The 288,358-nt window shown below is 41.3% G+C and overlaps 2 protein-coding genes and 1 long non-coding RNA gene across 3 annotated transcripts; 2 read left to right on the top strand and 1 right to left on the bottom strand.

The window, feature by feature from the left end:
• The first annotated feature begins 64,603 nt into the window (after positions 1-64,603).
• Positions 64,604-93,104, top strand: EIF3M (eukaryotic translation initiation factor 3 subunit M). Its single transcript, XM_054026334.1, has 11 exons — positions 64,604-64,713; positions 66,638-66,770; positions 69,371-69,509; positions 70,320-70,443; positions 71,060-71,154; positions 78,288-78,371; positions 82,430-82,529; positions 83,151-83,232; positions 91,462-91,605; positions 92,382-92,442; positions 92,817-93,104. Exons 1-11 carry the CDS (start codon positions 64,672-64,674, stop codon positions 92,935-92,937), a joined length of 1,125 nt encoding a protein of 374 aa, XP_053882309.1. The 5' UTR covers positions 64,604-64,671; the 3' UTR covers positions 92,938-93,104.
• Positions 93,105-93,194: 90 nt separating this feature from the next.
• On the bottom strand, positions 93,195-253,018 carry CCDC73 (coiled-coil domain containing 73). Its single transcript, XM_054026161.1, has 20 exons — positions 252,938-253,018; positions 239,933-240,014; positions 237,438-237,584; positions 201,025-201,096; positions 189,561-189,632; positions 176,855-176,890; positions 173,509-173,583; positions 154,599-154,637; positions 147,471-147,606; positions 144,263-144,342; positions 135,880-136,008; positions 135,460-135,519; positions 131,803-131,907; positions 125,260-125,370; positions 122,861-122,992; positions 115,326-115,512; positions 112,573-114,192; positions 99,123-99,291; positions 94,696-94,738; positions 93,195-94,172 (listed from the first exon to the last, which is right to left on the bottom strand). Exons 3-20 carry the CDS (start codon positions 237,567-237,569, stop codon positions 93,918-93,920), a joined length of 3,453 nt encoding a protein of 1,150 aa, XP_053882136.1. The 5' UTR covers positions 237,570-237,584; positions 239,933-240,014; positions 252,938-253,018; the 3' UTR covers positions 93,195-93,917.
• LOC128836245 (uncharacterized) lies at positions 101,347-103,419 on the top strand. Its single transcript, XR_008444753.1, has 2 exons — positions 101,347-102,405; positions 103,092-103,419. It is a non-coding gene; the product is annotated as an uncharacterized LOC128836245 (long non-coding RNA).
• Positions 253,019-288,358: the final 35,340 nt, after the last annotated feature.

Genomic DNA, 288,358 nt, shown 5'->3' with positions numbered 1-288,358 from the left:
AAAAAAGTACTGGTATCATTAAACAACCTCAGTTATGTTCCCAGAAGAGTAAGGAACCAATATAGCAACACTTTCCATGGAGGACAAAAGCAGTAGATAAGGACAACATTATTTGGTTTCAGTGTTTATGGTATCAACGTTTGCTGTTTTACTTAGAATTGCTAGTACCTAATCCTAATAACTCCTTTAGGAAATGGTAACGAGCTTTCTAAAGCCTTTTTCTATTCCATATATTTTTGTTTAAATTAAGCAGTTCAATTCCTCTAAACAATATCATTTACTCGCTAGATTGAGAGGTTGAGATTACTGAGGAGACAGCAAGCTCATCATTTTAGGGAAGGAGCACTTACAATTTCACTTCAGAGACTGGCCAACTAAAGGAATGGAATTGATGGACTCTGGGTCCAGTTTTCCCTAACTGAAAGAACTTCATATCACTACGGTGCCTTTGTGGGAGAGAAGAAGCTGCAGGGTTTGAGCATGCAGCCATATTAGTTGAGAGGCCGATTAAGTGCACGGCGCAGTGACATTGGTTGCAGTATTTGGGAGAGGCAGCAAAGTACAAGGGTGGGAGAGCAGCAGCTAGAGGAGCTGGGTGAGCAGCTGTCAGGAGTAGCTAGCTCACTGGTATACTTTTAGCAGAGACATCTACATGTGGTGGCCTTGGGAGAAGCTGCAGCTGTGTGCCAGCTACGTACAGTAGAGGAGTGATACAATGGCTAGCAGTAACAGTGACAAGTGAAGAGACGGGGGAGGAAAGAGAGTGAAAGTGGGGACCTAAAGAGAACTGGCTCTGTGACAAGAAAGAGCGGGAGTATCTCCATTAGTGCTGCAGCAAGCAAAAAGGGTTAAAAATACAGGACTGGGGGTGTGTAGAAATAAACTAAATTTGAGGATCTATGGGTGCTTACTGGGTTGAGGCTCCCTGAATGAGAGAGTTTTGCTCTTCCTCAGCATGCTGGTTCTTCCCCTGGATAGATTAGCCCTTCAGAGCTAGCACCAGTGTTCTTCTAGGGTTTGCACAGCTGAGAAGACCACCACTGGCCCAGGCCCATATAGCATCTTTTCACTTCCTTTGACTTTCTACTCTATAGCCAAGGGCTCTAAAATTGTTAATCACGTTCCATGGCCAGTGAATAATTAGTGCTCATAACATGGTCTTGGAAAAATGCCTTTGATATCCCACGCTTTCAGAACAGAAATGGATCCAACTGTCACAGAATACAAAAACATCTGTGTAATCCAAACCATATTCTGTCTGGGAAACAAAGATTATAACTATACAGATGTCCACTTCACTAACAATTATCTTCTAATTCATCAGGATCTAGTATTGCATCCAATTAAAAAGAAAGGAAGGAATGCAGTTATAGAGTTAGTCCAGGTGAATTTGGAAGCTTACCTTATTAGCTATACCATTAAAAAGGCCTGTATTTACTTTAACTGTGAGATCATTTAGGACATACAGAACTTGTGCTGTATTTTAATTCTGAAGATTCTACAACCAGAAAGTTTCCTTTCTTCCCTAGAGTGATGTAATCTAAGCACAGCATTTGTAGCCAGAAACTCACGGTATCTAATTCTGGCTCTTACACCGGGGCCCAGATCCTCAGAGGTATTTAGGTGCCTAATTCCCCTTGATTTCAGTTTAAGGAGCTGGGCTCAAGTCCTTGTGTAGGCTCAGACAAGTCACTTACCCTGTCTGCCTCAGTTTCCCCATCTGTAAAATGGAGACTTGTGAGATTTAAGTGCTTTGAAGATGTAAATTGCTGTATAAGCACTCAATGTTATGAGGACCCAATGTAGTCCACAGCAAGCCAGACCTAATTTCTACACCCAGGCTCACTTGAAATTCTGTGGTAATTTTTTTTTTTTTTTTTTAGGATTTATGCTTTTTATTGAATTTGAAGATGAAGAGAAGCTCTCATGGGTTTTTTAGTATTAAAAACTTAATTTTATTCTGTCCCCCAATTTTCATTGTGCTACAGAATGCATTGAACACACAAAAGTGCACTGGAGAAGTTGCCAGTGGTGGGAGGCCTGGGGTTTTATCAGCTGGACAGAGGACAGTTGAGGCTTTGGACTCCTGAGAAGGTGTGGGAGACAATTGGGGTTTGGAGCACTCATGGGATGAAACTTTTGGCAATGAGACAGGAATGCATTTCATCTTCCACTCCTCTTTGTGGACAGGGCAGAAATGACTGGATGGGGTTCAGGAATCCTAGTCTCAGCTGTACCACTGATTAGTTATGTGACCTTGGGCAAGTCACTTCTCCTCTTTGGGCCTCAATTTTACCCCGCCCCCATCTGTAAAATGAGGATGAGAAGACCTGCTTAAGGTGATCAGATTTTAAAAGTCAAAATTTGGGATACTTTTAAGACATTTTTACAGCTGTGAAACAGTCAGACTAAAAAAAAAACATGTTGAAAAGTGTTGCTACTGCCAGCTTCTGACTCCACAGTGGCGCATACATGTTTCTCAGAACGGGGTGTTTTTTCCCCCAGTAACTTTGTGTCTAAATGTATTTATCACAAAACATTGAACAAGTGTCTTTAACTTTCACTTTGAGCAAAAGAACAGCTTTTATGTATCAGTTTTTCTCTACGCTCCAAATACTGAATGCTCCTTCCACAAGATTGTTCCTAAGCTTTTGGGGGTAGGTGTTGTCTTTTTGTTCAGTGTTTGTATAGTGCAGGGGTCGGCAACCTTTGAGAAGTGGTGGGCCAAGTCTTCATTAATTTAAGGTTTGGCGTGCTCGTAAAAGGTTTTGCGTGCCAGAACAGCAGCACGGGCAGCAGACGGAACCCCAGACTGGCAGAGGGCTGAGCTGGGGTTCCGTCCGCCGGCCCCTGCCAGCCGGGGTCCCGGCTGCCGGCCCTGCTCAGCCTGCTGCCGGCCGGGTTCCGTCCATCCAGGCCAGCAACGGGCTGAGCGGGGCCGGTGGCCGGGACCCCGGCTGGCAAGGGGCCGGCGGCCGGGACCCAGACTGGCAGCAGGCTGAGTGGCTCATCCCGCTGTCGGTCTGGGGTCCCAGCCACTGGCCCTGCTCAGCCCACTGCCGGCCCGGGTTCTGTCCATCCAGGCTGTCAGCGGGCTGAGCAGGGCCGGCGGCCAGGACCCCGGCTGGCAGCAGCATGCCACCAAAAATCAGCCCGCGTGCCGCCTTTGGCATGCGTGCGCAGGTTGCAAACCCCTGGTATAGTGCCTAGCACAATGGGGTATTGGGCTGTGACTTGGGTTCCCAAGAGCTATTGCAATACAAATAATAAATAAATAAATAAAGCGAGCATATCTTGCTCACTATAGCAATAGATCTTGAATATTTTTTGTAGTCAATAAAAATGTTTTGATAGAAGGAATTAAATTACAGGATATATCATGTGTCTTGAAAGACATTGCTGGGGACAGTAAAAAACCATATGAAAAAAACAAGACTATCCCAATAAAACTGGGACATATGGCCACTTTACACCTTCCTTTGTAAAGTTCTTGAAAATCTATGAATGTAAAACACTGTATAAGAGCTATCTATTATTGTTGTTTCAGGCTACTTATACTAGTTTACCTTTGCTTCAGGCTTCAAAAATTTTCTTCACAATTATCTGCCATAGAGACATACTTTTTAAACAATGAAAACTTAGATTCTGAAGCATAATTCTGCAGCAAAAAGCAGGCGGGGAGGATGGAATTTTGCAGCAAACTCCATGTTGTGGCATCATCATGGAGTACATGAGCCCCTGAGTATTATCACTGACTCTACACATTAGTTTCACTCCATATAATTATTTTATTCCCTTTTTATGAACTGTGAATCACTCCTTACCATAAGTCATGTTATTTATAGAGTTCCACAAATCCACCCACCAGCACCACCACTGAGGAGTCCAGGTTGCTGTACAGTTACCATTATAATAAACAATAGTGTAAACATTATAAAACATTGTATAAGCCAAACGAAATCCTAAGAAACAAAATAAAGCAGCATTATTAAGAGGAGGGAATGGGGGCACCTTTAATGGACACCTTTAAAACAGAAAACACCCCAGAGAAGTATTTTCTGTAAGTTTAGCAACTGGACAGAGATAGTCTGAGCTGACCGTCCAGGGGAGGGAGTTCCTTACTTAACAAACCAGCACAGTAAACACTCTTGTCACTCACTGACCTAAAGGCTGCTGGGAATACCTTACCTTTCAAAAAAGCAGATTCAGGTTAATAAATACATTTTATTTAAGAGTTTCCCTCCCTTTCAGGTTCAACAAAATTTGAAAGCTTATTAAACCCACTTCCAAAAACCCTACTTACCTGTAAAGTGCTGGTGTAGATGAACTGATGATATCAGTCTGGTGCAAATTGGTCACAATAGTTCTAAGTAAAATAAAAGCAAAGCAATGTTTGTGCTGCCTCTGACACTAGGAAATACCTTCTTCCCCTGCTATAAAGACCTGGCCTCCCTGCTCTCCTTGATGTGGTTATATACTAGCAGAACGAAAGTAAATGTGCAGCTTTTCAGCAGAACATCAACCAACAAGTGGAACCAAAATAGGCTTATCAAAGAAGATGGGACTGATTATCCCTAGAGTCAAACTAAAGAGTCTCTGATGGTGGCAGCAGGTCTCCAAGAGAGAAAACAAACCTACAATACTTTTAAATAGATAGGAAAATGAATAATGGATTTTGCTGGTGGTCATTAGCAAGTTAATAATTAGTTAAGAGCCCTTGACTTGGCCTAAGTCCTTAATTCCTCAAAATGGTCATCATTATCTGCCAAGTAATGGCTTCGGTCAAAAGCCATAAATTATTGCTCATTTAAAGATTCAGCCCTGCAAGTTCCCTAAAGTGTTTCAATGATCATGAATGAGAAAGTGAAGTGAGGAAGCAGACTATTGTAGACTCAGGACCATCCAATCTGCAGGGAAGACAAAAAGTATCTCATGTGAGAATACCAATCTATGTGTTAGACAGTTAAACGGATACAAAGCTGATTAATAACATTCCTGATAACATGTGTGTGCTCTGTACATTCAGATGGATAAGAATTGGAGGATCTGCTTCCAAGTAGAATGCTTCCAGTCAAATCTTTAGACCAACATTTTCAGAAGTGACTAGTGATTATGGGTGCCCAGCCTGGCGCACTTTAAAAGTGCCTGATTTTCAGGGAGTGCTGACCATCCACTCTGTGAAAATCAGGTACTTTTCAGGTATTGAAAACTGGGCAGCCCAAAACAAGACATACTAAGCCACAAACTTTCATTTGTATGGAATATGTTTAATTTGGAGGACAAACAATCCCCGCCCCCAAAATGCCAGTAAAACCCAACTCTAACATGTTAATATGTGGCTGATACTGAGATTTATACTGAAGTGCTAACTGAAAGCCCTACTCCTAGGTTTAAAAATTAATGGAGGAAAATAAAACAATTTTGAAAATATCTAGTTAAAAGGAAAAACTATCAGCTAACACATCTTGTAGTGACCAGAGCAATTCCATACCCCCACAGTGATGTGGTTATATTTGGATGCCAGCTCTCCTCCTGCAGTGGCACTCCAACCACTAGGAAACCACTATGGCTGGTTGAAAATTCTGTCAGAACTGTTTTTCTACAGAAAATTGGGTTTTACAAAAAGTATCTCTTTCCCATGAAAAATGTTTGATTTTTCATCAAAAAACTGAATGGGGCTAAGCTTCCCAGCCAGGCTTCATCTCCCATGATGCATCACCTCCCCACACCAAAAAGGAAGGCTGTGGTGCATCTTGGGGATGTAGTCCTTCCTCACAGCCCAACTTATAGAGGGGTTTGGGACCATGAGGAGCTGTAGTGTCATTTCAGAATTGAAATATTGCAGGTTTTGGTCAAAATATTTTTATTTTCAATTATCTGTGCCGAATACTTGAAATTTTCCGGGGGGGGTTCTGTCATTCTCTAGAAACCACTGCTTTCTCTCCTAGCACAGTCACATCCTTCAACAGGTGATTGGGAAAATGTATAGCTAAAATTTAGGTTAGATATATGAACTGGGAGTTGGCGTAAGCCTCCCAATTTGGTTTTTTAAAACATAAAGCTTAAAAGAAGAAAGAGGAGGAGAAACATGAGAAAGGAAACAGGTAAAGTGGGCAGAATGGGAAAAAATCTGCAATTTTAAACAGGCCTCTCTTCTTATTGTGCAAAAAGTTGGTTGCCCTTTCAGCAGCAGTTTGTGATCAAACAAACACTTTTAACTCATTTTCTTCTGAAAAAGCTAACCTGGACTCCTATTATTCCCAGATAAAAATATATTAAGAGGGAGTTAAGGTTGAGGATACATATCAGTAAATTAGCATAAAACACATTACAGGAATGTTGCAATTCTCCTAAAAACAAACACTACAAACCTAGGAAATTCAGAATTAAGGTTAAATTTAAAAACAATCCAAATGTTAAAGTGTGGAAATACACAATTAATGCATCCTTAAAAACCTTAATTCTGCCTTGGAGTGATGCCAATCATTTGACTATGGTTAGTGCATAATAGCCCTTATAATTCCAGATAAGATTAAATTGATTTTTAAAGACAAAAAATATTTTTTCATTTTTTACTCATGATATAATTACAAGGAAGATAGTGGTCCTCAACAGCACAAGGAGCCACTATTTTCCAGAGGGCAATTTGCCTTTAATACCATTGGAAACAACAGGAGGCAGTGGCCATTTTGAAAGAGGGACCCACCATCTTTCCTGGGGGCAGCCCCTGGCCTCTGTCTCATTGACAACAATTGGAAATTTCCAGTGCAGAAGCATTCCCTCCAGCATATTTTCTAGAGCTTTGTGGGGTCTTACTGTACTCTTGCTAAGGACTTGAATTCCAGATGTTGTCAGTACCAAGGAGTTACAACTGACATTAAGCCCCTTTGCTTCTGGTCCTCCCTGCAGTCACTGTAGTTGTGGCACAATGGGGAAAAACATTCCTGTGACTATTGGCACTTGAAAGAGACATATCTGGTACAAAGGGCAGACTTTTGTTCAACATCTCTGATGCTAGTGGTGGATCTGGCTTTTGGACAGTTGTCCTGGTACATGGAGTGTCAGCAAAGTAGTTACATTTTGGTGCAAGTCTTTCTTTTTTCCAACAGTTGTGAATTAAAGGTAGAGTTTTCACCTTTGAATTTCCTGGCTTTTCTTTTAATGCTGCTTTTCTTCTAAAGGTCTCAATGTTAAGTGTAAGATCATGCAATGGCTTAAGTCAATTAAAGTAATGATGCCAGTTTTCACTTATTTTTGTTTGGCTTATAAGGCGTGCTGAGGGACAAATCCTTAACCAGACCCCTAAGGTGAAGTAGCCTGGAACAGGCATGGGTGAGAGAAGTCTTCCCTCCAGATCACAGAATAGCAGAACTACTCCTATAATTCGTTATCTAAATAAAATAGATTCATTCTAAACAGATTAACAATTGTTCACAAACTTTCCCTAGGCAGTTAGGAGTTGAAGGTAAAGCCTGAGGGTGAAATCTTACTTCCATTGAAGTTAATGGGAATTTGCCATTGGCCTCAATGGGGTCAGGATTTCATTCTGAGGCAGCTGAAGGCCCTGCAACTGAGGGTAATGACCTGTGGATCTACCTAGCCATGGATTCACAAGCTCCACACCCTTTCAGCCCTGTTTCAACCTCTTCTGCATGCTAGTGCATGAGAAACCCTGTGCAGTGGACCCATACTGGCTCAGCTGTTCCTTGGACTCCCTGTGGCTAGTATAGAAAAAACAGGATTTGGCCAAAGTGCATAATATGAAAGATGATTAGAAATATACAACTGCCAATACAATATGGTGTCTCTTTTTTGAAGAAATGATAAAAATAGCAAAGAAACAACACTTCTGTTCTTTCTATGACAGACTGGCATTCTTCCAGCAGACTTAAGTACTTTTTGTACTGGGGGGAGGGGAGGAAATGATGGGATATGGTCCAAGATTAGTCATACAAACCTAAGAAATATGGAATAAGAGGCTGGGCTGAAGCAGCCAAAGTGGTACCACCAGCTGCAGGCCCATTAATTAATGTTCTGCGGTATGTAGCAGGAAGAATGACCCTGATACTTGCTGAATACAAGGAGATAACTTTTACAGAGCAGCTGTGCTTTTCTTACAGAGGTATATTTATCCAAGAAGAACCTTGCACATTTTCCCCCATCTCACAAGGCAGTAAATTAGTTCTAATTGCAGAGATATGTAATGAAAGCTGCGCCCGACCTTCTGCAGCATTTGAAGGTTTATTTTACGGGTTTAGGTTTTCTTTGAGTGTCTAACTCAAAGAAAGGAAGAAAAAAAGAACATGAGAGAAAATGTAGGTTTTATGGATCTATAAAATCACCCTGCTTTAGATAAATGTATGTTCCAGTGCAACTTACACAGTATAATTTAACACTGAAGTTCCGTGGCTGGCAGTGCGATGCACTATATACACTATATTACATATCTTTCTCCATTTGCAGTTCTCCTCTTAACTTAGACATAATTAACAGTGTTATCTCCTCGAAAGGGAAAATGTGTATTTACCCAGAGCTGAAGAGAATGTACTCTACTCCTAGCTTTATGAATCAATGTGAAAAAATAACAATAACCAATAGTAGATACAGGGCCAAACTCTGTATACAAATTCCATTGAATTCAATGTGTATTTTTCTTGATTAAAGACAATAAAAGTTAGATCAGAATGTGCTCTTCATATACTTACACAACTCCCAGTGAAGATCTCTATCTTACATTCTGGGTACTTACAGAAGATCCATTCCTATCAATAGCCCAGATACATTTCTGCCCAACCTTTCCTCTGCCAAGGTTTTCACGCTCAACAGCTGTGAATTGGGTTTATTGAATATATGTTATCTAAAAAGTTCTTTTAATAGGATTAATAATATTTGCAACCACTAAATTATCCAGCAACTACTGTATTTACATACTGCAGTGATGAGTGCTACAGAAGAAAACAAAAGATAGACTAAATTCTAAGGCAATGCAGTTTGTCTGTTGTCCTGTTCTTTTGAGCTACGTAAACAAAAACAAAACAAAGGGGGCCAAAAATAGGAAAAGGACATCCCACCCAGACCCCAATCCAGCAAAGCACTTAAGCATGTGTTTAACTTTAAGAATGTGAGTATTTCTATTGACTTCAATGAGACTCATCAAATGTTTAAAGTTAAGCACATGATCAAGTGCTTTGCTGGATCAGGACCCAATATAACCGAGGTATACATATCTATACAAATACTCTTTGGTGTAGAATGAGCATTAGGCAAAATAAGTAAACCAAAAGGGGAGAGCATGCCCATACTGCTTGCCCCAAATAACAACTCTCTCATACTAGGACAGAGATTGGCAACCTTTGGCACGTGGCCCGCCAGGGTAAGCCCCCTGGCAGGTCGGGCCAGTTTGTTTACCTGCCCTTACTTTGGCAAATCTCCCATTGACTTCAGTAATTAAGTGTAGAAAGGTTTATTTTCCTGCCGCATCCACATGTTTGGCCAATCGCAGCTCCCACTGGCCGCAGTTCGCCGCTCCAGACCAATGGCGGCTGCAGGAAACGGTGTGGGTGGAGGGATGTGCTGGCCACAGTTTGCTGTTCCCAGCCAATGGGAGCTGTGGGAAGTGGTGGCCAGCATGTCTCTCAGCCCGTGCCGCTTCCCACAGCTCCAATTCTCAATGATTGGGAAAACCCAATCATTGAGAACTTTCTCCAGCTCAGGAAATGAAGTGCACATCGTTGGACATTTTTTCTTGCTTCTTGGCATGTCTTCTAGTGTTTTATTTCTTTGCCATTCTCGTACTTGCTTCTTATTGAGAAAAACTGAACTTTAGGGAAGCACGAGTTTTTAAGTGCTTTGTTTACATGGACATGAACTGAGAAAAATTATATAATCGATATCTGTACGTTTTATTTATACTAATACTTCTTTTATCTCAATTATAACATAACAAATATGCAATTTAAGTAAAAATAAAATTTTAGCAAATTTTTAAAGAAGTGAATCCAGAATTGCCGTTCCATCATCAGCGATCTACAACAGGGGTTGGCAAACTTTGGCTCACAGCCCACCAGGGTAAACCATTGGCGGGCCAGGACGTTTTGTTAGGTAAATGTCCCGGCCCGCCAGCAGCTTACCCTGATGGGCCAAGAGCCAAAGTTTGCCAACCCCTGAAATATAGGGTCGGCTTATGAAAGGGTCATACAGTTTTTGCCATTTTCAGCTATCCATCTTGGGGAGTTGGCTTATAAATGAACAGGCTAATGAACGAGTATATATGGTATTCAAGTCTTGCTTTTCATTATACTGATTCACTAGACCAGCTAACTTTTCTTCCACTGCTTCTATATTGTCATTGGTCATTAGTATGCAGATCTCAGCTTCTTGAAGCATTATATTATTTTATATCTTTTCTAGAATTAAAAGAGGTGTTATGGTTGGGATTTCCAAAAATATTTATGGCTGAACTCTGCTTCCACTGAAGTCAGTGGGAGCAGAGTTAAACCAGTACAATGCTTTGAAAAATCCACCCTAAGTTTCTTTCCAATTTTGACTAATGTGGACCTAATTATCATTAGCAGGTCCCCTGGTGCAGAAGATTCTTTGTTTTTCTGCTTATTGCCAGAGAGCATGTTGCTAAACCATATCTTGACGTTTCCCAAACCTACTGCAGCCAAGATAGATCCTTCCAATAATTGTTGGACTTACAGTAAAAAAAAAAAAAGAAAAGAAAAAGAGCCCTACTAATAAACAGCTTACAACAACAGATATATGACAAAGCTCACTGGGACGAGGGAGCCGCATGTCAGCAATTGCTGTCCATGAGATGCACTATGTGTAAGGCTACATTTATGTCATGGAGGTCATGGAAAGTCACAGAATCCATGATATCCAGAGACCTCTGTGACATTCTCTGCTTCAGCCCTAGGGGCTGCAGGACTCTGGAGCTGACAGCCAGTGGGGCCTTGGCTGGGTTCCAGCAACAGGTGACAGCAGCGACAAGTGACAGCGGGCCCCCTGCAAAGTTCCAGTTCCACCTCCTCAGGTGACAGACTCCTGAGGAGGCCCTCTTCAGGGTTCCAGCGACAGGTGACAGCCTTGCCCAAGAGGAGAGGGATGCCTCCGGCAAGTGGCTGGGGTGTCCTGTTTTCTCTTTGGGAAATATGGTCAACCTGCAGGTCTCAGCCGCCGTGGGTGGAGGGGGAACCCCACAGCTCCCAGCCACCACGGTGATGGGGGAAACCATGGAGCCGCAGCAGCAAAAGTCACAAACAGGTCATGGCTTCCATGAATTTTTGTTTATTGCCCGTGACCTGTCCGTGACTTTTACTAAAAATAACCATGACAAAATCTTAGCCTTAATTATGTGATCTCCCATTCAATTTTGACATATTTCTTTTAAGAAAATGGTTATTATGAAAATCCCAAACCCATTAGGTTGTCCACTGGTACGCCCATCCTCCCTGCATGTATGATCAGCTTCAGGAAGTAGCCAAATTTTCTAACACCATTTAGATGTATAAGCAGATGGGTCCAATGACATATGTGGCATCACTTGCTATAAGCTCCATTTACAAACATTTGGACCAATTGCCTCTTTGCTGCAAAAGTAGATGGTGGCTCCTCGCTCCCTTTAAACAGAAGTGTTTAGTTTAAAGCAGAGCCCTAAAACTGACTGAACTTTTAGGAGAAAAGACTGTCTTTCATCATTCTTAAAGCCTGCAAAGTTCTAGGGGTTAGATCCAACTCCCAATGAAGTCAATGGAAGGGTTCCTGTTCATTTCAAGGGGAGTTGGATCAGGCCTTTGGAGAGTTTCAAAAATAACAAGAATGTGAAAGAGAATAGGATATAAAAATAAAATTTATTGCCTCCCAAACTGCCCTATTCTTTTTTTTTAACCTCTCAGTAGTAGTTACTTGTGTCTTCTGCATGTTTTAGCATCAGGAAAACATATAAACCATTTTTATTGCATAGAACAGGAATTTATCTGTGCATTTCAGCTTAGATCTGCAAGAATCCACTTATATTTTAGAACTGAAGTGAGAAAACAAAGTTAAATTCAGTTTTATCCTTGTGCAGCAATTACTCTAGCTGTCAGCACAAGTCATTTTTACTGCCAGAGTTAAAGTGTGAAGAGTCAGATGGAGTTCCACAAGAAATAGTGTATGTTCGTATAAACTAGACCACGCCTTCTACAAGGTCTGTTGCCTCTCATTTGACAACGCAAATACTTTAGGCCTAATAAGTACCATTGGTCACAAGCAACAGCAAACTACAAAGCAGAACTAAGAGGGGCACAAATACCATTTATTCAGGCAATAAAAACTAATTATCTCCTTTGCAAATGATTATCCAGATTCAATAACACAGATAGGTTTTCCTAAATTCTCCCAATCTTTGCAGATACAGAGTAAAATCCTGTACCTATTAAAGTCGAAGGGAATTTAGTCACTGATGCCAATGGGGCAAGATTTCATCTTTAGTATCTAACTTTAACTGCCATTCCCAGTGAAGTCAATGGGACCAGGATTTGGCCCTCGGTGATTTGTTTTCAATAATAAACAGAATTCAGATGTGTATTTTATATGGTTGGTTTCACATACAGTATCGGAACCTGGTCCTGTGAGCGACTTAGTACCTGCTACAAGACACCAAGTTTCCTTTGCTGCCACGGGCAATGCTAAATACTAGTGAATACTTGTCAAGTTCTAATCTATTTTTGGTTATAAATATAAGCATATTTCAGAGAATACTGCACTTTTAGATAACAAATTGTGCCACATTTGTTTAATCCTGACAGATCTATGCGTCTGATTTTCTTTAAAACAAAATGCAAAGATAAGATCTGAAACCAAACTCTAAAGTATAACTGTCAAAGATTTTACTAAATACTGTGTGCCAGAAGCTGCTCTAAGTTATACTGGTGTAAATCCTGAGTAATTCTAGTGAGTTCAGTGGGGTTACTCTGAATTTACACTAAGAAGAAAATTAGGCCTATATTTACTATATGAAACTAGTATTGTTTGTTAGCACTGCTAGTTGCAAAAATATTGTGTGTATGCATACATATGAGAAATAGTTAATTTAATAAAATATTATATTATATGATGAAAAATCAAATGTCTAACATGTGTGAGCCACAAAACCAGCATTAATAGCTAAAGCTCTTCAATAGAAGCCATTTTATGTGGAAAAGGATAATATATAAACAAAGTGCTTTATCTGGGGTATGACTAGAAGCTCTGAGATTGTAATGTGCTTTAAGATAACATTCCAAACCTATCCTTTTAAGTTTTCAGCCAAGAATTTGTTTTTATAATTTCTTTACTGTTGGCAAAAATGAAACTTTAGTCCAGCCTGTGAAGCTCTCACTCACTGTTGCCACCACTCCCACATTTTTTGCCAAAAATGATACAAATGTTTTGAAAGCCCAAACCCGCAAGGAATTGGCTCTAACTACTCTTTGTCACCATTGCTTTCTTTGTGTCCCCTTTATTATATTGAGCATGAGATGTTAGGAGAAGGTCTACTAAAAATAAGAATAACAACATTGTTTAATCTAAAAATATATCTTGATCCTGCAAATTCTCTCACACACATCCCAGAGAATGCTGGCCTTTAGATGACAAACTGATCTAAAGAGCAGTGACACTCATTTAAATAGTCCTATGTACTTCAATGGGGCTACTCACATAACTAATGCCTCCTCCTGTAAGGGTTTGCAGGCTCTGGCATCACAACACTAAGGGTACATCTACACTACAGGGGGGAGTCGATTTAAGATACGCAAATTCAGCTACGTGAATAGCATAGCTGAATTCGACGTATCGCAGCCGACTTACCCCGCTGTGAGGACGGCGGCAAAATCGACTTCTGTGGCTTTCTGTCGACGGCGCTTACTCCCACCTCCGCTGGTGGAGTAAGAGCGTCGATTCGGGGATTGATTGTCGCGTCCCGACGGGACGCAATAAATCGATCCCTGAGAGGTCGATTTCTACCCGCCGATTCAGGCGGGTAGTGTAGACCTAGCCTAAGAGTTTATTTACACTTGGAAGTTAATTTGGATACAGGTAGGGTGTGAATTTAAACACAATAGCTATTCTTGAATAGCAGTGTGTGTGGACACTCTTGCTCCAGAATAACTCCATGTGCAGACAAACCCTAAAGGTAAGATTTTCCAAAGTGCTCAGTGTAGACCTAACTCTGCTCCTGTTGAAGTTAATAGTAAAACTCCCAGGGTGATATTCTGTGCTTTGACTCATGGAAGGGAAACTAGGGTGGTTTTAACCCACCTTTATACTACTGGAGTCTGGTCTGCTTTGGGTCCAGTGGGGTCTCTGGAGTAATCTAGACAGCCCTACAGCTGTCCTTCCATTCTCAGCATGCCCCCTATGCTGCAGCTTGCACATGGTCATCCATAGAATCATCCAGGGTAGCTTTACACAGTTCCTGCTGTCCCCCTACCAGGTACAGGGATTTCTTGTCACTTAACACAGCTAGAGCAGCACACTGGGGCTCAGTTGGGGTTTGGGGGACAGAGCTCCCTACTCCTGTGACTTCAATGGGATCAAAGTTAAGCCAATGTTGAGCACTTATAAAAATCCCATAATAAAATAACTACAAATTATATCATGCCTATTTATGAATTTTAAAAGGGAAAAAAGCTGCCCTTGATTCATTCTCCCTTATCTTCACTGATAGCTGCACTGCGCCAAATCCAATAGCCTTAACTTTGGCAAATCTCCCACTGACTTCAGTAAATAACTGTAGAAAGGACTGCAGAATGTGGCCCAATCCTAGGGCTAGGCAACAAAGTCTGTTGTTGATATTTGCCTGGTTTTGAGCATGTATAAGATTCACAAAATTGAAACTATTTTACAAAAGCTCTAAACTCTGCATGGAAATTTCATGTAAAAATGTGACCGATAAGAGGATGACTTGAAAAATTTGCAGCACATTTTCAATTTTTTTTTTCTTTAGTTTTGAACTTTTTTTGAGAAGGTGACTGAGATTGGTTGTGTAACTCACATGGTATTTGTTCTGCTCTAGTGCCCTGATTGATGGATCCTACTTCATGTGCTGTTGATAATTAGCAGACACTGTTTTAATTCATTTTCTCAGAAGGAATCAGTGTATTTTGTGTGCCATCTTTGGGCCAGTCAGAAAAATAAAACAAAGTACCTGCGCAGCTGGTGCAGTTCTTTGTTAATCATCACCCCAGAAGACCATCCAGGATTTGAGGTGGGGAAGAGCAGCCTTGAATAACTATCCCCTGAAGACAGTGAAAGGGAGAACAGTCCATAGTCCAAAATTACCCTAGAAGGGTACCCACAATTTCTTCCCAAGAAGACAACACCAGGTATAGGGGCTGTAGGGCAGAGCCTGCCACAAGGACTACTAAATGAAGTAAATTTGTTTGGGACAGAAAGCTGCACGGCTTGATGGAGTCCTCTGTAGGTCCAGTTAATTCAGATAAGCATTCAAAATCTGAACCTTTGGAGCTTCTCCCATTGCAAGTTTTATAGCTATGAAGAAACTGGTGCTGAGCGTGTGTTTATATACAGTTTGGCTATATGAGTGCTGGGGCATGCATGTTTTATATTTTATTTCCTTTCTGTCATACTGTTTAGAGCAGTGCAACTAAAATCAGAATCTGGCCATCAGTGGACAAACAGCAGGAACTGGGTTATTAGATTATTATTTTTATTATGTATACACTTCTGTGGTGTGCATGGTGCTTGACAAGTAAATATAATGACAGGTCCCTAAAGGATCTTACAATCTCAATTAGAGTTTGCACAGCAAAGGAAGTGACAATAACAAAGGGGTTTGGTAAGGTAGTATAGGAGGAAGAGCATTACAACAATGACCACTCATGAGATGTGGTTAATATTATGTACACATCTTGTTAGGTCCTCTTAGATAAAAAAGAAGAAAATCCAAAAGTTTAACATATTAGGGTTTATGGAAGCTGTTCGGCATGAAAGCTGAGGTGTGTGTGGGAGGGGGTCAACAATGTAAAATGCTGCTGACAAAAAGGAGTCTTGACGAGGGATGTGAAGGACAACAGTGTGGTGCTGTGGTGCACATGATCAAGGGAGATATTTCAAGCACAGGGAGAGTCATGGGACAGGGCAAACAGCTGCTTACAGGAGAAGAAATGAGCATAGTGTCAAGGAAAGATGTGCTGATACCATAGGTTGGGAGAAAAGTATTAGAAGAGACGCAAGATAAAGGCAGGGGTGGATCTGAATAGAGCCTTGAAGCTGTGGATGAAGTGTTTGAATATGATATGGAAGTAAATCAAGAGCTAGGCCCCTATCGAGCAGAGCACTAAGCAGATGCTTAAAGTTAAGTGTGTGGGCAGTCTCACTGGCTTCAATGGAATGACTTACATGCTTAAAGATAAGCACATGATTAAGTGCATTCCGGCACGTGATCCTAATGCAGGGACTCAAGCAAGGTGTTGCCATAGTGAGAGTGGTAGGTACACAGCAGTGCTCTGAGCATAGTGTAGAATCCTGATGGGAAGCAGAGATGACTTATAGGTGAATGCAAAATTTTCACACACACAGTTGCATGACCATTACAAAACCCTGAACATGTGTACCACATTCTCTGCCCCAGAGCATGTTTTGATTGCCCCAGAACATTTCCATTTTAGAAAATTAATTTACTTTTTCTTTTCTCTTTTGTTCAATATGTATGTGTGTGTATGATTTCCATGATGCCCTCACTGAGAGGATAAATGAATTTATTTGCTTCAGACAGACTTTTTTTTAAAGTCTTTATGCATTTAAGTTTAACTCTTTTAACTCAGGCTGTCATGCAACAGATTTTGCCACACAAAGTAATTTAAAAATCCAAATAATTTACAGTTCAGGTAGCATTTCCAAAGCAACCTAGTTGGGGAAAGTGTACTGATTAAATATTCCTTTAGCAGTTAGTGAAGATGTGATACATACCGGTAGCACCTGTACTGGACCCTTAAATTAATATCAAGGTCTCAAAGTCTTGCTTTATAGATTGAGCTGCACAAAGATGTAGTTCATAGATGACAGATCAGTTGTTCAGTTAGACAAGGAGCTATCATTCTGATCCCAATATGTATGATGGGAACCTTGGGCCAAGGGAAGTACTCAAAAATTAGACTTTGTTCAAAAGAGTTAACAATTTGAGTACACCTCTACCCCGATATAACGCGACCCGATATAACATGAATTTGGATATAATGCGGTAAAGCAGTGCTCCGGGGGGGGGGGGGGGGGGTGGGGCTGCGCACTTCGGTGGATCAAACAAGTTCGATATAATACGGTTTCACCTATTACATGGTAAGATTTTTTGGCTCCCAGGGACAGCGTTATATCGGGGTAGAGGTGTATTATGTAAAAATCTGGGTGCCACATTCCAGGAAAGATGTGGACAAATTGGAGAAAGTCCAGAGAAGAGCAACAAAAATGATTAAAGGTCTAGAAAAAATGACCTGTGAGGGAAGACTGAAAAAATTGGGTTCGTTTACTCTGAAGAAGAGAAGTCTGAGCGGGGACATGATAACAGTTATCAAGAACATAAATGGTTGTTACAAGGAGGAAGGAGAAAAATTGTTCTCCCTAACCTCTGATGATAGGACAAAAAGCAATGGGCTTAAATTGCAGCAAGGGCAGTTTAGGTTGGATGTTAGGAAAAACTTCCTGTCAGGGTGGTTAAGCATTGGAATAAATTGCCTAGGGAGGTTGTGAAATCTCCATCACTGGAGATTTTTAAGAGCTGGTTAGACTAACACCTTTCAGGGATGGTCTAGATAATACTTAGTCCTGCCATGAGTGCAGGGGACTGGACTAGATGATCTCTCGAGGTCTCTTCCAGTCCTACAATTCTTTGCTTATATGAAACAGGAACTCATTAGCCCTAATTACTATAATCTCCAAGGTGACGGATGAGAGTCTGAGAATGAAGTATTTTGCTTCTGGAACTAATAGTTGGCAAAATCAAGGTCAGACAAACAACGTGCTGGGAAAATATATAGCTTTTCATGCTGAATTTTTTTTTCTGTTTTTTGACCAGCACCTGCTGAAAACTTATTGTGCTAGTACTCAGAACAGAAGTGTTTGGTCTAGAGATCAGAACTTGAGAGGCATAGACACAGCATTGTGTAAGACCAATACAAATATTCCTAGAGTTTGAATTCTTCATATTTTTACAATTATTTAGAAAAGGATTTTAAAAGCAAATTAGCACACTTCTCTATTCAGAAAGCTGATCTTATGGCATTGTTTTGGAATCTCTATTACTCATTTATCGCCCATAAAAGGCATTTTAATAGTATTGGCGGGTGAACACAGCAACAAAAAATGTTGTCAAATTAATCAAAGGAAATTTCCACTGCTCTTCAGTTTTTAGACACATGAAAACTTAATTTAACCCCATCAACATCTCCATCTTCCCAACTTTCTACATTGTTGTTGTTGTTGCTGCTGCTGCTGGTTAAAGGCCAGGGTTATTGCCCTAGGAGATTGATTCCTGTGATGTTTATTATTATTTTGACCATGCTTGATGAACCTGGTCCAGGGATGGAGCAGCAGAATGAGGATGCTGATTTTTTTTGTACCTGCTAGTGGCCTAATTTTCAAAGAACTGAGAAGCCACACTGTCAGAGTTTTCATTTAAAAATCTGATGTTTCAAGCCTGTTGGTTATGAAAATAACCTTGAAAATCAGAAGCGGCACCAGGGTTTTTGCTGCCCTCGGCGGCAGCGCTCCTCCTCTGAGCATTCAGTGGCAGGGGTCCTTCCACTCCGCGTCTTCGGGGCACTTCGGCGGCAGGTCCTGGAGTGAGTGAAGGACCCACCGCCGAATTTCCGCCAAAGACCTGGAGCAGAAGGACCCCCGCCGCCGAATTTCCGCCAAGGGCGGCAAAATGCCGCCCCCCAAATCCTGCTGCCCTAGGCGACTGCCTAGGGTCGCCTAGTGGAAGCGCCAGCCCTGTTGAAAATGTATAAATGGATACACTGTTGTCTTGTTGAGTCTACAGTCAGAAAGATTGAAACAATAACATCAAACCAGGTCTGATCTGTGTCTTACTCAGGTGGGAACTATAAAGACAAATTAACAATAGTTACCATAATAAATAGCAATAAAAACAATGTCCTATCATTGTGCCTTTCACTGTAAGATTTCAAAGCACCCTGTAATTACTAATTAATTAAGCTACACATGTGAAGGAGTGGCGTATTGGTATCCCCACACTCCTGCGTACTACAGTGGACTCTTGGGCCTCTCTGCCCTAGAGTGTGTTGAAGGGCCAGATGCAGCTCAACTGGATCCAGAGGAATGCATAGGGTCACAGAGAAGAAGAAAAGAGTGGGCAGACTTGCTTGCCCCACTGAAGATGACGAGAGAAAGAATTTGGAGGGAGAATGTGCTGCAGGCCTCCCATAAATAGAGAGAGGGAGAGAATGGGGTGGAAAAGAATACCACCATTCCCCTCCACCCTCTGACAATTCAAGCCCAAGACTGTTGGGGTGTCTTATAGGGATGGGTGAGAATCGTTGGGTCTGTGTGAGGAAGGAAGGGTCATATGGTTTGAGAGATGTGAGGCTCTAGTGCAGTTAAGCGTTCAAACTTTTCCATATATGAACTTTTAGGTGCCTAGGCTAACCAAGCCCATGCCTAAAACCTCCAGAGGTTCATCTCTTCCCTTCTTGACTTCCAAAAGGGGAGACCTATTTTGAAACAAACAGGATAAATGTTTTGATTGCTTTGTAATGAAACAAGTCACTCTTCGTAGTGAGGTCTAATCTATTTATTTTACGGTTTTGTATTAGCACCCAGCACAAGGGTATCTGAGTGCGGAGTCCCTACCTCCACGCCACAGAGCACACAAACCCCGAGGTAGTGCTCAAAATCGCCCTTCTTTATTGGTAACTTAGAAACAATGACACAATACAAATCTCAATCTAAACTTCCTCCTTCAGATTAGCAGTTCCTGATGTTCACCTCCTAGCTCTCCAGTTCTCTCATCTTAGAGGCCCACACTCACCTTCTTAAGTATAGTATGAAGTTAATGAGCCATAGCCAGTCTGCAGAACTTCACTGGTCTTCTGAAGAGGTAAAAACTTGTTAACAATGTGGCAGGAGAGCCCTCTCACTCTCTTACATTCTCATGTACAAGGTGACATATATAGGTTTACTCCAACAAATGGACACAACAGTGGGTACAATTCTTTGAATGATCTCTGTAACATTTCCTTTTTGAATTATGTCAGCAGATCAAATACTATTCCACACAAGTATCAAGGATGCAGAAAGAAAAGAACTGTGGATTTAAAAGTCTCTAAAGGGTTTATTAATTTTGCTTTGGTTGTTTGTTGTTAATCTTTTAGGCTTTCATGACTTCCTCTTATTCAGATTGTGAGGCCAAGTGAGCTGTGTGGAAAAGAAATGAAGAAGAAAGAAAGAGGAGAGAGAGGAAGAAGGAAGGGAAAATCTTCAGTTGTTACAAGGAAAGCAACAAAAAATATGATTCCTTGAAGGACCCATCTTTCTCTTGACTCTCCCCATCCTGCTCCAGTATCAGAGCGATTGCCAGTATTTAATAACACTTTATCCACAGCTATGGGGTGCTGCTTCTGTTATTCAACTCTTATTTTTAAAATTGCTAACGCTGTGAAGTTTGAATTTTTTGGTTGTGCTTTTTTTTTAATTAAAAAAGAGTTGAAAGAGGATGCAGTTTTGTGTGAGGTGCTACTAAAAATACTACACAACTACTAAGTATACTTAATATACAAAATTCTGGCTAATGGAATAACATGCCAGCGTACAGGGACTGTTATGTGAACAAACCAATGGAAAGAATCTATTTCATATATAATATGCAGACACACACATATATACCCAGAGACTATGATGCCAATGGGAATTTTCCTTTTTTTCTACTTTTATTATTAGTAAGGCTGCAAGTCTGTCATGGAGGTCACAGATTTCATGACATTCTGTGACTTCTGCAGCAGCTGGTGCTGGCTCGGGGCTGCCCAAGCTGGGCATCCCTTGGGCTAGCAGCAGCAGTTTGGGTGTGTGGGAGGGGGCTCAGGGCTAGGGGCAGGGGGTTGGAGGGTGTGGGGCACTTACCTCGGGGTGGGGAGCCTCCCGGCTCCCACTGGCATAGCCCTGCAGCTCCTAGGTAGTGGAGGGGCCAGGGGGCTCCGTGAACTTTTGTTTACTGCTGGTGACCTGTCCATGACTTTTACTAAAAATACCCATGACTAAAAGGCAGCCTTAATTATTATTAGTAGAAATAATAGTATTAGAACAGCACCTTTTGGTTAAACCAGAGGCATGGTGCTACAGCAAATCAGATTTTTACAAACTAAAATGGATTGGGCTGGGTCAGCACTTGGACTGGAAGCCTGTTAGGAAAATATAAAGTGCTGCAAGAAACTGTATTGGTGATTGGAGGATAGCTAATATGATGCCAGTTTTTAAAAAGGGCTCCAGAGGTGACCCTGGCAATTACTGGCTGGTAAGCCTGACTTCAGTACCAGGCAAACTGGTTGAAACTATAGTAAAGAACAAAATTGTCAGACACGTAGATGAACATAATTTGTTGGGGAGTAGTCAACATGGTTTTTGTAAAGGGAAATCATGCCTCACCAATCTACCAGAAATCTTTGAGGGGGTCAACAAGCATGTGGACAAGGGGGATCCAGTGGATATAGTGTACTTAGATTTTCAGAAAGCCTTTGACAAGGTCCCTCACCAAAGGCTCTTAAGCAAAGTAAGCAGTCATGGGATAAGAGGGAAGGTTCTCTCATGGATTAGTAACTAGTTAAAAGATAGGAAACAAAGGATAGGAATAAATGGTCAGTTTTCAGAATGGAGAGACGTAAATAGTGGTGTCCCCCAGAGATCTGTACTGGGACCAGTCCTATTTAACATATTCATAAATGATCTGGAAAAGAGGTAAATCGTGAGGTGGCAAAATTTGCAGATGATACAAAACTACTCAAGATAGTTAAGTTCCAGGCAGACTGCAAAGAGCTACAAAAGGATCTCTCAAAACTGGGTGACTGGGCAACAAATTGGCAGATGAAATTCAGTGTTGATAAATGCAAAGTAATGCACATTGCAAAACATAATCCCAACTATACATATAAAATGATGGGGTCTAAATTAGCTGTTACCACTCAAGAAAGAGATCTTGGAGTCATTGTTGATAGTTCTCTGAAAACATCCACTCAATGTGCAGCGGCAATGATAAAAGTGAACAGAAAGAAAAGGATATATAATAAGACAGAAAATATCATAGTGCCTCTATATAAATCCATGGTATGCCCAAATCTTGAATACTGCATGCTCCATCTCAAAAAAGATATATTGGAATTGGAAAAGGTTCAGAAAAGGGCAACAAAAATTATTAGGGGTATGGAACGGCTGCCGTATGAGGAGAGATTAATAAGATTGGGTTTTTCAGCTTGGAACAGAGACGACTAAGGGGGGGATATGATAGAGGTCTATAAAATCATGACTGGTGTGGAGAAAGTAAATAAGGAAGTGTTATTTACCTCTTCTCATAACACAAGAACTAGGGAACACCAAACGAAATGAATAGGCAGCAGGTTTAAAACCAAACAAAAGGAAGTATTTTTTCACACAATGCACAGTCAAGCTGTGGAACTTCTTGCCAGAGGATGTTGTGAAGGCCAAGACTATAACAGGGTTAAAAAAAGAACTAGATAAATTAATGGAGGATAGGTCTATCAATGGCTGTCGCCCATTGCCAGAAGCTGGGAATGGGCGACAGGGGATGGATCACTTGATGATATCCTGTTCTGTTCATTCCATCTGGGGCACCTGGCATTGGCCACTGTCAGAAGTCAGGATACTGGGCTAGATGGATCTTGGTCTGACCTAGTATGGCCGTTCTTATGTTCTTATTTAGTAAGTTACACTCTTCCGATTGAATTGTTGCTGAACTAGTGTTCTAGCCTGACACCAGAGCGCACTGTGGTGCTAACTGTGCCATCTTTTGGATGAGATATAAAGCAGTTAACCTGTGATCATTTAAGATCTCATGATATCTAAAATATAGTGACTTCAATGGAAGTACGCTGATTTACACCAGCTGATGCTCTGGCCCATAATGACTTAATACATGAACATACACTGATAAGAGAACACTCCAAAGAGAAATCATAAGGCATCATAGGAAAACCAGTATTTCAACATCTGGGACTACTTCATTCTGTAATCTCAGTTTCTCTAAACCAGTTCCAACATGATAAATATGTTTAATATATGGCCAGTTGATGTTAAAGGGGATAGCATGTACCTATTTTTCAGAAAAAGTATCATCATTGGCTAAAAATTTGAAATAGCTTTTTAAAAATTAAATTAAACTGGTTACAAAGACACTTCCTGGGTGCTATAAATGTTTCTTATTGACTTTAGCTATATCTTCTACAATCTATCATTCAACAAACATTTGTTAGGGCAGCTCTGCTTCCAGCTCCTCTCAACTTCTATAGGAGAAAACTAAATGTTTTAAGCCAAGGGTGTAAGAAGAGGTTACAGGGTCAACTTAATCTTACAAATAATCTTTGCAATGTACAAGGAGATTGTCGAACATCCTTATCTCTTCAGCTTAGAACAGTTATTTTAGTTAAAAGGCAGGATTACAGTTATCAGACCAGTATTTTTAGTTTTAGGAGATGGACTATTGATCATTACAGGCAGAAAGCTGACCTGGGTAAGCAGCACATAAAAGAAGATTTCCAGCCCAACCCATAATAAATTAAAGTGTCTGTTAGTTTAGTTAAGAGGTTTTCTTGAATTCAAATTCACATTATCGGTTAGAAAAGAATAATATAAAAGTTATATGTAACCTACCAAAATGTCAATGGTTTAATTGGAATATATACCATTTACTCTACTTGTCCTATGAATGACCACATTCATTGTGGTTTGCATATTACGATATTAGAAAACATGTTATTTGAACTAAATTATTTTAATTTTGGAAAGGGAAATTTAAAAAAATAACATAGAAAATCAATACTACAGTAGTAAAGAGCTAATAATGTTTGCACATTAAAGCAATCTGAAATAATTTTATAGGGATAAATCCCACAGATTCATTAATGAAATATGTATAATTCTGTTTTGTATAGAAATCAGTGTTCATTTTGAAGTTACATAGGGTCTTGTTGTTTTGTTTGTTTTATAGTTATCTGTCTGGGAATTTTGGAGGGGTTTTGTCGATTCAAGTTACTAAATGTTCAAGTTACCTTTAGCTTTTTCCTAGCATGTTATTAATTTTTATGTGTAATTAGAAATTATATAATAAAACATGCAGATCTTCATTTGGTTCCCAATCCAGTGGCAGTTTTCCTTAAATGGTCAAATTTTTAATAGATTTTTTTATTTTCAAAATCAAGAAAAGGGGCCTGATTCACCACTGCATCACTGGACTTTCATTGGCGTAAAACTGCAGTAACACAGTGGTGAATCAGGTCCAAGAATTATTTGGAAGCAAACTACATTCTTCACTAAAACAACACACATTGTGTTTTTAACTAACCACCGCTCACCTATCCAGTCTCTATAACAAAGATCACCTTTCACAGTTCCATTCTCTTATCACTGTACCTGGTGTAGAGAAACAAAGGTGTTGGATGATTTCACAAAGAAGAATTACAGATTCATAAAAGCAATGGAAAACAGAGTAACAATCTTACTGATCTTATTGATTTTTCCTCGATTTCTGCTCTTTTGCAATTTGAGGGCAAAAATGGACTAACGTTAGCAGGTCTGACCTGAAAGTCTAAAAGGTATAATTGACCAGGTCTGCTACTGAATCCTCCAAGTGAGGATACCTTTTATGTAACTCCAATAGCATCTTTTTGCAGCTGTTCTGTACTGGGTAACACTACCATTAGTACTGGAGTGAATTGAGCAAATCTGGTACCTTCATACAATGAATAATTTGAATTATTTGGCTATGAAACTGTTATTTCTTTGTTTCCTGTGTACTGCACCTTTAAATTGCTAAGAACTCTGCTGTTTCCAGGTAGCCCGTATGTATTCACACAGTTCAGTGCAGACTGCCACAGAAGCGAGATACACACACTGTGCTTGTTCATGGAAACCTTACTTGCTTTGTTCTTGCTTTGTTGTTCTAATCTAAAATAAAGGTCATTCTGAATAATCTAAAATAAAGGTCATGACTCAAAATATCTGTTTGCTCATAATAGGAACAACAATAGTGGAAACAAACAATTGGAGAAGGTGCAAATTAAGAGAAAATGTAATAAGATAAAAAGTTAAATACTGAATTTTTCAACCCAACCTGTTTAACTCAGTTCACAGCTCATATGAATACAGTAGTTCTTTGTTGGTTGGTTTTATCACCAGAGCATTGCATAGATGGGATTTCATATGAAAAATAGAATGATTTGACTACATTTACTTATTTACACCTATTTCAAAATCTCTCCATTGACTAGACAGTGTAACTTTTTTTTTAAAGTGCTCTTTTTACTTATAAGCTAATGGTACTGGTCCAACATTTTAGATACTTTTTAAACTTTTTGTTGTCCTTTTTCTTTCACCGGGAATTTTCTTTTAAGGAACTTCCTTCATTCCTGGTCATACTGTAATATCTGCAGAAGGCAATATGCTTATAATAAATATCCCAGGATTTGTTGGGGTGGTTGAAAGGAGCTGTTATCTGCTATGCACTCTGTTTGTGCTCCTCTGCTGGCAATACTGTACATAGCTCACATATCTTTTTGTCTTAGCTTGTATTATTTAATGAATGTTAAGATGAGTAACTCTGTTTCACAGATAATTTATTGTTCCCTTTTATTTTATTCACGGTTATTTGCAAATAGCTTTTTGATACATTGCATGAGAGGCTATCTAAGCCATTTACGATTTGGAACTGTGTGAGAGCTAAGGAATAAAGAGCTCACATGGTGTCTATAGAGAAATTAAGCTCTTATTCCTAAATGGGTATGCTGGGGACATGTGGAATATGAGTTTTTCTATACTGTATTCCCAAATACCTAACTTAGGGCCCAATCATGCAATCCTTATTCATGTGAATGACTCTTATTTGAACAGTGCCTTTGAAGTCAACACAAATAGTGAAGCTTCTCGCAAGGATAAGGATTACTCGCATGAGTATAGGTTGCAGTACGAGACCCACTGAGTTCTTCTGTATCAATGAAGTGCTAGTTTTTAATGAGGTGTTACCTACTCAGAATGAATGATAATTTTATCACAGCATATGATATTCTAATAAAGGGCCTGAACCTGAAAACTTTGCCCACAATGTCATGACTGTTACCCTGACTCATCTGACAAAATCACAATCATTTAATTAAGAACAGAGTTGTGGCTCCCCAAGGAAAAAAAATATATACAGAGAAATCTTATTTTGTATTGAGTGACTTCATGATCCAGGGAATTCAAATATTTTCCTTTAAATGTACATGGACGTATGTGAAATGTCATTGTCTTGAGCATAATTTACAAAGTTAAGGTCCAAACTTGCATCTCCTTCTCATTTAAGTTATCCTTACTCTTGTGTGTAATCCCATTGTCTTCAAGATAACTACTCACATGAGAAAGGGTTGTAGGAGAAGGTCCTTAGCTGATAAACTACTACATTCAGTTGGCTGTTCCCTTACCCCCATCATCCTAACTCGTTGGCCCATTATAAAGTATTTTCACTAACAGACAGTAGTAGCAACTTGTAAACCAGCCAGTACAGCAAATCAAAGGCCAACTATTACAAATTAAAATAATCTTTTGGCAATAATTTATCAAAACTCTGGCTTATTTCAGCTGACCATCTTTCCTTTATATACAGCGAATGCTCCGGTTTGCTTTAATCAATTTTGTAGAGAGGGCTTTAAAATTCACTCATTCTACTATTCTTCCTGTCTACTGTAAAGTAAACACAGATGCCTTCTAAAAGATGAGAGTGCTGATGAGAAATTGCAGTTTTGATATTTGGAGAATCTGAATATAAGTAGAGGCATCCTTTTCCTAAAGTGCTCACAGATTTACAGCTTTAAAATAATGTATTTCAACTTGCGTTTCCCCCTTTCCACCCTACACCCTGACAAATCAACCCTCTGTTCCTTGACTGATAATCTCAGTTGACTGCAATGACACCTACTGGATGTCAGAACTGATGAACTGCAGACCCTGTTGCTGCTGAATTTAGCCAGCATCACTGCCAATTTAAGGCTCAATACTACAGTCAGGCAAAACTCCAGTTGACTATAACCTTTTACTGGTTATTTAAATTTCATTTACCCCATGAAGCAATTTTTTGTCTCTTTCAAACTCATTTCTCAACTCCCAGGTAACAAATTTTAAACATGATTACAGGCATGCTAGGATTAGTCCAGGCTCTCAAAAGCACTCTCATAATCTGAGCTGCTCGGCTGCCAGATGTTATTTTACAGCTGTTATTTATAAACTGTAGTCAAAATTCTTAGATATTTACCAAGCTACTATGCAAAATAGTGAGATACACAGTGTAACATCATGATTATGTTTTCACTGGGACATTTCTGTTTGCTCATTCCTAACTGTGAGAAATTCGCACCTGTAGCTTGGATTTGATTTAGAAAGAATCTGAAACTTTGAAGTTCAAATCACAAAGTCATATTCAGTCACAAAGTGAAGTCCACATATTTTATATGAAATGGAGACTGACTGAGGGAATTAATGCTCATAGTGCTGCTTTTTGCAGTCTAAAGGACATCTTCTGCCTTAAATCTACATGCATGTCTCCCATTTATGTCCCTAGCATAGACTCAGAGCAGAATATCAATTCAAAATCTAAGCCCAAACAACCAAGCAGATTGAGCTTTTCCTGCCGTTGGTTAAAACAAGTCTGAATAACTTTGGCCATTTCGCAAAGTGGATGGGGTCTGATTCTCTGCTTCTTTGCACCTCATGTAGCCATTTACAAAATAACAAAGTAGGCACAAAATGTTACCAGATCAGCCTGGTGGTCTTTTCCACTCACTTTGCAGTTGTATAAATAACTATAGTATGCAAGGATTGTTTTTTTGGGTGGGGGAGGTTCAATGAGATGGTGAGCCACTTTTGCACACCCATTTTGGATCCAGTGCTGAGAACAAGTAGGAAATAAGCAGTTTCCAGAGTATCACAAGCAGAGGAACATCCACAGTGGGTGGAGATGTGCAGGAAACTAATAGAAGCCCCTCCTCCTATGTTGGCTCCATTTGTTTTCAGGAGGTGAAGCCAGACACTAAGTACCAGACCCCTCTCTGGCTTCTTCTGTGTAGCTGCAAGCTGTAAGTCTGGACAGAGCCATGTTTCTGGGGAGAGGGGAATCCATCTTGATACCATAGAGGGCCAGCCCCTCTCTGAAGAGACTCCAGGTTCCAAAGCAGAATTTACTTTGTGGCTTCCTATGCTCCCTAGGTTTGGAAGGCCTCTTGCCCAATCTACGACTCTCCAAACCACTCTTACTGAGGAAAGCACTAGAAGGAAACTGCAAGATATACCCTATGCAGTTTCCTAGGCTCTCTGTGCCCCTCTGATTATTTTTTCCATTGGAAGGTAAAATATGTCTCAGAATCAAGATGCAAATTAGAAGAAAATCCCCTGAATTTACTGGAAACTTAACTGACCTGCCTGATATGGAGTAAATGACATACCAATGAAATACCAAGTCAGAAACACATATCATCTGAACATACACTAAAAGGATGATATAGTTCCCAATCAGATCTTCCCTATTAACTATTTCATGGGTGTCACACATTAGCCACACAGGCTAATCTTAAGAAGCCCAGTCTCCATATCTTGGCGATTATGCAGGCTTGTCATCCAGATTGCAGAACCTGAGCCATACTACCAAACCAGTCAAAGGACCAGCATTCGTTTTTACAAATAGAACCAGCTTCCAGTAGCTCGAATCTGAATCTTTGTCATAAATTCATAGATTCCAAGGCCAGAAGGGTCCACTGTGATCATCTACTCTGACCTCCTGTTATACACAGGGCATAGAACTTCCCCAAAATAATTCCTAGAGCATATATTTTAGAAAAACATCCAACCTTGATTTAAAAATTGTCAATAATGGAGAATCCACCAATCCAATGGTTAATTAGCTTCAGTGTCAAAAATTTACACCTTATTTCCTATGCCTTTGGATGCACTCTTTCCTGCCATTTAGTAGAAAATTTATGGCAGCATGTGAACATTTTAATATTTCTTACAGATGCTTAGATCAATCTCTCTCCCTACCTTTTGGCTACACTCTTGACACTGGCTGAAGATTTGGAAAGATGTATTGATATTTCAAAGATAGGAAAGAGAGCATACATATTTATGGATATCCTGCAATACTTTCTATGGAAGGCAAACTATTAATGCAGTATAATAATCAACCTCCTAGTGAAACAAAGGGATAAATAAAGAGATGTATCTGTATTTGTCAGGATAATGCCAGAGGAAAGCAATGTATCTTATATGGGAAAAGGATGCTCTGACAATGAATATAAACTTGTGACTCCTGCCTAGCACCAATAAGGACAACAAAAATATTCACATCTGGAAGATGGAGAATTCAATAGTTGAAAACAGTTTATTTATTAGAGCTCAGCTCTGCAAAGTACTCATTGGGAGCCAAAGAAAATAGCAAGGTTTTGTACAAGTTATGTTAAAAAAAAATGAAAGCACATCCATTTGTAATCTCTGAAAATTATACAGATCACTGCCAATAGATAATGAAGTTACAAAGTAAATTTTATATATATGCCCAGTCTCAGTATTAAGTCAAGATCAAGCCTAGAATATAGGTTTCTCACAGAATATCTAAATATTCCAAAGTCTTAAAATGGAGTTAAGGTTCACAGTATCAGTAATTTAGTGTAAAAGACATTGCAGAGGTGTTGCAATTATCCCCAAACCAAGTGTTCTCAACCCAAGAAATTCAGAAATAAGGTTAAACTTAAAAGAAATCTAAACACATTCAGGTTATGGAAATACAGTTAGAGCACTCAAACAACCTTAACTCTGCCCCATATGATTTTAATTAAGGTATTTTAGTGTTTGTGGTCCCACAATAGATTAAATTGATTTTTTTAGGATACATTATTTTTCCTCTTTTAATTCCCCTCCTCATTATGTCATTAACAGATAACTGGCTTTCCAACACTGAAAAGCGCAAATCAGCTAGAATGTATACCTTAGTTTCCCCCCACCCTGTCCTCCAAATTCTGCCTCTTGCACATCCCTATATTACCATGAACAACCCCTGCAACCTCCACTTCCTTCTGTCCTCCACATGCCTCTGCATACACCTGCTAAAGTTTCTCCTTCCATCCTATACCCCACATTCCCCAGCACACATACATATCATTTTCCCTTCTCTCTTGTCCATTCCCATCCCTATTCTCAGTTTCCTCTTCTTATCCTCTCTGTTGAGTAGATCTGAAGCAATGAATTGCTTTTGAAAATAAATGTTTACAAGTAATGGTAACATTTTGAAATTTTTCATAACTGGAAGTTTGTGTGACAGCAGAGGCTAGCGTATAAAAATCTTCTTCTTTAGAGAAACTCATGAAGAATTGCCTCTTTCAAAGTAGCTGCCTTTTCCCATTATTCTCATTGGATCTGAAGTCACAGAGGTGCTCAATTAAGGTGCCTTCTTTCAAAATGGTCACCATCTTCCATTGTTTGCAGTGAAAGTGAAATCAACATCCATAAGAACAGCTTATGGCTTCACTCTAATTGAGAACAATGGGAGATAGATGGCCTTCTCAAAGTGGCTACCTAGCCATGGGCAAGTTCTGACCTCAGTCCCATTAAGAACAATGGGAGATGACAGCCATTTTGGAAGGGAACAGTTCTATGTGGAATTCTTTGAAGTAGAATATTATTTGTCGGCTCACGGAGAAACTTTCTGTTATGAAGAATGGTGGCAAAAATGACCATTAATCCTAAAACTTTTCTTCAAATGTAGCATATGCACAAGCTTTTAGTAAATTTTAACTATCAGAGAACTTTACTCCAGCAGTAAGTGTGATTATTTTGGGAAAGATAAACTATATTCTTCACATGTAAGAGTGGCTGAATCTCTGCTTTAACTGCAGAATGCAGTACAACCTTGACTATGGAACTGTGAGCAGCACTTCTATAATACAGTAAATATAAAATAATAAATTTAAACATATCCTAGTGACCAGAAAATGAGAGCAAACTAGGCATAGTGCAGTCATTTGCAATTACAACATGATCTTTAATTTCCTAAAGAGATGCAATGTACAAAAGTACAAGATAATGGGGCTAAGCATAACATATTTTAGTGAAAACTTTTGTTGTATAAGGTCTTGTGTATTTATAACTGCTTTCACAAAGCATGTGTACCACTTATGTTTCAGTTAAGCCCTGAAAATAGGGGACTTCAGTGGTGCACATATCTTGCACTGGTTCTCTGCACAGAAGTGAATTTCTCCCCCTCTGGACATTTTACCACTTCTAACTTCCAGAGGTCTTATAAGTATAGTGTTGTTGTAGTTGTGTCAGACCATCTATTGGTAGGAAGTAGCCCAGGGAAGGGAACTCAAACCTACTACAGTGTTGCTTCCTGCTGGGAGTAGGGTTGCCACCTTTAGGATATTAGAGAGACATGGTATTTTATTGGACCAACTTTAGTTGGTGAGACAGAGGAGCTGTTGAGCTACGCAGAGCTCTTCTTCGGGTTAAATAGGCATCTGCTTGCAGCATGAAGTATACACTTTGCTTGTAAAGAACAAATCCAAAACTCAAAACCATTCTCTTTAATGATAGACTCTTTCCAGAGCTCTTAACAATGCCAGAAAACTTAAAATATTTGGAGTTATTCTCTCATAATTTATCAAGATCTTTTCAACATCTAAACTCCAGAAAAGTAGTCCTAGCCTGTGGCTTGACCTGAAAACTCACAAGAACTGTGAAAAGTAAACAAAACCATGACCAGACAGATGGAAGCTATATATCCCAGCAAGCACTGCACCAGCTTAGTTACCAAAAGAAATTCCTTTGCATTTTAATCCAATACTCTGTACTTTTTGCATGCTTTCTATAGTAAATCAGCAGTGATTAGCTAACATCTTTGTAAAACAACTCTCCAAAAATTATTAAAAATACATAACGAGGTAAAGAGGAAGTAACTGCCATTTTGTTCTCCATATCCAAAGTCAGCACAAAACACCTAAGAAACTTCAATCTGTGAAACAATAGAATTAGAACACTCCAGACTGGATCACATGTAGCACACCTGTCCCTGTTTGAAAGCTTGAAAGTTTGAAATGGAGACCTTTTCTGCAAAACTGTCATTTGGAATGGTCAGTTGGGCACAGCTGTCCAAGTGGTTTGTTATTATTAGTAGTAGTAGTATGTGGCAGCACCCAGCCAAAATTAAAGTCTCATTTGATTCAGCACTGTACAAACACATAGTGAGAGATAACCCCTTAGGATGATAGCCAGTGTTTAACCTTATGTGTAACCGTTAGAACTCTAAGGATGAGTAGTTTTGGATCCTGTCTCTCTCCTCATCTTCTCCTTTCCCTCCAGTGATCCCAACTTGCTCATGACTTCAGCTCTTTCCCTTTCCCTCTTATGTTCTGGACTGAGATCTTTTTTTCTCTTCAATCTTCTCCTGGCCCAGGTCAGTAGTGCTAGAAGAGCCCCAGTCCCAATTTAAGAGAATGAGATGGGTTAAGCTCCCACTTGCCTCATCATTATAATACTGACTAGAAGCTGCATATCTGAGTGTTTAAGAGCTCTGCTCCTAATCCGTCCTTCTAATACACACCATCTCCTGGCCTGAGAGAATGGGGAGATGTATGCAGTGTAGTTGTAGCCATGTCAGCCACACAGAACTCTGAGCGGCTCGAAAGCTTGTCTCTCTCACCAACAGAATGGGGAGAGGCAGTTCAAAGTGTGATTGCAGACAACAAGAGGCAGGGCATTACCGGAAGGAGGAGGGGTTGAGCCCAGTTAGAAATAACTAAGCACAAGGCTTCTAACCTGTTCCTGCCTCATAAGGCCAGAAATGATTTTTTCCCCCATCTTAGTACTCTCTATTGACTCCAATCCATCCCTTAAGAACTGGTCAGTCCTTAATGCAGTAGCTAGAGTTACTGAAGAATCATGTAAGAGCTAATGTATGTTGTACCTCAGGCCTGGAGGCTTCAGGTAATATAGCTTAATGAGTAAAGTAGTCCTCAAATGGCTGGAATTGTATCTCATATGTTTAAATACCAGTACATCTGGATTCCAGCAAGGGAACCTACAGTAAACAAAGTTTCTTATAAACTCAGTACTGCAAGTTGCCTGCAGTGACTCAAGAGCATGAGTCCCAAGCTCAGGACAGACTGTTGGGAATAAGAGTACAAAACCCCAGTTGACTGTGAATTCTATACTTCGATTGCACCAACCAATTAGCAAGTGTAAACTCCTCAAGCACTGTAACATTCTAAAAAGGGAGTTACAGACAGTCCCCTTGGGTCCTGTGATCTTTCTTGCCAAACAGATGAGTCTATCTTTGTGATAGATGGTCCCTTACACCAAGAATCACAGCAATATTCAGGTTTCAGAGGGGTAGCCATGTTAGTTTGTATCAGCACATACAATGAGGAGTCCTTGTGGGACCTTAGAGACTAACAAATTTATTTGGGCATAAGCTTTCATGGGCTATAACCCACTTCATCAGATGCATGGAGTGAAAAAAAGTAGGCAGGTATAAATATAAAGCACATGAAAAGATGAGAGTTGCCTTACCAAGTAGGGGGTCAGTGCTAACGAGGCCAATTCAATTAGGGTGGATGTGGCCCATTTCCAACAGTTGACAAGAAGGCGAGTATCAACAGAGGGGAAATTATTTTTTGTAGTGACCCAGCCACTCCCAGTCTTTATTCAGGCCTAATTTGATGGTGTCAAGTTTGCAAATTAATTCCAGTTCTGCAGTTTCTCATTGAAGTCTGTTTTTGAAGTTTTTTTTGTTTAAGAATGGCCACTTTTAAGTCTGTTATTGAGTGTCCAGGGAGATTGAAGTGCTCTCCTACTGGTTTTCAAATGTTACAATTCTTGATGTCTGATTTGTGTCCATTTATTCTTTTGCATAGAGACTGTCTGGTTTGGCCAATGTACATGGCAGAGGAGCATTGCTGGCACATGATGGCATATATCACATTGGTAGATGTACAGGTGAATGAGCCCCTGATGGTGTGGCTGATGTAGTTAGGTCCTATGATGGTGTCCTTTGAATAGATATGCAGGCAGAGTTGGCAATGGGGTTTATTGCAGGGATTGGTTCCTGGGTTAGTGTTTCTGTTGTGTCCAAGCAGCATAATGAGACAGTTCCTTCTTGGTAGGGGGTTTTATCTCCCTCAGATCTGCAAACACAGCTGATGAGAGGAATCCACTTGCATGGTTCTTCTTCATGGAGGAATGGCAAAACAACAAACACCTTTTGTCCTCTTTCTCGTCCTACAATAGTCCATCTGGTGTTGATGGACCTTTCCTGTTAGGCAACAGGTAATACCTTCTGTTGCAGATCAGCACTTCACACTAGTTAATGACTCTCTCCTGTCTGGTGATTTACAGTCACAAAGGCTTACAATACAATTGCTCAAATATTACCTTACAGTATGGGATACAGGTACTATAAGTGAGATTAATGCATGCAGCAACTCACAAACATTCAGTAATGTCTAAATACGAAACACATTCTTATAATTCAAATACCTATTTTAACAATACTTACACACATGTGAGCCAGACTGATTCCAGCTAAGCATTTGTCAGGGTTCCCCGAGGCAGGGGGACCTTGGCAGGAGTGAACATAAAGTCCTCCAGTATCACAAATGTGATAAGAAAAACAGAAAATTATGTACCATCCAAGTACAATGTTTGTTTTCCTGTACACCATTCCAGCCTCAGAATAAACTAGGAGAGCCTGCTCAGGAAAACATTGAGACCACGGTGGTGTGCCCAGCCAAACTAAGGGTTATGTACAATAAATCAGTGATCCTGATTCAGCCACAGTGGAGAGTAATGGCTACAGGGAGACAGTTGCAGTTCCTTGATTCTGAGTTGACCAACCCTAGCACAAGTTGGGGCTGGGTTTTTACTTTACTAAATCATAGATCCATTGGTTTCAAGTTTAGAAGGGGCCATTGTGGCCATCTAGTCTGACTCCCTGCAAAACATAACCCACAGAATTTCATCAAGTGATTCCTGCAGCAAGCCCAGAACTTCCAGAAATCAAACCCATAAAAAATGACATTGATCTTTACCATCTCTTTAATATTAGCACCACTGTTAATATTAAATCATCATCCATAATGGCTTCTCATTTTTGGTGAACTATAAAGACACTTAGTGATACTTTGTGTAGTGCCTTTCAATCAGGGAGCTCAAGCTAATTTACAAACATTAAGCCTCACAACACCCCTGCCATTTTCAAAATGTGGAAGCTGAGAAACACAGGGAGAAGGTCATGTCTAGTGAAACTCACCTCTATACTGAAGTCCAGCAAAAGGCCTATGTACTACTTAAGTCCTCAACATAGGGTTTAAGTGGGATTCAAGTGATGCATATGCCCACTGCACAGGGATGAATTTCACCCAAGTCACAGCAGAGCCAGGAATAGAACCTAGAATTTCTGAGTCCCAGGACCCACGTTTTCCTTACACAGGAAAACTATTGCTTATTTTTATTATTATGAATGGCTACATTAATTTGATTTTTACTCCTATAAAATAATATTATAATGAGTGGAGAGAATCCAACATTTTCCTTCACTGAAAAGTTAACATAAAGCTAGAGTCTGAAAAATGTATGCTTCCAGAGAAAGCATTATATGCCTGTCTAACTCAGCGATATTTTTGAGGTTAAATGATGCAAAGATAAAAAGCTGACCTTGTAAAACAAAGGTAAATAGCAACTACAGAACTCTCATTCATATTCACAAGTTATAACCATCAGCTTTGAGACCAACACATTTCACAGCTTATGAACTTGTAACAGTAATAAATTAACAGGTTAAGAGAGGACTAAGCATATCCCAAGGCACCCATAATCTTTGAAAACGTTTGCTTTATTTATGTCACAGCTAGGAAAAACCTTAACTGTTTTCTAAAGTTTTTAAAGGATATGAATCCATCAGAATCCATCCTCAAATCAATAATTTTATATTGCTGATGACATGAATTATTCTTTTTTGTAATGCATTTTATGACATGAAGAATTATTATTTGTATTGCTTCCAATCAAGATCCCAGCCACCTGGTGCTAGGTGCTGTGCAAACTCTAAAGCAAACATAGTCATTGCTCCAGGGAACTGAACATTGAGCAATCTGTCTTTTCTGTGAGTTTACTTAACCCATTGTTGGCAGCCTCAGCAGAAAGAATAAAAATTTAATAGGTAAAAGGACTCCCTTCTAAGGGAGGCAGTCCCTTTATGTTAGGTTTAAGGAATACTGGTGGGGAAGTTTGTACTGCTGCTGTACCTATTCTGTGGATATGTAAAACTCTTCAGTTTCTAGGGCTGTCAGTCCAGCATCTTTCACCAGCCCTAGCTTCACTTCAAAAAAGTTTTTTAAAAAGAAAAGAAAAACAAGTTTTATTTAGGAATGTTAAATTGCATTGGAAATATTTGTGACATCTGTTGGATTCATTCTAGTAAACTCATTAGGGTCAGTACAACTACAATAAATACAAAATTAATACCAAGGTTTTTTAAGGTTACATTAAAATAACATTTGAGATCTGTCTTAATCTGGCAAAAGGCAGGATCACAAATTGTCCTTAATTCATTTGTGGCTGGAGTTTGTAGGGAATGATAGGACAGGTGCTGGACAGCCCATAACTTTGTACATAGTACCATGTATATTAGAGGAGAGGAAGTATGGTTTCAGAGTTAAGCATGGGATTAGAAATCAGGAGGTTGGGTTTTATTCCTGGCTTGGACCCAGATGTTCTGCGTGACTTTTGGCAAGTTCCTAACCGTCTCTGTCATCTGTTTCCCCATTTATAAAATGGGGACAATGTTACCTACCTCACAGAGAAGTCAGGAGGCTTAATTCATGGATATCTGTAAAATGCTTTGATATTTTGGATGGAAGGTTCAATAGAAGGGCAAAAAATTATTATTGTTATTGTGTAAACTAAACTACCTCTGCCTAATCATAGAAATACAGCAGAGACTACTCCTGCCTGCTGATACTGGGGGGACACAATGTAAAGGGGAAGACACATGACCGCCCCGCATGTCGCCTCTGGGAGGAACTTCCGGCCTACCCACCCGAGCTTGCTGTGCACTAAATCTCCAAATAGACAAGCCCCTCTGAATTTCCTGGCTTCCCTCCATTCTCCCTTCTTTACAATTTTAAGCCAGGCTCTTAATATTATTGTAATTCTTTTCCTAGGAAGTTCTCTCCAACAGATCCTGAATACCTGTCTTTCCCATGTTTCCATTCATGATATCCCACTCAGAAGTCCCATTTGACAGATCCCAATCTTTTGGTTCAGCGGAATGGACAAGGTACCATTTGGAGCCAGTCAGAGCAGATCTATAACCAGCCAGAAGAATTGCTGTTGGATGACACTTTTCAAAAGCTTTTGCTCTTGACTGGCATGCATTTTGTTTTTTCAAAATACCATAACATCATTACATCAAAATCATCACAAGGTCATCACATCAAAAGTCATTACACCAACGTCTTTGCCAAATTATATTGTTTTAATTTGTTTTTAATTTAACAAGATCAACTAATTAATTTACAAATTCCCCAAATTAATTATTTTTAATTTGGAATGTATATCCAAGTACTGCATATAGCTTAATACACTGAAGCCAAAATACCATTGATTCAATGGAACAGAACTGATCCACCACTGACTTCAGTGGAACAGAACTGAGTCCTACATCTCCTAGCCAGATTTAAAGCAGCTAGACAGGTGAAATGCTTTCTTCGAAATTCAGATCTGAATCTTTTACTGATGAATACAAAATATGCTGTTATCTCAGTGCTAAATCCTGATGACAAGAAAGATTAATCAAGTTTGAGAATTTATTCAGCATTGCTAATTGAACTCATTCCTGGAGGCCTGGGAAGCACTAAACCACTGGAGTGTAACAGTGAAAATTAGTGATTTGAATAGAAGAATCATGAACTTTGGAAAAGAAAACATTACCCATCGGTGGCACTCACAGAATGACTCCTTACAAAAACTAAATAAGATTAATGAAGGTGAAGTCAAGACAAACAACAGCTTTTAAAGGCCTCTCTGTGTCTTATTTTCTAGAGTGTAGAAAGAAAAAAAATGGACAAGAAAAGAGTACCCACGGAAAAATAAATCCATCATTATCTATGCATTAAATAAATAATACAATCTATCCAAAAAACTCAGAGACTCCTCAAGTGCTTAAAAAGCACTGAAAATTTTGCACCTGCAATCCATTATAGGGACAACTGTCAGAAGACATAAATATATACATAAATACATAATAATTAATAAATACATGACTGCACTCATAAATTAGGTAATTTAATATGCAAGTGCAGTCATTTGGACTCACAATTTTGTGTCTGCAATCATTGTGTGTGCAAAATTTGCAGATGCAAAATCAGAGGCCAGGGTGTGGCCATTTTAAAAATATGGGCCATACACAATGTAATTGTAAAATGGAGTTTGGTGTAAGGGATTTATAGAAGGAACCAAGGGTGGATCACAGCAGAATTCCACTCATAATAACCCTGGTCACTGATGAGAAACGTTATAAGGAATATCTTTTCCTTAACAGATAATTATGCAACAGCTTCACTTTATAGAGCCCAATGGTCTAATAAGCAATCACAACAACCAGAGAGGCACTACCCCACTAAATTGATGCAATGATTTAATAGGAAATAAAAAAAACAGTCGCATCAGCAAGGTTTCTTCCTCAGCGGCAAATGGTTATAGGAACAAGAAAGTATAGAGAGAAAGTCCTATATTCAAGTTTGTGGCAACACAGATCAGTCACACTGTACCATCATCTAAATTATTCCGTCTAAGCTCTCCAGGGCAGCCACTGTATTTATTTTTGCATTTTGTCAGCACTGAGTATGCTGCTAGTGCAGAATATTACTATTATCTTAGGTACTTCTATGACTTCCCATTACCATAGTATCTGAGTACCTCACAATCTTTAATCATTTATCCTCACAATACCCCTGTGCTGTAAGGAAGAGCTATCATGCCATTTTACAAATGGGGAACTGAGGCCCAGAGGGTATGTCTACACTGCAGCTGGGAGTGAGTGTCCCAGCCCAGGCAGACAGGTGTGGGCTTGCAGGGCTAGAGCTAGCACGCTAAAAATAGCAGAGTGGATGTTGCAGCTCAGGCAGGAGCTGTGTTCTCAAGCCTAGGGGGTCGGGTGCACTTGAGAACCTGAGCTCCAGCCGAAGCTGCAATGTCCACACTGCTATTTTTAGCATGCTAGCTTGAGCCCCACTGGCATGAGTCTGTCCATTTGGGCGAGGAGACTTGCACCAAACTACAGTGAAGACATACCCAGAGAGACTAAATATCTTGCCCAAAGTCCTACCAGTCATGTGGCAGAGCAGGGAACTGAATCCAGGCCTCCCAAGTCCCAGCTTAGCACCCCAACTACTCAGTGGCGTAGCCAGCTTTTAAGAGGAGGGGGAGCAAACCTAAAAAAGGCGCCCCCCTTTGGCTCCTCCTTTGGCCACGCCCCCTTGGCTCCTCCTCCGGCCGCATGGCTGACCGCCCCTCCTCCCCGCTCCTCCGGCCGCCATGCTGCGACCCCTGCTCCTCCAGCCGCGCGCCCGCCGCCCCCCATGGCTGCCGGCCGTGCTACTGGCGGCCAGCCTGCGCCCCCCCTCTGCTCCTCCGGCCGCGCGCCCGTCGCCCCACCATGGCTGCCGGCCGCGCTGTGGGTGGCCAGCCTGCACTCCCCCCTCGCTCCTCCAGCCATGCTGCAGGCGGCCAGCCTGCGCCCCCCTGCTCCTCCTGCTGCATGCTGCGCCCCTCTGCTCCTCCAGCCGCGCGCCCGCCGCCCCCCATGGCTGCCAGCCATGCTGCAGGCGGCCAGCCTGCGCCCCCCCGCTCCTCCGGCCAGCCTTTGGAAAGGCGCCACTGGCAAATTTGCTGAGGAAGCGGCTGCTTCCCCTGCACCCCGCTAGCTACGCTACTGCAACTACTAGACCATCCTTCGACTCATTTGCTACTTATCAAATACTCCTATGCTTGATGAAAAATGGCATGAATCTATCAACCATATTTCAGAATTACCTTCCAGCCTGAATACACATCTCAACAGCAGCCAATTTCAGGCCATGTCCTGAATAAAGGCCTTTCCACCACTGCCCTAAATCACAGGACCAACCAGAATGAATCCCAATATGGCTAATACAGATTGGCGAACACGTCATTCTCTTAGCCAAATCCCTCATCTCTGTTACCTTATTACATGGCTGAACCAGGACTTGATATAGCTGATGACATTTTTCAAAGGACTGTTCTCAGACTTGAGAGTATTCAGTGGCTGAGAAATAATGAGACGGCACCTCCAACTTCTGGAGCCAGACTCAAATAGCACCACCTGCACATGCCTAAAACAATTAGTCTGCACTTTGGCGGAATAAATTAATATACAAACCTACAAATTCAGTATTTGGATACATCTCATCTCTGAGGTCAAAACTACTATTCTAAACTTTCAGGCTTATAAACCAGTGGGGCTCTCATTAACTGCAGTGGATATCTCCTGCAACAAAGTTTCTTTTTTAGAAGGCGAACCACTTTATTTATCAATAGAACTTGGCTTTTAGGCTTAAGAAATGCACAGATTTATCAACCCACAATATAAAACCCATCATCTCCATGACACGAATATTGTGGCAATAAAAGTATGTCAGCTTTTGAAATCCTGCACTACTCCGTTATCTGCTCCAGTGAGGTACTGCAGAGATCCATTACCTCTGGAGGCCAAGGTCTGAATTCAGCAGCAAAACACAGAAATGTGATCTCTGTCAGCCTTCACCTGACACTTACAAAACTAACATACACTGCCGCATAATTGACTGCTTTTGTTCAAAACCCATCAGATGACTGCACAAGCACAGCCATTTAATTACTCTTTAATCAGACGGCTTTTTCTGTGATTTGGAAATGTGGGAGAACTGAACATAAAAATACCAACTATACCATTGGGGCCGCCAATGCAATATACAGCTAAAAGCCCAAAGGACTGAAGACAATAAAAAATGGTACTTCCATTAAAACTCTCTTTAAAATCTGAGATATTTTAATTAGTGAGTCTCCCTCTCTAGCTCTGTAAATTTAGTCATTTTGTTTTTCTATTCAAAGTTGCTTTTTAACCTATATTACTTCCTCCCATCACTTGATTTCCAATCAGAAATGTTCACTTTCCAGAATACTAGCTGAATAGTGTGAGCATTGGATTCAAAAGGAGAACATGCAGTTGGAAGGAAGGATTTGAACTGACACAGAAGGATGCTCTGATATTCATCCAAAATGATGGTGAGGATTCTTCCTGCCAGAGGTAAGGCACATTGGCACACTAATGCAGAGATTATTATAATTTGTATTACAGAAGCACCTAGAGGCTCCCGCTGAGATTGGGCCCTATTGAACAAACATAAAGGGAGAGAGTCTCCTGCCTTAAAAGCATACAATCTAAATTGACAAAATATACGAAGGTGTGGGGAATCAAATTAATAAAAAGTTGAAGTAACTTTTTCAAAAACAGTGGCAGAAAAGAGAAGAGAACCCAGGTCTCAGAACCTCAATCTAGTGCTCTAACCACTAGACAGAGATGTTTTCAGAAAACAGTTCTTCTTACTGTGCCTAGCCTATGAGTACTGGATTTGAGTAAGATATTGAGTCTTTTTTTCCACTGGCTTCATTGGAAAGATGACCAAAATCTGAAAATATCCAGTCATATTCCCAAGTACCTAGTCTTACTACAATTAACTGCAAATGAATTAAAAGAGAAGGGTACAGATATCTTTGCTAAAGAAATCGGTATCTAAAACTGCATTCAATTATTTCAGTCACTTAGTAAGGTGGGGAGTTGTGTTCGTTTTGTTAGTGTGATGGTACACATATATCCAGGCACATTCTTATAAATCAAAAATATAAAGGATGTTCATACTCCACAGCTGGACATTTAGATACCCATTTTGGCACTTAACTACTCATTACATATGCCAAAATGTTAATGTAGGGGCCAATTTCTGCGCTTGGATTTCAAATGTGGGATTTGACATCATACTAAGATGTCCACATTTAAAAATTGGTGCCCTATAAGCAAAAGATTCAATGGATCTTTTCCAGTAATTCTGTACTGGTTCCAGTCCTATTAGCACTGACTATTTTTCAGCTATATAATGCCTTTATCACATGTAGTTAAAACCTGGGTGCAGCAATGTCTTTCTGGACTCAAAAGAAAATAAAACTCACCAATAATGTGAGAAGTGATTTTAGGGAAGTTTGCTGTGATTGTATTAGAATCATACTATCCAGCAACAATAACTGTAATTATTAGGACTCTACTTCTCTCTTGGTATGCCATATACCACAGAATGGCAGCTGTACATCATCCCAGAAAAGTTACCCCCCTCCCACATGCTGCCTACTCCTGTTAATTTGATTAAGAAGGTGCTGCCTGCATTAAGTGTTTTGGCACAGAACATTTTGTTTTGTAGCAGTCTAGTTTATCCTTGATTTCACTGAGATTCTGTTGTAAAATTTGACCATGATGGGTTTAGAAAGGTTTATTAAATTGGTGGTTACAGTAAATAGGGTCTGTGAGGATATATTTAGTTTTTGTGCATGTGCTCTTTAGGAGGATTTTAGTAAGCAGGGTTTTTTTATTTACTTTGAGAAGCATGGGGACCTCTCACTAGCTATCTTGGAATTCTTAATTTGAGATTTAAAGACTTAAAATACTATGTAATATTACTAATAAGTAATATAAGGCAATAAAGTACTATATTACTATAAAGCTTAAATAGTATAAATACTGTCCAGATTCAACTTGTTACACTGCTGTAAATCTGCAGTATCTACACTGATATTAATGAAATTACTCCTGATTATACTTATGTACAGCAACTGAAAGCAAGATTTGGTCCATTACATGTAATGATTTACTGGATAGAAGGTAGACAGGCATAGGACAGATAACAAAGGTGATTGCCACTATGTGTGGAGAGGGCATATTTAAAAGAGTTTATGTAACATTAAAAGAACAGGAGTACGTGTGGCACCTTAGAGACTAACAAATTTATTAGAGCATAAGCTTTCATGGACTACAGCCCACTTGAAAGCTTATGCTCTAATAAATTTGTTAGTCTCTAAGGTGTCACAAGTACTCCTGTTCCTTTTGCGGATACAGACTAACACGGCTGCTACTCTGAAATATGTAACGTTATTTACTAAAGGATGGAGGGGAGTAAGAAGCTATTTGTTTTATTAAAATGTGATGATGAATTGGCTGGTTTATTGAATCATAATATGAGATTTTTTGGGTGAAGAATTATGCGTAATCTTTGCTCTTCTTGTAGAGTTTAGATATTGCTAGAGATACCATGACAGTAGATAGAAACCTGGATTCAGTAGTAAGCTTTAATATACAAAGTTTCCTGCTTGTTTCTATTGTGATGAAAAATAGCGAATAACTCTAAATTGGATCACAGTGTTTTGATTATTTGTATGGTAACAAATTTCCTTTTTTAACCTTCCCTGGTTTTTCACTGACCTTTCACTGCTTTTGAAAAACAGAAAATACATAAGTATGTTTCTTTTTGGTCTTTTTGTTTTTGTTACAAAGCTAAGAGTATTTTAACATGGGCATGAATTTAGCAGATGTACACTGAAAGATTCCTTGCAGCATGTTAGCTCTTCAAATGAAATTTATGTTACAGCTTTTCTGAACTGTTGCATGTATGTGGCTTCACGAAGACATATTTTAAGCAATATCACTAGGATCCAGGATGTTCAATAATAAGATAAGAAGAAATAACAGCAATGGCAAACACCTGAGCTTTTGGATTATGGAAGCAAGACACTGATTAAAAAGAACTGGGATTTGCCACAAGAGGTTACTCCAGAGTAACAGAAGAAAAAAGAGCTTAATCGTTAAAATATACAAATTAATAATACACTTGGACAGTTAAGCAGTTTCTTAACCATGCTCTGAACAGCTCTACTATACTCCAGCTAAGAGAAGTTCTCAAGTTGAAGACATACTGGAATTTTTTTTCAATGTTTGAGTATTTAAAGAAATATTTAAAAAAAATATTTCTTACCCAGAAGCACATTTATATGTCCTTGAGAACAGTACCAAGACAAATGTAATTTATCAATGTGCTCTTGGAATTAAACAGTACAGGATAGTAATGATGAAAATATAATGCCTAGCAAGATAGATTCTTCTGAAACGTAATAGTTTTACTAAACCTGAAAAGGCCAATGGGCTAGCTGCATCATTTTATAGAAGTCTGTGAGCCTCCCACGAAAAACAAAAACGAAAGTACTCATATATACTCATATATACTCAATCATAAGCCGGTTCGTCTATAAGCCAACCCCCCCAAGATGGATAAGATGGATAAGTAAAAATGGAAAATTTTTATAACCCGTTCATAAGCTGACTCTATAATTCAGGGGTCAGCAAACTTTGGCTCCCGGGCCATTAGAATAAGCTGCTGGTGGGTCGAGATGGTTTGTTTACCTCGAGCGTCCGCAGGCACGGAGGTAAACCTAAGTAAACAAAATGTCCTGGCGCACTAGCTGCTTTCCCTGACGGACCAGGACAGCAACTGGTGGGAAAATTTTTTGGGAGGGAGAAGCTGGGAGTCAGAGGAGTAACCCCTGTGACTACCCCCCACATGACCCCACCCCAGCCCGGGACTGCCACACTCTCCCCATCCCATCCCTTCCCACCTTATCTGGAGAGGGCCAGGGGAGGATGTCTCTGTCCTGGCTAGAGCTGCTCCAGCGGGCCAGACCGGGCGGCGTGGCCGCAGCATGTTCCAGCAGGCTGAGCCGGGCGGCACGGCCGCAGTGTGCTCCAGCAGGCTGGGCGGCGCGGCCACAGCCTGCTCTGGGAGGCGGGGCTGAGTGGCACAGCTGCAGCCTGCCAGCCCCAGAGCTTCAGCTGCTTCAGAGGCTGCGGGGAGAGCAGCATGGCCAGAAGCGGAGAGATTCTGGCCCTGCCTCTTCCCTTCTGGCTCTGCTGGCTGTGCTGCCTCTCCTTGCTCCCTCTGTTGTGGGGAGGGGCTGTGGCCCCACCTCTCCCTCTCTATACCTGTTCATAAGCTGACCCCCTTCTCTGGTGCTTCCCTTTTTTACTAAAAAAATTCAGCTTATGAACGAGTATATACGATAATAATAAAATAATAATACTTTGCACTTCCATATTATCTTTTAGGCAAGAATCTTAAAAGACTTTACAAACATGAAATTAAGCTCACAATAGCTCTGTGACCAAAGGAAATATTATTTTAAGATTTTACATTTTACAGATAGGGTGACTGAGGCAAAGAAAAATTGGCTTTCCCAATTTTACAAGGAAGTCTTTGTATGCAGAGCCCATATTAGAACTTCTGATTCCTAGTTCTCTGGTTTAGCTACAAAACCATTTTTTTCCTCAAAAGAAGATCATATTCTTCAAAACCATTCACTAAACTTTTTATCAAGAAGGAGTTCAGAGACTTGATGATTAAAGGTATGGTTAGACTTCTATATGAGGACAGGTTGAAAAGATCAGGACTATATAATTTAGAAAGAAGATGAATAAGAGGGGGCTTAACAGAAGTATATAAAATAATGAGCAATACAGAGAAGTAAGGCACTCCACTTTTCTCTCTGTCATAATACAAGAATAATAGGACTTCCAGTAAAAATGAAAGACAAATTTAAAAGTTTCCCAAAACACATAATCAACTTTTAGAATTCACTGGATTCAAAAGAGGATTAGTCAGTTACACAGACAATCAGAACACTCATAGGATACTAATTTTAAAAAGAAAGATAAACTCTCATGCTTCATGGCGTAAGCCAAACAGTGATTGGTATGGGATTAGGAGGAAACTTCCCCCACAGGCCAATTATTCCATGACTGTTTGTTTTTTTTAAATAAATATATGGAGATATACCTCTCTCATAGAACTGAAAGGTCATTAAGTCCAGCCCCTGCCTTCACTAGCAAGACCAAGTACTGATTTTGCCCCAAATCCCTCAGTGGCCCCTTCAGGGACTGAACTCACAACGCTGAAGTTTAACAGGCCAATGCTCAAACCACTGAGCTATCCCTCCCCTCATAAAGATATGTTATGAAGTTCCTTGCATCTTCCTCCTAATCATCTGGTAATGGCCACTGTTGGAGACAGCACACCAGACTAGATGAGTCTCTGATCTGATCTGGTATCGCAAATCCTATATTTCTATGGTATCACACTGAGAGCTCTTCCAAATCAGTACCCACCCGTAGAACACTATTAATAGTTTTCTCTAATAGTTTCATTTTCAAATTTAGTAATTGTTTACTAATCTGTTTTTAATTGGCAAGACCATAACTGTGGAATACGACAGTCTGACCTGTGTGAAAAACAACATTGTAGATCAAGAATTTAACAAAGTTTCGGTAGACTTTACAATGACCTACAGGGAGGGAAAATGCTGCTAAAATATGTGCAGCCATTTAGAATGGAAACTGGCCTTTGTCACTTGAAGCTTTGGGACTCTCTTCATATGGAAAATACATTAAATGATGAACAATTTATCAATCAAACAATGCTGTGGGATCAATACACTTTACCAACAAGAGGCCTCACATTCTTTTGGCTAATTTGGATTTATTTGATTTGAAGATCAGCCATTTATTTGACTCATCAACAAGAACTGCCATACAGTACAGTGCTGACAGCTAAAGACAAAAAATGCTGAAATCCCATTAAAGGTTTTTGTAGGATTATTTGGAAGATCTGGTGGTGTACCTAAAGAATTACCTGAACGTTTTGCAGAGTGCTTTTAGGGGCTCATGAAGCAAACTCCTTCAAATTGCAGATGTTTGCAATACTTCTCAAATGCACTGGAAAAACTAAAATGCACAACTTCTTAGTTCCCTCCTCCATACCATCCGTAATATTTTCTTTAAAGTCATCACCAACAGAATAGTTAGTTTATTCTCCTTTCAGTCTACTCAGACAAGACAGATTTTGTTTTAGGGAGATGTTTAGTTTGTAATGTATAGTGCCCATTGAAAGTTGTTTATATCTCCTCTCCTATGTAAGGTTTTCCAGAGGCTTTGGTGGTGTCATGAGATATATTTCATAGCATGCTCATGTAAGAGTGAGCTGCTTAAATTACTGTGCAAGTCCTTGTAACTACATAAAAACTGCACGTTACAATGCAGCAAGGCTTGCATTCTTATAGTGCTAGCTCCATATTAAACACTGCTGTTCCATGTGTGACTTGGTTCTCCTTCCCCAAAAGTCATAACTTCTTTCTTTTCAAACCCTTTTTTCCTTGGGAGAGAAAACGGAGAACTGAGAGGTATAAAGAAACGTTTGGATAGTATATGCTTTGACTGTAAGTCAACCTAACTTTTCAGTTCCTAAGGAAGTATGATGTGTATTTTTATGTGCAGTATCATAAAATAAATTAAAGACTTTACCAAAAAGTGGTTTCTAAGGGAATTCAAAAAACATATCAATTTCCTGAAAAACATTTACCAACTTTCAAACAATTCAAGAATTGTAAGTATTTTATGTTTTATTCTGATGTGTGATTATATCAAATGTAACATAAATCTTGTTAGATGCAAAGGTTGCTTTAGTAATTATTATTTTTATTAAGCTCTGTAATAAATACTAAAGTAAAATCCTCCTCAGGGACCAAATAAGAAATTCAAGGGAGGACCACATAAACTGGTGGAATAATGCAGCAGGAATAAAGCATAGGTAGAGTCAGATTACTCAAAAATCAAATAAACAAATAATAATAAAAAAAAAAACCAGAAAACTCTCCCAACCAAGGGTTCATCCCACTCCAATGACCCAGATGGTGGGACTGTACTGAGTTTGCCAGAGATGGTGGCTTAAGGTCCAAGCATCAGGTCACTCTTTGAAAACAAAAGTTCAACTCTCAACACACTCTCACCTTTTCCTTCTTTGGAGGTAGGTACACTAAAAATTATGTGAATAGTAACGACCTTCAGACAAGACCTTAAAAAAAAAATTGTCTTTGCTCTGCAATGACATTAGAAAACCTATGACACTTTTCAAAACAGTCGTAGTTTACTCCCATGTCTTTGGCTAAAATTTCCTTCCCTCATTATTGTACAGTGTTTTGTTTGTCAGTTGTTCATATGGCTGCCACTCTCCACCCTAGAAATGGATATATATTACTAGTGCGCTGAAAATGCTAGTCTCTGGCATTGCAATTCTTGCAATGTGGGTGTAATTATGACAGTAAAATTGTTTTACATAGAAATTGTCCTGCTGGAATAAGAGATGCAAGGCTACTAAAGAGATAGAGAGAGAATGCAAGACAAAGCCAAAAGTAGGCTAAAACTAAAGGATTAAGAAGAAATTTTGCAGAATAGCTGCAAATTACACAAAATTAATTCTAAAAAACTATTAACAAATGTAGATGCAATTATCTTCCTAGATTAGATACATATTTTAATTTACATAGAAACTTCTCTATATTTGTTATATGTTTAATATATAAAATTTAAATTCTTGATAAATTACAAAAGTAAGTGGATTACCACTTACTAAACACTAGCATGGTTATTAGCACAGCAGTTAAAAAAAAGGTTGAATTAATCCTGATCTGCCCAAGAAAAGGGTACACAATTCTGACAGATCCCTTAGTACAGGCAGAGGGAGTAAAACATATCCATACGATAATCACATCCTTACAGAAATTGAAAACGTATGTGAAAGTCATGGTGGTCCTGCAAAAATATAAACTCATAAACGATTTCTTGATTCAGTGTCATCATTCATTTCTTTCATTTGAGAAATCAGAGTTTTAGCAGGACATACAAAGATTGATGGCTTTTTCATAAAAGGATATTTTATGAAACAGTGAAATGTAGCATATTTCTACCTGATAAATGTGGAGACCTGTAAACTCTGAACCCATATTGGCCTTTGTTGCTTGTGACCCTGTTTAAGTGATTTATTTTCTTTTAACAACTGCAGTCTGCAGGAGGTTGAATATACTTTGTAGATCTTCAATTCTGTTGAAAATGAAACAGTTTAAGCTCAGAATGGCTAACATCAGATGCTCTAGTACTTAGAAGTCATATTATTCTCATTTCAGTATCCTCTTCAGGAGTAATATTTATGGTTTGAGAAAATATGTAATTTATAAAAAACAGCCTGGCAGGCTGCCCCAAAACTATAAACCCTGGAAGTCCAGGCTCCTGAGGAACTGGGCAGGTAAGCTGGCAGGAAACCAGGAAATCTGATGGAAACCTATCTGGTTTCCAGAGGAACTTTGTTGAGATTGAACCATCTCCGCAAAATGTTTCCATTTCAATCAGTTGGCAAATTCTGACGAAAAAATGTTTTGTTGGAATTTTTCCAAACAGCTCTATCCACAAGGCCATCTTTACACTGAACCTCCTTACACTACCTTAACTCCCTTATGCTCACTTGGCCTCCCTTTTACTTATACTCTACCAGCGTGCAATGGAATCGAAAGTGGTTATTTACACACCGAAGAGAAGGAAGAACATGTAAAGTGGGGTAAATTAGAGCAGTTCAACACCCTTTGACTTATATAGTATGACTCACAGATGCAGAGCTCAGAGCAAATCCAAGTATTTTCTCCACATAAAAACTAGAGATTTCCTCACAATGGAAGGGATTTGAATCAGCCAGAGAAGAGACAACCAGACTAAGCAACTGTTTACCATCAGAAGCAGTCTTCTTTGAGATTTTGCAGAGGCAATGATGGAGACCAAGAACCTTTGCCTTTTACAGTCACAACTGAATTTTTTTTTAAATCCCTATAATGCAGTTAGTTTCAGCATGAGACTTCCCACACTAGTGCTCTAGCCATCCTCCCTCTCACTTCATCTGTCCCAGGTCATCTGTAAGCCATGGTGACATGTAAAGACAAGAGAAGAGGCAGCTTAGGGGATTCCATTTCTTTCAGATCTGATTCTCACTAGTGTGACTCTTGTCTTTGATGCCTCAAGTTTAGACTACTGAAAGGTGCTCTTTATAGGGCTATCCCTTAAAGCTATCTGGAAGCTTAAACTAGTGCAGAATTCAGCTACCTGCTTATTAAGGGAAATTTTCCCAAGTAATATATTATACTACTGCTCTACTATATCTGCACTGGCTGCCTGTTAGTTTTCACATGGAGTTTAACCTATAAAGCCCTATCTGGAATGAGACTTGCTTACCCAAGAGTTTCTCTCTCTCCTCTTGCGATACTGCTGCAGGTGCAATCAGTGAAGGTATTCAAGCTAGAGACCCTTCAGTTTAAAAGGGAAGGGGTCTGGTGGCAGGGTGTTTAATGTGAAGGGCCCCTGACTTTGGAATTCTCTTTCCCACAATTGGTCCAAAGGACCTTCAGTTTGCTGACCTTCAGAGTGCACTGGAAGGTCCATCTGTTCTCCTGGACATATGAGAAGAGTTGAGGTGTCTGGTGGGTGTGTTCTTGGGGGTCTGTTCTTTTTGTATCTAATTGCTTGGTAGATATTTTGTTATGTGAGTAGGGAGTTAGATTAGGATGGATGCTATCTTAATTATATTGTATGTTTAATTTTTAGCCTAGAGCTCTAGGATATTAAGTAAAATGGATACATACAATAAAATAAAGAGTACATCTCTTTTGTAATCATTAAATTGTTCATATTTCTCATAGACTCTAAGCTTCTTAGAGCAGGGACATTGTCTATGTGTGTGTTTTGTAAAGCATCATCTGAGTGTATGGCATTATATATATAATACATAAAATAAATGTTTAAAATTCCCCACATTTTTATTCATGTATCTTTATGGATTGTCATTAGAAAATAAATCTTATGAAGCAGAGGAGTCCCTCCTGATTTTGAAGCAAGAGAGACAGCAGTCACCATTGTTCTCAGTTTATGAGAAACTGTCTTTGATCAGCGTGGCCAACAACTGGCAAAATGATTTAGTAATTTTTATTTATTTAATATTATGAAATAGACATTTTAAATAAGAGAACTCCTTTTAAGTATTTATTATCGTTGAGTTCATGAAAGTAGGGCTAGATTGTGATACCCTTTCTCTTGTTGAGTAGCATCTCACTCCACAAGAGGTCCCATTGACATCAATGGAATAACTTATAGAGTAATATACTACTCAATGTGAGTAAGGATATTAGAATCTGGCCCTCAGAAATTTGGCAAAGCCCACAAATGGTGACAATGGGGCTACTCCTCTGAGTAAAGTTACTTGTATATGTGATTCTTTGCTACAAATTAATGGAACTTTTGGCTTCAGTAAATATTGCAGGATCAGGATCCTGTTACCAAAGACATATAGTAATCTTCCCTGACCTCCAGAAAAAATCATTTCCAAAGACGAATTTCCCATATTTAGACCCTAAGCTAAAGATATTTAGTATGTTAATAATAATACTTAGTTCTTATGTTTGTGCAATAGTTTGAAATATTCAGTACCCAACACATGTTGCTGTACAAGAGAGCTACAGATCTTAATTCTGATTGATCAGAAAATCACTCTTGATGAAAAAGTTACAGGGCCCCATAAGGGCCTGTACAAATGGATCTGATTACAGGATCAAGGACTTGTATTGTATTTGTCCAAATTACACTGAAAACTCCTCAGGGAATGGGAGGAGTTTTTTGCCCGGCACATCACTGGTGCTATATATACACATATATAATAAGATTCCAGTCAACTCTTTTATTAGCCACACAGTAAAGAAATTGGCTTACTTAAGAATAGTGTTGACACTTAAAAATAAATAATAATAAAAGCAAACTAATTTCTGTGCCAATAACCCAAAATATCTCTTGCACTCTTTTTTCTAGGATCTATATTTCTTCTCAATTTACTAATAAATTATTCACCAATTTCTGTTTACAACAAATAATTTATATAGTTAATTTGACCTTTTTCTACAAACTGTCCAGGAGCAAATTGTGATTTTCTTTATCTTTCATAAAACATTACTTGCCATATAATTTATGTAAATACTTTTAGGCTGTAGGTTGTGCACAAAATACAGGTGTGTTATTAAGTTTTGACTAGCTAAGTAGGTCACATGGTATACTTCTGTTCCCTGACTAAGTGAGTATAATGCTTAGAATTATGTCCTCAGTATAAAAGCTTGAGTTTACTAAATCAATATTTGCTTTATGCAAACATATTCCATTATACCCTATAGATTTGCTGCTTCTGCAAAAATTCCCAACAGAAAATTCATATTTCGTAGATAGATGAAAACACAAACATAGTCAAAGCAAATCTGTAAAAGCCTCTGAAAAATTTTGCAGTATTTGCCCAGCTCTATTTGTAAATATATTAGTAAACATACTGTTTCTTATAATTTAAAAATTTGATTGGTTTTAAAATTTGGTTTGTTTGGTTTAAAAATTGCCAATGCTAAAGGTTTCTGTTATATCATTCCCGAAGGTCAGAGTTGAAAATTTCAACTTGAGGTTCTATTGAGATATAGTCACTGTGCTTTAGTAAGTCATTCCATTATCCATGGTTATAATCTTCACTGACTTCAGAAGTAATTGCTTTACTAAACTAAAAGGAAGTCTGATTCTAATTTGCTATCTAGATCTACATTCTTATATTCTTTTTATAGATTTTTGAACAAGTTATCACTAGAATCTTCCTTCACTCAAACGTAGTGAAAGTTTTATCTTTCTTCGGATATCACAGAAATAATTTATTACTAAGGAAACAAAACCTTTTGTCTCACAGTATATTTCTTCGCGACAGCTGTGGTATTTCAACGAAAGCACAAAAGCTGTGATGGTCTGGACTGCAATCAACCATTTTTAATAGGAAATTTTTACAGACCTTTAATAAGATCTTCTAACATAATTTATGAGGAGAGGTTTTGAAGTGGAGAGGCATTGTTTGGCAAAGTGTTCTTCCTCTAATCTCAGGAAATTTAAATAATAGACTGCTCATTTCCTCTAAACTTGGGATTTCTCCTAAAAATGGTTAAGAAAAACACCTGCTACACAAGCTCCAAAATAAGTGTGTCCATAGTCCAAATAAAATATATTTGTAAGGACTTTTTGAAGACAAAAAGTTGCACATCAGAGCCAACTATTATTAATGATGTAATACTGAATTTTACTTATTAAATTCAGTGCATATTTTATTTTTTACCTTTTTAATGCGGGTGACAGGTTAGTCTGAGCAATAGCTGGTAGAAAAAAAATCTATGTGATTAGGATGGATTTGAAAGAAGCAGGGAGATGTTGATTATTTACGAACAGTTTAAAATAAAACCAGATAAGCATGCAAAAATTCCCATATTTGCTGAAATATTTCATATTTCAGACTTCTTAAGATTAGAAAATCTGGAAGTATCACAATATGGGCTTCCTAGTGAGATATTTAATATGTCTCGCAAGAACAGGCTCTCAAAAGGTATTTTAGCACTTGCCCTTCCTGTCCCAGCCAGAACCCGGAAATACAGATACACAGGAAAGTTAAAATTATTTTTTTATAATAAAGTCAAACTTTATAATAAAGTCCATACTTTTCTGGACAACAAATACATTTTGATTTGGGATTCATTTGAGTTTTGGGCAGAGGTTTGGGTCAGTTCTTACTTTATCTGGACAAGTTACCATCCATAGTTCACATTTAAAGTAAAGGCTTTCCTACCTATGCTGTCCTAACTATGGCCAGATCTTCTCCCGCTGAGGAAAAAGAAGTGAGAGGAGCCTTAGAATGAAGAAATCTCTGCCAGGATTCCCCCCTACTCCAGAACAGCCTGGCTCCAACCCACACTACCACAGTTTCCTTCTGGTCACCCATGTGCCAAGGATCTCAAGCAAGCATTCAGCAGAAAAAACACAATAGTTGCAAAGCCAGAGGGGTTGCCAGTTTTTCTGACCAGTTTCCACAAGGCTGGGTCTATTTGCAGTAATCCCTCCCACCCAAACCATCCCCAACCAACTCAATTTTCATCTCTTCTTTCGGATATCAGATTGCCTAGAAAGTCCTCCCAAGATGGAGAAGGAAAAAGTGTCACCACAACAGCTGTGCATGTGCTCCTCTTTTGTATGGAAAGGTGGGTTCTGTGTGTGAAGGATCCCCTTCAAGAGGAGGATCTGGGCCTCAATAGTCCAACCCTAAAACCCATTGACTTAAAAAGACTACTTGGTTCCATAAAGCCTTCTCATGTGAGTAGGAGGTTGCAGGATATGGCCCCTAAAAGCTTAAGGAATTGTTTTCTTCATCACGGTGCCCAGAAAATGCAGGATAGGACACCCATTCTGCTCTATACTCCATCTCTTTTTTTCTGGCTCTGTCTACTGCAGCAAAATAATCTCTGGTTTACAACAGGTGTCAATCACTCACCCCCTCTTCTCTCTGTCCTTCACACCATCCCCAAGTTTCCTGGGGCCTATGCAGCTGCGTACTTTGCGTATAGGTAAGGATGGTCTTGTTGATATAGATATATCTATATGCTAGCTCCTTCTGAAATCATGCTGGACTTTTCTGTGCTCTTTCTCTTTCTTGCAGTGGGTGGGGCCTGCAAACATTCCACCATGAAGATCTTCCTAATCCACTCACTCTTGTTAGTATTAGTAGACTGCAGACAGCCAGTTTGTCAGGTGGCTACATTCCACTGCAATCCTCGCTGTTTTTGCAGGGATGTCTGGCTGCTTGAGACCAGGTTTTAACCCCATCCATGCCAGAGCCTGTGTGGGGTTCATGCACTAAATATTTAAATATTATAAGCTGCAGTCAGTGATCAACATCCCCCACAATACATGTTTCAAGATCCATGGGTCCTACACATGCCTATCACAATATGTGGTGTACCTCTTCCAGTGCACTCAATGCCCAATATCAATTATGTGGCTCAAACCAGACAATCCCTATGCTTTTGAATGAACTCACACAGGAAAATGATAAAAGAGAAAAACACCTGTGGGTAAACATTTTTCACAAAGTGATCACTCTATATCTGAGCTATCAGTCCTCATCCTCAAAGGAAACCTGCACAACACTTCCAAAAGACGAGCCTGGATTCTAAAATTCATAACTTTGCTAGACACTAAAAATCATGGTCTTAATACAGACATTGGATTTATGACTTATTACAACAATCTGTGACCCACTAACTCCCCTTTTTGTCCCAGACTACAGAAGTGTTAACTGGCCACTTCACCTTGACTGGTCCCTTAGAATATATGTTAACTACTTATGCTAAACTATCTGTTTGATCTTGTATTTAGCTGTGACACTTAGGCCCTCTCTATACTGGCAAGTTTCTGCACAGTAAAGCAGCTTTCTGCATTGTAAGTCCCGAGATGTACACACTGCCAAGCCACTTAGCGCGCAGAAACTGCAGTTTGCAGCGCTGTAAAATAACCACCCTGACGAGAGGCATACATCTTTCTGTGCCGGGGTTCAGCGCCACGGTGCCAGTGTAGACAACCTGGTCGATTACAGTGCTGCGAATGGCCTCCGTGAGGTGTCCCACAATGCCTGTTCTTACCTCCCTGGCCATCGGTTTGAACTCTACTACCCTGCCCTCAGGTGACCAACCATCATTCGTACCCCGTAAATTCCTTTGGAATTTTAAAAGTCCCCTTCCTGTTTGCTCAGTGATGCGTGCAGCGGTCTCAGCGCATCTTTCCAGGTTTCCATGCCTGCACCACAGACCAGGCGATCTCCCGCTTGCAGCAATGCCGAGCTGCTGGACCTCATCAGCATCTGGGGGTGGGGGGACCATTGCTGCACACAGGTGAGCCACATAAGGGCCAGGGTGGAAGCTGCAGTCTTGGAGAAGACCCTCCCTTGATTTCCTGCTCACCCTCAGCAGCGAGATATCTTCCATAATGAACACAGCCTGTGGAAAATGTGGGGACAGGAATAATTATCAGGCCCCCCCTCTACAGTGTTGGCTCTCCCGAAGAGCCATGTGCTCAGTGTACAGTAGGGCCCGGGAACACTGATTTACCCTGCCCCTGTGGCTACTCACCATTTTGGGGGTCTTGTGGCTCATGGGTGCTTGCCTGGGGTCCGCCAGTTAGTGACAGGTGTGAGAGTACTGGCTGTGTTTTAAATCACTGAACCAGTGTTCTGTGTGTTGCAAACAATACTGCTTCTGTAAAATGTTGCATTTTGGCTTCACAGATACAGTAACTCCTCACTTAACGTTGTAGTTATGTTCCTGAAAAATGCGACTTTAAGCAAAATGATGTTAAGCGAATCCAATTTCCCCATAAGAATTAATGTAAATGGGGGAGTTAGGTTCCAGGGAAATATTTTTTGGCTAAACAAAAGGCATTATATACATTTTAAACAATTTTAAACAAGCAATTTAATACTACAATCATCACTGCTGAGTATGAAGCTTGGTTGAGGTGGTGGAGTCAGAGAGTGGAAGAGGGTGGATTGTCCAGCTGCTCCTCTTGCTGTTCTTACAAGCATAGGCAGAAGAGGAAGAGATGCTCTATGGGATAGCTGCCCAGAATGCACCACTCTGAATACCGCTGCAAGTGCCACAAGTGTGAACACACTATTGCACAGGCAACTGACAGTGTGAACACACAACAGTGGTTTCACTTCAGCGCTCTCTGAGCAGTGCTGTAACTGCCAGCGCTGTAACTCTGCCAGTGTAGACATACCCTTAGTACCTTTCCCAAACCTGAAGAAGACCTCTGTGTAAGATCGAAAGATTGTCTCTCTCACCAACAGAAGTTGGTCCAATAATGACCTCACCCACCTTGTCTCTCTAATAAGTTGCAGATTCAGTTACATAAAACAGAGTCTCATATATAGAGATGTTACATTTTTAGTGGTAACTAAAGCACATTCTTTTACTTAACTTCACTAAGATCAGTAACTTAAAATAAACACATAAATTTTATATTAAAAAAACACTTCCTCGGATCTCAAATTCAAATGCCAACAGAGTCCCCTAACTCCTTAATCCTTCTGGGAAAAATAGAGTAAGCACCACGCAATATACTGTGTATGAGTATTTCAGAGAAGACCTTAAAACTGCATGGTCAATAGTTACTTTATTGTTTTATTTATTTAATAATGTACAATGAGCCTGCATCTGGGTTCATCACCACAGCAAAGAGCAGAAATTAAAGATCCCATGACAAATCAGGTTTGCATTAGTATTTTTAGCCAATATGTCCCTTCTCCCACCCATACCTGGGCAGCATGCTGTGCACTGGTTGTCCAGTGCTGTCTCTCCAGAGGTGGCTGCTTTTTTCAGTGGTGCTGGATAAGAGACATTTGTGAAGTGCTTTGGGATGAAAACAGTAGTGCCAAGATTTTCAAAGTGCTAACCATCCATCCTCTAAAAAACTTTAAAATCCTTTTAGTTTCTCAAGTTGGGCACTCAAAAGATGGAGGCATCCAAAATCATTAGTCACTTGAAATATTTAATCTATTTAAATACAAAATATGATTTTTTTAAATGACAACATAAATCAGATAATATTAAAATATGCTGTTTAGGAAAGTAGTTTTAGCAAAGATATCTCAGTATACATTTAAATTGGGGTTGACTGTTTCAAAAAGCATTGCTAAAATCAGTAATATAACAAGTTGGGATTAGGGTGACAGTGAGCTATAGGTAGAAGCTTGCAGATCTCCAAAGCAAACCAGTGGCATTAATTATTATTATTTATTATTTACATAAAGCTAGTGCACAAAGAGCCTGATCAGCGTCAGGGCTTCACTGGGCTCAGGAAGGTGTAAACAGACACAATCCTTGCCTCAAAGAGCTCACAAGATGAGAGTCTGGTCAGTGCATGGTTGAGAGATCTCTAGGAAGAAAAGACTAGATAACAATCTTCATGATTTAGTAAAAACTATTTATGTTCTTTAAAACATTTCTAAAATAGTTTATCCGTAAAATATGTGGAATATACAACTGTAAATGATAGTGTGACAAGACACAGTATAAAGGTTTTAATGGTCTGAGCTTGAAAATGATGTTTTCTTGTATGTGCACACATTTTACAAAGAACTTTAGAAATATTTCAGTTTCTAAAAATTGTTATAGGTTGGGACATAGTGATCTGTTGAGAACATGTTCAGGGCAAGACCATGGTATCTGTGGTTACTGTGATCCAATTATCCAAAACTCCTGATAGGGGCATGATGGAGTTTCAGCCAGTATTCCAGCACACAGACTAGAGCAATGGTTGCAGACCTCTGCTCTGCAGGTCCACAGTATTCCCACAGACTGGAGTTGTAGATTGCATTCCCCTCAGTTTGCACAGAATTCCCCATGCAAAGATAAATTAATCAGGCTTCCTGCAGGGGAGGTGGAGCCCTGGTTTATAAAGTGAAGTTGAAGACAAGAAGTTGTGTTTTAATGGGAATTGTGAAATTTTCATAAAAGGGAATTTCCAGAATTACAAAAATAACATCTGCCCTTGTTAAAGCACAGTACTTGCAGTGGCTTCGTTAAGTCAATGTATCTCAGTCATTCATTGTAAACTATTACTTTTTCCTAACTACTGCATAACATATCAACACAAGGATTAAGATTTTTTTTCTCCTAAACTCAAAAACATTCAATTAATATTCAAGGAGTCATTGTTTCTAAAAGCCTTTTAAAATCAATTGTTAAAATTAATCCATCATGCACAGGAATCCATTAACCTTTAATGCTATTTTAATTAGTGCTCTTCTCCACTTTAAGGCTGAAGTTTTGTTTGTAACTTCGAGGCTAGATATTCATGAACACCATATCCTCTTTTTGCTCAACAAACAGCATTATCACTTCAGGAAGGCACTCCTGGTGCTATGATGAGTAAAACAATATATATTTTTTTCATACTGTAGATTGTTTAAACTTTTGAAGCATGAAGCAAATCCAGTCATTATGGACTGCACTGCACTTAAAAACCGTAAGTTATTGACATCAGAATTAAGAGTTTACCAAGCATTAAATCAGCAAAATGATTCACACTGTCAAGTGTAAACAATACAAAACATAGGATTGCAGTACCAACCTCAAAATGCCCATTAAAAAGCACCGTAATCACTTCAGCTCCCTTTTCCTGGTACTGAACAATTTCATTGCTGTTTTTTTTTTCTCACTGAAATGTCTGTTTTGAATTAGTCTTACAGAATATGAAAAAGTTCTTTACTATTTGCTAACAGCTACTATTCCCAAGCAATTATAAGCCAGGACATCCTTCCTACAAAAGGTATTTGCTATTAAACATAAGACACTGGAAAGATTTTAACCTAGTTATCAATCTTGGGGCCTTATAGTTGCCTATGCAGGCTACTTATCATAGCACCAGAAGTACTTTCATACTGGGTGCTTTGTTCCCTTCTGTCCCCTTGGCAGAATAGCTCCTGCCCAGGTCTCTCCTGTGAATGCTTCCCCCAGATCCTTTCCTCTTATGTTTTGGAGAGTTCCACAGCATGTAGATGTGGTGGGAAAAATGAGGAGGAGAGCAGTTGTCCCACAGCCCTGCCCTCTCACACCTTTCAGGGCTTCTGTGGATGGTCAATGGAGGGGAAATTATGCCCCACAAGCAGCATCCCTTCCTTTCACGGCCAATCCTGCCTAACTCTGCTGGATTCTTGCCCACTATGTAGGAAGAGAACATACTGGAATTTTAGGCATACTGTAACTTTTTAAATGTTGGTTATAATTCCCAGTGCAATGAAGGCAAGAAAGTGGCTTACAGTAGAGTGCTACTAATCTAGTGGAGGATTTTCAAACGAGACTAAGTAATTTAGGAGCGCAAGACTTTCAGTGGGACTTTGGTCTTAAATCATGTAGGCATTTTTGACACTCCGATCCCTAGTGAACATGAATTATAAAAATAATTATTAAAGGTAATAGGAGAAGGAAAGGAAAACTAGGTTTGGTTGTTTCATTTCCCCCTCCCCAATTTTTTGGCTTTTTTTTTAAACCTTGCAAATGCGAGAATTATCAAGCCTGGTCTCCCTGGTATACTGGAGGTCTCCCTTGAACGATGGAGAGATATGGATTGAGAATTTTCTCAACCCTATGCTAAAGGGACATATGTTGAATACTTAACAAGAAAGCTTTGCCTGCACTTAATAGGAATTTGAGTGATAAGATAAAAACAAAAAACAAACTAAAACTAAAACTTTAATATTTCAAATAAAAATCCCCTCCCCTCTCAGTTAATCAAGTTCTTTCCAAAGTACCTGTAATGTCATAAATCTACTAGTTCTCTAGCTGTTCATAGAGTTTTCCAAGAAAAACAGAAGAGGTACACCTTTAATTTGTAATGTAAAACATAGACAAAAAAAAACTTCTCTGGGAAAAAATGTAAAAAGAAAAATCTTTCAGACTTTTTTATACATAAAAATGGGAACAATATTAATAATTATAAAATGCATATATATAGATAGATAGATGTGTATCGATATATAGATATATATCATCTTAAGATCTCAAAGTACTTTACAGAGTTAGTTAAATAATATCTTCATTTTACAGATGGGAAACTGAGGCACAGACAGATTAAGTGAGTTACGAAAGGTCACACAGGAAAGGCTAGGATTAGAACTCAAGAGACCTGACTTTCAGTACTGAGTTCTAATCACATTGCCTCACTATTTATTCTTCTGGGGTATTGAGTTTAATCATTCCTATCATTTTCTTACCATATAATGAGAATCATCTGACAGGGAAAAAATACAGAAACTAATTTCTGGCAAGAAAAAGTTAATTTTTGAACTAGCATTTAATATAATGAATAAATAGACTCAAAACCTGTATACTGATCACTCCAATATTTAAAAAGTGTTCAAAGTCTGAGCTCAGATCTGGATCAGAATCTGAATTTTGCTAATCTTCCCCATCTTTATAATGGGATGAACCAAAATCCCTGTAAACCTCAGAACTCTGAGTGTTTTCAATCCATTTCTGGATCTGACTTTTGCATCGTCAGCTCAACCATAGACTAAATGAATGATTAAAATATACACATTCTTCTGAGTGTTAGCAAGTATTTTATATAAGATATTCTAAATAGGTTCTTATATGACACTCATCAGTGTGGTATCAGGGCACCTTCCAGAAGTGCAATTAGCAATGTGACTAACATCAGTCAGATACCATTTGTTTTCTCATCCTTTCCCAAGTAGGAGAATTGTATATGCAGTGAAGTGTTTTGTTTTGGTAGAGCTTTTTGTTGTTGCTTTTGTTTTTAATGTAATGTTGCCTCGTTATGTATCTATTCAGTACCAACCTACCAACAACCAATGAAATTAAAAAAAATAAATTGATAGCAAAAACAAAGAAGAGGAGCACAAGAGGCTTATCAAGAGTTATGATGAAATCCTGGCCCTACTGAAGACAATGGGAGTTTTGTCATTGATTTTTTAGCCAGGATTTTACCCCCGGGAAGGATTAAATTTCAGCAACTTACTGTACAGTTGGATTTCTTGTTTGTCATGACAAGTATCATGAGATCATTTTTCAGCTCTGTAGATAGTATCCCTCCTGAACCAGTTTTGCACCTACAAGCAGAAGAGTATTGTTTATTAGTTACAAAAGATTACTAAACATTAAAATGAATTCTAAAACTAAAGGAGTCAAAAGACACATATACTTTAATATGATCAGTACAAAAATGGTAGCTATAATGGCAAAAAGACAAGCAAGAAAAGAACAAAAGGTTCAAAAGAGCAGAGGGCCAAGAACAGAAGATTGTGGCCTCTATAGAATAGTAGTCTTGTGAAAGACAGATAAAGAGCGCTTAGGTAGGATTAGAATGATGGCAGGAGGACATCAGAGACACTGGAATAGGTATCCACTTTAGCACAGAGCCTCAAACGTATTTAGGTGCCTAACTCCTACTGATTTCCTACATAACTTTGAGGATCTGGGTCTCTAATCCTGTTTAACCAAGATTGGTTAATAGGAATAGTGTACATAGGCAGCAGTGAGCTCTTTAACCTCCCCACTTAGAAATGGCCAGAGGGAAGAGGTTGGGAAAAAAGAAGAAAAATTGTAAAGCAGTAACGCTCCATCTCAGCAGTCTGTAATGTTATATTGACTGGTTATGACCATCTCAGAATTCTGTACCACATTATCAGGCATCTTGAACCCTTAAATTATGTTGCAGATGATCCTGAAACTGTGTCATGCTATTGATTGTGAATTCTTTAAATACATTTTAATTTAAATAAACCAACTTAAAAACTGAATACCTCCTAAATTTGGGGTCTGTAATTTGGCAAGACTGAAGGAGTGCTCTCCCACTTCATACTTTACCAAAAAACCACCTCATTGGAGAGGGGTAACTAGTGGTGTTCCCCAAGGGTCTGTCCTAGGAACAATCCTATTCAACTTATTCATAAATGATCTGGAGAAAGGGGTAAAAAGTGAAGTGGCAAAGTTTGCAGATGATACTAAACTGCTCAAGATAGTTAGGACCAAAGCAGACTGTGAAGAACTTCAAAAAGATCTCACAAAACTAAGTGACTGGCAACAAAATGGCAAATGAAATTTAATGTGGATAAATGTAAAGTAATGCACATTGGGAAAAATAACCCCAACTATACATACAATATGATGGCGGCTAATTTAGCTACAACAAATCAAGAAAAAGATCTTGGAGTCATCATGGATAGTTCTCTGAAGATGTCCACACAGTGTGCAGAGGCGGTCAAAAAAGCAAACAGGATGTTCGGAATCATTAAAAAGGGGATAGAAAATAAGACAGAGAATATATTATTGCCCTTATATAAAATATAAATGGTACGACCACATCTTGAATACTGCGTACAGATGTGGTCTCATCTCAAAAAAGATATACTAGCACTAGAAAAGGTTCAGAGAAGGGCAACTAAAATGAATAGGGGTTTGGAATGGGTCTCATATGAGGAGAGATTAAAGAGGCTAGGACTTTTCAGCTTGGAAAAGAGGAGACTAAGGGGGGATATGATAGAGGTATATAAAATCATGAGTGATGTGGAGAAAGTAGATAAGGAAAAATTATTTACTTATTCCCATAATACAAGAACTAGGGGCCACCAAATGAAATTAATGGGCAGCAGGTTTAAAACAAATAAAAGGACGTTCTTCTTCACACAGCGCACAGTCAACTTGTGGAACTCCTTGCCTGAGGAGGTTGTGAAGGCTAGGACTATAACCGCGTTTAAAAGAGAACTGGATAAATTCATGGAGGTTAAGTCCATTAATGGCTATTAGCCACGATGGGTAAGGAATGGTGTCTCCAGCCTCTGTCTGTCAGAGGGTGGAGATGGATGGCAGGAGAGAGATCACTTGATCATTACCGGTTAGGTTCACTCTCTCTGGGGCACCTGGCATTGGCCACTATTGGTAGACAGGATACTTGGCTAGATGGACCTTTGGTCTGACCCAGTACAGCCGTTCTTATGTTCTGGGCCTATTTGAAGTCTCAGAAGGGTGGGCATAAGTCCACCAAAATGAAAGACCCACCACCTCATAAGAGAGAGGAGCCACTGAGCCCAGAAATCAACTAATTACTTGGGATTACAAAACTGAGAATAGGGACAGGTGTCATGACTCATAAATACAAAATGCAGGAACTGGATGGTGTCTGGAAAGGGACAATGCTCACTGTTCTGCAAAGGTGTCAGTGGATGCCCGGCAGAGGAACCAGGCCCAGATGCATGAATGATCCAAGGAATGGAGGAAGGCACCACAATCACGAGAATCTCCTCACTGAACATCCTTCTGCTCCACTGATTATTGCCAGCTTGGCTAATGTCAGGAGGAGGCATTCGTGACTTTGTGGGGCTACAGATGGGAAGTGCGTAGAGCAGAGGAACAAAGTGTGCTCAGAAGTAGAGCGAGAATCACCACAGGCGTTAGCCTTTGAGGAGGGCTATACTTTCTTGCGGGGGGATAAGAGGATATCTTTGGCTTCTGGGAAGGTTAGTTTGGTGGTGGGCTTTGAGTGAATCACGCATGCCGTGCTGTCACCTCCCCGTGTCCAATGACCATCAGGCCCCAAAGGCTGTGCGATGCACACAACGCCTCTTGGGCTGTTTACATTTTCCTTCTGCCTTTGGAGCCGCTAAGGTTCAAGTCTTCCCGCTTATCTCCGCTGTCCTGCGGGCTAGAACGGTTAAGCGATGCGGAGGCTCTCACGGGACTCCAGGAGCTGGGGCTTTACACAACCACCGCAGAGCCGGGGCGCTACCGCACCACGTACAGCCGGGGTGTGTCTCCGCGGGTACCGGGCCCCGCACTGGGGTTCGGCCGCTGACCGGCTGGTGTCCGCCAGTACCCACAGGGGGAGGGGCAGAGCGGCCAGTAACCCGGAAGCGGACTGTGCGCTGTCCCGGAAGTGACGCACCACCATCTTTCCGGTGCGGGTGGCGTGCTCTCTCCGGGCCAGCTAGTAGCGCCGTCGCGGCCATGAGCGTCCCGGCCTTTATCGATATCACCGAGGAGGATCAGGTTAGGGGCCCGGGGAAGCCGCGCTGGGTGTCCGCGATTTGGGCGATGCAGCCGCCCCTCCTCCGTGCCGGCCCCGGCCGCACCGCGTGTCCCAACGTCCCGGGCGGGCTTGTGCGGCGGCGCCGGCCTCCTGGACTCAAACCCAGCGAGTGTCAAGCCGAGGGGCCGGAGCAGCGGCGGCGGCGGGGGGCAGCGAGCCCGGGGCGTGCACGGGCTGAGTGACCCTTCGCCCTGGCTGCCAGCGGCCTGGGGGGACGCTCAGGAAGCCACTAGAAACTCCCGCCCGCCCCTGTCGCTTGTGCTGCGGACACCCCCGATCCCGTGCGTGCGTTGGGGGCTGGGCTGCCGTCAGGCCTGTCCCGGAACGGGGGTGGGGCTGGAAAGCGTTAACTAATCTTCATGCCGGTGCCCCCTTAGTCGGCTGGTCCGTTCCAGAGCGAGAGAAGGTGAGTGAGGTAATATCCCTTATTGAACTAGCTTCTGTGAGTGAGAAAGACAAGACCCGAAGAAGAGCTCTGCGTGGCTGGAAAGCTTGCCTTCCTCGCCTACGGCAGTTGGTCCAATGAAAGATACTGCTTCACCCACCTTGTCTCTAATATCCTGGAACCAACAGGGCTACAACAACACTGCAGATGTGGTCAGTTTCAATCCATCCCAGAATGGCCCTAACCCTAATAGCTAGAAGTTGTAACTGGACCTCAGTGCACTCAGCCTGAGGTATGGTGGATTTTTCATACAAAGCCTTTCTAAAGTCAGAATTAATAATATACCAGAGCTATATAACTCTTTATCCCAGATGATCCTAGAGCACTTTATTGTCGGTACCATTCTGTTACTGAAATCTTTTAAAATGAAACAAGACAGTTTTTTAACAGTGCTCAGCAATATGAAACACTTGATGACACTAAGCATATATATATATTGTATTGAATGGAATGTTCAGTTTTATATCATTTTGCTGATATTTAATCTACAAATATTATAGGGTGTTATATTCTTTGTTAAAAAATTAAACAATATTTGCAACTCAAACAAAACATTTCCTGAGACTAGAAAACAAATAAGTGAAGCACTGGTGAACATGTTACATACCATTTTCTTTAAATGAATACTAGAATATATTAACCTTGTGCCTGCTGGAGCTCTGTAGACTGTGGGAATAGGAAATTGCAAAAGTTCCATTAAAATGCTTGGGAACTCCATGAGGCCTTTTAAAATAAACTTTGCTCAGAGTTAGAATAAGTTAGAACACTAAATGTAATGAATTGCTTATGTCTTTGATTAGTTCAAATATTAATTATTTTATCCAATATTGTCTTTTAATCCCCTCCTCCCAAATCCCATGCTTCTAACATCTTTTATTTCTCCCTCCTTCCTTAATTCCTCCCCTAGAGTCCTACTTTGAGGAGAAATGTCAGATATATGACGTTACTTACATCTTTTATTCTTTCAACCTTTGTATTAAAATTGCTATCATGCTGTGGGTTAGCTCATATATTTGAGCTATTGCTTCAGTCTGTCTGTGGACACTAGCACCTGCTCACTTTCTGAAGGCTTTTAAAAAAATATTTAAGTTCTGCAAAATAAACAAACATTGAAAATACTCCCAAACCACAGAGACTAGATATTTGTGGCATGAATGTCTAAGTGCACTACTGTCACCAGGGAAGAGGTGTGTTCTCAGCTTGTTAGCTAATTTGAGATAAAATCCTAGAGAAGGAAGGTATTTATAGTTTTCACACAAGACTATGAGGGAACCAGCTAACTCGTGTGAAAAGTACAAACTGTCTTGCTTTTTACTAGGATTTTACCTCAAGTTGGCTAATTTGAGTTAAAAGCACACCTTTTCATTCAAGTGAAGACAGCCAATAAGCTGTTGCTAGTAGTACGTACGTTTGTATTAGTTTCTTTATTTCTTTAAAAGGCTGCCGAACTTCGAGCTTATCTGAAATCTAAAGGAGCTGAGATCTCTGAAGAGAACTCTGAAGGTGGACTTCACATTGACTTGGCTCAGATTATTGAAGTCTGTGATGTATGTCTAAAGGAAGATGATAAAGGTTTGTGTCTTTGAAAGTCTTGGTATGGATATTCTTGATTAGCATGCTCAGGAACTTTATGATGACTGAGCTTGTGAGTCACCTTGAGTTACACAGAGCACTTGCATGGCAGAGAGACCAAGAGTGAGAGTAGTACTCATAGGAAGCTCATTATGCATTAAGAAGGATTTTCAAAAGTGTTCAGCATTGCGCCCATTTGAAGTCAGTGGTAAAATGCCTGTTGAATTAAATGGGAGCTAGGTCAGTGCTGGGAGTTTCTGAAAATCCCACCCTAAATTTTTAAAGGGACCAGCCTATACAAGAACATTATTTTTTGTCAGTAATAGAAGAATCCCAGCTGGGAACTTAGAAACTGCTGTGTACTGAGGTTATTCACCTACAGTGAAAGTGATGTGATACCATACTCACCCTGTCCTTGACTGGTGTAAATTCACAAATAGACTTAGAGGCCATGTAAGGCAGTGTTTAGTCTCTGCGGTATATGGTGTAGTGGTCTGTGGGAGTTAAGCCATTCTTTCCCTCCTCTCTTTGAATCTGCATAATGCAGACACAAAAGAAGACAAAATAAATCACTTGCACAGACACCCTCTCAGATAACTGTTGGCAAAGTTTGGAGACCTGTTCCATGGCCTTCACTACATAAAGACTCATACATGAACAGACTGTATTCAGTAGAAGTGTCAACATTATTATAGTACAACAGGCTCTTGTTAACCCACAATAGGGCATAATTTCCCACAGTGGTAAAGAAATGTTTCCTTCAGTGTGTAGTTTAAACAAGGCAAAATGTGCCTGTATTCAGTCCTGTCTCTTGATGACATGCAGTTCCTTTTGAAGAAATGAGAAATATAGTTTGGACTGTGTCTGGAATGGGTGATTAATCATGTACAACACCAATTTCCATTAAAAAAAAAAAAAGTGGTGAAATAAGACTTGTTGTTGGTTAAGAGCAGGGGGCCCCATTCAAGTAAGTAGCAGCATAACTTTAAGAAGAATGAAGAAATTTGATGCAAGTAACTGTTAATGTTGAGGGTAAACTAAATCAGTTAACTCTACCCTAGAAATTTAACATTGTCTTCTGAGACCTTTCAACAGAATGCAGGACTAATTGCAGTAAATATTAAGTGTTCTATGACAGCCTTAACTGAGTTTCTGTGCACCCTATATTCTAAATGATTCTTGTATATGGCTATATCTTTTAGGTGTGACAAAATAGATAGCTGATGTGACTGTCTTATTTGAAAGGGTAAGGATTCATTTTGGGATGTATATTTATGAATATTGATCATTTAGCATCTTGCAGCAGACAAATGCATGTAAAATATATGGATAGGCCCCATAATTCTATAGCCAGAATGACCATACTTTTTTAAACTGAAGTAGCCATATTTGGAGAAGATTATGTTCATAATAGTCTGCCATGCTTGTCATGGGGAAGCTAATAATTTTTTTTTACATTGCTTTTTGGAGTGTACAGTTAATCCCAGAAATTAAACATTGGGAATGCTAATCTCCATTTTGGCATTCTAATGAATCTGGTGAATTGGAATATTATAGTGATCTTTTTATTGGATGTCAGTGTATTTGAGATTAAAACTAGTTTGTGCAAAGACTGGGCGAACCAGGGGATTTGCTGTTCCAGTGTAGTTAGTGATGGAAAGTTGTTGCAAACTCTTGGCTGCTCAGTGACCAAGGTGCTCTTGAGTCTGTGCTGTCATGAGAAGGTGTCCATAGAACAAACTGCAACTATGGCTGGCATTAATTGGCACCCTTGTTGGCTGTCTCAATGATAATTGTATTCTTTGTAGGTTCTTGTACAGCTCTTATCACTGTATTATTTGAGTGCCTTCCAGTTGTGTGTTAAGCAGTGTAATGAACATTTGTCAAATGTAGTTATTTTTTTCTTATCTTCTCCCCGGGAGGGGAGTGATGGGGTGGTGGGGGAAATTGTGTTTGCAGTGTAGTGTTTTGGTACGTTTTTTTTAAAATATGTATAGACATGTCACTGTATGTTAGAGCAGACAAATCAAAGTGCATCTTGCACTTGCAGAGGAAATTAGCTTTATTGATGGTCCTTAGTTTCTGTGGGAGTTCGTTCTACGGTCTGGGACTGACTCCTGAAAAAGCTTTGTCTCTGGCAGATCAGCTTTACCCTGGTGATAAAGTACCATTGTGCCTGAGATACAGAGATGTTGATCACAGTCCTCATTCTGAAATTTTAGGCAATCTTTTAGATGTGCTGAACCCAAGCCATTGAGTGTTTGAAGATAGGGATGAAGACCTTGAAATTTACATTGGCTTCCCATAAAATATTGAGATTGATGTCATGAGAACAAATTCTCTTTCCACCTTAGAACTGGAAAATAAATAGGGTTGAGATACGCTGGCGGGGAATTGCAGGTTAAACTGAGCTGCAGTCACACACATTATATTGTCCAGTTTAATAACTGTTTTTGTAAAAAGTCTTTGTGGCTGGAATTGCCCTTTTCCAGTATGTCTTGCTGAGACAAAATAAGCATTTGTGGCAGGAGTATTTCTAGCACTGATGAACTAATTGTTGCCTGCAGTGTTAAGTTGATGCATGTTTTGTTTATGTGTAGATGTTGAAAGTGTAATGAACAGTGTAGTATCTCTGCTTCTTATCCTGGAACCTGACAAACAAGAAGCTTTGATTGAAAGCCTGTGTGAGAAGTTGGTAAAATTTCGGGAAGGTGAGCGTCCATCTCTGAGGCTGCAGCTGTAAGTATCCCCTAGGGATTAGGGGGCTAAAATATTTTATAAAATATCCTTCCTTTCAGGAGGAGGGATAGTCGTGTGTATGTTTTGGTTTGTTTTTTGTCTTTAAGTACAGGCCCGGGAATTGAAAACTGGCTTCTATTGAAACTTCGTGCATGTGTGACCTTTGCATTTTTTGTCACCTTTTTGCCTCTTTTCCCCTTATCTACAAATGGGGATACCTACCTACCTCACTGGGTTATTCTGAGGCTGAATTTATTAATGTTTTTAGAGAGCTTTGAGATCCTCTGATGCAAGGTGCTATAAAGCAGTAAGCCATTATCATCTCTGTCCTAGCAGTGAGATGATGGTGGTTAGAGCCCTGTGCGGATACAAAATTTACATCTGTGGCTAACTCGCACATTCCTGTCTGAGAGTGTGCAAGCAGCTTGCACACACTATTGCAACCAGGGACAGCTGCTTGTGAGCCTGGTGCCTGGCTCAATGAATGGGGGTGGGGACGGCCCAGCCACGCCGGAGGAGCTGCCCAGGCTGGGTGCTGGCTCTTACAAGTGGTGGCCCAACATACTGCTGCTTTTGCTGCTGCAGTTCCTGACCCAGTGGTTGGCCACGGCCCCCCCTAGAGCCCTGCATCTCCGCGAATATCTGCTTTATATCTGCAGATATAAATTTTGTATCCACACTGGGCTCTAATGGTGGTTAGACAGATTTTATATGCTAGTACACGTCAGTGGACACATTGATGTCTGTGCACATTCACCTCATTAATTGCCAAACCTGCTAGGGTTAATTGATTTGTTCTTTGTGGTTTAGGCTGAGCAATCTCTTCCATGGTATGGATAAGAATACTCCTGTGAGATACACAGTCTACTGCAGCCTTATTAAAGTGGCCTCAGCATGTGGTGCCATTCAGTACATTCCAACTGAACTAGATCAGGTAATTGATGTGGTGTCACTAGTTATTTTCTATATTAACTGTATGCCGTCTGTTGTTAAAGGGTAGTCAGAGGTAATACATAGTGGCTGTCACTATTAAAAATTGTCAAGCTCAATTGGAATAAAAAGCAAATTTTTAATTGAGAGGTTTTTGACCTTTTAAAAGTTTTTGTCCCTACAATCAAAGTCAAACTGCTCTTCACAACAAACTAGAAAGTAAACCTCTCTCCTTGATGTTAAACACATCAGATCTGTCTGAGCTTCGTTTGAATATGCAGGGTGTGGAAAAAGTGCTGTAACCAGCTTTGGGACACTAGTTTGATGTCCCTCACTATGGAGGCAGAGATCTGTATGCCCACTCTCTTCCTTTAGGAAGAGGGTGCGAGGTACTTATTTGGGGCCCTCCGGTGGTGCACTTTCCTGATTTTGGACTGTGGAGTGAATACCCAGAAGAGCCAGACAGGCATCTCTGGGAAAGATCCTTTCCATCATTCTTTTTCCTCTTCGGGAGAGCTTGGATCATGTTTAAGTGGGCAGTGTTTGTAGTTCTAAAGTTAAGTCAGATTACTCTTCAGAAAACGTTAGTAGCACTTCTTTTTGAATTGTTTTCTATGTAGGTTCGAAAGTGGATTTCTGACTGGAATCTCAGCACAGAGAAAAAACATACTCTTCTGAGACTGCTATATGATGCACTGGTGGACTGCAAGAAGAGGTATGTTGAGTTAAATAAGAGACTATTTCAGTAGTTTTAAATTGGTATATAGTATGAGATTGGGGGGAAATAGTTTTTCATTACACTTCTTTACTGTAAATCTTTTAAATCTCATCAAATACAGCTGGACATACTTTATTACATCTTAGACTAATATTTAAGAGCTCTTTTAATTTTAAGTTAAAACGTTTTCTCTTAGAACAGAGGGGGGCAAACTATGCCCTGCGGGCCACATCTGGCAGTACCCTTCCCTCGGGCCCCTGAGCTCCTGCCAGGGAGCAAGGTCAGGACAGGCCTGCGGAGCAGCCAGCCCAACTCCCCGGCAGCGCAGTGAGCGGGGCAGAGGCTAGTCCCTGGCCACTCCCCTTCTGCTCCCCTCCCTCCTTGCCTCCCTTGCAGTCACAGTTCCCCCAGCGCCTGGGCAGTGTGGCTGCAGCTCCGGCCAGGTGGTACAGCTATAGCGTTGCCAGACCTGGTGCTCCAGGGTGGCACAGTCAGGGAGCAGGGGGAGTTCCAGGGGCGGGGCGGTCAAGGGGACTGGGCCCTGCTGCAGGGGACAGGGGCAGAGCAAGCCAGGGCCCCGCTCCACCTCCACCATGCTTGGCCCCTGTTCCCAGCCGCCAAGTCCAGACAGGGAGCAAGCCCTATCTGACTGCCGGGGAGAGCAGCCAAACGAGCAGGGGAAACGCACAGGGAAAGGACTGAGCCCTCCTTTCCCCCCCACCACACAGGTAATGTGGGGCGGGGAGAGCAGGGAGGGTTGGATAGGGGGGCGGTCAGGGGGTGGGGAACAAGGGAGGTTGGATGGGGCGGGAGTCCCGGGAGGCAGTCAGGGGTGGGGAGCAGGGGAGGTTGGGTGGGGAGCGGGGGTGTTGGGTGGGGGGCTGGATAGGGGGTGGGGGCCAGGCCACGCCTCGCTGTTTGGGGAGGCATAGCCTCCCCCAGACTTCCCTATCTGTCCCTCCATAGAATTTCTGTACCCGATGTGGCCCTAGGGCCAAAAGTTTGCCCACCCCGTCTTAGAAGATACTAAAGTTAGTAGTGGGTTGATTGAAAGCTATAAACTTACAAAAGTAAAACTTTTGCTTTCCTTCTAGAAATGATAGCATTATGCCAAATTTATTATTTAATTGAGCTTTGATGTTTTAAATCCGTGTAGTGCCATCTCTATTGTTCAGTTGGTGTGTGTGGGGGGGTGCCTATTAATCAAAGTTATCACAATTGGTCTGCTGTTATAAACATTACCTTTGAGACAAAGTTCTGCACTAGACATGGAAATTAATGTTAATATAATACCCACTGAATTGTTTTAAAATCTCATTGGGGACCGTAATAGGAGTCTTTGATCTAATGAACTAGGCTGACCAAAGTAATTTGACATCTTATGTAATTCTGTACAGTCTACCTGCAAATTAATTTTAGTGTTAATAAATTGACAGCAGCTTTTGTTTGCACACGTCAGCATAACTCTTTACATTTACAGATAAGAAAGGATAAACAAGAGGCACAAACCTTGCCTTAACAAAAGTAAACTTTTTTCATTCCGATTTAAATAAGGAATTGTTACACAACAGTTTCAGGATTTTTGGTATGGTTTTAACACTCCTCACATCCTTTATGTAGATGGACAACCCTCTTTATCTTTGTGGACAAGCAGGCATCTTATTTTAATATGCTTATTATCACAGCCCCTCAGAATATTATAAAAAAAAAAAAAAGAGTCCAGTCAACAGATTTATTTGGGCATAAGCTTTCGTGGGTAAAAAAACCTCACTTCTTCAGATTACCCGATTCCTTGTTGTTTTTGTGGATACAGACTAACATGGCTACCCCCGATACTTGACACCATGTCAGAATATCATGCACACACTTTTGGTATTCCTTCCCCTCACTTAATTAAAAAGGACTTGAGGCTATTAAAATATTTTTAATTAAAGGTTTGAGGTTTTGGTCAGCTTTTTGGAAGGGCAGCATGGTTGTGGTGGTTTTTGCTACTTGCCTGCTGCAAGAGGGGAAAAAAATACTGTATTTAAATAAATCGTTGAGAGGAATGGTTTTCAGTTTGTATAAACTGCTAGATTTCACATATGGCAAACAGGGATCAACTACTCATGGGTTCCACTGGTCATGGATGTTGGGAAATGGCTACGTTGGCTCTCACTCAGGGGATCCTGCCCTAAATTGGGGTAAGGCTCCCAAGAGTGGCTAAGCTGGTATCAGGGATGATTTACAATGATACTGTGGTGTAAAATTGTCTTCACTGTAGCCAAAGATCTGAGGTGTAACCTTCATTCAACTTCTTACTCATTCAGCCATTTTCACTAGAATACTTTTGCACTGATGAGACTATATAGCAGCTCTCAGGTGGCCAAAATAATACTTACACATTCTTTGAGAGGTTAACCAAAGACCTTGTATGTAATGAAGAGTGTATGCTTTGTTTGAAAAGTACTAAGTTAATATACATTTCTACTCTATAAAAACTTCTTATTCCACCAATTGAATTATACAGCCCTATGTTTTTCTAAAGCAAAACAATAATTAGCTTATTACAAATGTTGTTAAAAATAAACCAAGATAAAAAGCATCATCCATTTATGTCATCTAATTAAAAGAAAAGCTATTTGCAATTGAACTAGCTTGCTTTTCCATTATCATTTTCAAATTCCACATGTAGATCTTTGAATTGAAGAGGAAGTTAACAAATTGGCTCCAGTTGTGTCTTTTAAACAGTTAACTGTTTTCTAACTTGGCTAGTTATCAAATCTGTATCTGAATTAATTTTCTTTAAATTGTCTTGTTTTTGGTAATGTTTTCCACTTTTCTACCAAAATTGTGTGAGGGGAAAAAAAAAAAAAAAAAAAATCTGCACTATGGAGTTAAGTATTAAAAATATTTTTCACAAACTCCTACATGCATGGTGCTACCATCTGGGTCAGTGCAGAGTTTGCAATCAATAGGACGATTTTTCAGAGCATCTTACTCTTATTAGGGGAAGGAAAATAAGGAGTGACCTTTGACCCAGATCATTCTCCTGGATCAATGGGCAGGCACTATCTGCAATACTCTGGGAAACTCAAAGCAGCATTCCAGCCTTAGCATTCAGGAATGTTGCTAGACCTAGCAGTATGAAAAGATAAATGGGAATGGAAAAATGAAGTGATAAAGACATACTTCAATTACTTTGTCTGTTTATAAACAAAGGACATGGAGAAATAATTATTTATTAACTTTCTGATTTCTCACCGGCTGTTGTAAGATGGATTGATATGTATAGCTAATGGATCTTCCATAGTGCATGGCCATAGACTGTACAGTTTCAGTAACTTCTGAAGGCTACTTTAGATACAGATGTTAAACATGCACACTTCCATCCCACAGTAATAAGTGAGAATTTGCTTTATGGAGTCCTCTCCTGCTACTTTTTGGTGGAAGTCTTCTATTTCTAATGTTCAAGAATCATCAGGAGTCCTTGGAGTAAGAAAACAATACTAATTTTTCCACAGTGAACTGAGGAAAATTGGAAGATGGCAGGGGTTGCCTTATTTCTGAGGTCTTTATTGGTAGCTGATTTTTTTTCCCCACTGTTCTTTGTGCTTCTTCCTGCAGAGATTGTCCAGTAGAGCTTGGTGCCTTAGTTGCTGCTGCACATAGCACTTTCCCAGCTGTAGCAGAGTGAAACTGCTAGGCATAGCAGACTCTCTTCTCTTCCAGTCTGCTGGTGCTCCCAAGGAAGTACTCAGCACTGATCTTGCAAGATCAATAGTTCTATCCTCCCACTGAATTTTTAAAATCTAAAGGGACTTGTGATTTCCAAATCTTGTTTAACCCCCCCTGTATACTCTGTTCCCCTTCTCACCTCTCTATTATACCTGGTTTCAGCTACCTCCTTCCCATTGACTTTTTGACTAATCATACATTTAGATTGGCCAGTGAAGCTGAAAGTATTTGCCTGGGCTGTCTTGCTAGAAGAATATTAAAAATACAAGTGTGCATAACACAGGAGATATATGGCATAGTAGAGAGCTTTTATAAAATGTTGCCACGTTCAGCATCCAAAATTGAACTGAATTAAATAGGGCAGAAATGTCTGCAATACTTGTTCTAAGGGAATGTAAAAGACTGGAGGGGAGGGGAGAGTTTAATTTCTTGAAATTCTTAATTTGACATTTTCTGGAAGTACGGAGTGAAAACTCCTTTGTTTTCTAAAAAGTGAGCAGCAAATATTTTCTCTAAAATGAGCTAAATTCTGCAGCAGATCAGATCAATTCAAAATAGAGTTTTGTTAAATATGAAAATATTACAGCCAGAACAGTATTTTTCGTGAGTTTTCATTTTAGTTTAGTTTCTAATTTTTTCACTTTCAAAGTGCTGCAGAAATGAAAATAAATTATCAGTGGAGAAACTGGAAATCTTGGCAGGTGGGTGGAAAATGTCAGCGCTTTTGGCAGCTGGGAAGTTGTAGGAGGCAGTTTGAGATAAACACACTAGCTGGATGTGTCTACTAAAATGGTCAGCGATGAAATAGTTAACATTGTTGACATTTGAGTCCTTGTCTTTGCTGCTAAAATAGATGCATGTATAGGGCTGACCTCAGCAAGTTTGCCCGATGTTAAAACTAAAGTATCTAGTCTTCAGTCTGTATCTCATGATCTTTCATGTGCTTTAGTAAAAACGTACGTTTTTAGCAGTGAAGGCAAGGCCTAAATTTTCATAACTAGGTTTTATAGGTAGCAGCTTTCTGAGATGCATGGGGCAGTTCATGCTTCTTGGCCATTATTTCAGGTTGTCTACGCACAGTAAACCTCATTTTAAATTGGTTCATTGTGTCTTCACTAGAGGTTTATGCTGTGTACTGCGTTGGTGTACCTTTGCCAGTGCAAAAATCTCTAATGTAGACACTGCCTTAGGGCTAGTCTACATGCAAACAGGTACTATATTGGCTGTAACAACTTAAACCGCTTGTCTTCCAAAATAAGTGTTCACACGCAGACATTCATGTAAATGTCTATATCAGCTTTTAAGTCATACCTTTTGTTATTTTGCTGCAAGTTTGTGTGTAGACTAGCCCTTATGTAGACAGCACTTCATCAGTTGATTTTCCAAAGGTGAACCAACTGTATTCACAACCATAAAGGGCTTTTTTTAAAAAAAAAAGTAAGCTTTGATCATGGAACAAAATTCTGCAGCAATAGCAGTTCTGGGACAGATTCCGCTGCGTACACAAGACCTTGGGCAAAAGAGATGTTTTCCCATTTGATCCATCCCCAGATTGAATCAGCTATCTCCTGCTTTCCATCATGCCAGAATTCTGTGGGAGCATGAAGCCTCTTCTTATAGAGGCTGTGATAAGTGGCAGCTTTGCAAGGTGTCTTCTTGAATATTATTTTCCTTAATAATAACATAATGCAAAAAAGAACAGTGCTATAAAAATACTAAAACACCTATCACCTGAGCCCCCTATGGGCTAGCCATATGTGGCTGGTATCACAACACTGCCAGGGATGGTTACGATTCATCACTTGGTTTCTGCCCTTTGTGTCTTGTTCAGAGTTCATGGTTAAATGTAACTAGTTAAATGCTGACTATACTGCTAAAGATTGCAATTTGAGGCTTTCCATTCATAAAAGTCTACTTTGTTTCATTTAAGAACAAATTTGCAGATATTCTAATGGATCACAGAAGGAAATCCACAGTGCCTGGAATTGCTGTAAAGGAAATGTTCAGATTTTCATGTTACAAAAATACTCTGACTCTCTGAAGGTTAGAATAATCAGTTTGAGCTTCTTACTAACAAGCAAAATAGAGCTGATAGTGAAGGGAGCCCCGGTGTTATGTGTAGAGGGAAGGAGGGGAAAAGGAATCTTTTTCATGAACGTATTACACACTTTTCAGAAAAGTGCATGAATTAGTATCCTCCTGACTGAGATTTGGTTCCAAATGTAGATTAGCCCCTTCAAAGCAAGTAGTAAGATAGTTCCAGGAGAGACTTGTTAGTGATTTTATGGGTAGAGAACGCAAAACTGGTTAAATTCTGTTATTGGTAATGTTGTCCAGGTCTCAGTGACTCATTCAGAAAGTTTGCATCATTAAAGAAAAGGTCAAACCTTCTGTCCATGTGGAAAACCGCTAGTCTCTTATTTTGATAGTGTAGTTATACCTTCTGAAAGGTGACTATAGAAATGGTATTATATTGGTCTATGTTGAAGCTTTTGTGAAACCTCCCGCAGTTGGTGGCTTCACTACAGCTAGCAGTGGTGAAATCACTAGCATGTACATCAATCACTGGTGTGTTTACTACTCCATCATCTAATTAGGAACTGGTCTGCAGTAGCATTTCCATTGTTGATAGCACTGGTAGGATGTTGTAAAAAAACCCCACCAAAACCTTCAATGTAGACAAGACCACAGCTTTCCATATCAAGTTTTACTCCGTTTACTTGTAAAGATTTTTTCTAAAAGTAAGCCTGGCAAACCAAAGCTGAGTTCTTTCTGACTTCCACATCATGACCAATAATAAAAATTTTGCAATTGGAACTTAATTGTGTGAATGTGAGTGAGAGAACAATCTGGCTCACTCTCAGCTTTATTCACTTTGCTAGGTTTACAGGAGCAAAATGTAGTAAAAACTTAATTTTGACACTAATGTCAGTAGATGTCATTCTGAATGCTCACAGAACAGATCTGTTAAGTAAGAAGGTGCTGCTTTTACATAGTCACTTTTCTGACCATAAATGATCTTTAAATATGCCATCTTGCATTTTGAAGTAAACTGTGCAGTACTACTTATTCTGCAGTGATTAGATCCAGATGTGTGTAAGAAGAGTATTCTAGTGAATCACATAAAGTGGTTCCCAGCTAGGAAAGCTTTCCATAACTAGCAGGTAATTTATCAATTTAAGAGAATGAAATGAAGGGTGAAGATAAACATTTTGTAAAACCACAATTGAATGAATACATTTAGCTAATTTGTCCTCTTCACTGCAATTAAAACTGATCATCCACATCCTTTCAAATACAATTTCAGGTGAACTATAACTTCATAGTGGAGTTATTTAAATATCTGAGTAGCTTGTAATTATTTTTCAACGTTCCTGATGTAACACTTTTTTTCTCTCCCTTCCCCCCCATAGTGACTCTGCAGCCAAAGTAATGGTGGAACTGTTGGGAAGTTACACAGAGGATAATGCTTCCCAGGCTAGAGTTGATGCTCACAGGTAATATGAAACTCTTGGATTTCCTTGAAGGTGACTTGTAATGCAGTAATTGTATGGTTATGTGCTGAGCGCCCCAAATAATGAGAGCATTGAACAGTCAGTTGCACAACTGACTTTTAAATGCCAAAACTTCGCTAAACCCCACAAAGCATGTTCAGCTGATTCCTCTGCGAGTCTTCCTACCTTTCAATATTCTGTTGGTCTCAAACCACACAGGATTGTGCTGGCCTGTTGCTAGAGGGTTAGAGGTCAGGAAGTACTTGTGGGCAGCAGAGGGAATGGTTTTACGAAGGTTACTTTATATGAAATACGCTTTAAAATGATCTACTTTTTATAAAAGGCTATTTTTCTGAGCCTTCCCCACTCCCAAGAGGGTATGTTGGGAGGTCTCATGGAGAACAAGACACCATTCCATGGCTTTGGATAACACGGAAAGAAGGTTCAGAATAGAATAGAATATCAGGGTTGGAAGGGACCTCAGGAGGTCATCTAGTCCAACCCCCTGCTCAACGCAGGACTAATCCCCAAACAGATTTTTGCCCTAGATCCTTAAATGGCCCCCTCAAGGATTGAACTCACAACCGTGGGTTTAGTAGGCCAATGCTCAAACCACTGAGCTATCTCTCCCACAAGGTTATAAAGGCTATATTCAAAATGTTGTGAAAAGTGTCATCCTTGCTATTGAGTTCATTCAGTGCTGTGTCTTATTGTTATGGGATACTTTTAAATAGTACCTTTTGGTCACCTTCATTGCTCTTACTGAGTAAATTACCATACATTGACTCTTATACAATAAATTGAGGAAGTTAATTTTTTGCAGTGGATGCTGTAGTTCAGTTTTGTTTAAATGAATTGAACCCTAACATCTTCTGGAGAGTGTGAGCAAATAGGTCACCCCATACCCATATTCTGTGAGTACCCACAGATTTAAACATTTTGGTCACACATACATAAAAGCTAACAAAAACTTTTGATGTATGTGATAACATTACATTTGGGGACTCCCTCAGATCTACTCAGTAAAGTTATTTAAATTTAGAATATTAACAGGAGCAACTACATGGATCACCACACTATGGATCACTAGAAAATCCTTCACCTAGAACGAGGGCGGGCAAACTTTTTGGCCTGAGGGCCGCATCGGGTTTCAGAAATTGTATGGAGGGCTAGTTAGTGGAGGCTGTGCCTCCCCAAACAGGCAGGCATGGCCCGGCCCCTGCCCCCTATCCAACCCCCCCTGCTTCTTGCCCCTGACGGCTCCTCCAGGACTCCTGCCCCATCCAACCCCCCCATCCAACACCACCTCTCCTTCCTGACTGCCCCTCCGGGACCCCTGCCCCATCCAACCACCCCTTCTCCCTGTCCCCTGACCGCCCCCGGAACCCCCACCCCTGACTGCCTCCCTTCGCCCCATCCAACCCCTCCTCTCCTTCCTGACTGCCCCCATTCAACCCCCCTGTTCCCCTGCCCTCTGACCACCCCGACCCCTATCTACACCCCTGCCCATCCCCCCCGAACTCCCCTGCCCTCTATCCAACCCCCCTCCCCTGCTCCCTGTCCCCTTACCATGCTGCCTGGAGCACCGGTGGGTAGCGGCACGGCTGCACCATGACAGGCAGCCGCGCCGCACGGCTGGAGTCAGCCACGCACTGTGCAGCACAGAGCACCGGGTCAGGCCGGGCTCTGCAGCTGTGCTGCCCCAGGAGCTCGCCGCCCAGAGCATTGCACTGGTGGCACAGTGAGCTGTGGCTGCGGGGGAGGGAGAACAGCAGGGGAGGGGCTGGGGGCTAGCCTCCCGGGCCAGGAGCTCAGGGGTAGGGGAGAACGGTCTTGGGCAAGGGAGAATGGTCCCGCAGGCCGGATGTGGCCCCCGGGCTGTAGTTTGCCCACATCTGACCTAGAATGTGGTTAAAGGATGCTGTAGAACAAACAGCACGTGATCATGTAATTAAAGACTTATTGTAGCACATGTGAGAGGCCTAATTAAGCTTGCAACAAAACTTTGATTTTGGCAATTCTAACTCTTGAGAGCTTGACTTTTCAACTTTAATGTTTTTCTAAAGTAGCATTTTTATGTAATTTCCCCCTCTCTTAAAAAGGAAACTTTTTTTTTTAAAGTACCTGTTACCTTATTTGTAAAATGAGTGAATGTTGCCCGACTGCCTCCTAAGTTAGAGATGTGAGGCCTTGCTCAGCAATAATGGCTGCAAAGTGCACAGAATTAATAACTATCAGAACTAACTCATGGTCTCCTCCTGATTTCCAGCCCAACCCATCTTGGTCTCTGCCTTCCAAAATGCTCAGTGGGGAGACTAGGAGCATGCTCAGTTTTGTTAGCATTTTTGGAGATTTTAGCACTATCTAACAAGCTCTACTGAGCATGTGCAAATTGTGATTTTTTTCAGTCTTTTAACTCTGCCAGTTCTGTTAGTTTTCATAGGAACAGTAGAAATGCACCTCCCTGACCCTAAGGTTCTCCTCTTCCATGTTTCAAGTTCTTGTTCCGAAGCATAGAAATACTAGGGCTTATCAACAAAACAGTTGGGTTGGGGGGATAACGTTGTCAAAACTGTCTATTTTTCCTAATCTTGTTTTCTAAAATGGCTGAACTGTTTTCACTGAAATAGGGGGGCAGGGGAGGGATTCAGTCTGAGGAAGAGACCTGGCATGGGGATTTTCAGCAAAAATGATTAAAGTTTGGCAAAATTAGAGCATCTGAAAATAAGTTTTCATAATGGAGAGTGTTAGGCAATCTTAACTGTAATCATTGATAGATCTGGTTATATTACTGAATTAATATTTGCATACTTACTAGCACCAAATACCCATATCTACATACAAAAACCATACCCTAAAGACTTGCAGACCAAACTATCATACCAAATACTTGTTTCCGCTTGTGTATTATAGTCTGGTGGCCAAGTACTTTTGTTGTTACCTGTTAGCAGTGTTGTGAAGAGAGGGGTGGTATTGAGGTTAAGGCAGTCAGGAGATCTAGGATCAGTCCTGCCCTATCTCAGACTTCCTGTGTGACCTTGGGCAAGTCACTTAATTTTTTTATGCCTCACTTCTCTATCTGTAAAGTGGGATAATCCTAATACTTCTTTGCTTCCACTTGTTTTATTTGTCTTGTTTTTTCAGACTGAGAGCTTTTCCAGGCATGTGTCTTTTACAGTAAATGAAAAGTGCCTGATGCAATGGGATCACAATCTGTTGGGACTGCTAAGCCCTAGTGTAATATTAATACTATCCTAAAAGTTGGTTACTTTCTGTAAATATAATTACTAAGCATGCAGTTTAACAAAAAGTGTTTTTCAGGAGTTATAGAAACTTTATAGGACTGTTTAAAGTTTTTAGCTGCAACTAGTAAACTATGAACCTAAGGCCTGGTCCCCACTTAGTCCGGACTTCGGGCTAAGGTACGCAAATTCAGCTACGTTAATAACGTAGCTGAATTCGAAGTACCTTAGTCTGAACTTACCGCGGTCCAGACGCGGCCGGAAGTCTCCCCCCGTCGACGCCGCGTACTCCTCTCGGCGAGCTGGAGTACCGGCGCCAACTGTGAGCACTTCCGGGATCGATCCGGGATCGATTTATCGCGTCTTAACCAGACGCGATAAATCGATCCCAGAACATCGATGGCGTGCCACCGGACCAGCCGGTAAGTGAAGACTAGGCCTTAGTATGTTTAAGCTTCTTGGTGTTTGTTCTGCTTTGTGTCACATGTCTGAGTCTAATCCATCTTCCCAAAGTGACTTGGTTCTATGAAGTTTATAGGTGATATTAAAGATAATTTACCCATCTTTAATCATTTAAATTACGTAAGGGAATAAAAACCAAGCGTATAGCTAAAGCACAGGTTAGGAATCTTTAAAATGGGGATTAAAAATACTTCCATATTCACAATGGTGATGCGAGCCTATTGTTTATGAATAATTTGGTAAGCATTTTGAGATTCACTAGAAAGCACTGTAGAAGTGCACATTAAATTCTATTATAATTTAATTGGCAGTGCATTTATTTATTGTAACCCATGTGTACTTTCCTTCTCTAACTAGATGTATTGTCCGAGCACTGAAGGACCCAAATACCTTTCTCTTCGACCACCTTCTTGCCTTAAAACCAGTGAAATTTTTGGAAGGAGAACTTATCCATGATGTAAGTAACTTTGTTTTTCAGACAAGTTGTTTTGACATCTCCTGCAGTGGGCTTTTTTTTTTTCTTCGTTGATTTGATCTATTTTTGAAGTTGACTGACTTCAGCTGTATCCTATGCAGGAACAATGACCATTGGACTGCAAGAGATGCTTGAGCAAGGGATTAATTTACAAAATTATTTGCAATTTGTTTCCTTAGACTAATTGTAAGAACAAGGTACAACTCTAATTTAAGATGATAATCACTAAAGCAAGTGCACTTTGGGTAAGGAAATCTTGTCACTAAGATCCAAATTTTGCCATTAGATGCATAGGCACCAACTGCCTTTGAAGTCAGAAGTAGGGCCTGGGAAAACAAGCTCAAGACAAATTGTCCATTTTGAAGTTAGTGGGAGTGGTCATTATCTAGAGGCAAATGTTGGCCCTAAATGGTTAACTTCGTTCTTTTTTTTTTTTCTGATGCCATTTGCATTTTGTAAGTACATTCAGAGAGATTCATTAAATTGCATCTGATCTTTTCATGTGCCTTCAGTGCAAATGCTCATGAGGTACCTGTTCAGTTTGACTGTAATGAAATTTAGTTAAACTGTTTTTATATTTGAGGTTTTCCTTCTTCTCTTTAGCTTTTGACTATTTTTGTAAGTGCAAAATTAGCATCCTACGTCAAGTTTTATCAGAACAACAAAGACTTCATTGACTCGCTTGGTAAGTTTTAAATGATTGCATTTCTGACTTTCTAGTACTCTTTCCATGGCTTTGGATTGGAACTTTCAAAGGCCTTCCCTGCTCAGTCGGTTCAAAGCTTAATCTTTTTTCTTTTTAATTTTAAAAGTTGCCTGGCATCCCTTATTATGCTCAGTGTCTGCGCTTTGACAACTGTTGTAGAATTATAAATTGTGGCACACTTCCCTGTCCTGTGCCCTACAATACAGCTTACTGGTTTATGTGTATAGAGAGTAAAGTGATGTCCACAAAGAGGCAGATGGCTACTGAACTTAACAGATACTAGGCTTTAATTATAGATACACCTCTACCCCGATATAACACCAATTCGAATATAACGCGGTAAAGCAACACTCGGGGGGTGGGGGGGATGGACTGCATACTCCAGCGGATCAAAGCAAGTTCAATATAATGCAGTTTCACATATAATGCGGTAAGATTTTTTGGCTCCTGAGGACAGCGTTCTATCGGGGTAGAGGTGTATTTAGAAAGTCTTTCTCAATGACTTTGGAGGTACATTTAATTGTGGCTTATTCTTAGCTAGAACAAGTTTAATATTACCTGTCTCCTTTCCTCACCCCAGTTTAAACTTCGGGGCCTTTGCCACAAGTTCTTTATTCATTGAGGTTAAGACTCTTAGCTAGCCATCCATCTTGCGAGAAGGCTACAGTTTGTCTTGTGCTCATACATTCCTTTCTCTAGCAGCAAATACTGTGCTTGTCAACTTCATGTACAAGCAATCCCATGTCAGACATCTTGATACGTTTTCCTGGTACTTGCTTTAATACATTTTTGATTGATTTCTTTTATCTACTATTCAGGTACTGTGTTTCATAGTGGTGTTAATTGTAATTAGGTATAATTGTAATGGAGTTCTTAAAAAACCTGTTGGTAACACTTCTCTGTTGTACAAGAATTTGAAATTTGTGACATTCTAAACCAGTGGTAATCAATAGGCAGGCTGTGTGCCGAATCCGGATCACCAGATGCTTTTGAATGGACCCCGAAATCTTTTTATTTACTACTTCTTATCATTATTGTTTTATTATTTTCTTTGGAGTCTGGACCTTGACTATACCTTGACCAAGAAATTTGGACCTTGACAAAAAATAATTGACTACCCCTGCTCTAAACATTTGTTTACATATGATAGTGCTAAGCTGAATCGAAGCAAACTAAAATTTATGAAGTATCAGTGTAGTAATTAAATACCTGAATGGGGGTCAGAAAATAGACTTGTTCCTGAGCATAAACAACTAATTGTCTGGTGGCTTTAAGAGGAGGAAAACTTATATTAGTTTTGTGATGGTCAAGTAAAGTCTTAGTATGATTTAAATGGATAGTTAGCTCAGTAATGACTATGAAGCTTCAAAGCAGTGTCATTTTTTTTCATATTCAGCTAAGGAACGGATGTTTTCAAGCAAACCAGTTGGTCTTGAGAATCTAAATGGTTATGGAGAGGGCCAGATACATAAAAGGTTGTTTAAATTTGACATTTAATTCACTTAATTTTTTATACAATCCATGCATCAAAGCATACACTGTGTTCCACTCCCTTATTGTAGAAGATAGATTGGGCTGAAATATTAGGATTCCAGTTTCTTAAATGAGAATAAGCATATAATATAAATGAGTACAAATGTAGGCGGGCAGTCAAACAAATTAAAATGAAACCAATTTTAAAAAACATAAAAGCAAATAAATTTTTTTTTAACCACACAACTAATCTGTGGTACTCACTGCCACAAGAATGCGTCAAGTATTAGACATTTATCCATAAGAGCATCTATAGTTTTAATAAAAAAAATTCAAAGGGAAGTTTAATCCTCATGTTGCGGGACATAAAACAGCTCCCTGGGGTTAGGAATAAGCTACTCCAGGGGCATGTTATTGCATAATTGTTAGTTTTTGAAGGGTTTACACCTTCTTCTGAAGCAGTTCTTGCTGGTCATTGATGGAGATGTGGTGCCAGATGAGATCCATCAATAACCTAATTCAGTATAGTAATTCCTGTGTTCCATTTTTTTAATGCAGTGTGGCTTGTGCTTGTGTACTAAAGGGTTGACAGCTTCCGTTAAGAACACATTTTAAAAATGGGTTACAGAGCACAAAATTATTGAGCAGAGCTAATTCTTCTCTCTGCACTCTTCTGAATAGTTTATACATTTACAAAATAATCCCATAGCTTTTACTTCATCACATTAGTGCTCATGTAACTTCTCCCAATAACCTGGCAATGTCAGTTACACAATAATTACAATAACAGCAGGGGACGGGGGAGAAAGTTACTGTGACACGTTACGCTTTTTATATTGAGGTAGTTGAACAGTTAACTTGTCATAAGTTGTATGTCATAAGACTTAATGAGAGAGTTCTCTTACAGGCATCAGAAATTGAGCTTTAAAAGGATATGTTTGTCCAGAATTCCAAAACAGTTAGGATAACAAAATATAAATTCACATTTGAGGTGCTGGAGTGAAGCCCTCATCTTGGCAAGACACCCCTGGAATGTGCTTCATTTTGGGAACATGGGATACCTTAAGAAAATTCACCAACTTCTGCTGAAGAGTGCTTTAGATGCATAATTTCAAAAAATGCATTAACTTTTAAATAATTTGATACAAAAGCATTTTTTATATGCAGAATCAAAATTGTTTAGATTTAAATTTTAAATCACTGAGCACATCTTTTGTGTATTCTCTAAGAAAACAATGCAAAACATTTTATAAGGCTTGGTTTTCTGTGACGTTTGGGGTATCATCCAGACCAGTAAGGGATCCTCTCACCTCCTGCCTTATAAATATGGATGCCATACTACCATGCTGTTATGGCTCAGAGCCTTGATACCAGTAGTCAGTCTACAAGCATAATGGTTTCATCCTGGCTTCTGAAGAGTGCTCTGTATGCAGAATTTTTAAAATAATTATGCATTAATTTTTAAATAATTTGATACCAAAGCATTTTTTCTTATACACATCTGAAATTGTTTAGATTTTTAAATCACTGAGCAGATCTTTTATGTGTTCTGTATTTATAAACCCTGCAAAACTTTTGATTCAGATAACAGTATGGCTTTGGTCTGTCCTAAAGTTTGGCCTGTATAACTATTTTGATTAGGGAAGGTGATCTTTTTAACCAAAATACCTCTACCCTGATATAACACGAATTCGGATATAACGCAGTAAAGCAGTGCTCCGGAGGTGGGAGGGGCTGCGCACTCTGGCGGATCAAAGCAAGTTTCACCTATAATGTGGTAAGATTTTTTTGCCTCCTGAGAACAACATTGTATTGGGGTAGAGGTGTAGTTATATCAGTAAAAGTCCTAATGTGGACACAATGTAACCTGAAAGGTGCCTTATATTAGGGTTACCATATTTTGTGCCTCCAAATGGAGGACACTCCACGGGGCCCAGCCCCGCTCCCGCCCCAACTCCGCCCCCTCCCCAAAGTCTCCGCCCCCTCCCCTGCTTCCCACGAACATTTAATTCGCGGGAAGCCTGAAGCAGGTAAGGGGGGGGGGGATGAGGTGCGGCCCAGGCTGCCCCCCCCCCCCCCCCCGCGGCTCCAGCCTGGGTCGGCTCGGGCCCTGGGGTGCCAGCCCCGGCCGACCACCCCCGGCCCGCCCAGCACTGCCGGCCGGCCCCCGGCGGCCCCACCGGCCCGGCGCGGCCCAGACCGGCCCGGCGCGGCCCAGACCGGCCCCGCGGCCCGGCGCCGCACCCCAGACCGGCCCCGGACCGGCCCCCCGGCTCTGCGGCCCGGCGCGCCCCGCACCCCTGCGGCCCCGGCCCGGCGCACCCCCCAGCGGCCCGGCCCCGCGGGCCCGGACCGGCTCCCGGCACCGCGCCCCCTGCTCCCCGCCCGGCCCCGCGCCCGGCCCGGCCCGGCACTGCGACTCCGTCCCGGCCCCGCACCGGCCCCGGCCAAGCTCTCCCTCCCTCCCGATTTTCCCGGACATGCCTGGCTTTTGGGGATTTGAGCCCCCAAAAGCCGGACATGTCCGGGAAAATCCGGACGTATGGTAACCCTACTTATATACCGCTTTAGTTATAGCTATATCAGCTGGTATAAAGTACCTTTATAGCGGTAGAGCTGCATCCACACTAGGGAAGTTGTACTGCTTTAACTATACTGGTATAGCAACTTTCTAGAGTAAACAAGCTTTAAGAGTGCACGTAGGGTTCGAAGTGACAGTGAGTTGGGGGTCAATATTTCAGTCAGAGTTGGCCTCTCATCTTGTTTAAATCCAAGATGGCAACTAATTTAGTAGTTTTATTCCTGAATAAGGGTGCCTTTTCAGAGGGTACGTCCAGACTACCCGCCGTATCGGCGAGTAGCGATCGATTTATTGGGGATCGATATATCGCGTCTCGTTAAGACGCGATATATCGATCCCCAAACGCACTCTCCGTCGACTCCGGAACTCCACCGGAGCGAGCGTCGGTAGTGGATTCGACGGGGGAGCCGCGGCCGTCCATCCCGCGCCGGAGGACCCGAGGTAAATCGATCTAAGATACTTCAACTTCAGCTATGCTACTCATGTAGCTGAAGTTGCATATCTTAGATCGATTCCCCCCTGCCCCTCCAGTGTAGACCAGACGTGATTCAGTTTAACCCACTTTGAAAGTGGATTAAGCTTAACAGGAACAAGGCACTTTTATTCCAAAATAAGTGTCACACAAGGAGTTATATTCAGAAATAGCTAAAAGACTCTGAATTCACACAACACCTTATTTCAAATTAACTTTCAAGAGTAGACAATCCCTTAGTCCCCATTTTCTAGATTTAGAGCTTACCAAGCAGTTTTTCACAATTTGGTGTGATTGGCTCTTGTTCAGCTGATAAGATTCGGGTTTGTTGTGCAGATCAGAATTGGGGAGTATTAACAAAACTGTTTGAGGAAGCTTATACCATATCTATCCACACCATACCTGGAAGGATCTATTGGTCCTGTACTTTCATGAGCACTTAATTATTCATACCTTTAAAAAAAAGGATTCCTCTGCCTTTACTTCTAAACTTTTATTGCTTAAATGATTTAACTCTACCACATAGCTGTATAACAAGGGTGAAGTACAATAAGATAAAGAGATGCAAATGTTTGTTCATTGCTGATGCATTATGCTTTGGCAAACCACATTCTGTCCCAGTTAATTTGTTTCATCACATGAAGCTATGCGATGGAATGTTAATGTCAGCACCCTCTTTATTTACACACTGTGGAAAAAAGGAGTAGTAATTAACACTTTGACACTCCCCCATTGATGTGTAATTGACTGTTTCAAAGGAGCACTGGTTCATAAGCTATTGCATGCAGTAAAATTACGTTTTCTATATTGCAGCTTTTTAGGACAGGGGTCAGTGAATGCAGAAATTGCTCAATGATGCAGATTTTTTTACTACTACATTAAGGTTTTGACATATTGGTAATGAATAAATGTTTCCATAAAAATTATTTTTTTTTTATAATTTTGATTTTGAAATGACGAATACCAGGACTGTCCTCATTTGAGAAAAATGTTATAGTTTTGTAAAACAAAACATAGTTTAGTGCAACCTAACATGGGCATCATTGGTTTAATGAATTGTAGTATGAGTATGAGAATAATTTTACTGAAAACTTTGACACTGGTACTTTGTATTAAAATGTAAAAGTATGACTAGAAACATCAATATGCACTTCCATTTTATGGACAAAAGAAAGCCTGCTGTTTGATATCCACACTTTGTATATTGTAGATAGGGTAGAGCACAGCTACTGTTTGCATGAGTGTATTTGAAACATCAGAAAAGCTTACAGATGACTATAGAACTGTCTTAGTGCAAAAGAGGCCATCTTTTTCATACATTTTTCATACATTTGAATCTCCACAAATAACTTGCTTGTCTGTTCCTAGAAATAATTGCTGAAAATGCAGTTTTGCTGATTTTTGAAATATACAGAGAATTAATTTACAGTAAATGCTTTGCATCTGTTGTGTTATGCTCACCCACCAATATGATCCATACTATTCTTGCTTCCTTTCCTATATACAGGTTTAATCAGTAAATACCTTAAATCTGAAAATGTAGAGATTTTCAGTATATTTAATATATGCTAATTCTTGTAAAACGACATTTTTCTTACTGAAAATTATTTTTAAATGGAAAAAAGGTAATCTATCTCCAATTTTAATAGCTTTCTCACTTCCTGGTGTTTGTTTGAACTGTCAGAAAATTATGTAAGGAATCTTTTTGTCTTGGCCAGGATTCTACACACACATGAAAGTAGTTTTGAATTACAATGGTAACAGCATTTTCTGGTCACATTTAATCTAAATCTTTTAAAAACTGGTTGTGGGGATAGAAAAGAATACAGAAATCTCTCAAGAACATTTGGCTATAATTTTGTAAATAGCTTCATTTTAAACTTATTTTCCTGAATTTTTTTTAATTAGCTGTTTCCTCTTGATAGCAATGATACTTTGAAATTATAAATATTAGTGTGAATAACAGAGTAAAATTAATTATAAGTAGTAAGATTTGGCATCTAATAGAGTATTTGCTTCTGTTTTAATCTTGTTTTGGATTCAGTGCTAATTAAAAATTAAACTAGTCTGTAAAAGCTATTCAATAAAGGCTCCTACAGGTGGCATCAGTTTTACAATTTGTTGTTTTATTAATGCTGACAACTTAGGCCAATAGTAGCATTATCTTGTGTCAACTGAATCGCCCTAACATGTCCACATCTAATCTGGTGTTATCAGCAACCTTTCTTGCTTCAAAAAGTTAATCAGCATCTCATTTGCATTTGTTAATTAGGGTTAATGTGCACTAATTGATTTTTTTGATGGTTGTAGATTTCCATTACACCCAGTTAGCTATAGTTGCTGGTGGTTCTTGTTCATTTGAGTTATGATGATCACGTTTTTGTTGAATCTGTGCCAGATTGGGAGCCTGCATCATAATTATTGCTAATTAACACAACATGATGTCCTGTAATAATGTGCTTCCCTGATCTTTTATTAGGGTACAGATGTTATAAATTTCAAACTTAAATATTTACTGAGCAGTGTGAATATCTGTGTTGTTACACTGGATTAAAGTGACTGAAGTTAATTTTAATTAAACTTTATGCCGATTCTAGAATTTAGCCCCCAAAACTTGATTGGTTGAATAAGAATATCTAGATAAGGTGCGACAGTTGGGGAAGGCCATATATAGGCCTTGCTTGAGGAAGGAAGGATAGTTTAGTTCTTACGGCTTGGTCTGGGATTCATGAGATCCTGGTTCAGTTCCCTGCTCTGACAGACTTTCTGTGTGAAGGACCTTAGAAAGTCATGTAAACTCTGTGCCTGTGTCCCCATCCGTAAGATGAGCACAGTAGCACTTTCCTACATCACAGGAGTGTTGTAAATATAATACACTGACAATTGACACAAGTTGTGCTATGGTGGTGGGGGTTATATAAGTACCTATATATAGGTATGTTTCCATTTCCTTTACTATTTTTTCATTTCTGCATGTCAGGGAATATATTGCCACTAGGTGTCCTGCGTTGTTATCTGAAGTTTGAGAGGAGTCCCCTGTTAAGGCTAATATATTTTCTCAACAGGATATATTTCTATTAAAAAAAAAAATCTCTGCTTTTAGTAATGAGCATTATCAAGAGAGAAGTTGTTTTCAAGGAGCCACCTTCCGTTTTAGTCTTAGCCACAGGGTATATGTATACTGGAAAAGGACCAAGGAGAATGAGAGTTCAGGATATTGTAGCAGTGGGAGGGGGCTTGGGCACCATTAGGGTCATCTGGGTTTCCCTGTTCCATTATGCTTCTCTTCTGTCTGGTGATGCACTTTGAACTAATTTTGTCTACCCCATCCTATGACATTCTGCTGTAACTGATTTGGAATATCTAAATTCTGTTACATCTCAAGGAGATGTGAGCTGACTGTTCACTAGTTGATCAAGACCCAAGATTTTGCTGTTTTTCTGCACTTTCGGTGCCAACAACTGTGTCCAGAAAAACCTAAGAGCAAATTGGGTGTTTTTGTAAAGCACAAGGTAGATGCAGGAATGTTGATAAAGCCAGATAGGGAACATTTACTCAAATGATGTAAAGTGAATTTGAAATTATTCTGAGGCATATGTAGTAGAAAGAATGTGGAAAATAGTTAAACTTGTTTATCAAATTATAATTCATACCCATAAACTATCAATGCTCTGTTGTGCAGGCTTGTTACATGAGCAGAATATGGCAAAAATGAGACTACTTACTTTTATGGGAATGGCAGTGGAAAACAAAGAAATCTCATTTGACACAATGCAGCAGGAACTTCAGATTGGAGCAGATGATGTAGAAGCATTTGTCATTGATGGTAAGAAGAGTTAGCATGCTTATATTTTACACACTTTTTTTCATGAGGACTATTTGTTTTTATTCTAAAACTAATTCCTTGTTTTAGGATTTTTTAGAACAGATGTGATTTGGGTCTTACATGAGTGTCAGATGTTTAACACACACAAGCTGAGTACACCATTCTTATAATACAGATACTTAGTTATCTTTAAGAGAAAATTACATGCAGTTTGCCAAATTGGGTACACAGCTCTATAGAATATTAGAACTTAAGTAATGAAAAGGTACTGCTTGTTTTAATGTAGACTTGTCTGTCAAGCCACATGTGGTTTAAACCCTCCCCCCAATTTGTATTTCTAAATTTATGTAAAAAATCATGTATGAAACATCATATTTAAAGACTTGGCCAACTGTTGACTTTTGAGAAGTGTTTTCTTTTCAGTGACAGGAATTGTATTTCAAATAATCATTTATAGAACTAATAAATTGTTTGCAGGTTTAATTTGTCATCTGTTTTTGCTTGCTGTCTTTAAAACAGGATGTGTTTTGTAGGGGAGAACAGTTCATAAAAACTGTACAGGATATTGCTTTAATAGATTGGCACCAAACCATAGGAATTCATGGATGACCTTGTTACATCACTTTGCTTTTCTGCCTACCAGATTATTTCGCTGTAACATCCAGCAAGTTATTACTTGTATATATTTACATGAATTTGAGTTTAAAGATGCTTATACTATTTTATGTCCTTGCTGTCTCTTGAAAATATCACTCAAATCGTTTTCCTTTATTCAGCTGTAAAGACAAAGATGGTGAACTGCAAAATTGATCAGACACAGAGAAAAGTAGTTGTCAGGTAAGACTTAATTCTTTGCGGCATTTTGTAGAACAATTTAATGTGTTCTAATTATTTCATTTAATATATCTGTTTAATATTTTAACTAGAAGCAAGGTATTGTTCCTATCAGTTGCCTGTAGTTAAATAGTTGCTATTTATCATAATTTTATTAAAGCTCAGATTGAATGTGATTAGCTTATTTAATAAGAGAGTCCTATTTTCCAGCACATTTCATTTAATGACCTAACAGTGGCAAGAATACTAATGACTTTTGCTGCTTTAAATACTTGGGGAAAGATACAGTGTGGGTATGGTAAAGCCTTTTATAGAGATACTAAAAATAGCAAAAATGCTGTCTTAATCCCTTTTTCAATTTTGTTTTACTTTTATAGTAACAGCACACATCGGACTTTTGGAAAGCAGCAATGGCAACAATTGTATGACACACTTAACTCCTGGAAACAAAATTTGAATCATGTGAAAAACAGTCTCCTCAGTCTTTCTGATACCTGAATGTTGCGTTTTTTTTGTTTGCCTCAGAGCAGATTCCAAAAACATTCAAAACTTCATTTTGACAACTTTTGAAGTTTTTTTTGTCTCCAAAATATGTGTAATTGGTTTTAAGAAATTAAAGACTCAACTATGAGCTACAAAAGCAATAAAAGTAAAATGGGAAAACACCTTGAGTTCATTAATACATTTTTAACAATGAATAATGATCATATTGGCTATGCATTAATTCATTTTGGTTCTCTCAATTTTAATCCTTTCTTTGAGGGGTAGGGAGGGACGAGAGAAGCAGTAGGATGATGATTCAAGTAATTCTAAAGTGAGTGGAAATGGAAAAGAAGAGATGATTATCAGCTGGATAGAGAAAAATTAAATCTTTATGAAATTGCCACCCTATTATCTCTGTAAATGATACATTTAATGACTTGCCTTTTAAGAGACAATATTTATTCTAATATTCCGATTGTATCTATATGTACTTAGTACGATATTAAAAAAAAATTAGCTCCTCTTTAAGATCTGATACATGTAAACAGCAGACTTTCTTATTCCTGTGCCAGTTAGTGAGTCATAAAGGTTTGAAGGGACCATTCCATTCTGAGACGTCCTTTGTCGCTTTTGTTTGATAGTTGTGCTAGTGCTCATTCTGGCGGAGAAATTAGGAAGTCCTGCAGCTAAAATTTTCAACATCTGAAGGAGGTACAGTTGTTAAATACATCACAAATTACACTTAACAGACATATACTTATAACACTTGTGTTAAATTTTTAACTTCTAGCAAAAATTTTGTAACAACTTGCAAGGACTTTAATTGCAGAAATGTAGGGAATCTATTTTCTTTTAATACAATTACATCAAAATACTGGGGAGGGAATCGGCGAGTTTGCAGTCTAGAGTTACCCACAAAATAAAATATGCACCTCTTTACTTCCAGTAGAAGATTTCTACAAATCTTTCTATGATATGCATATTCAGAGATTGAATTATTTTTCTGTTTTGTCCCCTACCGCAGCTTTTTCTAGACTTTCTTCATATTTCCTTTTTCTAGACCGGTGGAGCCTTTCTAAATTCAAAAACTTTTCAGTGTCATTGATTTGACTTTTTATAAAGAAGTTATGAGAATCACAATTCTGCTCTTCCTTGCTGAGTAAACTTTTACTTGAGATTGGTGTATCTACATTGGAAGCCAGATGGGAAAGCTTCTGCTGGTTGCATGATACAGTAACTCCTGCTTTAACCTAAGAGAATAAAATTTAGCATTATAAATGCATTAAACTCAGAATAACTTGATATATCTAGAGATGCATTGCAAATTATTGAATTTTGAAGATTAGCAAGTAAGGAGGAAACAGACATGATTAACAGTGAGGATAATGCATTGCAAAACTAATTTCATTTAGTTTGACAAGCATAGTTTACTTTTAATTTATTCTGCTTCATAATGTATTAGTAAATGTACTGTATTCTATAAAAATAATGAAGTCTTAATTTGAGACTTAAATGCAGAATATTCTCTGAGAATTGGGGAGAGACTGCCGATTTTGGATTAAGTATGCAGTTTAGCAAAGTATTTGCTAACATACATTATGCCAGTTGGAGATATTTTTATGTAGTGATGCCTGTCACAATTTAAAAATACTCTTCATTCTTCAGCTGACAGTCAGTGAGGAAAAAATGAGCCTCATGTTGTTAAGAGCTCTTTTTGCTCTTCATTTAGTTTTTTGGATGGTTGTGTTTACCATGTTGTAGAGAGACACTCACATCTGATCGAATCAAGCATGTACAGTGTTTTCTGGATCCAGCACTGACAGATGATAAAATAAGTGATCAAAGTTATATCTTCGGACTATATAGGTATCTGTAATAAACCTTTTCACTTTCCCCTAAGAAAAAAACTGCAAGAATTTTTTAAAATAAGTTATTTGCTCCCTTGAATTATGCACTCCATTCTACCTTCTATCAAAACAAAACAATGGTAAACCCTAAGGTTAAATTTAATAGACGTAAAGCTGCAGTATACATTTGTTTTCTCCCTTCCGAGGACTGCCACTACTAATGGAGTAGGAAAGCGGAATCAGCCATTAGAAACTTGGCATTTTTCCAATATGCTACTTGTGTTCAAACTGCTTACTTTCAGTTTTAAAGTGACATAGAATGGAAATAGTGTCCTAATTACTCTGGCTGTGGATAATTACTAGAGCAAACCAACTCTTTGCACAGCACACGTGTTACACATAGATGCAGCTGGTTTGGTGTGGGGACATTTTATTGGTCCATGGCTCACCTTTCAGACATAATATAATGAATTAACAAATATTTCAACTGCTTGTCAGATTATTACCACTGAGTGGTACTTTGAAACTACATTTCCAAGAACTGCAATTCTGTTACGGGAGTCCTTGACACACACAGGGTCTCAAGGAGTTGGCTCCATGCACAAGTTGTCCAGCTGACTGAAGATGCATCTAGCACTTTTTGACTATTAGGGTCATTTTTCAGCTACAGGCAGAGGGAGTATCTCTTGAAGCTGTAAGGACACTGACTCCACACCACTTTGTTAAAATAATTATGAAAAATAAAAATACGTATCTAAGGCCTAACCTCCTACAAGACCCATTATGTCGTGTTTTTATAACCATTTTTGCATTTTAAAAGGAATATTGTAAGTATGTTTCAACTGTACACTAAAATAAGAGTAATTTATCTCAAGATGGAGTATGGAAAAATATAATAGTTCTTTCTTTTATGACCAAATGCTGTTCCACACTTCTACCCCTAGTAAGGTCCAAAATGTAACGAAACTGTTGCAGTTCCACTATGTGGGCTGCCATGCAGAGAAACTGCACTATATGTAAGACAATGAATGGTGGACCTGGCTCTTCTCCACAGGCCTGAAGGACTGTGGGCAAGCTGTCCATTGCCAATGCTTCCACCAGCCAGAATTCCCATTTAGGGGATGCATGGAACTATACCTGCACCTTCTTATTAGATTGGCGGGAGGAGAATTGTTTTTGCACTTGGCATTGCTAGTAAGGTACCCATGTGCAAGGCCATTTACTAGGGTTTTCGTCCAAGAGGGACCAGCATTTGAGCCCTGGAGAATAAATTGCAGTAGGTAGTATGTGTAGAGGCTCATAGATTCAATATAGATATGTTACAATGTGTTTGAAATACTGGATAGCTATGTGAATCCCATCCATTGGATTAAAAATTTGTATCCTTTAGGCTTTTAAATGTTAAGCACTCGGGTCAGCAAATGAGTTAAGGATGCTCATGCAACCTTAACTCTGCACTTGTGCATATGCATTCTGATTGCAAGCACAGTGTATGGATATATACAATTCCTTGATTCCTTCTCCTCCCCCCCCCCCCCCCCCCCCGTAATCTTAGGTGCACTTGTGTAGTATCTTGTACTATTTTTGTCATTCGTATATATCCTATTTTCCATGTTGTTGTGGTCCAGGTGATCCTTGACTTAGACTTTTATATGGTACATTCTTGCCTGTCTTATCCAAATACATGGCTTATTTAGTCAGCAGCCATATCTTATACAATTTTTTTCAACCACTACACATACATCCTCACATATAATTCATGGGGGTCAGGTAGTTATGAAATGTGTTAGCTATGAAATATTTCAAGTATCCCAGCAAATTTTCTCTATTGCTGTTATACCTAGTTTGCAGTATGCTTTGTGAAAATGGTACAATGATGTACTCCACTTCTGATAGAAATGACTACTGGACTATGGCTGGCACACACAGTACTACAAAATACCACAAATGTATGTAAGGGCTAGTCTACACTAGAAGCACTATAGCGCATCTGAAGAAGACGCTTTATGCCAATGGGCGAGATCTCTCCCCTCAGCATAATAAAACCACCTCTGTGAGAGGCGGTAACTGTATCGGCAGGAGAAGCTCTCCACTGACAGCGCTGTCCACGCCGGTGCTTAGATTGGTGTAACTTACGTTATTTGGGGGGGTGGCTTATTTACAACTCTGAGTGACCTAAGTTATACCAACCTAAGTGGTAGTGTGTATAAGCCCTAAGGTTGTAGAAAAGCTGTATGGATTGTATTTGAGACAGTCTAATTAAATGATCAGATATTATTATAATACATAAGTACAAGGGCCAGAATTAAGGTTTTACCTTTGTAATTTCCAGGTTTATGACTGTTTAACTATCCAACTTTAATAGCCTCTATTTTTTCTAGGTTTACTTTAAAAAAAAAAAAAAATCTATATAGCAGAAATAACTACATCACCAGAGGGTCTGATCTCATGCACCTTACGAGGTCTTCAGGAGAGAGCTGCTCTCCTTGTAGACCTTAGTTGTGCAGCTTTTACCTTTCAAGATGCAGTGAATGAGACATGTCTGGAGCAGGAAATGTTTCAGAATTAAAGGGCTCAACTAAATAAAAAAATACCCCCTAGCTTTCCTTTTTTTTTTCCCTCCCAGATGAATGTATTTAGTCTGAGCTAGAATACAATTTATTCAGTGTGCTGTAGCATATAACTGGTACAGTAGTCTATATGATAGCAATATAAGATGTTAGTGATCAAGAACACCTCTTAACTATTTTTAATCCTCCAGCTCCCCTTCTTTATGCCTATAAAAGTTATAGTCTTGAGGAAATAACTTATTACAATTGTAATACCAAAACAAATGGGAAGAGGCAGAGGCAAAATCCCAGGCTGAGGCTTTATAGATTCAACACTTTGAAATGCACCTGAAGTCAGCAAGATCCACTGGTTATGTCTCACATATGTCTAATCCACAAAGGCAAGTGGCTACATTCTCCCCCAGTGGAAGTCTTCGCTTGGATTTCATGAATAGACCTAGGTAGACCACAGTTCAGTAGTGTAGTCTAGAAGTGACAAAAGTGTGTATAAATGCAGTCAGAGGTGTGTATGTTAAAGGAAATGCTGCAACCTCTTGTCTAGCTGTAGCTAAGACATGTTGGTCTACTATTTTAACTAAGGGCAGAAATAGCATTTCCACTCATTAAAAGGAGTGGATATAATTCCTGCCAATTTATCCAGGTGCTTCTCCCTACCACTCAGCATTAACTTCAGCTCATCTTTATCCTTATTCCTATGTCTTTCACATGTGGAAAGAGCAAACACATTGGAACCTGAGTTAGGCAAAAGAGAGATCTGAGTATCATGAGCATATTGCTGCGCATGCAGCCTAAAACAACTCAACTTTCACCGGTGGCCTCATGTTGGTTGAAAAAGAATACTGATAACATGGAAGTAGTGTTTTGAGAGGCTGAAGAGTTGTTCAATACAACCCTTTGAGATTTATCCAAAAGGAAGGAATAGTGCTACTAGAGAACAGGTGAGCCAATGGTGCTGAAATAGTATTGAAAGTGATCCAATAAAATCAGTAGACCTCTAACCTTGGTCTATCAGATGAAGATATCAGTATAATTATCTCTACATAACCAGACCAATAGGATCCAGCTGACTGCCCACCATCTTCTCAGTAATCATTTCCAAAATGGAAGGTCCAAGATGGTTAATTCACAAGTTGTCACCAAAAAAAAAATCACCCTTGAAGGTATGTTTAATATTGTGCCTTAGAACTTGTCTCTTTGAGACAGAAACCAGACTCAGCCCTTTTCTTCAAGTTTTTACATATAGTGTTACGTACCACAGAGATCTCCAAAATGCAACATGAAACATGGCTAGTTTAATCTTATATGACAAATTGACCCTAGAGGATGACAGGTTTCTTCTTAATTCTCTGCTTATGCATACATTGATGTATACCAATGTGAATATTCTGCCTTATTAAACAAAGATAATGAACAAATTCAAAAGCAATGAGTAATATATATTTTATTGCAGCATAGAACAAACAAACAGATACTGCAATTCATATATATTCTGAATTATTTTATTAGATAAGTAAACAAAAGGAACATAATGTGCTTGTCTTCCTATATTGTAGGTGATCATTTTTATTGAGGTGCATAATGAACTACCTCACCCTCTCCTCCCAAAACAGACTGGCTAGCATCTGCTTGATTTATATGCTGTGACTTTTTCCTGCTGTTTTCTATCAACATTAATTGTGAAAAATGGTGCCATGTTGCCCTCTTGATATTATTTTGGAGATCGACTAGGTCTTAAAGCATCCAGATGCATACAGTTCTACACATATCTGTGGAATTAGCTCACCAAGGTCTGCTCGGCAATATTTTTAATTGACTTACATGTTCTGTGGGAAAAGAAGAATCATAAAAAGTCTTTGCTATTGCATTCCATTCTTCACTGGGATCTCTCTTGGGACCTCGATGGATACTTGAGGTATTCAAAGTGTCAGCAACTCTGTTAATACTGCTAGAATCTGATTGACAAAAAGGAAATGGTAACAACTGCAATTCATTTTCTAGGCACTAATTTTAGAGTGACTAAACTTCTGGTTTATCTCTGATCTTAAGAATCACAAGTGTTTGTTTTAAATCACAGAATTTTTGTTTTGATTTTACCTCATTTATACTTTGTTTTTCTACACTGATCTTACTGCCAGAAATTCTTTTTCAGTAGAAGAGCAGCAAGAATGATTTTTTTAATAAAGTTTCCATTTTAATAAAAAATACTGTTTACCATCATTTCATTTCTATAATGCATTACAAAAAGTCCCAGTATGAAAATAAGATATTTTTGGTAAATAATTGCAATGAAGAGGAAGTTACTCACCTTGTGCAGTAACAATAGTTCTGTGAGATGTGTGTCCGTAAAGGTGCTCCATGGCAACTGCTCTTGCATCCCTGCGCTGCTGATAGAACTTTGGTAGCAATGTTCATTCACCCCACATATGTGCTGTCCCCTCCTCGTACTCTGCCAGGAGGCTAACCAGCACGCCCGGGTGAATCCCCCTCAGTTCCTCCTCTACCACAGAGTCCTTGACAAGAACTGCTAAGTAAGCGGAAGAGGGTGGGTCATGGAGCATCCCTAGGGACACAGATCTTAGAGAACCATCTTTACTGCACATGGTGAGTAACTTCCTCTTCTTTGAGTAGTGTCCATATGGGTGCTCCACTGTAGGTGACTCCTGAGCAGTATCCCTAATGGGAAGCTGGGATTTTGGAGCTGTTATGGATGACAATACTGCGGAGCCAAAGACCGCGTTGGAAGCAGACTCCGCAGTAATCATAGAGTGTTCTGAGAAGGTATGCGCAGACTCTCAGGTTGTCGCCATGCAGATTTCTGAGATGGGGACATTCTTGAGGAAGGTGACCGAGGAGGAAACAAATTTTGTGGAGTGTGTGTGGATTCCAGATGGCGATACTATGTTGTGACCCTGATGGTGTTTGATACAATTCGAGACCCATTTGGAGAGTCTCTGGGCCGATATCGTTGCACCATTAGACCTTTCCGTAATGGAAAGGAAAAGCTTAGATTTCCTAAAGGCCTTTGCCCTTGCCAGGTAAAAGGCCAGGGCTCTCCTAACATCTAGCGTGTGCAGTATAGCCTCTTGTTATCGCAGTGAGGATTAGGCTAAAAGGATGGGAGGTGAATCAGTTGGTTTATGTGAAAAGATGAGGTCATCTTGGGGATGAACTTTGGCTGCGGTCTGAAAGTAACCTTGTCCCGAAATAATATTGTATAAGGGGGTGGGAGGGGTGCCATTAGTGCTGCTATCTCCCCTATTCGCCTTGCTGAGGTGATTGCCACAAGGAACACTGTCTTCTTAGGCAGGTATGTGAGCTAACAAGTGGCCATGGGTTCAAAGGGTGGCTTAGTCAGGCTCTTTAGTATTACATTGAGGTCCCATATTGAGGTGGGGCATCTGGGTTGGGGAAAAAGATTTACTATATCCTCCAGGAATTGTTTTGTAGTTGGGTGCGAGAGCACTGAGAATCCCTCTTATTTCTTCATAAAAGGCTGCTATGACTGCTAGGTGAACTTTGAATGAACTAAGAGAGAGTCCTGATTTCTTGAGTCAGTATATACTGTACCATTGGGAGAGTAGCAGATGGGGAAATTTGCTTGGAATTACACCAAACCAGAAATCTATGTAATAACACTCCCCATACTTCCTGAATGCAGGATCTTTATATGTGCTGGAACCATGAAGGAGCCAGGCCTTGAGTTGGAGTATCCACAGGTTGGGGTGGAAAGTGTTTCCTTCGTTCTGCGAGAGGAGGTATGGAGAGAGACTAGCAGACATGTTGCCAGCTGTGACAGGTAAGGGTATCATATCTGTCTCAGCTAGATGGGAGCAATCATTAATACAATTGCTCTCTTTATTTTTAATAGGACTTTCAGCGATAGAGGAAATGTGGGAAAGGCGTATAAATGGCCCTTGTCCCATGAGAGAAAGAAAACATTCCTAGTGCTGACCGAGGCCTGCCTTGGAGAAGTAGCATGGGCATTTCTTGTTCAGGTAAGTGGTGAACAAGTCTATTGTTGGTGTCCCTCACTGTCTGAATATGCCATAGAGTACTACTGAGTTATCTCCCATTTGTGGTTGTGTAGGAACTTGCATCTGAGACTCTCCACTGTCGTGTTCTGCACTCCTGGTAGGTAGGCCATTGATATTGTAATGCACCAGTTCCATAGCATTAGTGCTTCCTCACAAAGGGAAGGTAATCTGGCACCCATTGATGATTTATGTCGTACATACATGCTAGGTTGTCTGTCATGACCCTTGTGTGTGTACCTCTAATCAGCAGAAGGAAATAAGCACACGCATTCCTGAGTGCTCTGAATTTGAGGACAGTGATATGAACACATGCCTCCGTGGGTGACCACTTGCCCCATGTTGTGAGGTTGTTGAGATGTGTTCCCCATCCTATAAGGGATGCGTCAATGGTGAGGAGTAGTGCCGGAGGGGGGTTGGGCTGTGCAAACGAGATCCCCGTGCAGATGTTTGCTGGGTCCTTCCACCACTTCAAGGATTGCTTGACTTTGGTGGGTAATGATAGGGGCTTGTCTAGGCTGTCTCTGATTGGCCTGTAAACTGAGGTGAACTATGACTGGAGACACCTCATGCAAAACCTGGCATAAGCTATCACAGATGTGTCTACAGCCATGGGTCCCAACAGTTGAAGGCAGCGTCTGGCTGACATTTGAGGGCTGGTTTGCACTGGCTCCTCAAGCTGTTCCACTCTTATAGAATCTGTTTTGTGGGAGGAGCGCTCTCACTCGGAGAGAGTCGAGATTGGCTCCTATGAACTCTAATCTCTGTACTGAGGTTAACATTTATTTTTGGACGTTGATTTGTAGGCCCAGGCTTCTGAACAAGCCCATAGTCATATGGGTAACCTGCAGAGTTTGGTCGAAGGAACGAGCCCTGATGAGGCAGTTGTCTAAACCCCCATTTAGATGGGGACAGATCATGATTCTCTGGAAATGAAGATGAGCTGCCACTACAATGAAGACCTTGGAGAATACTCTGGGAGCCGATGATAGCCCGAAAAGGAGTACACTGTACTGGTGGTTGTCCTGTCTTGGGGTAAATATGAGGAACCCTCTGTGGGATGGTAAGATTGAAATAAGCATCCTGAAAGTCGAGGGGTTAAAAAGTCTCCCTTTTCCAAAGCTGGAATAATCGCTGTTAGAATGACCATCTTGAATTTTTGAGCCTTGGCAAACTTGTTGAGTGCTCTGAGGTCCCATATGGATCTCCAACCCCACTTCTTTTTTACTGTAAAGAGTAAAAACCTTTGCCTCCTACTTGCTGAGGTACTGGTTCTCTGGCTCCTACACAGAGAAGGTGATCTATCTCTTGTCACAATAGACTCTCATGAGGCAGGTCCCTGAAGAGGGATGGGGAAAGGTGTTGCAGGGACAGAGGAAGGGAGGTGAAATGAATGGAATACCCATTGAGGATGATCTCTAGCACCAATTTGTCAGATGTTATCCAATCCCAGGTGCTGTGGAACAGAGCAAGGTGGCACCCAAAGGGATGTGAAGGGTTGTTTAGCATCAGATGGTATTGGAGGGAGTGGTCTGTTGGTGCCCTGACTAATCTGTCAAAATTGATGTTCTGAAGTGGATGGTTGGGAAGAGGAAGGCTTTGTGCCCGATGGTTTTCAGTTTGAGAATCTGGACTTTTTCCTTTCATAAAAGCATTGGGTTTGATAGTGTGCTGTGCAAGATTTAAGTGAGGGCTGAGGACTGTATTTTCTCTTCTGTCAGGTGTACAAATCCCCAACAACCAAAGAGTAGCCCTGGAGTCTTTGTGTGTGTGTGGAGGGATGCGTCCGTCTTTTCTGCAAACAATTTGGTGCCTTTGAAGGGAAGGTCCTCTGTGGTTGTCTGTACTTCTTTGGGGAAGCCAGATAAATGTAGCCAAGAGGCTCATCGCATCACAATTGCTGTGAAGATGGATCGTGCTGCAGAATCACCTACGTCGAGCACTGATTGAAGAGCCATCTTGGCTACCAGTTGTCCTTTGATAATGGCCCTAAACTGATCTCTGTGTTATTCCAAAAGCTGATCAATAAATAAATTGAGTTTGGAGTAATTGAAGTAGTCATATTTTGCTATTAGAGCTTGGTAATTTGCGATATGGAATTGTAGTGTGGCAGAAGAATAAGCCTTTCTTCCAAAATGGTTGAGGCGTTTCCAATATTTATCATGTGAGATGGACTTTGCCTGGTGCTGACGACCTCTGGAGTTCACTGCATCCACAACAATCAAATTAGGGGGTGGATGGGAGAAAAGAAACTCTGTGCCCTTGACTGGGATGTAGTATTTCTTATCAGCTCGCTTACAGATTGGCGCGACCGATGCAGGGTCTGCAATATCATCTTGGCTGGATCCAAGAAAGCCTCATGGATGTGGAAGGTTTCTCTGGATGAAGAAGAAGAGTGTAAAATGTCTATCAGCTTATGGTGTGATTCTTTTACCTCTAGAGGCAATTGCAAAGTATCTGCCACCCTCTTAGGTCTTGAAAGAGTTTAATGTTGTCTGTAAGAGAGGGCAGAGGGAGGCATCTCTGCCTCATCTGGTGAGGAGGATGAGATGGCGGAGGGGGACGAAATGTTGGTCAGTGGTGGGACCCTATTTGTCAAGTATCACATGGTTAGAGTTGGCCACAAAATTTCCATTAAAAAAGTCAATGGAAAATGACTTACACAGTAAGGTCCAATGCTGCAAAGACTTTCCACGCTGTGAGTAGTGCCATTAAGCACATGCCTAAATCTTTGCAGGATCAGGGCTGAAGTCTATTTTCTAAACCAGTCAGCGTAGTCAGTTAGTGTTATGAGTCAATGTTGATACAGCAAAGTAACAAATATCAATCATTTAGTACAGTAGCAAAAGTTATTACCTTACTATGAATATACATATGTGCTTTGCCTTGGCATTAATTTTTATAAATGCTTTCACATGTATGTACCAGCAGGAGACCTTAGTCTAATTATAATGTTATATTTCATTATTTTTTTGTTGTTTGGTTCTGTTATAATTCTTCAGGAAGGTCTTATATTATTTCCCAGTTCGCCCTGGAGATCATGTGTTGTGGCTGATCTCTGTAACCTACCAATGTCACTCCCTAATTCCCTGGCAGAATTGTGGTTGAGTGGCATAAGGAATTCCCTCACATAGGCTGTTAACTATTTCTGCAATGCACCAATCTGAAAGCATGGCATTTGTATTGAGATTTGAAGTCAGGTATCCCACAAGACTACAACATCTTCTAATCTAAACAGATGTGTAAATGTGTAAAAGTTTTGTAGTTACTTAACCTACAGTGCCTGTATTTCTTTGAGATCTGTTGTCCACATGGATTCCACCCATGGTGTGACTGCCAAGCATTTGGTGAATACCCTGTGCTGCAGAAGGACCAAAAGGCAGGACCCTGTGCTGAGAAAAAGTTCCTCACCTTGTGCTGTAATGATGGGTTTTCGAGATGTGTCCTCCTATGGGTGGATGTGCTTGCGTCCCTGCACTGCTGATTGAAGACTTCAGTAGCAGTGTCTGTTAGGCCTGCACATGTGTTGTCTCTCATATGGCTGCACCATGAGGCTAGCCAATGCATGAAAGCTAACCTCCCTCAGTTCCTTCTCTACAGCAGACTCATTGACAAGAACTCTAAAGTAAAGGGGAGGAGCATGGGTTGTGGAGCACCTGTAGGAATACATATCTCAAAGAACCATCATTACTGCACAAGGTAACTTCTTTGAGTAGTGTCCCTATGGGTGCTCAACTGTAGGTGACTCCTGAGCAGTACCCCTTCTGAAGGGCCGGGACTTCAGAGTTGGGTCAGTTACAGATGACCGCATTGTGGAGCCGAAGATGGCATTGGAGGCAGAGTCCCTAGTGATCACATAGTGTTCTGCGAAAGAGTGGACTGATGCCCATGTTGCTGCTCTACAGATCTCTGAGATAGGGCTATTCTGGAAGAAGGCAACAGATGAGGAGATTGACCTTGTGGTGTGTATATGAATAGAGTCTGGAGGGGTCATGTTGCAAGTTTGGTAACACTGTCTGATGCCATTTGAGACCCACTTGGAGAGCCTTTGGGCTGATATTGCTGAGCCCTTGAATCTTTCCACAATGGAGAGGAAAACCCTACGGGACTTCCTGAAGGCCTTTGTCCTGCCCAGATAGAAGACCCAGGGCTCTCCTGACATCTAGGGTATGCAATATAGCCTCCCTGTTGTCTTGGTGAGGCTTGGAGTAAAAAATTGGAAGGTGACTCAATTGATTCATGTGAAACAGGGAGGTTGGATGTGGCCTGAGCATAACCTGGCAAAAGAGGAATTCAGATTCATTGGCAGGGACATAGTAGTTTTTGTCTGCCCACTTGCAAGTAGGCACTACCAACGCTGGGGTTTGCCGTATGGTTCTTGCCGGGTCTAAGGTAGTTTAATAGGGAGGGCGATCTTTGAGAGGAGGTAGAATGGAGGATGTCAAGTCAAGGAGTCAATGGTGAATGTACTTCTAGTGGTATTTGGAGAGTGTCTGCAACTCTTTGCTAACTCCTGGAAGAGACAAAAGTCATCTGCCAGAGATGGTGGGGAAGGCATTACTGCTTTGTCTGGGGAGGAGGAGAATATGATCCTCTGTGTCAGTTCTTCCTCGGCACCACCCTCCAGTTCCTCTATAATATCTTGTGGAGGCTCCGAAGCTCTGGATGCTGCGGCCGAGGGGGTGTGTCTTGAGGGTTCTTGGGTGAGGCTTGAAGCCCGAGAGGCATGTCAGCGATATGCTGCCCAAGAGTCCCAAAAGGGCCAGTACGGAGACATAGATCCCGGTGATGGTGCCCATGAGTGGCCAAACCAGGATGGCAGTGGTGGGGCCACCTGCGGGTATATTTTAGGGCTTTGTTGATACTGAGCACTATATGGGGCCTGAGTGGAGTATTGTGATGCCACTTTCTCTGGTTCACTGTCTGAACCCTCACTAGAGAGCGGAGGAGCATGGCATGGCAGTGGGGATAATTCCCGTGCTAAGCACAGGCTCAGTGCATAGATCCCGGCACTGAGAAGTAGAGACTGCGGTACGTCCGATATGCGGAGGTCCCTGAAGTGGCAGGATTCCATTAGTACTGATTGTCCTGGTTGTCCACTAGTACTGATTGTCAGTGCCGGGGGGACAGGGATCTTGTCCGTACTGGTCGCGCTGGTGCCGGTGGAGGCATCTTATAGCTCTTTCTGAACTCTTTCCAATTTTTCAGCATCTTTATTGAAGTGTGAGCCCCAGAACTGGACACAGTATTCCAGTAGTGGTCTCATGCCATATACAGAGATAATACTATCTCACTGCCTTGATATTTCCCAGATTATACCTAACTGGAGGCTCATGTTCTGTTGCTTATCCAACATTAACCCTAAGTTCTTTTCAGTTCCATTGCATTCCAGGATACTAACTACCATCTTGAATTTGTGACCTACATTCCTTGTTCCTAAATATTTGATCTTGCATTTGGCAGTATTAAAACCTTTTATTCAAATGAGCCCACTTTTCCAGGTGTTCTAACTTGGTCTTTATAATGGGCCTGTCATCATTATTTTCTACTCCATCCCTGTGTGTGCCATCTGTAATTTTTACATTGTTACGTTCTTCCAAATCATTGATAAAGATATTGAATTGCATTGGGCCAAGAATAGATCCTTGTGGGATCCCACTAGAAACACAACCATAGGATAATACCCCATTTCTAATTATTTTTTTAGACCTACCAGTTAACCAGCTTTTAATCTTTTGAATATGGTACAATGATTTTGTAAAGTGTTTCTTTATAGTGTTAATTTTATCATCATGTGGGACTAAGTCGGATACCTTACAGACATCTAAGTATATTATGCCAACACAATGACCTTTACCAAACAAATATGATTGCATTAAAACCAATATCGCATTTGTCTGACAAGACCTATTTTCCATAAAACTGCGCTGATTAGTATTAATCATGCTACCATACTTTAATCCTTTACTGATTTTGTCCCATATCTGCCTTTCCATGGTTTTGTCTGGGATGAATGGCAGGATAATCAGCCTAAAGTTATCCAGTCATCCCATTTACCTTTAAAATAATTATTCAACATCAGCTTTTTTCCAGTCCTTGAACTTTAACAAATCTAGGAATAATAGGAATCCTCATTAAAGGTTGAGAGCAATCCTTAGACAATTCTTTTAATATTCATGGATGCAAGTTATCCAATCCTGTCCATTTAAAAAAATTAATAGTTGCTGTTTAACATGCTTCCTTGTTACTGATGGCACAGAAAATATTTCCTTATTATTTTAACATATGAATACATCACCCTGCTTCTTTCCAAATACAGAACAGAAATATCAATTGAATAATTACATCTTTTCTGCTTCATGATTGACAATTTTATCATCCTTAACTAGTCTGAGATCTGTATCAGTGTTTGGATTTCCTTTGTTTCTGCTATATTTAATGAATTCCTTCTGATTTTCCTTAGCCCTACTGGACATAAAATTTTCATTGATACTGTTGCCCCTTTTTGACTCTAGCAGTTGGCCAATATTCAGGGCGTCCTTCCTTAGGGAGGAAAAATTGATGATGTGAGTCAGGTTGCAATCCTATTTACAAAGAACATACACAGAATCCTGTTTCCCTAAACATAGTAGGCAGTTTCCTTGCTCAGAAATTGAAGTCTGCCTTTTCAGTGAGTATTATGCCCAAAATAAGCTCTGTCCTTGTGTTCCTCCCAGGGCCATGCTCACCAGCACTTCTCTCACATTGGGCTGACTATCTGTGTTTTCTACCTCTCACACACAGGGACAAGCTGCAACCAATCAATCCTCCCCTGATTTTTTTTTTATTTTTTTTTCCAAACAGTCCTAAGAAAACCCCTCACTCACCCTATGTGCCTTGGCTGCTCATTGGCCTTGCCATGCACCCATTGCCTTGGGCAGTGGCTTCCTATTGTTGAAAGGTACTTAGCACATACATCAGCTTTAATGAGATCTGTGATGCTCTCCTGCATATGGCATTTGCAGAGCAACATACTATAGATGCAGTTGTAGGTCCATAAGCTATTTCTGGGCCTCCTCTGTGACACTGTGGATATCATCAATTCACCTCTGAATCCGTATTTGGGGCACTGCATTATGATGTGTTTGATGGTTTAGATGTTCTCACCACAGTCGCGTGACGGAAAGTCTTTCATTTTACACTTGTACATCAAGTAGCCACATCTCCCAGTGTTTGTTGGATGCAGTTAGATGTGTGGTCCAAAGTCTGTGTGGCTAGTCAAAACTGGGAGGGTGGCTTGTTGGATCAGTAATAATCTGCTTGTTTGGAACGGTAGATGAGGTCCAGACATTTGCCATTCCCTGACCAGATCCAGAGACATGAAGTGGTCATATGTGGTCCATAGTGGTTTTCGTGATTTCAGGCCTTGTTAGGGTATGTTATCCATTATCTGCTGGATGAGAAGTTCAGGGTAGCCTTCGGTGCATTTAAGTTCTCATGCTGTGGATATATCTTGATGGAAAGCTGGAGGTTTAATGTTGGCTAATACAGAAAGCCAGGGCAGAGGTGTTGATTTCAGTGACTATCTATAGATCAAAGACCACCTTGATGGCAGCTATTAATACATTCCACCACAACAATACATTTAGATTTCCATATAAACTGTCTGCATTTTGAAAAAACACATCCCTGACCAACAAAAATTACACTATCAGAAGTGCCAGTAACGACAGCGCTATGTGGGGGTGGATTAATTATGCTGGTGGAGGAGTTCTTTCCCGTTGGTATAGAGCGGCTTCACGGGAGATCTTATAGCAGCACAGCTGCATCGATTCCGCTGTAAGGTCTCTAGTGTAGACATAGCCTTAGACATCTGCAGCAGGCCTGTGACAGCTCACTCAGGCTTGCAAGGCTCAGGTAAGGGTCTGTTTAATTGTGGTGTAGACATTCGGACTCTGGCTGCAGCCTTGACTCTAGGACCCTCCCAGCTCGCAGTATCCAAGAGGCCAGGTTCCAGTCAGAGCCTGAATGTCTTCACTATAATTAAACAGCCCCTTAGTCTGAGCCCTGTGAGCCCGAGTCAGCTATCACAGGCTGGCCATGGTTTTTAATTGCAGTGTAGACATATTCTAAGGCAGTGGCTCTCAACCTTTCAGACTACTGTCCCCCTTTCAGGAGTCTGATTTGTCTTGCATACCCCCCAAGCTTCACCTCAGTTAAACTACTTGCTTACAAAATCAGACATAAAATACAAGTGTCACAGGACACCAGTACTGAAAAATTGCTGACTTTCTCATTTTTACCGTATAATTATAAAATAAATCAATTGGAATACAAGTATTGTACTGACATTGCAGTATACAGTATATAAAGCAGTATAAACAAGTCATTCATGCTTTTTAGGTAGCCTGTTATAAAACTAGGCAAATAGTTAGATGGGCTGATGTATCCCCTGGAAGACCTCTGCGTATCCCCAGGCAGAGGCACCGACTTTCTGAGTTCCTGGTGGGCGCTCAAGCCCCGCCTCCACTCCACTTCTTCCTCCTTCCGCCCCAGCCCTGGTGCACCCACAGAGTTGGCACCTATGCCCGAAGGGGTTTGTGTACCCCTGGTTGAGCTGGAATCTATGCAAAGGGATTGGATAGGCGAGACACAGGGAGCAGACAGGCTGAGAGCTGGAGAGACTGGGTTTTATCATTCCCCACCCACCCACCCACCCACACTTCTATAGATTATATCTGACAAAGTTGATACAGCAGGAGGCTATATTAACTCTTCTACAGTCCCATCTGTATAGGGAGAAATTCCCTTTAACAGGGCCGTTAGGATAGTTTCAGCTAGAAGGAGCCCTTTCAACATAGCTTTATTGGAGCTCTGCTGCCAGGGTGCAGAGGAAGGGAGTTCTCCTGGGTCTCTAGAGCCCCAATGCAGAGACATAAAAGCCCCTAAGCTGAGGGCAATGGGATTTGAAGGTAGAATTGTGGCTCATTCTATAAAGAGGTGGGGTGTGTGTGTGTGTGTGTGAGTCAGTCAGTCAGTCAGAGAGATGGAAACCTGCCAGGGAATGACCCTCTAGTTCTCCTCCTACTTTAGCTCATGAATTCTTCTGTTGAAGGGCCAGTCAGGCCTAATGGTGTGTTTACTGGATCCACTATTTTATTACTCAATAATTAGAGGTATAGCTTATCAATATAAAAACATTACAGGCACAAATCCAGGCATATAGAGATATATAAGAAATCGCCAAGACATGTGCATAACAAAACATATGTACCCACATAACCTTATTTTTACAAATTTAGCAAAAAGAACAGGAGTACTTGTGGCACCTTAGAGACAAACAAATTTATTTGAGCATAAGCTTTCGTGGGCTCCAGCCCACTTCATCAGATGCATAGAATGGAACATACAGTAAGAAGATATTTATGCATACAGAGAACATGAAAAGGTGGAAGTACCCATACCAACTGTAAGAGGCTAATTAATTAAGAGAAGCTATTATCAGCAGGGGAGAAAAACTTTTGAAGTGATAATCAAGATGGCCCATTTCGGACAGTTGACACAAAGGTGTGAGGATACTTTAACATGGGGAAATAGATTCAATTCGTGTAATGACTAAGCCATTCCCAGTCTCTGTTCAAACCTAACTTAATGGTATCTAGTTTGCATATTAATTCAAGTTCAGCAGCTTCTCATTGGAGTCTGTTTTTGAAGGTTTTCTGTTGCATACAGTTGGTATGGGTACTTCCATCTTTTCATGTTCTCTGTATGTATAAATATCCTCTTACTGTATGTTCCATTCTATGCATCCGATGAAGTGGGCAGTAGCCCACGAAAGCTTATGCTCAAATAAATTTGTTCGTCTCTAAGGTGCCACAAGTACTCCTGTTCTTTTTGCTGATACAGACTAACACGGCTGCTACTCTGAAGCTTTTACAATTTTAGTTTTTCTTTCCTTTTCCCCTATTTCCTTCATTGTTTGTTTATTTTTACTTGCTGTGTCTTGTTTGCTTTTTTAAAATCATAAATTTTTTGGAGCAGTGACTCAGGGTAACATTTTCAAAAGTGCTAACGTAACTTTGGAGGGAAGTCACTGGAACTTAAGCACCTAAATCATTTAGGTGCATTTGAAAATTTTACCCTATAACTCTTATTTTTTTCTAAAGCACCTAGCACAATTTTGGATGCTGTAAAAATAATACATTATTTTTTTTCTTAATATAGAGAAACAAAAATTACCTCTGTCTTGATAAGATTATTTGGAGTTTAAAAACAGCACTTCTCGTTAAAGTAATCAAATCTAATTGGTAGATTTATTACAAAATAAATTACATCTATGATGTATGCTTTTTTTTCCACATTTTACTAGACTAAGTTTACAAATGTTTATAGCAAAGTTCATATTTGTTATTCGCCCAGCTTTTGTGTATGCATAATATTGTTCAGCAAATAATCACCAAATCACCAAAAGCCTTCTAATGGGCTCACTTGTTTTTCTTTCCCAAAGCATCAAAAGATAGAATCTTCTCCTTTCTTATTTTTTGACATTTTCTGTTTATTTTGTGTGCGTGAGTGTTATCTGGATTAATGACATACACTAATATAACCAAACAAGCTGTTTATGGACCCAATTCTAAGAGGCACAGAGCACCCCACAACTAACGTTAATTTCTGTGAGAGCTGAGGGAAGTGAAAACTTTCCAAGAGGTACTCAGCACCTCCTATGAGCACACTCTTATCCCCAAACTAGTACTGTGCTTAGTCTTTATGATTGGGGGCCCCTCTTGCATCAGAATCCAGTAGCATGGATGCAGCTATCCACATTAGGGGATCATGATGCAGGATTGAGATCTAGGTCTCTGAGCAGTGATGATAATGATTGCTATAGAAATTCCTATGAGAATTACATTTAGTTATCCTGGCACTGATTTTGTTTTACAAAGGGAGGGAAGGGATAAAGTTTATTTATTCAGATAATAGAATAAACACAGAATAGGTCACTTAATTACATCTATAATGTGGGTTAGTTGAGAAATCTCAACATCTTAGTAGGGCAAATCTAAGTTTCAGAGATAATAGCTAAAATTATCAAAAGGTTTACATTTTCCCTCTGATACTACTTTACATTGAATAGAGAACTTCCATATTTAATGTTTTTCCTACCTATATATTCACTATTATGTTCCTCTTATACTTTAAAATGTAAATAATTATTTTTCTTACCTAGTCCTATTTCTTTCATGACAGCATTTATGCTCAGATTTTGACACTGTGCTTTTGAAAGAATCTTTTTGTTTTCTGATATACATAGTAGTTTCTCTTTCAAATGGAAAGGCCCTTCGGAAGTTGAAGCCCACGCTGTTTGACTTTCAACTTGATTTACTCTCAACCAAGGACCGAGATCTGAAAAACTTAAGTATACTGGAGTTTTCTCAGTTTTTTTATCTGAAGTTGAAAGATCAAAGGATGACCTTCCACTTCTGTTTACTAAATCTCCAGATGTCCTTATGAGTAAAGAACATGATTCTTCCAGGCGACCTTCAGCAATTTTCTCTCCTGGAACTGTACTATTTAGTGACTCTCTCTTTGCTCTTAACAATGAATTCTCTAGTGCATTATCATTAATCACAAGGGATTGTCCATCCTTCGTTTTGGGTATCTGAAAATCATTTGCATGAACTTTTTCCCAGGACATTTGTTTATCGGTAATTTTGTTTATAACCATTTGTTTATGAATAATAGTCTGAGAAGCACATATATTTTCAGTATTCAGAGGCAAAACAACATCTGTGCATGCATATGTATTTGTATCAGTTTCTGTCTGTCCAGAAATGTCTTGCTCACTTTGGTTGCTGTGCATATCATTCAGATTTGTCCATTTATCTGTTTTTTCAGTACTTAAATTGAAATTCTCTAACAGAGACGTATTAGTGTTATTTTCTTTTGTATTGTCCGTGTTCACACTTACATTATCACAGAAAGTAGTAGGCAGAACTGGAGCATCACTTGCTGTATCACAAGTACTGTTCAGTGCACAGTTTCCATTAGTTGTGCTTGCAGTGTCACTGTTGTGTTTCTCTTGAATATCTGTATGAATCTGTTTAAATTGAAATATATCTGAGGATATACCACTGGTGCTTCGATTTAACAGATGAAGTGGTTCTGTTTTGTCTTGTTCATTATCTAAATAAATGTCATTAGACTCCTGTAAGTGACATTTCTGAAACTTTGTATGACTACTTTCTGTAACCTGAGTCAGGATGGTAAAATTAAATTCAGACATGGTTTGATGGTTGTCTGCAGTTCTCTCAGTTACAGGACTGTCTTCTATGCCAATAACCTGTCTGGATTCTTTGTTTGGTGCTTCATTTATAAAGACACCTTTGTCATCCTGTGTGGCATCTGCCTTATCATTTGTATTACAAACTAATTCATTTGAAGCATTGCCAAATATATGCTTGCTGGAGTCTGTCTGTTGACCTGCATCCATACTGCAGACACCAAATTCTTCAGTATTGTCAAGGAGCATCTTTCTTGTGTTCTCTGGGAGTTTTGCCAATGCACAAGATCTGTCCTGTGGCTTTAGTTCTGCACTTGCATTGTTTTTCTCCAAGAACGTTTTGTCTGTTTTTCCTATATTTGCTGTCTTTTTGCACTCAACAACACATACTTCCGAGGTCTGTCCTTGAGTCATTAAATCAATATCTGTGCAGAGGGTTTTGCCTGGAGGAGCCTCCCTTTCCTTTTCTTCACAGTGGCTAGCAACGTTAACTTCATCCTTATAATTTTCAAGAAGTTGTAAATCTATTAGGATGAAAATATTAGTGACAAAAACATCTGAATGTTAAATGTTTTGTTTTTTGCAAAATGCAATTCATAAAGATGTATTGATATTTTCATTAATGTTCATTTTCCTCATACGTGAAATAGTGACAATATTTTTAAATATCGGAAAGTTCCTAGAGGCAAATATTGTATTCATGTACTTGACAAAATATTTATAATGTTCAAACAGAACAATATACTTACATTTTTGCCTATTTTTTAAAAAATGAAACTGTTAACTATTCTATGATTTGGTTGTAATACTATCCCAGTTGGTATTTGCCAGAATAGCTGATAATGGTCTCTGCAATGAAATTGCTTATAGCCATATATTTAGCTATTTAACTTAAACAATTTCTTATGATTTTTTTTCATCCTATATGTAGCTTAAATAAAGTCACTAATTTACTGGTGTAATTTTTCTCTTAATCTTTCTGATCTATAACTCATCAACCCTATTTAAGGGACAGTGTTCATACCATAGGAACATGCCATCATTTACAGGTGGCTAAATAATGAAGAAAAGCTAAGGCATCTGATACTTACAGAAGCTGTTCACTGTAAATATACTCCAATGCTATGAACATTTCTATTAGATAGTAAGAAAAGAGAAGATTCAATAAACCACCATACAGTTATGAAGGTCTTAAAGTTTTGACTTTCCATTCCTGTCATTTTGGAGTCTGGGCTTAGATCAGTACCATTTCATGGGCAGGTTCATAAACTAAAAAAAAAAAAGTTTTAGAAAGCTATATGAGGCATAAGTGTTTGTGGACGTGGCCTGCATGGGAATAGTAATTATACCATTACATATTGAGCTATTGCAACCTTATCTTCAGCAGGGTGTACAGATAGAAGGGAAGAGTGTCTCCCTCCTTACGCTCCTATACTAGAGCTGGGGACAAGCAAGTTTCTCCGAACCTGTCCTCACATTGGCACAGAAAATACACCGCACCAGAAGGGATGGTGAGCATGCAAATTGTACCTGAGTAAGGCAAGCAGCTCCAAGAAGGATTGTGCCTATACTCAGAGCTTTGTGTACTTTAGCAAAGTGGCACCTACTGATACCAAGAATTTCATTAATTTATATTATATTTGATTTTGAGCACTGAATCTCTCTCATCATAAAATGTATTTGTGAGTATTTATACCTTTGGCAACAATGTTATATGTCTCTTCTATGCATCCACTTCCATTACTTTGTTCGGTCTGTACTTTATCAATGTCTGAAGAGCAGCCTACAATATTCTTTACTTCAATGTCATCTTCCTGTCCAGGACCAGAAATACTATAATTTTTGATTGTAGATTGTGTATACGCATCTTCTTTCGGACTAGTCTATCATAAAATGGTAGATATGGTTAACTTATTAATTAGAGATAAAATATATTAAGGTTACTTTATCAAAGTTTGATTAGATTTAACAGGAAGGGCCTGATTCACTTTTTTACTACACTGCTGTAAATCAGGAGTCATTCTTTTGAATTAAATGAAATTTCTTTGCTTACATACAGCAGTGTATCAGGCCCACAAGCTATATTCAGCAGGCAAGTTATTTGACTTCTAGGTTTTTCAGATGGGCAACTTTGCATGATGTAAAAAGAACAGGAGTACTTGTGGCACCTTAGAGACTAACAAATTTATTAGAGCATAAGCTTTCATGGACTACAGCCCACTTCTTCGGATGTAGTCCACGAAAGCTTATGCTCTAATAAATTTGTTAGTCTCTAAGGTTCCACAAGTACTCCTGTTCTTCTTTTTGCAGATACAGACTAACACGGCTGCTACTCTGAAACTTTGCATGATGTAAATATTAGAAGAATTTTCAAAGGAAGAAGTGTTAATAAAATGTGCTAACTTGGTCACTAAAGAGGGCAGAGCTTCATCATACGATCCCAAATGACCTGTCCAATAATAAGTGAGGGCAGAAAAAGAAGACTGAAGAGAGCAGGGAATTGCTAATTACACAGACATGCACTTTTTCTTCACAAACTATTTGCTTTCTTTGTACATCTCCTTTTGTCCCTGAAAAAGGGATAGGCACTTCTATTTACTTTTTTCTATAGGCCAGAGCCACAACTCCATTGACTTTTTCCATCTTGGGGTCTGATACCTTGTTTTTCCTCCATTCCTATGGATTTGTTTGAAGTCTCCTCTCCCTTTCTTTGCACATTGCCTGTCTCTTCCTCTGTTGCCTCTTTTCCTCCCATTCCCAGTATAGCCAAACTCAAACATTCAGAAATCATGAGTCAGGCCCCAAAAGTCATGAAAAAGGCTTTAAAATCACAACTTTGGGGGGAAAAAAACAGTATTGCATTCTTTTTATTTGCCTCTTGGTTTTGGAGACATTAGGGTGCACTTATGTCACATTTTTAAGCTATTCTCATCAACCATGAAAGTGAGAAATACTTTCTTTTTAATGAAAGGGGAGGTTACTCACACTGTGCAGTAAATGGAATTCTTGGAGATGTGTGTCCCTGTGGGTTTTCCACTTCAGGTGTGCTCAGACCCCATGCGCCTTTAATCAGAGATTTTTGGTAGTAATGCCGTTCAGCCTGCACATGTGCCCCACTTCAAAGCTATATAAGACTGCATAGGTGAACAGCCCTCAATTCCTTTTCTACTTCATAATCTCCAAAGCAGAGGAAAAGGAGGGCAGGCAGTGGGGCACCCTAAGGGGGACACATCTCAAAGAACTCCAGTTACTGCACAAGGAGAGAAAGCTCCTCTTCTTCTTTGTGTAGCGTCCATATGGGAGCTCCACTTCAGGTGACCTACTGAGCAGAACCCTCAGCTGGAGGGGAGGCTGCCAAGCCCAATCCAAGACTGAAGACAAGATTGTTTCCAACAGCTGCCTCTGATCTAGAAGACTTGATCACTGTCTAATGCTTGTATGTGTGGAGCATGCGCGATGGGTATCATAGGCTGGGGAGGCTGTGCCTCCCCAAACAGCCAGGCGTGCCACCGCCCACACTCTGCCCCCAGACATCCCTCCCCCGCTTCCTGCTCCATGCAGCTGGAGTCCAGTTTCCCTGTGGGGTGGCCCCAGCTTGGGCTGCGCCGCCCGCCCTCCCATCGTTATGGAGCTGGGGGGGAGCTGCGGCTGCGCCATGTGCCCTCCCAGTGCTCCAGGGAGTTAGCCTGGGGCAGGGGCCTGGCAACTGCAGTGGGGGGCAGCTCTGGGCTCTGATGGGCGGCACGGAAGGGGTCTTGGGTGGAAGGGGCAGGGCTGGGTGCTAGCCTCCCTCCACCTGGTGGTTCACACACTGCCTGTGGTGTGAAGGTCCAAGTGGCAACCTTAGAAATGTCCAGAATAGGAACACACTTGAGTAATGCCCTAGATATAGGCAGAGATCTCGTGGAATGGGCCAACACCCCAGAAAGAGTCTGTATGTCTGCAGATTTATAGCACAATATAATGCAATCAGAAATCTACCTGTAGAGTCTCTGGATGGAAATTGATGAACCTTTAGACCTATCTGCAATGGACACAAACAGTCTGGGTAATTTTCTACTTCACTTAGTTCTGTCCAAATAAAAAGCTAAAGCTCTCCTAACATCCAAAGTATGCAAAGTGGCCTCTTCTCTAGACTGGTGTGGCTCTGGGGAAATAAATGAATAACTTGGTTGATGTAAAACTTGGACAACACCTTGGGTGAAAATTTAGGATGTGGACATAATGAAACTTTGTTCTTGAAAAATACTGTAAATGGATGCTCCACAATCAGAGCCTCTTTCCCCAACCCTTCAAGCAGAGTTGATAGCCACCAAAAAGGACAGCTTCTAAGATAAACTGAGGAAAGAAGTAGCCATTGGCTCAAAAGGAGGGACCCATAAGACTTCTAAATACTAAATTCAAATCCCAAATCAGAATGTGCCCCTCAGAGGATTGGGGGAACCTTTTCCCCCAATCCTCTGAGAAACCTCAAAGTTGTGGGATGAGCAAAAACTGAGAATCTCTCAACCAGGAATGAAAAGCTGTTTTAGCTGCCAGGTGGACCCTGATAGAGCTCATAGATAATCCTGTCTTTTTCAGCTCAAGGAGGTAATCTAGAACAACTGAGAGGGAAGTGTGAGCAGATGGAATACATGTCTGGATATGCGAAAGGCTGAACCTTTTCCACCTGCAGAGGTAAGTATATCTCATGGAATCTTTTCTACTGTTCAGTAACACCTTTTCTACAGTTCAGTAACATCAGAACAAGTACACTCTATTCCCATGAGTCAAGTTTTAAGACAAAGAATCTTCAGGTTGGGGTGAAGAATCCAATTGGATCTTGGGAAAGAAAATAAGGAATGGATGGAAGGCTAATTGCCTGACAAATGGCTAAGAATCATGTAAGAATACTATATATGTTTGGGCCACACTGGAACTATTCATAGGATCCTGGGTTTGTCCTGCTTGATTTTATTGATCATTTTCAGAAACAGCGGTTGAAGGAAGTACATTTAGCAGGCCTCTTGTCCATGGAACAAGGAACGTGTCTCCTAAAGAGAGAGGGCCTAAGACCCTACTTGAGCAAAAGTGTTTGCATTTCAAGTTGTAGGTAACAGTATCAAAGAGGTCTATTTCTGGAACTCCCTAAATGAGAAAGATTTGACTGAGAATCTAAGAATCCAAATCCCAAACATAGTCCTGGGAGAAGTGCCTGCTGAGATTGTTAGCTATTCTGTTTTGTATCCTCGGGAGGTAAACTGCCGAGATAAGGCTGAAATTGACTATGCACCAGTTCCAGAGCTTTGGCACACAGGAAAGAAGAGCTGGCCCTTCCTTGTCAGCTGATAACCTGCATGTTCTTTATGTTGTCCATCAGGACCTTTTATGGACCTAATTCTGATTAAAGGCAAAAAGATAGACATTCCTGACTGCCCTCAACCCAAGTAGGTTGATGTGTAGTCATGTCTCTTGGGCAGATCATTTGCCCTGAGTTGTGTGGGTCCCAAATGTGCCCCCCACCCATTAGAGATGCAAGTGTCTTGGTGACTGAAGGAGGAGGTAGAACAAATGGAATCCCCCCACAGACATTGTCATGGTCTTTCCACCAATTGAGAGAATCTTGTACTTGAGGAGAGACTGACATGACACCAGCTTGGTCAGGCTGTGTTTGTTTTTTTGGTTTTTTGAAGTATAAACAGACCTGAGCTAGCTCTGGAAACATCAAAGGAAAAGCTTGGCATGTTGCATCACAAAGGTGCAAGCTGCCATGTGTCCAAGCAGTTGAAGACAATTTCTTATAGATGTCTGTAGACTGATTTGAATCTTTGAGGTGAGATTTGTTAACATCAAGAATTTGTTGGAGGGAAGATAAGCCCTGGCTGATATCACATCTAAGGAGGTTCCTATGAACTCTATTGTTTGTACCAGGCTTAAGATGGATTTCTCTATATTGAGCTGCAAACCTAGCTTGTGGAACAGGAATCTTGACATCTTTGTGGTAGTGAAAACCTCGTCAATCCTTGAGTAGCCAGGTATCAAGGTATAGGAAAACAATTATTGCTAAACATTAAAGGTAAGCTGCAACCGCTGCCAATATTTTTGAGAACACTCTTGGGTCAGACAAAAGGCCAAAGGGAAGTGATCCTGACCTATCAAAAATCACAGGAATCATTTGTGAGACAGATGAATTGCTGTATGAAAGTAGGCATCCTGAAGGTCAAGGGCCAAAAGCCAATCCCCTGGTTCCAGCGATGGAATTATAGCTGCAAGAGTCAACTTCCTGAATGTTTGTGATTTCACAAAGTTGTTTAGGAGTCTTAAATCTAAGATCAGTCTCCATCCCCTGTTCATCTTTGGGGCCAGAAAGTAACTGGAGTAAAAGCCCCTCCCTCTGTACTGAACTGGAACTGATTCTATGGCTCCTATGCTCAGAAGGTTGTCAATTTCCTGTCTTGAGGTACTCTTGAGAGAGGTCCCTGAAGAAAGGGGGATGGGTAGCAGGCAATGAAGTAAAATGGATGGAGTACCCCAATCTGATAACCTACAGCACCCATTTGTCTGATATCTCTCCCATGCAGATTCAAAGTGAGAGAAATGGTCTCCATAGGGTGGGAGGTGGGTGGAATGGTGTAGATGCAACTCCATTTTGTGGGGTTCTTCTGGGCCCTCTACCAGCTCATTAAACCTGATGCTTAAATGATGATAGGAGCTCAGTAGTGGATACAGAGGATGTAGATGGTCCCTTCCTCTGAACCCTTGATTTCTTCCTGGGCAATTCATAAAGTCTCTGGAATCTTGAAAATGGAATGGGGCAAGATCTTTTTAGCAGATCCCAAATGGCATACTTTCATTTGCTTGTAGGCATGTAAATCCCAAGGGATCTCAATGTATCCTTAAAGGTATCTGAACAACCATTCATCAGTGGCTTCAGCAAACAGTTTGAGACCATCGAAGGGAAGGTCCTCAGATGTCCCTTGGGAATTCAGCCAGCTGGAGCCAGGATGCCCTCTGCATGATCACTGCTTTGGAGATGGACTGAGCAGCAGTGCAAGCCATGTCCAATGAGGCTTGCAAAGATGTTCTAGCTAATAGTTAGCCCTCATAGATAATAGCCTGAAACAGCTATCACTGTTTAGCCAGCTCAATAAAGATGGTGAATTTGGCATAATTTGAGTGATTGTGCTTTGTCCTGACAGCTTGATAATTTGTGATCCTACACTGAAGAGTCAAGTAGGTCTTGCTGCCAAATAGATCAACATTTTTGATCTGTATTATATGGCATGGCTTTCATGTGTTATTGTCTGCCATGTTCACTGTCTCCACAACCAGGGAGTTCGGTGTTGGAGGGGTGAACAAAAATCTGTAGTCCTTAGCTGGGATGTAATATCACAGGGGTATGCTAGATGGATTTTAGCAGGACCCAACAAGGCCTCACTGATAGGCAGGGCAACTTGGGTAGAGGGAGTCCAGTGGAGGATATCCAGGAGCTTATGCTGCAACTCTCTGACCTCTTCCAGGAGTTAATGAAATGCATTGCGAATTCCCTAAAGATTCCCTTGGAAGTGTTTGAAGTAATCAGCTGTAGAAGATGAAGAAATATTTATTTGGAGAGTAGCACCTTTATCTGCCCTGGCTCACTGCTTCTCAAAGGACTCTTGTGCCTGAGGTAGTGGAGGGAAGGATAGGTGGAGTAGGAGAAAATGTCTTCCTCTGTTGTCCACACAAGAGAGACGAGGGGCATGGCAAATTTGTTATCGATATGCAGCCCAAGGATCCCAGTATGGTTCCCAATATGGTTACTAGAGGCAGTGTGAAAGGCATTGGACGTGGCATCCACTGGTGCTCAAACCAGGCTGGGCCGGCACAGGCTCATCTTTGATGGAACTCCCCTTTTTCTTGAAGGGGGAAGGTCCATCCCCTAAAAAGGGGAAGGGATGAAAACCATCCCAAACTAGCACCGTTTCTGGACTGATGGGAAAGGCTGTAATGAGAAGTGAAAGTGTGGAGTGATGACCAAGTCACTGCTTTACAAATGTCTAGAATTGGTGCTTGTGTCAGGAAAGCTGCAGAAGATGCCTGAACTCTAGTAGAACGTGCCAACACTCCACCTGGTGGGATGGTATTAGCCAGCTAGTGAATAAGTGATCCAGGAAGAGATTCTCTGAGTGGAAACTGGTTGGCCCTTAGCGCTCTCCAACCACTACAAACAGTTGTGTAGAGGATCTGAAAGATTGAGTATGCTCCAGGGAGAATGCTAAAGCCGTTCTGACAACCGATGAGTGAAGCTTTTCCTCATCCCTATGTGTATGGGGTTTCAGAAAAAAATGAATAGATTGCTTGTTTAACATGAAAATTAGAGATGACTACTGTAAGAAATTTCAGTGAAGAGTGAAGATAAATTTTATCTTTATGGAAAACTGTATCGAGAGGTTCTGACACCAGAGTTCTCAACTCACCCGCCCTTCTGGCTGAGGTAACTGCCACTAGAAATGCCACCTTCATAGAGAGGTGAAGAAGGGAGCAAGTTGCAAGGGGTTTGAAGGGGGGGTCCCATCAATTTTGCTAGGACTCCGTTCCAATCCCAAGGAGGGATTGGGTCTCATAGCTGAGGCTACAATCTGGCCAAATCCTTTAGGAATTGGGTGATGGAGTTGGAAAAAAGGATCTATTATCCACCCATACGTGGAAGGCCAAAATAGCTGCCAGATGCACCCTTAGAGAGCTAATAGCCAAACGTTGTTTTAGATTTAGAAGATAGTCCAGTATGAGGTCCAGGGCTGCTCGTTCTGGAGATGCACGTTTCCTCTGAGACCAAATAGAGAAGCACTTCCACTTAGCCAGGAATTTCTAGTTGAGGGTTTTCTGCTATTCAGAAGCATGTTTTGAACATCTTTGGAGCAGGACTTTTCAACGGGCATCAACCATGAAGCATCCACACTGTTGGATGGAGAGCTTGGAGGTTGGGATAGAGCAAGCACCCATGGTCCCAGGACATTGTCTGGCTCCAAAAGGAGGGACAGAAGTGGCTTGACCAACAGGAAAAAACCTACTATATGCTCAGTAAATTTCAGACTGTTCTTGGATCATTATGTTGGAGAAATGATTGAATAGAGCAAAACAGAAGTTTAAATTGCTTAGATTAAGTGGAGTGCACAGCAGGATTGCAAACATTACCAAAGCATCTTTTTTCACTGATATCTTTACAAGAAATATAAGGTTTTGCAACCATTAAATACTCCTTATTTTTACCTGCAGATTTTCCTCTTGCTCAGTATGTTGATCTTTCTGAGAAAGGTGGCAGTCTTGGAGATGTCCATAAGCTTCTTTAAGTGATACCAGCATATTTTTAATAGCATCCATTTCTATTCTCAAGTCTTCCTCCTGTAATCATTGAAAGGTCACAGAACAAGTGAACACACCAATCTTTTTGCATATGGAAACCCGAAAGATAATTTTTATAGATATATCAACAGCTTCTCAAATTAAGATAAACTGCTACTCTGAAACCTATAATAAAAAAAGTAAAACATCTGAAACCTCACAATAGAAGTAAATGACAAAACAGGTGCCTCTGAATGCTATAACCAAAACCAGCCAATTTTCTTATCCCCTTCACTCAGGGTACGTCTACACTGGAATAAAAGACTCACAGCATGGTCATGGCTGGCCCAGGGCAGTTGACACTCGTGGAGCTAGAAATTGCTTTGTAGACATTCAGGCTCAGGCTGGAGCGTGGGCACTGGGACCATTCCCCCACATAGTCCCACAGCTTGGGGTCCAGCCCAAGCCCAGACATCTACACAGCAGTTTTACAGCCCCACAAACGTGAGTCAGCTGACCCAGGTCAGCCCAGGTATTTAATTGCTGTGCCGACATACACTCAACATACAGATTTTAGACACATTTCCATTATCTCTTATCCTCTTCTTGCTCTAGCCTGGGTTTTGGTCACCATTTATTCCAGTTTGTAAGACTCAAATGCATAGACAGTGGTAACTGTGTTTGTTAGGTTTCAGAGTGGTAGCTGTGTTAGTCTGTATCAGCAAAAACAACAAGGAGTCCTTGTGGCACTTTAGAGACTAACAAATTTATTAGGCATAAGCTTTTGTGGGCTAGCACCCACTTCATCAGATGCATGGAGTGAAAAATACAGTAAACAGAATATACATTATAGCACATGAAAAGATGGGAGTTGCCTTACTAAGTGAGGGGTCAGTGCTAACGAGCCAATTCAATTTAGGTGGAAGTGGCCTAGTCTCAACAGTTGACAAGAAGGGGTGAATACCAAGGGAGGGAAAATTACTTTGTTAGTCTTTTATTCTACCCTGCAGTGAAATGGAGGTTACTTCCTTGTAACCAGTGTTCTTCAAGAAGAGCCATGTGTATTGATCAAGGGAAAGCCAGGATAGAAATTAAAAACTATATATAAAAAAAAAAGCTGTTGACAGTTTGCCATGTTTTCACAAATACCTTGAAAACATGAAAAGTTTATTTTCTTACCCCAAAATATTTCCCTTCCTCTTTTGTATGTATAATATCTCATATTATTATAGTTGATTTGTTATTGCAAATTTACTGCAAAGTTGCTGTTACTGAGTTGTTGGTTTTTTTTAAGAAACCATTCAATATTTGTTTTAAAATACATATAAAGTAGTACCACTAAAAACAAATATTGAGGGTAGGTCAGTACTTAAGCCAAATAATCTTGATAAAGTTCCTTTAATTTTCATAATTTCAATTTATGGGGGGTTACACTAGACTTTTATAATGTAATGTATAATTTATAAATGACTTTTTTAATGTACAGGAATACAAACTAGAAAATGCAAATGGTATATTTGTAATAGTTTAGGTACTATGACAAGGTTCTGTAATAGAAATATAATTTAGCCAATGTAAATGCAAAATACATTAGTACAGTGGTCCTCAACCCAGAATCTGAGGTTCCCTGAGGGGGCTGGGAACAGGTTTCAGGGGGGCCACCAAGCAGGGCTGGCATTACACTTGCTGGGGCCCAGGGCAGAAAGCCAAAGCCCCACTGCATGGGGCTGAAGCCCAAAGCCCCACGCCCTGCCACCCAGTGCTGAAACCTAAGCAACTTAGCTTGGCAGGGTCCCCTGTGGCATGGGAGCCAGGCAATTGCCCTGCTTGCTACCCCCTAATGCTGGCCCTGGCTTTTATATGCAGAAAAACAGTAGTTGTGGCACAGGTGGGACATGGAATTTTTATAGCATGTTGGGGAGGCCTCAGAAAGGAAAAGGTTGAGAACCCCTGGTATTAGTGCATGCTAAGGAAACATCAATACCTCCGATGTAAACAGTGGTTGACAAAAGCATAAGTCTGGAACTACTAAGTGCTAAGGTTAAATTAAAAAACAAACAAAACAAAAGCCTCCATTTGGCCTATGTGGTGTAGGCCCAAAAGAGATGCACGCCTGGCCTTCTAAAATGCAGAAGTCAAATGGAGTTTCTACTAAATCTACCTTTTAAAATATTTTTTGACACAAATTTGGAGTGTCCAGGAAAGAAAATATTTGACTTTTTCATACATTATTTTTGCAATATTTTCATGGGTTTTAGGAATTATTTGAAATGTTTGACTATTCCAAAACCCTTTGACTATACTAACATTTAATTTAATAAACTTACATCTTTTTTCCAAGTTCTTAGTGCTTTCTCATGCTCATTCTGAAGATTAAGGAACTTTTCTTCATTTTCTTTTGCCTTCTCCCTTTGCAGCTCATTATCTCTTTCAAGGGTCTGCAATAAAATTAATTATCCAAAAAATAATCAATATCACATTAATGAATTTTGATGTGTTTTATGTTGCTTGGACCTTTGCTTCTAACATGCTGAAAGTGCCATACAGATCAGTGATAATGTGCTCACTCAACAATAATTTTCATAAATTAACAGAAAGGTGCTTATAGTATAGCTAACAGGAAACAGGGGGAGGTTATGAAAAAGAAATGGCTATAAAAGGGTATAAAAACACTTGCCATTATTCAGTTTCACTGCATAAGTTTTAATGTGCTGAAAAAGTAATATGAAGTGTAGAGCTGAGAAATATGAAATGTAGCACAATCAAATCCCAGTGTACTTAAAGAAAAAACTACAGTATAACCAAAGAAAATATTTTTGTCTTTTGTTATCACAACTTATACTCAAACTTGCTTAATAACCTTTTCTATAATTTGAATTGTTTAATTTAAAATTGTAAAACACATCTGTTGGTATGTCAAATATTTAGTGTATGTCTGATTGCCCTTTATTTTTATTGGTTTACTGAAATTGAATAAAAGTGCTTTAAAAAGAATAGTAATATGCTATTAAGGTTTTTTTATGCTGTCATAATTGTGCTTCTAATGTTTCTGGGCTTACTCAGTGTCAACTTTACTGTCATATTGATAAATTAAAAGCAAGCTCATGTAAATCAACAGTAACAGTTCTCACACATCTCTCTAGTACTGCTGGAATTTTATCCTATCATATTTTTATAACAAAGTGCAGAAGATAAAAGACTTACGGTATCCATTACCTTCTATAAAGATCATACAAACACATTTGAAAATGTAAACACAGTTTTAATGCATGTAACTACATGATCAACTGTATTTATAGGATTTTGCTGTGATTCTTTGAAACCACTTCTGAAAAAATGTCAGATATAAAACATTCTTCAAAGGAATTCTTTTCTACTTCACTTTATAGCTACAAAAATATCAAATTACTTTTTGATTTACTTAATCTTAACATGCCTATAATCACTGTCTAGTTAATGTAGCCACACTATAAAATATTTGGAGAATGAATATAATATTCAGCATTTAAAAACCTACAGTAGCTCATTCCTACATGTATGGAGAAGCTTACTTCATGATCTGTGGGGGAAATATACTAACACCCACCTAATTAAATAATAAAAGATAGTCTGGACCCATAAAGAAATGTTCCCTTCCACTGCTGTTGACCAGCCAGCATCCATGCAGTGAGGTTCAGAAAAGCTGGATCAAGATGGAGGATTTTCCCCTCTGTCTGGAAGATTACATCTAGCTGGAAGAGGTAGTAGGACTGGAGGTCAAATGGAGAGATTCATCAAGTCTGAGACTCAGACCTGCCTTAGCAAGGCCAGTGCCAGTGTGATCATCTGGCTGATTGCTGTCTGAATTTCCTGATGATTCTTACAACTAATGGGATTGGAGGGTATGTATACATTAGTCCTGGAGCCCTGGGGATCAGCAGCACATCTGACAGAGAATCCTGGCACTGATTCCTTTGGAGCAGAATCTGAGACATTTCTTGTTCTCTTTCATTGCAAACAGGTCCCCCTATCTGACGAAGATGTCCTGCATGATGGTATCTTTTACTGATCACATGTTACTTCCAAACTGCTTCCTCAGGTGGTCTTCCAGAACATTCTGCAAGCCTTGTAAGTTAAGGGCTTTTAGGGTAATTTAATGTCAAATGCAGAAATTCCATAGATGTACAGCTTCCTGACAAAGCGGGGTGGATCTTGTTTCCCGTTGCCTGTTGATATAAAACATCTCCATGGTGTTGTCTGTCATAATCTGAATGGTCAACCTTTTCAGGAGTGGAAGGAATGCTGTGCAAGTCCGGCAAATGGCCCTGAGCTCTAGGAGTTGTTCTTTGAGATGTGTTGCACGTATCCATTCCACTTTATGTCTGTGCACATCCAGTACACTAGCATCAGATTTTTCCCTTGGGGTGCTCATAGGGGTGGCACATGCCCCCTCTACTGCCTCATGCTGCTGCATAATACTATAAAGGACTGAGCTGCCCTCGACCTCGCTCAGTTCCCTCTTACCAGACAGACTCCAATATACAGAGGAAGGAGGGTGAGATGTGGATTAGACATGTGCAATGCAAATCAAAGAACGATAATTACAGGTTAATAGCAGTTTTTCTTCTGCAAGTGATTGCCCATGTCCATTCCACTTCAGATGACTCTCAAGCATTTCAATCTGGAGGTAGGATCAGAGTCTACCTGCATAATGATTAAAGGACTACAGTCCAAATCTGGCGTCTTCTCTAGACTGTTGAGAGATGGCATAATGAGAAGCAACAGTATGCAAAATGAAGACCAAGTTGCAGGTCTACAAATGTCCAAAATAAGTACTTGAGCTAGAAGAGTTGCAGAAGCTGCATGTGCTCTGGTTGGCTGTGCTAACATCCTGTTCAATGGAGTAATATTGGCCATGTCACAGCACAATCCTATACAGGAGGAGATCCATGACGGAATTCTTTGAGAAGAGATTGGAAGGTCCTTCATCCTATCTGAAACTTCCATGAATAATTGCAAGGATGAGCTAAATGATTTATTCCTGTCAAGTAAAATGCTAAAACACTCTGCTAACATCCAACATATAGAGCCTATCCTCGTGTATGAGCATGAGGCTTAGGAAGAAAATTCGTAAACATATTGCTGACTGACGTGGAAGTGAAAAACATTTTGGTGAAAAACTTTGGATGAGGGCATAGGCATACCTTGTCCTTGTAGAAGACTGCATATGGTGGTTCAGATATCAGAGCTCTCAATCCACCTACTTTTCTTGCTAAGATAATTGCCACTGAAAAGGCTACCTTTATTAAAAGATGGAGTAATTAACAGGTAGTCAGCAGTACAAAGGGAGAACCCATTAGTTTTGCCAGTACTAAGCTTAAATCACAAGGGGAATAGGATCCTCTACTTGGGGATATAACTGGTCCAGACCCTTCAAAATCCTGATTGATAATCACTCTGTTTTCTCCAGTCCTATGTCAATCCAGAAGGTTGAAAGCCGAGATAGCTGCTAGGTGAATCCTGGCAGAACTAATGGCAAGACTTTGGTGTTTCAGGTATAACAAATAGTCCAGCACATGTTGTATTGGAAACCCCTTATTGTGGACTAGACAGAGAGAGACTTCCATTTCAACAGATAAAGCTACCTAGTCTAAATCTTCCTACTATTCAAGATAATGTTTTGTAACTCCTTTGAACAGATCTCTTCCTGAGGTGTTAACCATGGAGCATCCAGGCTGTATAATGGACCTCCTGAATGGAATGGAGATGACTGTGGTCCTGTGATATCAGATCTGGGTCTTGTGGTGTCAATGGAGCCTTAGTTGAGAGGCTCAGCAGTGGAAAAGCAACACTGGTGAGGCCACGCCGGTGCTATGTGTATCACTCAAGCATGGTTCTGCTTGATTTTAACAACACTCTGTGAAGGAGCAGAACCAGAGGATATGTGTACATGATTTTGTATTTCCAGGGAAATAGGAAAGCATCCATCAGAGACCATGCTAGAGAACAAAATGAATGACACTTCCTGTTGATGCAGGTTGCACACAGTTGAAAAACGAACCTGACTATATCTGGGCAGAGACCACACGTGGTGACTAGTGAAAAACCTGCTCAGTAGGTCTGCCAGACTGTTCTAGAAGGTGGGAGGCTTTGAGATGGATTGAGTTAGTGACAAGTCCCAAAGCAGCATTGCCTCTTGGGAAAGAAGTGTTGATATGACCGCTCTCTGTTCAAACAGAACATGGCTGCATGTTGACCATAAGTACTAGCAAATTTCTTCCCTTGATATGGGGAAGGAAAGTGTGACAAGCTAGATGAATGGCTTTCAACTCTTACATTATATGGAGAGCTAAATCCTGGCTAGACCAGACAGTCTCTGAATCTACTGAGATTGCAGGTGGGCCCCCCAACCTAAGGCAGAAGCATCCATAACCAAACTCAAAGTTAGTTGATGGGGAGCAAACGGAACTCCCACACACATACTGGATTGGTCTATCTACCAATTGAAACAGTCTAAGAATGATGTTAGCCCTCCAGCCACCATATCCAATGAATGACAAATAGAGGAGTACACCAAGCTCAGCCAGCCCTGCAGCTTTCTGAGTTGAAGCATAAGACTTGGGAAGAGTACAGGCAGGAAAGGCTTGGCAGTGACCTGATAAGGTGTAAATGGATGAATATGAACTTTACTTTAAATGTTTGCTAAATTTTAATATATTACAATCCGAGAGAGAGTGTGAATGGAGAAAAGGGTTGGTGAGTTACTGAAGAAGCCTGTGGAAGGAGGAAACTGAGGCAGGAGTCATTTGCAAGGTCATCCTAAGGCCACAAGGGATTGCTCAGCTGGTAGCCACACAGTGACATTCTGCAACAGTTGTAACTGGGATAAAATAACCAGTGCCTGCATCGGTGCCAGATGGACCCTTCCTAAGCATGAGCTACCCTTTTCTGTGGCAGAGCAAGAGGAATTCTGCCTCTTAGAGCCAGGACATGTTGACAGTGACCTGGATTAATGCCCCTTAGCGGAGTGGTGCTCCTTTCTTCCCCTGACCTCAGAAGTTTTACCAGTTGAAGAAGAGACTTTCTTAGATGTGACCCTCAGAGCTACGAGCTACAGAGCTGACAGCAGTGCTTTTTGAAGAGCACTGCTTAGAGTTTTCATTTCCAGCCACTCCAGGACATGAAGAGGGGTGTATCAATCTCTCCAGCAAAAACAAATTCAAGCAAGTCTCTCTCTTATATTCTGTGTTCTGCTTGCGAATGACTTGCAAATGGCATCTCTCTCAGGGATGTGCCTCTCACCAAGGCATAATGAGCATCACTGGCTTACAAGATGGAAAGTTATTAAAACGTGGAGACTTTTGTTCTACTCTAAGGGATTGACTTAGCAGCAGGAAATCTGACACAGAAAAGAAGGATTTTTTGGTTTGTTTGTTTGTTTTAAAAAGGAAACATTATGGAAAACTTATGACTGACTAAGGCCATGTCAACACTATCACTTATGTCGGCAAAACTTATATTGCTGAGGGGTGTGAAAAAACACACCTGATCAACAACATAAGTTCCGCCAGCATCAGTGGTAGCGTGCACAGGATGACGGGCTATTTTAAGCTCCAGTCACTTCTTAGCCTCTTTGCTGAGACTTTCAACTAGGATATCAATTAGTTCCAGTTTGGAAAGTTGTGGGTTTTTGTTTTTTTAGTAGATATGTATACTGATTGGGAACTAGATTCGCTTTCACAGTTCAAACAGAAATGTATTATTTTTTCTTCTTCTTCGAGTGGTGTCCCTATGAGTGCTCCAATTCAGGTGTGCCTTTGATTGGAGATTTTCTGCTGCTACAAGTTGGAAGTTAGGCAATATCTGAGCTATTTGTTCACTGTGGAATCCTCTTTATGTGTATAAATGGTTCTAAATACCTTTAGATAGTTAAGGTATGTCTACACCAGTGGTTCCCAAACTTGTTCCGCCGCTTCTGCAGGGAAAGCCCCTGGTGGGCCGGGCCGGTTTGTGTACCTGCCGCGTCCGCAGGTTTGGCCGATCGCGGCTCCCAGTGGCCGCGGTTCGCTGCTCCAGGCCAATGGGAGCTGCTGGCAACGTGCTTCCAGCGCTCCCATTGGCCTGGAGCAGCGAACCACGGCCACTGGGAGCCGCGATCGGCCAAACCTGCGGACGCGGCAGGTACACAAACCGGCCCGGCCCACCAGGGGCTTTCCCTGCAGAAGCGGCGGAACAAGTTTGGGAACTGCTGGTCTACACTATAGACCTTATAATGGCACAGCTGTACTGCTGCAGCTGCGCTGCTGTAAGATAACTCATGTAGCCACTCTACGCTAATGGGAGAGAGCTCTCCTGTGGACATAGCTACTGCCACTCATTGAAAGTGGTTTAATTTGTCAAATTCAGCATACTCTGATCTGCCCCTTCACCACTTTTAACATGCAGCCTATGCCAAGGAGGGTGAGGGAAGGTGGCACTATGCTCCGGATGTCGTTATGCCAGCCCTTTTGCCCTGAATTTTGCTGAAATTGAGGACAGGATCTTGCTCCTTGATTTTCAGAACTCAATTTTCTAAAAAAAAAAAAAAAAAAAACCAACACATCTTAACAACAACAACAAAAATCACTTAACTAAAACAACAGTCTTGAGGTTAACTAAGATTTGCTTTATCCTCTAGAAAAAAATTGGTGAAAATTGGCAGCCATCTTTTTCTTTGAGGAGTTTAGGGAACAGGGTGTGTTTCAAGGTTCATACTGAAAATTAAGGAGCTGAGGGACCAGAGGATCAGAGGTCAAAAGTTCTGAAAAGCATTCTGATGTGTTTAACAGCCCTACACTCTTCAAAAGTATACAGCAGGTAGTAGTAGATTGTATAATCAAGAAAAATCTGACCTTATATTCTTCTTTCAGTGCATTCAATTCACTTTCCATTCTGACATTTGTTTGGGTCAGTCGCTGAAACAGCTGCTGCATATGTTGTAGAGAACTGATAATCTCCTTATGAAAATAAACAAACAAATCATGGTATATTAGTTTGTTTAGTTTGTGAAGTTTGAGCATAAAGAAAATAATGGATGTTTTACAAATACTTTATTTTTGATTAACACATGTGTTCTTTCCTCAGTTAATAGATTACATAATTTACATTAATATCACTATTTCTCTTTTTAAATTATCAGTATCAGTTTTGGGAGGGGGTTGGTGGAAGATGAAAGAGCTACTCAACTCCTCTGTGGCCTTTTTCTGTGGAACAATATAATAGTAAAGTTCTTCTCAAGGTATTTTCTTATATGATGCCACTTGATGAACAGTTCAGTAGCAGTTCTGGACCCATCTGAACAAGACATGTTTAAATGCGCCAAATTCTGTCTGCACTTCACAGTTTTGAGTTCAGCACATTTGGCAGAGTAATGTTATGGCAATATATATCACTGCCAGTTTGGAAGACCCCAGAGGAAACAGGCAACCACTTTCACAAACAGATGATCCTGAAAACTGTTCTCCATCTTCTGAATGTAGACTCTACTGGGCTGGAATTTACACACAGTAATGGTGTATTATGACATGAACATCAGAATGTTGTGATACAATTCAGGTTTATCAGACTTTGCAGCAAGCATCTGATCTTTCTGGGGTATATCCCCCCAGAATGCTATAATGATGGGCCCATTGGAACTAAAAATAACACATGCATTTTAAAATTCTGAGATGAATTTAGGGCCAGATTGTGAATCCCTTACTTGTGTGAGCAGTTACTCACACAAATATTCCATTGATTTCACAGGAATTCCCAAGAGTAACTACTCACCACTGTATAGGGTTCAAAGTGTGGCTCTTAGGGATTCAATATTCATGATGGTGAGGGACTAGTAGCTCTCACTTAAATACTATGTAATACTGTGTAAATTTCTTCCCCAGCTTTACTAATGCAAACTACAGTTCTGACCTGCAATATCGCTGCTGCTCTTCCAGTTTTGGGATTCTCCTAAGAAGCAGCTGACACTTATGCCAAATTTGTGGTGTTTGTGTCATGGTGAACAGAAGGTATATCTACACTGCAATTGGACACCTGCGGTTGATCTCTGCCAGCTGCCTCAGGCTTGTAGGGCTGTTAATTGTGGCATAGACATTTGGACTCGTGAGCTCCAGGACCCTCCCACCTTGCAGGCTCCTAGAACCCAGGCTACAGCCTGAGCCTGAACACCTACACCACAGTTAAACAGGATCAAACCACCAAATTAATTTCTTTTTGTGACAGTTTTGAGCTCAGATCTCCATACATGAAAGGCCAGTACACTACCTTACTCCTGAAGGGCTCCTATTATACTACAATCCTAGAGTCTTAAAATTTCTCATGTCCTGCAGAGAGAGAGAGAGAGAGAGTCTATTTTTAAGAAGAACTCAATGTTATTGAATGGAATACACTCTAAATGGCAGGAAATGCTCTCCAGGACAGATGGAATTTAAAGACTGCAGGACGTCCTTGTTTCAAGAAAAATAAGATCTCAAAGAGAGGACCACCCAAATAACTGGTTGATTAAGGTGTAAATCTAGGATCACCCTGAAGACTGTAGACTGATAAAAAAAGAAAAGAAAAGACCAAGGTATCTTCATAACACACACAAAATGGTGACTCTGTTGACAAAGCCTGCTAGCTAAAGCAGATGTGATGGAGAAAATAAAAGCCACTTTACATGAAACAATATGTAAGACACATTTCTGAAGGTCCCAAGATAGAGAATGACCTAAACAAGCAACATATATCCACAAATCCCTACAGAACTTGCTCCTAAACAGTAATCCAGTAGCTACTAGTAAATGATTTGCACAGATGCAATGTGTGACATAATTGATTTTGGGATAGAAAATATTCTTAAATGTTGAATGGAATTGAAAGAGAGACTCATACCAAACTCGTACATTAATTTATCTCTAAAGAGATTCAAAACTGAAAGTTTTCTGACTTCTTTCATATACTATAGGTAGTCTCTTTTTTTCAGGCAAAATCAGGTAACTAAATGTTTAAGTACTAGTATCTGTGTACACAGAATTAGAGACCACATGGAGGTCTGAAAGTCTACTGGTACAGAGGCTGACTTAAGTGGCTGGTTACATGCCACAGTTAGTAGTTCTGCAATTTCATATGTGAGTTCCTTCAGAACTCCTAGGTGAATGCCATTTGGTCCTGATCACTTATTACTGATTAATTCCTCAATTTGTTCCAAAACCTCCTCTACTGACACCTCAGTCTGGGAGAGTTCCTCAGATCTGTTCCCTAAAAAGAATGGCTCAGATGTGGGAATGTCCCTCTTATCCTCTGCAGTATAGACCAATGCACAGAATTCATTTAACTTCTCTGCAATGACTGGTCTTCTCTGAGTGCTCATTTAGCATGTTGATCATCCAGTAGCGCCACTCAGTTTGACAGGCTTCCTGTTTTTCATGTACTTACAAAAAATTTTGTTGTTAGTTTGTCTTTTGCTAGGTGCTCTTCAAATCCTCTTTTGTCCTGCCTAATTACAGTTTTGCTCTTGGCTTGCCAGAGTTGATGCTCCTTTCTATTTATCTGAATAGGATTTGACTTCAAATTTTTAAAAGGATGTCTTTTTCTCTCTAACTGCTTCGTTTAGGGGTTTTTAGCCATGGTGGTTTTTTGGGTGGAGGCAGGAGGCTCTTTGTGGATTTTTTTTAAGGATACAAACATACCCATACACCAGACTGAAAGTATCACTCCATGGAGTATTTTTAGCACAACTTAGGTCTGTGAGAGTCATTAAGTTAAACTCTAATAAGCATCCATTACCTACTTTTTCTAGTTCTACTGTCAAGCATTCTTCAAAAGTAAAGTAAAAATACAGTCTTCTGAGACTACGATGGTACTGCTAGATCACCCTTTAATGAGTGCTCAATGGGTAATGTGGTCAGTATTCTGTTCCTTCCCCTCCCTAAGAACATGTACATCACTTTTTTGACATGCCTGGTATTAATGACCTATGGAGAGGGAGTCTTTTATGACCTAAGAAAAGATCACTTTTACATGAGATATCCTGCAAAGCAGTACAGTACACTGCTATTACAGTCAATGTGTGTTTGAGTAGTTTATTTGGATGCTTGACACATGATCCCAATTTTAACTGGATGGACTACCAGTGAAATGCAAGTAATTTGTTGGGTACCAGTGTGCAGAAAGAGGAAACAAGTATTCTACAATCCTTACTGCATATCTTTATTGAATACATATGTAGAAGATTATTTTCATTGGTATGCCAGGTTTCTCTTGTCTGAAATTTAACTAAATAAATGAAGACTTGGAAATATAATGTGGAAAACAAAATTAATAAAATAATGTGTGTCCTATTAATTGATTTGATATAAAACAGTAAGATCCTGTTTTTATTATTAAAATCAACATTAAATTACTTCTGAAAAGTAAAATGCTGAACATAGTTAATTTTAAGAGTTTAGAGCACATTTCTTAAATGGCCAAATATTTCTGATCACAAGTATTATTAATCAACTTTAAACAGCAAAATTGCATTAACCGCTCACCTGTTTCTCTTCTTTAATGTGTGCATTTTCTTCACTGAGATTTTTATTAATCTCTGTTTCCTTAACAAAATATAAAATGAACATTAAGTAATGTATGAAAATATTATGCAACAATCTTTATATTAATACATTTTCTTTAATAAAATTACATTAAACTGATTTTTCATCCTTATCGAGAGCAATTTAATGACATTTAGTGCTTGAAAGACATTTGATCTTATAAATAATAAAATATCTTACATTTATAATTTAGTTTCCTAGAAAATGTAGTATTTAAAATCAAATAATTGTCACTACAAATATTCAGTTCTCAAAAAGGTATAGAAACATGTATGCATCACTTGGAAATCATTACAGCTCTGTTTTTTAAATGAGCAAGAGGAAACATTAGGCAACAAATGTTAAGAGCTTCTTGAATACCATTCTGATTTTTTGTTGTAGTTCTTGTAACTGCTGTTCCTTTGCTGTAAGATTGATGTTTTCTTCTCCCACCCTGTACTGACATGTGACCTTGGACCTTATCAAGTCTGTAGTTACTTTCTTCAGTTCCTTAACACAGGAAACATGCATAAATAGTTCATCCAGTATCAGCACTGCAACTCAAAACAGAGAAATCTTTACACTATCCTGACCCGTGCCCTTTCTTTAAAAAAGTACAGAAATACCAAAACAAATGAAATTAAGTAATATACATTAAATTAATAGTAATGACTGTTTGTTTTAACTATCAGTGTAAAACAAACAAACAAAAAAAACCATCAAGTCATCTACCAAGAGGGGTTGTATAAATATTGCTACTGTCTCTCCCTATTACAAAAGTAGTAGAGTTACATTATAGTTGATATTGGTAGGGAACTCCTGTGCCGAGCCATACAACAGGAGTAAAAGTACCCATTAGTACACCAATGACAACTTCTGTGTACTCCTGGGAAATAGCAGAAAAAAAGGAAGAGCAGTGGATATCTGGCAAAAACAGGAACTGACCATAAATTTTGGGGATCTTTGCTTTCTCTGTAACATTAATTACTTAATCTCAAGAGAACACTAAATTAATTTAATATTAGAAACCTTTACAACATGATTTTCCATTTAAAATATGCCTTTGATTTTATAGCCTTTATAATCTTTTAAATATCCTGCACTTTTTAAAAAAACATTATCTGTTTTCTAACTAGTTTATCCAAAGCGGCTAGTGCAGCAAATAAACAGCAAATGCTTTGATCTCATTAAATTACAACTTATAGTTCCTGGACTCATAAATATTGTGCCCTTTTCTCCCCCACCCCTCCTTTTCTGGTGCAAGGTAGTCTGTTTAATATCGCTCTCTCCTTGAGCACTCTGACGTTTACTCAGACAAACAGCAGAGGTTATGAATGCTGTTCACAGATAGTATCAAGAATTCTTCATGATGCCATAGTTGTGAACCAAGCATTCAGAATGGTAATAGTTTTATCTAGCAACTATGTTTGGTCTGTTTAACTTTTCTCTACAAAACTGGAATTCCATCTTATCACAGAAACAATGGTTTAACTGTTCTGGACAAAATCATATACCAGTGCAAAAGAAAAAATGAAGATTATCTTGCATGTGAAATTCATGAATATAGAGTTATATGAAAGAATATGAGTATAGCTACCTCTATCAATTAATTCATTTTTATAAACTATTTTTAATACTCTAGTCATAAGTGAATTTACAGTGCTCTAACATAGACAAAGTATAATTGTTTAATTGGAAGACTGTAAAGAGAATAGTATTACTTTAGAAATGTGATATTTTGTAATCTGAAAATCCAATTAGGAAATTTCAGTCTTTTCATACAAAAATTAGATAATACTCATTGTTAGTTTTTACTGAAAGGGTCTATACAACAAGCAACAAAGCATATTTTCAAAATTAAATGTAAGAGGGGGTGAGAGGTTTGACTTTGTGGAAGTGAGTACTATGCCAATTTTTTGAATGCACTATCTGTACGGGAGACAGTTATTAGATTCTGTGTACTATAAAGCCCAATGGATAAGCAAGTGCAAATACTTTGTCTATGGCTCTGATACTGCATGCTTTCTAAAACTCAGGATTTACTGCCATGCACAAGAAAAATCCTACAAAGTAGTTAGTCTGGTCCTTACTTCTTATCTTGCACTGTAAAAAAAAAAAAAAAAAAAAAAAAAACAAAAACCTATTATGCACATTTATATTGAGGCCATGGAGGTTAGGTAGAGGAGTGGGAGGTCTAACTGACGAAGATATATATTCATGTATATTTTCTTTTGTACCAATACCACAAATCTGGTAATCTAGCTGACCACATGGATAGAGAAAATATTAACAATCAGATCTAGAGACAAACCCACTCACCAAGGGCAAGTGGAGAACTTTCTTTGGTGAGTGCAGGGGCCTAGGCCATCACTTTATGAAGAATTTTAAGTTTTGAAATAAAAATAATTATGATTCTAGCCTTTATGGCTGCAAAGATAATGTTCCAAATATGAACCAAATGTAAACAGATGCAGTGTTTTCATCCAAACAATCAATTGTAAGCACCAGAGAATTATAGGTTGTAAGAAATAGCCAGCATGGGTTTGTCAAGAATAAATCAGACCAAACCAACCCAATTTCCTTTTTGGACAGGGTTCCTGGCCTAGTGGATGAGGAGAAGAAGTAGATATGATATATCTTGATTTTATTAAGGCTTTTCATTAGCAAATTAGGGAAATGTGGTTTAATGAAATTACTATTAGGTGTGTATACAGCTGGTTAAAAGACCATACTTAAAGAGTAGTTATCAAAGGTTTATTGTCAAATTGGGGTGGCGTATCTAGTGGAGTCCAGTCAGTCCTGGGTCCATTTCCATTCAATATTTTCATTAATGACTTGGATAATGGAGTGTAGAGTACGCTTATAAAATGTGCAGATGACACCAAGCTGGGAGAGGTTACAAGCACTTTGGGGAACAGGATTAGCATTCAAAATAACCTTGACAAATTGGAGAATTGGTCTTTAAATCATCAAGATAAATTGAATAAAGACTAGTGCAAAGTACTACACTTAAGAGGGAAAAATCAAACACCCAACTACAAAATGGGAAATAACTGGCTAGGTGGTAGTAGATCTGAGTATTATAATGGATCACAAATTGAATGTGTGTCAGCAGTGTGATGCAGTTGTGAAAGGCTAATATTCTGGGGTGTATTACTAGGAATGTCATATGTTAGACAGGGTGGCATGTGTCCTCCTCTACTTAGTACTGCTGAGCCTTCAGCTGGAGAACTGTGTCCAATTCTGGGTACTGCACTTTAAGAAAAAGATGTGAATAAATTGCAGACAGTCCAGAGAAGAGCAAACAAAAATGATAAGTTTAAATAAAACCCTCAGCTATGAAGAAAGGTTAAAAAAACTGGGCATGTTTAATCTTGAGAAAAGAAGACTGAGGGGAACCTGATGATACTCTTCAAATATATTAACAACTGTTATAAAGAGGACAATGATCAATTGTTTTCCATCTCTACTAAAGTAGAACAAGAAGTAATGGGTTTAATCTGCAGCAAGGAAGATTTAGGTTAGATATTAGGAAAAACTTTCTAACTATAAGGGTAGTTAAGGAAGGCTTCCAAAGGAGGTTGTGGAATCCTCATGATTGGAGATTTTTAAGCACAAGCTAGACAAACACCTGTCAGGAATAGTCTCAGTTTACTTGGTCCTGCTTCAGCGCAGGGGGCTGGACTTGGCATCTTGAGATCCCTTCCAGACCTACATTTCTATGATTCCTAAGTCTACTGTATCTAAGCTCCAGTGTTTCAGCTGCTGCTTCTAACTTTCTTAGAGGTTTCTGCCATACATAACAAGACACTGGTTGGTTTCAGGACTGCTATTCAGAACCCGGTAACCAAAGTGAACCTGACAAAGAATTACGTCAGTTTCATTCTATTGCTGCATGGGAAAGCTAAGAGATGCAGCTGAGGTACTGGACCCTTTGAACTGGCTGGTGGCCCTCTCCCCAGTCTTTTGTGTTGTCTCCACTATCTTCTGTGGTAAATTTTTCAAGCCTTGCTCAGTATAATTTTTAAGGGTTTGTTTCTTTTGGCTGTTATCTCTGCCAAGTTTCCATTTAAGCATTTCATAAATAATCATTATCAAATGCTTGAAATGAAATCTGTCAAATGTAATAGCTAAAACCAAATATCCTAAAATACAAAATATTGAGAATGAAACCTATGCCACAGTCCTGTTAAGACAAACTGACACGTCTGCAATTGAAAGGAGTCCAGGTCAGGAAAAGGCTATATCCTCCCGCAAGCAGTAGAACTAGTCATTTTAAGAGGTTCACAATGTCCCAAGGCCAGTTCTAGAAATTTTGGTAATCAAACAAACATACGTAGTCTGTCTAAAAACGAAATTAGATTCACTTTGCTTGTGGCAGATACACTTGCGCCAATCTAACCTAGGAGCCACTGCAGTTGCATATTGGAGAGCTCCAATCTGATGTCCTGGATCTGTATGTGCCATTCTCTTAATATTGGAGATGTAACTTACTTTTATGGCTACAAGTACAAGTTAAATTATATTCTCCAGCTTCAGACTCCTATCAGTAGCAACTCCATGAGAGCAATTACTTCTGATCTGGAGCTAAACTTCCTAATGGCTGTGAAAATGGCTGACAGCCCATTGAGAGTAGAGCACACAGAGTAGTACATTTATTCCTGCTCCAGCACTGAGGCTGGTTCAGGGACTGAGGGGGACGGGCAGCTTGTATCCCTCAGAACCTGGAGCCATCACAGTCAAGATCAGCCCAGGGCTAGTTAGGTCAGCTGTGTGAGTTGTACTCTGGATGTAAGGACCCTTCTGGGCCTTACAGCTATTGGAAATAGCCAGGATGCAGGATACACCCCTTCTCAATCCCAGCTTGTTCCAAACATGCTTCACTGTGATGGGGGTTCCTGCCTGCTTCGTGTTTTCTGCAGATGCACCCTACATTACCCTGGAGCTATTCTACAAAGGGGCTCATTTTGTGGTCACTTTGCACTGCCTAGGCTGGCACAAACTGACCATGAGCAAAATGAATCAGGCCCAGAACATTTATGATTTAGTCCTGGCACCTCTCCCTTTCTACTTTCAACATGACCCATATTTCCAGTCTGTAGTCAGAACTGAGAAGCCCCCTACACAATTGTAAAGCAGCAATGCAGTCTAAACCACTGTATAACCTGCTTGCTCACCAGAAATGGTGCACAAGCAGTCAAGCTGCTAAATGGCAGAGCTGATCAAAAATTGGATGTAATTTTTGCAACATTTTTATTGAAAATTCTTTTCTTTTTTTTTTTTTTTTACAGAATTTCAAAATGTTGATGAAATGTCAAAATTAGAAATTGTGATGAATTCTCCAAAATTGTCTAGAATCATAAATTATCAAGAAAATGGCCTCTTAAAGGTTTGGATAAAAAGCATCAAACACTGAATAACTTACTGATTTTTTGGGGGAGTGGGAAGGTTTTTTAAAAAGTAACAAAAGAACTCAGACATGAATTTCAGTATATTTTTCTCAGAACAGAAATTTCTTATATCCACAGCTTTGACACATCACATTCTATGACTAGTGTGAATTTTCCAAATCCTTTTTATTTAGGGAACTCAGCTTACCCTCTTAATTATTTTATATGCTGTTTTTTACTTGTAAAACTGTTTAAAAAATGGGTAAACATCCTGCCTTTATTGTGGTATACGGCACTTCCATCACTATGTGCAAGAAGGTGATGAGGCCCCCTACTTGAACAATAACAGGCAGGGAGTTAACTCGCAGTGTAGTTCTCCCACCAGTGTTCAATGTGGAGGAAGCACTTGAAGAGTGAAGGTCCAATTAGACGTTTACAAGAAAGCACGCTGTGGTAGTCAAAGGAGGAAAGGAGACTTTTCTTTCTCTCTTTTTTTTTTTTTTTTTTTGCTTATATAAAAATATTTTCTTTTAATTTATACCCCTAAACCTCAAGAATAAATCCTGGCAGAAAAAAAATCTGAGTGAAAGATTGTGTTGCTGGATGCGGTATACAATTTTCTTGCCCTCACATATTAAAAAGTCCTAATTATTATTTCATAAAATTGTTCTGGGTTTTTCCCTTTAACCAAAATAACTAATCCAATTTACTATTACGTTCACACATTTCTGGAATTTTGAGGTTTATCATGAAGCCTCAGTCTGGACATAGTGCAGGATCAGACCCCAGTTCCAATGAAGCCTCTCAGTTATGCAAAAGCCAGTTTTCGTGGACTCCATACTATTTTTGATCTCGCCTAAGAATGTGAACCATTCTACACAGACAACAATTCATTTCTCAAAGATTAAGATTTCTGTGGTCAAAGTGCACCATATAGTTATATTTGTTCTGAAGTGGAAAGTTGTTTTACCTGCAACACACTGTTGAGGTTAACCATTTTAAAACAAATCCCCCATTTTAGTTTTGTTTTTCAAAACCATTTACTTTTGGGGGAGTGGATTTTTGGTGTAATGCTATTATTATCTGAATAATGTATTTGGACTAAATAAGGCTTTTCTAAAAGCTATAAAACCTCTTCATGATTTGAACACCCTTTTGAGTAATTTCACAATGTTGTGCTTTATCGTTAAGTTTATAAGTATGATTTTAATAAGAGACAGAGCTCTGATCTTTTGAATCAAACAGTCATTTTGGAACTTGGTGTTTTTGAATACTCAGGGTGTGCCTTATTCTCTAGTATGCAACTAAAAATAAATTAGATTTAATTAGTGATTTATCTTTGCTGTTATTAAAACTGTAAGCCCAAAATAAATGTCTGCAATAGGCAACAAGCTTGAGATTGAAAGAAACAGATGAAAAAAGGGTCTTAATTAATTAAACTGTCTATCTCAGGGTATAATTGATTTCTGGACCAGATTTTGAAAGGCATCATACCCCAATGAACCTCAACAATGAGAAGCTATGTGTTCTATTAAAAACTGAAAAACAATACTAGGTGCAGGTAGAATTTTAAAGCATTGCTGTACTCATCAACCTCACTTTTCAGAAATGCAAGTCACAGTGAGTAAATGTCCAATTTTGATCAGTTTAAAACAAACTTAAATGGTAACTGAATCCCTCTCCTAAACAACTAATTTTTCCTATTGCAAGTAGTAGTCTCAAGTCTCCTGAACAGGTAGCATGTAGCAGCAGCAGGAGCATGACCACAAAGTCATCTGTCTGAAGATATCAGAGCAACAGAAACCCAAAGGAGATTGGGAGTGGAGCAGTGAACTGGTTCTCTTTCAAGGTTTCTGGGAGCCTGATGATCAAGGGGGAAACATTGTTGGACCTCCCTTCAAATAAATGGAAGTGGGGAGGAGGAGGCAAGAACAAGGTGGGATTATGGACAGAGAATGAAATTACATGACTATTGCAGGGGTTGCCTTTGCTTTTCTCCTGTTACCCTTTAATTGGCTGCTAGAAGGGAAGTGAGACCTACCCCTCCTGACATGCATATTAACCCTTTTAGCTTGCCTCACTCACTTGCTTAGAAGAAAGGGCAAATCCAAAGAGATATCTGGTAACTACTATAGTTCTGCATGTGTGAGGGACAGGAGGGAGCTCAGTGGCAGGGTAACCTCACTGTCCACACGCAACCTGCCCCCCATTCACCTTGGTTACACTTGTCCCAAAGCTCTCCATTTATTTTAGTGATTCTGCAATGCTTTTTTTTCTCCCAGGCTACCAGACTTCTTTTATAGGCATAGTTGCTCTTTTACCCATATGCCAGGGGTTCTCAACCTTTTTCTTTCTGAGGCCCCACCAACATGCTATAAAAACTCCATGGCCCACTTGTGCCCAAGAACTGGTTTCTGCCAGGGCCAGTGTTAAGGGGTAGCAAGCAGGGCAATTGCCTGGGGCCTCAGGCCCCAGTGATGTAACATTGCTCAGGCTTCGGCTGCAGCCCCAGAGGTTTCAGTCCGATGCGGTGGGGCGTCGGCTCTCTACCCTGGGCCCAGCGAGTCTAATGCTGGCCCTGCTTGGTGGAAATCTGCTCACGGCCCCGCAGGGGGCCCCAGACTCCTGGGTGAGAACCACTGCCATACGCAATCGCAATGATTTTCAACCAGGAAGGAGGGCCACAGAGTATATCTAAGGGGTCTGTGAAAGGCTATCGTTACTCACAGAACAGCGGCTTTCAAACTGGGGTCTGTAGACTATGTAAGATTTCCAAAAGGGTCCACCCCTCCATTTGAACCTTTTAGGGGTCCACAAATAAAAAAAGGTTAAAAATCACTGCTTTATCGCCCTCTGGCTACTCTGAAAAGTGCCATCTATTGCTTCACTCTATGGGATGGGAAAGGCAATGGCAACAAAGCAAAGGAGAAAGCCATGCTGCCAGTTATTGGCAAAGAAGAAATTGGGATGAGTGAAGATCAATGACAGTTTCTATGTGCCAGGAACTCCTTAAAGCTGCTTTCCTCCCACATATTTTTTACACAGGAAGGGGAGCATATAATATTAACATAATACCTTCCTCTCATATAGTGCTTTTCATCCACAGATCTCAAAGCATTTTATAAAGGAGGTCAGTAGCATTATCCCCATTTTACAGACAGGGAACTGAGACTCAGAGAGGGATGTGACTGCCCAAGGTGACCCAGCAAAGCAGTGGAAGAGCCAGGAACTGAACCCAGGTATCCTGAAAGCCAATCCTAGCCATTCAGCCAGTATGAAGAAGAGCGCTACAATTTGTATGTTATTATTCTTACTACTTCTACTGAAGCTCCTCAAACAAGCCCAAACATCTGGAAAATACATACTGTACTTACCTCCTTTAGATTATCTATTTCAGACTCTTGCCTTTTATTCACTGATGCCAGTTTCTCATTAAGTTGTAGTGCTTCCAGCACTTCAATGGAAAAAAAATTAAATACATCCTCAAAACATGCCTTCAAATTAAAATTTCATGTGGATATATACACTGTAATATATACACAACTTCCTTAACAAACTCTGTGAAAAAGGAGCTAAGGTTGCAAGTGTCTCAATTACTTAGTTTTACTGTAGTAATGCCTAAAATACTCAGTTAGGATCAGGCTGATTTATACTACCCTGGTACAGCTCAAACCTTTAGATTTTTACAAAGGGGTAGAATTTTTGTAAGAAAAGTGTAATATTATTGTGGATATTAGCTGGATTTTACCTTCATTAATTTTCAACTTTAACATTTTAAACAATGAGGTTGTTTGTGCTTTTCTGTTACTTTTAATTATCATCAAAAGTTTAAATCAGGTTATCTATAAGGTGAGGAGGCAGGCTCTACAGAATTTAGGAGACCCATCAAAATGGGGCTTCCCTTCCAAAGATTTTAGCAAATCCATAGGATCTGTAGGGGCAATTATACCTAGCTGGAATATGGGAGGTAATGGACAGTAGAAAGGCAATAGAGGAGACATAAAATCTACTTTTATCTACATTGAAAACTTTGAGTGAAATCCTGGCCCTATTGAGGTCAATGAAAGTTTTGCCATTGACTTCAATTGAGCCAGAATTTCACTCTAAAAGTGTTTAAAATACTACATCTAAAAAAACTGTACATGTCCCCCAATCTCTGTATTTCTCAGTCTCCTCTATCCCTATCCATGCATCTTGATCTCCTATACTTTCTCTTCATCCCTTATTCCATGCTTTTCCCTTCATGTTTTCCCTTCATGCACCCTCTTTTTACTGCTCCAACAGCTCCCATTCCAAAATTGGGTAGCACAGGTCTGTGCCATCCAGCTCCTACTCCTTTTTAATTTTCCCCCCCCAAATTCCTAGAAATATTCTACTCAGGCATTTACAACTTGTCAATTTCAGGTGGAACGTTTGAAAGTTGGGCTTACAATATGATCAGGCTTACAATAGCCTCAGTAACAGTATTATGAGAGAGATTTTCAAATTAAATAGATGCATTACAAAATGTAACACACTTCTTAAAATGTCCCAAGACAACTTTCCAGTACATAAAATATCATAAGTGAAATTCTGTCCAACTGAAGTCTATAACAAAACTCCCATTGACTTCAGTGGAGCCAGGATTTCACCTTCATGGTTTTAAAGCCTGGTAGATTGAAACAAATAATAAATAAAGCCAGAGTTAAAAGTGCTGGATCCCATTAGAAAGAGGGGCATCTCTACTATACAACTACATGAAGCACCAATTTTTAACTTCAACATTTTCAAGATCTACAAATTGTTTTCATAAACACTATTTTTAATCCCAGGAAATCAGTAGGTTAGAAATTAGAGGTTTATTTAATGTATGGATTCCTGTGACTTTTCCATTGACTGTAGATTCATATTCAGAATTTACAAGCGATCTCCATGCTTAATATGGCTGTTAAATAACACAGTATAAAATTAATTTTCTCTTCAGTAAGAAATACACTGTAGTTACTATGGTGAATAGCTCATTTTCTTGTTGAACAGAAGCACTTGTATTGCTGTTATATTTAATCTTTTCCAGCTGTTTACTTTGCAAATATTTTGCATAATAAAATACATTTATACATATTCCAAATTATGTAAATACAGAAAGCTAATGTATTTTTCCATAAAAATTGCAAAAAACATTTTATGCATAGGATAAACAATAAATAGGACTTTTCCATGATAAATAAAAAGAAAGAACAGCAATGTTTTCTTTTGTTTTAAATATTAAGCACAACTGTATTTCAAAAGACATGAGCATGAGGAATAACCACAGCCATTAAAATGCCAAGAACGTTCACAGAACAGGCCACCAATTTACTCTTATCTAAATATAAAAAGCTAGCTAGTTTAAGGTTTTGAAAAATGACTTAACTTCATTTACACAAGCCTTTTTTGACATATAATGCTTGGATTTTTTCCTGTCTTTTTTACAACTAATATTTATTTATATTCCATATGTGTATTTACATATACAGACTGAATGTTCAAAGATCTTTGCACATGTTTGCATGCAGCCAAAAAGGATGTACAAAACACTAAATATACACATGCAAGTCAGGGTTGTGTACATGAAAAGGTGTGGTCACATATAAATTCATGACTTATATGCATATAATGGGGGGGTTTTCTACACAAGTTCTGTGTAAAATTGCAAATACTTTTAAATATTTGAGCTATTGGTTTTAATTTTGGTATTATTTTATGGAAGAAAAACATATTTGGTGCAAAACTGTTATACATAAGTAAGCACACAGATGCTTGGTGCAATTTTGTCATATACCAACAGATTCACAAATAGTTTTGTAGAATTTAAGCACAGAGATGGGAATGAGTGTTTGGTACAGACTTGTTATATTTGAATAGTTATTTATGCAGAATTTTAAAAAAAGAGTGCTAGATGATGTTGTTCATCTAGTTCTATTTATTTTTCCTGTTTTATTATTTTCTATTTCTGTACAATTGACAACAACATTTTTAATTTAAAACAACATGAATCAGAGTTGGAGACTGACCATTGAGATTGTTGATGGCTGGAAGGTGACAGCAAACCCCTCATCCCCCGAAGAAGGGAAAAAAGTTGTCTGGCTTCCCAATTTTTCTAAGGGCTAGATTCTATGAGGTGCTGATGAGGTTTCCTGAAAGGTGTTAAATGTCTTCAAATCTCAGGATGAAATCTTGGCCCCACTGAAGTCAAAGGCAAAACCCTCACTGATTCCAGTGGGGCCTGGATTTCACCCTCAGTGATGTCAATCACAGGTAAGGGCACTCAGCACTCTGCAAGATAACTCAGCTCTTTGTAGAACTGAGGTCTATGATCTTTGCTCACTGGGGGACACAGGAAGCACCCATGAAACAGATAACTAGAGGCAGTGGACCTAGGTACAGGGTTCAGAAATTCTTCTCCCTCCTTTCCGTCACAGAAACTCATCAGTTCCACCTGAGTAGGGTCCTCTAATGCCATGGATAAGACAGGATTAACCTCTAAATGTGAAAATACTCATTGAAGAAGAAAAAAACACTACAAAAATAACTACTGTAGGACTACATTTAAGAAAGATTTACCATTTTGCTCTAATTTCTCATGAGCCGCTTTTATCATTCCAAATTGACATGTGATAGTAGCATAGCATTTCTCAACTTCATTCAGTTTCTTATGATGTTCCTCCTTTGCCATTATGTGCAATTGTAGCTTTTGATCCTGTTGAAAACAGGAATCAAGAATTAGTTCAATGAGCAATTCTAGCAATTATAAATGTGCTCGCCAAACTTTCAACTATTAAATCAGATAAATCAAAGCATCAAACTCAACCAACAATATTCTGAATCAAATGGAACTGCAAAGAGATTTAAAGAAGAATAGTATAATTTAATTATCTAAATAAAATAATTTCAATATATTATTTGCTAAAAACAAAAGCTCACCATTTACTACTAAACAGTAGCTAGGGATTTTAAAAGTTTCTAAAGGAAGCATCTAAAATGTAAGTCACTTCTCAAAAACAAATGTTAGGCTCTAACAGGTTAAAAATATTGGAACACAAATGCAAATCAGTACCAGATTCATGGACAATTATGGAATAAGTCATTCATAGGGGACGTTTCTTCCTAACCACTGCCAATCAATGGTTGTTTTATGCCCGGAAAGATGAAGGATTACATCCCTTATACATTTTTAACTCAAATAATCTAACTGTGGATTTTCTAATTACCCATATGATTTAATTTGTTTTAATCCTACTAAACTCTTGAATGAGTGATATCTTGTGTCAATGAATTCCACAGGTTAATTGTTGTGTCAAATATATTTCCTTTTATCAGTGTTAAGTCTATCGTTTCTTTGGTTATTGTGTTATAGGAAAGGGTAAATAGGAGTTCATGATTTGCCTTTTATATACCATTCATTTGAGAGAGAAAGAGAGCTCATTTATTCATTTCCTCTGTAAACAGTAATAACCTTTTCAGTCAACTTTCATATGAAAGTCTTTTCAGTGCTCTAATAATTTTAATCTTTTTTTAAGCAAAACAAGGTGAGTGAGGTAATCCTTTATTGGACAAACTTCTGTTTGTAAACAAGACAAGCTTTCAAGCTATACAGAGCTCTTCAGGTCTGGGAAAAGTACTCAGCATGTCGCAGATAAATACAAGGTGGAAAAGATAGTTTGCATAAATAGTTACACTGAATATAAGCTTCGCAACTTTGCTAGATGATAAAAATCATGGTCTTAATAAAGACACTGGATTTATGGCTTATTACAACATTTGTAACCCACTACCCCCCCCTTTTTAGTCCTATGACTGCAGAGGTGTTAACAGCCCATTTCACCTTGAAGGTCTCTTATAACACCACGTGTTAACTACTTATGCTAAACAATCTGTTCCACCTTGTATTTAGCTGTGACACTGAGTACCTTTGCCAGAGCTGAAGAGCTTTGAGTAGCTCAAAAGCTTTACTCTTTCACCAACAGAAGTAGGTACAATAAAAGATATTACCTCACCCACCTTGCCTTTCTAATATCCTGGAACCAACACAACTACAACACTGAAAACATCTTTTTTTCTGTGACATGCTGGCCAGAAATGAACAGTATTCCAGGTGACACACCAATGGAGTTGTAAAACTACTTTTTATCCCTTTTTTACTTTAGGTTTTAGTCTCTTTTCTGGTTTGTTCTGGTTTGTTTTGTTGTGGTTTTGTTTTTGTTGTTGTTTTTTGTTAGTTTTTTTTTTTTTAATTATTAAGTGTGCTAAATTTTCCCTTTAATTTCCTTTAAAAATACAGAGGCAAACTCATCCCTGTGTAATTCCATTACTTTACTTGGACATACATTGCCTTTGTTAAGCTACTAGGGAATAAAACAGAAATCAAACAGGTTGGGCCAAATTCATTCCTGTATGTAACTTCAGTGGAGCTACACAGGGATGAATTTGGCCCAACTTGCTTGACTTCTGTGGTGCTCCCTTTTTATAGGCTAACAAATGCAATATATGTCCAAGCATCAGAAGATAATAAAAGTTGATGGTAATCAAAGAAATGGCCAACATAAGACTAGCAAAATAGGATATATATAATACAAATTTTTCATGTTGTATAAGATAATAAAATTAAACACAATACAGCAAATTGAAAGTTGTAATGGAAGCACAGCTAAAGAAACAGCAACCACTTATAAAATCACTTCCGGCTATTCAGCCTATGAATTTTCATATAATTCTTCTCTCTTTTCCAACCCTTTACTTATGTCAGCACAGAAAAAAACATCAAAATAACTGCATTTAAGTAATGCTAGGGATGTGAATGAAACCAACAAAAATAAGAAAAGAAAGTTAATGATGACACTTGATTATTACCTTTTCTTCTGACAGTGGTTCAGACATGTTTATTCTATTAGAGACTTACACATGAAGTGCAAATTTTTCTTCTGCTCCAGGCAGATGGTGGTAGAAGGAGCCAAACTTAAGCTGACTGCCCTCAAAGGTAGGCATTCCTTGCTGATAAAGCATGATCGAGGGAAATAATTGGATTAAGTAATATGCCATCTCAGCTACGCCAAGGTGGCTTGAAAGAAGTATACCATAGAATAAGGTTTCAGTGCCAGACACACTGTATTGGGCCATAACTGGAACATGGCAAATCAGTCCCGGGGATGGAACCACTTGTGACCAGTCCAGGAACACCCATAGTGTCTTTCCATGGGATCAGACAGCTCAGAGATTTCAGTAATGGTGGAGTTACACACACCCATGAGGGACTTCCTTTCAAGGTTTAGGTTTGGGTCATTTGATTCAGTTACTTATTCAATAAACCCATGACCTGTATAACCACCAGATAACTTCCTGGTCTTTGTTTCTTTATTTGTGGCCTGGCATTAAGTAATCCATGCTTATCTTTTCTTCTTGCCTCTAGCTCTTGTGCTCTGAAGTAACCAGGCACAGCATGATAAGCTAAGAGCCATGTCAATTTAAATTGAATTTCTTTTCTGTTATCTCTCTGTGTGTCAAAACCTTAAATAGACCTATATATAAATTTATACATGGGTATGTTCTCCTCCCGATGCAGGTAATTTCCATTACTCTGAAAGGTTTGATTAATTTTCATATTAATGAGACACAATGTAGGGCAAATTGACCCTATAGTGCAGGAATTATTTTTAAACCCCTGGCTTACTTTAGCAATAATGCATTACAATACATGCCTCATATTTAAAATATTACAAAACCGTGTGTGTATTAAGAATCACAAGCTTTGACAATATCATATTTTGAAGAATTACAGCAAAATTTGCAGGAAGTTTCTCCCAATCTTCTGGTTCCCCCCCCAAGATCTGCAAATTTTTTAATTTTGTTTTTTAACTTGGCAATATTTTATCTTACTGTTTTGCCACCTTCTTTCCTCATGATAGGTCAACATGCCAGTCCCCCTATATCCTTCTCACTGGGGAAATGGGATGTCATTGCCTTCACATATTCTGGACAGATGTTCTGCTAGGAAGAACGTGCTGATTTGCTATTTCCCCATGTTCTTACCAAGGGAGAAAGAGACTGGCCTGCTGTCCCTCAAAGGCTGGCCCAAAGATGACTTCTGGTGGAAAAGCACACTCCTGGCTTCATTCCCAGAAAAGGTAAGCTGAGGTTTGCCACTTCCCTAACATCCTTCCTGGCAGTGATGTAAAACAGTCTTCCACTCAGGCCCTAACATCCCTCCCCTAAAATAATTGTTGGAAACAAAATAGAGGAAATCTGGAAGGAGTCTGTTGGAGAGCGAGGGTTTGATCCTGGAGCTTTCACAGAAGTCTGTTCCTATTAGAGTGGAAAGGCATGGAATCTTACTTCTCCGTCCTACAGTCTGATACTCCATGTGGAAGGATAACTACAGTGCCCTTCACCTGAAATAAAGATAAGCTGGGATGGGGAGTAGAATTGGTTGTGGCCATGTTGTTTGATGAAACAGAGTGATTTCTTGATGGAATTAGTCCAGGGAAATAGCTCAGGGCCAGGTAGCTTGCTTGGGGGAAGACACAAGATGAAGTGCTCACATCTGAGGAATATGCTGGGAATGGAGACACTAGTAGTCAGATATATATCATGAGGCTGAAGGTGGTAATTGGGAACTGAGAGTACCAGGGAGATGGAGAAGTTATTACTGTAGGAGACTTGAGGCAAGATGATGTGGAAATTATGCGGAGAAATAATTTTCTCCGCATAAATCAAAAGCAGGAAATCAAAGCAGGAAATTTTGGCCCATACAATAGTCCCTTCACATTTTTTCCCCCTAAAGTCAATCTTTTAAAAAAAAATTAATGCGGTCCAGAACAAGTTTTTCTGTTTTTCAGCCATGAACAGTTGTGGATGAATTCCTAAAAATGTTGAGACTGCCAAGATAAAAATCACATTAATATAAAAATTCCTTAAGTGTGTCCCTAATATTTTAGATTATTAAAAATGAAACAGTTTATAAAATATAATTTATTTTTCTCAAATTAGAGTGTTTACTGTTTTCATAACACTCAACTTAGAAAGAGTGAAACTAGACTGATTACTTTACATATAATATCCCTCCTTGGTTCTCATGCATAGCATCATGTTTCAGATACTATAGGGAAAAGTTTGAGGGGGGAAAAACCTAAAAACCTTAGCACAGATCCTCAGTTATAATTGAGGATAATGCAGTGCAGGCTGGGGAGGAAGCACAAAGATGATAAAAAGCTCACCTTGAGTCTATTCTGTGCCAATCCAGCATCAGAACACACTAAATTACATTAATTGCCAAAGGACTGATAATGGCTGCTAAGGATCAGCAAGGTTAAGGGGAAGACATGGCCATGACCTCTTTCCCCAATCATGCCCTCTTGGCTCTATGTCAGCTACAGGGAGTAGGCATGGCACAGGAGCCACTTTCACCAAGCCTACACTATCATCACCAGTACTGTCTTGATCCTCCCACGGACTAGAATCCACAGGTATAAAAACTAGGATACTGCACTGGGGAATCGGGGCCCTTGTTTTCATTGAAACAGGAGGGAATGACATTAAAATTTTCTATTAATATTTAAAAAGTTTTCTAAAATCTTTTTCAGATACAAAAACAAAATTTTTGCCCTGTTGGTTAAAAATTCCAACGTAATTTATACAACAGTATCATAAATGGATAACAACCCACAGCAACCTTGATTCCCAAACCCAACTTGATTGCACAACGTGATTACGTATGGTGTGCACAGAATGTGTGAAGATTGCAGTTTTACAGGTTAAAGAGTGCACAAGCCCAAGATGGCACATCCAGTCCCTAGCAGAAGCAAATGTTGCTATCCTGGCTGGCAGGTTTTCTAAGGTACAGAATATGAATTAGGCATTGTTTCTGCTAATTTTCAATGCACTAGCCAGGGCAGAATTTGACCCTTCTTTAACAGAAATATAAAGAAGGAAATAATCTGTCATATAAATGAGCATCAAATAACTAATGCCTTGGAATTTCTAAGAGCTCTTTGTTTATCTATTTTCTACATCATAATCTCAAAGTCCCTGGACTGGCCACTATCACTCACAATGGCTACAAATCTATCATCTTTATTCTCTCAGAATCTCTTTGATTTCAACAGGACTGCTCAAGGAGTAAAGCTGTCAGAACTTGACCCAATCTAAAATGCATTATTGCATTGCTACACAGATAGATAGATAATGGAACTTCTATTTACCTCCTTATCTGGTCCCTATCATCATAGATTCTGAGCACCTATTATGAATAGAGCTAAGAAAATATGAATTACAGAAGGTAGGGACATGTTCAAAAAAGGGGTTTCTAACATGTTTTGCCACATATTTCTAGGAAATTATTACGAGTACCTATTTATACATCCAGGTTCTTACAGTGTATCAGCACTGTAGTGTTTGAGTGTTTCCAAGGCATCCGAAGACAATTATTTAATGATTATGAGTCTGTGTGTATATGTGTGTGTATATATAATATACACATTTTTACACACACAACATAAAATACAAGGATATATAAATAAGCAACATTTCATTAGGAGGCGTAAATACACCTCTAGTTTGCAGACAAAAAGTGTTGTAATTTAAATATTATTCTCTTTCATATGGAAGACGGAACATGGGAGCTCAGTAAAAGACAGTACTTGAAGGGATATAAATATAAATTCAATAATTTTGTATATTTTAACATTTTTCAGATTACAAATACTTGTTTAACAACAAATGCAAGTTAAAAGTGAAATAAGACAAAACACATTTTATGTTGCCTTTGATCTTTAACTTGTAGCCTTATCTCCCAGGTCAAAGGACACATTATTCAATTTCACCACATTTTGTGTAAAACCACTGTAGCGTTGAAGATGACTTTCAGTACAAATGTCATGGTACTTAAAGCTAAACTGGACTCTAGTTTTTGAGCTTCTTAATTAAAATCACAGTTTATAATGGTCTGACAATATTATCTTTATTCTTTCCAGTTGAGCAGCAACAGAATTTTCACAGCTTCTATTCAATCAAGCTTAGCAATGTTTCTGCAGCTCGCTCTTTCACTTCCTAAAACACACAACAGGATTCAGAGTGTCTAAACTGTCACTCTATATTCAATGTCTGAGGGAGTAAATTGTCTCTCCTCTTATTTTTGTCTCCTTGGATCAAATCTAAACTCTGCTGGGGAATTAATATTAAAAATAATTCTAACTCCCACCCCCCATGTCATTCTGTTTGCTAACGTATTAACTTTTAGACATATCATGGTCCCTGACTATTCCATCCTAATGCAGCCAACTCCAGGCCATGCCTTATAATTTTAAGGATAATGTAATATCGTTATTCTTTTTATGTTCTGTAAAAAAAATCTTCGCTGGCTCTAATAAGCAAAAGTTAAACTACATATGCTCTACAAACTAAGGAATATTTCAATTTTAGAAAAAAATATTCCAAATATTAAATTAAAGGTTTTTATAAACAATTCTGCAATTGTCAGAATATAGTAAAAGGAAGAGAAAAAACTGAAGTATTTTACATATAACAAGATGATGTGACCTCTTTCTTTTAGCTAGGTCTAAACAGTTACTTTTCATAGCTTATTTCTAAAATTCTGTCAGTATTTTCATTACAACCCTCCCAATCTGTCATCATTTTGTCATTGCAAAAATTTTTGGTCTCTTTCATCTATAGTCATCTACAGTTTTTGTAGTTTCTTACCATTTCATTCAATTTCTTCTGTAAAGTGTATTTTGAAATCTGTAAAAACACAAAAAAGCTACACAGTTAATGTTACAGTATAATTTTTCTTTACCAATCTTTACTGAAGAAGGCATACATATTAAATATTTTGTTTATATTTTCAATGTGTATTGAAGATTTTGTTCATCCCAATGAAGTAATACCTTTTTTTTTTGGTTCATTTACTGTAATGGTTCTTTTATTGTAAGACTAAGATTATAACATTGCACTTATTTAAATATCTAAAGAATGCAAAAGAAATCAGTGAAATTCTAATGCAAACAAATTAATGTAAAAGAGCATAAATGTGTATTATGACATACATATTATTTTAATAATTTTTAACATAATATAGATCAACACAATATTTTATTAGTACATTTTTTAATATATTTACAAGAATTAAAGACCAGGTTTGGTGACCAAATGTGAAAATGTCAACTACTGGTGCCTGTGAAACTTTTTCATGGTTTGTAATTACTTTAATATAGTTGTTTTACACCATATTTTATTAGAAATAAATTAGATCTCAGTCCAATTTTCAACTAAGGCAATGGCAAAATTCCTATTGATTTCAAAAGGAGTAGGAGAAAATCTTTATGTATTAAATTAAAACGAGGGGATCCAAGTTTAAGTTCTGTACACCATACTTTATTCATAAGTCAACAGGTGGTAGGAGTGCTAAAAGGTGATATACATTTCTCCCCCACCATCAGCATAGACTTTGGAGGGAGCTATAACCAACCTTCACTAGAGGAAAGATCACCTTCATGTAGGGCCTTTGCAAGAAACAGGGGAGAAAGAAGAAGTAGAAATTGGAGTAATCTCTGAGTCTTAGAGGAACTTAGAACCTGTTCTCTACTCAGAACAAATAGATAAATAGCTATTATAAATGTCTGAAAAATAAAGACATTTTAGTACAACTCTTGTGTTTCTTATTAATGAAAAATTCCCATTTGAAGTCATTAATATAATACTTTCCACTCCAGTAATAGCCACTGCAAAGTCACCAGTGTCAATGAGAATCTTGAGTCAAGTAATCCCTGAGTAAGATTAGAAACATTTGATCCCTTATCTTTTATCTCATAGAATATACAAATATTAGTGATATTTTAATACCTTTAACTATAGCATTATTATACTGCCAGCACATGTTAGTATCATTTGCAGTGATCAAATGTTTAGGTGTATAGCCACTATCCTGAACCTTTGAATATATGAATGTACAATCCTAAAAATTAAATACTGTTTTTGGATATACAAAAACTTTGCAATAGTGTGAGATTTACCAACTAACTATGGACTTTAGACCTGGAAGATCTTAGATCTCAAAGATTACCATCCATAAAATCAATAACTGGAACTTTAGTTGCAATTCTTGAATCTTGTACACTTTAATCCATCAACAGAGGCATTCACTAGTGTTTCTGTTGTTAAGAGACTGGCATTGTTTCAATTTTTAATTCATATTATGAGAGATTTATCACTTGAATATAAAAACTTGCTTTGCACTAAAATTTTGCATTCAAGTTTCAGTTCAGCTAGTAGTGTCCTAGAGTGCTTTGTCTATCTAGCTAAGATATTAATAAGACACCTATCCCCTTGGTATTGATGAACCCAGACCAGCATGTGAAAGATCAGTGTTAAATTTCCAATATCTCCATCTGGTAATGTTGTAATGGAAATGAGTTCAGCCCATTGGGAAAGAAGTACCTAATTTCATTCAACAACAATACTCATAGCCAATTAAGACTGGTGGCTGGCCACAACATGCAGTCTCAAGTGAAGGTTGCAAATAAGAGGTGACCCTCAAGTACAATCAGGGATACAAAGCTAGAATTGATATGCAAACTAGACACAATCAACTCCGGTTTGAATAAGGACTGGGAATGGCTGAGCCATTACAAACATTGATTCTATCTCCCCTTGTAAGTATGCTCACACTTCTTATCAAACTGTCTGTACTGGGCTATCTTGATTATCACTTCAAAAGTTTTTTTTCTCTTAATTAATTGGCCCCTCAGAGTTGGTAAGACAACTCCCACCTGTTTATGCTCTCTGTATGTGTGTATATATATCTCCTCAATATATGTTCCATTCTATATGCATCCGAAGAAGTGGGCTGTAGTCCACGAAAGCTTATGCTCTAATAAATTTGTTAGTCTCTAAGGTGCCACAAGTACTCCTGTTCTTCTTTTTAAAGAAAAAATATAATAACCAAGAGTCTTGTTTATGTAGACCTTGTGCAAAAATGTGGGGTTTTTTTAGAAGGAAGCCTAGAGAACAATGAATCAATTTAAGGTGGAATTCTGACAATTTAAGAAAGTGATTTAAAAACTAAGAGTGCAAAATTATAATCTTGAGCAGAAATTTTACTTTAAAGAAAAGAATGCAGACCTATAATATTTAAGAATTCATACTGAGGATCTGTCATAACTATAAAGGGAAGGGTAATAGCTGTCCTGTGTACAGTACTATAAATCCCTCCTGGCCAGAGACTCCAAAATCCTTTTCCCTGTAAAGGGTTAAGAAGCTAAGGTAACCTGGCTGGCATCTGACCTAAAGGACCAATAAGGGGACAAGATACTTTCAAATCTTGGGGGGGGAAGGCTTTTGTTTGTGTTCTTTGTTTGAGTGTGTGTTCGTCCTCGGGACTGAGAGGGACCAGACATCAATCCAGGTTCTCCACATCTTTCTAAACAAGTCTCTCCTATTTCAAACTTGTAAGTAAATAGCCAGGCAAGGCGTGTTAGTTTTCCTTTGTTTTTCTCAACTTGTAAATGTACCTTTTACTAGAGTGTTTATCTTTGTTTGCTGTACTTTAAACCTGAGACTAGAGGGGAGTCCTCTGAGCTCTTTAAGTTTGATTACCCTGTAAGGTTAATTTCCATACTGATTTTACAGAGATGATTTTTACCTTTTTCTTTAATTAAAAACCTTCTTTTTAAGAACCTGATTGATTTTTCCTTGTTTTAAATCCAAAGGGGTTTTGGATCTTGATTCACCAGGAGTTGGTGGGAGGAAGGAGGGGGGATGGTTAATTTCTCCCTGTTGTAGATCCCAGGGGGGTTGAAACTGATTCACCAGGAGTCGGTGGGAGGAAGGAGGGGAATGGTTAATTTCCCCTTGTTTTAAGATCCAAGGGGTTTGGATTTGTTTTCACCAGGGATTTGGTGAAGGTTTTTTCAAGGTTTCCCAGGAAGGGAATCCCTTGAAATGGTGGCAGCCAAACCAAAGCTAAGCTGGTAGTTAAGCTTAGAAGTTTTCATGCAGGCCCCTACATTTGTACCCTAAAGTTCAAAGTGGGGATCCAGCCCTGACATGGTGGCAGTGGTGGGATCATTTTAAACCCAAAAGCCAGTAAAATTTTTTTTCCTCCTTCTAGCTGCTTGGAAAGCCGAGCTGGAAGTAAATAGATGCATATCTTATCTCTCCTTGCCTAAAGGCAGAGGTGTTACGTTTTTTTTACAGGTCCTTTGTTAAGAAAGGGGTTCAATTAGCAAACTTGACTGGTAAAAGGACTTTACAAGCTAAATTGTTTTTTTTTTTTCTTTTTACATCCTTGGGAGTAGCTAGTTAAAAGTCTCTGTTAACTCAGCAGCAGCCAGAGCTGAGAGCTTCCCAGTGTCAGCCAACTGCAAAGGGGGTGACCCAGCACAAAAAAACAGGAAAATAACTACCAAAAAAGTAGCTAAAAAATAGAACTGGCCAAACTAGAAGCAAAAGAAAATAAAAAAAAAAAAACATCAAAAACTGCTTCAATTAACAAAACTCAAAACAAAGCAAAAAAAAAAAAAAAGGCCAAAAAAAAGGCCCACCAAAAAAAAAAAAAAAATGGAGCTAAAAAAAAAAAGCATAAACTGAAAGTAGCAAAGGCTAAGCAGGATGCACCAGCCAATGCTAACAACCCCCCTCCAGGTACCACTTCCCATCCCAGAAAATTCCCCACCTACAAGGCAGGCGATGATTCTTGTATTATTTTTTCTGATTCATGGGCAGAGCACATGAAGCACCTGGAAAAAGTTTTCGAGCGCATCCAGCAGGCAGAACTAACTGTTAAGGCTAAAAAGTGTCAAATAGGCCAAAACAAAGTAACTTACCTGGGGCACCAGGTGGGTCAAGGAACTATAAATCCCCTACAGGCCAAAGTAAATGCTATCCAAAAGTGGCCGGTTCCAAAGTCTAAAAAACAGGTCCAATCCTTCTTAGGCTTGGCTGGATATTATAGGCGATTTGTACCCCACTACAGCCAAATCGCCGCCCCGCTAACAAACCTAACCAGAAAGAAACAGCCAAATGCAGTTCAGTGAACTGATGAGTGTCAAAAGGCCTTTAACCAGCTTAAGGCAACACTCATGTCTAACCCTGTGCTAAGGGCCCCAAACTTTAACAAACGGTTCCAAGTAACCACAGATGCATCCGAGCGAGGCGTGGAAGCAGTTTTAATGCAGAAAGAACCGGATCAAGAATTCCATCCTGTCGTATTTCTCAGTAAGAAACTGTCTAAGAGGAAAAGCCATTGGTCAATCAGCGAAAAGGAATGCTATGCCATTGTGTACGCGCTGGAAAAGCTACGCCCATATGTTTAGGGATGGCGTTTCCAACTACAAACAGACCATGCTGCGCTACAGTGGCTTCATACCGCCAAGGAAAATAACAAAAAACTTCTTCGGTGGAGTTTAGCTGACTTTGGAAACTTCTTCTCCATTCTTTCCCTTTTTCCTCCTGCTTTGTCTCTTTGCCCTATCTTTCCCTGCCTCTCTGGTTTATCCACCCTGTTCCTTCCCCCCACACACTCCCCAGCTCTCTCCTTCGTTCTCCCTCATCGTCCCACACTGCATTCTACCTTCCTGTCTTTCCCCTCTCCTCTAATTCCTGAATCTGCTTGTGGGCAGCTGAGGCTGCTCTAACTCATGCCAGGGGCTGAAATGGGTACAACTCAGGGCAACAAAAAGGTGGCTTTCAGACACTGTTGTGACCTCCTGCTCCCTTAAGCCCTGCACACTATAGAACTTGCCAAATGCAGAGACTGAACTCTACATGCACTGTTATACCTAGGTATAGTAGGCTGGGTTAAGGAGGTTCAACCTCAACTCTGAATATACTTGCATTGATACATTTAAATCAAATTCTTAACATCCTATGAAATATTTTTTATTTTAGTTTATCTTACTTAAGGAAAGCCAGGAGAACCATTATTACACTATCTGTCCATGTATCATGGTCAATAGACCATGAGCTACACTATACACCACCTGTTCTATGTCATGGTTTGAACAAGAAAAACAAATCCTTACAACCTTTAAACAGAAGGCTAGCCATGTGGAGGAATTTCTTTTACTTTTAAAATATTTTCAACATTAACCAGATGATTAAATATGTAGAGAATGACACCCAAAGATACCACTCTATGCAGCAAAGTTAATAAGAACAGAATATGTAATACAATATCAATAACCTTAGATCCAATTACCCATTGCTAAAAATTCTAATATAAACAGTTTAAAGTTCTTGAAAAACAATAAGAAGTTATTAATGTTTCAAATATGACCTTTCTGATAATACAAGAAATGCTACTTAAACATTAGGACAAACCATGAAAACACCTACAACAATTATAAATTACTGTTTTCCCAATTACACTGGTCTACAATTTTTGAGAAGTCGTCTGCTATCAGAGATAAAATGTGCTATTTATTATGTATTTTGATGTGCTGAATTCAAATATGACAATTAAAACAACGGATTGGCTACTGTTTCTAAGATATTTAAGTTTTTACATTTTCTGTCTATGTATATTGTGTAGATAGTAGAGTTTTAATCATAAATTGTAAACCTAGGTCTTTTCATGTGTTTATGGTTGCTTTACCTGATAATATTTCACCTGTCCTGTTTATGTAACACTTTAAAAATCAGCAAAAGGGTTATATAAATAAAATGTATTATGAAACAAAAGGCAAAAAACTATTATGTACGTAGTTTAGTCCTATTCAGTGTCTACTCGGCCCTTCTTGGCTTGTCTCTTGTATTCATTAAATGGAGCATCTCTTGTCACTGTCCAGCAATAGTCTGCAAGCACTGATGGGCTCCATTTGCCCTGATAGCGTTTCTCCATTGTTACAATGTCCTGGTGAAATCGCTCGCCGTGCTCGTCGCTCACTGCTCCGTAGTTTGGTGGAAAAAAATCTAGATGAGAGTGCAAAAAATGTATCTTTAGTGACATGTTGCAACCAAGGCTTTTGTATGCCTTGAGGAGGTTTTCCACCAACAACCTGTAGTTGTCTGCCTTGTTGTTTCCGAGAAAATTTATTGCCACTAACTGGAAGGCTTTCCATGCCGTCTTTTCCTTGCCACGCAGTGCCTGGTCAAATGCATCATCTCGAAGAAGTTCACAAATCTGAGGACCAACAAAGACACCTTCCTTTATCTTAGCTTCACTTAACCTTGGAAATTTTCCATGGAGGTACTTGAAAGCTGCTTGTGTTTTGTCAATGGCCTTGACAAAGTTCTTCATCAGGCGCAGCTTGATGTGTAAGGGTGGTAACAAAATCTTCCTTGATTCAACAAGTGGTGGATGCTGAACACTTTTCCTCCCAGGCTCCAATGACTGTCGGAGTGGCCAATCTTTCTTGATGTAGTGGGAATCTCTTGCACGACTATCCCATTCACAGAGAAAACAGCAGTACTTTGTATATCCAGTCTGCAGACCAAGCAAGAGAGCAACAACCTTCAAATCGCCACAAAGCTGCCACTGATGTTGGTCATAGTTTATGCACCTCAAAAGTTGTTTCATGTTGTCATAGGTTTCCTTCATATGGACTGCATGACCAACTGGAATTGATGGCAAAACATTGCCATTATGCAGTAAAACAGCTTTAGGACTCGTCTTCGATGAATCAATGAACAGTCTCCACTCATCTGGATCGTGAACGACGTTGAGGGCTGCCATCACACCATCGATGTTGTTGCAGGCTACAAGATCACCTTCCATGAAGAAGAATGGGACAAGATCCTTTTGACGGTCCCGGAACATGGAAACCCTAACATCACCTGCCAGGAGATTCCACTGCCGTAGTCTGGAGCCCAACAGCTCTGCCTTACTCTTGGGTAGTTCCAAATCCCTGACAAGGTCATTCAGTTCACCTTGTGTTATGAGGTGTGGTTCAGAGGAGGAGGATGGGAGAAAATGTGGGTCCTGTGCCATTGATGGTTCAGGACCAGAAGTTTCATCCTCTTCCTCTTCCTCGTCTGACTCAAGTGAGAATGATTCTGGTGCATCAGGAACCGGCAGTCCTTCTCTGTGGGGTACTGGGCGTATAGCGGATGGAATGTTTGGATAATGCACACTCCACTTTTTCCCAACTGGAGGCATCATGCAGAAGTAACAATTGCTGGTATGATCTGTTGGCTCTCTCCAAATCATTGGCACTGCAAAAGGCATAGATTTCCTTTTCCTGTTAAACCACTGGCGAAGATTTGTTGCACAAGTGTTGCAGCATATGTGTGGGGCCCACCTCTTGTCCTGATCTCCAATTTTGCAGCCAAAATAAAGGTGATAGGCTTTCTTAACCATAGTGGTTATACTGTGCTTTTGTGATGCAAAAGTCACTTCACCACAAACATAGCAGAAGTTATCTGCACTCTTCACACAAGTACGAGGCATCTCTGCTCACTTTGGCTAAACAGAAATGTATCCCTTTGCAAAATCAAACACTGACAAATAAGAGAGCACGACACTGTATGATTTCTAGAGCTGATATAGGGCAATTTGTTCAGCAGAGTGATGTAAGCTTCATTATGATTGCATCATCCATGACTTCTAGGAATAACATGATGCAATTCATATCATGTATGATGCAATACCAGCTTCAGATTGCATCATTCATTGTTTTGCCTAAAAAGCAAGTACTGTCCAAACCCAGTCATAGATTTATTCATAGATCCAGTCAAAGATGTAGTTTAGTCATTTCTGGTTTAAATTGAGATCCCTTCCCTTTATAACTCACTTATCCTCCGCCATTCCCAAGTCAAGGGTCGTATATACTGACCAATAGCATATCTTCAAAACTAGAGCCAATCAACAATTTAAGCATCATTTTTGTTCTCAGTGACCCAGAATTAGTAAAGTTTGACTACATTTATTTCAGAAGCATTTTAGCTGTAGAGCAATGTTATGGCAATTAAAAAAAACCTCTCCACATCATTTAGATCAGTGGTTCTCAAACTTATTTGATCAGGCACCCCTTCTTTGTGTCTGTGGTCATTTATGCTGTCCCCCAAACTACATATACCACCATCCAGCTCTGAAGGCAGAGTAGAAAGCAGCAGCTGCTGGCTGGCTGGGCATCCAGCTCTGAAGGCAGCACCGTGCCAGCAACAGCACAGAAGTAAGGGTGGCAATCTGAAAAGTGATATTTGTCACTTTTCAAAGCAGACTTAGTGCCCCATTGCCACTCTTACTTCTGTGCTGCTGCTGATACCCCAGGGCTGACAGCCAGAGCCCCACCACCTCCAGGTGAGGGATCCTGGGGGGAAGGAAAGCCTGAGCCTGGGCTGCCTCCTGGTGAGGGAATGGAGCTACCTGGGGCTGACAGCTAGAGCTCTTAAAAAAACAAAACAAAACAGCAAAGCACAGAGCTGGCACCTCCCTTGACACATTCCCATGCCTCCCTTGGGAGGGCTGGCCCCATAGTTTGAAAATTGCTGATTTAGAGTAATTCTTCCTTCATCACTTGCTTAAATGCATTGCTGAATCAGGGCCAGATAGAGGGGGAGCAAGAACAAATATCAACTCTAACTAGAATTTTAGAAAAAAGAACAGGAGTACTTGTGGCACCTTAGAGACTCTAAGACTCTAAAGAGTCTCTAAGGTGCCACAAGTACTCCTCTTCTTTTTGCGGATACAGACTAACACGGCTGCTACTCTGAAACCTAGAATTTTACACTTTTCCTTCCTCCTTTAAGAGTTTATTGATAAGAATTTAATTATCTTTTTTCCCTCCAAAAGGACAGTATGCAACAAGACAGAATAAAGAGAGTATTTGGAATCTGATTTGGAGTTTCATTTAGATCCAGAGATTTGACCACATTTTAGCTAATTGATTTTAGTTAAATAGAAATAATATAAACAATTTTTGAGGGTAAATCACAACATCGACTGAAAGAATCTAGGCATCCATTCTCCAATAACACTATAAATACTTGCAAATGTGAGACTCTTAAAAAAAGGAAAACCTAAAACTAAGGCTTTGTCTACACTAGCACTTTTGTTGGTAAAACTTTTGCCAGTCAGCAGTGTGAAAAAGCAACCCCTTGACCGACAAAAGTTTCACCAACAAAAGCACCGGTGTGGACAGCGTTATATCAGTGGGAGAAAACTCTCCCAACGACATAGCTACTGCCACTTGTTGGGGGTGGTTTAATTATGCTGACGGGAAAGCGCTCTCCCATCGGCCTAGGACAGATACATGGGACATCTTTCAGTGGTGCAGCTGCAGCACTACAGCTGTGCCACTGTAAGGTCTGTAGTGTAGACATAGCCAAAGCCATAGTAACTAGCCAAGAAATCTGTGTGCCCAACCTTCAGGGCCATAATTCCATATATAAAAATAGCATGAGATGTTGTACTTATGATAAAGTTGGGCCATAAAACCAAGAATCTGGGTGTCTATTCATAAATAATACCATTTACCCATGTGTGGTGGGGCGATTACCCCACACCTAGAGAGACTGGGCTGCGGCAGGCCTAGGCGCCTGCGTAGACACGCGGCCAATCAGGAGAGGGCTTACTGGGAGCCAATAAGAAGGCAGATTGGAGCCAGCCAATCAGGGCCTGGCTTAGCCATATAAAAGGCTGCCCAGAGCAGGAGCAGTCAGGCCGTCCCAGGCCTTCAGAGGGGAAGGTCTGTCTCCAGAGCTGGGAGGCCAGCACCACGGACAGCGCAGTGCAGGCCAGCCTGAGAGAGTGGGAGAAGGCCCCACTACATAGCCTGCTAGGCGGCAGGCCTGAGAGGAGGAGGCCTAGCGTAGAGAAGGGCTGTTGGGGAAGTGGTCCAGAGGGATAGTCAGAGGAGGAAGGAGAAGAAGGACAGTGAGACTGTCACCCGAGGGCCTCTGGACCGGGACTCAGAGTAGTGGGCGGGCCTGAGCCCCCCACACCCTTTTCCCCCTTTGTTTGCTGTGCTGCCCCACGCACAGCTACGGGTCGCAGGGAGCGGCCTGTCAGCACCACAGCAGGTCCTGGACTGTGAGGATCGGACTCGAGGGTGTGGGGCTGTTGTTTAACCACCCCCCTGAAAGGGGGTGTGATTGGACAAAGGGACACTGTCGGAGGGCAGTGCTCCGGAAGAGGCCGCCGACGTCGGGAGCAACGCAAGTCCGTGCACCCCACAAAGGGGAGACGACAGGCAGAACGCCGCCCACAGAGGGCGCTCTACTGGCGCAAAACTAATTCCCCGAAGCAGCCAGGAGGAGGCGCCACAGCGGTGAGCTACCGACCCTGTCACACGTGGTGGAGAATGCGGGCATAGCGGTCCGCCCCTGATACGAGGGGCCAGCGCCAAGACTGCGGACTATTGCCCAGAGCAGCGTCTTGCGCAGACAGACGGTCGACCCAGATTGTGGGTACAGACCCGGACCCACCAAAGGGGTCCAGAGAGTGGGGATTGAACCGGGAGTAACCCGCTGAACCCCAACATGGAGGCTGAGAAGTTATTAAAATGGCTGCTAGAGAAGCAGCAGGAGCAGTCGGCCCAGCAGCAGGTGCAAATGCTGCAGCAAATGACCACTCAGCAGCAGCTGATGATGACTCAGCACCAAGAGAATCAGCAGCAGCTCCTCCGAGAGTTGGCCACCCAGCAGCGGGTGCAGCAGGAACATTTGGTGCAACAGATAGCCGCACTATTACGGCCGGCAGGAGGCACCCCTGCCGCCCCCATGGGAACCGGACTGGGGGATACCCCAGAGGCACTACCGATACGCCTCACCAAGATGGGGCCCAAGGACGACCCAGAGGCCTATCTGGTGACATTTGAACGGGTGGCGACTGCTGCCCGGTGGCCCTCAGAACATTGGGCCACGTTACTAGCCCCTTATTTGACGGGGCAGGCTCAGGCCGCATATCGGAGCCTCGACCCCCGGGAAGCACTCGAGTACGCCCGAGTTAAGGCGGCCATCCTAGACCATACCAGCATTAGCCCAGAGACCTACCGACAGCGTCTCCGTAAGGAACAATATCCTCCGGGGGCCCGACCCCGCGCTGTGGCCCAACGCATCCGAGACCACTGCTGGAGGTGGTTGAACCCAGAGGGCCTGACGGGATCCCAGGTGGCAGAGCTGGTAGCCTTAGAACAGTTCACCCAGATCCTACCCCCGGGAGGGAGGACCTGGGTGCGACGGCATCGACCGGCCACCCTCTCCGCAGCAGTGGCCTTAATGGAGGACTACTTATCGGCCGAGGGGGCAGAGGCACCACCCCGAGCAGCCGAGAGCCTTGGTCGCAAGGGCGGCGCAGAGAAGGGGAACCCTCGTGGGGCGGGAGCCTCTGGACCACTGGCAGGCAACAGCCATCGGCACCTGAGACCTCCCAACCCTGAACCCCGACCCAAGTTATTGCGGATGGCGACTTGGAGGGAGCAACAGCCCCCGGAGCGAACAGGCCCCCCCGGAGGAGGCCCAAGCCCGGCCGAAACCCGAGAGAGGTGCTGGGGCTGCGGTCAAGAGGGACATTTCCGGCGAGATTGCCCTTTTATGGACTGCAGCTACGGGCAGGCCTGGATGGCCGGACAACGGGCATGGAAGAAAGGGGTAAGAAAATTGATAGTCCTGGTCCAGGTTGAAGGGAACCCCACCAATGCCCTCGTAGATTCGGGGTGTAGTCAGACCCTCATACGAGAGGGGCTGGTCCCGAACCTCAATCTTTCGGGGCCCCCGATCTACCTGCAGTGTGTGCATGGAGACATCCGCCAGTATCCCACAGCCTGGGTCAAGATGGGAGTAGGTTGCCGGGAGGAGGGTCTCCGAGTAGGAGTGGCCCCTAGGCTGGCCTACCCAGTGGTGTTGGGACGAGATTGGCCCGGCTTCGGAGAGGTCCTCCTAAGATATCAGCCACCCAAGCCCCAACCAGACAGGGCTATAGCACCGGGAACGGGGCTGCTTGGGAGCAGGCTAAGGGATGACCCCGGCGAGGGGACCTCCTCGACAGCGGAGACCCCTGCAAATTGTCCGGGAGACAGACCCCTTTCGGTGGAGGGCGCCTGGGTGGAGTTAGAGCGCGACGGGGACTTCTTACGGGAGCAACGGGAAGACCCAACCCTAAGCCGAGCCTGGGAACAAGCCACCAACCCCACTATTGAGGAGGACGGGGCATTACGGACTCCGCAGGGCCCCCACTTTGAGGTATGGCAGGACCACCTATACCGAATAGCGCAGGAACCCCAGACCCGAGAGACGTTCCGCCAGCTGTTAGTCCCCCGGAGACTGCAAGCCGGCCTCCTCCACTTAGCCCACGCAAACCCTTGGGCCAGACATCTGGGACGTGAGAAGACCCTACAGAGAGTGGCCCGCCGGTTTTTCTGGCCAGGCATCCACCGGGAAGTGGCAGACTTTTGCGCCTCGTGCCCAGAATGCCAGCGAGCCAGACCGAAAGGGGTAGTGCCTGCACCCCTGGTACCCATGCCAGTCGTGGGGGTACCCTTTGAACGGATCGGGATGGACCTCGTCGGCCCCCTTGAGCGAAGCAAGACAGGGAACCGCTTTATACTAGTAGTCGTGGATTACGCAACACGCTATCCCGAAGCCGTTCCCCTAAAGACAGCGACGGCACCGACCATTGCAGGTGAACTGGTAAAGATTTTTGCCCGGGTTGGGATACCCGGGGAAATATTGACGGACCAGGGCACCAATGTGTCCTCCAAGTTAATAGCCGAGCTATGTCGCCTCCTCCATATCCGGACCCTCCGGACATCGGTGTACCACCCGCAGACCGATGGCTTGGTAGAGCGGTTCAATGGTACGCTGAAAGCCATGTTGCGGAAGTTTGTGGAGGAGGACCCCTCACATTGGGACACCTTGTTGCCGGCCCTGCTGTTCGCAATAAGAGAGGTACCACAGGCCTCGACGGAGTTCTCGCCTTTCGAACTCCTATATGGCAGGCAGCCCAGAGGAATACTGGACCTCCTGAAAGAGGAGTGGGAAACACAGGAAACACGGGTCCTTGGGACCACACAATACGTGCTACAACTCCGGGAGCGACTCCAAACGTTAGGGGCCTTCGCCCATGAAAACCTGGAACGGGCCCAGGCAGGTCAGGAGTGCCTCTATAATCGAGGGGCTAGAGGGAGGAAGTTCGCCCCAGGCGATCGGGTGCTGCTTTTACTGCCCTCTTCCGAGTCGAAGCTCCTGGCCAAATGGCAGGGTCCCTATGAAGTGATCCGACGAGTGGGACCAGTCAATTACAAGGTCAGACTACCTGGTCGACGGAAAGAGACACGCATTTATCACATTAACCTTCTAAAGGCCTGGAAAACCCGGGAAGCCATGTTCATTGGCCCGTCCACCCCAGATTCGGAACTTGGACCCCTAGCAGGGGACCTTCCCGACCCCGGACCGGCCACGCTGGGGTCAGGCCTCAGCCCCAGACAAAGGGGGCAACTACAACGGGTGGTAGAGAAGTTTCCGGACGTTTTATCGGCCCGCCCGGGCCGGACGACTTTAATGAGTCATCATATCGCCACCGACCCCGGGAAGAGGGTGACGGATAATCACCGGCCGTTGCCCAAGAAAATGTGGGATACAGTGCGACGGGAGGTAGAGACGATGTTAGAGATGGGAGTGGTAGAGGAGTCGACGAGCGAGTGGCGAAGCCCTATCGTCTTAGTGCCGAAACCAGACGGGACGACTCGGTTTTGCATCGATTTCAGGAAGGTCAACGCTATCTCCCGTTTTGATGCCTATCCAATGCCAAGAGTGGATGAACTGTTAGAGCGCCTCGGAGGAGCCAAGTACCTGTCAACTTTAGATTTGACTAAAGGATATTGGCAGATCCCACTGACGCCAAACTCCCGAGCGAAGACGGCCTTCCCTACGCCTTTCGGCCTCTTCCAGTTCGTAACCATGCCGTTCGGGTTGCACGGAGCAGCAGCCACGTTTCAGCGCCTGATGAACAAGGTCCTCCAACCCCACGACCAATACGCGGCGGCGTACATAGATGACATCGTGGTTTACAGCCTTGACTGGGAGAGCCATTTACACCACCTGGCAGCAGTGCTACAAGCCCTCAGAGCGGCCGGCCTAACAGCTAACCCGGCGAAATGTCACTTAGGCCAAGAAGAAGTGACCTACCTGGGATACACGGTAGGAGGGGGGAAACTAACACCCCTGATTAGTAAGGTACAAGCCCTCAGAGATGTACCCATCCCCACGACTAAGAAACAAGTGCGTCAGTTTTTGGGATTAGCTGGGTACTATCGCCGTTTTGTACCAGACTTCGCATCTATAGCCACCCCCCTGTCAGACCTAACGAAGAACTCCCAACCTCGACAGGTACAGTGGACTACGCAATGCGAGCGAGCCTTTAACACACTCAAGGAACGGCTCACTCAAGAACCAGTACTACGACACCCCGACTTCACGAAGGAGTTTATATTGCAAACAGACGCTTCGGAAGTCGGCCTAGGCGCAGTACTCTCCCAGGAAGTAGACGGGGAGGAACACCCAGTACTGTATTTAAGTCGGAAGCTGTTTCCCCGAGAAAGACACTTCTCAACAATAGAGAAAGAGGCCCTGGCGGTACGGTGGGCTATTGACGCCCTCCGTTACTATCTGCTAGGGAATAGTTTTAAATTAATCACAGATCACGCCCCTTTGCGATGGATCCACAGCATGAAAGACACGAACGCTAGAATTATGCGGTGGTACCTTGCCCTCCAGCCTTACGACTTCCAGGTGCTCCACCGACCGGGTAAGGCCCATACTAATGCCGATTTCTTCTCCAGGCTAGGGGAGGAGGGCGGAGAATCGGATCAAGGAGGGGGATCCTTAGCGCAGGGGGTGGTCTGCGAGGGGGCAGTAAAGCTCCCATCCAACTGCCGAGGCCCTGAACAGTTAGCCCTGACGGCAGAGGATCCGTCACGCTTGTACGGGGTGTGTCTCAAATGCACAGAGAGTGCGAGAGGAGGGAACATACCCCAGCCTAGGCAGACGGCCGTGGGAGGAGAACCCTTGCGGGAAGCCCCGGTGGAGGACCAGCCCACACTCCTGGAACCGCTGAGGACTGCGACTTCTCCAGGTCGAGAGGGAGCCTCACTGTGGGAGGGACCAGCCGAGGCGGTGGACCACGAGACCCGTGGAGAATCAGGAGATCCGTGGGACACTCCAGCAGCGGAACAGATAGGAGGCAGCTTAAGGGAAGAGACGGACTGGTACGTCGGACCCGGTAAGCCTCAGCGTGTTTCGGTGGGACCCCCCCGCTGAGACGGTGGATAAGCCGGGTTGCCCGTTGGCAAAGACTAATTTCTGGGACTTTGGGGCCAGTAGGCCATAAGGCCCAGTGACAAGGGCTAAGTTTCTAGACTTTGAGCCGGTAAGCCGAGCCACTGCGGGACAAAGGTTGCTTTCCGAGCTCTAGGCCATTAGGCCGGTTAGGATACCCCCCCCCCCGGGAGGGTTCTTAAGGGGGAGGGTGTGTGGTAGGGCGATTACCCCACACCTAGAGAGACTGGGCTGCGGCAGGCCTAGGCGCCTGCGTAGACACGCGGCCAATCAGGAGAGGGCTTACTGGGAGCCAATAAGAAGGCAGATTGGAGCCAGCCAATCAGGGCCTGGCTTAGCCATATAAAAGGCTGCCCAGAGCAGGAGCAGTCAGGCCGTCCCAGGCCTTCAGAGGGGAAGGTCTGTCTCCAGAGCTGGGAGGCCAGCACCACGGACAGCGCAGTGCAGGCCAGCCTGAGAGAGTGGGAGAAGGCCCCACTACATAGCCTGCTAGGCAGCAGGCCTGAGAGGAGGAGGCCTAGCGTAGAGAAGGGCTGTTGGGGAAGTGGTCCAGAGGGATAGTCAGAGGAGGAAGGAGAAGAAGGACAGTGAGACTGTCACCCGAGGGCCTCTGGACCGGGACTCAGAGTAGTGGGCGGGCCTGAGCCCCCCCCCCCCTTTTCCCCCTTTGTTTGCTGTGCTGCCCCACGCACAGCTACGGGTCGCAGGGAGCGGCCTGTCAGCACCACAGCAGGTCCTGGACTGTGAGGATCGGACTCGAGGGTGTGGGGCTGTTGTTTAACCACCCCCCCGAAAGGGGGTGTGATTGGACAAAGGGACACTGTCGGAGGGCAGTGCTCTGGAAGAGGCCGCCGACGTCGGGAGCAACGCAAGTCCGTGCACCCCACAAAGGCGAGACGACAGGCGGAACGCCGCCCACAGAGGGCGCTCTACTGGCGCAAAACTAATTCCCCGAAGCGGCCAGGAGGAGGCGCCACAGCGGTGAGCTACCGACCCTGTCACACCATGCCAGCACTAGTCTGAATGTGTTAAACCACTTACATGATGGGATGTTACTTGTGCATATATGGCAGGAGGGATCTACACAAAATCACTGTCCAGAGGGATGTCAGCAGTGTTCAAAGCTATGATGATGGCATATGAGTGCCAGTGTCACCATCTCAAGATTAATTTGCCAATATTAGTTCATGCCAACACCAGGGCAACAACTGCCCTTCCTAATACCTTCTGATTTATAATACAGATGACGAAATGAAGTTTATGTCATCTCTTCAATTTCTTAAAAATATATCCAAAGTTCAATTTATTATGCTGATTTAGTAGTAATGGAAAGAGATTTTCAAAAGGTGAAAAACAAGAAGCAGCACTACCATCAATCTTACAAAAATGTTATAATAAATACATAGATTCATTCATAGGTTTCAAGGCCAGAAGGGACTATTGTGATAATCTAGTCTGAACTCCTGTATAACCCAAGCCATAGAACTTTCCCAAAATAATTCTGAGAGCAGATCTTTTAGAAAAACATCCAACTGATTTAAAATTGGTCAGTGATGGAAAATCCACAATGGCTCTCGGTAAGTTCTTCCCATAATTAATTATTCTTAGTGTTAAAAATGTATGTCTTATTTCCAGCCTGAATTTGTATAGCTTCAATTTCCAATCATGGCATCATGTTATACTTTTCTTTGTTAGATTGAAGAGTCCATTATTAAATATTTGTTCCTCATGTAGGTACTTATAACCTGTAATCAAGGTACCCCTTAACCTTCTCTTTGTTAAAATAAATAAATTGAGTTCCCTGAGTCTATCACTGTTAGGCACATTTTCTAATCTTTCAGTTATTCTCATGGCTCTTCTCTGAACCCTTTCCAAGTAATAAAAATGTTAAATAGCGTAGGGCCAAGGATTGATCCCTGCAACACCCCACTAGAAAGACGATGATGATTCACCATTTACAATTACATTTTGAGAACTATCAGTTAGCTAGCTTTTAATCCATTTAATGTGTGCCATGTTAATTTTATATCATTCTAACTTTTTAATCAAAATGCCATGCAGTACCAAGTGAAATGCCTTACAGAAGTCTAAGTATCAATACTATTACTTTTATCAACCAAATTTGTAATCTCATCAAAAAAAATAATTTGACAGGATCTATTTTCCATAAACCCATGTTGATTGACATTAATTATATTACCCTCCTTTAATTCTTTATTAACTGAGTCCCAGAAAAAGTGAGAACAAGAGCCTTATGCTGGCAGTACTGGAGTTCAAGTCATATTGCAGCTGACTTGTAACAATCACTTTCAGAAATGTCAAAATCCCAGGCTTCACAGAAGGTATTCTAGCACAATTACAAGACAAATGCCGCCAGTCTTATTGAAAATTCTCCTTCCAGTTAATCTACAATTGCAGAGTGAGCATCTGAAGCATAACTACCTTCTTGCCCAGAGCAGAATAAATGACTAACCTACTCAGCCAAAAGTAGGAAAATAATTAGGAGCTGACAAAACTTGAACTTTGGTAACACATTCCACTGTCGGTAATTCTCTCCTTCCTTAAACTAAACATTCCCTACTCCTACTCTCTAAGTCGACCAATCTCAGAATGTATCTCATTTTCTTTATCTTTAAGAACAAGACTATCACTAGCTACCTTCCAATATAAATATTTTTTTTTAATTCTTGGCTACACTGGAGATTGCCCTCATTCCAGCCACTGTACCCAGTCACCACCGTAGCTGCACCCATGCAATGCCCCATGTAGACAAAATAAAATGCTATAGCTCACAGCTTGAAATGTGTAGCTTGATCTGATTTCAAACAGTGGTAACCTCAATCAGTGCAAATAGTGACTTTGTCAGGCAGGGGTGAGAGTTTGAGCGAGACATGTTTGTTAGTTGTGTACTGTGTGGAGAAGATGGTAAACTTGTGGCAAAACCAGGGGAAGGGGCAAAAGTAGCAGTATGAGCTTGAGGACCATTGTGGGCACCTGTTTAGGGGTCCCGTGCCAAGGCTTCCAGAGAGTGGGGGGAAAACCCCCTTTACTTCTCTGTAGCCAGAGGAGAAGACTTCAAAGAAAGAGGAAGGCTGTGTCCCAGAGAGAGCAAAGGACATTGTTTTATACTTCATTAGGACTTTTTATTTCCCCAGAAGTCCTCCTAGAAGGGAAGAACTAAATTAAAAAACACTGAGAAATAAAGAAAGACTGTGGACTGGTGAGGGAAACTCAGGCAGCAGCTGCACCTGGCTGCTGGGAGGTCAGGTTCACCTGTACAGTAAAAAAGAAAGTAAGAGCTCCTAGAAGACCCCCTTTAAAAACAAAGAATAAAGAAAAGCTTTCCACTTAACAACAAATAGAGTTATGAGTACTGCATTTAACAATAAAGTTAATTTACCTGTAATGGTTTTAATGTTTTCTTCAGCCCATCAATTTCTTTTTCTTTTGTTTCTATAGCAAGCTGATATTTGCCCTTTAAATCAGAAGTCATACTTTAGCATTTGGAAAAACCAAACACATTATGACAAAAACTTGTCAACCACAAGTGTAAAGAATATTAAGCACTACTCTACTGTGATAGATTCTTGACCATGGAGAACAATCTGCATGCAAAACAATCATGTAGCATTTAGCTAAGTCAATATCTGGAGTATTTAGAAATCTGCTAAAAAGAGATTAAAACTGAGAGCACAATGGTGATTTTTTTCCCCCCCGCTTACAAGTAGTCCGGGAACTTTGGACTCCAAGTGGATTATTTCCATTATGGCAGAGAAATGTGAGGCATAAATGCAGGATTAACGAATTATCCCAGTTTTGAACCAAGATATTAAATACCAAAACAGCACACTGTAGAGCCATTTACCTATACAATGGAATGCATACAATATTAGTGGAGAATTTGTCCTTTGTGTTAACAGGATGGGTCAATTTATTCATGCAATTACATTAGTACAAATCAAAGCGATTACTAATTTCGCTGGTGTTGAAAATGGTATAAATCAGTGTAAAATTTGACTCTTCACCAACAACTGTCAAAGAAAATTGGAAAACACCAACCAAGCTGACACCTAGAAGTGTGTAGAGATGCTGTACAACCTAAAAAGAGCTCTCCTCTCCCTCAAGTGGATACTGTTAACCATTAGATTTGAAGGCACTCATTGCTTTACACTCAACATATTTTTAACTTATTTAGGTAAACTGGTGAAAGTTTATGTACAGACACGCTTGTTTCAGTTAAAGAATTTATTATGATTTTGCTTAATCCTGTTTAAAAAAAAAAGGATGAAGCTAAACTGAAATAAGAATGTCTACACACAAATTTGTACTGGTTTAACTATCTTGGTTTAAAAATATACTATTAGTTAAACCAGTACAATTTTCTGTGTAGATAAGGTCTGAGGGCCTGTTTACATGAGAAAATTATTCCAGTTTAACTTAAATTGGTGTAAAAACCAATTTAAACAGACACTTATTTCAGTTTAAGAATGTCTTATTTTGGTTTAACATAAGTGGCTAAAGAAATAAATTCAGCTGAATCAACATAAGCCACTCTTAAAGCAAAACAAGAGTGTCTATGAAAGAAGTTTGCACTGGTTTAACTAAACCAGTTTTTAAACACTCCTTTAGTTAAACAAATGCAAGCTTGTGTGTGTAGACAAGACTTGAGACAAGACTTTAGTGGCACACCTCTGTACTGTTCAACATGGGACACAACCAAGGCACATGTATTTTGTTTTGTTTTTTAGTGAAACCAGTCCTTAAAATTCCAATGTAATGTGTAACGTGTATACTCCTATTTGTAGGTTATTAAAGATTCTACCAAAGGCCAAAGTATATAAGTAACGCTAGAATCTCCTTTTAAACAGAGTTGATTAAAGCAACTACAGGATTCGTCTACATGTAGCAGGAAACTTATTGTGACCACTAACGCATACTAAAATTAGAAGACAAAGTATGTTGGTGATACTGAAGAGAGAAGGGTAACTAATTGGTATTACAGTAATAACCTTTCTTCAATAATAAAGTAAAATCAAACAGACTCCTTTGCAGATTATATCTATTTGTTGCTTGGTCAAATATCAGGGAATACGGCTGGAAAAAATCAGATAAACACTTTTATCTATTATTCATCACCTTGGAGTCTCCACCCATAGACTAAAAACTACAAATGCCTGTTCAAATACAAAATCCGCACTTTTGTAACATCTGAATCTTATATAAAAGAAAAAAAAGTGAAAACTATGATGAATATTTAATCTTTTTAAAATATAAATATAAATATAAAAGTATACAAATATACTAAATTTGTAATTCAAATTTACACCGAAACATGTTAGAGCTGATTTATTTCCCTAAGTTTTAATGTATTAATAACGGTACAAGAGGAAGGCTTAAGAATATTAATATTGACTTCAAGTTTCCTATCTTTTGTCACAACCTTAACATTATTTAATATTTTTAAATGTAATTTCCTTGTTTTATTTCTTTTCTTTAAATATGTGGCTATTATAAAGTACTCAAGCATGAGACTCCATGTGTAAGAATACTGTAGTATTACAAGACACGTTGTTGGGTATACACATTAGAAAATTAATACTGCTTTCCCACAAATCTTGCAGTTTATAGATTAAATATAAGGTTTGCAATGCAAGTATTACAAAACCTTAAAAGTATTAGATGCCACAATTGAGATTCTAATATTAATACTGTACTAATTTACACCCAGAAGGATCTCAAACTTAGGGCCTGATCTTGCTGTTCTGACCTGCACAGTGTGAGTTTTGCCTGAGGGACGACTGAGCCACTGACTTCCAATATTGTATAACTTCCATTGTGTGAGCACACAAGAGCTGTAATACTCACCTATTTAAATGAAAGTGTAAACTATATACTGTATAAGGATTATTATTGATCATTAAAATTCAGCCACCTCTGGAGTCAAATTCAGCAACCATTTAAAAGAGTGCACATTAACAGTTATTTAAGATCAGAGATGAAAAATACTTTATCCCAGGGGTCGGCAACGTTGGCACGCGGCTCGCCAGGGTAAGCACCCTGGCGGGCCAGGCCAGTTTTATTTACCTGCTGACGCGGCAGGTTCGGCCGATTGCGGCCCCCACTGGCCGCGGTTCGCCGTCCCGGGCCAATGGGGGCGGCGAGAAGCCGCGGCCAGCACATCGCTCACCCACGCCGCTTCTCGCCGCCCCCATTGGCCCGGGACGGCGAACCGCGGCCAGTGGGGGCCGGGATCGGCCGAACCTGCCGCGTCAGCAGGTAAATAAAACTGGCCCGGCCCGCCAGGGTCCTTACCCTGGCGAGCCGTGTGCCAACGTTGCCGACCCCTGCTTTATCCAGTTGAAACGAGGAATTTTAGGCAAGTACAATTACTTAAATCAAAATTTAGCCAGGTCAACCTTATGAAAACCGTCAGCATTTTTCATTCTATGCTTAATTTAATATTGTGCAGTTAAACTAGTATACTTATATGCATTATGCAATATTAATATTTTCTTACTATATTTGAGTACAGCACCTAGTACATTGGGACCTTAATCTCAGATGGGTCCTCTAGGCACTACTGGTATAAAAATAATTAATACTTGCTTATTATTGTTACTATATGATCTTTTATAGTTTATACTCAAAACAAATGTAATGTACATTTTAAATTTTTATAACACACCTGTCACATATTTCTTCCATTGAATGATAAATTATAGTAATAATGCAATTACACACAGTACCTTTTCTTCTTCCATGGTAAACGTCCTTGCTTGTAACTTCATTACCAATAGTGGATAAAATTTAAAATGGTATGTTAAAACAACATAATCTATATTTTTGCCTTTGTAGGATTAATTTTATTCCTACACTTTGACAATATAACATAGTATGATTAATTTTATTATTAGAGCAGTAGGCTTAATTTTATTTATATCCTCTGACAACAGAATATAGTTAATAGTACACAAAACAATGTAAATGCTTTACTTTTATCACAGTTCTACAATAGCACCAAATGTATGAACCAAAACCAACTTTTCCCCATCAAGCTGGAAAGGAAAATTTTCTTCACCTGCTAATTTATTTTTTCTGAGCTAGCATGTTGGTTAACCCAATACTAGTGGATCGAATCCTTCAGCACCATGTGCAGGGGCAATCTCAAGCCCCATGACATTTACCCCAGAAATTTTTTCAGTCCTTGTAGATGATCCACAATATATAATCAACAAAAAAAACAACAAAACTTTGATGAAAAAGCAAATTGCAGGTGCAAAAAGAAACTGTTATTTACTGTAACTGTGGTTCTTTGAGATGTGATGCAGATATGCACACACCTAGTGCACTGGAGCCAGATAATTTTGCCTAGGAGTATCTGTAGGTGGAGTGGCGCTCAAGCCTCGTAGCTGAAGCCTATCCCTGGCTAGATGAGCCGCCACGACTCCCCTCAGTTCCTACCAACCATATGTCAAAAGCATAGACTCCAATGCAGACAGGATGGAGGGTGGGTTGTGGAATACATGTTTGTATCGCAGCTCAAAGAGGAGGTTACTTACTGTAAATGGAGGCAGTATGTGTCCCTGTGGAGTGAGCTGTAAGACCCCCAGCAGGGGGAAGTTTGATAGCTTATAGCAGGGGTCGGCAACCTTTCAGAAATGGTGTGCCAAGTCTTCATTTATTCACGCTAATTTAAGGTTTCACATGCCAGTAATACATTTTAACGTTTTTAGAAGATCTCTTTCTATAAGTCTATAATATATAACTAAACTATTGTTGTATGTAAAGTAAATAAGGTTTTTAAAATGTTTAAGAAGCTTCATTTAAAATTAAATTAAAATGCAGAGCTCCCCTGACCGGTGGCCAGGACCCGGGCAGTGTGAATGCCACTGAAAATCAGCTTGCGTGCCACCTTTGGCACACATGCCATAGGTTGCCTACCCCTGGCTTATAGCATTCAAGTATTTGAACAATATGCAGCTCGAGATCCACTTAGAGATCCTTTGTGAGGATATGGCTTGTCCCCTTGATCTCTCCACCATGGCAACAAAGAGAGTCTCAGAGACTTTCTAAAGGGCCTAGCTCTTCGTAGGTAGAATGCTAGGGCATGTCTGTCGTCAAGGGAGTGCCGGGAGAGGCATGTGGTTTTGGAAAGAATACAGGTAAGTGGATTGATTGATTGAGATGGAATTCAGACACAACCCTGGAGAGGAATTTGCGGTGCAAGCATAGAGAAATCTTCTCCTTCTGGAAAACCATGTAGGGAGGGTCTGCCGTCATAGTCACTAGCTGACTGGCCCATCTGGCCAAAGTGATGGCTAGTAGGAATGCAACTTTCATGAAAGGTGGGTCATGGTACTGGTTGCCATAGGTTCGAAGGGTGGTTTTGTGAGGGCTGAGAGGACAAGGTTAAGATCCCACTGGGGCATGGGTTTGACAACAGGTGGGAAGGTTCTGACCAAGCTTTTCATAAATATACTGTCGTTGGGTCCATGAAGAGAGAGCATCCCTCCACTATGGGAAGGAAGGCACTAAATGCCACTAGTTGCACAAAGAGGGAGCTGAGGTTTTCACCCCAGCAGTGTTTTCAGGGTGAAGAAATAATCAAGGACAACTGGGATGGTCACCGTGTCAAGAGAATGGTGATGACAGTGCCCCCACTTCAAGAAGAGGTGCCACTTTGTCTGGTAGCACATTCTGGTGGACTCTTGCCTGCTCTGGTTAAGGATCCATTGGACTGAGGCTGAATATGTACGTTCTATGTTAGACACTGTCACAGGGTTCACTCACCACTAGTGCGCCTCCTGCTGGCTGTCCTGGAAATTTCTCTCTGCCAGGTGTTGCGCTCCCCCTCCGGTGATGTCTTCACCCGTGGTGTCATGCCGTGGTGCCTCTCTCACTCCACGGACTGCAGTCTCCTCTTCGTGGCTTGACCTCTGGCCAGATCACTAAGGTTCTCCCCTTTTGGGGAATTCAAAGTCCTTCCAGACACGCTGTCTGACTGGCAACTCCAACACCCTTGCCACTTCTCAGTGGCTGGTAGGGGAACCCAGGCCTGCTCACTGCACTGGGTTCCAGCCAAGGACCCTATAACAAGCAGCCAAGGTCTCTGCATGGTCCCACCCCTTGCTGCTGTTTCCCTGGCCTTCTTCCTACTTATCTGGCTTCCCCTCTCTCTGGGTTTGCCAGCCTTCCAACTCCCTCCACTCAAGGAGCCTACTTCCCTGAAGCCCCCCATCTGTAGCCAGCTTCCTGGCTTTATAGGCTCCATCTGTTACTGCAAAGGTGAGCCTGTGTGCAATCAGTTAGTTCCCTGTTGCCTGGCTCCTCCTCCAGATGCAGCCTGGGGAATTAATTGGCCAGCTAGGCCATCTTAACCCCTTCCAATCCTGTGTGGGGTGGACACCCCATCATAGATGCCCATCCAAACCCCAGGCCGTGAGGTGAAGAGAGCCTGGGTTGGGATGCCTGAGCCTCCTTTGGTCCTGTTTGAGAAGATCCAGGAATGACTGGAGCCTGACTGGTGGAGAGCTTCAGGTGGTCTGTGAACCAAAACTGCCAGGGCCAGTAGAGTACTATAAGAATGATGATGGTCCGTCCTGGAAAACTTTCTGGAGAACTTGAGGCAGAAGGGGAATTGGGAGAAAGGTATATTGAAGGTCACCCATTCAGGGGAGCAGGAGAACATCACCCTGGGCGTATCTACCTACAGCCCTCCTCAAGCAGTAGATGGGAAGCTTTTGATTAATTTGTGATGCAAAGAGGTCTCATAAGGGAGTACCACACCATGCAACGAGATCAGTCAGGATTATGTCAAATAGTTCCCATTTGTGGTCTATGCAGAGAGTCCTGTTCAGTATGTCAGCCAGAGAATTCTAAGAACTTGAGAGGTACACAACCTGTATGGTCACCTGGTTTCTGACACACCAATTCCTCTGCCTCGGAGCAGAGTGGACGAGATCTCACCCTTCCCTGCTTGTTGACACAGACCACTGTGGTAATGTTTTATATAGGATCTGCACGTGGAGGAAGAATATGAGGGAAAGGAAGGCTTTGCAGGCAAGATGGATTGCCCAGAGTCTCATGATGTTTATGTGTAGCCTGGCTTCCTGTGATGTCCATGCAGCTTGCACTTTGTGGTGATCAAGGTGGACACCCCATTCTGTTAGGGAAGCATCCATCACAATGATGCCCTGTAGCAGGGTGGACACCTGCTCCTGCCTGGAAGGGTCTGAGATAGCCCAGGGAGCAGGCAGCGTGCAGGCTGAGCTGATCGGGGGAAGTGGCTGCACCTGGGGCCACGCCCCAATCAGGCCTCACCTGGCCCTATATAAGAGGCTGGGAGCCAGGAGCTCAGACTCTCTCTCTGCGTTCAGGGAGAGAAGGGCCTGGCTGCAGGGAGCTAGACACAGGGTACCTGTAGTGGAGCAGGGCTGGGGAAAGGCTGAGGAGCTGGGGAACTCCAGCCTGGAAAGCCCCAGGCTGCGGCCTAGTATTAGGCCAAGGGGTACTGGGGCTTGCAGAGGACAGCCCAGGGCTAGTCCAAGGCAACAGGTCCAACCCCCCCTTGCCAGTAATGAGTGGCCTATACTGCAGTGCGCCCCAGGGAGCGGGGGCTAGTTGGTGACTGGCAGTGGCCTAGTGCTGAGGCAAGGTGGGGATAGTGGGTGGGGGTTCCCCAGGGAGAGGAGACCCAGATCTGTGGGGTACTGCCAGGGGACAGCATCCTAGTAATAGGTGCACCTGGTCCTGGGAGGGACACGGGGCCAGAAGTAGGGACAAGCCGGATCACCGGCCTGCAGAGGGAGCTCCAGATGCTGGACGAGCTGATTCCCCGAAGAAACCAGTAGGGGGCGCCGCAGGGGTGAGTCCGGACCGCTACATGGCCCTTGGTATAGGAGGGCTGAAAGGGATCCCGGTCATGACCTTGGATGGATCAGACCACCAAATGAGAGAGGCCAGAATGTCCAAGGGAACAGTGACCCTGGAGTCTATGAGGTCTCTGGTTGGCTTGTAGGTAGAGCGAAGCAAGGCCTGTAGGCACCGCAGGTGAAGTCTCACAAGGGGCGTCATGTAGGTGCAGGCGGCCATGTGTCCCAAAAGAGAGAGGCACTGGCATGCTCTGGTGCAGGGCTTGGGGCGAATGCAGGCAATCAGGGTGCTCATTGTGGAGAACCAGTCCACCAGAAGGAAGGCTCACACAGAGAGCCCCTCTAAAGTTTATTGTCTGTCTAGGTGACTTGTGTTCATTCACGCAGACCCCTAAGGAGGTGTCAAAGAGACTAAATCATGAAGACAACTTCTTGCCACAATTGTCCCACTAAGAAGCCAGTCGTCCAGGTACAGGAATACCGTACAAGTCCCTGGCATCTTATTTGGGCTGCTACGACTACAAACACCTTAGTAAAGACTCTTGGTGCTGTTGCTAGGCTGAAGGGGAGGATGTGAAACCGGTAATGTTGCTGCTCCACCTTGAATCTCAGGAACTTCCTGTGAGACAAGTGGATGGCCACACGGAAGTATGCATCTTTCATGGAGCAATGAATCATGATTCCTCCTAGAGGGAGGGAATTATCAATATCAGTGAGACCAGCCAGAATTTCAGCTTTCTGATTAATATATTTAGCTGACAAAAATCCAGGATGAGCCTCCACCCTTTGCCTTTTTTGGGGATGAGGAAATATGGTGAGTAGAACCCTTTCCCCTGGTATTGAGGCAGGACGACCTCTATCGCACCCTTGAGAAGCAGAGAGTCTGAAGAATCAATTGGTGAGAGGGATCCCCAAAGGGAGTCAGGTGGGAGGGTGATGAGGCAGGAAGGAAAAAAACTGTGTGGAGTATCCATGATGGATCATGTCCAGTACCCAACTGTTCACGGTGATCTTGCTTCAACTGTGGGCAAGGTGGCCACCAAAGATGACAGGGGGTGAGATAGGTGGCATCAAAGGTTGTTCACAGGTCTCAACCCATATCAAAAATGACTCTTGGACTGCAGCTTGGAGAGGATTGAGAAGGTGGCCGGGGCTGGGAAGCGAGCTCTTTGGGACCTCTGTCATCTGTGCGGAGGTAGCTATTGATAGTAGGATGGGTATGCATTAGGCGGATGTAGTCTGAAGGGCTGCCTCTGGTGCTTTTTCCTGGGGGGCAGGGTGTAGATTCCCAGGAACCGCAGAGTAGAACACGAGTGCTTCAGAGACTGCTGAGACTCATCCATCTTGTCATTAAAAAGGTTGGCTTTGTCAAAAGGGAGGTCCTCAATAGTGTTTTGAACCTCTCTCAGGAAACCCAAAGACTGGAGCCAACAGTCTCTGCGCATAACCAGTCTGGTGGCCAAGGAACAGGATTCAGTGTCAGCTGCGCCACCACGGCCTGGAGGGCCACCTTTGCCATCAGTCTCCCCTCATCTACCAAGGCCTGGAACTGGGCCTGGTCATCCTCAGGGAGCTTGTCCTTAAACTCTGCCAGCCCGCAGTAGATACTGAAATCATACTTAGCAAACAGCACCTGGTAGTTGGCTACGCACAACTGCAGCCCCACTGAGGAAAAGATCTTCCTGCTTAGGAGGTCCAACCTTTTCGACCCCTTGTCTGGTGGGCTCAACTTCTGTGGGTGTTGCTGAGCCCGCTCCACAGCTGTTGTTGAACCCACTCCACGGTGAATTAGAGGCCAGGTGCATAAAAAGAAAATTGGTCCCTTTGGCTGGCATGAAATAGCAACTCTTGCCTTTTTCGTGGGAGGAAGACACATGATATGGGCATATGCCAAACCATCCTGGTCAGTGCCAGTATGGTCTTGTGTATGGGAAGGGCCATCCTGGTTGGTCCCTGGGGTTGAAGAATATTCAGGAGATGATGTTGGGATCCTGGACTTCCCCAGCAGAATTTATAGATCACTAGCCCCCCTCTATAGCAGTTCTTGGTATTGACGGGGATCATCCAGTAGAGAGGGTGGCAAAAGGATGACTGCCTGATCCAGTGATGAGGAGGCTCCGATCGGAACTGGCAGTACTGATTCCACATCTTCCTCCTCGTATACCAACGAAGCCAGCTGGTGAGTGGGGAAGGAACAATAAGACCCCCTGATATGTGCCAGACATCTGTAATATGGGTCTTGGGGGCTCCAGTAGGGCCAGAAGGAGGGGGACCACTGGTCTCAGCAGCCTCCATTGAAAGTGATACCAACCTTCCTTGGGGAGATGGGAGGGGGGGGCGTGGAGAAAGAGTCATACCCAGGTGGATAAGGTTGCCTTGGCTGTCCATCTGGGTTTGTGTGACATGGGAGAGACATGGCAGAGACATGGGCTATGTCCTGGGATTCCTCTATGTCAGACAACAATTCCATTGGAAACAGCAAGACTGTTGGTACCGGGGGGTCCCGATCTGATGGATGGGGAAGGAGCCTCTCCTGCAACAGTTCATCCCCAGGCGCAGGAATGTCCAGGAGAATGGACAGGCCTGACAGGAGTGGAGACAGTCTGCATATTGATGAGGTGGCACCGATGGAACATCCAGAGCCACCTTTGGAGTTGGGTGCTCCATGATTCCCAGCACCATGGTCACTGATGGTACCAAAGGATCCTGCTTCTTTTTTACTTTACCCTTTGGCACCGGTTCCACGGGATCAGCCCATAATGTTTCACCCAACCTGGCACAGCTTGGGGAGGAAATGTGCCTCTTATGCGCAATCTGCTGCAGGGATCTGCTCTTATGACCAAAAGAGTGTTTCTTATTCTTGGGGGGGGTGGAGGGGGCTTGTCCTTGGGCTTTGCTGCCAACGACTCTGTGCAGTCTATATGGTTTTATAAAAATATGATAAGTGAATATAATGTAACTGGAATATTCTTCATGCAAAAGGTCTCTTGTTAGGTATCATTACAAAGTTTATAATCTACTGAGCGTGATCATGCTATTTGTATAAATGTACCACTCTTGTATCTAAAACTAGAAATATGAAATATAACTCTGAGGGCCTATTGTAATTATGTAAAGTGTGGGCCATTAAGGATGGTTTGGAACCTTGATGACTCCCATTGTCTGCAGATGGCTGTATTTACCTGTGAGTCTTCCTGTATATGTGTGTGCTGGCAAGTGAGTAATGAAGTCTTGCAGTGACATGTGAACATGTCACCTGAACTGGAATCCATCTTTAACCTGGTGCTTTTCCAGTGAGGGGGGGTGGAAACCCAGAGGGACAAAGGGTTCCCACCTTATGCAAAAGATATATAAAGGGGTGGAAGAGAACAAGCGGAGAGAGGAGCCATCATAAAGAATCCCCTAGCTATCACCTGAGCTGCAACAAGAGCTGTACCAGGGGAAAGAATTGTGCCCAGGCCTGGAAGGTGTCCAGTCTGAGAAAAAACTTACTGAAGCATCTCTGAGGGTGAGATTATCTGTATTCAGTTTGATTAGGCATAGATTTGCGCATTTTATTTTATTTTGCTTGGTGACTTACTTTGTTCTGTCTGTTACTACTTTGAACCACTTAAATCCTACTGTCTGTATTTAATAAAATCACTTTTTATTTAGTAATTTACTCAGAGTATGTATTAATACCTGGGGGAGCAAACAGCTGTGCATATCTCTCTATCAGTGTTATAGAGGGCGAACAATTTATGAGTTTGCCCTGCATAAGCTTTATGTAGGGTAAAACGGATTTATTTGGGTTTAGACCCCATTGGGAGTTGGGCATCTGAGTGCTAAAGACAAGCACACTACTGTGAGCTGCTTTCAGGTAAACTTGCAGCTTTGGGACAAGTGATTCAGACCCTGGATCTGTGTCTGGAGCCAGACGGGAGTGTCTGGCTCAGCAAGACAGAGTGCTGGAGTCCTGAGCTGGCAGGGAAAACAGGAGCAGGGGTAGTCTTTGCACATCGGGTGGCAGCTCCCAAGGGGGTTTCTGTGATCCAACCCGTCACAGACTCCACATCATGGCTTGTGCTCAGAGGGGCACTAGTGGTTGGTCGAGGCCACTGTACCGGGGTGTCTCCCTGGCCAGGATCAGAGTGAGTCTGGGGCCTCAAATCATCTTTGATCAGGAACTTATGGAGTTGGAGCTCACAGGCCTCTCTAGTTCTTGGCGGGAAGGACTTACACATGTCGCACTTCACTGAGATGTGCGCCTCACCCAGACACTAGAGGCACCATTGATGCTCATCACTAATGAAAAAGGAATGAGGGCAGGAGATACAGTTCTTGAAGCCTGGGACCTGGGCATAGCCCTTAGGTAGCAAAGGGTTCTTCTCCCCCGACTGGGGTTCTATACTACACTGTACAATGCTAAACTAAGCTATAAAACTATGAAAAAAATATTTACACGGGTATATACAACAACTCTCTTAATGAAATAAGAGCAAAGGAGGAATAGGGGTTCCAACTCAGGCCTTGTGGAGGTAAGAAGGAACTGTAGTGGCGTCAACCCACACCGTCCCTGATATCCTTGGTTGGAAACACGAGGAAAGACACTGTGCATGTGCAGGTCAATGGACTCTGATTGGAGAAAACTTCTGGACTCAGGAACTTGGCACGCATGCACACCCATGTGCGGAATACACATAAGGACCATCACTCAAAGAAGTAGTAACTGTTTCTTCTTCTTTGAGTAGATGCAGCCATGTATTCCACCTAGGTGATTCACAAGCAGTACACACAAAAGGTGGGGCCTGGAGCCTACTTAAACAACGACTGGTCTACCAAAGTACACATCTGTTCTGCATGCTGCAGTAATGGCATAATAGTTGGTAAACGTATGCACAGGTGATCAAATGGCAGCCCTGCAAAGTCCAATACTGAAACGTCACCTAAAAAGGCCATTGACATAGCAAGTGCCCTCATTGAGTGAGCTTGCAGCTTTTGAGGGAGCGTAGTTGACATGATTTTGATCACTTTAGATGCAGGAAGTTATCCACCTGGTGACTGTCCGCAAAAAGGGGCTTGTCCCTTCTTCCAGTCTGCATATGACAGACAAGGTGAAGCACAAAACAGTTTAGTTCCTGTCCAAGTAAAAGGTGAGGCAGTGCCTGATGTTCAGTGAATGAAGATGCTGCTTCTCCAGGGTTTGTCTGTCTGTGGCTTAGGACAGAACACAGGTAGATACGCTGCTTGATTCAGGTGAAATTGAGTCACTACTTTACATAAAGCTCAATGTGTGGCTGCAAGGTTGCTTTGTCTTCAGACAGCTGAGTAGAAGAAGGCTCTGCCATCACAGCCTGCAACTCATGGAGGTCATAGCCACCAGGAATGCAATCTTTTGACACAGAAGTGGAAAAAAAGGTGCCAAAGACTCAAAGGTCCCATCAGAGCTGCTAAAAGTGTATTGAGGTCCCACAAATGAAATGATTCTTTCACTGGTGGGTGGAGATAAAGGACTCCTTTCAAGAACCTTGCTACCATGGCATTCAAAAATAACAACCTCCACTGGATGGAAGGATGAAATGCCGAAATTGTAGCCACGTGGACCTTCAACAGACTGAGTGCAAGACCTGAAGACTGAAGATGTAACAAGTACTCCAAGATGTCCTGAATCCCAGTCAACATTGGTTGAACCCTAAGGGCCGATGACCACACTGAAAAATGTTCCCATTTGGCCAAATAGGCCAATCTGGTGGAGGGCTTCCTACTATTAAGTAAAACCCGTCGCACAGCCTCCAAACATTGTTCCTATTCCTCATTTAGCCATGGAGGAGCAACACAGTGAAATATAGAGAGACCTGAGTGCAACATGCAAGCTCTGACCATATTTCTGGTCCTGGGCAGTGGGACCCGAGAGAAGAGGACACCCTGTCATACGTTGTCCTGTACTATCCACAACCATATATCTAATTGTCCTCAGCCACATTTGGAGAGGGCCAAGACGCAGCCTGACAAACTGGACAGTGTGAATGCAGCCACGTGAACCAACAGTCATAGGCACACTCAAACTGTAGTTGAAGGTTGAGAGTGCAGTTCCAGACACAGATGACAAATCACCCAAAAACAGATCTGCTGCCAAGGCAACAACAGTGACAAGGAATGTATCATTCCTCGGTTCCAGACCTAGCCCCAGTCTCAACTCTGCAGTCTGTGACAGGGGGAAATCAGGCTATATTACCAACAGCCACTGAGGGTCTGTGACATGTCTAGATGGTGCCAATGAGGTTGTGGCTGTCATGAGTGGGGAGTAGATTCACTGCCACCTGGTATGCCACTGGTGTGGATACAGCTGGTGTCAGAAGAGATGTCACTGGTACAGACTCAACGGACATTCCAGGGTCAGAACCAGAGTAAATGGTATGGGATCCTGCGTGTATACACGGTACCAGGGAATGATTTGAAGGACCTGTTCCATCCCACATGCCAGCAGTAGCACGGCACGCATCCGTACTCTTCTTAGACCAAGAAGAGTCATCACAAGACTTATAGTGATCTCAATTGGTCTTATGAGACTTTTTCCTTGGCACACTCAAGGAGGGGAACAGCTTCTCCATCTCTAGGGGGAATCGCCAGCCCCAGAACATGGAGCAGCAGCATGCACCAAGCCTGGTCAGGGTGGTGCCATGTCATAGAGCCAGGAGAAGGGCTATGGCCACAAGGCATGAGAACTGCCCCCCTATAAGTACTGCTAGGTGGAATTTTCCAGCTTCAATGCACTGGGCACATGCACACACAAGCGCAATACACAGCTGAATCTATTTGAAGAAGAATCTCATTTTCTTCAAAGAATTGTGTACCTGCCATTTTCTTTTTTTCTAAAAATGTATGTCTTCCATTAGCCCAGACCTTCACCCATAGTGTTCTGTTAACTATTTTTCACTCATAGAAGTCCCCAGAAACCAGGACTCACCAACTCAAAGCAGCATCAGACCCTGCCAGAATAACAGATCCAAAATGTGCAGACATATCTCCACTGTTACAATGATCAATACCCCCTACAAAACACCTTTCAACATCAATGGATCCTACATTTGCCTATCACAACATGTGGTGTACCTCATCCAGTGCATTAAATACCCTAACAACTACTATGTGGGGGAACCCAGACAATCACTTCAGTCTCAAATGAATTCACATAGAAAAATTATAAAAGACAAAAACATCCTGTCACCCATGGATGAACACATTTCACAAAGCAATGTCTCCATATCAGACCTCTCAGTTCTCATCCTCAAAAGAAACCTGCACAACACTGTCAGAAGATGAGCCTGGGTACTTAAATTTATAACTCTGCTGGACACTAAAAAAGATGGACTTAGAGATGTTGGTTTTATGGCTCATTACAACAATTTGTAATTGTAACTTACCCTGCTGCCTACTACCCTCCTTTGTCCTACTACTGCAGACGTGTTGATTGTCCACTTCAGTTTAAGTGGTATCCTACAACATGTGTGAACACCATATGCTTAACAATCTGTCCAACCTTGTATTTAGGTTGGCCACTCTGGTCTACCTTCCCCAGGTCTGAGGAAGAACTCTGTGAAGTTTGAAAGCTTGTGCCTTCCACCAACAGAAGTTGGTCCAATAAAAGAAATTAGCTCAGCCTCCTTGTCTCACTTATTTTGAGATACTTTATTCATTGAAATGGTGGCAATGAGGAAATAAACTTTAAAAGAAAATATAAGGATTGTATTTCATGGTTTAAAGGGCAGAAGAAAAAATATTGGAGTATTATATTAAAATGCCACTTAGGTCATATCAATTCAATAAGGTACCTAAGCACGTACAAATCCCACTGTTCGAGTAACATAACGGTGCTCAAAGCTACCTTAAGGCAGCACCTGAAAAATGCCGTACTTTAGGGGACACCTTAACAGCTGCTGCTCCCCTTGGTTGGGGGGTTATTAGGGGCAGAGCTAGAACACAATGCGCTTCAGCAATCCTAACCAATGAAGCATCATTTATAGAGCAGTTATTCACCAGCACAAGTTAGAGAAGCTCTAACTTGTACCAGGGAGCAATTCAGCCACCAGCAGCCTCCAAAGGCAGATCAGGTGGGGACTCCCAGGTGTATCAAGCACTGCTCTGGCAAAACTGAGGATCTGGCCCAAAGTATACTATACTTACACTTAATTAGATCCAAATTAATCCTATTTTTGCTTCTCTGGTTGCATTAATGTTGAAGGCTGGATGACATTTTGGAATGTATTTTTGAAGGGGATATCTTTCTTCAGGTAGGAACTTGACCAGGTTGACTATTTCTTCCTGATCATCATAATTTGCCTTTGCCAGATTCTTAGCTTTGTGAGATTTCTGTGAAAAAAAGATTCTCTCTCTCTCGGATACAGCTGTAGGAAGTATTAATTAAAACATGTGTGTTTTGTGTGTCTGAAAGCAAAAAAGGACTTAATGTTTTCCCGTGGGGTTGTATCATAATATTTTATATACAGCATTACAAAGTTTTTAATACTACTTGATAATTTGGTTTTCGGACCACCATATTTAAAAGTATTATTATCAGAGTTAAAGAGTCTCAGTTTCCTACCTGTTTTTTTAAAGCTGCCATGGTTTCTTTGTGTTGTTTGTTTAATGTTTCTGTCTCATGCTGCAGAGATTCCTGTTCAGTGAAAATACTTTAAATTAGCTCAAATTATAATGTGCTTTAAATGTGACTCTTACTTATATCCTTTCAGTAACAGAGAAATAATATTTTAAGAAAAAATATTGCTATTTTGATTCTTTCTTAAGTAGGTTCTAGAAAAAAATGAATAAAATAAATTACTTATCTAAAATTGAAGCCTTGAATGAGAAATGTCTTACCTGGTAATTTTCTTTCTGCTAGAAGCTTATGTCCTAATTCATAACAAATGGGTAATAACTCTCACCTGTGGAATTTTGAGGCAATCCAGAGTTGTTGCCGGAGCCTTCTGTATGAACACAAAATTAATAAAAAATAAAGTTGTAGAACAAATTGGTTGGGAGAAACAGAACGGCCAACTTGCTCTACCACCAGAGGCAGAATGTCTGGTAGCCCAGGGTGAAGAGTGAGGCTTAGTCCTCAAATCCCCAGCATCAACAACTCTAGATCACCTCTGAATTCCACTGGTGAAAGGTATTACCCATTTGTTATGAATGAGGAGAAAAACTATGCAGGAGAAAGGTAATATCATTTATTAGTCCACATATTTATTTGTTCATAACATGATAGCCATAGAATTTACAAATTTTCATCTATCTAAACTCTGGTGCACAATACATACTACATAAAAGGATATTGAAAAAAATACATACAGCTATTCATAAAACAAAAATTAGGAAAAGGAATTTGATCTTGACAAAAAGAATGATTCCTTAGTCTGTGGTTATTTGAGATTTTGTAGTAAAAACCACATGCTTGACAAAAATTCATTTTGATATTGGAGTTTAAAGGTTAAAAATCAGTTACAATGAGTGAGCAAGGATTGTATGAAGATCTTGACAGAAAAACCCTTGAAGAATTGTGCTTACAGAGGGAGTGACCTTTAGGAAAAAAGTCACAGAGCAAGAACTGAAAAATCTGTTAATGGCCAGTGATCAGGAAGCAGACCCTCTGAAAATGCTTGCAGTGAAAAACCAGCAGCAACTTGAACATGAACAAAAGCTGATACATCTTCGATTCCAGGAAAAGCAAAAGATAACTGATATGGAAAAAGAATCCCATTTAAGGCATATGGAACGGCTGGCTGCTGAGGAGAAGGCTCACTAGATGCAACAGGAATCTGCCAGACTTCAACTCCAAGTCTTTGAAGAGCTGAAAAAGCTGCTACAACCTGGAAATCCCCCACCACCACCCTCGTGACAACAAAAACTGGGAAAGAATTTGTCCCATTTACAAAAATACTGAAGACATAGAGGAATTTCTATCTACCTCTGAACCTTCATGTGAAATTCACCATATCCCAAGGTATAGCATATGCCTGTCCTGCTGACCAGATTGACTGGGAAAGCTAGGGAGGTGTTCAATGAAATGAGTATGGATGAAGCTTTGAACGATGTAAAATATAAAGATACTGTGTTAAAACGTTTTGAGGTTACATCTGAAACTTACATGTTGAAATTTAGAAATTTTAAAATGTCTAATGATATTTCTTACGTAGAATGTGCTCATAAACTGTTAGGTTTTGTCAGGAAGTGGATTACTGGTGAGAAAGCTTGGGGCAATTTTAAACAATTAATGCAATTAGTTACTCTAGAACACATGCTAAATTTGGTTCCAGATGAGGTCCGGCCTGCTATATGGGATAAAAAGCCCAGGTCTGTTTTGCACGCTGCTGAGATTGCAGATGAACGTGTGCAGAATCAAAGTCATGAAAGAAATAAGCCCTTGGGAAAGAATAATCACTATTCTCCCCAGTCTAAACGAAGAGAATGGTTTAAAAGTGGGACCAGCCCCACTTCTATTAAAAAAGCTCATGGAAGCCCAGAACAGAAAACCTCATACTCTAAGCAAAGACAAGTAGTATGTCATTTGTGTGGTACACTTGGACACATCAAACCAGAGTGGCCAAATGTAAAAAATAAATCAGCAAATCCAGTAAATGCTAATGCAGCTATCCTAAACACACTAGCGACCCAAAAAGAGCCCAGCACTGCTGCCTTGTGTGCAAATGCTGTTACTCTTGTTTCTGAAGGACTTGACCTTATAACTCATATTAAAGCTAAATATGGAAACAATAACACAGAGTTTATTAGCTGTGCAGAAGTTAATGGAATAAGGTGTATGGCATGGAGGGACACCACAGCAGATATTACTTTGATTAAGACAAGTCTTGTCAGGGAGGCAGATTATTTGCCAGGTGAAAGTGTAACTGTTGTAGCATTATCTGAATATTTTGTAAGAGTGCCTTTGGCTAAAATCCACCTTAAATGTTAAGGAAGCTGTCCCACTCTCCAAACAATTGACTGTGAACAGCCATGTGTGCTGAGATAAGAGAAATGATATCTCAAATTGGTTGTCTGTTGAGAATAGCAGTGTGTCTGCTAAAGGAGAATGTTTCTCCAGTCCTTTGTCTGTAAAGCAGACAGAAGAAGCCCATCAGCCTATGTTGGTTGAAAATGTATCAGTTATATCAGAGTTGATTCTGGACACAACTGAAGCCTAGGAAGGAAATATTCCTAAGTTTGTGTCTGCTAGGGATAATGACATTATAACCAGGTTGCATCCAGTTGATGTTATGGCTAGTTCCCAGGGACCAGGCAATTCTGATGCTTCTATTTTGCTTGTTGCTAGTGCATTGCTGGATAAAGATATGACAACCTTGTCTGATCAGGTTGATGATATGACCAGGGCACAAGGAAAGCATAAAAGTGATCTGACTATGTTACACACAGTGTGGAAACTTGTAACAAAAAGGGAATGGTCCCTAAACTTGTGTGTGTTGCGCCTGGTAACCTGCCTGTTGTTTGCAAGAAGAGCTGCAAAGAGGAAGACAATGCCTCTAACTTTTTGACTATGGAGTCTAGCAGGAAGTTATGTGCCCAAAAGGAAATTGTGTGAAAATCTTCCTGATGTACCAGAGGTAGTTCTGGGTTTGAGTGAAACTCAGAAGGAGTTTGTTAATTTGTCTGTTGTACCAAAGTCAATTCTGAACATAACTGAAGCTCAAAAAGAATCTGTTGCAGTTCATGATATTACAGAAGGAAAGGAATTTCTGGGTGAAGTCTTTGAAAAGTCAATAGCTGTGCCCTAGTGAGGGTAAAAGGGAATTTCTCCCATTAACTTTTAATGGGCTATTGCTGGTAGTCAACAGTTTGTCTACTAAGAAAAGTGTGTCGGTGCCTAATGGCCAAAGTCTTCCAAATGAAAATGAATACACCGACTTTGCCTTGGACTTTGCCTCAGGAGGCTTCATTAGCTAATATTGAAAGTGAACAGTTTGTGTCTCGGGTTCCAAAGGAAGGCTGGATTCCTGGCTTTACACAGCAGAGCAGCCTTGTGAATAAACCCATAGACCCTTTTAATATGTCATCTAATTTCTTAGTAAGTAGGGTTACCATACGTCCATTTTTTCCCGGACATGTCCGGCTTTTCGGCAATCAAACCCCCATCCGGGGGGAATTGCCAAAAAGCCGAACATGTCCGGGAAAATGCCGGCCAGGCATTTCCCCTCCCGCGGCGGCTCTGCTCCTCCCCTGACTCTTCGGGTCTGTTTAAGAGCCAAGCTGCCCGAGCGCTATGGGCTTCAGGCAGCCCCCTTGCCTCCGGACCCCTGCCGCCGGCCGGGCACTTCCCCTCCCGGGCTCCGGCGGCGCAGGGTCCGGAGGCATGAGGGCTGCCCGAAGCCGGTAGCGCTCGGGCAGCTCGGCTCTTAAACAGAGACGAAGAGTCAGGGGAGGAGCAGAGCCTCTGGCCGCGGCGGTTCTGCTCCTCCCCTGACTCTTCGGCTCTGTTTAAGAGCCGAGCGCTACGGGCTTCGGGCAGTCCCCATGCCTCTGGACCCTGCGCCGCCGGAGCCCGGGAGGGGAAGTGCCCGGCCAGGGGCGCAGGGTCCGGACGCATAGGGGCTGCCCGAAGCCCGAGCGCTACCGGCTTCACCGTTTGCCGGGCAGCCTCCAGACCCTGCGCCCCCGGCTGGGTGCTTCCCCTCCCGGGCTCCAGCTGCGCTGGGGAAGCGCCGGCCGGGGGCGCAGGGTCTGGGGGCTGCCCGGCAAACCGTGAAGCCGGTAGCGCTCGGGCAGCCCTTTTCGCGTGGCTGGGAGTGAGAGGGAGGAGGGGGCGGAGTTAGGGTGGGGATGGGGCGGAGTTTGGGCGGGGCTGGGGTGGGGAAATGGGCGGGGCCAGGGCCTGTGGAGGGTCCTCTTTTTTATTTGTTAAATATGGTAACCCTATTAGTAAGCTCTGATGCATCTAAATACCTTGTGGATGCAGAAATTGGTAGTTGAAAAGCAGAACTATAGTTCAGACATGATGATAGAAAATGGTTGTCTCTCTTTAAGGCATGGTGTCCATGTAAACTACCTAGCTGACAAGGGAGGAACAAATTTGCCCATAGCTGTTGGCAATAAGAACATAGCCAGGCAGACCATAGATTATGGTATAACAGAAAGCTCAAATTGCAACCCCCTAAAAAGGGGAAAGAAGGAAGACAAGTTAACCCATGAAAGGCAAAATGTCATTACAGACTTGCCTCACTCATATCTAAAATACCAAAACTCCAAGTATGTGGTTAACCTAAAAGTCTATTTTAAGGAAAACCCTAAGGTAAAGAAAAAGCTAAACCTTCAAAAGGAATATTGAACAAGTTGACCTAAAAAATGGCCTATCTAAACAAAAGGCTTGGCATAACAAAAATGATTGTAAATGTACACTTGTAATAGATTTGTTGTTAATATTAATGCTAATGTTAACTATTGTAACTAGTTCATGGCTGATGCCAAAAAAACTGTAAAAATGTACAATGTGCATGGTCTTTTGGAAAAAACCCTGAACATGTTAAAAGTGATACATGAAAACACACTATGTAATAGAAACCCTTATGATTATAATATTTTGGTCAATAAGAACACACTTTGTATTAGAAAGCCTAATAATGTTGAGGTTTCACAGCTAGTGCTTATTATACACAATCCAAAAACTTTCCACAGCAGAAAAACCATTGCAAGCTTGGACTGCTGTGCAAGAAGGAAAACTGAGGTACAACATCTCACAGACTTCATGGCTGAATGTCAGAGTAAGTGCTCTCTGAAGAACATTGATGGCTATGTTAAGTTAACACATAGACCAAACCCTGAAATCACTAAAGTATTTCACAAAATATGGACTACGTTGTCAACTTGGGCCAGAGTATGTATCAATAATTTGGCCTTACAAAGAATTTAATGTAAATATAGCTCATAACAAGATCAGAAGGTCCTTAAGGTGTATCCAGGAGCTCTAACTGCTCCCTTCTATACCAATCTCGCATTGAGGTATGACACATGGCCAAAAAGGGTTAAGTAGCCTGCAGGCTAAATGACCCAGATTCAACCTTTAGGGACATATTGGTAGATAATATTTGTGGGGTTTTTGTGTTTACATATATATTATTAGAGGTTAACAATGTAATCAAACAGTTCCTATCTATGCTGTATTCTTTTAATTCAGAGATGAAAGGGAGATCCTAACATTGAAATGAATTGTAAAAATAGTGATATCACTGTATTCATCTCTTTTTGAAATGAATAGCAAAGCACCTGCAAATGGTGGAAAACAGGCAATTGCCTTATGTTAATCCCTGTAGCTAATTACCGGTGATGCTTAGCAAATAGATCTACTTCAAAGTCTCAATGACTGCCTGTTGTTTGCCTAAGAACTCCGAGCCGTCAAAAGAAGACCTGGAACTGTATAAAAAACCCTTGGGTCCTGATCCTTTTTATCTCAGATCTGCTTGATGCTTTATGCAGGGAAAACTTGAGTCGTAGGACTGAAATCTCCAGTCCCATATGGATCATCCTGAATGTGGACATTGGACTGAACCTATGGTCTAATTCTGAAAGAACTCTTTGAAACTACAAAGCTCACCATCTCTACTATGAATCTGATCTCAGAACTGTACTCATGTCTGTATGTATGCTGATCTTTTAACCAATACTCTCACTCTTTTCTATTTTAATAAATTTTAGTTTAGTTAATAAGAATTTGCTGTAAGCGTGTATTTGGGTAAAATCTGGAATATTCATTAACCTGGAAGGTAATGTGTCCAGTCTTTTGGGATTGGTAAAACTTTCTTATATGATTAATAAGATTTTCAGTATTCCTCATCATATTTGACTTGGCTGTCTGGGTGGAGGCCTAAGGCTGGGTTACTTTAAGGAAACTGTTTTGTTGGTGCCGGGTAACCTGTAAGATATTATAAAAGCTGTTTTGTCCTGGCTTGGTAAATCTAAACATTGGAATATCCACCAGCTTTGGGGATTGTCTGCCCCATTCTTTGCAGTTTACCCTAATTGAGTAACCTCAGTGTAGCTCCCTGGGACCCCGGTCACACCTCCATTTATAGAACTCCCTCTGAGGTCAATAAGAGTTATGCCCTTGGAAGACTAAAGACTTTTGGACAGAGTGTAGAATTGTTAGATTATAAACTCAATTCAAATTTCACAGGTTTTCAGACTTTGCACCCTACCATGCAGTCAGGAAACTTGGGAAGTTTACATTTGGGCTACTGGTCTGCTACTGTAGAATTTCTGAGCACCACAGACTTACAGCCCTGATCACAAATAATTTCCAAGATTTTTTGGACTGCAACCCCACTGTTGCTGAGCCACTTTTCTCTGCAGTACAAATTTTCTCCACAACACTAGACTCCTGCTGGAGTTCAAAGAATTTATAAACTCTGCTAACTAAAAAACTTCTAAGGAAGAAACAGTTTAAGCAAGCAGGGCTTGTAAGTTTAGAAACCTGAATAACTCCAAACACACTGTTTTTATCTTTACACAGATAAAACTAAAGATACAAAGAAGTGAAAAAGTTAAGAGTTAGGTTTTCATAATTGTTTGCGCACAACTGCACAATGTAATGCATGTACAGTTACTACAACTGAACATTAAATCTTTAAATTGTGTATGCAAACTACCACTTTAATGTCTAACTATACATTTGTATGCATAATCAACAATTGCAGAAGTAAATTATGCATGTGTTTTTGCATACAGTTATGAAAAACTAGCTCTATGGTTACAATAGAAACTTGACTGCATTGTTCTTTGTACTATCTTCTATTCCTCTTTTTTTATTAAATTCATACCCCACTGTTCCTATCACTAAATGCATACCATACATACCACACAAAAATACTTTTTATTTCTGCCTCTACAATAAATTTATGATTTTCAACATATCACATATTTCCTCTCTTGGTTGTTTCTAACAAATTATGTATTCTTTTTATGCAATGCAAGATTTAAACTATATTTTAATAGATTGTTACTGACATAATTTAAATTATTTCATGTGCTAGAATAATATGATTCTCCACATCAGAGATGAGGAACAAGATGAAGGGAAAAGTGTTTGCTTATGTAAACAGTAAAGGTGATGGTGTTTCTGTAACACTACAGCAGCACAACTAGCCAGGATGGATAGAAACTCTCTCTGCAGGATTTCTAGCCCTTGACAGGCGAGAGAGGGACTGAGCTCAGAACCCAAACTAATAATCCTCACATCACAGTGCACAAGACCACACTGACCATCACCTTTTTATGCAATTTCTTTGATAAAGATTTGTTAAGATGGTCCTATTGGAAGCTAGACTTCACTATGGGATTATTAACAGGAATTGTTATGTAACCCTTCTGCCCATCTAAGTTGGCAGCAACAAGGGCCAGGTTCTGTATCTAGGGGTTCCATTTCAATAATGCAATGCAAAACCGGCTCGAGCCCCCACCCAGTGACCTGGGACAATTACATACCACCCCCTGGGCGCCTCTAAGAGGCAATACTTCCCCTCTCGCAAGCACGGAGTCTGAGTGTAACAGAAAATGTTTAATAACATGAGGTAAACGACATCAGCATTAAATTGGAAAAACACCACAAACAGGCTTCATGAACAAAAAACCCACCCCAGCAAATTGGGCTGTGTCCTTTCCCTTTCGTTCTTGAAACCAGCAACCCAAGGATCACCAAAGTCCCAAAAGTCCAACAACCCCCCAAAGTCTCTTGGGTCCAGCAACCCAAGGATCACCAAAGTCCCAAAAGTCCAACAACCCCCAAAGTCTCTGTCCCTGGTCAGTGCAGCCCCAGAGTTCAAGCGGGGGGGAGGGGGGGGAAGGCACGCAGGGTGTTAAGGGGCACCTTACGTGATCCGAGGCCGACCGGCTGCCTCTCCGTGGGGTTCCGCCGCAGCCTTCTCCACGAGCCGCTCCACTCCACCAGCTGTCCCGTGAGCCGCTCCCGCCGTCCACGAACTGCTCTGGCAGCTGCTCCGCTCTGCTCACCGACCTGTGAGCCGCTCAGCTCTGCTCCACTTCAGCCGTTCCTTGGGCTGCTCCCACAAGGCTCCGCTCTGCTCTGCTCTGCTCGCTGCTTCTCCAGCCGCTCCGCCCTGCTCACCGACCTGTGAGTCGCTCAGCTCCAGCCGTCCCCGCGAGGCTCCACTCTGCTAGCTGCTCCGCCAGCCGCTTAGCAATATAGCTTCAGGCTCCCCCACTAGTTAACACAGTCTCAGTGATCTCAGCTCTTAATAACTTTAGCTCTTTTGTGATTTCAGCTCTTAGCAATTTCAGCTCATAGTAGGGGAGCCCCAGTGCTAGTGCACCATTGGCCCAAAGTGAATTCAGCTCAGCAGCCTGTAACTAGACTCCTAATGGAATCAAAGTTAGCTCTGACATTCAACAGTGGAGAGAGGAGGTAGTGCAATTGGTGTTTCAAACCCTCAAAGAGGGCCCATACCATCAGATATAAATACCTGTCCACATCCTCTCTCAATTCACTGGGTTTTGTAACCCATGCCCCTTGTCAAGCAAGTGCTACTTAGGTAATGGTGAAGGACTCACTCAGTCCTTCTGTCATACAACAGTTCCACTGGCCTTGATTCACAGAATCAGGGTAACAAAACTTTATTCTTCCTGCCCCAATAATAGAGAAACTGGGGATCCCACACCAGCCAAAGTAGCCACTTTCAGTTGCTGTTGTTTCATGCCAGGCGAGTGGGTGTGCCTATGCAAACAAGATCAGCCCCTGGAGTTCTTTTCCACACTCACCATAATTCACCACCAGATGTCAGGGTAGAGCTCATCCTGACTCTGCTTACAGTTAGATACCATAAGAACAATTGTGTCATAAATATAAAATAAAATTGTACATAAGTTGCTAACAACACATTTATCTTTCTTCCATTCCTATATCCAACTATGAACTTGATCATTCGACTGTGGAGGTAAAGAAATGTGGTAACTTAGAGTATAAACAGTTGATTTTCTTTGTGAGGTGAAAACAAGCTCACAGAACATAAGAATGGCCATAGTGGGTCAGACCAAAGGTCCTTCTAGCCCAGTTCCCTGTCTTCTGACAGTGGCCAATGCCGGGTGCCCCAGAGGAAATGAACAGAACAGGTAATCATCAAGTGGTCCATCCTGTCGCCCATTCCCAGCTTCTGGCAAACAGAGGCTAGGGACAACAATGTGATATACTTGTAACCCTTGAAAAAGATTCACTTTTAAAATTATTCCAAAATGGGTTCTTTGGATTTTATACATGGTCCTTAAGACAAGATGATGGAAAGGGTAGAAAACTGCACACAGGTCAGCCATTTTGTCTTAATTCTGTGAGAGGCTCTCAAACTCATAGACTTTAAGGTCAGAAGGTACCATCATGATCATCTAGTCTGACCTCCTGCACGCTGCAGGCCCCAGAAACTCACCCACCCACTCCTGAAATAGACCCCCTAATCTCTGGCTGAGTTACAGAAGTCCTCAAATAATGGTTTAAAGACTTCAAGTTACAGAGAATTCACCATTTACCCTAGTTTAAACCTGCAAGTGACCCATGCCCCATGCTACAGAAGAAGTTGAACCCTCTCCCCCCTCCCGCAATGTCTCTACCAATCTGACCCCGTGGGAAATTCCTTCCCAACCCCAAATATGGCGATAAATTAGACATATCTGAAGATATGAGACAGAAGAGGCCTCATTAAGGAGCTCATGGATTAGATTAGAGACTGTAAGTAACCTGTCAATACCTCCTTAATGTAAAAAAGGAGAAATATCTCTAAGTAGTAAAAGGACTAATCTACTACATGGATGACTGATTAGTGATAGAGTTCTCAGCCCCAATTCTGTGTGGTAGACCCAAATCCTTGATCTCATTTTGTTCAAAATGTATCCATTCCAACAGATAGTTACACAGAATTGAATTTTGTATAACTTTGTTTACACTCAGATATGTTGTGTGCTCACATTAAATTTGACCCAAAAAAACCATTTAGTTTGGCCAACTGATTACAAGTCCTGTATGTTTTCCTATTAGTGTACATGAATTTGCTTGTGGGGCCTCAACTGGGAATGGAAACTGAACTTTGAGGTTTGAGAAGGACTATAACCACAGGTTGAGGAAAGCAAGGTAGGGATACAAACTGAAGGCACTGTTGCCTTTTCAAATCTGAGATGCTTCCTGTTTCTATGTCCATATTTTATTTTTATATATCTAATCTTTCAGAATCAAAGCACATAGCTAGGATTATTAAATTTAGATGGTCAGGATAAACCCCAAGAAATAAATGATCTTCCTTCACTAAAATGTTAAATATTTCAAGATCAAGGATAATGCTGAATATCTGGGTGGGAGGTTGTTGTTTTTGTGTGATCATAAAGTATGTTGAGAGAAACCTTTTATCGTGTGACCTAGTGACAGTTGTCATAGGTTAAACTATGTTAAAAAGGGAATGGATTTTCTATTAAAGTATAACCTCATGAGTCCTAACCCTAAAAAGAATGTTAAACCTATTTTAATTGAGGCTTCATCTTGGAAGTGTAAATGCTACCAAATCACTTCTGGACAGGTATAAACATGTAACTTATTGCTGAAAATACGTTTCTTTGGATTTCCCCCCCAAAAAATATTGAGTGAATTTGTTGTTACTGAAACCGTGGTAGTATTAGCACTTGCTAAAGCCAGGCATAATGCAGACAGCTGTTGTATTACCTCCCCTACATAGTTCTGTCAAGACACCTCATCTGTGAGATCCAATATCATTATTCAAGTTCTACATCTCTCTTAGCAACAACTTCCAACCACACCAAATATTGTGATATTTTTAACAACATTTCACATTTTTAGAATCCTGATCACAGCTACCGGATTGACAAAAATAGTATGAACAGTATGGAAGATCATTGTCAGATCCAGTTTCCCTCATGCTTTAATACTGGTATGACTATAATCTAAAAAAAAAATTAACATTCAATTGTATCTAATTCCAAACACCATTAACATCCCATTAAATGAAATTCTAACAGCTAAATACTAAAACTATCAGGCTTATAGAGAAATTACTAACCTTCTGCCACTCAAGTTCCTGTTTCTCCATAATAATTTTATTAATTTGATCTTCATAATTAATTTCAGCATCCTAGTTTTAAAAAATAAAAAGGTAATTATCCATAATTTTAAACACATAAGAACTATAAGTAAAGACAAGTTTCATACCAACACAATTAGTGTAGTCTTGCTCTTCTATTTTTCAGCTGCAGTTCAATATATAGAATATGTTTCTATCCACCAAAAAGCAAGGAGGTCAAAATACCATTAAACCAAGACTATATACATACACATTGTACAAACAGTAAACATGTTCATCCTCGTCAATCAGAAAAATCATAGCATGAATGAAATAAGTAAGGGTTGACAGGAAGAGATATAATATTGGGAATTAGGAAAACAATTAATTTAATTATCAGTAAGTAATATTTCCCTTGTCATACCTATACTCTTCATCATCCTACAACAAATCGAGAGTCAGAGTGAAATAGAGCAAGATAGGCTTGTCTTGAACTCATGCTTGAAAAACCTTTATGACTAAATAGTCTAATGAGACCAAGCCACAATACTGAGATGAGAACAAAGCAACATCATGTAATGAATGTGTGAAGAATCAATTTAGTAATGGTTAGGTACAGATAACCATGGTTAATACTTGAACAATACTTTCTGAAAGTATCCTAGCTACAGGAAGAGATAAAACAGAATCTTTGTTAGGATGCTGAGCAAAACCCGTCACTTCAAAAGAAGGGTGGAATATTTATCAACATCTGGTACCAAGAAGCTTTTGTGCCAATCAAATGAGAACAAAAAAGATAAAAAGAGATGGCAATAGCTGTTCAAAGTAAATTTAGATATGTGGTCAGGAAGATTATCCTAAAACAAGGCCTGATAGCCACAGACATCTGGCCCAAAATGGAATTAACACATGACCTTTGCCTTTTCCTGCTTCATAGTCTGGAAAAAAATTCACAATAGATAAGCAGAGGTGGGAAGATATATGTCAATTCCCCAATTATTACAAAAGCATCTGCCTGGGGATCAAACAACTACTGTGGTAGCAAGATATACCTTTGCTGACCGTTTATTATGGTTGCCACCAAGTTATAGGAGATCTCCTGAAATATTTAATATTAAAGTGTAGTTTTCCTAAGTGAAATCAGCTCCCTTTTGTTAAGTCAATATGCACATATAATGCACTTCCCCGGCAAATATAAAGCTCCGAGAGAAGAAAAAACACAATTCTGTCTACTGGCAGAGGGTCATGATTTCCAGCAAGAACTGACCTGTATGTTGTGACCTGTATGTTGTATGGTGACCCTGTATGTTGTGACACACTACTCATTACTGTCCTGGTATTGCATGTGACCAAGACATGAAGACTTTTAGAGATGCTTACGGAGCTATGTTGACATGTAGTTCCAAAAGGTTAATGTTAAGCCTTCTTTCTGCCATTGATCATTGTCTAAACGAGGTGAATACCATAAGATAAGATCTCTCTCTTAAAGGGATAGCTAAACTTGTAATATATATTTGAGCCTCTGTGTGGGATACATTCTAACGATAGTCAAATTGAAAAAAGATAGAGGTGTTTTTCCAAGCTCTGCACACAAAATAAGCCACCGCTCTTAGTAGATCGTGCAGATGTTCAATATATAATTACATGCACTCTCTGGGCTTCTTGAGCTTGGCTGCTTCTTGGTTGGTATCAGATGGCATGCTAGGTTCCTTGGGCTTGGCTCCTTCCTGATTGGGGACAAAAACATAAGTCATAATATTCTCCCAAGACCACCAATAAGTGGTACCAAAATGAACGGTCATATAGACTAAATTGTATAGATCTTCTTTTCTTTCCAGGAAGTTAAATAGTTAACAATGTCAGAGTTAAACTATTATAATTGGGCATCTAAATTTACACCCAATGAGATGAATGGGGCAGTTCACACTTCAGAACTATTTCAGGATCTCCGCAAATTTAGTCAGACATCAATGCATTAGTTTGCTCTTGGGATTGTTTTCAAGGTTTTTTCACAATTATAAAGGCTAGAGATTTACTTTTTTATTAAATGAAAGCTGTTATTCTAGAGAATAAGAAGGCAGCTTGGGAGAGGTGACAATACACCCTATCACTGAAGACCAGAAAAATTTGAGATCTGCATTCTAACAAAATAAAGGTAATCCTGTGATGCCCACAATCTAAATCAGCCCTGACAGTTGGGACAATAATGGGCATATCCTCCAGGGACAGCAGACTATGATAACTTCCAAGAGAAACATCTGTGAAGGCCTTTGGTGAAATCCTAAATTAAAGCAGGTCTAAAAATATATTACTCTCCTAAATCTAGGTGAGGGTTTCTGCTGACTTGCAGTACCCTAGTAATATTTTCCATGCAAATTTGCCTTTGACTTAAACAATACATTTATGATAGTATATTAACATATCTAGGGTAGTGTATATTGAATCCCTGCTGTTTTGTAAACAATGATATTTGAATAATGGCTGTTGCTACCCAAAGGGAAAAAAAAAAAGTTGAACTATTATTCTACTATTAATTCTTATACATATATACACATCTTTGAGATCTTTTGATAGAAAATCCTATATGAATTTAGCAGCAGTAGTATTTGTTGTTGTTTTATAGATTCATACGCCTGAAATATCCTGTGAAGATTCATATGCTAGAGCAGTGGTACTCCTGGAGGTACGCAGAGGTCTTCCAGGGGTATATCAATTCATTAGCTATTTGCCTAGTTTTACAACAGGCTACATAAAAAGCACCAGCGAAGTCTGTATGACTAAAATTTCATACAGACAGAATGAAAATGTAAGCAATTTTTCAGTAATAGTGTACTGTGACACTTTTGTATTTTTATGCCTGATATTGTAATCTAGTAGTTTTTAAGTGAGGTGAAACTTGGAGTACGCAAGACAAATCAGACTCCTGAAAGGGGTACAATAGTCTGGAAAGGTTGGGAACCGCTGTGTTAGAGAAAACCTCCCATGCATGGTTCGACCGGGGGAGCTTGGGGTAGCCCGCACTGGAAATGCCAAGGTCAGGGCAGGCTGCAAAAAGGAGAGAGATATTCCCAAGACTGGTGGGTAACACTGAAGTTTAAACTCCCCAATCAGTCACAAACTGTGCTTCTGATCCCCACACTGGTTATCAAGAAGCAAAAAAAAGAAAATCGCACAGCCACCCTTATTGCATTCCAGTTCTAGCCTTTTGCGTTCCTGGGCAGCTTTTCTTCTCTCTTCAGCTTCTTTCTCCAGCCAGGCCAAGAATTGCTTCTCTTGCATTCGAAGTTCTACCATTTCTCTCTTATATTGTAGGCGCTGGCTCTCTCTCAGGGCTTGCAGTTTTGATTGTGGATCACTCATTGTGACTAACTTTAACCTTTAACACACACAGTATCAACATTTCAAAGTTTGGAATAGCGTGGGGTTCTGATCCAAACCCAAATGATCTGGTTCTGTGGATCCTGCCAACTATGCAATGTGACCCGAGGTAGCCCTCACTGGAAATGCCAAGGTCAGGCAAGCTGCAAAAAGGAGATAAATACTCCCAAGGCTGGTGAGTAATACTGAAGTTAAACTCCCCAGCCAGTCACAAACTGTTCTTCTGATCCCCACATTGGTTATCTAGAAGCAAAAAGAAAAAAGAAATCACATAGCCCCCTTTAGTGCATTCCAGTTCTCTGGCTTCCAATCAGCACCTATGTCCAGTATAGTGAGAAGTTATTTTAAAACTCTGCTCACATATACAAAATGTTCTTCTCACCCCAAAGGGCCAGCCATGTTACCAGGTCTGTATAGGCTTGGCTCTTACCCAAAATACCATGCTGCCAGTCAATCCTTTAGTGCCTAAAACTAAAGGTTTATTATAAAGAAAAAAGAAAGAAGAAGAAGAGATAAAGCAGTTACATACATACAAAGCCTTCAAAGTCCATATATCAGGTTCTTAGCAGTACTGGTGAGTTTGGTGGCTTGAAAGTCCCTCTGGAACACATCCACAGCTTGGATGGGTCATTCAGTCCTTTGTTCAGAGCTTCATTTGTAGAAAAGTTACTCCAGAGATAAGAAGCAGGAATAAAGACAAAATGGAGAAGACTGCCTTTTATAGTCTTTTGCCATGCAGCTTGTATTTCCTTTTTTCCAAACACAAGCTGCCCAGCATATGGCAGGGAACCCTTAGAGTTCTGTCCATAGGCATGGCCCTGCATGCCTTCCTGAGTCATAAGGTGTAGCCCCTGACCCTTTCAATGGGTTCATTGTACAGCTGATGTACCATCAAGCAGGGTAGGCAGTGCTGATGCCAACCTGTCTGGAGGTGTCACCCAGATGCACAGCACAAGTTTGGAAACACAGATATACCATACATATCTATAACTTACAATACAAAGGTGATACAAACATATAAACAAGATTATACTTGGCAAATTATAGCATTTTCGCAGATACCTTACATGGCATATCTGGCACAACTCATTGCAATTTTACTGGTATTGGTATTCCATACAGCATCATACATGGATGCCCCCTTCCTATGCAGAGTCAGAGAATCAGACATTGCCATAAGACTCTCTTCCTCATGTTCCCAGGCTCCAAAGAAGTGTTCTGTAGTATATGAACGCGGGGTTGGCCAGGGGGAATGAATCCATTATGTGCACAGTCACAACATCAACAGTGTAGGAAATCTGCTGTAAAGGTGATACACCCTAATAAACTTTTCTGGGAACCCCCTTCTAAAGAGGGTTTCAAGGGCAATAGCCACATCAGGAAGCTATGGGATGGGACAGAAAACCCTGGAACTACTCCAGAAGCACAGTTCCTCTGTGCACATGGCCATGATTTCCAACAGATCTCAGAGGCAAACACAAAATTTAAAAAGATAATAAAATGGTTTCTCTGTACTCCCTGAGTGATACTTTCTAACGTCAACAAATTAGTTTTCTTATATTAATCTATAAACTGAGAATCAAAAAGCATCCTGAATCCTCCCCCATTGGTGACAAAAGCCAATTATTTTGAATACCTTATGACTTTTTATAGAAGTCTCAAACAATTTATTTACAAATGACATTAATATGTGCTACTACTAAACTACACATTAATGAAAAGAAAAAACTAGGATACATCATTAGCAAAACTCTTACAGAAAATACTAAGTAAAGATTTTGCAAGTAAAATGTCCTCATGATTATTATGAATTTATTTATCATAATCCCTCAAATTTTAAGGATGCAATGGTAGCAACTGCTTCTTCAACATAGCATAATGATTGTTTTTAAATGAGTGTAAGATTCAGAGAACAACAGTAGAGGACAAAAATCTGCTATTTATGAGCTCAATCCTGCAAACACTCACATAAGTAAGTAACGGTACTCACATAAGTGATCCCTTAAGTAGCAGTTTCTTGCCCCCATATGGATTCTGACTACAGTAGGACTAAAGTGATTAAATTTTGCAAAGTCACTAAAGAGTTCACATTTGCAAGATTGAGCCCTAAAAATGCTTTTGACTAGCTTTCACTACACTCCAGCTAATTTTTAAAGTGTGTATATATATATATATATACACACTTTAAAAATATATATAAATATATATATCCAATTTGATTCTTATACACTTTTTGTGTTTCCTTGATATTACTAGGCTTGGAAAGGATTAGATTTTTGTTGATAAATGTGAGTAAACATTGATTTCACTGTACACACACAAACCGACGAAAAAATATTTCCAACAACAGTAATCAAAATTCACAGATAGGCAAAGTAAGAAAAATGCTGTATGATAAGTTATTAATTTGATTTGAGGATATTTACTTAGTATATTTTGAAATGTGACATTGACAATTTGTGTTTTAATGGTTACAAAGCTTTAACTTTTTGTCTGACCTCTACCCCATACTTTCCTGCAACTGTGAAAATTTAAAATTGATAAAAATTGGAAAAAATGCTTCAAAATAAACATCAATATTATCCATCAAAATTATTAAAAAAAAGTTTAATTTCTCAAGTTGAGTTATTACAAACACAGTTGTATCTAAACAAAAGCTTTTTTCTTTACGTCTTCTTCTTTTGATGCATTCAGTAAAGCCAAAATTCATAGTTTGTGTCATTACAAAACAAACCATAGACAGTAGACTAACAAATAATTAAAACATGAGAAGGAGGCTGATAAAAAGGGGGAAAACAGCTATTAATTCACACTGATCCTGGACCCACTGAAATCAGTGGTAAAACTAGCACTGATTTAAATGGGAGTAGGGTTAGGCACCTATACAGTATTTTCATAATTAGCTATGATGAAAAAGAAAATATAGGAAAAAGTATATAACATTTAAAAAGGGTTTGGGTAAAGTACTATAAACCAGTCTCTCAAGTTCTCTGCCCATGAAACTTCCATTCCAGTTAACTGGATTCTAGAGCTCACTTGTTAACAATTGTCTAAATGTAGTCAATGCTCTTTAGTTTAAATTACAAGATCATTATTTTATTAAAAAAATATATTTTTCAGACTATTCTTAATCCAACACACACTCCATTTCAATTTGTTTAATTTCAAAATGTACATGTAACTAAAGAGCTTTAAATGTAAATGAGGGCATGAGCAAACAACCGGAGCTACATTTCATTATATATTAAGTTAGGACTCAGAGAAATGTACTGTTACTAATGCTAATTAAAAACCTTAATATTTAGCTATTATGTTAATCTTAAGCATTTTAAATTGAACTAAACAAACAAAGACCATTCAATATAGGTTTGAAAATTAGATTTAAAAAACAGTCTTTGATAAATTCATGGCCTCAAAAAAACACTGAACCAATAAGGTGTTTTAATTTCCTCCCAAACCTACACAAATTTTGTCTGGATTTCTGTCCTAGATATTACAAAAAAGAATTTGGAAACTATCAAAAATACCAGTGTATACAATGACTGATGGTAAAAAGCTACCACCATATTAAATGCCATGGAGAGTAACAATTATCTGATAAAGATGTTCATATGTGAAATTGCTAACAATTAAAAACCTTAGCCAACATTAACTCTTTGACTTCCTTTATAGGATCTCTATCTTTTACTCATTGTGGATTTAAAGTTTTTAAAAGTTGCCCTCCCATTTTAAAAAGTTCTTCAAGCTGTTTAAAAAAACAACTTTGTTATATTTAGGAAGAAAACACTGTATATAACTTTAATAAGCTATCAAAGAACACAAAATCTTAAAAGTGTTTCTTTTTTATTAGATGCCTTAGGACTACAAGGATTTAAGTGTTTTCACAAAAACACTATCATAACAATAAAAGAGGAGTAATTTGATGGTTTATTTACTCGTTATAACCTTTAGAAAGTGTCAAGCCTATTTTAAAGTGTTTGCTTCAGGCTGTAGTTTTACAAGATGGGCTCTGGATTGGTCAGGCCCCCTCAATTCTTGACCCTGAACAGATTTAGGAACAGAGGACAGCTGGCTGATGTCCAAGCAGCCAAAACTGCTGTTAGGTACTTTTACTATCTTTTTCAAACTTATAATCCACCTCCTACGAAATTGCACATCCAATTTCTCATGCTGCTCAGTCAAATATTTCTCACACTTTTCTGATTGTTTTCCAGTCTGATCAGGATTCCTTACATAAAAGTTTTACTTGGGTATTTAGTTCAACAGATTTCCTGTATATTTTTTTCAATTCATCTTCTCTGCCTTTAACATTTATTCGGAGGACTACAAGAGTTATAACAGTTTTATATTAATTTTACTGATGATTTCCAATATTTCTGATAGGATCTTATAGGAAATTTGATGATATGATTTCTTAAAGCCCAATAATAATCAGACATTGGGCTTTATTCTCAAAGGCATTTCCTGTTTAGAAGCACACTGTCAACTAAATGTCTATATATACTTGGGATAAGTAACTCACTGACTGAGTTACCTTTCCAACCACTTTCCCCTTTGAAAGCTCTTTTTTCACTGTTCTCGCCTTAATCCCAACATAGTTTTTGACTAGCTTTGTTCTCTTAAAGCCTCTCTACCTGACCTTTCTCCACCAATTACTTGTGCTGCTCTCTGCCTTTAACCAATCTATTCCCTGTCAAAACTCCCATTATTTTCCACACCAGTTGTGGGCTCTCTAACACATTGGTTAGTGTCTAAAAAACATTATTGTATGCCTCATTTCAAAATTCGTTAAGAGATCTGGAAACCTCATCAGATGCTCTACAGTGTCTTATATTCCATTTTCCTAACAGAGTCAGCAAGACTGGCCCATGATATGACTTCCACAAAGCAGTGGTCTCAACAACCCACATAAACCACTGAATACCGACCCCCATCTTTATTGTGCCATTACTGGCTACTAAGTTTAATTTTTACTCTTCTTTTATTTCCCTGGTAACACTGCTCTACAGCCAAAATGCTTCTGAAATAAATGTAGTCAAACTTTACTAATTCTGGGTCACCGAGAATGAAAATGATGCTTAAAATTGTTGATTGGCTCTAGTTTTCAAGATATGCTATTGGGTCAGTATATACGACCCTTGACTTGGGAATGGCGGAGGATAAGTGAGTTATAAAGGGAAGGGATCTCAATTTAAACCAGAAATGACTAAAATACATCTTTGACTGGATCTATGAATAAATCTATGACTGGGTTTGGACAGTACTTGCTTTTTAGGCACAACAATGAATGATGCAATCTGAAGCTGGTATTGCGTCATACATGATATGAATTGCATCATGTTATTCCTAGAATTCATAGATGATGCAATCATAACGAAGCTTACATCACTCTGCTGAACAAATTGTCCCATATCAGCTCTAGAAATCATACAATGTCATGCTCTCTTATTTGTCAGTGTTTGATTTTGCAAAGGGACACATTTCTGTTTAGCCAAAGTGAGCAGAGATGCCTCGTACTTGTGTGAAGAGTGCAGATAACTTCTGCTATGTTTGTGGTGAAGTGACTTTTGCATCACAAAAGCGCAGTATAACCACTATGGTTAAGAAAGCCTATCACCTTTATTTTGGCTGCAAAATTGGAGATCAGGACAAGAGGTGGGCCCCACACATATGCCGCAACACTTGTGCAAAAAATCTTCGCCAGTGGTTGAACAGGAAAAGGAAATCTATGCCTTTTGCAGTGCCAATGATTTGGAGAGAGCCAACAGATCATACCAGGAATTGTTACTTCTGCATGGTGCCTCCAGTTGGGAAAGGTGTGTCAAAGAAGAAAAAGTGGACTGTGCATTATCCAAACATTCCATCAGCTATATGCCCAGTACCCCATGGAGAAGGACTGCCGGTTCCTGATGCACCAGAATCATTCTCACTTGAGTCAGACGCGGAAGAGGAAGAGGATGAAACTTCTGGTCCTGAACCATCAATGGCACAGGACCCACATTTTCTCCCATCCTCCTCCTCTGAACCACACCTCATAACACAAGGTGAACTGAATGACCTTGTCAGGGATTTGGAACTACCCAAGAGTAAGGCAGAGCTGTTGGGCTCCAGACTACGGCAGTGGAATCTCCTGGCAGGTGATGTTAGGGTTTCCATGTTCCGGGACCGTCAAAAGGATCTTGTCCCATTCTTCTTCATGGAAGGTGATCTTGTAGCCTGCAACAACATCGATGGTGTGATGGCAGCCCTCAACGTCGTTCACGATCCAGATGAGTGGAGACTGTTCATTGATTCATCGAAGACGAGTCCTAAAGCTGTTTTACTGCATAATGGCAATGTTTTGCCATCAATTCCAGTTGGTCATGCAGTCCATATGAAGGAAACCTATGACAACATGAAACAACTTTTGAGGTGCATAAACTATGACTAACATCAGTGGCAGCTTTGTGGCGATTTGAAGGTTGTTGCTCTCTTGCTTCATCTGCAGACTGGATACACAAAGTACTGCTGTTTTCTCCGCGAATGGGATAGTCGTGCAAGAGATTCCCACTACATCAAGAAAGATTGGCCACTCCGACAGTCATTGGAGCCTGGGAGGAAAAGTGTTCAGCATCCACCACTTGTTGATTCAAGGAAGATTTTATTACCACCCTTACACATCAAGCTGGGTCTGTTGAAGAACTTTGTTAAGGCCATTGACAAAACACAAGCAGCTTTCAAGTACCTCCGTGGAAAATTTCCAAGGTTAAGTGAAGCTAAGATAAAGGAAGGTGTCTTTGTTGGTCCTCAGATTCATGAACTTCTTCGAGATGATGCATTTGACCATGCACTGCGTGGCAAGGAAAAGACGGCATGGAAAGCCTTCCAGTTAGTGGCAATAAATTTTCTCGGAATCAACAAGGCAGACAACTACAGGTTGTTGGTGGAAAACCTCCTCAAGGCATACAAAAGCCTTGGTTGCAACATGTCACTAAAGATACATTTTTTGCACTCTCATCTAGATTTTTTTCCACCGAACTGCGGAGCAGTGAGCGACGAGCACGGCGAGTGATTTCACCAGCACATTGCAACAATGGAGAAACACTATCAGGGCAAATGGAGCCCATCAATGCTTGCAAACTATTGCTGGACAGTGACAAGAGATGCTCCATTTAATGAATACAAGAGACAAGCCAAGAAGCGCCGAGTAGACACTGAATAGGACTAAACTATGTACAGAATAGTTTTTTGCCTTTTGTTTCATAATAAATTTTATTTATATAACCCTTTTGCTGATTTTTAAAGTGTTACATAAACAGGACAGGTGAAATATTATCATGTAAAGCAACCATAAACACATGAAAAGATCTAGGTTTACAATTTATGATTAAAACTCTACTATCTACACAATATACATAGACATAAAATGTAAAAACTTAATTATCTTAGAAACAGTAGCCAATCCATTGTTTTAATTGTCATATTTGAATTCAGCACATCAAAATACATAATAAATAGCACATTTTATCTCTGAAGCAAACAACTTCTCAAAAATTGTAGACCAGTGTAATATTTATTCATTCTTTTATACCAGGAACCTTCTTCTTCACCCACCCTTGAGATCTTCTTCTATCAGCCTTTCCCATACCAAATGTATGGAGCCTGCAGGCATCATTTTGTCAGTGTTTTCTATTTCCCACCAATTAGATAATAAGCATTTTGTGGTAAGGACCATCTTTTTATTCTGTTTGTATAACACTTTGTACATGGTCCTGATACATGATTAGGGCTCCTAGGTGCCACAGTAATACTACTACTACTGCTAATATTAATATCTCCTATTCAAAACACTTCCCTATTGCTGCCTTCTCCTTTCTTGCCAATCCATCCCCTTATTCAACCCTGGATATTTCAGGCAAACCATCTCCCGTAACTTCCTTTCCACTCTTATCATTTGCTGGCTCCTACTCTTGCTCACTACATAAAAACATTGTCAACAATTCTCATTCTCCTAGTATATGCTCCAATTCTATAAAATCTGCCTCGCTACACTTTCTTTAAAAATCCTTGACTCTCTCACTAATACTGCCCATTCTTTAACTTTGCCTTTCTCAAAGTTCTTGGAAATATAGGCGTCTCATTTTCCAATTCCATCTCACATAATACCCATGACCTTAATATGTGTTTTACTCTGGATGTTGCATAAAATCTGCTCTCCTCCTTGTGGTCAACAACCTCCTTGTTTTTCCTTCTGATTACACCTTCTCGGTCATGTGGTTTGACATCACTGGTCACTGAATTGGCCACTGTGGACTATTCCTTCCTCCTGGATTACCTACATAGCTCAGCAGGAGGAAACCAGAGAAACCTGCAAAGATTCTGCTCTCAACAATCTAACTGTTCCACATGTCAGAGGATGGCTCTTTTTCTGCATTAAGACGCTCCTGTACAGAGTCCAAAAAGGTTCATTTCTTGGACCACTACTTTTTTCTACCATCTTAGTCCTGTCTTTAACTATAAGCACCACTTTTACGATAACAGTCATCTACACAGATATTTCAATATTGTTAATAATTCATGTCAGTTCTCCCTGTCTGTTTCTTTTGACAGGGTAAATTTGTGGCCCAGAATATATTTTTCCCCCCTCCCCCTGCATCTCCATATGTGTGCATATCTATCTATAACCTATTGTCACAATATTGCCCAATTATATCTCTGCATCTTCTCTACCTCTGCTGGAATCCATATCCACGCTTTATTTTCCTCCTAACTTCAGTGTTGAAGCTCTAGAACCTCCCCAAGTCTTAACTCTCTAGACTACACTATGTTCAGAATACTTCTACCCATATTTTCACTGTACTAATATGTGTTGTTCTATTAAGAGAGGCTATAAGCCAGGCACAGCCTTCATCAAGTTCAGCCCAGAACCAAGGAATCCTAGGAAGTGTAGTTCCCAAAAGGACCATAGGAACTGTAGTCTGGGCAGAAATACTTTCTGAGAAAGGGGGTTTTGAAATAAAAAAGAACCTTGACGGTCAGTGAAGAAGCTATTAGTGAGGTAGCAAAATATGTAGTGGTTCTCCTTTTGAGAGAACCAACCAGTTCAGTCCCAAAAAAGAGGTTATTCACCATGTGCAGTAACTGAGGTTCTTTGAGATGTGGGCCCGTCAGTTCTCCACTTCAGGTGTGCATGCACCTTTGATCGGAGATTTTCAGTAGCATGCCCATTCAACCCATGCATGCACCCTACAACTCCTCATGCCTCGTATTGAGGATATGTAGGGCTGTATGGGTGAACTACTAGGAGTTCCTTCTCTGCTTCAAAGTTTCTTGAAGGAAACTCTGAAGCAAGGGGAAGGAGGGCAGGTAGTATAGCACCCATAAGGACACACAACTTGAGGAACTCCAATTACTGAACATGGTGAATAACCTCTCCTTCAAGTAGGGTCCCTATGAGTGCTCTACTTCAGGTGATTTCCAAGCAGTATCCTCTGAAAGAAGAGGGGGCTTCGGAACTAGATCCAATAATGAATGGCTGCCATGCCAAGCAATGAAGAACTGGCATGCCAACAGCATCATTTGATCTAGAAGCATGTATCAGAGCACAGTGTTTGGAAGAAAAGTTAACTGATCCCCATGCTTTTCAAATTTCAGTAATGGGAACATTTGTTAACAGTGTCATGGAAGCAGCTTGTGATCTTGTTGAATGGGCTATTATTCTTGAAGGGGGCTGAATATTAGCAGTCTGGTAACAAACAAGAATACAACTGGAAACTCACTTTAAAGTCTTCGGATAGAAACTGAAGATCTTTTGGATCTGTCTGCAACTGAAATAAATAGTCTGGAAAACTTTCTGAATGGTTTAGTTCTGTCCAAATAGAAAGCTAATGCCTGGATATTTTAGATATGAACTTGGGATGTAGGCATAACAATGTCTTATCTTAAAGGGAGGATCAGTCATTTAATGCACCTAGTTCCCCAATCCTACAGGCAGAGGTGATAGCCTAAACATGCTGTTTTCATAGATCAATACATCAGAGAACACTTAGCTAATGGCTCAAAAGGAGGTTTCATAAGACCATTAAGGAGCAAGTTCACTTCCCATATGAAAGTAGGTTCTTTTTTTTGCAGAAAAAGGTTATCCAACCCCTTGATGAATCTTTCAGTTGTGGGATGAGCAAAGATTGACTATCCTTGCACAGGGGAATGAAATAGCTGCCAAATGAACTCTGATGGAATTCACAGAATGACTTGACTTCTTTAAAACCACCAGGTAATTAAGAACAGCAGACAGGGAAGAATGAACTTGGACCTGCTCCAATGGGATCTGTAGTAAGTCAGCAATCCATTTCATCAGGTCTTGAAACTGTTTAAAATCATCAGCATAGGAAGGTGGAGGAGACATCACAGCCTTATCTGGAGAAGATGAGGAGATGTTTGTTTTTGGTGTCACCTCCTTATCCACCATAGCCTCTTGCTCTTCAAAAGACTCCTCATGAAGTTGAGGCTGTTCAGGAGGGAGAGATGGGTCAGGAGACTGCCTTTTGCAATGATCCCCAGGAGAATAGCTAGGAGCTCTTGAAAACTGTTGACAGTAGGCTGCCTAAGGGTCCCAATATGGCAACTGAGGAGGACTATAAGGTAGAGAGGGAGGCATGAGTGTTGCTCATCTCGGTGGAAAAGGGCATGAGAATGTCTTGCTCTTGAAGCTTCTCTCATTAAAGGTATCTGAAAAGATGTCTCTATGGTGGTATGTAGGAGATACCCTGTTCAGAGATCTGAGAGTCTGAAGAAGATACTTCAGCATAATTAAGAGGGGAAGCAGATATTGGAGGTGAGGATGGTTGTTCACCTGGTGCCAATGGTACCTGGGAACCATGAGACGTAGAGAGGGATAAGGGTCTGGGAGATCTTGCAGAACTCGGTACCGACAGTCATTTGGTACCTATTAGTATTGGAGATGTTGGCTCGTCAGATACAGACACGTCTTTAGAGAATCTAAACTACTGTGGTACCAGCTGAATCTGCATCTGTATCAGCTGGGGCTGCCTGGTAAGCAACATCAGTGCTGAGGATGTTTATGGAGGTACCGGTCTATACGATGGTGCTGGTACTAAAGATGCTGGCTAGGAGGTCCCAGTGTTGCAGTCTGGTTGACCAGTTTAGGTACTGGGGTTGGTAATGGAAAGTCTGGGGGTGATGCAGCCCTTTTTCAAAGCAGTGTGTTTTGGATCTCTGCTGGGACAGTCATAGAATCATAAAACTGAAAGGGATCTCAAGAGGTCATCTAGTCCAGTTCCCTGCACTCATGGCAGGACTAAGCATTATCTATACCATCCCTGACAGGTGTTTGTCTAACCAGCTCTTTAAAATCTCCAACGATGGAGATTCCACAACCTACCTAAGCAATTTATTCCTGTGCTTAACCACCCTGACAGGAAGTTTTTCCTAATGTCCAACCTAACCCTCCCTTGCTGCAATTTAAGCCCATTGCTTCTTGTCCTATCCTCAGAGGTTAAGACGAACAATTATTCTCCCTCCTCCTTGTAATAACCTTTTATGTACTTGAAAACTGCTATATCCCCTCTCAGTCTTCTCTTTTCCAGACTAAACAAACCCAATTTTTTCAATCTTCCCTCATAGGTCATGTTTTCTAGACCTTTAATCACTTTTGTTGCTCTTCTTTGGACTTCCTCCAATTTGTTCACATCTTTCCTGAAATGTGGTGCCCAGAACTGGACACAATACTTCAGTTGAGGCCTAGTCAGCATGGAGTAGAGCGGAAGAATTACTTCTCATGTCTTGCTTACAACACTCCTGCTAATAAAAACCGAACATCATTCTGGGATGTTTGTAACAGTGTTACATTGTTGACTCATATTTAGCTTGTGGTCTGCTATGACCCCCAGATCCCTTTCCGCAGTATTCCTTCCTAGGCACTCATTTCCCATTTTGTATGTGTGCAACTCATTGTTCCTTCCTGAATGGAGTACTTTGCATTTGTCCTTATTGAATTTCATCCTATTTACTTCAGACCATTTCTCCAGTTTGTCCAGATCATTTTGAATTATAATCCTATCCTCCAAAGCACTTGCAACCCCTCCCATCTTGACATTGTCCGCAAACTTTATAAGTGTACTCTCCATGCCATTATCCAAATCATTGATAAAGATATTGAACAGAACCGGACCCAGAATTGATCCCTGCAGGACCCCACTCATTATGCCCTTTCAGCATGACTGTGAACCACTGATAACTACTCTCTGGGAACGATTTTCCAACCAGTTACGCACCCACCTTACAGTAGCTCCATCTAGGTTGCATTTCCCTAATTTGTTTATGAGAAGGTCATGCAAGACAGTATCAAAAGCTTTACTAAAGTCAAGATATACCACATCTACCTCTTCGCTTCTTCTCTATCCACAAGGCTTGTTACCCTGTCAAAGAAAGTTATCAGGTTGGTTTGACACGATTTGTTCTTGACAAATCCATACTGACTGTTACTTATCACCTTATTATCTTCTAGATGTTTTCTAATTGATTGCTTAATTACTTGCTCCATTATCTTTCCTGGTACAGAAGTTAAGCTGACTGGTCTGTAATTCCCTGGGTTGTCCTTATTTCCCTTTTTATAGATGGGCACTATATTTGCCCTTTTCCAGTCTTCTGGAATCTCTCCCATCTTCCATGACTTCTCAAAGATAATCACTAATGGCTCAGATATCTCCTCAGTCAGCTCCTTGAGTATTCTAGGATGCATTTCATCAGGCCCTGGTGACTGAAGACATCTAATTTGTCTAAGTAATTTTTAATTGTTATTTCCTTATTTTAGCCTCCGATCTACCTCATTTTCACTATGTTAGACCACCAACCTTCTTGGTGAAAACCAAAACAAAGAAGTCATTAAGCACCTCTGCCATTTCCACATTTTCTGTTATTGTTTTTCCCCCCTCATTGAGTAACGGGCCTACCCTGTTCTTGGTCTTCCTCTTGCTTCTAATGTATTTGTAGAATGTTTTCTTGTTACCCATTATGTCTCTGGCTAGTTTGATCTCATTTTGTGCCTTGGCCTTTCTAATTTTGTCCCTAAATATGTGTGTTATTTGTTTATATTTATCCTAATTTGACCGAGTTTACACTATTTGTAGGACTCTTTTTTGATTTTTAGATCATTGAGGATCTCCTGGTTAAGCCAGGGTGTCAAAATCAAATCTAGAACAGCCTCTCCCCTAGTAGCTTTCTCCACCTTCTGAAATAAAAAATTGTCTCCAATACATTCCAAGAACTTGTTGGATAATCTGCACCCTGCTGTGTTATTTTCCCAACAGATGACTGAGTAGTTGAAGTTCCCCATCACCACCAATTCTTATGCTTTGGATGTTTTTTTTAGTTGTTTAAAAAAAAAAGCCTCATCCACCTCTTCTTCCTGGTTAGGTGGTCTGTAGTAGATCCCTACTATGACATCATCCTTATTTTTTTTACCCCTTTTATCCTTACCCATGCTTATATGATACTGCAGATGATTTCAGTACCAAAGTATTCATGGTGCCGTGAGTCTGATGAGCTCGAGGATTTCAATGACCTCCCAGTGCTGGAGACACCTAAAGCCTCAGCATGAATCTTCCTGGAACATGAGGTGTACAAAATGGTTGATCTTGATGGTGACCAAGGCTTTTTTTTTTTTTTTTTTTTTTGAGATAGTCTCCTTGTGAGGAAACGTAGAACTCCTCTTCCTGGAAGCTCTAACAATACCTTCTGAGCTCTTATCCTGCAAAAGCTAGATACCGAGGTCAACAGGCATTGTGTTCATTCAGAGGCCAACATCTGGGGGGCACGGAATCTGGGCCTAGAGCCGAGTCCAGTTGGAGCGAGTGTTCCATTATGAGGAGTCTAAGTTTAATTTCCTAGTTTTTATGAGATCTGCTTTTAAAAGCAGAGCAGAACTATCACTTAGCTGGGATGCAGATGTCTCCCAGGCAGCAGGTACAGCGGGAATGTCCACCACAGACCATGATAGCTTCCTGGCAGTTAAGACAGTGTTTGAATCCCAGGGATCCTGGCACACCAAGTTGATGATGACACCCAAACCAAACCCCCTCATAATAGAGGGAAAAGAAGGGACAGATGGGGGCAATTAAACAAAATGCCCCAAAATATAAAACAAACTCAAATCAGGTAAGCTAAACTAACTATGATAGCCTTGAGTTTTCGTTAAGCTATCAAAGTTGAAATGGGCATGCTAGATGTACCGTCACAGGAAACTGAGGGCAATTTGCCCATGCAGCCCTATATATCCTCAGTACGGGGCACAAGGTGGTATACGATGTATGCATGGGCCAAATGGGCATTCCTACCGAAAATCTCAGATCAAAGGTAGCCTAGGGCACATGCACACCTGAAACAGAACACCCATAGGGACACCATTGGAAACAGAATGAAGGAATCCTGGAAAGTGTAGTTATCAGGAGGACTCTGAGAATTGCAGTCTGGACAGCAATACATTCTGGAAAATAAAAAAGAACCTTGATTGTATAATATAATAATCTATGGAGATATCCTATCTCCTAGAACTGGAAGGGACCTTGAAAGGTCATCGAGTCCAGCCCCCTGCCTTCACTAGCAGGACCAAGTACTGATTTTGCCCCAGATTCCCCAAGTGGTCCCCTCAAGGATTAAACTCACAACCCTGGGTTTAGCAGGCCAATGCTCAAACCACTGAGCTATCCCTCCCCCAATGAAGAAGCTATTAGGGAGGTAGCAAAACATTGTTTTCTTTCTGAGAGAATCTGGGAAAAGGCCAGGTATGCTACAGGGCACATGAAGACTTTGGGTGTCTCTAATGAGTGAAGGAGAATGAGAAAGGGCAGAGAGATGGAAGTCTGAGACAACTGCAGATACAGCTCAGTAAGCCCAGCAAAGCAGGTCTTAAGTCAGGAAGGAGGCTAGTGGGACTAGCAGGGTGATGAAAGAGGCTGAGGGGAATGAGAGCACAAGAGCTTGGAGCAATTACTGAATGCTAGTTTCCTGTCTTGGAGCCAATAGCAAGGTTTCCAAAAGAGGTGGCTGGAAATTCCTTTTCATTTACCTGCATCAAGGAGAAAACAAGATTGCTCAGACTCTTAAAGTAGGGCTTTGGCTAAGTTAGAACAAAGAATAGCTGACTGGAGGGCTTGTTTGGACTTTTCCATTTGACTTTTATTTACCTTGAAAGGAATAGCATTTCCTAATTTAGCCAGGAGCCTAAATGAAACTACTGCATCAGTTGAGAGGAAAATTGAGGCACAGGCAGGTGAGGAAAGTGAGGCACCGTCTATATCTCTACAGGATAAGAGATATGTGACACTCTCATATTACAAAGTACAATAGATCACCTTAATTCTCTAGTAATGCCACTGTCTCCAAAATCATTTCACAATCTAACTCAAAACTGGTCTTGTTTTAAAACCTTATCTAATTTTAAATTCGTTCCAAGGACTTGCTCCAGCCAGTCTCACAGATCTTGTCTCCCTCACTCGATCCCTCCATTCATCTAGTATTGGTCTTTTCTCTGTTCTTCCCACCAATCTCACTACTGTGATACAGAAAAAAGCTTATACTTCAAGATGTCTGTCTCTATGGGTGCACCACTTCAGGTGCACCACTTCAGGTGCGCATGCGGCCCTTGATCAGCGATTTTCTGTTAGAGTCCATTTAGCCTGCACATGCACTCTGTAGAACTTTGCATCATGCTCGGAGGGTATATAGGGCTGCACAGGTGAACCATCCTCAGCTCCTTCTCTAGCCGAACATTTAACAAGAACAGTCCAAAGCAAGAGGGGAAGGAGGACAGGCAGTGGAGCACCCATAGGGACACACATATTGAAGAACCACAGTAACCAAACAAGGTAAGTAACCTTTTCCTCTTCTTTGAGTAGTGTCCCTATGGCTGCTCCACTTTAGGTGACTCCCAGGCAGTATCCTCACAGGAACGAGGGAGCCTGGGAATCAAGTCCAGGAGGGAAGACTGTGAAGCAGAACCAATTGCCACATCAGATCTGATGGAATGGACCATGGCATAGTGTTTAGAAAAGGTATGCACTGGAGCCCAATGTAGCAGCTCTCAGACACTGGAATGTTTTTGAGAAATGCTGTGAAAGTTGCTTGGGGTCTCGTAGAGTGTGTTATAATCCTTTGGGGAGGCAAAGCACCAGCTGCATCATAGCAAGCAGTAATACACCCAGAAATCCATCTTGACAGTCTCAGAGAAGAGGCTGTGAACTCTTCTCTGAGACTTTGATCTTTCTGCAATAGAAACAAAGAGTATAGGTGATTTCTGACATTGCTTAGTCCTATCCAGATAAAAGGCCAATGCCCATCATATGTCTAATGTATGAAGGGAAGTCTCCCACTGAGATTTGTGTGGTTCAGGAAAAAAATAACAGTAAGTGAATAGACTGGTTAAGATGGAAATCCAACAGCATCTTAGATAAGAATTTTGGGTGGAGTCAGATGGAGACCTTGTCCTTGAAAAATATTGTAAATGGGGGGTGGAGGGGCAGTCAGCCATCAAGTCTCCAATTTCTCCAACCCTGCGGCCTGACATGGTAACTACTAGAAAGGCCATCTTCATAGATGAGTGAAGCAAAGACCAGATCGCCATAGGTTCAAATGGAGGTCCCCTAAAGGTATCTAAGCTACAGGCTGAGATCCCAAGTCACAGTAGGATCCTTAACTTAGGGGCATAGATTCCCCAGACGCTTAATAAATCTCAGGGATGTAGGGTGCACAAAAACAGAAATCCCCTCTAGTAGGGAATGAAAGGCGGATATTGCAATGAGATGAACTTTAATAGAGCTAATTGAACAATCTAATTTTTTTAAATCCAGCCAATAATTCAAGATGGCTGACAGTGAAGAAGATTCAGGCACAAGGCAGTGATGGTAATACCAGTGGTTGAACCTCTTCCATTTCTGAAGGTAAGTGATTCAAATTGACCACTTACTATTTAGCAATACTTGCTGTACGCCTGTCAAGCAGATAGATTCTAATCCTGTGAACCACCCGGAACCCATGCTTGTAGATAGAGGACTCCTAGGTTAGGATGAAGCACACAATTAAGGTCCTGGGACAGGAGATGAGGGACAGTCAGAAGCTTGAGAGCCAGTTGGACACACAGATGAAGCAGATAAGAACACCAAGCTTGCCTCAGCCAGGTTGGTACTACTGGCAAATAACTGACCCTCCTTAATCATGGCCTCGAAGTGTTCTCTATGCTCCTGTGGAAGATGTTCAATAAAGATTGTGAACTTGTTGTAATTCATGTAATCATACTTGGCCATGACCACCTGATAGTTTGTGATCCAAAACTGGAGAGTTGCAAATGAGTAGGTTTTCCGTCCAAAAAGTTCTAACCATTCCCAATTCTTGTCATAAGGAGTAGAACGGGGGTAATGCTGTCTACCCGGCTTGTTTATGACATCCACCAACAGGAAATTAGGTGGGGGATGGGGAAACAAAAATTTTGAGTCTCTGGGCGGGAGTGGGAAATAATATTTCTTATCTGCCCATTTACAAGTTGGCAGTATGGTGGCAGGAGTTTCCATACACAGTCTTTGCTGGATCCAGGAGCACATTATTAATGGGTCTTGTATTTGGTAACACCAATCCGGGTTGCACTCTGTCCAGGAGCTTGTGATGCGAGTCCTTAGGTATATGGAGAGTGTTTGCCATAAGAATCTTCACAAGATTCTGGGATTGACTCAACTCTACCATGGATGATGGTCGAGGCATGACTGCCTCGTCTGGAGACAAAGACAAAGTAGGGGGTTGAGAAGTAGCCTCTTTGTCTGCCCTACCTTCTTGTACCTCAAAGGTCTTCTCATGTTGGGAGTTTGGTGGAGGAGACTGTGTGATCCTAGTTTCCTGCTGAAGTGGAGCCAGAGGCCTGGCAAATTTGCTGCCGATACACCACCCAAGGATCCCAGTATGCTCACTGGGGAGGCCCAAACGGGAGAGGGTTGGTACTCAGAATTGATCCCACCATTCCTGATATGGGTGATTATCTTTGTCAAAATATGATATGGGTTCCTGTAGTTATGGGGAGGGGATCCCGCACTAATGAGGGGACTGATTGAATGTCTTCTTCACCCTCCTCAACATCTTCCAGTGAGAGGGGCACAGGAGGGCTTAGCAGAGAAGGATGGAGAATCATGAGGTACCAGGCAGCATAGGTAATCTGGAGATCGAGGTCTCAGTAACGAGAGTTATTCAGTACCCATAAGCAGTAGGGTCTGTGGATGCTTGGAGTTTTGGGGGGCAAAGGAGGGTATTGCCCCCCCCAAAAAATTACAAGCCTCAGGGGCAGGCAGTATGCAATGCAATGAGTTCTGCAGAGGAGACAGGAGATGTGCTGCTCCCAGTTTGCGCCCCTGAGGCAGGGAGTCAGAATTTTGTTTATAAAACAGAGTGATTAACAGGTGATTAAGAAAGGGCTGTTAGAATGTTTCCTAAAATTAAATGATCTGTTCCAAGCTTTGTCAACCGCAAAAAAGTATGTAGTCTAAAAGATAGAAAGTAATTATAGATTTTTCTACAATTGTTTCAGTTGTTGTATTCAAGAGGTGGTAAAGTTACTAATATCTTTGTTTGAGAATATAACTCATTTTTTAGACAAAGGAAATGCAGTAGATTTAATCTATCTGGATGTCAGTAAGGCATTTTATACAGTTCCAGATGAGAAACTATTAGTTAAATTGGAGAAGATGGGGATTAATGTGAGAACTGAAAGGTAGATAAGGAACTGGTTAAAGGGAAGACTACAACAGGTCATACTGAAAGGTGAACTCTCAGACTAGAGGAAGGTTACTAGTGGAATTGCTCAGGGATTGGTCTTGGGACCAATCTTATTTAACATTTTTATTACTGACCATAGCACAAAAAGTGGGAGTGTGCTAATTAAATGCGCAAATGACACAAAGCTGGAAGGTATTGCCAATACGGAGGAGGACTGGAATACCATACAAGAAGATCTGGATGACCTTGTAAACTGGAGCAATAGAAATGGGATGATATTTAATAGTGCAAAGTGTAAGGTCATGCATTTAGAGACTAACAACAAAAAATTTTGCTATACGCTGGGGATTTTTCAGTTGGAAGTGAAAGTAGAGGAGAAAGAGCTGGGGGTATTGGTTGATCACAGGATGACTGAGCACCATCAGTGTGATGCGGCAGTTTTCCAGAGGCTGGGGATGGGCGACAGAGGATGGATCACTTGAGGATTACCTGTTCTATTAATTCCCTCTGAGGCACCTGGCATTGGCCACTATTGGAAGACAGGATACTGGGCTGGATGGACCTTTGGTTTGACCTGGTATGGCCGTTCTTATGTTCTAAAAGGCTAATACTGTCCTGGGATGCAGACAAGGTATTTCCAATAGAGACAGGGAAGTGTTAGTACCATTATACAAGGTACTGGTGAGATCTCATCTGGAATAGTGTGTGCAATTTTGTTCTTCCATGTTTAAGAAAGATGAATTCAAACCACAACAGGTAAAGAGAGGGGCTACTAGGATGATCTGAGGAATGGAAGACCTACCTTATGAGAAGAAACTCAAAGAGCTTGGCTTATTCAGTATAACCAATAGAAGGCTGAGGGGAAATAGGATTACTCTGTATAAATACATCAAAGGGATAAACACCAGGGAGGGAGAGGAGTTATTTAAGTTGAGCAGCAATGTGGACCCCAGAACAAATGGATATGAACTGGCCATCAATAAGTTTAGGCTTGAAATTAGGCAAAGGTTTCTAACCATCAGAGGAGTGAAGTTCTGGAGAAGCCTCCCAAAGGGAGCAGTGGGGGCAAAAAACCTAACTGGCTTCAAGACTAAGCTTGATAAGGTTATGGAGGAGATGGTATGATAGGAATGCCTACAATGGTGTGTGGACCATCGGCAACTGCCTGTAGCAAAAATCCCCAACTGCTGAAGACGAGACACTAGAGAGGGAGGGCTCTAAGGGTATGTCTACACTACGAAATTAGGTTGATTTAATATGTCGATTTTTTAGAAATCGATTTCATACAGTTGATTGTGTGTGTCCCCACTTAAGACCATTAAGTCAGCGGAGTGCATCCACAGTACCGAGGCTAGCATTGACTTTCGGAGCGTTGCACTGTGGTAGCTATCCCACAGTTCCCGCAGTCTTCGCTGCCCATTGGAATTCTGGGTTGAGCTCCCAATGCCTGATGGGGCAAAAACATTATCGTGGGTGGTTCTAGATGCATGCCATCAGGCCCCCCACACACACACCTTCCTCGCTCCCTCCATGAAAGCAACAGCAAAAAATCATTTCTCACCTTTTTTCCTGAGTCATTCCCTTCTTTAAGTTTCGTCTAATGGAGATTCAGTCCTGTCTGAAATATCAGGCAAGCCTACCAAAGAACCAGAGAGGCAAACAGCCGCTCTGTGTCAGAGCCCCAGACACCCCGCTTCTATGATGAGCTGCATACCATTCTAGGGGGTGCCCCTACAACTACCCCACCCCTGTGTTTCCCTCCTCCCCCACCTCTCCTGGGCTACCTTGGCAGTTATCCCCCCCCCATTTGTGTGATGATTAATTCATCATTTGTGTGATGAATTGATAAAGAATGCATGAATTTGAAACAACAATGACTTTATTGCCTCTGCAAGCGGAGATCAAAGCGGGGGGTGGGGAGGGTGGTTGGCTTACAGGGAAGTAGCGTGAACCACCATTCTGCACTTGCTCAGCCTATAGTTGAACTGTTCCTTACTACTGTCCAGGCTTCATGAGCCATGGGAGCAAGGGGTAGGCTGGGGTAGGTGCAACTGCGCGGTGCTGCCGACTGGGAGAGCAGCCTGAGGCAGAAGCCTCCAGCTGGCTTGATATTCCAGGCAGGACTGAATCTGTATGAGACAAAACTTAAAAAAGAGAATGGCCTGGAGGCATTCCCATTTTTGTCCAGGCACCCCTGACTGACGTCACCGAGGCCCGTCAGGAGCACCCATGTCTGCCCAGGCACCCCCGACCAACCTAACCGAGGTCGGCCAGGAGCACCCACGGGACGATGACAACAGTTAGCAGTCATATTGTACTGTCTGCCGTCCACAGGGCAAGGCAAGGGGATGCTGCTGTGTAGCACTGCAGTACCACGTCTGCCAGCAGCACCCAGGAGACATACGGTGACAGTGAACTGAACAGGCTCCATGCTTGCCGTGGTATGTCGTCTGCACGGGTAACCCAGGAAAAAAAGGTGAGAAATGATATTTTGCCGTTGCTTTCATGGAGGGAGGAGGGGGGACCTGACGACATGTACCCAGAACCATCCATCTTTTTGCCATCAGGCATTGGGAACACAACCCAGAATTCCAATGGGCAGTGCAGACTGCGGGAACAGTAAGCCAACCCTGTAAGCCATGTCATCAGTTGCCCCTCCCTCAGTGAGAGCAACGGCTGAGAATCGTTTCGCGCCTTTTTTCCGCGCAGACACTATACCACAGCAAGCATGGAGCCCGCTCAGATCGCCGTGGCAGTTATGAGCACTGTAAACACCACGCGCATTATCCTGCAGTGTATGCAGCACCAGAACCTGCAAAAGCAGGTGAGGAGGTGACGGCAGCACGGTGACGAGAGTGATGAGGACATGGACACAGACTTCTCTCAAAGCACGGGCCCCAGCAATTTGGCCATCTTGGGGCAATGGGGCAGGCTCATGCCATGGAACGCCGATTCTGGGCCCGGGAAACAAGCACAGAATGCTGGGACCGCATAGTGTTGCAGGGCTGGGATGATTCCCAGTGGCTGCGAAACTTTCGCATGCATAAGGGCACTTCCATGGAACTTTGTGACTTGCTTTCCCCTGCCCTGAAGCGCAAGAATACCAAGATGAGAGCAGCCCTCACAGTTCACAAGCGAGTGGCAATAGCCCTCTGGAAGCTTGCAATGCCAGACAGCTACTGGTCAGTCGGGAATCAATTTGGAGTGGACAAATCTACTGTGGGGGCTGCTGTGATCCAAGTAGCCAACGGGATCGCTGAGCTGCTGCTATCAAGGGTAGGGACTCTGGGAAATGTGCAGGTCATAGTGGATGGCTTTGCTGCAATGGGATTCCCTAACTGTGGGGAGGCGATAGACGGAACGCATATTCCTATCTTGGGAGCGGACCACCAAGGCAGCCAGTACATAAACTGAACGGGGTACTTTTCAATGGTGCTGCAAGCATTGGTGGATCACAAGGGACGTTTCACCAACATCAAGGTGGGATGGCCGGGAAAGGTACATGACGCTCACATCTTCAGGAACTCTGGTCTGTTTGAACAGCTGGAGAAAGGGACTTACTTTCCAGACCAGGAAATAACCATTGGGGATGTTGAAATGCCTATAGTTATCCTTGGGGACCCAGCCTACCCCTTAATGCCATGGCTCATGAAGCCATACACAGGCACCCTGGACAGTAGTCAGGAGCAGTTCAACTTCAAGCTGAGCAAGTGCAGAATGGTGGTAGAATGTGCCTTTGGACATTTAAAAGTGCGCTGGCGCAGTTTACTGACTCGTTAGACCTCAGCGAAACCAATATTTATTACTGCTTGCTGTGTGCTTCACAATATCTGTGAGAGTAAGGGGGAGACATTTATGGTGGGGTGGGAGATTGACGCAAATCGCCTGGCCGCTGATTATACGCAGCCAGACACCAGGGTGGTTAGAAGAGTGCAGCAGGGCGCACTGCGCATCAGAGAAGCTTTGAAAACCAGTTTCATAACTGACCAGGCTACAGTGTGAAAGTTCTGTTTGTTTCTCCTTGATGAAAACCTGCCCCCTGGATTCACTTTACTTCCCTGTAAGCCAAATGCCCTCCCCTCTCCTCCCCCCTTTGATCACCACTTGCAGAGGCAATAAAGTCATTGCTATTTCAAATTCATGCATTCTTTATTAATTTGTCACACAAATGAGGGGATAACTGCCAAGGTAGCCCAGGAGGGGTGGGGGAAGAGGGAAGCATTGGGTAAGGTGGTGGAGGAGGGGAGGAGGGAAGGACAAGGCCACACTGCACTTCAAAACTTATTTATTGAATGCCAGCTTTCTGTTACTTGGGCAGTCCTCTGGGATGGAGTGATTGGGTGCCCGGAGGCCCCCCCACCGCGTTCTTGGGCATCTGGGTGAGGAGGCTATGGAACTTGGGGAGGAGGACGGTTGGTTACACAGGGGCCGCAGAGGCGGTCTGTGCTCCTACTGCACGTCCTGCACCTCAGCAATACGCCGGAGAATATCAGTTTGATCTTCCAGTAGCCTCCTTTCATCACGCTGACACCACCTATCATCTTGATCCCGCCACCTTTCCTTTTGCTCCCGCCACCTGTCCTCGTGTTCATTTTGTGCTTTCCTGCACTCTGACATTGTCTGCCTCCACGCATTCTGCTGGGCTCTTTCAGTGTGGGAAGACTGCATGAGCTCAGAGAACATTTCAGCGCGAGTGCGTTTTTTTCGCCTTTTAATCTTCGCTAGCCTCTGGGAGGGAGATGATACGGGGAGCGTTGAAACATTTGCAGCTGCGGGAGGAAAAAAAAAAAAGGAGAGTAGTATTTAAAAAGATATATTTTAGAGAACAATGGGTAGACTCTTTCACGGTGAACCAAGCGGTTAACATTACATAGCACGTGTGCTTTCTTTACAAGGTCGCATTTTGCCTCTTATATTGAGGGCCTGCCAGTTTGGTGTGAGAGATCACACACACAAGGCTGGCGGGCAACAGAATTCGGCTTGCAGGCAGACATGGTAAGCCACAGTCTTTTGGTTTCTTTAATCTTCATAACATGTGGGAATGGTTTCAAACAGCAGCGCCCTCATGTCCCATATCAAGCACCCGTTGGGTTGGCCATTTAAAAGGAGGGGCTGCGGTTTTCAGGTTAACGTGCAGCACAAACCCAACTAAACCCCTCCACCCCACTCTATTCTCTGGGATGATCGGTTCACCCCTCCCCACACCGCGTGGCGCACAGCGGGGATGATTTCTGTTCAGCCACAGGCAAACAGCCCAGCAGGAACAGCTGCCTCTGAATGTCCCCTTAATAAAATTCCCCTATTTCAACCAGATGACCATGAATGATATCACTCTCCTGAGGATAACACAGAGAGATAAAGAACGGATGTTGCTTGAATGCCAGCAAACACCGGGACCATATGCTGCCATCCTTTGTTATGCAATGATTCCAGACTACGTGCTACTGGCCTGGCGTGGTAATGGAGGATGGAATAAGGCTGCCCTCCCCAGAAACCTTTTGCAAAGACTTTGGGAGTACATCCAGGAGAGCTTCATTGAGATGTCCCTGGAGGATTTACCTCCATCCCCATACATGTTAACAAACTTTTCCAGTAGCTGTACTGGCCACGAGTGCATCCTAAGTCTTCAGGGCAAATTAATCATTAAACACATTTGCTTTTAAACCATGTACAATATTTACAAAGGTACACTCACCAGAGGTCCCTTCTCCACCTTCTAGGTCCGGGAACCAGCCTTCGGTGGGTTGGGAGGGTACTAGATCCAGGGTGAAAAACAGTTCCTGGCTGTTGGGGGAAACGGTTTCTCTGCTTGCTTGCTGTGTGCGATCTTCAACCTCCTCCTCCTCATCTTCCTTGTCCCCAAAATCCGCAACCCTATTGCGTGAGAATCCCACACAGGGTGAGGTAGTTGTAGGGGCACACCCTAGAATGGCATGCAGCTCATCATAGAAGCGTCATGTCTGGGGCACTGACCCGGAGCGGCCGTTTGCCTCTCTGATTCTTTGGTAGGCTTGCCTCAGCTCCTTAAGTTTCACGCGGCACTGCTGCGGGTCCCTGTTATAGCCTCTGACCTTCATGCCCTTGGAGATTTTTTCAAATGTTTTGGCATTTCGTCTTTTAGAATGGAGTTCTGATAACACGGATTCGTCTCCCCATACAGCGATCAGATCCAGTACCCCCCGTTCGGTCAATGCTGGAGCTCTTTTGCAATTCTGGGACTCAATGGCCACCTGTGCTGATGAGCTCTGCATGGTCACCTGTGCTGATCAGCTCGCCACACTGGCCAAACAGGAAATGAAATTCAAAAGTTTGCGGGGCTTTTCCTGTCTACCTGGCCAGTGCATCTGAGTTGAGAGTGCTGTCCAGAGCTGTCACAACGAAGCACTCTGGGATAGCTCCCAGAGGCCAATACTGTCGAATTGCGTCCACACTACCCCAAATTCGACCCAGCAGGGTCGATTTCAGCGCTAATCCCATCGTCGGGGAGGAGAACAGAAATCAATTTTAAGAGCCCTTTAAGTTGACAAAAATGGCTTCGTCGTGTGGACGTGTGCAGGGTTAAATCGATCTAATGCTGCTAAATTCGACCTTAACTCGTAGTGTAGACCAGAGCTAAGTTACTACAGAGAATTCTTTCCCAGGTATCTGCCTGGTGGGTATTGCCCACATACTCAGGGTCTAACTGATCTTCATATTTGGGGTCAGGAAGGAATTTCCCCCCAGGTCAGATTGGCACAGACCATGGGGGTTTTTCACCTTCTGCAACATAGGGTATGAGATCACTCACAGGTTTAAACTAGTGTAAATGGTGAATTCTCTGTAACTTGAAGTCTTTAAACCATGATTTGAGGACTTTGGTAATTCAGCCAGAGATTAGGGGTCTTTTACAGGAGTGAGTGGGTGAGGTTCTGTGGCCTGCAATGTACAGGCGGTCAGACTAGATGATCACGATGGTCCCTTCTGACTTTATTAAAAGTATCTGAGTAAGAATATACATTACGATTTTAAACCTAACCAGTGTCCCATAAGTGACTTGCCACAAGATGTCAGAACTTGTTAGTATTAGAGCTGAGTGGGTCAAGTATCTGAGTAAGAATATACATTACGATTTTAAACCTAACCAGTGTCCCATAAGTGACTTGCCACAAGATGTCAGAACTTGTTAGTATTAGAGCTGAGTGGGTCTAATATTGATTTAATTTTCTTTCTTGATATAGGAATTAGATACAATGCTCCTGTCAGATATTTCTAAGTTATTATCTACAAAAACCACTACAGTTTTCAGTTGCCTACGTAGCCTCTTGAATCATGGTTAAAGTCCCTCCCCCAATCTGAAATAGCATCCCTGTGGGCAGTCACAGAATTTGTCGTCATCCCCCCCCCACACACACACGTGTGGCCCGATTGGCCTGACTGGAGCCGCCCCCCAAATATAGAAGTCAAACTACACCTATGGGGTCTCTGGCTCGTCTAACACTGACAAATCCCTGGAGGCATGGAATTCTGCGGTACTGAGTGGGTTGGTAACAAAACAGCAGTTGATTTGGGCGGTACCATTGGTTTGAAGTGTGTAGGTGTCGGGGTCAAAGACACGGGTTTGATTATGTCAGTACCGACAGAGTTGAGTGGGAAGGCAGTATTGGTAAGTCTGAAATAGATGGTGCTGATCTGGAGGCAGACGGTATTGGGGCCTTACTGGTGCCAGGTTTCTCTGAAATGCTTCAGGATTTCCCTGTTCTGCTAGTACTGAAGGAAGAGTTTTTCACCTCCAAGGTACTGAGTGGAGAGGTCAAGCCCTTCGACACCACAGACCTAGCAGGAGATCAGAGCTTCTTGGGAGATTGAGCTCCTTTTCTTTTAAGCCTTCCATGAGTTGTCCAAGATTTTCCCCTTCTTAAGTGAGACCTTAGCCAAAGTGGTACTGGATCTGTCTAATTACAGACGTATGGGAGGCAATTTCTTGACCTGACTCAGAAGCTGGGCAAAGGGAGTGCTCTATCAGAAGCAGTTTCAGTTTGATCTTCCAATTCTTCTGAGCTCTAGATTTTAGAGCCAGGAAAAAAAGTTACACTTTTGGGAGATATGGGACTCTCCCAAGCAACGGACACAGCTAGAGTGGCCATCGGTGATTGGGATAGCCTCTCAACAAGAGAGCAAGGCATGACTAGCCAGGCCAAATAAGCTCCCCAGAAAAAAATGGGAAAGAAAAAAGGGAGAGAGGAAAAACAAACTTCTCACATCTAACCAATTCTATAACAACTAACACTGAACTAACTAAACAGTAACTATAAAACATGCTGAGGCATCCATGAGGTGGACATGTTAGAGCTCTGTCCCAGGCTGAGGTGATAGAGAAGAAATTGAAGACAGTTCACCCACACAGCCCTATATATTCTCAAAGAACAGCATGAAGTTGTATAGAGTGCATGTGTGGGCAGAATGAATACTGCTAATGGAAAATCTCTGATCAAGGACTCAAAAGGCAGATGAGCACCTGAAGTGGAGCACCCATTGGGACACTACTTAAAGAACAGTGTTTTCTGCAACTATTACCATCTGGAATAGCTTTCTTGTATCTATCTGCCTCATTGAGGCGCCATCTCATTTAAAATCTCATTAATAACTTTCTTCCTCTCCCTATACTTCTTAACTTCTTTCCTTCTATTATTTACAGTAATTACAATCTGATGTAGAAGTTGTATACAATGTTAAATGAAGCTGTACTGATATTTAGAGTCTTAAGTGTATGAATATAGAACATTTTATAAAGGAAAGAGGACAAGCAGTTTGCCTGTCCCCGGCCCTTAAAATTTGAACTCGCAACATATTATTTTTTTAAATATTTGTTCAATTGTTTTTCAAAATTATATACCAGAGCTCTTCTTCAGCTTGGTACAGCTCAAAAGCTAGACTCATTCACCAATAGAAGTTGATCCAATGAAAAGATAATACCTCACCTACCTGGTCTCTCAGATATTATAATTATTATTCAGTTATCATGGTACACTGAGGGCCACATTTTCAAAATGTTTCTTTGATTGCTCCCATAAAATTTTCAAGACTATCTGTTTTGCAGGCACAAAACCCTGTATTTTTAATGCAGAACATTAATTGCACATGCAAATGATAAATTGCATATGAAAATTATTATTCTGTCTGCATAATGGAAGTGTTTCCTAATTTTTTTAGTACACTTAAGAAGGCACACAGAAGATTTCATCCTTGCTATCCATGAATTAACTAGCAACAGAGAGCAGCTATAAACTTAAACACTTACTAAGGAGAAAGCTACATCCAGTTGCCTCTCCCTATCACTGATTCTAAAGAAATGATGAGGGTTCTTAAGATTCAGGAACCATATATTTATGCCAGTGTTCAATAAATCAAGTGGAAAAGTTAGGGATGATGGAAAGGGGAATCCAGCCTTTCTGACTTACTAATGAGGGTGAAAATAAGTTAACAGAAGAAGTAAAGTATTTTTTTAAAATGGCAGCATAAAGGTGGAAGGAAGAAGTGGAGACTGAAATCATTATTATATTCAGAAAATAATCACCAAAGCAATGTGAAAAGGGAATGATAGCAAAACATATACAGTACAAATTATTATAGGCAAAGCTGGTAGCATCACCAACAGTTAGGGTTGCCTAACACTCTCCATTGAAAGACCCTGATTTCACTTGTTTATAGCTTTGACAAACTTTAATTGATCAAACTAAAACTTTACACAACGTTGGTCTCAGTCTTTTTTTTTTTTTTTTTTTTTTTTAAGTTTCAGCTAAATAGTTCCACTATTTCTGAGACCAATTTAGGGAAAAATACAGTTTGCACCTCCATGCTTTGGAGCAAGGGCTTGAAATTTGACACAGGGGATGTCATGCTGGTGACACGGATCTGCCTTTTGCTGTTCATGTAAAAATTAACTGAAATTTGGCCAAGTTATAAGCCTCTCAAAAATCTCAATTTGCACATGTTCAATACAGATGTGTTAAAGGTTGGCAGCTAACTCTACTAAGATTTTGTCTGTTCCAAGCATGCTCCATATCAGAGCTCCAGGGGCAGAGAAAGATTTCCCCTACAATTAATCTTCCTAGCAGCTAGGGGCTGTCACAGTATGGGCACAGGAAATGAAAGCAGGGAAATGGTTTCTCAATGTTCCTGCTGCTGGCACCCGGGAAACCTGGAGTAATAATAAGAGGAAGCAGCCTGAGGCAGGGGTGGCTTTAGTGTGGGTTCATTTGCACTTACAGAAATCATGAAACCAAAGTGCCAAACTTGAGTGGGACTTCGACTACATGTGCCACACATCACAATGGTCAGAGCGAGGAGCCAGCCCCAACCCTGTGGGACAGGAGTTGCTGCTCAGTCTCCAGACCCTCACCTCCTGGGCCTTTCCTCCACACTGGATCTGGATTAGGGTTGCAGTGCCAGGGTGGAAGGTGCTGCTATGGGTGGTTGGTGGTCCCTTGACTACAACCCAAAATCATGTCCAAGAAGAGTTTAGTATAGTGCACCCATTGAACTGGGAAGCTACATTCACTGCTGAGTGGAGGGAAGGTAGAATGCTGCAGGAGCCAGAGGGTAGGAAGTAACAAAAGAGAAGCAGGAAGAGCTAAAGGATGGAGGGAAGCAGAAGGGGACAGAGGTAGGGGAGGAGAACAGGAGCCACTGGAAGAGTGGATAACAGCAAAAGGAGGAGATGGGGCTGGAGGGTCTATAGGTACAGGAGGAGGACGAGGAAAGGAGCTAGAGCATTTGGGAGGGGATGAATAGGAACAGAACAGAAGGGGGCAGAGACAGACTGGAGCAGAGGAGTCTATAGCCATTAGAACACACTCCCCTCCAGAACTTATAATTGATCCCAGGAGCCCTGTCTCTACATTCCTTGGATATCAGCGCACAAGCTGTGAAATCCACTGGCAAAGTGTATAGCTCATCCCCCTCTAGTGCCTGCTACCAGTTATTCTATTACTTCAAGCGATAGGGTTCTCTGTTGTGGATATAAAGGTTCAAACCCGGTTGACCAAATTTACAGGTTGACATGGTTCCACATGACAGAATTTATGAGGGGGTTCTTTCAGTTTTGTTTTTATTATTTATTAGGAGATTACATTAAAAAAGGTTAAAAGAGGCCCTGTGGAAAAAATAGTATGTGATCATGTAATTAAAGATTGTATCATAATATACAGGCACAAGGGAACCAAAGTAAAGCTCTGTGGGCAACCTTGATTGTTGGAATTCCTAAATTTTGAGTTTCACTTTGCCACCTTCATGTTCTTTTAATATGTAAAATTTTCTAAATATGGTAAGGAAAAAGATTACTTTTGTGATACATGTGAGAAAGGTAGATAAGCTACCTGCCCAATCCTGTTCCTAGGGAACAACTCAGCAAAGTGGGGGCAGAGATGGGCAGGAAATGGGAATCCCTCTTGGTCAATGGTCCTCAAACTTATTCGATCATGCCCCCCTTCTTTGTGTCTGTAGTGGTTTATACTCCTCCCTTGGGCACCCAACCAGTAGCCGCTGCTCTCTGGCCACCCAGCTTTGAAGGCAGCACCGCTGCCAGCACTGCCGACAGATATGGTATTACCACCCTTACTTCTCCGCTGTTGCTGGTGGGGGTGCCTGGCCAGTAGCCGCCACTTTCCAGCCACCCAGCTCTGAATGTGCACAATAAGTTTTTTTTCCCCTAAAGCTTCTCTCCCCACCCTGAATATATTTCTGCATGCCCCCCAGTTTGAAGACCTCTGCTCTGGCTCAGCCTCATCTCTCCTACTCACTGGTCAGCTGCACAGTAGGGAGTAAATTACTTCATGAAAAAGGTGAAGTAACTCACTCTTCTCTCAGAGCAAGGAAAGAACTGTGTGTGATGGATTGGGTCAGAGAAACCCTCCTGGGGCTGCTAAGACTACTTCTGCCCCTAATTTCTCTGCCAGCTTGGGACTCCAGCACCCTGTCTTCTTGAGCCAGACATGCCAGTCTGCTCCAACACAGACCCAGGGTCTGAACCACGTGCCCCAAAGCTGCAGACTTAACTGAAAGCAACTTAAGAAGTGTTCCTGTCTTTAACACTCAGATACCCAACTCCCAATGGGGTCTAAACCCCAAATAAATCCGTTTTACCCTGTATAAAGCTTATACAGGGTAAACTCATAAATTGTTCGCCCCCTATAACACTGATAGAGAGATATGCACAGCTGTTTGCCCCCCCAGGTATTAATACATACTCTGGGTTAATTAATAAGTAAAATGATTTTATTAAATACAGAATGTAGGATTTAAGTGGTCCCAAGTAGTAGCAGACAGAACAAAGTGAATTACCAAGCAAAATAAAATAAAACATGCAAATCTAAACCTAAACAGTAAGAAAACTGAATACAGATAAAATCTCACCCTCAGAGATGTTTCAATAAGCTTCTATCACAGACTGGATGCCTTCCTAGTCTGGCCACAATACTTTCCCCTGGTACAGCCCTTGCTCCAGCTCAGGTGGTAGCTAGGTGATTTCTCATGATTGCCGGCCCCTTTGTTCTGTTCCACCCCCTTATATGGCTTTGGCACAAGGCATGAATCCTTTGTCTCTCTGGGTCTGCCCCTCCTCCCCCCTTCTAAATGGAAAAGCACCAGGTTTAAGATGGATTTCAGTACCAGGTGACATGGTCACATTTCCTGTGAGACTCCAAGCCTTCATTCCTCCCAGCCTGACTCACAAGAAGGCCTGCCTGCAAACAGAGCCATCCACAGTCAATTGTCCTGGCTGATGGGAGCCATCAAGATTCCAAACCACCATTAATGGCCCACACTTTGCATAATTACAATAGGCCCTCAGAGTTATATTTCATATTTCTAGTTTCAGATACAAGAGTGATACGTTTACACAAATAGGATGACCACACTCAGTGGATTACAAGCTTTGTAATGATACTTTACAAGAGACCTTTTGCATAGTGTTATATGACTCTAACCAAATGAAATAAAGAGGTTAAAACTCTGATAGTGTAACGGGCAGCAGGCTACCACGAGACCAAAATATATTATCCCTATGGGGAAAAGTGGTAGTTTGCTATTCTGATCTATTATCTCAGTAAAAATTCTCCAGAGTCCCTTCATTACTGCAAACATGGCTGTACTGGGCTAAACTCCTTCTGTCCTAGACTAAACCCACAGTTCGTAGTGATTAGGGTGTGGTGAATTTATAACAACTGCAATTGCACCAAGGGCCTGGAGGCTTCTGGTTTAGATACTGTGCAGCAGCCATTACAGATGTAGTATTATTTTTTAAAACCGTTGTAACTTTTAAAATAGATCAAAACAAAGGTAAACATTTATCAATGCAAACATTTTTTGTATAATGTTTATAATACACTTTTGTCAAACAGGACAAAGATATTAAATAACTAAAGTATATTTCTTCTGTGAAAGGCAGAAAGAAAATCGTTCAGAAAAATCTAAAAAGAAAAGCATTAGCAAATGTACACTAGAATCTTTTGCAATATAACTGAAAAATAAAATAGGTGTGACTATTAGCCTTTAATTATAAAGACATAATTGCAATACTTAAAGATGAATTTCCATCTATTTCTTTATTTTAAAATCAAGAAATACTCATATCTTAGCATGGCAATGCTCACGATGTCTCTAAAGTAATAGTGTGACTTTGTCCTTTATTGACTATGTTTACAACCAATGAGATGGTTGAAAAAAATGTATTTGTGTATGTCAAAGATACTAACCATCTATTTGCTTTCTTTTTTAATTTAGTGAAAGCACCGGTATACTGACTGAAAAGCAGGTCAAAGCTACATCCCTCCTGGTAAATGATAAATCAATCTGTTAAAAAAAGACTCAGATAAACTCACTTATGGGTGTACATCTACATATCTGCCTGCTTTCCACATCACGAGTCACTCTTGAAACGGTTTTTGATATGGAAGGATATACCGGTAATAAAATAAAACACAATAGAAAATAAAAGTTGACTATAGACAATTTCTGCCTTATTAATTTGGTAAACAATTGTATTTTTTGATAGATAAATATGTGACAGTTGTATTCATTGTCCCAATGTACCCATAAGAACTAACTTGTCCAAGTCTAATATATGCCCCAAATATACACACTACAAACTTCCATGATATTTATGATACAAAATCTTGGCGGATAAGTGTTCTTTTGTATGAAAGTGGGTTATTTGCTTTTATAGATGAGTAAGAATTCTTACAATGAATAATGAACAGTTGGAAATAACACAAAGAATTGGGAGTTCAAAATAATGTTAGCACACATACCCTTCTTACACGCAGTTCTTCTACTGCCTCTAGTAAACTTGTTTTAAAATCTAACAGTTGAATAGAAAGCAGTCTGTCTGAAGAACTTTGAAAAGTATAAGCAGGTGTCGTTGTCTTAAAGTCTCTATCCATATTTAAATTCTGTATCTGCAATATACAAATTTATATCATCTTTTAAGATTTAGCCTTTAAAGACTTTCACGTTCTGAAAACTTGCAAGTGTTGAAAACGATATAATAATTTAGCTATTTAAACAGCCATTTGTAAACTGTGAAATTAGGCAGTAATATTTAATTTGACAAAAAATGAAATTCCTTGCTTATTGCTTATTTTAGAGTTAATATATTTAATTTTGATTTCTTATTTATTCTTGTAGCAGGTACATGATATAACTTGAGATCTTGCTAGCTTCTAGTTTCTTTTATATTTGTTTCTAAAGATTTGCCAAAAAAGTTAGAGATATACTGAATACTTTTTTCCAGAAAATATAAAACCATTAATGATTACACATTAGTTAAAAATACAGATGTTATTAATAAAAGGATGTATGATGATGGTAGAGGACAAAAGATGTTTTTAATCACTATCTCACCATATCCCATAATTTTTTCTCTTATCTTTTGCTTTGAGTCTCAATAATAAATACATACATACATACATAAGGTGTGAAATAGGGAAGGGACATAAGATCCATGTTTATGCACATCTGGTAGCTCAAATAGCCTACAGCACTGACATGGGTAGGCTGCAGCTGCTATTTCAACCTAGGAAAAAGAATTTAATTGCCAACCCCAAGACTTCAAAAATCATGACTCAAGCCTAAATAAATAATAATAATCAATCATCATCATCATCTTAACATTGGCTTAAAAATCGTAATTTTTTTTAAATGTACATTGGGGCTTTCCCCCCCCCCCCCCCCCCCACAACCATGACTGCAATAAACTTATTTTTTTAAAATGAAAGCCGAGATTTTCTAATGGTCATTTGACTACAGGAACTAGGGCTTTAAGTAAAACACTAAATATGATATAAAATTCTCACTATAAAATTGCAAGACTTGGCAACACAGTCGCTGCAGGGGCTGACATGTAGCACTGCTCCTTATGCTGATTTGGCAGTGGATTTCATCTACTCAACTATTCCCCTCTCTTACACACAAGGAATCGTTTGTAGTGCTGGTCTCACACACCAATACAGATTCATATTACTGCCACTATTGGGGCAGCCTGTTTGGGGTGGAGATGATAATGGTGAGTTATAATACTTTCCTCAGATTACCCAGCATTTTGCCTTATTTATGGAACAGGAGTAATTGTAGATATAGTGGATGCACTTCTAAAAATTTTCTTCTTTTTGAAAGATATGTTTTATATCAGCAGCCGAAAATAGCCAGAAAGCAGAGTGCTCTAGCAACACCTCCTCCTTACTATACCAGTTAATCCCAGGACCACACTTAGCACCTCCCTATGCTGGGACTCCAAAGGTCAGGGGGGATGGAGGGGGAGAAAGAGTACAACAACATGGGATCCTCCTGGGGGAATTCCCAATTTGTGTCATGAGGCCAAAACATGAGCCAGAAACAGTGCCTAAAGCCTTGTTAACTGATGGCTAAAACCATAATATAAACACACCCTGAGCTGCTTGGGGAAGGGATTGTAGGTGTGATTCTTTTCTCAATTACACCACTGCAAACCAGGAGTAATTCTAAGGGTTTGGCTACACTTGCAAGTTACAGAGCAATAAAGGAGCCCCGGGCGCCCTAACTCACTCCCCATCCACACTGGCAAGGCACGTAGAGTGCTCTGTCTCCACGGTTACAGCGCTGCTGATACTCCACCTCGGCGAGAGGAATAACGTTTTTCTGAGCCTTGGCTACAACGCACGGGCGTCAGTGTGAACGAGGTGTTGGGTTACTGCACTCTGATCGGCCTCCGGAAACATCCCATAATCCCCTTAAGTCAAGTGGCCGCTCTTGTCATTGTTTTGAACTCCTGTAGGAATGCGGAAATGCCCTTTCAAAGCTCCATTTCTGACAGCCGGCATGCAAGCTGTGGAATGCTGTGTGTGAGAGAGGCGGGGGGGGGTGTTTGCTGCTGTCTGAACTTACAAGACAGCATGCTGACATGCTCTTAGCCTCCCATAGCCCCACTCTCTCTCCCCCCACATATACACAACACACTCCCTATCACACTTCACCCCACACCCCCCATTTGAAAAGCATGTTAAAGTCATTTGCATGCTGGGATAGCTGCCCATAATGCACCGTTCCCAATGCCGCTGCAAGCGCTTTCCCTACTGCACTCTCCGAAGGCTGGTTTAACTCACAGCGCTCTATATCTGCAAGTGTAGCCATGCCCTAATGAACTCACTGAAGTTACACAGGGGCGGAGGGAGAGGAGAATTAGGCCCAGTATTGTCTTCTGTCTTACACAGCACCAAGAATACAGTCAGCACTTAATAATAAATTATCAATAATTTTTCAAAGTACTTACGTTTTCACACCATTAACAAAATATATGTAGAATTAAAGGACCAAATTTTCCAAGAGTAGAAGCTGAAATCTGCCTTCAGAATCTGTGTGTAAAAAAATGTATCCACATTAAGTACCACCATCAAGTGGCTGTTTGAATGTGCAAACACATATTGTGCTATTAATCAAACTCTGCGCTTTCATTTACACAGTTACACATTCATTTTTGCACACAGAATACAGGCTTAATTAAAAAAAACTAGCACTAGAATTCAGGACAGACCAATCCTTATTTAGTCAAAACTCCTACTGAATCCAAAACTGCACAATCAGCCCTCCCAATAACAGATGCAAATTTCTTTCTTTCCTTCATTACTTGAAATGACCCCAGATTTCAGGGGTACACCACAAAAATATAAAGCAGTACAAGGAATACAACTTTCTAGAGTTTTTAGTGTTAGGGAGGTAATCAACAGTTACATAACTAATAAAGACCCTACTCTCATGTCATAGTAGATGGACTCAATAGTTTTCTATCTTTAATCGTGCTATGCCCTGATTTAAGACAAGATTTTGTGACTATAAAGTAAAATGAGGAGACCTGGTACATGCTCCAGTGCCAATACCAGTCACATAGGGCTAACTCTTTGGGCTAGATCCACAAAAGTACTTAGGTACATAACTACCTCTGTAGGCACCTAATGTCTACTGACTTTCCCAAAACTACTGCTTAGCTGCCACCTAACCCAGTAGATGCCTAAATATTCCCTATGAATATTAAGTGCAAAGCCACTTAAATCCTGGCACCACCCCCAGCTTAACAAATTGCTTGGAAGTTGGAGCCCAAGCTCACATTTAAGTCCCTGCAGGATTTTTAAACTAGGCATTTCACCCATTGCCTACTGGATCAAGCCCTACTCAGGCTTTCTCAAAGCATGCCTACTAGACCAGACCTCCAAAGAGGGGAATTTTACATGTGTGTGTCCCAGATTCAAACTCCTACTTTGCCTGATTTGACACAGGGACTTGAACCCAGGTTTCCCCATCTCCTAGAAGAGTGCCCTAACCTCTTGGGAGGTGAAGACCTGGGTTCAGGTCTATTGGATATTCTAGGGTGGGTCTCTCTCGATCTCTCCTGTTGAAGCTGTTCCACTTTGTATAAATAATTAAATATGCATTGGACCAGATGGACAGACTGACTCTACAGCCTGGTGGTTCAGACATTTCCTATTCTAATGAAGATTTAATCATTTATACAAATTGGAACAACTCCACCAAAAGAGAATGAGAGAAAGACACCCACAGAATACCCAACAGCCTGGTGGTTAGGGCATTCTCCTGGGAGGTGGGAGACCCAGATTCCAATCCCTGCTCTGCATGATTTTGAGCAGGGACTGGAACCCAGGTCTCCAACCTCACAACAAAGTGCCTTAACTATTGGGCATAATGGAGGGGAAGGGGTATCTCTCTCTGGTTTTCCCCAAAAAAGAGGTGAGGGAGAGAGTTCGTGGCTCTGAGTCCCTTGGAGAGACAGGAGCATAGAAGCCCAAATCAATGGAAGTTAGCCACCTAAGTATCTTTATGAATCTAAGCCCCACTGCTTTCCTCTGCATTTTGCTCCTGGCTAGCTTAGATTGCATCCCCAAACAACCTGCTCCCCTCTAAGGGCACCTATCTTAGGCCACTAACTATCCTCCCATGCATTATATGGGGAACCTGGGTGCCTATCTCAGGCCTGAGGATTCCACTAGGCAGCAGGATGCCTAGGCACTGAAACACTGAGTGTTGCAACATCTAAGTCCCTTTGTAGATTCTGAGCTTTGGAATTCCACCAGCTTCAGACACAAGGATGATAATCCAAATAGGAGAATCTTGTGTGTGGTATGTTTAGAGAAAAATTAATTCTTGTGGAAAAATTCTGTACACAAAGAAAGTGATGGACTAATTTAGGGCCCAATCCTGCAAAGGCTGATGCATGTAAGTAATCATGCAAGTAGCCTCACTGAATTCAATGGGCAAAAGTTATATGTGTTAGTCTATGTAGGATAGAGTCCAATTCCTTGTTCATCAAAAAAGCAGTTTTGGGAATTATTTTGTCAGCAATTTTTTTTTTAAATCAACTTTATCATTTTTAAGGGATGGAAGAAAATGGAACTGAGGCATCCACTTGCCAATTGATCCCAACTGATCCCAGCAAGGGCACTTGACAAGCAAAACTTCACATCCCGAAGTCAGTGAGTCAAAATAAAAGCTTTTCTGAGTGGAAGCTCAAAGATTTCACTCATCCCTCCGTTGTGAAGTACCAATTTCTTATGTATAATCTGCACTCATTTTGCAACTGGGAGGTCAGGCAAGCCTCCTTTGAGACTGCCACAAAATGCTCCATAACAAACCACTGGAAACTGCAAAGGTATGATGCATGCTATACCCTACTCCCTCTCCCGGCTGAGTGTGATACTTGTGTGACCCTCCGCACCAGTCAGAGGAATATACGAGAACTTGACCATTTGCTCTATAATTTGTTTGACTAGATGATGTGCAGCAAAAAGAAAAGCATGCAAATATAGTGACAGAAGACATCTGATGAAGTTTAAATTAATAATTTCATATTATATTAAATTACTAAAACATGTTTCAAAGATTTAAAAACATCAGATGTATTCTGGAATGACAGATTAAATGTCTACTATAAACATTTCAAATTAATACAACTGTTTAGAAGCCATAAAAACCACAAGATAAACAATACTGCGTGTTGGTTAGTATGATAATACAGAAATTGTTTCTTGTGCAACAAAAAATGTCCCTAAAGAAATGTACGCTCCTTCTATTCTTGGCCACAAACATGTTTGTCAGAATTGGTGTAAAAAAACATTTAAAAAGTTTACAATGTGCATCTTTAAGACGACAACATTCTAAATATGAAAAAAATAAAAAATTATTAAAAAATTATTAAAATCCCCACTTTGAAGCAGTCACTGCACTTGCTTTTCTATTATTTTTTTATGTTTAACAAATAACATGATAAAATGAAGTTTTTTAAAAACACATTATTAAATCTATTTATTAAAACACACTTTTAAGTGCCATAAAGGTTTTTATATCTGAACATTTATTAAAAATTACATCTTAAATACACTACACTAGAAAGTAAGTTAGCCTATGAGCCTGATAGGGGTCAGGGTAATAACACAGAATGGACAAATTACACTGTCATTCCACTTAAATTATTTAAGTTATTTAATTTGACCTGTAGATAGTCTCTTGTCTTCTCATCATGCCTGACTTTTAAGTGGGAGGTCTTCATTCATGATGATCCTTTAATGGAAGCAAAGCTTTCTCCATTTAACCCATAGTGTTATCAATCATGTACAGGGATAAATGAGCCTGTAAGATTTTGCCAGTATCACAAATGACACTGTGACCGGAGGCCAACATCTTTATTTGCTTCTCCAGTGATTCACTTCAGCAGATATTAACCAATTTTATAATCCATGAAAGGCAAAATTAAAGGACACCATCCATAAAACAGAATAATTCCTATCAGCAACAAAGTGATGTCTGTATTATCTTATAAATTATATGGCCATACAGTGTGGTAATGTAATGAAGTAAAGATGGTAATAATCAAATGCCTAGGGCAAACGCTAATATGCATTTAATCACACAGCATGAAGCCATTTGTCACTACACTTGAATGCATGTGTACATAAAATACATGAGTCACGTCCTTATTGTTATAGTATAACAGCATTAATTTCACACTATCATTTTACCACAACAACAACTGGTAGGTTTTGATATTAGATAAAACTTCTGAACACTACAATTGATCAAAGTATATTTTAAAAGAAATAATGATTTAACAGTACAAATTTATTTTTTAAACTTAACAAATTTGTCTGAAAAACTTCTGCTTTTTTTTAAATATTACAGTAACATTTTTATACAAGAAACTCAGATACCTTTGGTTATGCCCTGTATGGCTTTTTATGACACTTCTGTGCAAGCTGAATCAATTATTAAATGTGTAGTACCTCTTCATACATAATTATGCACATTTATTTGGTTGCAGGTGAGTATGTGCTCACTGAGAAAAAATATGTAAGGCATTTGCCCTAAGGAAACTGGATGTTTTAATGAAAAATGCTTGTAAAAAAGTTATATCCCGGTGAAGTGCGTGCAGGTTTAGCAACCAATCCTGCTCTAACTGAAATAAAGAAGTAAAGATGTTAAGGGGGAAAGTTTTCCCAGATGAACCTGCTCCAAACAAATAGCTTCCAATCCCAGGGTTGCCCATAGGCACATGGCTACCCCATTCTTGTGTTACAGCTATGACTGTGGAAAATATTGAGTCCATCACCAATGGGGGCACTTGGGGAATTAGCCCCCTGAGCAGGGTGAAACAGCAAGCAGGCTGCAGCCCTTGGACGGGGCAAGGTAAGCAAAGAGTCTATAGGTCTTGTGGCATCTGTTCCTTGCCACCTTGGTTACCCTCAGGAGAGTGACATCAGCTAGGGTCACCTAGGGAAGGCAGTGGTAGTTTTCATTTCAACTGCTTAGCCCACAAACAATACTGCATGTGCTCTCCCCCTTCAGGATTTCACGCCCCTTCACCCAAGGTTTCCAAAACATGGCTGTAGTTTGGGTGGCAGGGGCCAGCATTGACCTTAGTAACTTCAAGCCTCTGGCGACGGCTAGCAACAGCAGCACCAGGGGAAATGGGGGGGAAAGCGGGAAGAGAAATGTTGTGGTGCCCACTCGCCACTGCACGCACATGCGTGCACACTCACACACACATACATGTGACGGTCCGGCACTCATGCATCAGAGCCATACTCACCATGGCTGGGACAGCAAACTGGTTCAATAAATACCTTGTTTAAATCAAAATGTTCTGCCTTAACATCCATGAAATAAGGGGAGTTATTTTAATACAGAAACTCTGTACTAGACCCTAGGTTTGCATTGAAAATGGTTGCTTTGTGCTTTCCATGGCTTACAGCTGAAAGTGTAGTCTTCAGCTCTTCTTCCATACCAGTGGAGAGGCTCTCCCAGACGAGACAAAGGGGAAAGAGAATGCGTGATGACGTTTCACAAAATTATGAACACCTCTGGGACAGCAGACACTGTGCAGAGAGCATGGAGCATTTCTCTCTCTGAAAAACTGGACATGGACATTGCAACCAGGAGAATGAGCGTGGCATGAAGCAGATTCTGGGGATTCTGAAGGAACAGACAGACATGTTGAGGCATCTGGTTGACCTTCAGGAGAAACACCTTGAGGCTATACTCCCTCTGCAGCACAACATTCCAACATCGCTGTATTCCCCTTCTCCCTCTCATTCCAAGAGGCATTGGTGGGAAATGCAATATCCCTTCCACTCAACCCTGGGGCACAGTCCTAAGAATAAAAGTCACACAATGATGTGACAGACAAAGCCACTGTGCTTTTAGAGACAAGATGAATGTGTTTTTCCTCTCCCAGTTTTATTCTGTCAGGTTTCCAAAGTTAAATTCTTTTTGTGATCTTTAAGTTTCAGTATATTTATGCAATAAAAGCCCATGTCTTGAGAATGAAATCATCTTTATTAATTTAAAATGGGTGGAAGGGGAGGGACCGGGAAACGGAGGCAACAGAGGGGATGTGCTGGAGACAAAAACCCAGAACTCACACCAAGGTTCACACTATGGAAAGGCACAATACAGAGAAGCAGCGCACATTACATTACTGAAACAGGTTTTTAAAGCCTCCCTGAAACACAGTACTCCATGCTGAGCTCTTCTTATAGCCCTACTATCTGGCTGCTCAAAATTAGGAGACATCCTCCATACCCCTCTCCTGTGAAAACTTAATAAATTTGTCTGAAAAACTTCTGCTTTTTTTAAATATTATAGTAACATTTTTATACAAGAAACTCAGATACCTTTGGTTATGCCCTGTATGGCTTTTTATGACACTTCTGTGCAAGCTGAATCAATTATGTGAAAACTTCTCTCCCTTTGCCTCACAGATATCATGAAGCACACAGCAGGCAGTTATAACCATGGGGATAGTGCTATAACCTAGTAAGCAAACTGCGCCAGTGACCCTTTACACAGCCAACGGCACATTCCACCACCATTCTGCACTTGCTGAGCCTATTGTTGAACCGATCCTTGCTGCTGTCCAGATGTCTGGTGTATGGCTTCATAAGCGTTCCGGAAAGGAAGTTCCTGCTTGCAGCTTTCTGAACAGACTTATGTTCTTAAAGATGCACATTACATGCACCTTCCCTGATCATCCCATGTTGATCTCAGTAAAACAGCCCCAAGTGCTTGGTAAAACAGATCCACCAGTGCTTGTAACACCATTGAAAAGTATCCCTGTTTATTTACACCTCTACCTCGATATAACGCTGTCCTCGAGAGCCAAAAAATCTTACCACGATATAGGTGAAACCACATTATATCGAACTTGCTTTGATCCGCCAGAGTGCGCAGCCCCCCGCCCCCGGAGCACTGCTTTACCACGTTATATCTGAATTCCTGTTATATCGGGTCGTGTTATATCAGGGTAGAGGTGTACTCTTTGGCAAGGTGGTCTGGTGCCATAGGGATATGCATGCCATTTATTGTCCCAGCACAGTTAGGGAACCCCATTGTGGCAAAACCATCCAGTATCTCCTGCACATTGCCTGGAGTCACAACCCTTCTTAGCAAAATATAATGTGATTAATGGCCCTGCATACTTGGATCAGAACATCCCCCAAGATGGGATTTACCAACTCCAAATTGATTCCCCCTGGCCAGTAGCAGTCTGGCATTGCAAGCTTCCACAGAACGATCGCCACTCACTTCTTGACTGTCAGAGCATTTTAGTGTTTTAGTGTAGCATGGACAAGCACTACTGACTTTATTACTGCGGTGGCTAGATGCCAACTTAAGTCTGTAGTGTAGATATGCCCTGAATTTACTGGAGGGGACCAGTGAATCATAAGCCTCGAAGTAAACTTTCATAAAAGGCCTATCTAAAATTAATTTTAACAAACTAAGTAATGCATTTACTAGAAAATCTCAGAAAACTCAGTGTTTACTAGCAGATTGCATACTGTAAATATGGGGAAGATATACTGTCTTCTTCATACAAAACAAAAGGTTGAATCTCTGCTACAAGTGAAAAAGTGAACCCAGTCTTAACTAGTAAGTTGCAACTAAGGCTAAAAGAGAAATTTAAAATTTGTCAATTTTTTTTTTCAGATTCTTCTATACAAGTGCAGATGTTGAGGTTACACTTCTCCCTGCCAGATGATGGAGACCTTTTGATTATGTCACTCTCCCACTTATATGAAGCTGGCAACCATAATATCCTCAGAGAGCAGTGATCTTGTAAAATGCCCTAATACAATAACTGTAATAAGAATTTAACTATTTAGAATTATCCAAAGGGACAGATACATGTATGACTGATTTTTAATTTATTTTTTAAAATTACGAGAATGCTGTATAATGTATTAAACTACAGGAGACAGATCCAGACTATTGTAAAATAACTTTAAGAGAGGAAATTAACAAATACTAAATTTCCCCTTCCTTACATTTTTCTGCACCAGTACAGAATCAGGCATAGCAGAGCTCAGCTCTAACACACCCTGCCTCCATCCTTCACTCTGCCCCTTCCTTTCCCCTAAGCCAAGGATGGGGGTGGCTAGATGAGATCTTTCGGTACATCCAGAATTTAAGTGAGCACCAAGAGCATAAACTTGAGCACAGATGACCTAGCCGGCATCCCCTCAAGATCCTGCTCAGTTACCCTAGACATGGACAGCTCAGTCTGAATCTGATCAATTTTCTTTGCAAAACAAGACATAAGAGAAGGTACTTAGGTCTGCTCCTGGGATAAAACAGATTTAATAGGATATCCAGTATATTGAATAAATCTACTGTTTCAGGTTTTGCAGGTGCTATGGTAGAGGCAAGAAACAACTTCTTTACGTCCTGTAGAGCCACACTATGAGAACTTAAGAAATCTTTGTTGCAGTTTACCATCTTCAGTTCAGGATTTCTGCCATTGGCACTCCAGCTGTCTTGCATATTGCTTCATCTCTCACAGATAATTAAGCAATCTTCATCCCACAACCTGTGCTTTCAACCAAGGTCTTCCTGGCTGTAAAAGGCTATAGTAAAGGGCAAGGAGAAGTGCTACTTCCTTTGCTGGTAGGGATGGTCAAAATCTCCTTTTAGGAGGGCAAAATGACAAATGCTTTAAGGAAGTGTGTGCTACGATGGTCAAGAAACCATCTCTTGATGCTGACAATCTGGTCAATTACAGTCCTGATTCTATTAGTGAGAAGGTAGTGGCAAGACAACTCTCAATTGTTAGTCAAGGAGATTTGAGATATTTTTGGTGATCTGGTTTATCTGGCTATGGCACTGATACATCACAAGTGCACACGCTAATATTAGATCTATCAGCTATCTTTGATACTACTGAGCATGAAGTGTTGCTGATTTGCTTATAGTCTAGAGCAGGAATAAACTAGGCTACCTAGAGGTGACATTGTGCTTTTCTCTCTTGGAGATCCTGGAGAATAATTGGGAGTAAGGAGAGGTTACATATATGTACAGGAACTGGAGTTCTTCAGATGCTTTTTCTCTATGGGTACTTCACATAAAGATGCATGCACTCCTATGTGCTTTTGATTAGAGGTTTTTGTCAGCAGAGCCTGCAGGTCCACACCTGCACCATACACATCCTCATGCTCCGGTACAAGAACATATAATGGCTTTCAACTGCCTACCTGAGAGACCACCTCTCTTCCTCTGCAAGAAGTTCTCTTTAATAGTTCAACTTCTTGTGAAATCTTTTGAAAGCTAGTTAACCTAGAAATCCAAATGATTAATTTAAATTCTCCTAATTTTTTTCTACCACATAAGCAAATTTCATAGATCTACTGAACACCAAAATGTATTTACAATACCCTCAAAATAACTCCAGAAACACTAATTTTCCTTTAATATAATGTAGTGTATCTAAAGGTCACAAATATGGTAGGAACAGAATTACAACTTGGGAAGGGCCTTTTCAAGCATACATAAAATAATTTCATTAAATTTTTCACAATCCTATTTAACCCATTTCAGAACAAAAAATAGAAATATAAGACTATCTTAGTTTTATCAAAATTTTAAAATTGTATATGGGACCCATAACTTATTGATGTGAGATGATTTAATCCTCCCCTAACTTCTACCCACATTTTATAGAACTAGAAACATCTACTGAGATCTTTTTACAGAAACCTGATCAAATTACATCTACTTGTTTTTTGCCCAAACAATGATACCAAAGCTTTTAGTGTTTGTTTCATACACTATACTGCCACCTAGTTGACACCATACTAAACGATGCTGCTTTGCTGTAGTTCTAATTAGGAACTCTAAGCCATATTTACCCTATCTGGAAATACTTTTTGGGAGACAACTATGGGGTCAGAAGCAATCGAGGGCAACCTCACAGACTCTCCAACTTGTTTTCCCATCAGGGAAAGGAGATTTAGTGGCACAAAAGTAGCACTAGATGCAGACTTAAGTACATGAAGGGAATGACTGGATCCTCTGTTATTAGGACAGGCTTGGGGCCTGATTTGCACCTTGTGCTGTCACTTACACCCTGTGCAAAATGAGTTCATTTTGGATGTAAAATTATACTATTTTTATTTGATATTGTTTTACATCCACTTGGCACTTGTTTGCGGGCAAAGCTATAGATGAGAGTAAAGCAGTGGAGAATCAGACCTCCAGTTTCTATTTTCACACAGAATCCAAATTTCTAAATTGTTAAACCCCCAAGACCCAATTTATAAAAAATTTCCCCACATGGCCAGCAGCCTTCTTACCCCAACCTGTTTGCTGATGATTTTGCATCACTGACCAATCCATATTCCTGTGGCTCAGACTTTCAGTGCTGGCTATCAAATATAATTTGGCCATTATGTTCCTCAGTGGATGCTTTAGCCCCTGCCACTACCTCCAGTTAGAAGCCAGCAAAGCTCCTCTACCCATGCTGTATGTAACCTTAAAAGATTGTTCCTTGGCACAGGACACAAAGCTAGAGGCTACTTTTGACTTAACCCTATGTAATACTTGGGACTTAGAACAATGAATAACTATGATTCAGCCAGTAAACAACAGTGATCACAATATAATTAAGTTTAATATTCTCAACAAAAGGCATCATGCTGCAATCTAACACTGACATTAAACTTTGAAAAGAGGAGCAACTCAAGAAGACCATAAAGTAAAAAATTAGATCATTAAAATCCTTAAATTCAGCATGGAAGCTACTTATGTATACCATAATATACCTTAAAAAAATAAAAGAAGCAGAAAGGCAAGGGGAAAAAAAACAGTATAGTTAAATGACAAAGTTCAAGCGGTTTTTCTAGCCAACAGGTATGGTTCCAAAATGCAGATCCAGACCAATTTAGGCAAAATAAATAAAAATAAAGGAACTATGGCAAGAAATCAACAAATTGAAATTAGGAAGACTGTTTTGAATTCTGAAAAGCCCAAACTTTAGCCCAAAACATAGAAACAAATAAAGGAGCCAAGATTTTCAGAAAGGGTACCTAGTGTTAGGCTCCTATATGCATATTTAGGCACACAAATAAAGTGGCTAATTTTCAGAAGTACTGGTCACCTAGCAGCTTCCATTGACTTGAGATCAATTGATACCTACTCATAACACTGAGGGAAGGAGAGAGATGAACTGTAACAAACAGGTTACAGCTCCCAGATTCTAAGGGTGGATCTATGCCACCTTGAGTCCTGACTCAAGTTAGCAGTGTAAAAAAAGCTGCTCTAAGTGACACAAAGTGGCAGGAATGCAACTAGATTCTGGTTCATATTCTCAAGCCCTAAAATAATCTGAACACTATGGAATCTTTCACACTGGTAGTAAATGTTCAAATCAGTGCACAGGTAGTTACACAAACAGCTGAAGTTATTACAAACTTAATTTGTGTATATAACCTTTTTGATACATCACTAAACATGTATCCTTAGTCTTATTAATCAGAGGAAGCATAATTTGCTACTGAAGCATCATTCTTTCTTAGCCTCTAATACAAATTTTGATGTGCTGCAGAAAGAACTTCTCATATGCCAATCTCACTAAGGAATCAATTTGCTCCTGCTATTACAGATTCAGTGAAATATTTTCTAAGAAATATCACCCTAAAGGTACAATATAATGCAAAACCCATTAACTAAGGATTCAGAGAAAACACAAAAGAGGTGTAAGAAATTCAATAAGCAAGCTTCTTAAAACTAATTCTCAATATAAATATATTTAAAGACTTTTTTTAAAATTAGAACTATATTTTTACATTTTAGCTCTGGACACAAATATAAGAGACAATATAAGAGGGACAAATAAGAAAAAACAAGATATTTCACTTTACAATAAATTGTTATCCTCTTACTAAAAACGTCATACATGTGCATGTATTATTTGTGTGTCAATAATAGCTTTATTTTGTTGGAATCCACTGTCATGTTAAAAGGCAACAAAGCACATCATCCGTTGATTGATGCATAGAGGGTATATTTCCTATCTCACATCACCATAAACTTTACTACTGGCTACCCTCACCAGTTATTCTCCCAGCTGAGGCAATTATTAGTGTGGTCATTGTAATACATAATCAGCTTCAGGGATCACTATGGAAATTAAAAGCCAATGCAAAAAAGCCACTCAATTTGTCTGCCAGTGTCCTTGAATCATAAATGCTATTAGTAGCATGTTTCCTCTAGGCTGGAATGTACAACAAACTAATATATGGCAAGGAAATTATTACAGTAGTACTCAAAGGATTAAGTGAAGGGATAGATAGAAGAATGAAATACAGGGACAGGAAAAGGGGGGGGGGGGGGAAGAGAAGCAGAAGATGTGTCATTCTGCCAAGATCTGTGTATGGGAGACTGATCTTGACCATAGAGCACAAAGACAGGAAGCAAAGGCATGAACGGCCTTCTACATATTTGCTGTTTGTGGCTCAATTACTGCTTTGTGCATATGCTAAGAAGCTATTAACACATTTTAGCAATGTAAATATTCTAAACTTTAACTTTGAATGGATTTAAGCACATAAAGACTATACCTTACAGGACGGATGGGGGGAGTGACAACAAAATGGCACAGGAAACTGGAAATGGATTGAACTGGGTAAAGTTGCTCTCTGAAGCTCCTTGAGAACAGTAATCTTGTCAAGTTCAGTTCCCTACTGCTTTCCCAGCGTGGGAAGACTGAAGAGGCAATAATACATGCCTGTGTGTTATAAGCAGGTTCACACTCCCTGGTGGTGGTGGATTGGTTTGTTAAAGGCCAGAGGGGGGTTAACAAAACTGCAGCCCTTATTTTGCTAGCTGGAGTCTTTTCATTGCTGGGGGGTCTGGTGGAGAAGGTAAGTTTTACAACATTCCCAGGTGGGAGGATTTTAAACCCCTCGCTCTGGCCAGCGGCTGTTTAAAGAGCAGCTAGACCAATAAAGCATCGGGCTTCTCTCTCCGCTTTGCACAGCCGCTGCCACCAATCAGGGCACTCAACACACCCGCGCACCTGGCAGAGGCCGCCCGCGGTTGGGCGGGCGCCGCCGAGGAAGAGACCGGTCCCCGGCAACGCCAGCCGGGGAGAGCTGGAGTTGCGGGTCGCTCGGACACCGCCGGCGTGTCGGACATCCCTGCGCCCTCCCTCCGGGAACGAGCTCGGGGAACCCAACGAACAGAGCCCCGCACCCACCCGCCTCCTGCAGGCTCCCCGCGTAGTGCCGCAGCCCCGCAGCTCGACTCCCCCCTTTTCTTTACAAACCCCATGCGCTTGCATTGAAACCCTGAAGAAAAACAACCTCCCCCCGCCCCAGCGCGGCGTAACAGGAGGGAGGCAGGGCGGGGGGGGCGGTGGAGAAGGGGAGGGCACGTTACAAGGGAGGCGGGTGGAGGAGGGAAAAGCCAAAGGAGAAGGGCCGGGTCATCGTCCCCCATTTACCCGCACGCTGAGCCACCACCGCCGCGGAGCCGCCTCCTTCCCGCCAATTCCAACCGTCGGTTCCTCCTCGCCGAGAGGCCGAGAAGGGCAGCTGGGTACGGGCCTCGGCTGAGGGTTTGCAGAGCCGTATTCAGCCTTCGAAGGAGGCTGGTTTCTGGGGCTCTGGTCGCTGTCACACACCCTCCATTTCCCGGGTGCCTCCCTGTGCTTATGTGTAAAATCACTAGAAATAATAGAAAAAAAAAAAATATGCAGCAAGGAAGGTCCACCCGCAAATTGCATCATCTGCCCTTCAGTTATGGCCTGAGTCCCAAACAGCTGCGCTGGTTGCACTAGTGCTGCCATTGGCTTCTCACTAAAACCAGGGCAAGTGAGAGAGAGAAATGTGAGGAGCTTGTTAGGCCAGACTGATAGCAAGGATAGGGAAGGGAGATCAGACAGGAATTTGTAAGCTGAGGCCTGGTTTAGGCTTAATATAACTGGAACCATAAACTCCATAAACATTAAATCTCACCAAATGAGGGTCAGTCCATCCTCATCATCATATCCACTCATTATACTCCATACCCGAACACAAACACTCTATGAACTTCATACCCTCATATCTCAATGTCTGTACTTTGACCCATCAACATTTTACGCCCAATCGGGGATATTGCAGATTATGTATTCCTCATGCCACCTGATCTTAAACTAAATTTTGCACCCTCGATAATCTGTATGTTATTCCCTGATAACCAGAAACTTCTATGCTCAAACTCTGTTCACAATTTTTTTTAACATCATCTTAATAACATTTTAGAGCAGAATAGCTACAACAGTGGGGTGTGTGAAAAATCCACACAGCCTGAGCACTACAGTTCAGCTGATCTAGCCCCTGCTGTTTTCAGCCTGTTGGGATCCTGGAAGAATGCTAGCTAGTGAGGGAGGTGGGGACTAACTACAGCACTAGAAAAAAACCTTCCCTGACTGGGAACCACTACACTATAGCACAGCAGTGGCATAGCTACTGCACCATAGCTATACTGCTGTAATGCCTTTTTAGGGTATGTCTACACTGGCAGAGTTACAGCACCGCTCAGAGAGCGCTGAAGGGAAACTGCTGTTGTGTGTTCACACTGTCGGCTGCCTGCGCAATAGCGTGTTCACACTTGTGGCACTTGCAACGGTATTCGGAGCCGTGCACTCTGGGCAGCTATCCCACAGAGCACCTCTTTCTCCTGCTAAGAGTTGTGGGAAGGCGGAGGGAGCGTCCTGGATCCTATACCAATGCCCCGTGATGCATTGCTTCGCATCCCAGCAATCCCTATGCTTCCGTCCGCATTTGGTGCCATCTTTCAACAGTTTGTGTACTGTGCGCTCTACCTCTTCAATCTGCAGGAATGGATCCCGCACTGTTGCTCAATATCCTGTTTGCTCTAACACGTCACAAGTGGCAGTGGAGTTATTCCTTAAACTACAAAGGCAAGAGCAGTGCGACATTGATCTCACTACGCGTACTAGCTATGCCACGAGATTGTTTGTGGCATTCACGGAGATGCTGACCACAATGGAACGCTGCTTTTGGGCTCGGGAAACAAGCACTGGGAAACATGCCCATCTGCGATGATGAGCAGTGGCTACAGAACTTTTGGATGAGGAAAGCCACATTCATGGGACTGTGTGATGAACTCGCCCCAGCCCAGCAAGGACACGAGAATGAGAGCTGCCCTGCCGTTGGAGACGCGCATGGCGATTGCACTGTGGAAGCTGGCTACTCCAGACTGCAACCAATCAGTCACTAACCAGTTCAGAGTGGGAAAGTAGACTGTTGGACTCGTGTTGACGGAAGTGTTCAGGGCCATTATTCGCATCCTGCTCCAAAAGACTGACTCTGGGCAACGTGTGTAACATTGTGGATGGCTTTGTACAAATGGGCTTCCCTAAGTGTGGAGGGATGATAGATGGCATGCATATTCTAATTCTGGCACCAGACCACCTAGCCACCGAGTACATTAATCAGAAGAGCGATTTCTCAATGGTTCTTCTCCAGGCGCTTCTGGATCACCATGGGCATTTCACAGATATTAACTCAGGCTGGTCCGGAAAGTTGCATGACACATGCATCTTTTGAAACACTGGCCTGTTCAGGAAGCTGCAAATAGGGACTTTCTTCCCGGACCAGGAAATCACCGTAGGGGGAAATCGAAATGCCCATTGTGATCCTGGGAGACCCCGCCTTCCCCTTAATGCCGTGGCTTATGAAGCCATACATGGGGCACCTTAGCAGCAGCAAGGAGCAGGTCAACAACAGGCTGAGGAAGTGCAGAATGGCTGTTGAGTGTACTTTTGGCCATTTAAAGGCCCGCTGGCGCTGTCTATATGGGAGGCTGGACCTGGCTGATGACAATATTCCTATGCTTATAGCCGTGTGCTGTACGCTCCATAATATTTGTGAAGGGAAGGGTGAAAGCTTCACTCAGGGCTGGACCGCTGAGACTCAGTGCCTGGAGGCTGAATTTGAACGGCCAGAGACCCCGGCTATTAGAGGGGCGCAGTGCGGGGCCATAAGGATCAGGGATGCCTTGAGGCAGCAATTTGGAGCTGAAAGCCACTAATATTTTTGTTGCTATGCTCAGGAGTGCAGTGTTTGTAATCATAGGCGCCGACTTCTGCTGGCGCCAGTGGGTGCTCGACCCCCCTCTGCCCCCGGCCCCACCCCAACTCCATCCCTGCCCCGCCCTCTCCCGCCCCTGCCCCTTCCCCAAAGTCCCTGCCCCAACTCCACCCCCTCCCTGCCCCTATTCCGACCCCTTCCCCAAATCCCCGGCCCCACCTCTTCCCCACTTCCTCCGCTGAGCGCGCCGCGTTCCCGTTCCCCCCTCCCTCCCAGAGCTTGTTAGGCAAGAAGTGGGGACACGGCGTGCTCAGGGGAGGAAGCGGAGGTGAGGTGGGTGGGGGGATGGGGAGCGGAGCTTGGCTGCCACTGGGTGCAGAACACCCACCCATTTTTCCCCAGGGGTGCTCCAGCCCCGGAGCACCCATGGAGTCGGCACCTATGTTTGTAATGCTAGGAGGTGATTGTGATTGGTACAGACGCTGCAGTATGAAGGTGTAAGAAAATTGCCTGTTGCTTTGCAGGGCTCGATTTGCTTTCAATTCATGGAATAAAGATTGCTTTCAAACAAACACAATTCTTTTAGTAAAAAAACAACAACCAGAGAAGAGAGTCAAACAAAAAAAACCACATCAGCACTGAAGGGGAGGGGAGGGTCCCAGGAGGAGGTGGGGTCCCGGGCTGGTTAAAAATTGTGTATGTCCAGGGAGCATATCCAACCTTCTCCTTTGAAGTACAGTGCAGCGGGTGCTGTACTTCAACAGGGCTAAACTTCAGAGGGATGGGTGTTGAGTGTAATGGGTACTGGGAGTCCGCAGGGCTGGACTATGACGGGGCAGGAGTGGAATGCAGTGGGTACAGACTGGAGCCAGGAAGTTGATAATTGTGTTGGCGGTATCTGGGAGGCACATGGGAAAGAGTTTTGTGACAGCGGCTGCAGGGGAGGGAGGGCGTGGAGCTGCTCTGTTTGCAGTGCTAGTAGCACCTGGAGCGTGTCTGCTTGGTGCTCCATAACGTTTAAGAGCTACTCCGTGGCTTCATTCTGGTGCACCATGTTCTCCTTTCGGTCCCTCTTCTCGCTGTCCCACCACTCCTTCAATTCTTGATTTTTGGCCACGGAGTGCATCATGACCTCGCGCAGAAAGTCCTCTTTAGTTCTTCTTGACCACTTTCTAATTCTGCTCAGCCATTCAGCCAGCAATAACAAAGAGGGAGGCTGGGCTCCCAAGGTCATATCTGTGAAGTCAAAATGCAACATTTTTCAGAAGCAGTATTGTTTGCAACACAGAGACCATTTATTTAAAACACAGCCACTATTCACATACCTGTCACTAACTGGCTGACCCCAGGCCAGCACACATGAGCCACAAGACCCGCCAAAATGGTGACAAACCTCAGGGACAGGGTAAATCAGTGTTCCAGGACTGTACTGTAGACAGGGCACGTGGCTCTTGGGGAGAGCCAGCACTGTGGGGGGCGGGCGGGGCTTATAATCATTCCTGTCTCCACATTTTCTACAGCCTGTGTTCATTATGGAAGATATCTCGTTGCTGAGGGTGAGCAGGGAATCAAGGGAGGGTCTTCTCCAAGACTGCGGCTTCCGCCCTGGCCTTTATGCGGCTCGCCTGTGTGCAGCAATGGTGTCTTCGTCCCCCACCCCCGCTTGGTGACAGCAGAGTGGCATGGGAAAGTTACCCTTAATGGGGCAAGAAACAAAGCAGCTCTGCCAAAGAACCTGTGGCAGTGGATTGCCCAGTATCTCCATGAGAGTTTCCTGGAGAACTTTGAGGTAGATTCCCGTGAAGTGAGAGAGTCAATCAACAGCCTGTTCTGCCGCTCAGACTAGGCATGTGGTGGATTTGCACATCATAGAGACACAAGCCTGCTTTCTGCAACCCTCCTGCCCCCAACAACTGGCTTCAGCGATTCTCCCAATCAAAGCCACTTGCTGGGGGCCTCCTCTCCTGTTTGCGTTTCGCCAAGATCCAACAGGTGTGACTGGCTAGCCTCCTCCAGGGTAGAGAAGAGCTCTGGGCTGCATGCATCTTTGACCTCCGAGTTGTCCTCTCTCTCTGGGTCTCTTTCCCCCTCCACATCCCCGTCCAAGATTTCCTCCTCCTGGCTCGGTCCACTCTTGACTGGCACGTGAGTCACCGAAGTATCCACAGTGGCCTTCGGTGAGGTCACCACCCAGTATCGCGTCCAGCTCTTTGCAGAACCAGCAGCTCGTGGGCACAGCACGGGAGTGGCAGTTTGCCTCCCGTGCCTTGTGGTAGGCGTTCCACAGCTCCTTCACTTTGACCCTGCACTGCCATGTGTCTCTGTCATGGCCCCTTTTTGTCATGCATCATGAAATTTGTCCATAGGTATCATAATTCCTATGGCTGGAGCGCAGCTGGGACTGGAAGCCTTCTCTCCCCAAATGCTGATGAAGTCCAGCAGCTCGGCATTGCTCCAAGCGGGAGATCACCTGGTGCATGGAGCAGGCCTGGACACCTGGAAAGATGTGCTGAGACCACTGCACGTGTCACTGAGCAAACAGGAATGGGACTTTCAAAATTCCCAAGGAATTTAAGGGGTGGGGATGATGGTTGGTCACCTGAGGCCAGGGCAGTAGAGTTCAAACCAATGACCAGAGAGGCGAGAACAGGCATTGTGGGTCACCTCCTGGAGGCCAACCGCAGCGCTGTAATCGACCAGGGTGTCTACACTGGCATTGCGGCACTGTACCCCCGGCACAGAAAGCTACACCTCTGATTGGGATGGGTTTTTGTACAGTGCTGCAACTGCGCAGTTTCTGCGCACTAAGTGGCTTGGCAGTGTGTACACCTCAGAAATTACAACGCAGAAAGCTGCTTTACTGCGCAGAAACTTGCCAGTGTAGACAAGGCCTTAGTGTAGGCATGACCTGAGGTTAGCACTTTAAACCTGCACATATTAACTACTAGTCTTCACAATTTTCTGTAGATAATAGAGAGCAATCACTGTCCAACATTTTGGAAGTGGAAAATAGAGGTTTTCACACCATTCAGTCTCAGAAAAAAATCACAATAATATCATTTTAGCTTTCCTAAACAGTTTGCAAAATAGCCAAATTCTGGTCCAGAGTATTTTTCCTTTGTATTTGAAGATATTCAGTGTTGTTCCTTTTCTTTATCTGCTGTAACAAAGCTTCATTTTGTTAAAGGAAAATTCAAGATAATCCAAAAAGAAAATGTAGGCATTTAGAAATAAATAATGGCAGCAATATTTTGGCATGGATTTTAATTTCACTTAAAATAATTACTAAGTATCAGAACATATTATGCATGCATCATCAGACAGTGAATAGGTGCATGTAGGTAATTGTTGAACTTCAGAAAAGGTAGGCTTTGTCTGCTATTATTTGGAAAAATTATGGTGTGAAATCCTATCTCTATGGAAGTCAGCCAAAAATCCCATTGAGTTCATGGGGATCAGTATTTCACACCTAGACTCTCGAACATTTTATATTAATAACTTGCTTAAAATCTATATATTCTAATATGTTGTTTTTGAACTTTACATGAAATCCCTAATATTCAAGAGTTAATTATGAAAAGACAAGTTGTTAATTCTGTTTTTTTTAATAACCTAGGTTCTGTTTGGACTCAGACAGTCTCAGAATTACCCTGCCAACATTGACCTACACTCCAGTTCCATTTCCTTGGTAAAAATTTGGATTCTTCAAACCTTAAATAAAATTCCCAAGCAAAAGATGGAGATATCAGTATTTGATGGTAAAATATGGGATTGTCCTAATAATCCCCAAATGAAATGTTATAAACTCAGGAAATTCAGAGTTATGTTTAAAATGAAAAGGAATTCAAGCATAAGAAGGTATGGAATTTCACTGTTTCAAAATGGCTGCTATCTTCTGTTCTCAGTGGGACTGAGAGCATAGCCCAGGGGTGGGCAAACTTTTTGGCCCGAGGGCCACATCTGGGTATGGAAATTGTATGGTGGGACATGAATAATCGCGAAATTGGGCATTGGGGTGTGTGGGGGGGTGAGGGCTCCAGCTGGGGATGCAGGCTCTTGGATAGGGCCAAAAATGAGGAGTTCAGGGTACGGGAGGGGATTCTGAGCTGGGGTTGGGGTGTGGGAATTGGGGGTCTGACTGGAGCTGTGGGCTCTGGGGTGGGTCTGGGAATGAGGGTTTGGGAGTGCAGAAGGGTGCTCCAGGCTGGGATCAAGAGGTTCGGAGGGCGTGAGGGGGATCAGGACTGGGGCACAGGGTTGGGGCACAGGAGGGGGTCAGGGGTGCAGGCTCCAGGTGGCGCTTCCCTCAAGCAGCTCCCGGAAGCAGTGGCATGACCCCCTCCAGCTCCTACGCAGAGAGGCAGCCAGACAGCTCTGTGCACCGCCCCGTCCGCAGGTGCCACCCCTGCAGCTCCCATTGGCCGCTGTTCCAGGCCAATGGGAGCTGCAGGGAAGGCGCTTGGGGCAGGCACAGCGTGCGGAGCCCCCTTGCTGCCCCTACGTGTAGGAGCCGGGGGGTGGACATGCCGCTGCTTCCGGAAGCCACGCGGCGCCACGGCACATGCAGAACGGGGCAAGCCCCCGACCCCACTCCCTGGCGGGAGCTCGAGGGTCAGATTAAAACGTCTTAAGGGCAGGATGTGGCTCCTGGGCTGAAGTTTGCCCACTCCCGGCATAGCCACATCTAGCAAAGATGGCTGCTCTCCCCATTCTCCTTCTCCTCACAGTGCTCTTCTCAGTGGTGGATTAGCCACTGGGCCTTGTGCCCAGGGCCCATGCTAATTGGGGGACCCCGGGCCCCAACCTGCTCTGCCTCCCCAGTGCTTCTGCTGGGGAGTGGGGTCAGGGTGCAGGGGCTTGCCCTGCTCTGCTCACCCGGTGCTCCTGCTAGGGAGCGGGGTCAGGGCACAGGCCTTCCCCCGCTCCCTGGCAGGAGCACTGGGGGAGCGGGGCAAGCCCTGGCACCCTGACCTCACTCCCTGACAGAAGCTCCGGGGAGAACTGCAGGTGGAAGGGGTGGGGTGGGGCACTCACTTGCTCTAGCCCAGGGGTCCACAAACCCCTAATCCACCTCTGGCTCCTCTCCACCTCCTGATAATAGAAGGATTATGGTCATCTTCCTAAAGCTTGACATCACTCCTTTTGGGAACAATGGAAAATATTGACCATTTTGGAAGAGGGCATATTTTTGTTTCTCTTAAGTTCTTTGTGGAATTCTCTGTAGAAGAACATTATTCTTTAACTTGTGCTTACAGAGAAAATTTCCATGATGAAGAATAACTGGAAAAAATTACCAGTTAAACGTTAATCCCTAAAAAAAAATCTTGTGTACTTTATACACAAGATTTCATTGAATTTAAATTATAAGGGAAGTTTGAATTATTCTGTTATTAATTTCATTAGAGTCAAATAAAGATCTGACAAGGAGTTCTAAATTTTTAAACTAATCAATGAATTTACTTTCAAATTCTCAAAATTCATTCTATGTGCAAAAGAATTAATGCTGTTTTTTCAGAAAATAAGCTGTATTTTTCATTCATAACAAAGAAATTGAGTGCCTGCTTTGAGTACAGAATTAAAAACTTAACCATGGAGCCACAACTGATGCCTCAATCGAGGGGGAGAGGGTGTTAAAAGCACAAATCATTGTTATACAAAAAATAAAACATATGCGTGACAGAAGTATATTATTTTAATATGAATTTTCATCCTTCCCAGACCCATCTTCCTTATTCTAGAATGTTCTGTACATAAAATTTAGAGTTTGAGCCTGCAACTGTTATATAAGGTGTACTTGAGCAAGTATGGACTGCACGATCAGGTCCTTAAACTGGGAATCTCTTTGCTCACTTTTAATTTTTCTGTAACAGCCATGCACACACATGCACTATAGAAATAATTATACATAAAAATAATAAAAGTTTGGTTGCTGAATGAAGTCTTAATTTATAATTCCAGGTATTCCACAGTTAACAGATCTTGTTAACTCAAACTACAATATAAACGGAAGAAGACTTCCCAGTAGACAAAAGTTAAGAAGTTTGGGCTCCAGATTTCCAATTTCTCCTATATTTTTTAAGTAAAGAATCTGTGACTAAAATTTTCCAAAGTCATTCAGATTTCAGTTTAACTCTAGGGGCTTGTCTCCACTTACTGGTGGATCGATGCTGCGTAAGGTAAGTTGACAGGAGAGTTTCTCCTGTCAACCCAGCACAGTGTAGACACCACAATAAGTCGACCTAAGGTACGTCAACTCCAGCTATGTTATTCACGTAGCGGAAGTTGCGTAACTTAGGTAGACTTAATCCATACTGTAGACCTGCCCCAATATTTGAACAGTTGGAAATTTTATTTTCTGGCCTCTCTAACACAGCTGCAACAAATCAGTACCCACCCACTGCATTTGCAATCAGTCTTCTGGGAAACCCCTCGGCCCACATGTCTCAACTTCTGCTCAGGCCTTTTCCATGTGGGCAATGCCTTGGATGGCGACTTCTGTTTCAGTTGTCAAATTACACTGGTCTACAATTTTTGAGAAGTCGTCTGCTTCAGAGATAAAATGTGCTATTTATTATGTATTTTGATGTGCTGAATTCAAATATGACAATTAAAACAACTGGCTACTGTTTCTAAGATATTTAAGTTTTTACATTTTATGTCTATGTATATTGTGTAGATAGAGTTTTAATCATAAATTGTAAACCTAGGTCTTTTCATGTGTTTATGGTTGCTTTACATGATAATATTTCACCTGTCCTGTTTATGTAACACTTTAAAGATCAGCAAAAGGGTTATATAAATAAAATTTATTATGAAACAAAAGGCAAAAAACTATTCTGTACATAGTTTAGTCCTATTCAGTGTCTACTCGGCGCTTCTTGGCTTGTCTCTTGTATTCATTAAATGGAGCATCTCTTGTCACTGTCCAGCAATAGTCTGCAAGCATTGATGGGCTCCATTTGCCCTGATAGCGTTTCTCCATTGTTGCAATGTCCTGGTGAAATCGCTCGCCGTGCTCATCACTCACTGCTCCGCAGTTCAGTGGAAAAAAATCTAGATGAGAGTGCAAAAAATGTATCTTTAGTGACATGTTGCAACCAAGGCTTTTGTATGCCTTGAGGAGGTTTTCCACCAACAACCTGTAGTTGTCTGCCTTGTTGTTTCCGAGAAAATTTATTGCCACTAACTGGAAGGTTTTCCATGCCGTCTTTTCCTTGCCACGCAGTGCATGGTCAGGCATCATCTCGAAGAAGTTCACGAATCTGAGGACCAACAAAGACACCTTCCTTTATCTTAGCTTCACTTAACCTTGGAAATTTTCCACGGAGGTACTTGAAAGCTGCTTGTGTTTTGTCAATGGCCTTAACAAAGTTCTTTATCAGACCCAGCTTGGTGTGTAAGGGTGGTAACAAAATCTTCCTTGAATCAACAAGTGGTGGATGCTGAACACTTTTCCTCCCAGGCTCCAATGACTGTCGGAGTGGCCAATCTTTCTTGATATAGTGAGAATCTCTTGCACGACTATCCCATTCGCAGAGAAAACAGCAGTACTTTATGTATCCAGTCTGCAGACCATGCAAGAGAGCAACAACCTTCAAATCGCCACAAAGCTGCCACTGATGTTGGTCATAGTTTATGCACCTCAAAAGTTGTTTCATGTTGTCATAGGTTTCCTTCATATGGACTGCATGACCAACTGGAATTGATGGCAAAACATTTCCATTATGCAGTAAAACAGCTTTAAGACTCGTCTTCAATGAATCAATGAACAGTCTCCACTCATCTGGATTGTGAACGATGTTGAGGGTTGCCATCACACCATCGATGTTGTTGCAGGCTACAAGCTCACCTTCCATGAAGAAGAATGGGACAAGATCCTTTTGACGGTCCCGGAACATGGAAACCCTAACATCACCTGCCAGGAGATTCCACTGCTGTAGTCTGGAGCCCAACAGCTCTGCCTTACTCTTGGATAGTTCCAAATCCCTGACAAGGTCATTCAGTTCACCTTGTGTTATGAGGTGTGGTTCAGAGGAGGAGGATGGGAGAAAATGTGGGTCCTGTGACATTGATGGTTCAGGACCAGAAGTTTCATCCTCTTCCTCGTCTGACTCAAGTGAGAATGATTCTGGTGCATCAGGAACCGGCAGTCCTTCTCCATGGGGTACTGGGCATATAGCTGATGGAATGTTTGGATAATGCACAGTCCACCTTTTCTTCTTTGACACACCTTTCCCAACTGGAGGCACCATGCAGAAGTAACAATTGCTGGTATGATCTGTTGGCTCTCTCCAAATCATTGGCACTGCAAAAGGCATAGATTTCCTTTTCCTGTTCAACCACTGGCGAAGATTTGTTGTACAAGTGTTGCGGCATATGTGTGGGGCCCACCTCTTGTCCTGATCTCCAATTTTGCAGACAAAATAAAGGTGATAGGCTTTCTTAACCATAGTGGTTATACTGCGCTTTTGTGATGCAAAAGTCACTTCACCACAAACATAGCAGAAGTTATCTGCACTCTTCACACAAGTACAAGGCATCTCTGCTCACTTTGGCTAAACAGAAATGTGTCCCTTTGCAAAATCAAACACTGACAAATAAGAGAGCATGACACTGTATGATTTCTAGAGCTGATATAGGGCAATTTGTTCAGCAGAGTGATGTAAGCTTCGTTATGATTGCATCATCCATGACTTCTAGGAATAACATGATGCAATTCATATCATGTATGATGCAATACCAGCTTCAGATTGCATCATTCATTGTTTTGCCTAAAAAGCAAGTACTGTCCAAACCCAGTCATAGATTTATTCATAGATCCAGTCATTTCTGGTTTAAATTGAGATCCCTTCCATTTATAACTCACTTATCCTCCGCCATTCCCAAGTCAAGGGTCGTATATACTGACCCAATAGCATATCTTGAAAACTAGAGCCAATCAACAATTTTAAGCATCATTTTCGTTCTCAGTGACCCAGAATTAGTAAAGTTTGACTACATTTATTTCAGAAGCATTTTGGCTGTAGAGCAGTATTATTATTGTTATCCAATTATTTGGATAGGTCTGATGTATATCTCCCTAACTCAATATTATAGACTTTTTTCCAAATATTTTCTATTACATAGTTTAATAGGCACTATATTTTTTCATTTTTTTCAAACCTGCTCCAGTAGTGTTATTTCAGCTAAAGGTCATATCTCCAAATAAATTTATCTCAGACTTCTAAGTTTCCTGCACAAAAATAACAGGAGTTGTGGACAATTTGACCTCTGGGAAATATACAACCCAATTTCAGCCAGGCATGCAGAACAAAGCAATAGCCAATAATGGACAAGTATAATGTCAAGTCACATTCCTGAACCACTCAGATCCACAGTGTTGACTTCTTTATAAATATGATGCCTGAAATACCATGTCTTTGGCATGAAAAAAGGTGAGCAGAATTAGGTCAATTAAAACTAAAAACAAAATTTTAATATTTAACCAGGTACTTTTGTATTTCTTCAGATGGATTATTTGTTAACATTACAGTACATTAAAAAGGAATATTTTTAAAAAAAATCTGAATGTAACAGTAATTGCAATATACATTTACATGGAGACAATCCTTAATGTTTTCCAGTCCTTACAATCCTGCAGCCAGTACTGACCTCAGCATTGTCAGTTACTGTCAAATTAAGTAATAGTGGCCATGTCACTCTGTGTCAGTTCTAATGCATTATCAAGTTAGTCCTCATTGACTTTACCAGTTACCACAGCTGCATGCCTAAGAGACATAGTGCTATCTATGTAGGGTGACCAGACATCAAGTGTGAAAAATTGGGATGGCGGGGAGGGCAATAGGAGCCCATATAAGAAAAAGACCCAAAAATCAGGACTGTCCCTATAAAATCGGAACATCTGGTCACCCTATATCTATGCTAACTATCACAAATGGACCATGGTAAAAATATTACTGAAAAAATCCTACTGTCAATCCATATAAAACTTTAAGCTATTTAGGAATCATGCATGATTGTTCAGAATTTTTTCTTCCCACATAGATGCTCATTAGTGTCCTTTACTGTCATGGGGATTACTGATTGAAAATATGCAACTGGGGCTATATATGTTCTGTTCATAAAGGTCTGTCATCACAGATTTTCACTTTTCATTGTAAATGGCTCCTTACTTACATGAAATTTAGTGTAGATGTTCAAATCCCCAGTTTTATGCATTTAGAGCCTGATCGTGCTCTAACTCCCATTGACTTCAGCATGAACAGGGCCAGATATTATAAGTGGATAAAGCTAAATATTGTTTGAACATATAATGAACAGATAAAACAATATGGCTTTTCAACATTAGTTTTGCAAGTGTCACTAAGGAGACCGTTTAGAGGAATTGAAATGGAACAGACCAAAGTTTCAGTAAAATGTATAAACGATAATAATACAATATTCAGAGAACAATTAAAGCATGTTTTAAAAAATAATTGTAGCTTCAAGGAGAATAGCTCCAAGGTCAGTACATTATTCATGGCACACTGTTAGTGCTACAGTTACTTTACACAGATGTAGGAAGACAAATTCCCTGCACTGAAGAGCTTACAATTCTTGGCCCTGATTCAGGGCATATGTTTAAATCTATCCCTATTCAGGAAAACAATTAAACACATACTACATTTTTGTATATAAATAGATGTTCTCCTGTAATTCCTACATCAAACCCAGAACTTCTGGTCGAGCTAGAGCATATCTTTTAGAAGCTATCCTGTGTTGACTGAAAGACTTCAAGTGATGGAGAATCCATCACATTTTTATGTAAGTTGTTCCAATGGCTAATTACCCTTCCCATAAAACATTTGTGCCTCATTTCTAGCCTGACTTTGTCTAGCTTCACCTTCCAGTCATATCTTATGCCTTTGTCTGCTAAATTAAAGAGCCCTGAATTATCAGAAAGCTTTGTCCCCATGTAGGTACCTATAGACTGTGAGCAAGTTACCTCCTAAACTCCTTTTGGATAAACTAAATAGACTGAATTTCTTTAGTCTCTCTGTAATTGACAATAAGCAAATGGAGGAAGGGTGTGTGTGATGAAGAGTAGTGTGACTGAATAATGGGGGTAACACACATCATGTTAGTGATGTGCTGGTGAGGTTAACATTCTGACCTCACCAAATTGAAAAGAAAGTTTGGGAAATCTCTGCTCTGATAGAGTTGCCCTTCTCTGCATACTCTTAACATAAGGCATTTCCTTCCAGTCCTCAGTCATGGTTGTAGCTCTTTCTGAACCTTTGCAAGTCTTTCCAATGTCTTTTTTTTAAAGTATGGACATTGGAACTGGACACAGTAGTGATCTCACTAATGCAATATACATAGGCGATACTACCTCCCTACTCCTACATGATAGTCTGCTGCTTATATACCTAAGGATTGTGATTGCTCTGAAAGGATTGTGGATATTTATTTCATTTAATGTCCTGTTGCATCTGTCACAATTTGAGTGCCAATTCACTCTCTGTGAAGAAGCCTCACCACTAAAATTTTCCAAAATATTGTTATTCAAAATGGTTTTGAATCCCATTGTTTTGCATGTAGTTTATAATGTCAATACAGCATGGATTTTCATTAAATCATTTTGTTTGTACAAATGGACAATTCATGCTTCTCAATGATATTCATAGCAATATTCACTGAGCTTAAATCACAATTTAATTGAAAAGCAGTCATAGAAAAAGCAATCCCAGGAATTATTCAGATGGTTAAAACTATGACATGTATTTGAAATTTACTGATGATTATGAAATGGTATATTTTCAAACCTACATCTTTTGAGCAAATTTCCTCATACAGCAGACTTCAAATCTCTAATTTAGTACTAGCGAGTTGGGACATAATTTGGACTGATACTGTTAATATAGCAGATATTCTTGTCAAAGCCACAGTGGAAGCTGAAAATTGAATGAAGCAGAGAACTGATCTCTTTATTGAAGTTTAAAGACAACGTTCCATATAAGCATGAGATTAATACATACTGGTGCCTATGACAGCTGTTGAAAACCATAATGTTATGATATAAACACTACAATCTTCAAAATAATATTTATGATGCTAGTCTAAACCAGATGACATATTAGAGAAGCTTGCAGCATTATTCTAATGGTTTTCACTGTGAATTATTATAGTCTGTTCAAAGATGCAATTTCTGCAACTAAGGCTTTATTGAGAACGACACTGCTATTCTTTTTAAAATACAGTACATTTTTTTCTGCCATCTTATATGTTGGATCAAGTTAAGCCTTTGTGCAACTAACTCTCAGCTATTATCTCATTTCTGCATCAATTTTATTATGGTAATGTATTCTATATCATGTATACAATTTTGTGAAATAAGTTAATATTTGTATTTGACAGTGAAATAGGGTAACCTTAATCCTCTACATCTTCTAGAATCAGATCTAGTATCTGAGTTTAGTGTTAGCCTTAACCCAAATACAATTATCAATTTATACACAGATTTGATATCACAGTTCATTTTCACACTTGCTATAATTATTCAGTCCAGAATATGTAGTCTGAATCACAAATTGTATCAAATATGTATTTCTACTAATATGAAAGAAGAACCTTTTATAGACTCTAAACACATACACCATAATTCCAGACACTAAATATTTGTAATTACACCAACCTGTTTCTTAAATTCCTTTGACACCCCACCTTTGAAGAAGTGTATTCATAGTGCACTGGAATGGAAGTGTTCATGGCATATTTTCACCCCATGTAATTTTTTTAGATTACATGAATTTGATAATCTATACCACTGAGAAAAATTCCAGAGCTAGTGCTTTGTATGTTAATTACTGTAATTACTACCTGAGAATATTTGTAGCAAAGGTATCAATAAAATATAGTAAAATCTTATATAAAACAATTTAGGTCTCTATGTTTTGTATTTTTTAAATACACAGATTTAAAAAGACCAGAGATAGCAAGACAGGTAACATGCCAAGGAGAAAAGAAAAACACTATTTCTGGCTATTTATTCCCGTGGTACTATAAAGATTGTAAATATTAATGTTGTTTGTTTATAACTATTTTTAATTGTTGTCCTGATTGTGGGATTCTGTTAATATTACAGTCTTGATCTGTTTATTTTAATTACCTCTCCTGTTCTCTTGCTAATCCTACAAATTAAAATTAAAATGAATTTAAATAAAAAGGAGTATTTCCCAGAAATGTTAAGAAAAATGTGGGACAAAACGAAATAGATGTCACTCTTGACAATGTCAAATATTTTGATGATCATTTCAAATGCTTGAAGCCTTTGTGTTGTGAATAGGGATTTCCCAAAATATCAATGTAGTAATACCCTGAGATTGTATTTATTGCTAGAATTCAACACTGCTATTCCCAAAAACAAGTAGCACAGGATAATCTAGAGTTTTGCATGTTTTTTCCTATATCATATATGTGTTTAGATACAGTGTAAATACTTGACAAGAAACCTGGGAACTGTTGTCCCAGAAATCCTTATGTTCAGAAAATTATATAGTGTTGGGTTCTTTTGAATTCATACATAATCTTTCTCTGCATAGCTTTGTGGTATCATTAGAATAATCCATCTAGAAAGAATACCTTAGATGGAACATAGCAAGTTGGGTCTCTTTAGCCTTTCATCAAGCATCATAAGATAACATCAGTCCACAAAGAGCTCTAACATGTTCCTCCAAGTTTTCAAAATTTTGCAGTTTAGACTCTTTTTTTTTTTAAGCCTCAGTCAAGATTTTTTTAAAGTAATGAATCAGGTAAATTCACAAGATATTTAACTGTGAAAAAGTTAATATTTAATAGAGAAAATACTAAGAAGACAGAGGAATAATACAAAGAGTATTTACAGAGATTAAACACATGGCAGAAAATAATACTGAGATTCACCTTTGAAAAATACAACATAATACACCGAGATAAAAATATTTCAAAGTACAGATATTTGATGAGGAAGAAACCTGGAATGCAGTCTTTCTGAAAGACAGCTGGAGTCAAATCCTGCTGGTCTTTCTCTCACAAATTTCCCATTGGAATTAGCAACAGAGGGTCCTGTGGCACCTTTAAGACTAACAGAAGTATTGGAGCATAAGCTTTCATGGGTGAATGCTCCAATACTTCATCAGATGAAGTGGGCATTCACCCACGAAAGCTTATGCTCCAATACTTCTGTTAGTCTTAAAGGTGCCACAGGACCCTCTGTTGCTTTTTACAGATTCAGACTAACACAGCTACCCCTCTGATACTTGACACCATTGGAATTAGTGGTCCTTATAGATGATAGTGTATAGCAAATTAGATATTAGTTTGTATATGTTACAGAAGAAAAAAAGGCCAACAATATTGGAGGCCTCTAGAAAAGTCACACTCACATCTTAGGGGGGGAGGGATAGCTCAGTGGTTTGAGCATTGGCCTGCTAAACCCAGGGTTAGACTCATAGACATTAAGGTCAGAAGGGACCATTATGATCATCTGGTCTGACCCCCTGCATGCTGCAGGCCGCAAGACCCTTCCCTGGACTCTACCGTTGAAGTCCCCAATCCTGTGTTTTAGTGACTTCAATCGGCTGAGACCCTCCTGCTAGTGATCCCTGCCCCATGCTGCGGAGGAAGGCGAAAAACCTCCAGAGGCTCAGCCAATCTACCCTGGAGGAAAATTCCTTCCCGACCCCAAATATGGCGATCAGTAATACCCCGAGCATATAGGCAAGAGTCTCTAGCCTGACCCTTGTTGGCCATTATGCTGTTCATGTACCATTGCTTGGTTTTCCTTGGCTACTATGTTTTATCATTAAACCATTCCCTCCATAAACTTATCCAACTTAATCTTAAAACCAGACAGGTCCGTCGCCCCCACCGTTTCCCTCGGAAGGCCGTTCCAATATTTCACCCCTCTGATGGTCAGAAACCTTCGTCTAATTTCAAGCCTAAACTTCCCCCCGGCCAGTTTGTATCCATTCGTTCTCGTGTCCACATTAGTACTAAACTGGAATAATTCCTCTCCCTCCCTTGTATTAACCCCTCTGATATATTTAAAGATAGCAATCATATCCCCCCTCAGCCTTCGCTTTGTCAGACTGAACAACCCAAGCTCCTCTAATCTCTTTTCATACGACAGGTTTTCCATTCCTCTGATCATCTTAGTCGCCCTTCTCTGCACCCGTTCCAGTTTAAGTTCATCTTTTTTAAACATTGGAGACCAGAACTGCACACAGTACTCCAAATGAGGTCTCACCAGCGCCTTATACAACGGAAGCAGGACCTCCCTATCTCTACTAGATATACCTCGCCTAATACATCCCAAGACCGCATTGGCTTTTTTCACCGCCACGTCACATTGCCGACTCATAGTCATCCTGCGGTCCACAAGGACCCCTAGGTCCTTCTCCTCTTCCGTTACTTCTAACCAATGCGTCCCCATCTTGTAACTAAAATTGTTATTATTCGTCCCCAAGTGCATCACCTTACACTTTTTACTATTAAATTTCATCCTATTTCTGATACTCCAATTCACAAGCTCATTCAAGTCTCCCTGCAGAGTATCCCTATCCTCCTCCGAGTTTGCAACTCCTCCCACCTTCGTATCATCCGCAAACTTTATCAGCCCACTCTTGCAATCGGTCCCGAGGTCAGTTATAAATAGATTAAATAAGATGGGTCCCAAAACCGAACCTTGAGGCACTCCACTAGTAACCTCCCTCCAACCCGACAATTCACCCTTTAATACGACCCGCTGCATTCTCCCCATTAACCAATTCCCTATCCACCTCTGGATTTTCATATCGATCCCCATGTTTTTCATTTTAACCAATAGTTCCTCATGGGGTACTGTATCAAACGCTTTACTGAAATCCAGGTATATTAGGTCCACCGCATTTCCCTTATCTAATAAGTCCGTTACTTTCTCAAAGAAGGAGATCAGATTCGTTTGGCACGATCTGCCCTTCGTAAAACCATGCTGTAATTTATCGCATTTGCCATTAACTTCAAGGTCCTCAACTAGTTTCTCTTTCAGAATCTTCTCCAGCACCTTGCACACTACTGATGTTAAACTAACAGGCCTATAGTTACCCGGGTCACTTTTTTTCCCTTTCTTGAAAATAGGAACCACATTGGCTATTCTCCAGTCTAACGGGACTACCCCCGAGTTTACAGATTCATTAAATATAGTCGCTAATGGGCCTGCTATTTCCCGCGCCAATTCCTTCAATATTCTCGGATGAAGATCGTCCGGTCCACCCGACTTAGTCCCATTAAGGCGTTCTAGTTTTGTTTCTACCTCGGATGCGGTAATCCCCCATCCCGTATGCCCCTCTGTAACGGTGCTAGTATCCCTAATACCTTCATTGGCCTCATTAAACACCGATGCAAAATATTCATTGAGATATTGCGCCATGCCTAGATTATCTTTAATCTCCTCTCCGGCTATAGTCTTCAGCGGTCCCACTTCTTCTTTCTTTGCTTTCTTCCTATTTATATGGCTGTAAAACCTCTTACTATTACTTTTAATTCCCCTCGCTAAGTCCAACTCTTCCCGGCCTTTGGCCTTTCTCACTCTATCTCTACATTCTCTGACTTCACTAAGGTAAGTTTCCTTACTGATCCCTCCCCTCTTCCACTCTTTGTACGCTTTCTGTTTTTTCCTAATCGCCCCTTTCAGCCTGTCGCTCATCCAGCTCGGTCTAAGTCTCTTGCTTAGTAATCTTTTTCCCTTTTTGGGGATACAGGCCTCTGACAGCTCTTGCATCCTTAACTTAAAGTAATCCCAGGCTTCTTCTGCCTTTAGGTCCCTTAATACGTTTGCCCAATCCACTTCCCTTACCAGTCCCCTTAATTTGTTAAAATTGGCCTTTTTAAAATTATAAACCCTAGTCTTTGACTTAATTCTGGTACTCTTTCCATTTAGTTTAAAGCGAATTAGCTCATGATCACTGGAGCCCAAGTTGTCCCCCACTACCACTTCCTCAACAAGGTCCTCACTACTTACCAGAATCAAATCTAAAATGGCCTCCTCCCTCGTCGGCTCAGCTACCACTTGATAAAGGAATTGATCCGCAAGCACATCTAGGAACATCTGAGCCCTATTATTGCTACTAGCGTTTGTTCCCCAATCTATATCCGGGAAGTTAAAGTCCCCCATAATTACACAGTTTCTATTAGTATTTACCTCCCTTAATACATTAAACAATTCCTTATCCATATCCTGGGTCGATCCCGGCGGTCTATAGCACACCCCAAGCACTATCCCCGGAGAGGCTCTAGTAGTACTTTTACCCAGCTTGAGTATCGCCCAGACGGACTCCGTGTTATCTATTCCATCCACTATTATTTCTTTACAGCTTATTTCACTATTAACATACAATGCCACCCCCCCACCTTTACCTTTATCCCGGTCTTTCCTAAACAGCGCATACCCCTCCATACCTGCGTTCCAGTCGTGACCGCCATTCCACCACGTTTCAGTTATTCCTACGATATCCAGTTTCAATTCTCGGACCAAGAGCTCCAATTCCTCCATTTTATTACCTAGGCTTCTCGCATTGGTGTACAAACAGCCTAATGTATGTCGTTTAGCCTGTCTCCCATTACTAGCACTGTATGTTGCGGGCCTCTTTGTGTTCGTCCCCCCTGTCCCTCCTATGTCCAATCTCATCTCCCCGGCTATGTCTCCTCTTATTACACTCAGCTTTTCAATACCGGAAACTGGCGTGGAGATTAACTGTGCATCTCCCAACCATCTCCCCAAACTTCCTAGTTTAAAGCTCTTTTGATAAGATGAGCCAGCCTCCCTCCCAGAAGTCTATTTCCTTCCCTACTCAGGTGAAGCCCATCCCGCGAGAACAGGTGTCTGTCCCCGAAAGCCTCCCAGTGGCCATACATCCCAAAGCCCTCCTTATAGCACCACTCCCTTAGCCAACTATTTATCCTCACAATCCTATCAGCCCTTTGCTGCCCTTCCCTCGGAACAGGCAGAATCCCACTAAAGATAACCTGAGCCTCTATCTTCTTGAGAGTCTTCCCCAGCCTGGCATAATCTCCCTTGATTCTCTCTAACGAGAACCTAGCTGTGTCATTCGTTCCTACATGAAGGATTATCAAGGGGTTCTTACCTGCTCCTTTTAGGATCCTTTTCAACCGCAGGTCCACATCGCGTATCTTTGCACCCGGTAGACAGCACACCCTTCTGTTCTCTGGGTCCGCCCTGGTCACAGGCCTGTCCAATCTCCTCAGTAAAGAGTCTCCAATTACATACACCTGCCGTCGCCTGGCAACAGTGCGATCTAGTAATCTAGTCTCCGATCCCTCTAGTCCTGACCTGTGTCTGCTCCTATCTTCCCTTATGCTCCCCCTTATGCCTTCCTGTATCCTCTGGTGGCCCATAATTGGTGCTGTCTCCATCAACTCCTCCCCCCTCTCTCTCGGACTAGCAGCTCTTCTCTTCTTCCTTACCCTCCCACCTTCAGTCACCACCTGCTGCCCCTCTACCTCGTTATCCAAACACTCAAACCTATTCCTGAGTTCTATTCCCCCCTCACTGGCCCTCCTTTTCCTTGGCCTACTTCTCACAGTCACATGCTTCCACTTCCCTGGATCTCCTCCTTCCATTCCCCTCTCGCTGTCATCTACTACTGCCTCCTCCTGCACCCTAGAGCCTTCCCCTTCAGCCCCGCCTTGCCCATCCTCCATCAGCTGCTCAAACCCCCGCCTAAACTCCACCAGGGTCTCTACCTGCATCTCTAGCCCCTTAATCTTTTCCTCCAGTAACACTATAAGGCGACACTTCATACACACATACCTTTGTTCCGGGTCTCCTGCTAGGACTATATACATACCACAGCTTCCACATGCAGCCATCTGCATTCTGTCTGCTGCTGCTGCTTGGCTCATGGCTGCTGCAGTCTCTGCCCACAGCACCTGGGGATACAGAGCACACGACACACCCCGCCCTCCTGCCTCCCCCTTTACCTCCCCCTGCAGACTCCCTCTCAAACTCCCCTGTTAGCCGCCCTGTTGGCTGCTCGCAGCTGTACCGCTGCCTGGCTGGGCGGCCGCTTTTATGGGCCCCTTGATCAGCCAAGCCCCGCCCCCTGCTCAGGGCTCGGCGTCCGTCCCAGCACCCAGCCCCTGCCGGCCCCTACAAACAAACACACAAGAACACCCAAGAACACACAGGACAGATGCAAATACAGGTACCTTCTCCTCCAATGAGAACTCCCTCTCAAACTCCCCTGTTAGCCGCCCTGTTGGCTGCCGCTGCTCGGTTGTGAGTTCAATCCTTGAGGGGGCCACTTAGGGATCTGGGGCAAAATCAGTACTTAGTCCTGCTAGTGAAGGCAGGGGGCTGGACTCGATGACCTTTCAAGGTCCCTTCCAGTTCTAGGAGATGGGATATCTCCATTAATTTATTTATTTATTTATCTCACACCTATGCAATACCATTTGGACCGTGTTGGCTCTCTGAGATCTCTGGATGTTGATAATGGGATGGTCAGTGTAGGTGTCTCAGCTAACTTGATGGCATAATCTTGGCAGATAACTTCCAGCACTTAGTTGTCTTTGCCACTGATTAAAAAGAAAGCAGAAAGCATTCCCCCACTTAGCTTTGATTGAATGGAAGAGGTTGCTTTCTCACAGAAGTTCTTCTAAATAGCCTGACTGCACCTCCCACCCCAAACCTCAAAGGCCTGGGTTCTTTTTCTGGACAGTGTGAAGAAAGGAGTAATGTCTCCTTTATGAACTCCCCTATTCCTTTGGGTTGGGACAAGAAAGTGGCAGGGGGAACATGACCAGATGGCCTCTGTGCACCCAGAGGAGGATACATAGGTCCTGCCCCTCCAGCTGGGCCCCTCTAACACACACCCACATCAGTTAGCTCCCAGATGAATTAAGTTGTTAAAGTTGCAGCCTGATTCAAACATCTCTTGAATCTTGTCTCTCTTCCTGCATGTCCAGGACATCAGCGGTAGATCTGCCTATTCCTCCTCTACTAATTCTGTTCCATGGCCTGTGCCTATTGTAACCGAAGTCCTGCATCTTCCTGGACTTTCTTTATTAAAACTGGTGAAAGAAAATCCTTTGGTATTGAAATTTTCTATTGTCCCTAGGTGCTGGAAGAACATGTTTTGTTTTGTTCCACAATATTGTCAAGAGCCTCTCCAAAGAGTTTTCCACATGAGAATTTTGCAGAAGTTAAGAACTGTTTTATGTAATTATCTCCTTGCCATAGACATAGTCACAAGTATCATCTTGCTGATGTCTTGGATGAGATCTAGCTTAGTATTTCACTGGAAATATGGCTCACTCCTACAAGTTGCTGTGATCCAACAACTAATTTATAAAGTGTATGCTTAAATTTAAGCATACAAGTAGTCCTTTTAAAACCAATGGGACTACTCTCATGTTTAAAGTTAAGCATATGCTTATGTACTTTGCTGGATCAGGGCCAGCATGTTCTGCACCTCTAGGATTGAGTTCATAAAAAGAATCCTCCAGTAGGACACTGAAACTTGCTATTTGTGGCAAGTTTCCGTGTCCTACTGGAGTTATTCCAGGATTCTTGAGACCACATAACATAATGGACCTGGCAGACATTTGGAAGAAAATGAAAATTGCATTGATGCTGCTGAGACTTTGAAATTCCAACACAATGATACCTCTATTTGCCTGTTCCCTGATTTTCACCTGAATTGTATCCTCTCAAAACCAAAAAACACTGGAATTCTCAGATTTTTTTCTTTAATTAAAATGAATATTGCAGATCCTATCCCCTATCTGGGCCAAAACTTGCTCAAGTCATATTAATGTGAGTAGACCCATTTAAGTCAATTGGGCTATTTGTGTAAGTAGTAAGTAAGATAAGAAGGATTTGGCTCTCTAAGGAAAAATAATTTCCAATATTATCAGAGTCAGCACCTTTCACCAGCATTCAATTCAGATGTACATTTTGAAGAAAGGAAAAAATATTATGTACATATCAAAAGCAATATAAAACTTATTTTAAATACCTTAAGGGAATTTGTGAGTTTCATTTTACAGTTACAAAACCCTCTGAGTTTAGCATTTTTTATATGCAAAAATACAAAACAAAACAAAAACAATGTCCCAGGAGAATTTCAGATTATTTTGTTGTAGCACAAACTCATGGTTCAACAAGGCAAAACTTGGTCCCTGTTGATTGTTTAATAACATTCTCAAGTTCTCAAACTTTTGTGATCAAAACTAGATTTTTCAGAATGCAGAGCAATAAAGACAATTCCATGTTTGGGAGCTTTTTTCCCTCTCTTCAGCATTTGAGTCAAGTGAAAAAGAGGATCATTTGACAAAATTAAAAAAATCAAATACTAGTGAGGAAAATAAAGTAAGTCAAGGAGATATTTAAAAAAAATTAAATAAATGCAAGGAAAAAATTCTTGTTAATGGTGAGCCAGAATTAGCAAATACCCTCAAATCAAATCCATAGGAAGATTTCATTGCTAACAGGATTGGTCCCCAAATCCGTAAATATTAGGATCTAAAAACACTAAGAGGCTGAAGTTAAGATATCTTCTGTAGACTCTTTCAAATTTATTTTTAATAATTTTATATAAAACAAGGACCTGCTTTTAGGGGTGGGGGAAATCAGAGACTATGTTCAGCTGACTGGATCTGTTACATTAATTTCTTAATATGCGAAGGAGTGGATAAACCCCTAACAGCAATGGAAAATTAGTTTCTTTATTCCTTCATTAACATTGTGGGAGGAAAATTAATTTTCTACTCTCGTTTTCCCAATTAATAGAATATATCTTTAATAAAGTGATGTGTTTTACATATATTATACACACACTCTTATGGATTGAAAGAATTCTCTAAATTAATCCTAAAAAGGTATCTTATAGTTATTTTTTGCTTTTCATTTAGTGTTAAATTGATTTTGTGTGTTTGTTCTTTTTTCTGGTCCAGCCCAATACAATTCTTTATAGAAGAAAATGCATCCAAAAGAAGGGTTTTCCAAACCTATATTGTCACAATTTGGTAAATGGTAATTTGGTAATCTATTTGATCTACGAATATTCAGACGCTGACACTGTATGATAATTATATCCATAGCTGTATTCTTTCAGTTTGTATTAGTGTGCAACACTAAAAAAAAAAAAAGTAGCAAAGTCAAACACTCAGAAGATGCCAGTGAATTTCTGCTCCCCCACACACATACTTTTTGCATATGGATTGTGATAGTTGTGTCTTGCATTATATAGGAAGCTGGTAAGAGAGCCAGGTATAGAACCTAGGTGTTCTGGGTCCCAGTCTGGTGCATTAAACACCAGAGAAAATCCTCTCTTCTCTTTATTATTCAATGTTTGTCAGTGAGGCAGAGGTCCTGTTGTACAAAGCATATGATCATGTAATTAAGAACTATATCATAATGCATACTCAGGGGAGCCAAATTAAGGCTGTACATGCAACCTTAATTCCAGCATTTATTAACATTGAGTGCTTAATTTTGCAGCCTTGATATTCTTTTAACTTAAGATTTTTAAATATAATTTATGTTTTTAGGAAGCAAATTTAAAAACCAAATTCTATCATATGGAACTGTATTGATCCTGCGTAGGTCATTAGCAGGATTGTGACCCAGGAACTTTAGTTCCACATCACAGATCTCTACCACTTGAGAGAAAGAACTACCTTTAGTAGACTATTATATTCTGTGTGGACCAGCCACTAGAGAGGGATGGAACACACCCACTTACAAAACTATTTCCTGGACAACAGAGAAATATTGTAAATCAGTAATCCTGGGTTCTCTTCCTGACTCTGGAGGAGCATGAAACTAGTGGCTTACAAATAGGAGTCTACTTACATCGTGGACAAATCACACATTTTTCATGGGTTGGTTGCAACATAAACAGCAAATTTTGCACGTGTTCACACTATGCCACCCTTACTTCTGCGCTGCTGCTGGTAGCGGCAGTGACCGCCGAGCTAGACACCCAGCCAGCAGCCACCACTCTCCAGCCACCCAGCTCTGAAGGCAGAGTGGAAAGCGGCAGCTGCTAGCCGGGCACGCAGCTCCTAAGGCAGCGCCGCCACCAGCAACAGTACAGAAGGGTGGCATTGTATGGTATTGCCACCCTTACTTCTGTATAGGTAAAAGTACACAAAAGACCAGATTTCACGAAGGAGACCAGATTTCACGGTCCGTGATGCATTTTTCACAGCTGCAAATTAGGGTCGCCAGGTGTCCGGTTTTCAACCGGAACACCAGTCAAAAAGGCACTCTCTCCAGCCCCGTGAAAATGAACGAGTGAGTGAGAGTGGGGTATAGTGAGTGACGGAGGGATGGGGGATGGAGTGAGTGGGGTGGGGCAAGGGTGTTCGGTTAGAAAGTTGGCACAAATTTGGTAGGGCCCTACTTATAAACAGAATTGCTAAGCCTATAGATATATTTCATTCTGAAAGGGAGTTAGGCTTATTGTTGCAATTCTTAACTGACCTAGGAGCCTAAGTCTGATTATCTTTCAAAGACTTAGGTACATGACTACATCAATTTTGAAAAATAGACTTAGGCTCCTAAATCAGTTAGGCATTGCAACATTGAGAAGAGCAAGGCCTAAATACTTAGAAATCTGAACGTTTGGCTACGTAGATGAGACTTATAGACCTGGGTTCTAGTCCTACCTCTGCCAAATGTTACCTGTTAAAACCTCTCAGTCACCTTATTTATAAAATTGGAAGAAATTACTTGCCTGATTCCTAAGGTACAAGTATAATGCCTTGCTCAATAAGAAGAGCTTTGAAGTGCAAGGAACTAATATTAGTCAATGGAAGAGCTGAAATTAGATCTCAGGTCTCCGTCTGGCTCCAAATGGGCCAAACCAGACTTCATGGAGAGGATGGCAGCTGCTGCTGCCCATTTCGTGTCATCCTTACAATACTCCTGCTAATATATCCCAGAATGATGTTTGCTTTTTTTGCAACAGCATTACAATGTTCACTTATATTTAGCGTGTAATCCACTATGACCCCCAGATCCCATTCCGCAATACTCCTTCCTAGGCACTCATTTCCTATTTTGTATGTGCGCAACTGATTGTTCCTTCCTAAGTGGAGTACTTTGCATTTGTCATTATTAAATTTTATCCAATTTACTTCAGACCATTTCTCCAGTTTGTCCAGATCTTTTTGAATTTTAATCCTATCCTCCAAAGCACTTGCAACCCCTCCCAGCTTGGTATCATCTGCAGACTTTATAAGTACACTGTCTATGCCATTATCCAAATCATTGATGAAGATATTGAACAGAACTGGACCCACAACCAATCCCTGCGGGACACCACTCGTTATGCTCTTCCAGCATGACTGTGAACCACTGATAACTACTCCCTGGGAATGATTTTCCAACTAGTTATGCACCCATTTTATAGTAGCTCCATCTAGGTTGTATTTCCCGAGTTTGATTATGAGAAGGTCATGCGAGACAGAATCAAAAGCTTTACTAAAGTCAAGATATACCACATCTACCACTTCACCCCATCCACAAGGCTTGTTACTCTGTCAAAGAAAGCTATCAGGTTGGTTTGACATGATTTGTTCTTGACAAATCCATACTGGCTGTTACTTAATCACCTTATTATCTTCTAGATGTTTGCAAATTGATTGCTTAATTATTTGCTCCATTATCTTTCCAGGTACAGAAGTTAAGCTGACTGGTCTGTAATTTTCTGGGTTGTCCTTATTTCCCTTTTTATAGATGGGCACTATATTTGCCCTTTTCCAGTCTTCTGGAATGTCTCCAGTCTTCCATGACTTCTCAAAGATAATCGCTAATGGCCCAGATATCTCCTCAGTCAGCTCTAGGATGCATTTCATCAGGCCCTGGTGATTTGAAGATATCTAACTTGTCTAAGTAATTTTTGACTTGTTCTTTTCCTATTTTAGACTCTGATCCTTCCTCATTTTCACTGGCATTCACTATGTTAGATGTCCAATCGCCACAAACCTTCATGGTGAAAACCGAAACGAAGAAGTCATTAAGCACCTCTCCCATTTCCACATTTTCTGTTATTGTCTTTCCCCCCCATTGAGTAACAGGCCTATTCTGCCCTTGGTCTTCCTCTTGCTTCTAATGTATTTGTAGAATGTTTTCATGTTTCCTTTTATGTCCCTAGCTAGTTTAATCTCGTTTTATGCCTTGGCTTTTCTAATTTTGTCCCTACAGACTTGTGTTATTTGTTTATATTCATCCTTTGTAATTTGACGGAGTTTCCACTTTTTGTAGGACTCTCTTTTGAGTTTTAGATCATTGAAGATCCCCTGGTTAAGCCAGGGTAGTCTCTTGCCATACTTCCTATCTTGCCTATGCAGTGGGATAGTTTGCCCTTGTGCCCTTAATAATCTCTTTGAAAAACTGCCAACTGTCTTCAATTGTTTTTCCCTTTAGACTTGCTTGCCATGGGATTTTACCTACCAACTCCTTGAGTTTGCTAAAGTCTCCCTTCTTGAAATCCATTGTCTTTATTGTACTGTTCTCCCTCCTACCATTCCTTAGAATCATGAACTCTACCATTTCATGATCACTTTCACCCAAGCTGCCTTCCACTTTCAAATTCTCAACTAGTTCTTTCCTATTTGTCAAATTCAAATCTAGAACTGCCTCCCCTCTAGTAGCTTTCTCCATCTTCTGAAATAAAAAGTTGTCTCCAATACATTCCAAGAACTTATTGGATAATCTGTGCCCTGCTGTGTTATTTTCCCAACAGATGTCTGGGTAGTTGAAGTCCCCCATCACCACCAAGTCCTGTGCTTTGGATGATTTTGTTAGTTGTTTAAAAAAAGCCTCATCCACCTCTTCTTTCTGGCTTGGTGGTCTGTAGTAGACCCCCGACCATGACATCAACCTTGTTTTTTACCCCTTTTATCCTTTCCCAGAGACTTTCAACAAGTCTGTCTCTTATTTCTATCTCATCCTCAGTCCAAGTGTATACATTTTAATATATAAGGCAATACTTCCTCCCTTTTTTCCCTGCCTGTCCTTCCTGAGCAAGCGGTATCCTTCTATATCAATATTCCAGTCATGCATATTATCCCACCAAGTCTCCATGATGCCAACTATGTCATAGTTGTGTTTATTTACTAGCATTTCGAGTTCTTCCTGCTTATTCCCCATACTTCTCACATTAGTATACAGACATCTAAGATACTGATTTGATTTCCCCCTCCTGTTCTGTCTTGTCTCTCCCTTATTTCTGCTATAACAGCCCATCCTCCCCTCAGATTCCGACCTTTCTCCCAGGTCTCCATGTTTTTTACTTACCTGTGGGCTTTGGTCACCTGTCCCTGTTGAACCTAGTTTAAAGCCCACCTCACTAGATTAGCCAATCTGTAGCCAAATATACTCTTTCCCTTCCTCGATAGGTGGACCCCAACTCTGTTTAGCAGTCCTCCTTCCTGCAACAACATCCCATGGTCAAGGAAGCCGAAGACCTCCTGGCGACACCATCCTCGCAGCCAGGCATTCACCTCCAGGATGCATCTGTTTCTGTCGAGGACCCTACCCTTGACTGGAAGGACTGAAGAGAACACCACCTGCATGCCCAACTCCTTAACCTGGTACTCCCAGAGCCCTGTAGTGACTTCTGATCTGCTGAGGGTCATACCTCTCAATATCATTAGTGCCCACATGGATGAGTAGCATGGGGTAGTAGTCAGAGGGCCGGATGATCCTCGGCAATCCCTCTGTAACATGTCGGATATGGACCCCTGGCAGGCAGTATGCCCTGACATGGCATCCCAGGAGGTGACAGATGGGTGCCTCTGTCCCCCTCAGAAGAGAGTCTCTAACCACCACTACCCTACGTTCCTCCTGGGAGTGGTGGCTGTGATCCTCCCAGTCTTGGGGGTACATGGCTTCTCCTCTTCAACCTTTGGGGGTGATTCCTCATCACTCGTTGCCAGGGCAACATAATGGTTCCCCATCACCATAGTGGGTGGGTTGGGAGTAGGGGTGGAGCACTGCCTGCTGCCAGAAGTAACCAGCAGCCAGTGTGCTCCCTGTACCAGAGCCTTATCCTCCTCACCCAGTGGCATGACAGCAGTCCTTTCTAGCTGGATAGCATGCTCAGCCTTGGAAGTCTCCATATGAATACTGTCAATGAATTTCTTCTGTGCACGGATGCTTCTCAGCCTAGCCACCTCTTCTTGTAGCTCTCCCACCTGTTTCCTGAGAGATTCCACCAGCAGACACCTCTCACACTGGATGGTCCCCCCAGCCTGGCTTTCTGTGAGTGGGAAATGCAGGCCACAGTCTGTGCCAATCCACACCAGGATCTGGGTAGAGGCATCCATAGTTCGGTTGTCTGTCTGGATACAGGCACAGGTGGAGGAGACAGAAGCAGTGTTGGCACTGGCGATGTGGCCCTTCCTAACAATAACGATAAAATTATGACTCCCTCTCTCAAACTCCCCTGTTCGCTAGCTCCCCTGGGTCACTTAGCCTCTGGCTTTTAAGGCCTTCCCTCCTAGGTCAGCCCTACCTGCTCATTAATCACACAGGGAGAGGGTGATCACAAGGCTGATTGAGGCTGATCAAGGGAACAATGGCTCAAACTGTCCCCAAATACACAATCCCAATTGACGCTGTAACTGAAATAACCTGAAAGAAAAAGAAAAATACAAACAGCCAAACAAACTCACTCACCCCAAGGTTAGTACTCGCACCTTGTTCGTTCAGCAGGGGACCCTCCTTCGCCCTCTCTAATCCCCTGTTTGCAGTCCCCTGTTTGCTAGCTCCCCTTGGTCGCTTAGCCTCTGGCTTCGAAGGCCTTCCCTCCTAGTTCAGCCCTACACCCCCTCCTTAATCACACTGGGGAGGATGATCACAAGGTTGATGAAGGATGATCAAGGGAACAACAGCTCAAACTGTCCCCAAACACTGTTTATTATTAGTTTGTTTCTTTTTAGAAGCTGTGCACATCCATAAAAGCCACATCTCTGCCCCCCTCACTCCCATTTCCAGCTGCTTTACAGTTAAGGCAGCACACAGGGGACTCCCAAGGTGGTATAAAGCTGGCATAGCTCTATTCCATGGGGCCAAAGTGCCATGCCAACCAGTCCTTGCATGGAGCAGTCTCTAAGGAGACAAGTCCATTAAACTTACAGCACCTTTGGCAATTGCTAGGATCCATGATTTTTAATCTGACAGTGTTAATGATATATGAGAGATCACAAAATATTTAGACAAAATTGTATCTAATTGTTCATTGCCAAAAGTCTACCCACAAATCTGCTCCCTGGATTATACAATGGGAGAGACTAAAGAAAACATGGTTGATACATGATTTTAGAAAGTGTGCCAGCCATCTCCTTTCTATACGCCAGGAGTAGGCAACCTATGGGAGCTGATTTTCAGTGGCACTCACCCTGCCCAGGTCCTGGCCACTGGTCCAGGGGGCTCTGCATTTTAATTTAATTTTAAATGAAGCTTCTTAAACATTTTAAAAACCTTATTTACTTTATATACAATAATAGTTTAGTTATATATTATAGACTTATAGAAAGAGACCTTCTAAAAATGTTAAGATCTATTACTGGCACGTGAAATCTTAAATTAGAGTGAATAAATGAAGACTCGGCACACCACTTCTGAAAGGTTGCCGACCCCTGCTATAGGCTCTACCTCCAGAGCATGTCTGTTCTCATAATGAAATTGTTCAAATTTTTTACAAAGCAATTGACTGCAGTTACATCACTTTAAGGAAGACTTGCCTTAGTTTGAAATTAGAGGTGAACCCATCATTGATTTAATTACTTGAAATAAAAAGACAGGACTCTGCATTATCCAGGGAAAGCATTTCAGAGTCCATTCCACAGTTGAGAATGATTTTAAAAAAAAACATTTACATCACTGCAATGTATGGATGGCAGAAAGGACTCTAAGTGTTGAACTGACATTGGTTCATCTATTCATGAATTCAGAATTGAACCACTGGGATATACTTTTCTCCTGTTACTCCAGAATACTCAAACTGAGTTCCTGTAACGTATTAGCACAGTGTATCCAGAGATTTAATAAAGTTTTAAAATTAGTGTAGTTAAAGAAATGGCAGACATTTACTCTTGAAAGGACTATAAACTTTTAAGATAAGGTTATAAAAGAAATTCCTTCAAATCTACATTATGAACTGTCACATCCTAAATTAAATTACATGACTAAGTCCAAAGTAACACTATTGACTTAATTTGCATGAATTTAACAGAGTTCGGATTTTGACAGTATGTCTCATCCTATCCTTCCTCCTAAAAATAACTTTAGATGTTAAGTCATACCTCCAAAGGAAAAACTGAGAAGCTGTTTGCAAACAGAACTGATAAGCATTTCTCTGTATTTGCTATTGATGGCCTTATAAAAAGTTAGTAGAAAAACTAATTTCTTGAGTCCATGTCATTAACCAAAAAGTACTATCCTTCAAGGCCTCTGTACATAGATCACCTATCTTTAATCTGAAATCAGCACCTCCATCAACACTGTACAGTTTAACACTAACCTGAGAATTGATTCATGCTGACTCAAAGTGTGCCACCTGCTGAACCTACCCACCACTTTCTGCTGCTGGATTTTCCTGCTAAGTACTAACCAAGCTTGAGCTTCAGTTTGAGATCAGAAGATAACACTGCTACATTGGTTAGGGAGCAGAACATTTTTTAAATTACATTATTTTTGCTTCTAACATACTGTAGACCTGCAAAGTCAACAAATGTACAAAGCCTGTTGGCAAACTTGGCTGAGATTTCTTCCTAAATAATCTTGGATCAAAAGCTTGAAGAAGATAACCAATGAAAAGGGATCTATGAAGTTTCATTGGGTGGAGTGCTGAGCGGGTCACTCTTTGATATTACCGAACATACAGATACAGATACAGATACAGATACAGATACAGAACGACAGCATGAAGAGTCTATTTGCCCATTTTTTCTGGTGGATGTAAGGTACATGGCGGCGAACAGCAGAGGCTAACAGCGGGAGTTTGCCTGGGAGCTGTCCGAGAGGAGGTACGCTAAGTGCTGCATTAGGGGGGCTGTGTTGGTGAGTATCTGAGTGTCTGCTGCTGGGACAGTTGGTCAGTTTGACTGTGTGCTTGATTGCTTGCTTGTTTGTTTGAAAAGTGTGAATTGGGAGTGCTTTGTTCCAGGTGGGCCTTGAGTGGGCCTGACTGGTATATAAGGGCAGTCAGCAGCGAACCAGCTGAGCGGCGAACAGCAGAGGCTAACAGCGGGAGTTTGCCTGGGAGCTGTCCGAGAGGAGGTACGCTAAGTGCTGCATTAGGGGGGCTGTGTTGCTGGGCCTTGAGTGGCGAACAGCAGAGGCTAACAGCGGGAGTTTGCCTGGGAGTTCGCGTGGGGAGAGCGCACTGAGGCTTTCATCTGCAGGTTTCTCTGAGTAGTTCCTGCAGCAGTTGAGGAAGCTCTTAAGAGGACGGTGATATGGAAGGTGAGCGATCAGCTGTTGTAACCTGCACAGGTTGTGCCATGTTTGTCTTTCTTCCGCAGGACAGAAGTGACTTTGTCTGTACAAAGTGCAAGCTGGTCTCCATATTGGAGGAGAAGGTTCGAGGGCTGGAGAAACAAGTATCGACTCTGCGTTGCATAAGGGAAAATGAAGATTTCCTGGACAGACGTCAGGAGATGCTTCTACGGCCACAATGTTCTGAAGATTCAGAGCAGGCGCAGCAGGGACAGAAGGATTGTGAGGAGGTTTGGCAGCATGTGACCTCCAGAAGAAGAAAGAGGAGCGTCCATGCACCAGCAATGGAGATACAGGTGAGCAATCGTTTCCATGTTCTCTCTACAGGTGCTAATGCGGAGAGTGGACTAGATGGCCCATCTGAGGGAACGGAGCAGAAGGAGACTCCACCGATTGGAAGGCAAAAGATGCACTGTCCTAGGGATGGGGGTTCCACGACCACCACTCCCAAGAGGAGGAGGAGGGTGGTGGTGGTCGGGGACTCCCTCCTCAGGGGGACTGAGTCATCTATCTGCCGCCCTGACCGGGAAAACCGAGAGGTCTGCTGCTTGCCAGGAGCTAGGATACACGATGTGACGGAGAGACTGCCGAGACTCATCAAGCCCTCGGATCGCTACCCCTTCCTGCTTCTCCACGTGGGCACCAATGATACTGCCAAGAATGACCTTGAGCGGATCACTGCAGACTACGTGGCTCTGGGAAGAAGGATAAAGGAGTTTGAGGCGCAAGTGGTGTTCTCGTCCATCCTCCCTGTGCAAGGAAAAGGCCGGGGTAGAGACCGTCGAATCGTGGAAGTCAACGAACGGCTACGCAGGTGGTGTCGGAGAGAAGGCTTTGGATTCTTCGACCATGGGATGGTGTTCCAAGAAGAAGGAGTGCTAGGCAGAGACGGGCTCCACCTAACGAAGAGAGGGAAGAGCATCTTCACCAGCAGGCTGGCTAACCTAGTGACGAGGGCTTTAAACTAGGTTCACCGGGGGAAGGAGACCAAAGCCCTGAGGTAAGTGGGGAAATGGGATCCTGGGAGGAAGCACAAGCAGGAGAGCGCAAGAGGGGAGGACTCCTGTCTCATGCTGAGAAAGAGGGACGATCATTGAGTTATCTTAAGTGCCTATACACAAATGCAAGAAGCCTGGGAAACAAGCAGGGAGAACTGGAAGTCCTGGCACAGTCAGGGAACTATGATGTGATTGGAATAACAGAGACTTGGTGGGATAACTCACATGACTGGAGTACTGTCATGGATGGATATAAACTGTTCAGGAAGGACAGGCAGGGCAGAAAAGGTGGGGGAGTTGCGTTGTATGTAAGAGAGGAGTATGACTGCTCAGAGCTCCGGTATGATACTGCAGAAAAACCTGAGAGTCTCTGGATAAAGTTGAGAAGTGGGAGCAACAAGGGTGATGTCGTGGTTGGAGTCTGCTATAGACCACCAGACCAGGGGGATGAGGTGGACGAGGCTTTCTTCTGGCAACTAGCAGAAGTTGCTAGATCACAGGCCCTGGTTCTCATGGGAGACTTTAATCACCCTGATATCTGCTGGGAGAGCAATACAGCGGTGCACAGGCAATCCAGGAAATTTTTGGAAAGCGTAGGGGACAATTTCCTGGTGCAAGTGCTGGAGGAACCAACTAGGGGCAAAGCTTTTCTTGACCTGCTGCTCACAAACAGGGAAGAACTAGTAGGGGAAGCAAAAGTGGATGGGAACCTGGGAGGCAGTGACCATGAGATGGTCGAGTTCAGGATCCTGACACAAGGAAGAAAGGAGAGCAGCAGAATATGGACCCTGGACTTGAGAAAAGCAGACTTTGACTCCCTCAGGGAACAGATGGGCAGGATCCCCTGGGAGAATAACATGAAGGGCAAAGGGGTCCAGGAGAGCTGGCTGTATTTTAAAGAATCCTTATTGAGGTTGCAGGAACAAACCATCCCGATGTGTAGAAAGAATAGTAAATATGGCAGGCGACCAGCTTGGCTAAACAGTGAAATCCTTGCTGATCTTAAACGCAAAAAAGAGGCTTATAAGAAGTGGAAGATTGGACAAATGACCAGGGAGGAGTATAAAAATATTGCTCAGGCGTGCAGGAGTGAAATCAGGAAGGCCAAATCACACTTGGAGTTGCAGTTAGCAAGAGATGTTAAGAGTAACAAGAAGGGTTTCTTCAGGTATGTTAGCAACAAGAAGAAAATCAAGGAAAGTGTGGGCCCCTTACTGAATGAGGGAGGCAACCTAGTGACCGAGGATGTGGAAAAAGCTAATGTACTCAATGATTTTTTTGCCTCTGTCTTCACG

The sequence above is a fragment of the Malaclemys terrapin genome, chromosome 4, assembly GCF_027887155.1.
Source record: "Malaclemys terrapin pileata isolate rMalTer1 chromosome 4, rMalTer1.hap1, whole genome shotgun sequence".
Taxonomy (NCBI): Eukaryota; Metazoa; Chordata; order Testudines; family Emydidae; genus Malaclemys; species Malaclemys terrapin.
This window is presented reverse-complemented; position numbering and strand designations above follow the sequence as displayed.

Bases quoted from the DNA above. Each gene is read 5' to 3' on its own strand.
- CCDC73 (XM_054026161.1), bottom strand. From the start codon at position 237,569: ATGGATAGAGACTTTAAGACAACGACACCTGCTTATACTTTTCAAAGT. The intron at 94,739-99,122 runs GTGAGCTAATTC...ATCATCTGTCAG, and splicing joins ATATTGCCGAGCAGACCTTG to TGCTGGATCCAGAAAACACT. The intron at 94,173-94,695 runs GTGAGTGTCTCT...TTATTCTCTTAG, and splicing joins CATGCTTGATTCGATCAGAT to GTTAAAGCAGGAGTTACTGT.
- EIF3M (XM_054026334.1), top strand. From the start codon at position 64,672: ATGAGCGTCCCGGCCTTTATCGATATCACCGAGGAGGATCAG. The intron at 82,530-83,150 runs GTAAGTAACTTT...TCTTCTCTTTAG, and splicing joins AAGGAGAACTTATCCATGAT to CTTTTGACTATTTTTGTAAG. The intron at 91,606-92,381 runs GTAAGAAGAGTT...TCCTTTATTCAG, and splicing joins AGAAGCATTTGTCATTGATG to CTGTAAAGACAAAGATGGTG.